Source organism: Cololabis saira, chromosome 1, assembly GCF_033807715.1.
Source record: "Cololabis saira isolate AMF1-May2022 chromosome 1, fColSai1.1, whole genome shotgun sequence".
In the NCBI taxonomy this organism is placed as follows: Eukaryota; Metazoa; Chordata; class Actinopteri; order Beloniformes; family Belonidae; genus Cololabis; species Cololabis saira.
The window spans coordinates 56,297,868-56,555,184 of NC_084587.1; the positions used below are offsets into that span (position 1 = coordinate 56,297,868).

At 46.4% G+C, this 257,317-nt stretch overlaps 2 protein-coding genes and 1 long non-coding RNA gene across 12 annotated transcripts; 1 reads left to right on the forward strand and 2 right to left on the reverse strand.

Annotated features, from left to right (window-relative positions):
- Positions 1-23,155: 23,155 nt before the first annotated feature.
- LOC133449012 (son of sevenless homolog 1-like) lies at positions 23,156-234,449 on the reverse strand. Of its 10 annotated transcripts, XM_061728139.1 has the most exons (27): positions 234,099-234,449; positions 218,853-218,978; positions 180,094-180,225; positions 176,722-176,886; positions 174,393-174,602; positions 165,957-166,100; positions 165,770-165,880; positions 163,340-163,438; positions 153,122-153,249; positions 127,845-128,506; positions 127,600-127,681; positions 127,221-127,334; positions 126,962-127,065; positions 125,589-125,811; positions 125,363-125,482; positions 125,135-125,297; positions 116,418-116,535; positions 116,172-116,344; positions 114,149-114,265; positions 113,796-114,066; positions 41,795-41,945; positions 41,030-41,086; positions 40,818-40,956; positions 26,315-26,384; positions 24,757-24,803; positions 23,495-23,553; positions 23,156-23,271 (listed from the first exon to the last, which is right to left on the reverse strand). In XM_061728139.1, the coding sequence occupies exons 1-27, from the start codon at positions 234,168-234,170 to the stop codon at positions 23,223-23,225; spliced, it is 3,906 nt and encodes a 1,301-aa protein (XP_061584123.1). In that variant the 5' UTR covers positions 234,171-234,449; the 3' UTR covers positions 23,156-23,222. The 10 variants fall into 10 exon arrangements, with proteins under 10 accessions (XP_061584123.1, XP_061584153.1, XP_061584143.1 ...); XM_061728126.1 differs by lacking the exons at positions 23,156-23,271; positions 23,495-23,553; positions 24,757-24,803; ... (3 more) ...; positions 41,795-41,945; positions 234,099-234,449 and adding exons at positions 91,757-92,831; positions 93,991-94,112; positions 96,045-96,089; positions 233,956-233,994; XM_061728118.1 differs by lacking the exons at positions 23,156-23,271; positions 23,495-23,553; positions 24,757-24,803; ... (3 more) ...; positions 41,795-41,945; positions 234,099-234,449 and adding exons at positions 91,757-92,831; positions 93,991-94,112; positions 96,045-96,089; positions 233,638-233,657.
- gemin6 (gem (nuclear organelle) associated protein 6) lies at positions 82,090-83,936 on the forward strand. Its single transcript, XM_061733159.1, has 2 exons — positions 82,090-82,270; positions 83,107-83,936. Exons 1-2 carry the CDS (start codon positions 82,128-82,130, stop codon positions 83,525-83,527), a joined length of 564 nt encoding a protein of 187 aa, XP_061589143.1. The 5' UTR covers positions 82,090-82,127; the 3' UTR covers positions 83,528-83,936.
- On the reverse strand, positions 199,497-201,181 carry LOC133454434 (uncharacterized). The gene is made up of 3 exons (XR_009783367.1): positions 201,080-201,181; positions 199,992-200,151; positions 199,497-199,876 (listed from the first exon to the last, which is right to left on the reverse strand). It is a non-coding gene; the product is annotated as an uncharacterized LOC133454434 (long non-coding RNA).
- Positions 234,450-257,317: the final 22,868 nt, after the last annotated feature.

Sequence of the window (257,317 nt, forward strand, 5' to 3'; positions counted from 1 at the left end):
TAACTTAAAAGGAACAGAGATTGAGAGAACCAAGATTCAGGACTAAATTGATGGAACGTTGTGTTTCTGTGAAAGGAATCAGTTTATGGAAAAATATGAATAAAGAAAACAAAGAATCCAAATCAAACATTACATTCAAAAGAACAATTAAAGCCTGTTTGTTAAAGCAGCACTATGTAACTTTTCCACCATAATCTAATATTTCCAGAGTCATTGTGATGGTACATCAACTTCCAACAGGTTTAATGAACCCCTGTCATGGTCTGAGGGGTCTGTATCACCTTCACTGGCACTATGTAACTTGGAGGTGCATGGTAGGAACCCTTCCACACTACTGGTAAAGCAGTAGTGTGGAACTACACGCACGCACGCACGCACGCACGCACGCACGCACGCACACACACACACATGCGGCTCCTTTTGTCCAAAGGAGCCGCCAAACTCAACAAAAGCTGAAAGTTACATTGTGCTGCTTTAAAGAGCATATTGCAGGTTAGAATTTTTTCAAAAATGATACCTGACCTTATGTGAAAATGACTATGTGAGAAGTTAATGTAGGATTTAATATATTTTACAAGACATAAGGGCACGTATTCAGAGGAAAAAGTGGCTGATTTTAGCCAAGCTCCTACAAACGCTTTTTTTCCGAACACCGCGTCATATGACGCAGCACCAGGGAGACGTCTCCACAGCTCTGCCCCATCTGACTGCGCAGACCCCGTACACATGTAGGGTATCTGCTAAACCGAAGATATTTTCCTACGTTTGGACCTGTCATCCACATGAAAACGCAAATAAACGAATGTTTAAAAAAACTCCGGGCAAAGTGAAGACTTTTGAAAACTCTGTTTATGTACATGCGTGTAGACAGAGACAGAGAGCAGTTTTGCGTTTTCGAACGTCACATTATGCTCCAAAACAACAACAAATCTGCTCAGAGTCTGACGTCTAACGTGCGACCTTTGTTCACTACAGAACTACAGATGATCCACCATCTGTCCTCCAAGCTATTTATTAAATAAATGGTCTCTGCTCTGGACAGCCGTTTACTGCGTTACACCGACGCAGAGCCTACGCCGTACCTTACGCCGTAGGGCTGCGTCGATTTAGCGCGGCAGCTCCGTGCCGGGACTCGAGCTCGTTACCCGAGAAGGAGACGCGGAGGCGGCCCGGAGGCCGGAAGACCAGGGGCCTTTCTCAATGTCCAAGAACACAAGTATATACTTGTGTTCTTGGAGAGTACGTTCTTGCAAGTCGTTCTTGGAAGAATGAACTCGCAAGAACACGAGCACACGAACAGTTTGAGACAATGCGTTCTTGCTGGTATTGCGCAATACCCGAGGCAGCCTCCTGGGCTTTATCAACCAAAATAGTTGGTTTTGCGATATGTACACATTATATAATATACACACACACCATATATATATATATATATATATATATATATATATATATATATATATATATATATATATATATATATAATATATATATATATATAGAGAGAGAGAGAGATATAGATATAGATATAGATATATCAGTCACTATACAATACTCTGATGCGCTGATGTTGCTGCCACAAGTGTATACTAACAATGTAATGCCTATTTTCAATAAAGCAGCAACAATATCATTTCATAGTACATGTTGTTTATTGTATTTTGTTTTGTTTTGTTTACGTGCTTTTAAGTCTCACGAGCCAAGAATTTTCTCTACGTCATGAACCAACGGCGGGAAAAAGGTTATTGTTTGTGGATCGCGTTGAGTTGAGCATATTGAGAGGATATTATAGATAGATAGATAGAGAACAATTGTATTATTGGTAAATATGGACCGGGAAACCGTCGCTGCTATCGTGGCCGTCGGCATGCTGTACTGGCAGGCAGAACAGGAGGCTGCTGCGTGGAGGAGGAGTCTGGCGCTGAGAAGAGCCAGGAGGAGGAGTCTGGCGCTGAGAAGAGCCAGGAGGAGGAGTCTGGCGCTGAGAAGAGCCAGGAGGAGGAGCAGGAGGGCGGAGCGACGTCGAGCTTTCCTAGCGTTATTCTTTGGCCTTGTAAGTTATCTCACAGTTTCCCTAAAGCAGCACGCGGTTTTCCATGATTATTAAAGATAACGACATGATTATGATACGGTTTAGAAATATTAAGGTATGAAAGGTATAATTAACAGGATCCTCCCCGATCCCCTTTCATTCATTCATTTCCAACCTTCAATCCAACTTGACATCTGACATTAATACGTGAGTGTTGATGCCCCAGCCCCACCTTGTGGTGAGATCGTGGAGGGGACCCTGAATGATTAGGATAAATGACTATAGTTACAGGTAAATACAAGAGCATGGAATTAACAAAGACACAGCTACGTAAAATCAGATTGGTTTTATCTGCAAATGTTTTCTGGACTGAAATATTTGTCTTAATACATCTGTACATATTTTTAAATGAAATATAAAGAACCAGAGCAGTTGGAACAGACATTTTTATAATAGAAGCAATACATAAATGATACAGAACGTTTAATGAGACATTTACATTACATAATATTAAATACATCTAGGTGAAATAATCATGAACACAGTAAACAGTTAGAGACCAATAAATAAATAAATATTGGGATGTTAATTGATAATGAATCAATTAATAAATAAGTGGAATAGATATTAAATATATACATTTCTTTTTTTTTTTAAACAGGATCATAATCCTCGGAGGTACGTGGAGATTAATAACCATGTGCCGATCCTCCGCACGTTCTTCTCCGGGGCTGACCTGAGACCAGCCTTCAGGCTCTCCAGAGACACCACCAACGTGCTGCTCCAGATGTTGCCTCGGCAGAAACAACATGGATGGAGCCATGATATGGAGGTGGCTGTGTCTCTCTACTGGCTGGCATGTGGAACATCATACCGTGTGTCAGCAGACGTATTTTCAATACCCCGAGCCACAGTTGGAAGAATAGTCCACAACGTAGTGGAGGGGATGATGGCCATCCTTCACCGAGTCATCCATTTCCCCAAGCCAGAAGAGATGGAGGAGGTGGGGGCAGGCTTTGCTCGCATGGCCGGCCATGAGGCATTCCTTTGTGCGGCTGGAGCCATAGATGGGTGCCATATCCGTATCGTGCCACCTGCGGAACCACAAAAAAAGAGCTACATTAACCGCAAGCTCTTCCCATCAATCTTGCTCCAGGGTGTGTGTGACAGCAGGGGTAGATTCCTGGACACTTATATTGGGAACACGGGGTCTGTCCATGATGCCCTAGTCCTCAGGAGATCCCCCATGTATAAGGAGTCCCTCTATCCACCAGCTGGCTTCTTCCTCCTCGGAGACGGGGGATACCCTTGCCTGCAGCACCCTGTGACCATCATGACCCCATACCGCCTTCCTGTAGCAAGTAAGAAAACACAGAATAAATAGTTTATTACAGTTGTTACTTTGCATTTGCATTCCTGGATTTCCCTCGGGATCACTGACGTTTCTATCTATACATTTGAAACACTACATGTATTTTATGTGACCTGTATTTTAATCAACAGGCCAAGTTGAAGCACGATTTAACAGGCACCATGCCAAGGCCAGGAATATCATTGAGCGCACCTTTGGGATGCTCAAAACGCGATGGAGAGCCGTCTTCCTCCGGGCCTTGGAGATCCGGCCTCTATTTGCCCCTAAGGTGGTTGCTGCATGCTGCATCCTGCACAATCTGTGCCTGCTGACCGGAGACATCGAGGAAGAGGGGGGGGAGCATCATGAGGAGGAGGGCGAGGAAGATAGGGGGAACGTTCCTGGGGCTGCTGATCACGAGCTGTCCGGGAATAATTTCCGGGCCAGACTTGCTGCGCAGGTGTCTGCCCCTGGAGAGCTACCACCGTTTTTGCAGGAGCATGACTATTGATAGACATAGTTAGTACTGAACACTGTAAATAGTTATTGTTACAATTGTTATTATAATCATTATATTAGTTGAATTGCTATCTGTGATGTTAAATTGTTATAAATATTTTGTTGATTAATTAATAATTATTGTGTATATAGTAAAATTTTCAATGAACACTGTTAAGTTAGTTATTACAATCATTATTATAATCATTAGCTCAATTATCTGTGATAAAAAGTAATCAATTCGTTGTTTAGTAATTAAAAATTATTATATGGCTACTAACTGTTTTATTATTACTTTTTTACACATCTCATACAATGGCAATGAAAATTGAAAAAATGCCTCTATTAATCACCAACTATTTTAGTTATAAAGAATCATGCCAAATTTAATGTCTGTCTCCAAGTTAAGTCAAAAAGTGTTCTATGTAACAGATGTCATTTTCAGAAGAATTCTTTGCCCTGACCACCATTATAAGCTTATGTTCCTCACCTGAAGTCTACATAACATATGCCCTACCTGCATGTTACCACTTTATGCACAACTGTTTAAATACCATACAGACTGACAATCAATTTCAACAATATTTAATTAAAAGAGCATAACCAACAACAAACAACTTTAATTAAGCAACTGATATTTTAACATATAATTCTATATACAGATTAAAATTTATTTACAAATCTTTCGAACAAATGAAGAAATCTGTCAGCCCTCTCTTTTGATTCTCTCTCCCTCGCCTCTTCCCTCTCCACTGCCTGCTTTTCCCTCTCGTCGTCTTTTTCTGCCTGCTCCCTGAAGATTTGGACTAGCTCCTCACTGGCCCTGGCTCTCTTCCGTGGCGGCGGCTCCGCCTGTTCTCTGGGAGGGGCAGCGGACGGGGAGGTGACAACACCACCTGTAGTGGAGGTCAGATTCGCTGCAACTACCAGGGGCGGACTTATGGAGTGCTGCCCCCGGAGTGCAGCATCCATCTGACCATACCACTGCCAGGTGGCAGCAGTCACCCCACCCGCCTCCACCCCTTTCCCTGTCGGAGGATCCCTAAGTTCCTAGAAATTAACGTATCAATGAATGCACCCAAAAGGTTTCCAGTTTGAATGGCTTGAATAGCTATTCATTCATTGCTGAAAAGATACAAAGGTGGGTTACCTTGTATTTCTCTTTTAAGTTGTTCCACTTTTTCATGGACTGTTTTGCTGTTACATCAAACCCACATTTGTTCACGAAGACTCTGGATAAAGCGCGCACACGCACACACACACACACACACACACACAGATATTACAGTGACTAACACAAGCTGACAGAGACTATTGAATATGATGTAGTTGGTAGCCTATGATAATGTAGAAATTTAGTATGAAGGCAATATTGCATTTTAGCAGTACATGCATGCAAGGAATAATTGAGCGACAGTTGTACACATAAGTTATTATTATTGTTAGTACAAATTAGTAATTTTGTTTGTTTATTCACCAGGTTACAATTTACTCAACTTATTTGATTCTTAGTTTTATAAAGTTTTGCTTTAGCTTTATACTTTCTTTTTGTTTTCTTTATTTTTGGGGCATAAAACTCTTCTAAGAAACGGTCATGTCTGACATACAAACACAAAATGGACCACCACCCGTGGCAGACAAACACAGAAAAGCAAACTCAGTCCCATCCGTTTTTGGAGGCATTTCTCTTGCCCGTAAACAGGGCTTCATGCGTTGCTCGCCACTCGATAAGGGCAGTGGTTTCCTCTGCTGTCCCTTGATTTAAGTTAAAATGGTACAACATCACACATGATATATTGACAAAATAATAGAGATCGTTAACTACAGTATTACGCTAGGCTGAATACAACTAACGTTACTTAAAACTTATATTTTCTCAGAAATCAATGTAATGACAGAATAACAGTGTTACGAATAGTAATAAAAAAATATCTTACAGTTGTAGGTCTGGCTGTTTTCTGCCATCATGTAACTGAGGGGAAAACAAGACGGGTCAGTGAGCATTTACTGGCCGACTGCAGAGCGAGCTCGCCCCGCAGGCGCTGCCGGCAGGAGAGCCCCTTTATGGAGCTTCTCATCTCCCAAAATGTAGGAGCAAATGTTTGAATCGCCATCAATTTTTGCAAAACTGCCGATATTTGAAATCTACACAGTTGATATATTGCGTATATCGCGTAAAGTGAATTCAGAAGTGAATTAAGTAATGAAATACCATACGAAAATTGTAAACAACTTACAGCTTTTGTCCGTCTTTTTTTGTCCGTCGCCGACTGCCGAAATGCATGCTGGGATACTTGTGTTGAGAAGTTCACACAAGTTACCGACCGATGCATCCTCGGTAAAAGGGGCGTGTCAAGAACACTTCGGGTAATTTGATCCGTTCTTGGCGAAATGCGAACTTGTGTATTGGGACAGTACTTGGGCGGCGACTGATGACGTTTCACAAGGACACAAGAACACAAGAACGGACAAGAACGCATATTGAGAAACGGCCCAGATGATCTGTAGATGATCTGTAGATCATCTGGTCTTGGAATGCTTATGAATGTGGTCGAAAATGCAGATCTTCGTTTATGTGTGGAAGGTTTTTTTTTTTTTAACAACGATGTAATGTGGATACTCATTTTTTATAAACGAAGGGGGGGAAATACGGGGAAATATTCGGTTTTAAAAATACCCGGCTATTTCGGATGCATTTAATCAGAAAAAAGAGAAGATAATAAGCCTGTTTTCTGTTTAGAAAGTACAAACATAGACAGATTACAAGTACTCACCCGTTTTTAAGGAGTTTCGGAGTTTCTTTCAGGAGCACGGGTGCTGCAGTGAATAAAGGCGGATTTATGGTTCCGCGTAAAATCGACGGCGTAGCCTACGGTGTAGGTTACGCGGCGCCGCGTAACCTACGCCGTAGGGTCTGCATTGGTGTAACGCGGACCCATAAATCAGCCTTTTAAAAAGCGAGTTTCAGCTGTCAATCAAAAGAACGTGGGGGCCTAACGGGTTCGTAATTATAAGGCTGTGGCCCGTCATATTGGTGTGAATACACATTCACAACCTCTTCAGTGTCACAAAAAACATTAAGATCCATTATTTTTCCTATTGTTGAATTCACCGCGCTCCCTGGTGTCACGTCACTTCCGGTTCAGCTTTTTCAGATGCAGAAGTAAAATACTCTCACAAAAACAACTCCGGAGGTCACTGTAGTATATATTTATGCGTATTTCAATGAAAATTCAGTTCCTACATTATTTTCCTAAACATTGATTCACAGGGGTCTCCAACCTGCAATATGCTCTTTAAGTAAATATAATGAAATATGTTAGTTAAGTTTGATTGACATACCCATAGACGGCGGTAATTTTATTTTATTTTAGTTTTTTATTCACTTAACTGTTGTTTTTTTAATTTTTAATTTATGTTATTTGTGAATTTATTTCTTTGAAAAAGGGGCAGATCAGATAAGATTCTTCTTCTTTCTGCTCCCTTTCCATTCACAATTTATGAACATTTGTATTTGTATTTGTATTGAATTGTTTGTTTTATTTTTTTGAATGAAATAAAGAATAAAATGAAATGAAAATGAAAGCAAGAAAAACATTTGTTTTTCATAATAAGCCCCCTTTAAACTCTACATAAATATCACATGATGTCATCCTATAGAGTTCACTTCGCCATTTTTGCAGGAATTGATCTTTCAACCTTTGCTCAACAGTTAGTTTCAACCAGTCAATGTTATTACATGTTTGAGAGAGCCAGAGGTGAAATAAACCAGAGATAAACCAGAGATAAACCACAGATAAACCTCAGATAAACCACAGATAAACCTCAGATAAAGCAGTCATCCAGTATCCGCTTTACTAGTAGAGTCCATGGTGATTGAAAGCTTTGTACAGTCTAATTAAACAATCGTACATTATTCTGCTTAATTTACTTTCTTTACCTTGTACCAACCTCCCCCAAAAGCCAATGACTCTCTTTTTGACTGCGATACACAGTGGGAGCCTTCCCAGCTCTCCATAGACCATATTATTACATGTTGTTGTTTTAACTTTCAAAATATGTTTGAGGAATTTAAGATGTCATTTTTCTAGCAAATCCATTTTTTCAAATCCCCAGACTTCACATGTGTATAACATGACAGGTGAAACCAACTTGTCAAAAAGCTCTAGAGTGACATCTAGAGGTAGTTTATAGTTTCTACTTTTACAGAGAAGGGCTTACATGGCCTGATTGTACAATTCACCAATGGCTATTTTAAAAGAGCCATTATAGTTCATAGTAATCCCAATATATTTAAAACAAAATACAATCTCTACATTTTCTCCATTACAAACCAACTTTAATTTACTAATATCGGCTTTTCTACATCCAAAGACTGTGACCTTAGTTTTTTCACTATTAATTTTTAATTTCCCATTTCTCACAAAAACCACACATCAGATCTATTATATAGGCCCTCCTTTGAAGTAGATAGTATGGTGATATCATTTTGTTATATGTTATAATATTATAAAAATTATTATGTTGTATTAGGATATTACTATATTATTATGCTATATTTCTATTATATCGTGCTACACCACTCTATATGATAATTATTTATTTGTTTACTTATTTATTCTCAAATTAATATTCTTAATTTATTTATCTACTTTCATCATATTATTTACACGCACACACACACACACACACACACACACACACACACACACACACACACACACACACACACACACACACACACACACACCTAGATACATATCATTGTAACTGATGTCGTCTTTTGTCGCTGTTTGTACTGTATGTTAAGAAATGAATAAAAACCACCAGGTTTATGAACATCTGCACCATCACATCTGCAACTTTATCAGCTTGGTGGGAATTTCTTAAAGTAGCTAAAATTTCACTTTTTCCATGTGACCGTACACCCATATGGAACAACCCAGACATCGTGAAAAATGATAAAAAGATTAATTAAAGGTTAATTTCGTTCAATGGAGAGATCAAGGAATACGGTACTTACAGCACGTAATTGTAGGAGGACAGTTTGTACCTTTCAATACACTTATGGTTCAATACGGAGTTAGCAGGAATACATTTTTAGAGTACCAACAACTTAAGGCCATAATAAATAAAACATACAAAATTAGTCAATTAAACTTACAACTTCCTGCTAAGATAACAGATTTATTGAATCTAAGCACTTTAAAGTTGTTATCAAAACTCTACAGGTTAATATCTAAACTGGACGATTCAGTCTCTCTTCCGATTTCCAAGTGGGAGGCGGATCTCTCTCTTAATACCGACCAGTTTTCTTGGTCACAAATATGCTTAAATACGTTTACTATGACTAAAAACCCAAACCTACAACTTATACAGTACAAAGTTCTTCATAGAACATTATACTGGACAAAGGATGTTCCAGATGGGCTTTGTCACCTCTAATATCTATTCACAGTGCACAGAGAACACTCCTGATAATTATATGCATGCTTTATGGTTCTGTACACCGGTACAGAGGTTCTGGAAGGAGATTTGTGAGGATTTATCCACATGGATCAACCACAGAATCCCAGTGTGCCCCACGGTATGTATATTAGGTCACCTGGGAGACATTGAAATAGAACCTAATTGGACACACCGGGTCCTCACTGCCTTATGTATCGCAAAGAAAACCATTCTAGTAAATTGGAAACAAAAATCCAGTTTATGTATCAACCATTTTAGGAATCTTTTATCAGATCATATTAGTAGTGAGATAATGTCTGCCTCCACTGAACAACATTCGGCTGATTTGCACTCTCTGTGGTCCCCGTTTATTGGCTTCGTTACCTAGTGGGGGCGGGGGGGTGGTGATCTCGTAGCCCTTGGGGTTGGGGGTCGGCTTGGGGGGTCTGGGGCGCCGGCCTCTGGTGGCCCCTGGGGGGCGGTGGGGGGGCCGTGGGGCCCTGTCCCTGGCCGGTGGGGGCCTTGGGGGCCTGTGGGGGGGGTTACCTCATGGCGGTGGGGGGGTGGCTGAGGGGGGCTCGGGCGGGGGGCTGTGGCTTGGGCGTCTCCGGGTCTCCCGGGGGGGGGCTGGGCCGTGGACGTGGGGGTCCCACTCGGAGGGCCCGGCCCTGCCTGGGTGGGGGGTGGCCGTCTGCGCTGGGGGGGACATTGCTGCCTTGGTCCTCCGTCGCTGGGCGGGGGCCGAGTGCCCGTGCGGATGTGGGGACTCCGTGACCCTTGGGGTGTCCGCCGGGGTGGCCTCGGGGGGGGTGGGGCCGGGTCCGGGGATCGGGCCTCCCCTGACCGGGGGGTGCACGGGCGGGCGCGGCGGCGGGGTGGCACCATTCCCAGGTGTCTATGTCTTATGTTGTCAGTATGAATGGGAGGATGTTGGACCGTTTCCCCCTCCGTCTGGGGGCTCCGGCGGCGTTGGGGGCGCCCGTGGAGGTACGGTGGGGCCCTGGCCCGGCTCGGAGGGCCGGCCCCCGTCTACTGGATGGCCGGTGGGGGGGCTTATCAGGGCCGGCTTTGCTGGTCCTGCCTCCTGGCTTCGGCCTCCGCTCCCCCTACTTCCCCCCCTACACGATTCATACGCACATAGGCGAAGGGCGGGGGGCCCGGGTCGTGGGGGGCATTGTCCCGCGTGGCCCGGCACTCCCCGCCTCACGGTTTTAACAGCAAAATAGACACTGCACATTCAACACTTAATAAAGACATTTGACAGGGACACGTAGTTCGGGAGGGGGGGGGGGTCGGTGTCAAATCGATACTTGGCCCTCCCCCTCCCTGTTTTTATGGCATTAATCACATGCACTCAACACCAGGGGCGGGAGGGGGTCCCACATCACCCGCGTTCCCTCACCAGCCTGGGATAGGTGGGTCGGGATACCCGGGCCTGGCGGGGCTCGCCGTGCAGCCTGGGGTGCCTTCTGGCGGTGCTGGACCCCCCCGGGGAGGGGGAAACGGTGCGTGATTGTGTGTCTGTGTCGGTGAGAATGCGGTATGGAAGGGTCCTGCCATGGAGGATTTGGGCCTCCATTGGCAGGACATCAAAACTTAATAATTTATCAATATTATATTATACAAAGATGGTTATTATTATTATTATTATTATTATTATTATTAGTATTATTATTATGTATAGTATATCATATTATTATTATTATTAGTATTATTATTATGTATAGTATATCATATTATTATTAGTATAGATATCGGATAGTTGAATGGATGAATGAATGGGATGCCTGGGTCTGGGGCCCTCCGTTGTCGGGCCTGCACGGGTGTCGCCCTGTTGGGGGGTTCCCTCTCTCCGGGCCCGTCTCCGGTCCCCCCCGCTGCCTCTGCGGCGGGGCGCCCCTCTGGTCTTGGAGGGCCACTTTCGTGGGGGGCGGGTGCGCCTGCCCGCGTCGGCGGCCGGGGCGGCTCTGTCTCTCCGGGCAGGCTGGCCCCCTGCCGGGTGGGGGTCGTTGGCCTGAAGGGTGAAGGCCTCCTGGCCGCGTGTCCGGCCCGGACCGGGTGGCCGGGGATTGCCTGGGTCGTGGTCCGCCGCCGCAGGATCCCTGGGGTTGCCGGTGGCCTGGGTTCCGGGCTCTTCCGTGTCGGTCTCTGGTCTCGCGGGTGGCGGGGTTGCTCCCCCCCCTCCCCCACTATAGATACACTTCAGGTAGAGCTTTGTTTGGTTTATTACACACACACACACACACACACACACACACACACACACACACACACACACACACACACACACACACACACACACACACACACACACACACACACACACAGCCACTTAGTCACATGCATATACACAAACATACACAGCCACACAAACATATACACACACACACACACACACACACACACACACACGCATGATCATCTACATGCACACACACACACACACACATAGACATACACACTGGCTTGTTCACCTGCATGCTGGCTCTCTAGTTTTTGGGGTTGGGTAGCGGTAGCGGTAGCTTAGCTCAGACTGCGATCAGATCTCAAGATTTAGGTCGATTGCTGTTGTTGTTTTGGTTGGCTCCGTGCCGGTTTCGTGTTTTGTTTGTGGTTTTTTGTTGCAGATTTCCAGTGCTTGACGTGTGTTTCCGTGTGTTCCTGCTTCCTGGATTGGCAGTGGATGTCGTCACCCACCCACAAAAAAAAATAAATAAATAAAAATCACTGGGTTTGTATGTGTATATTTATGTATGTGTACGCATATGTATGCGTATATACATGTATATATATTAATTATAGTAATAATGCACTTATATATGCTTTTGGTTTCTACCGTCATGGTATCAATCATTAATATGTGTGCAGACAAGGGGAAAAAAAAAAAAAAAAAAAAACCCAAAAAAAAAAGAACATCTGCACCTCAGAGTTGGATCACCAAACAGACGTTTGCGCTGTGTAAAAAAATCACCGCGAGTCGCTCTCGCGCTGACTCCCGCTTCCTGATTCAAACGTCTGACGGCCCCGCCCCCGACCAATCAGTGGCGTGGAGGGTGATGACGGCCCCGCCCCCCAACCAATCAGTGGCGTGGAGGGTGACGACGGCCCCGCCCCCCGACCAATCAGTGGCATGGAGGGTGATGACGTCAGATCCAGAGCCAGCTCAGCCCGGTTAGAACAGAATAGACTAGAATAGATACAGAAAAAGTACCTACTCGGCACGCCTCCACCCTCCTCCACCCGCCTCGGCCCGTAGTGGAAAAGTGTAAGACGGGGGCGTGGCGGGTAGAAGCGAGCTGAGTAGGTACTAGTGGAAAAGGGCCATAAGTACGGTGGCCGAGACCCGCCATTGCTGAAAATAAAAGTAACGCTGCAAACAGAAACAAACGCCACTGCAAATAAAATAGACGCTTAGCAAATAAAATAAACGCTGCAAACAAAAAGAAACGCAGCGGAAAATAAAAGAAACGCTGCAAATATAAAGAAACCCCGCTACAAATAAAATTTAAAAAACACGCAAATAAAAAAGCCACAACGGAAGAGAATTACCGGGGACTATTTTTGCCGATGCACCGGTGTTGCTAACCTTTTCACTTATTTTCTCGTTCGTTGTTCTTCTTATTCCTCGCTCTTCTTATTTCTTCCTTTTCACTTCCTCTTCGTCTTCTTCTTCTCCTCTCACGTAAAAAACGCTGGTGCATCAGCAAAAATAGTCCCCGGTAATTCACTTCCGTTGTGGCTTTTTTATTTGTGTCGGGTTTTTTTTATTTGCAACGGCGTTTCTTTATATTTGCAGTGTTTCTTTTATTTGTAGCGTTTCTTTTATTTGCAGCAGCGTTTGTTTTTATCTGCAGCATTTATTTTATTTGCAAAACGTTTATTTTAATTGCAGCGGCGTTTCTTTTTATTTGCAGCGTTTCTTTAATTTTCAGCAATGGCGGGTCTCGGCCACCGTACATAAGTCTATGCACATTAGACTATTAGGCCCGCGTCTAGACTGCCAGCCAATATCCGATTTTTAGCCCATCCAGATTGAAACTGGATGACTCTTTTGAAGTCTGAACAGTCCCAAACCGCATGAGATCCGATTTTTGCAAACCAGATGGAAACCACCTCCGGGAGGTAGTTTCATATCGCATTCATTTCGCATTTGGGCAGATGCGTCTCAGTCTGAACAGCTCCAAACACTCAGATCGGATATGACTCTCCCAGACGCTCCAAACCACCCGCCCATTTCCAGTTGTGGAGCTACTCATCCTTTCACAGAGAGCATGTATCTCTGATGTCACGTCAAAAACTATTATTTGTAGTTTGAATGTTGCAAATTCACATTACAAATCATGTAATAGCAGAAAAAAGACTGCATTTCCACGTACGGTCCCCGCGTCCCCTACGGCGTAGGCTCTGCGTTGGTGTAACGCGGAACCATAAATCAGCCTTCAGTCGCGCTGTGACCCTGAACCTGCAGCCCGTCAGCTCATCAGGAGGACAGGTTAAAGAGCGGGGCTGCCAGTTGTTCATTGCTGGTTCGTTTTGTTAACTCTGATCTTTGTTGGTTGGTTTGTTAGTTTGCTGGTGGTTTTGTTCTGAACACTTTTCTCTGTTTCTCATTTTGCTGGGACGTCGGTCCCTCCGCCGAGACACATCTTTTGCGTTCATTGTTATGTCTAAAAATGATGCGCAGTGCCGACCCAATCAGAATCGGTACAGATATATTGGGATTTTTTTATATATAAAAAAATACATGACTTCACACAATACACGCGCTGGGTGACGCCTCCGCTCCGACGTCGTTGCTACGGCAACCCGTCAGATCAGTCAATGATGTGGCCCAGTCTGAACAGAACCAGATCCGATTTGGACACTTGCTAAAAACAGTGTGGACAGTCAGCCCTGAAAATCGGATATGAGAAGGAATCAGATATGGATCAGATTTGCCTGCAGTCTGAACGCGGCCTTAGTAACATTAAATGTAACACAATAAACCTAAGTATATCAGTTGGCGTTTCTTAATTATTTCTGAGCCTGTATACTACAACAGTATTATAAAATCCTGTAATGATGGCTTTTAGTTTTGGTGTCCACCCCCACACCCAGAATGTAAGTGGCCCCCTCTGCCCAGGAGCAGCCCGCTGCTCTGACGGGATGCTGCTACTCGTTTCCATGGTTACCAGAACTGCCGACTCTCGCGAGTTAAGGCTGGTTTCTGGTTCCGCGTTACATCGACGCAGAGCCTACGCCGTAGGATACGCGTGACCTACGGCGTGAGCTCTGCGTCGATGCAACGCGGAACCATAAATCAAGCTTTAGTGACTCATAGATAACACCTTGAAACTTTAGATTGTATGGTTTAACATCACGACACAACACGACCAAAAACAATAAATACAACGGCGAACCCTCGCTGCTGCGTACTGTCCGTGTGCAACGCCACATTTACACGGATTCACACGTAGAAACGTTTAAAAAGGTCACGTGTTTGTGTTTTCTGCAGCTCAGTTCAGTTCAGTAATGAAATAAAACAGAAGACGGACCGAGAACACTGACCTGCAGACCAGCAGAGTCCGCTTTAGTCCTGCTGGACTCCTGGTCCTGGTTCTGGTTCTGATGCTGGTCCATCTCCAGATCCTGGTTCTGATCCCGGTGACGGTCCATCTCCAGATCCTGGTTCTGATCCCGGTCCATCTCCAGATCCTGGTTCTGGTTCTGATCCCGGTCCATCTCCAGATCCTGGTTCTGATCCCGGTCCATCTCCAGATCCTGGTTCTGATCCCAGTTTGTCTGTAAACCTGTAAACCCCGCTGGAAGAACCATAGACACGTCTCCTCCTCCTCCCACGGAGCTGCTGCGATACGTCAACGTCGCCGCCATATTGGATGTTCCAAAGACTGCGCTGTAAACTAATACAAGTTAATGGATTTATTTTCATAAAGCGCCTTTCTACAAAGAAATGTACGTTTTACGTCTCATTTATTCATTCACATGCGCACTAATATACTTGGGAAACAGTTAGACACCAAATATAATATATTTAATTTGCTCAGATGGCAAAAATAAGAACTTTATTGATCCCACATAGGAGTAATTCATGTTATATCAGCTATAGAGAACAAGGTAGTGCCGAAACACAATATATATCCCCCCTCACAAAAATAAGAAAAAAAGAGAAACATAATTTATTATCATCAACAAAACACATTTAAAAATTTTCAAATAACAAAATAACATATTTGAACCATTTTTCAGACAATAAAATAACATTTGAACCATTTTTCAGACAATAAAATAACTGAAAAAATCTGAAAAATTGTTTAAATATGTTATTTTGTTACTTGAAATTTTTGAAATGTTTATGTAAAATATGCTTTGTTGATGAGAAAATATGTTTCTCTATTTTCTTATTTTGTGATTTTTCTTTATTTTGTGTGAGCTGATATAACATGAATAGAGAGAGTCGAGCAAGGTGCATTCTGGGACGCGGCGGCCATGCTGGAGGAACGTGAATGTAAACAAACCACCGCAGTACCAGTGTAGTAGCAGAGTGGTAGCAGTGTTGTTGCACGGAGAGCAATGTTAAAATCTCGGAAAAGAAGTGGTATTTACCGGGATACCTTAATCAAGGAAGCCAGGGACCGCTATTTGGAAAAAAATGTTTTAATTAATAGTTTGGATCCATACGAAATCCCTGCCAAAGAGTGGACCTCCGACGAGGATTTACTGCCAACGTTCTGCACAGCCGACGTCTTCGTCTACCTTGTTTGCGGTGTGAGCGCCTACACTTCAGAGCAGTTCCGTTGCACATGAGACTTGGAGTCTCATGTGCAGTTCAATAATGGATGGTGCAGGAGCTTGAGATCATAAAGCCAGTCAAAGGTAAGCTGCTCCATTCTGGCAACTGTTAGTGCTTTGTTTGTAGCAGCATGCACAGGTGTGCTCGTAACTAGGTGTTACAAAAGTGTAGTTAAGCTATATAAACTAATATTCAGACGTTATACTTTACTGTCATATACATTAATGTCATTTATAGGTCATGTATATACACAGTCCTGCTAGTGAGTGGCCACTACAATGTTTGGTTTCCTGCATAGCATGATACACAATGAAGTGCTGTCCTTCTCTGTCGTTGTGACATTTTATATATATATATATATATAAACAGTAAAGTGTTACTTTAGTATTACTGCTGCTTTCTACAGTTTTATGACAAATGAACTAATGTATGTTCATTTGTCTCCTCTTAGGAGAGCTGATTGAGAGGATTGCTCTGGACCGAGCCATCGATGACAACACTCCCAGGCCTGGCCTACGGACGCCAGCCAGCAGACACAAGCCCCAAGCCACACTGGACAACTTGTCATTCTTGCAACATGTTATTTTCAATATTTTTAGATGTACAGTATGTTTACAACTGATACCTGTAGTCACACAGTTTATTCAAAGACAATAAGAAATACTGTTTATTATATAAATATATATATAGTATTGATACCTATTTATTTATTTCTCCTTGTTTATAAGACATATGCATTTAAGTATGTTTATTGTGAAGATTGTGGGTATGGATGCGACAGACACTTATGGCTGTATTTCAGACACATTTATTTCAGTGTGGGTTTTAGCATCACTAATTTTTGCAACACAGGCTAGAACACCCATGACAACGTCGAGGTGTGGAAGTCCAGTGTAGTACTTCACTTTGTTGATGTCATCCTTCAGGAAATGTTCACCCATTTTCCTCTGACCGAGCTCCTGTTTCAGGGTCCTGTTCTCTTCCAGCAGCCGCTTGATTTCATCCTGCCGACGATGACAGAAGTTAACATTCTGTCAGCGGTCTCTGGTCAGGTCCATCGTCTACTGGTGCTGGTGTCTCCACTGTGGATCAGATAAGATATAGTTTATTCTGAAGGAAATCATTAGAGCTAAATGTGCCACATACAGCTGCAACAAAAACAAGATATGGTCTTGTATCTGCTGGCTCTGTAAGGCTTACCTGCTGGAAGAAGGTCATCCATAACTGTGTCATCCATCGCAGGTGTACTGTCAGTCCTCCACCGTTTTCTCCTTCCCTTCTCTCATAGCGTGCAGTCGATGTGACATTTATCTTAGTGTGGCCCAGGTTGAGAGATGGGCCTCAGTCTGGGTGGGAGCTGTACATTTCATTTGCTGGTTTTCCTGGTAACACAATCAAAATTATCATCCCAAAACATAAGTCTTGAAAAAATATAGAACCTTAATGTTATGTTATGATATGATAGGAACACTTATTTGAATGGATGTGCATAACATAGATGTGGCACTCATAGTCATGACAGGGCACCTGTAATGACTTTATGATTTCTTACATGTCATGATTATGAGTGTCACGTCTATGTAATACATATTGTTAGCCTTGTGACTGCCTTTACGTGTGTTTGTGTGCGCGCTTGTATGTGTGTGTGTGTGTGTGTGCTGTCGCGGTTGAAGGGGAGAGACAATGTATAAAAAGATAATTATACAGCATCTTTAACTTACCAGAATGAAAATGCAGGGAGCAGACTCTCATCGACATCGGGATAATGTGGTCGTCTTACAGCCGCGATCCAAGCAAGCCGACGACTCTTAGTTATCTCGGATGTTTGGTCTCCGTGGTTCTGCCTCCGAGCAGGAACCGGTGAAAAGTTAACCCATTAGCGATTTTTTTCCCCACGTCTGTTATGTGGAGCTACTGCACCCCACAACACAGCAACGGGCTACCATGATTTACAGAATAATGTAAATTAACGATTCCACGTAAAACACGACGAAGAGGGAGCACGTCTGTACGCGGTGCGCAGTGGTCCGACGAAATGCTAATGGTGCCTCCAGCATGGCGGCTGCGCCAGGTGATGACGTAGATTGCGACTCTCTCTATTACTCCTATGTGGGATCAATAAAGTTCTTATTTTTGCCATCTGAGAAAATTAAATATATTATATTTGGTGGCTAACTGTTTCCCAAGTATATTAGTGCGTGTGTGAATGAATAAATGAGACGTAAAACGTAAATGTCTTTGTAGAAAGGCGCTTTATGAAAATAAGTCAATTTACTTGTATTAGTTTACAGCGCAGTCTTGCCACAGTAAGGAACATAGATATATATAAAGGCTAGATGACTCAAGGCAGAGTCATCTAGCCTTTATATATGTCTATGGTACGGAATGGATTCTTCTGTTTTTGTTTTTTTTTTTAATTTTCCCCACCAACTCAACATCAGGACCCAACTGGAGCGGCTCTCTTCTTTTTTTATAAACCTTTATTGACAAAGGTCACAATACACATTATAAAGATCACAGCGTCCAGTCGACAGTATTCAGGTGGAACAGAGAACAGAAGAAAAGAAAAAATGATTCGCTACCGGATACATTTCAGAAATGATTCACTGGGAGGGAAGGGGGTTATAATTTAAGGGGAAACCTAAACTTCACATCTTTATTTGTGCGTACAACTAAAAGAAGTTTTTGTGTATCAGTTGTGGAATCAAACTGTGTAAGGGTTTGAATTTGGAGTTAAAAGAATGTAAAAACATAAAACAATTTAAGAAGAAATAGAAAGAAATGGTTTATTTGAGGTATAAAAGTGAAGATCACCAGCTGTGTGTGTTCTGCTATTTTGTCATGTTGTCTTTGTATGTTTATATACTTAGATATCCATCCATCCATCCATCCATCCATCCATCCATCCATCCATGCCCAGATGCCCAGACTTCCTTCACTCCAGCTCTTCCTCCATCTCTTCCTCCAGCTCTTCTTCCTCCAGCTCTTCCTCCAGCTCTTCCTCCAGCTCTTCCTCCAGCTCTTCTTCCTCCATTACTTCCTTCAGCTCTTCCAGGGGAGTCCGAGGCGTTTCCAGGCCCTGGGTCTTCCCCGTGGGCGCCTACCAGGGCCACTGGTCCTGCTTCCTGGCTTCGGCCCCCGCTCCCCCTCCTGCCCCCCCTACACGACTCACACATACATAGGTCCGAGGGGTCGGGGGGTCCGGGGCGTGGGAGACACTGTCTCACGGGCCCCGGTACTCCCCGCCCCACAATTTTAATAACATCTTAGACACCGCACACTCAACATTTAATAGAAATACATTTAACAAGCATACTTATACCCCTTTTACACCAAGCTGGTTCCAGGGCTGGTGCTAGTGCTGGTGCTAGAGCTGGTTCGCGGTTGGTTCTAAGTAAGAACCGTTTGCTTTTACACAGCTGGTGTTGGCCTGCAGCTGGCCAGAGAGCCACGTCATCACGTCACCACTCCCCCTCGTTTTCATCCCTACCCTGATCAGGAAGCTGACAGCCAAAAGCTGTTTTAATTTCAGCTGTAGCGCTGTTAATATGGTACTTTATTAAGTTTTAATATTTTTTCAGGTAAAGTAACCTTTAAGATCCCCTACCTGGGCTCAGTTTATCCAAATAACGCCTGTTAAGAAATTTGCTCTGAAAATTTGGGAATTTCTGGCTGACTGCCGGTGTTGTGCCGGATTCAGCACCCCTGCCGTGAAAAGCACCCCCTCGTCATACACACTGTTTAGCGTCCAGTTTTGATGTCCAGTTAATGATTCATGTTTAAATGCGCTCATGGATTCCACAATAGTCATACTTTCCCACAATCACAGTCACACATAACAAAAATCGGGTAAATGGTTATTGATGTCATTAATTAATAGCCTGCTTACTGTGTTGTCTTCCATAATATTTGTAAATATATATAATATAAACTCCTAAGTATGTGTTTGTGTGAGTGTGCATATATAAATATATTGAAGGGTCAGTGTGTTGTTTTTTTTCTTGGTCTACTTATCATTGAATATAAACTCCTAAGTATGTTCATGTGAGTGTGTGGAATGAGAATATAATTTTTGTCATTGTGTGTACGACCAGGGGGTGCTTTTCACGGCAGGGGTGCTGAATCCGGCACAATACCGGCTCCAGAGCTGATTTATGGTTCCGCGTTAAATCGACGCAGAGCCTACGGCGTAGGGTACGGCGTACGGCGCCCGTCGCCGCGTAACATACGCCGTAGGCTCTGCGTCGATCGTCACACCATATGAGGAAGCTGAGAGCCAAAAGCTGTTTTAATTTCAGCTGTAGCGCTGTTAATATGGCACTTTATTAAGTTTGAATATTTTTTCAGGTAAAGTAACCTTTAAGATCCCCAACCTGGGCTCAGTTTATCCAAATAACGCCTGTTAAGAAATTTGACTCGAGAGCCGGCAGCCCCGGGGGACAGGAGCTCCTCTCCTCTCCTCTCCTCAGGAGCTCCGCCATAGGCTCTGCGTTGCGGAACCAGAACCGCGGGCTGGGAGGCGTCCCCGCGGGCCAGGAATTTTTATTAAATAAATGGATCGAGCTGCGCTGCATTGGCGGGCGGCAGCCTCGCGTCCAAGCGTCCCAGGGCTGGAACGCTTCCCCGCGGGCTCGGATGAGGCTGCCGCTGCATCAGCGGGCACGGAGCCCGCCGATGTTACTGTTGATGGATTGTACCGTAGACCACTGCTGCTTCTGTTTTACATCCATTATCAAATAAATGGATGTAATAATAAAAGAGTCTGCTAACTTAACCGCCGTCTTCAACGCTCCGTTGTTTAAAAACGGCGCGCTTCCGCGTTTATTCTGCTTTGGTTGTTCAGTAACACCGTCCCCAGCCCCGCCCCCAGCCCCCGACGTAACTGGTTCTTTGAGCTGGCCCAGCAACCAAAGAGGGCTGGCGTAGCACCAGTTTTGAGAGCCAGGAGCCGGTGCTTAGGCTGTGTAAAACCAAAGAACTGGTGCTAAGTCTGGCTCTAGCCCAGAACCAGCCCTGGAACCAGCTTGGTGTAAAAGGGGTATTAGCGTCTTGGAGGGGGAGGTCATTGTCAAATATGATACCCTGACCTCCCCCTCCCTGTTTTTATTGCATTAGTCACATTCACTCAACACCAGGGGCGGGAGAGGGGCCCACATCACCCACGTTCCCTCGCCGGCCTGGGGCGGGGTGATCGCGGTGCAGCCGGGGGGGGTTACCTGGGGGTGCTGGACCCCCCTGGGGAGGGGGACACGGTGAGTGAATGAGTGTCCATGTCTTTTTCGGTGAGAATGTGGAATGGAAGGGTCCTACCATGGAGGACGCACACATTTTGGGCCTCCATCGGCAGGACAATAAAATTGAATAATTTATTATTATTAATTATTATTATTATTATTATTATTATTGTTATTATTGTTAATATACATATATATATATATATATATATATATATATATATATATATATATATATATATATATATATATATATTTATTTATTATGTATATATGTTACGGTTAATGTAGAAAAACGGCTATTTTGCGAAATAGCCAGCTAATGTGCAAAATAACCGTCAGGGCGGCTAATGTAGAAAAACGGCAGTAGCCGGTTAATGCTGTGGATGTGTCAGACCCCACACTTTTTCGGGGAGTGTAACGTTATTCTTCTTCAACAGCCATAAATAGCCTTGTCAACAACAAGCATGTGCAGCATATGGGCTTCTTCCATTGGCTGCTACGCACCAACTGCACTGATTGGCGACTGTAAGTGACTGGTTTGAAACGCGAATTTCATCCATTCAACTGAACTGTAGGCTATTCTGTAGTGTAGTAACTGGACTCTATCTACCAAATGAATTACGTTTGCTTAGTTTGTTTTGGTTTCATCAATTTGTGCAAATGGAGGAGGAGGAGAGACCTCATCTCAGCGCGATTCGGGTTTAGGAGCTTCACCTTCCATGAGAGAGACGCAACAACTGTTTGTCTGTTTTGGAGGTGCAAAGAGAAGGTGGAATAGATCTTTCCTCACAAAGACTGTCACACTGGATATTTGCGAGTACATTTCCCAGACCTATAAGGCTGGTAGAGGTGAGTGCACTCCCCTGTTAGGGTTTGGCATACCCTTCCTCCACCAGAGGGCGCCAAAGTCTGGTCAGGCTTGGCCAGAGCACCACAGCTGATCCCTATCATCGTCCCCACACCTGACACCACTCAGCCTCGTCACCCAGTCTGCTCTTAAGCTTGCCTCCCACAAGCTGCAGTGTTGGATTATTCTCTCCAGCTCAGAGCCCTGTATTCTGCCTGTTTTGTTGGTCTTCCATGGTCTCCTGTTCGTGGCCCTTCCCTTCCTGGGTCCTTTGGATTACTTTTTCCAGCCGTGAGTTTCCCTCCGGTCTGCGCCTTTAGTTGGACTTTCCAGCCGTGTTTTTTCGGTCTGTGATTTTGTGTTTGTATTCCTTCCCTCCTGTGTCGCACCTTTGTTAAATAAACTTTATTATACCTGAACCTTGCTCGTGCTGTCCTGCATTTGGGTCCGCCCTCCCCTCGAGCCTAACCTCCACTGCGCTTTGCCACCTCGGTGGCCTCTATTCTGGGGTGCCAATGACGTGATCTGTAGTTTGCATTATTCGTTTTGGAATACTCCATTGAGGAATATACTGCATGGTATTTGGGGTTGCTCCCCCACTATAGATGGAGCTTTGATAGGATTATTACACACGCATATACATCGGCTCGTTCACCTGCACGCTTGCTCTGTAGTTTTGGGGGTCGGTCGCGGTAGCTTAGCCTAGCTGTGATTGGGTCTCGAGACCTGGGACGGTTGCTGCTCGTGTTTGTCTGTTCCTTGTCTGTTTCGTGTGTTTTTTTTTTGTTTTTTTTTGCTTTTTTCTCTCGCAGACTTCCAGTGTGTCCTCGCGTCCTGGATTAGCAGCAGATGTCACCCCTCACGCCCCCCCTCCCCCACCCCCCCGCCCCCACGCCCCCACCCCAAAAAAAAAATCTTTTAAAAAATTTAAAAAAAAAAACATTGAATCTTGTAATTTATTAAAGTGGACCAGAGAAGGGGGAGGAGTCGCAGTGGGTGCAGCTACACGTGCTCTGCTCTCACTCCACTTTGGTCCTTTTTACAGCTCCAGGTAATTTGTCCTGCACCCTGGAGACACATAGAGCACCAGTATCATCACACATCACTGGGGTGTGTTCACTTGTTAAAAACAATCATGCATAACCATGGGGGCCGAAGATGTTTACCTTCTGTGTTTAAATGCAAACTGATTTTAAAAATAAAATGAAAACAAACAAACTGAGGCACTAACAATATTGACCAAAGTTCTGAGCATGGATCAAACTACAAATCACTGATCCAACAAACTCACTTTTGCATAGTTTCCTCCAGTCTGGAGCGAACACCCTCGATAGCCCGATCAATCTCAGTCTGGAAAAAAAACAAAAGGGCAGTTTTGGGACAATAAGATTATCTGGAAGATGTTACATCACTCTCAGTTGGAAAAAGTGGGTTAAAGTTATAGATAGATCAGATGGATCATTATTGGATGATGAAGTCAGTGGATAATCTGGGAACAGAATAAATAAACTGGAGACTGAGATAATCTGGAACCTGAGAAAATTTGGAACAGAATAAAGTAACAGGAACTATAGATAATCTGGAACAGATGAAATAAACTGGAACCTGAAACAATCTAGAAAAGATTAAAGTGGAATCTGAAATAATCTGGGACAGGTCAAATAATATACTGGAGCCTGAGTACATCTTCATACTATGTTAAAACACGGGGGGGGGTTCCCGGCACAGGCCACCTAAGTGATGGCCACAGCCTCCAGGAGCAGGGCTTCAGAGAGCGCCACAATATATTGCAATATCGATTTTTTTCTCCACCACTTCTGTGAACTATGCTCCAGATCTACTAGACCTACTACTACTTTTTTAAAGTAACGTGCCCAACACTGGTCGTGACACACACCCACATTCACGCATACACACAAAGCAGTTGTAACGTTATGTTGTGACGTCATGCTACTGTTAAACTGTAGCATTTTTGAGTGGACTTCCTCTGGACTACAGCGGTCGCCATGACAACGTTTCTGTTGTATGAATATGACGGCGGACAGACCGGAAGCGGGAGTAAAGTGTAATACCGTCAAAATAATAGCAGCATGCTATCTTATCGTACATATTATATTCATAGTCTTATATCTTAGTATACAGTCTTATATGGCTTTATAGTCTTAACCTGTTAGTATGATACTGTTGCTTAGTTGTTTTATGATGTTTGTATCGTTTTAAATTGTTTAATGGTCGCTGCCACAGTTTGCTCCGTTGTCATGGCGGCCGCTGTAGGCCAGAGGAAGTCCACTCAAAAATGCTACAGATTAACAGTCCACCGCCCTGTGGATCATGTCGGTGCCCCCTGCAGCATAGGCCTCACAACAGTCTTTTTTTTCTGGTCAATTAAAAGTAATTCTCTCTTCAGCTCGTCGCTGAAGTAACAGTGGCAAGGAAAAAGTCCCCTTTAGGAGGGAAGAAACCTGGACCAGGACCTGGACCATAATAGATCAAAATAGTTGTAATTTGTAAGTCAGTCTGGGAGTCTGTGTGATGAAACACCAAAGAGTGTACCTTTTTCTTCTGATAGAGCAGCGGGGTGGTGAAGAAGATGACATCAGCTAGAAAGACATGAGAAGTAATCATCAACATCTATCACTAATAGACTGAGGAACATTTGTGTCCCCTGCCGACAGGAGGAAAAATGACAAACCCTTTCATGTGGTGGACAGTTTCTGCTCAAAGCAAGAGTCCTAGACAACAGGTCAAACCAAGGGATGAAATAAAAAGGCCAACCAGAAGGTTGAACAAGGGTGAACAAAGTCAATTAAGAGCTCCACCTCGGTTAATCAAGAGACAAAAACCAAGAGGTCAAACAAGGTCAGTCAAGAGCAATATACAAGGTCAACCACTAGGGTCCACATCCAGACCTGCAGGTCCTCTACAGACCACTAGGGTCCAGATCCAGACCCGCAGGTCCTCTACAGACCACTAGGGTCCAGATCCAGACCTGCAGGTCCTCTACAGACCACTAGGGTCCACATCCAGACCTGCAGGTCCTCTACAGACCACTAGGGTCCACATCCAGACCTGCAGGTCCTCTACAGACCACTAGGGTCCAGATCCAGACCTGCAGGTCCTCTACAGACCACTAGGGTCTGGATCCAGACCTGCAGGTCCTCTACAGACCACTAGGGTCCAGATCCAGACCTGCAGGTCCTCTACAGACCACTAGGGTCCAGATCCAGACCTGCAGTTCTTCTACAGACCACTAGGGTCCAGATCCAGACCTGCAGGTCCTCTACAGACCACTAGGGTCCAGATCCAGACCTGCAGGTCCTCTACAGACCACTAGGGTCCAGATCCAGACCTGCAGGTCCTCTACAGACCACTAGGGTCCAGATCCAGACCTGCAGGTCCTCTACAGACCACTAAGGTCTGGATCCAGACCTGCAGGTCCTCTACAGACCACTAGGGTCCAGATCCAGACCTGCAGGTCCTCTACAGACCACTAGGGTCCAGATCCAGACCTGCAGGTCCTCTACAGACCACTAGGGTCCAGATCCAGACCTGCAGGTCCTCTACAGACCACTAGGACCTGGATCCAGACCTGCAGGTCCTCTACTGACCACTAGGGTCCAGATCCAGACCTGCAGGTCCTCTACAGACCACTAGGGTCCAGATCCAGACCTGCAGTTCTTCTACAGACCACTAGGGTCCAGATCCAGACCTGCAGTTCTTCTACAGACCACTAGGGTCCAGATCCAGACCTGCAGTTCTTCTACAGACCACTAGGGTCCAGATCCAGACCTGCAGTTCCCTCCTGGTGGAGAGTCAGTTCTTAGATCTGACTTCAACAGATTAGAAGCTCCAAACTCCCCACTAGTCAGTCTAAACTGAATAAGAAGCTTCTAGATGGATAAAGAAACATCTTAAAGAACCAAGAACATGAAGTCGAATTGCTTTGATTCAAGACTTTAAGACCTGTGACAAAAATGCATGAAAAGATTGGTGATGGCAACAGAGGACAGTATCCACAAAACAATAATGTTGAATTATAAACACAACATAAAACCAAGTATGAAAGTTCTCCCACTGTGGATGCAGTTGAGTTAGCATGACAAACACTTACCCAGGATCAATATGGTGACTCCATTAAACACAGCGCCAATGTAAGTCATCACCCACATGACAGCAGCCAACTGGAAAACACATAAAACTGAACAACATTAACACACAGTAAAAAAAAAAGACAGAAGTGTGATGACAGACAGGAGAATAAAGCCTGGTCACTTCACTAAACTTCTCACTGGTGAAATGTTGATCCTGGTCGATCCTGCCAGTAGCATATGCTTGTCCACACGGCCGGTACAGTGAAACTGCCAATGGCTCATTAATTAAACTAACCTGTCTTTCAATTTCAATTTTATTTCTATAGCGTCTAATACAACAGATGTTGTCTCTAGACGCTTTCCAGAGACCCAAAACATAACTCCCCGAGCAATTATTACTTAAACAATGGCAGGTAAAAACTCCCATAGTGGGAGAAAAACCTTAAGCCAAACAGTGGCAAGGAAAAACTCCCCTTTAGGAGGGAAGAAACCTGGACCAGGACCTGGATCATCAGGGGAACCCTCCTGCCGAGGGCCAGACTGGGGGGATCGGGGACGTCAGCAGCACACAGCAGGCAGGTGGAAGCAGCAACGGGATGACCAGAGGGGGGTGGGGGATCGCAGGCAGGTGGAAGCAGCAGCGGGATGACCAGAGGGGGGGGTGGGGGGTGGGGGGGCGCAGGCAGGTGGAAGCAGCAACGGGATGACCAGAGGGGGGGGGCGGGGGGCTGCGCAGGCAGCTGGAAGCAGCAGCGGGATGACCGGGGGTGGGGGGGATACCGGGACCGCAGGCCAGCACGCAGCTCCTGAAGCTCCGGCCTGCAAACATGCACAAAAGAGAAAAAAGAGGGGCCAGCACAAGAAACTACGGGAGCGATGGACAAAAATGATGGCTATGAGATACTTAAAATAAATAAAAATGGAAATGGAGAAGAGAGGAAAGGAAGAGGAGAGGAGAAGAAGGGTGAGAGGCACCGCCCTGTGGATCATGTCGGTGCCCCCCTGCAGCATAGGCCTCACAACGGTCTTTTTTTTCTGGTCAATTAAAAGTATTTCTCTCTTCAGCTCGTCGCTGAAGTAACAGTGGCAAGGAAAAGGAAAAAGTCCCCTTTAGGAGGGAAGAAACCTGGACCAGGACCTGGATCATAATAGATCAAAATAGTTGTAATTTTTTTTTGTAAGTTTTAAAACCTCCCACACCTGTGAAAAAAAAACAATAGCATTGAATAACAAAACATAATATTCAACCGCTGTTACCAATCAAAACAGGGTGGGGGTGGGGCTTTAGATAAGGACTCATCCAGGAGCGTCTACAGGTGTTTTTATGTTGGATCCCGTTATTATCACAATAAATGATAAACAAGATGGCGCCGCGCTAGTGGCGACGCGTTGCAGCAGCTCCGTCGATTCGTTTTTATTTATTGTCTGTTTTTGCCTATTTTGGACCTTTTTTTTCTTCGGCCCTGTTTTCTGTGGAGACGTATTTTTTTCTCTGTGCTCTATCGGGCATGTTTGAAAAAACAGTGAGGCTGGCCCTTTTATTCTTACTATTTTTCACCTGGTTCATCACCCCAGCAACCACCGAAACAGGAAGTAAACGCTCCATTATTTACACCCGTGATCAGCTGTTAGCCCTCTGTAGCCAAGGGAAGCTAACCGGCTGCAAGCCCGATGTTCCCCCCGAGTTGAAGAGGAGGAAAAGAGGACAACGCTCGGGTGTTATGTGGCGGAAAAAGAAACGCCGCTTCAAGCCCACACTCCCCACCATCATCACCGGGAATGTGAGATCCATCGGGAACAAGATGGATGAGCTAACGGCGCTGGCACGGCACCAGCGGGAATACCGGGAATGCAGCCTGATTCTGTTCACAGAGACCTGGCTAACGGAGCAAACACAGGACTCCGCCGTGGCTCTGGACGGATTTAATCTCATAAGGGCAGACAGGACACGGGAGAGCGGTAAGAGAAAAGGAGGGGGGCTTGCTGTGTTTGTGAACGATAGATGGTGTAACCCTGGGCACATCACTATCAAAGAGCAACTCTGCAGCGCGGACATTGAGCTGCTAGCCATTAGCATGAGGCCACACTACCTGCCGCGAGAACTCTCGCACGTTATCGCGATTACTGCGTATGTCCCGCCCTCTGCTAATGCCGACGCAGCCCGCGATGTCCTGCACAGCAGTGTGAGCAGGCTGCAAACACAGCACCCACATGCCCTCCTCCTCATTACCGGGGATTTTAATCATGCCCCTCCCTCATCCACACTTCCAACTTTCAGCCAGTATGTCAACTGCAGCACCAGAGGAAATAAAACACTGGACCTTTTTTATGCCAACCTTAAAGAGGCATATAAATCATCCCCCCTCGCCCCCCTTGGAAGATCTGATCACGATCTGATCCACCTTCTCCCCCTGTATCAGCCTCTGGTGCACAGGCAACCAGCAGTCACCCACACCAGACAGATCTGGTCTGAAGAGTATCTGGAGACTCTTCAGGACTGTTTTGAGACTACGGTGTGGGATGTGTTCTGTGAGGACCACGGGGACGACATGAACAGTCTCACCAGCTGTGTCACGGACTACATTAACTTTTGTGTAGACTCCACCATACCCACCAAGACAGTTAGTCCCCCCCCCTCTCCCCGCCCAGCGTGGTGCTCTCCACAGCCCAGGTGGAGAGAGGACTGGCCAGGCTCAAGGTGAGGAAAGCAACGGGTCCAGATGGCAGCACCTCCAGGCTGCTCAGATCCTGCTCCAGGCAACTGTGCAGGATCGTGGAGGCTGCACAAGGTACGACAGCTGTGGAAGACGTCCTGCGTGGTACCGGTGCCCAAGTCATCTCGCCCCAGCGACTTCAGCCACTACCGGCCGGTGGCTCTGACATCCCACCTGGCGAAGACCCTGGAGAGGCTGGTCCTCCACCACCTGCGCCCCCTGGTGAGCTCCACCGCCGACCCCCTGCAGTTCGCCTACCGGCCGAGCATCGGAGTTGAGGACGCCGTCATCTTCCTCATGCAGAGGTCCCTGGCCCACCTGGAGCGGGCTGGAAGCACTGTGAGGATCATGTTTTATGATTTCTCCAGTGCCTTCAACACGATCCAGCCAGAACTGCTGGGGAACAAACTGCACCATGCTGAAGTCTGCCAGCAGCTGACATCATGGGTCCTGGACTTCCTCACAAACAGACCACAGTTTGTGAGGACAGGAGGCCGTGTGTCTGACACGGTGGTCTGCAGCACCGGGGCTCCACAGGGGACCGTCCTGGCCCCTCTCCTCTTCACCGTCTACACAGCCGACTTCACCCACCACACATCAACCTGCCACCTCCAGAAGTTCTCGGATGACTCCGCCATCGTCATTAACAACGGAGACGAGACGGAGTACCGAGAACTGAATCACAGATTCGTGGACTGGTGCCAGCGGAACCGCCTCCAGATTAACTCTGGAAAAACGAAGGAGCTGGTGGCGGACTTCCGCCGGCGCAAAGTCCCCCCCTCGCCGGTGAACATCCAGGGAACGGACATAGAGATTGTGGACTCTTATAAGTACCTGGGTGTTCACCTGAACAATAAACTGGACTGGACTGTAAACACATAGACTCTCTACAAAAAGGGCCAAAGCCGACTCCACCTGCTGCACAGACTGAGGTACTTCGGAGTGAGGGACGGCCTCCTGAGGACCTTCTACGACTCTGTGGTGGCGTCGGCCATCTTCTATGGGGTGGTCTGCTGGAGCAGCAGCATCACTGCAGCAGAGAGGAAGAGACTGGACAAGGTGGTGAGGAAAGCCGGCTCTGTCCTGGGCTGCAGTCTGGACCGGGTGGAGGTGGTGGGGGAGAGGAGGAGGGTGGCTAAGCTGTCCTCCATCATGGACAATGTCTCCCACCCCTTTCATGAGACTGTCAGAGCCCTGGAGAGCTCCATCAGTGACCGGCTTCGTCACCCACGATGCACCACCGAGAGGCATCGCAGGTCCTTCCTCCCCGCTGCCATCAGACTGTATAACCAGCCCTGCTCTCAGTAGCCAGTGGACAATAATATGTGCAATAAGATGTGCAATAATATAAGATGTGCAATATCTGCCAATCTGCCAGTCCACCTCACAACACTCCACCTGTTTTTTTCTGCACCGTTTCTTCTTTCAACCAACTGTATATACTGTTCATATTCTGTGATTATACATATTTTATATATATTTTTTGTATTTTTTATATATTTTTTATTTCTGACTTTTCAGTCTTTTTACCCCTCACCTGCATGTGTGTGCGCTAAGTGTACTGCTGACAACAAAAATAAGTTTCCCCACTGAGGGAGAAAATAAAGGATATCTTATCTTATCTTATCTTATCTTATCTTATTATCGCATGTTTAATGCGCGTGTTTAATGTGCGTTGGCAATGTAAACGCAAGACCGAGTCACCTAGTTGAGAGAAGAGAAGGTGAGTCGGGAGGAGTTAACCACTAACATAACAAAACAAATTATGTATTGTCCTACAACAGCAGGATTTATACACCGTCAGACAGGTATAGTTTCAAAACGAGGATGGATGACCATTGGGATGAGTGTTTTTCGGCCGGATGTTGCTTCTTGCATAGACCCAGTTTGTCATTTTTGTGACCGCTTGTTTAAACAATGGACCGTCCTTTGTGGTTTCAAACATCCGCCGTTTTCTTGCGTCATAATTGCTCGGGGGTTATGTTCTGGTCTCTGGAAAGATCCTAGAGACAACTTCTGTTGTAATAGACGGCATATAAATAAAGTAAAATTGAATTGAATTAAAGCCTGATAGAATTTTTGAACTGAGCCCCTGGTGGAGTATTTGACAAGTCTACTCTTACAGAAATGCAACCTATGAAACTCTTTAAACTGAAGTAATCCATGCCTGATACATACAGATGATGAATTTATTATTTTAATAGCCCAATGCCAAGAATCATCAGGAATTTGGAGACCCATACCGTTACACCACGACTCCCTGATACAGTCCAGTGATAGGGATATTCCTGAATATCGCCATTTATCTAGCTGACCATCCCCTTCTGGAGCGGGTCTTCCTCCAACCAGTCATCTAGATGACCATTTAGCTGAAGTAAAGGGAAGGAAAAAAAATATTTCCTAACAAAGCCCTGCACCTCTAAGTACCTGAAGAAATGTGAGCGGGAATTTCATAATCTTCTATCAACTGCTCAAAGGACATAAACACTCCTTCCTTAAACAGGTCTTTCACTCTCTTGAAACCCTTCCTAACCCATGATTTGAATGCTGCCTTGATAAATGAGGGTAGAAAAAGTGCATTAGACATTATTGGGAGAGATGGTATTGCTTGTTTACACTCACCGGTCACTTTGTTAGGTACCCCTAACATTTGTACGTTAACTGCTCGTTAACGTACATTTCTACATACGATCTTCTGCAGTTCAAAGCGGGTATCAGAATGGGGAAGAAAAGTGATTTAAGTGACTTTGAACGTGGCATGGTTATCATGATGACCCTGGAAGGACTTGTGGAGCAGTTCGCCTACCAGCCCTGTATTGGAGTTGAGGACGGCATCATCTACCTGCCTGAACTGTGCCGAAATTTACCTGGACAAGGCAGCGAGCACTGTGAGAGTCATGATTTTGACTTCTCCAGTGTTTTCAACACCATCCAGCCAACACTTCTGAGTGAGAAATGGACAGCTATGCAAGTGGACCACCCCTAGTGTCCAGGACTGACTACCTGACCTCCAGACAGCAGTATGAGGTCCTGCAACACTGTGTGTCTGACAGTGTGGTCACCAACACTGGGGCCCCCCATGGGACTGTCCTCTCCTTTCTCTTTACCCTGTACACCACAGACTTCAGTGGTGTGCTAAGGCAGTAGTCAGAGGGTAGCGGATTCCAACAGACTGAACTGACTGATCCAAATGGCTGGTGACATTGGGGCAAAGCTTGACTCTCTGGTCGGGGTGTTACAGAGGAGGACAGTGTTGCCGCTTCATGCTGTGGTGTCAGTGTGTTTTCAAACCAATATGTCACAGATTCTCTCATCTGCAGACATCTGATTACAAAACAAGTTTCCGGCTGAAATATAAACCTTCTATTTCAGTGTGTTCAAACTGAGATTACTGAATAATAGTAGCAGTTACAGTGATTCTGACAGTTGGGGGGGGAACTTCAGAGTGTTACCTTTCAAAAGATACCAGAACCATTCATCTACTTCAAACAGTTCAAGAACAGCTTTCAATTTACTTTGGGTATAACTTGGATAGGCCTTTTGGGCGACTTTTACAAGTGCGGGAGGATAATCTTGGACAATGAGTACCACCCACTGTACAACGCTCTGATTAGACAGAGGAAAACATTCAGTAGTAGGATGACTCTTCCTAAATGCATTACTAAGCACCATTGGGTATCCTTCCGGCATGGGGCCATCACATTGTACAACTCCTCACTCTGACAAGGGGGAAGCATGTAGCAACTCATAATGTAATAACGGCTCATAATGTAATAACAGCTCATAATGTAATAACTTAAATGTAATAAAAGTTCATAATGTAATAATCGTCTCATAATGTAATAAAATCATGAGTGCATAACGTAATAACGGCTTTGCACATAATGTAATAATGTAATAACTTATTACATTATGAGCCTTACTGGCGCCACTCATAATGTAATAACAGCTCATAATGTAATAATGGCTCATATTGTGAGAAAGGTGTTGCATTATCATCATTTTTACCTCAGCCATTCCTGCAGGGGTGGAAGGAAATGCTTTCACCTCTGTGTGTGTCTGTCTGTCTGTCAGCAGGATCACACAATTTCTGCGACATGTGGCGGGTCATTGGCCAACTTAGATGCCATATAACTCCACCCCCAATACGCGGCGGGCCACATTAACAGGAAGAGAAGACTTATTGTTTAACACATCATCCCCTATAGGTGAAGTCCATGGTATAAAGGTCACAATACAGCACACACTGACAACAAGAATGGACTAATGGGCAGAAGTCTGTGTTTGTGTTTGACTATGGTTTGTACATAGGTGTTGCTACAGTAACCAACTCAAAAGCTGGCAGGACAAGAGGGTGGATCAGGGAAGGAGGGGGGCTGTAGTTCATGTAGTTTAAAAGAGCATTTTCTTTGTTTACTATTGCTACAATAAATGCAGGACACAATAACTTCTACAATTAAAGCTGCAAGCAGCGATGAACGGGCCCTCACACCCTTGTGCACGTTCAGGCTGCAGTGGAAGCTTGTATGACTTGCATGTAGATTCTTCAGGCCTGAACATTTAGCGGATGAAACCACCCATGACTCTCTATATCAAACCATTCAAAAGTTATGGCAGAAAGTAGGAACTATCAGATATTGACAAAGCAGAAGAAGGGGCAGGGCTAATTCAGGCCAATGAATGTCAAGGACTCAATACCGAGTCCGATCACACCACCCACGACTCTTTATGTCAACTTTATGTGTATCCATCCATACATACTTATTCTCATTTGGGTCACAGGTATGGAAGCACATTTCTTTTCAAAAGGCCTGAATTCCAGAAACCGAGTCATAGATTTTGATTGCACATGCATAAACGTTATTTTGTGGTCATAGTTTACCGGCAGCAAAGACAAGTTCAACAGTTTGAGCCTCCACTGGCTGTAAACTGTCACTAATGGAGTTGTGTAGACCTTGATCACAAGTTGGTGATGACCAGAGGTGTCTTCAGTATTCACCTTCATTACTCAGGTAGAAGTATAGATACTAGAGTTTAAAAATACTCCTGTAGAAGTTGAAGTATCAACTCAAGTTTTTTACTCAAGTAAAAGTATAAAAGTACTGGTTTCAAAACTACTTAAAGTATAAAAGTAAAAGTAATGTAAGGGGGAAAAAAGCCATTAAGGACAAAAGCCATTGAAAATGAATGCATCTTAGTATAATGCAAATATATTAAAGAAGCATATATGTGTACTATTGAGCATTAACATGTGTTTCAGAGAGCAGGAGATATGATGACTAGTTGCCTATAAGTATTGTAATGGTGCAAAAAGTCAAACTTGTTATCATTTATCCTAACCTTTATTGGAATGTACATCCAAGTTTAGTTGCAGGAATCTGAGGGCGACGGATGTACCGTATTTTCGCGACCATAAGGCGCACATAATTTTTTTTTTTTTTTTTTTAAATGTGCCGGGCGCCTTATGAAACGGTGCGCCGTGTCTATTACCTGAATTACGGTAATGTAAGGCCGACCACCATGAGAACGGTAAAAAGAGACGGGGGCGGGTGAAGCCTTGAGTTGCGGACGTGAATGAGACCATCCACTGAGCTGTTTAATGCGGAAACAGAAGATGAAGACTTTTAAGGATTTGCTTGATGTGTAAAGTGAAATAAAATACAATCAAACTAAGTTTTGCTCCTGCTCTATTTAAATAAGCACACTTGTGTGTGCGTGTTCTGCAGCGCGTGTGTGTTTTGCATGTCGGAACCGAGGAAGCACCTGCCGTGGGTTTGCGGGGTCCGATCGCCGCATCCCCGGGGCAGATCCGGCTGAAATGCCGGTGCTCTTTCCCCGGGAGTCCCTGCTATCAGTCCATGTGGGCTCCTCCGGTCCCGGCCGGTCGGAACCGGTCACGTTCCCCGGTTAAAGCCGCGGTGATGCGAGCTGCTCCTCCCGACTTCCTGGTTCCCCAAGCGGGGTCCGATCGACCTGGTTCCCCACCGCTTTGCGAGCAGAGATTTCAGGGGTATGTCTCAGGTCGGATCAGCTTCACCCTTCGAGATTTTCAGCGAAATCTGTCGGTTACAAACCCGGTACCGGATCCCGACATGCGCGTGTGTGTGTCTCGCGGCCCGACACACACACATTCTCATTTATGTGGTGCTTGCCTGACACGCTGATGGACAGAAACCTATGGTGATTTTTAAAAGAAAAACTTTACATAAGACGTTTCCAGCCGGAGTCATTATAAGGGTGAATGAAAAGGGGTGGCTGGATGAAGGGATGATGTTCAAGTGGCTGAGACAGGTCTGGAAATTCGGACTGGCGCAGCTGAATTAGCGGAGCGGAGCTCCTGTCGGATACAACCCGTACCGACATGCGCGTGTGTGTGAGCGGGACCAGCGCGGGGGGGGCGGACCGGGACCCGGGACCCGGGACCTGGTCCAGCGCGGGGGGGCGGAGCGGGACCGGGACCCGGGACCAGCGCGGGGGAGCGGGACCCGGGACCACCGTGGTCGGGATCCGCAGCACAACGGGGTATGAAAAGTTTATTTACTCTTGTGCTTGCCTGCCACGCTGATGGACAGAAACGGCCGCCGATGGTGATTTTTAAAAGAAAAGCGTTGCCTAAACAGACTTTTCCAGCCAGAGTGAAATGAAAAGGGCTGGTGGCTGAGACAGGTTTATGTGCGGCGACCCGGTGTTTTTTTTTAATTCTTTAATGCGGAAACAGAATATGAACCTTAAGGGTTTGATTGACGTGAAAAGTGAAATAAAATATCAAACTAAGTTTTGCTTCCGCTCTATTTTTAGCGCGTGTGTGTTTTGCAGTGCGTGTGTGCAGCTCCGTCTCTGTAGACGGCGCCTTTTGGGTCGGTGCGCCGTATGTGTGTTTTAAAACCAAAAATGACACACAAAACTGAGGGTGCGCCTTTCCACACGGTGCGCCGTATGGTCGTGAAAATACGGTAAGAACAAAACTGGACAAGAACATCTGAAACAACCACAACCAAATTCATTCTGGATGGAGCAAGTTAACTGGATAGTTTTTTTTAAAGGCCAAAATGAAATTGAGTAACAAGGCTGTTTTTAAAATTTAAGGAGTAAAAAGTACAGATAATTGCGTGAAAATATAAGCAGTAAAAGTAAAAAGTTGTCTGAAAAATAATTAATCCAGTGAAGTATAGATAACCAAAATTTAAGGTAGGTAGGTAAGGTAACAAAGTATTTGTACTTCGTTACTTGACACCTCTGGTTGTGCACCATGGAAGAGTGCCGCACATTGTTAAACAGACTGTGAGTTCAATTCCCGCCAGAGTTCTTCATCCAGTTGTCTTTAAGTAGGACAAAATCCACTTTTAGGTAGGAGGAGAGGGCATGAGGACTAGGGCCTATGAGGAGGGCTAGGGAGTAAGAGGACAGCTGAAGGGCTAGGGGTATGAGGTAAGAAGAGGAGGGCTTGGTGGGGTCAGGAAGGTTGAGAAGGGCTTGGGGGGTTAGGTAGGAGAAGGACAAGGAAGGATGAGGTGTAAGAGGGGGCAAGAAGAGGGGCAGGCTAGGAAGGATGAGGAGGTAGGAGTGCTTGGGGGATCAGGTAAGAGGAAATGGTGGGAGGGCTACATGGATCAGGTGATAGGGCCTTTTACAAATCAAAGCTTTGAAAAGGGTAATTACTTTCTTACCTGATCCCCGAGCGCTCCTGCTATTTCCTCCTACCCGATCCCCTGGGCACTCCTACCTCAACCTACCTGACCCCCAAGCCCTCCTCGTCCTACCTGACCCCCTAGCCCTCTTTCCTCATGTCCATAGCCCACCTCTTACACCCTGATCCCCCTTGCCTTTATCCTCTAGTCCTCCTGCCCTCTCATCATACCCACCCTTCTGCCCATTGTACCTCCTACCTGATCCCCCGAGCGCTCCTGCCATTTCCTCCTACCTGATCCCCTGGGCGCTCCTACCTGATCCCCCCTAGCCCTCCTCATCCTACCTGACCCCCCCCAAGCCCTCCTCATCCTACCTGACCCTCCTAGCCCTCTTTCCTCATGTCCATAGCCCACCTCTTACACCCTGATCCCCCTTGCCTTTCTCCTCTAGTCCTCCTGCCCTCTCATCCTACCCGCCCTTCTGCCCATTGTACCTCCTACCTGATCCCCCGAGCACTCCTGCCATTTCCTCCTACCTGATCCCCTGGGCGCTCCTACCTCAACATACATGATCCCCCTTAGCCCTCCTCATCCTACCTGACCCCCCCCAAACCCTTCTCATCTTACCTGACCCCACCAAGCCCTCCTCATCCTACCTGACCCACCTAGCCCTCCTCATCCTACCTGACCCACCTAGCCCTCCTCATCCTACCTGACCCACCTAGCCCTCCTTATCCTACCTGACCACCTAAGCCCTCCTCATCCTACCTCATCCCCCTAGCGCTCCTGCCCTCTTATCCTCCCACCCCTCCAGATACTGAGGATGGGGAGGGTTTGAACCAGCATGCACCACCCTTTCATTGGCGCCTTATAGCCATGAGCAAACCCTCCACACCACCAGTATCCTTGGGGGGAAGACATCTCTCTTAGTGCATTTATCTTTTCATTTTTAGCGTTGAACTCCAAAAGTGGATTTTGTGCTACTTAAAGTCAACGGGCTGAAGACCTCTGGCAGGAATTGAACTCACAATCTCTTTAACAATGTGCAGCTCTTTACCATGAGGCCCCACATTCTTGCCTCTTTCCCAGGCTTCCTGGCCAGTTTTCAATCGTCAGTAGAAAGACCTCATTTTAAAAGTGGTCCAGGTATATGGTCTGATATCTCTACCTCTCCAGATACTGCGGGTTTGAACCAGCATGCACCACCACCAGTATCCTTGGGGGGAAGACAGCTCTCTTAGTGCATTTATCTTTTCATTTTGAGTGTTGAACTCTATAAGTGGATTTAGTTCTACTTAAAGACAACTGGATGAAAAAGTCCGGCGGGAATTGAACTCACAGTCTGTTTAACAACGTGCGGCACTCTTCCATGGTACACAACATACTTGCCTCCTTTGCAGGCTTCCTGGCCAGTTTTCAGTCCTCAGTTGAAGGACATGCTTTTAAAAAGTGGTCAAAATATATGGTCTGATTCCTCCAGATACTGAGGATGGTTTGAACCAGCATGCACCACCTTTTCATTGGCGCCTTAAAGGCGTGAGCAAACACTCCACACCACCAACTACACTCAGACAGAAGACATCTCTCATATAGCGCATTTAACTTTTCAGTTTGTGTGTTGAACTCTAAAAGTGGACTTGTGCTACTTAAAGACAACGGGCTGAAGACCTCAGGCAGGAATTGAACTCACAGTCTCTTTAACAATGTGCAGCTCTTTACCATGAGGCCCCACATTCTTGCCTCTTTCCCAGGCTTCCTGGCCAGATTTCAATTGTCAGTAGAAGGACGTCATTTTAAAAGTGGTCCAGGTATACGGTCTGATGCCTCTACCTCTCCAGATACTGCGGGTTTGAACCGGCATGCACCACCCTTTCATTGGCGCCTTATAGCCCTGAGCAAACCCTCCACACCACCAGTATCCTTGGGGGGGAAGACATCTCTCACAGTGCATTTATCATTTCATTTTGTGTGTTGAACTGGTTTGCATTAATGGGCGTGGCCTAATGGCTCAACAGCGCCCCTTAGAAAACTTTGTGCCTCAAGCCCCACAATACGGTTTGACGTAAATGCACTAAAATCGGTACACACCTGTATCATGTCGCAACTTAAAGAAAAGTCTCTTGGCGCCATGGCCGAGGCCGAACAGGAAGTCAGTCATTTTGAATTATTCGCGTAATTTTGGCGCAATTTATGCCATTCCTTCGGCAGTTAATACGGCCCGAACCGTAACGTCAACCCAGGTGTGTTATACATCAAAATATGCGTCTCCATCCTGCAACGACGCGCATTACTTTTCTCTTTCAAAAGTGTTACCGTGGCGACGCTAGATGCTTGCATTAATGGGCGTGGCCTAATGGCCCCCTAGAATACTTTTCTCTGCCATAACTTTTGAACGGGTTTTGATAAAGACATGTGGGTGGTGTCATCGGACTCGGTATTGAGTCCTTGACTTTCATTGGCCTGAATTAGCCCCGCCTCCTCTTCTGATTGGTTGTCCCTATTTTCTGCTATAACTTTTGAATGGTTTGACATAGAGAGTCGTGGGTGGTGTCATCGGACTTAGTTTTGAGTCCTTGACCTTATTTGGTGCAAATTGCACGCGCGAGGGCCCGTTCATCGCTGCTTGCAGCTTTAATTTATTGTTGGTCTTACTGCCAATCTAAAGCTAGGGTCTACGATATTCTGTTTTGTTTTTTTTTAAAACAAAACAACCCCCCCCCCCCCCCTGTGCTCTAGCTCTCATGATGCTCCCAACTCCGACACAGCCCCTCCGGTACCGAACGGCACCTATTGGAACCTATTGGACCCTTGTTCTTTCTTTTACAGGAATGTTAAATTCTCCTATATTCCTATATATATTCCTATATTCTCCATATGTCTCATCATCCATCACTCGATTTCCATGGCCTTGCACGTTACTAACCCAAAGGGCCTTGAACGTTACTAACCCAAAGGGCCTTGAACGTTACTAACCCAAAGAGCCTTGAACGTTACTAACCCAAAGGGCCAGTGTGAACAGGACCAAAATTGTTATGTCCAGTCTCATTGTTCCTTTTCTGTGAATGAAACAAAATTAATTGATTCCTTTTTTTAAATTTTCAGGATCACTAGATTAATGTAAATATTGATTTATTTTCAACAAATAGGATATCTGCTTATATTTTAGCGTGTTATGTACCTATACAGTATGATACAGGTCCTTGATGAACCTTTACCTGTTGCTGGTTGATAGAGACACAAATGATCAATTCAAAACGTAGAGCAGAGGAAACTTGCTTGATGAGAAGGTGTTTGCTCAGTGGAAAACACTACAAAGAATTAAATCAACATTCATTTTTTGTGTGGTTTATTGAGGACTGTGGTAGATTAGCTACTTTTCTTTTTTTCTCCACAATGCTTGTACATGAGACTTCAGCTGCCAGCTAAAACATAAGGTGGATGGCTTGGTTTAACAAAGATATTAATTAACTTTGGCGTTCACAAATAGCACTGCTTACCTGCAACAATCAGACAGTGGAAGTTAGCATGGCATTCACAAAGGCCCAAAATAACTAACATGGGTCCCACCTAGTGGCTCAACTTTATACATCTTACATAATAAAATGTGAGAATGAAATTACTATTAAATAATACTTGGTTTTACTAATTTAGTTTACTAATGCGCTGAAACCCATGCTGTTTGCTTTATTTGCACCTTTAAGAGGTTAAAATTATGATAATGCAGCTGTTTTCTCACAATATGAGCCATTATTACATTATGAGCTGTCATTACATTATGAGCGGCGCCAGTAAGGCTCATAATGTAATAAGTTATTACATTATTACATTATGCGCAAAGCCATTATTACGTTATGCACTCATGATTTTATTACATTAACAGCTGTTATTACATTATGAGTTGCTACAAAGCACTTTAAACAACTGTGCAATAAGTGCAATAACTATATTAATATTATCACTGTTGTATATACCCTTAGTTGTATATCAAGACGATTACTGTCTATATCCTTAGTTTTATATTCTTCATTTCTCTGAACCTTTTCTTTAACATTTTCTGGATCAGTGAAACTGTATAAAAAGCAATTTGCCTTCAGGACCAATAAAGTAGTCGGATTCTTATTCTGATTCTGATTCTAACCCATCAGATAACAGCAGCCATCTTTCTAGCTAACAGACAGAACCTTAAGCGAGTCGACGAGATCTTCCACCAGCAGGAGCCTCCTGGTCTGACTGGTGAACCAGTTCAGGTGGATCAGACACTGGTCTGCCAGCTGCCGGACCGACTCTGAGGACACAGAGATGTTTCTGTCCAGCAGAGACCTGGCGAAGGAAGACATTAAAGACATTAAGACGACATAAATATGTGTCTGTTCTGTCAGTTGATGCAGGTTACCTGAATGGATGACCCTCGTCAGACTTCTGGATGGCTTGTATTACAGATTTATAAACCCTGCCGACAGGAAACACACATTGAATTGTTCTGACATCTGAGTTAAAAACAGCCCTTAGCGACTCAAATTCATAGAAACTTGATGTAGTATGAGTTGTACAAGGGAGGCAGAGATGAAGTACATGCTCACAAGCTAGTAATGTGAGCTTGGACCTAATACTCAAGGAACTAACACAATTCCGAAAAGATAACAGTATCCAACTGATGGACACTGGAAATGTATGAAACAAAGAATAGTGGAAGAGGCAGAAGACGTCACAAACCGACCCCAGTGTGTGACGGCTCATGACTGTGAGTGAGGAGGACCTGTCCTGTTTTTAAGTTGAGTAAAACTATAGTTTGCTGCAATATCTGTAAAAACAACTGATAGTCAACATCGAGTTCCAACTCGCATTAAATGTACTTTATTTTCTATATTGTTAGGATTGAGCCACACACAGGAAGTAAAGAAAAGGAAACTCCACACAGCGAGCTACGGTGCTGCAGAGAATAGTCCACAGTGCCACCTGGCTGTTGGTGGTGTAATTACTGTTGTGGAAAAATCTATTAAATGCTCTTTAATATGTTCTTTCTCACTAGCTGAATATTACAGAGTGACGCAAACAATAACCCAGAAGTACAAATGAAAGACTGCGTAGGGTCTGCGTGTATCCGTGGTGCATTACTGCACTTCACAGTTGAATATAAAGGTATGAGAGCCCCACCCACCTGAAGGTGATGGTGACGCAGAGACAGGCCAGGAGCAGATAAGACACCACACTGATGACTGACAGCGTTGCCACGGAGACCAGGACCAGCAGCGTGAGGCTGAAAGCCATCACAGACTTCTTGGGTTCTTTCCAGTGGACGAGTTGCAAAGCTGCAGAGACAGAAGAGTGCTGGTAAGGAGGACAATCAAGAAATGTGTTTAACCAATCATATGATAAATTTAAAGCTTAGAATGCAATTATAATTAGTGCATTTCAAAAATGTATGCACACATTTTGCAAACAACAAAGTTACTGTATATGATGAGATGGTGAGATTCCTTTATTAGTCATTTTACATTTAAATTTCATTCCAATACAGCCCTTCTAAAGGGAAAACATAGGTAGACGGGTGCGTGAGACTGCAGCCAATGGGTCATTTCATTAGATGAGAGAGAGAGAAAGGGTGAACCTAGGAAAGAGGAGAGGAAAAAAACAGATATGTACCACAGGTTTTTAAAGTTGCAGTAATTAAACCTTTACTTAAAAAACCTTCTCTTGACCCAGACACCTTAGCTAATTATAGACCAATTTCCAACCTTCCATTTGTATCTAAAATTCTGGAAAAGGCCGTTTCAAGTCAGTTATGTGACTATTTGTATAGAAATGATCTGATTGAAGTCTTTCAGTCAGGGTTCAGAATGCATCATAGCACAGAGACAGCACTGGTTCGAGTTACGAATGACCTTCTTATGGTCTCAGATAAGGGATTAGTTTCCATACTGGTTCTACTGGACCTCAGATAAGGGATTAGTGTCCATACTGGTTCTACTGGACCTCAGATAAGCGATTATTGTCCATACTGGTTCTACTGGACCTCAGATAAGGGATTAGTGTCCATACTGGTTCTACTGGACCTCAGATAAGGGATTAGTGTCCATACTGGTTCTACTGGACCTCAGATAAGGGATTAGTGTCCATACTGGTTCTACTGGACCTCAGATAAGGGATTAGTGTCCATACTGGTTCTACTGGACCTCAGATAAGGGATTAGTGTCCATACTGGTTCTACTGGACCTCAGATAAGGGATTAGTGTCCATACTGGTTCTACTGGACCTCAGATAAGGGATTAGTGTCCATACTGGTTCTACTGGACCTCAGATAAGGGATTAGTGTCCATACTGGTTCTACTGGACCTCAGATAAGGGATTAATGTCCATACTGGTTCTACTGGACCTCAGATAAGGGATTAGTGTCCATACTGGTTCTACTGGACCTCAGATAAGGGATAAGGGAAGTGAAGGTGCGTTGTTCATTGTTGATAGTCATCCTCAGGGTGGCCAGGTAGAGGAGAAAAGCCGGGATGCCTCTCTCTTACAGCTCCTTAATCACCTCTCCATACGCCTCCCTCCTCTCGCTCGTGTATGCGCTGTAATCCGCAAAAAAAAACGTTTTGTCCTCCCGGCATCCTGTATGGGAGCTCTTTTCCTCACCTCGCGAGCCCCTTGCAGGATGGTGTTGCGGTCCTGGTACCTGAGCACTTTGTATATCATGGTAGCCTGGCCGTTGTTCTTGTTGCTGCGGATTCTGTGGGCGCGTTCTATTTGAATCTTGGCGTCACCAAGCAAGGGGATCCACTTTGGCAGCATCTCCTCCCTCTCTGCCGGTTGCGATCCTAATAATTCTTACGTTGTTCCACCGATCTTGGTCATCCAGCGAGCGAACTTTCAGCTGCAACTTTTCCAGATCGGCTGTGTTTTACTCACTTCCCTTTTCATGGTTCTCGTCTCGGCTTGTACACGATCCACTTTCGCGACCAGTCCTTTGACTGTTTCCATGTGGGCTTCCACTTTCCTCTCCAAGCTCTCTACAGAGTTTTTCATTCCGTCGATAGCTCCCTGAACAGCCCGTGTAACCGCTGCTTCCAGGTTATCTTGTTGTCTGGTTAACGCCTGTCGGCTTGGCTGCGGGGGTACCCGGGTCCGGGGAGCTGGCTGCGGGGGTACCCGGGTCCGGGGCACTGGCTGCGGGGGAGCCCGGGTCCGTGGCTCTGGCTGCGGGGGAGCCCGGGTCCGTGGCTCTGGCTGCGGGGGAGCCCGGGTCTGGGGCGCTGGCTGCGGGGGAGCCCGGGTCCGGGGCTCTGGTTGCGGGGGTACCCGGGTCCGGGGCGCTGGCTGCGGGGGTACCCGGGTCCGGGGCGCTGGCTGCCGGGGTACCCGGGTCCGGGGCACTGGCTGCAGGGGGTCCGGGACCATCAGCGGAGCAGGGGCTGATGCGTCCGGGACCATCACCGACGACGCGCCCGAGACCACCGCCGGAACAGCGGCTAGCTGGGGCTGACGTCGACGCCGTCTCTCCAGAGCCTTGATGCTCCGGGGCCCTCCCCGAGCCAGGCGTGTTCCCCAGAAGGGGGACTCCTCCTCCTCGAACCACCTCCGATTTTCCTCCGATTTTTCTGATAGAAACATCCAGAGGGACACCCACTCTCTCGCTGGTTCCATATTTGGTCGGACCGTTCTGTCACGTCTGGGGGTATAAGATGTGGACCCAAACGCAGGAGAGCAGGAGGCGGGAGGCAGGAGTCGGCAAAAAAGGGTTTATTAACAAAAAGACCAAACTAACAGCGCTGCATGGCAGGATAAAAACAAACTAAACAAGGATCAAAAAACTTGGGAAGGCAAAACGTGGCAGGAAACATGGGGAACAAAACAGTACGGTCCGACAGGAAACAAGGGAATGACAAGACCAGATGTACACAGGGGATAACGAGAAATGACGAGACACAGGTGCAGACAATCAGGGCAGATGGGACACAGGCGGGGCAAAACAGAAACTGAAAGCTGGGGGGAATGTCAAACCTTGACAATCTAGAGGACCTGCAGGTCTGGATCCAGTTTCTAGTGGTCAGTAAAGGAACCATAGGCATGGATCCTGACACTTGTGCTCTGTAGAGGACCACAGGTCTGGATTCAGACTCGTCTTCAGTAGAGGAACTTCAGGTTTCTTATTTCTGTGATGAGGTCAACCCAGAAAAGTGGGTGTAGCCTTCTGGTCTCACTGCATAGTGTTTAAATAAAGTTTGATGTTTTGTTTTGTTGTTTATCTCCATGTTGCTGCATTCTGAAAGAGATTTTTGCCTCAGTGAGGGTTTAGTGCGCACACACACACACACACACACACACACACACACACACACACACACACACACACACACACACACACACACACACACACACACACACACACACACACACACACACACACACACACACACACACACACAGTATAATCCTGCTTGAACTCGTCATGTGAACTTGATTAAAGAGGTGGAGCTGTGTTCCACAAAGATCTGGTTCTACTCAGGAACGTCACTGTTCTGGACCTGTAGCATAAGCTCATAAACCGTTCAGATTTTTTCAGTGAGAGACTAGTTACTGGGACCAGTTAACCCTGTGGAGACTGACACCTGGGGCCTTATGTACAAAGAGTGCGTGGAATTCTTGCATACCCCCCAAAAATTCAGATGTTCAAAACTGTGCGTACACACAAATCCACACAATCAATGTGGAATTGAGTGCACATGCAGGAGCACAACACTCCTCCCCGTCTCCTCCATGAAAAACCATCCATCATAACAAGGAACTTTAAAAAACAAGTGAAACAAATAAAAAAAAAAAAAACATTGACCGTGAGCTGGAGACACTCCTGTCAAAAGTTGAGGCCTGGAAAATATATTTTATTTGGGGGCATTTCTTCTGATTTAAGCCTGATTTAAGGTTCTGCGTTAAACCAACGCAGAACCGGTCCAGGTCCAGGTCCCAGTCTCCATCATCAGGAGGAGAGACCGGTCCAGGTCCCAGTCTCCATCATCAGGAGGAGAGACCGGTCCAGGTCCCAGTCTCCATCACCAGGAGGAGAGACCGGTCCAGGTCCCAGTCCATCATCAGGAGGAGAGACCGGTCCAGGTCCCAGTCCATCATCAGGAGGAGAGACCGGTCCAGGTCCCAGTCCATCATCAGGAGGAGAGACCGGTCCAGGTCCCAGTCTCCATCATCAGGAGGAGAGACCAGTCCAGGTCCCAGTCTCCATCATCAGGAGGAGAGACCGGTCCAGGTCCCAGTCTCCATCATCAGGAGGAGAGACCGGTCCAGGTCCCAGTCCATCACCAGGAGGAGAGACCGGTCCAGGTCCCAGTCCATCATCAGGAGGAGAGACCAGTCCAGGTCCCAGTCTCCATCATCAGGAGGAGAGACCGGTCCAGGTCCCAGTCTCCATCATCAGGAGGAGAGACCGGTCCAGGTCCCAGTCTCCATCATCAGGAGGAGAGACCGGTCCAGGTCCCAGTCCATCATCAGGAGGAGAGACCGGTCCAGGTCCCAGTCTCCATCATCAGGAGGAGAGACCGGTCCAGGTCCCAGTCTCCATCATCAGGAGGAGAGACCGGTCCAGGTCCCAGTCTCCATCATCAGGAGGAGAGACCGGTCCAGGTCCCAGTCCATCATCAGGAGGAGAGACCGGTCCAGGTCCCAGTCCATCATCAGGAGGAGAGACCGGTCCAGGTCCCAGTCCATCACCAGGAGGAGAGACCGGTCCAGGTCCCAGTCTCCATCATCAGGAGGAGAGACCGGTCCAGGTCCCAGTCTCCATCATCAGGAGGAGAGACCGGTCCAGGTCCCAGTCTCCATCATCAGGAGGAGAGACCAGTCCAGGTCCCAGTCCATCACCAGGAGGAGAGACCGGTCCAGGTCCCAGTCCATCATCAGGAGGAGAGACCGGTCCAGGTCCCAGTCCATCATCAGGAGGAGAGACCGGTCCAGGTCCCAGTCCATCATCAGGAGGAGAGACCGGTCCAGGTCCCAGTCCATCATCAGGAGGAGAGACCGGTCCAGGTCCCAGTCCATCATCAGGAGGAGAGACCGGTCCAGGTCCCAGTCTCCATCACCAGGAGGAGAGACCGGTCCAGGTCCCAGTCTCCATCATCAGGAGGAGAGACCGGTCCAGGTCCCAGTCTCCATCATCAGGAGGAGAGACCGGTCCAGGTCCCAGTCTCCATCATCAGGAGGAGAGACCGGTCCAGGTCCCAGTCTCCATCATCAGGAGGAGAGACCGGTCCAGGTCCCAGTCTCCATCATCAGGAGGAGAGACCAGTCCAGGTCCCGGTCCATCATCAGGAGGAGAGACCGGTCCAGGTCCCGGTCCATCACCAGGAGGAGAGACCAGTCCAGGTCCCGGTCCATCACCAGGAGGAGAGACCGGTCCAGGTCCCGGTCCATCACCAGGAGGAGAGACCGGTCCAGGTCCCAGTCTCCATCACCAGGAGGAGAGACCTGTCCAGGTCCCAGTCTCCATCATCAGGAGGAGAGACCGGTCCAGGTCCCAGTCTCCATCACCAGGAGGAGAGACCGGTCCAGGTCCCAGTCTCCATCACCAGGAGGAGAGACCTGTCCAGGTCCCAGTCTCCATCATCAGGAGGAGAGACCGGTCCAGGTCCCAGTCTCCATCACCAGGAGGAGAGACCGGTCCAGGTCCCAGTCTCCATCACCAGGAGGAGAGACCTGTCCAGGTCCCAGTCTCCATCACCAGGAGGAGAGACCGGTCCAGGTCCCAGTCCATCATCAGGAGGAGAGACCAGTCCAGGTCCCAGTCCATCATCAGGAGGAGAGACCGGTCCAGGTCCCAGTCTCCATCACCAGGAGGAGAGACCGGTCCAGGTCCCAGTCCATCATCAGGAGGAGAGACCAGTCCAGGTCCCAGTCTCCATCATCAGGAGGAGAGACCGGTCCAGGTCCCAGTCCATCATCAGGAGGAGAGACCGGTCCAGGTCCCAGTCCATCATCAGGAGGAGAGACCGGTCCAGGTCCCAGTCTCCATCACCAGGAGGAGAGACCAGTCCAGGTCCCAGTCCATCATCAGGAGGAGAGACCGGTCCAGGTCCCAGTCCATCATCAGGAGGAGAGACCGGTCCAGGTCCCAGTCTCCATCACCAGGAGGAGAGACCGGTCCAGGTCCCAGTCTCCATCACCAGGAGGAGAGACCGGTCCAGGTCCCAGTCCATCATCAGGAGGAGAGACCGGTCCAGGTCCCAGTCTCCATCACCAGGAGGAGAGACCGGTCCAGGTCCCAGTCCATCATCAGGAGGAGAGACCGGTCCAGGTCCCAGTCTCCATCACCAGGAGGAGAGACCGGTCCAGGTCCCAGTCTCCATCATCAGGAGGAGAGACCGGTCCAGGTCCCAGTCTCCATCATCAGGAGGAGAGACCGGTCCAGGTCCCAGTCTCCATCATCAGGAGGAGAGACCGGTCCAGGTCCCAGTCCATCATCAGGAGGAGAGACCGGTCCAGGTCCCAGTCCATCATCAGGAGGAGAGACCGGTCCAGGTCCCAGTCCATCATCAGGAGGAGAGACCGGTCCAGGTCCCAGTCTCCATCATCAGGAGGAGAGACCGGTCCAGGTCCCGGTCCATCATCAGGAGGAGAGACCGGTCCAGGTCCCAGTCTCCATCACCAGGAGGAGAGACCGGTCCAGGTCCCAGTCCATCACCAGGAGGAGAGACCGGTCCAGGTCCCAGTCTCCATCATCAGGAGGAGAGACCGGTCTAGGTCCCAGTCTCCATCATCAGGAGGAGAGACCGGTCCAGGTCCCGGTCCATCACCAGGAGGAGAGACCGGTCCAGGTCCCAGTCTCCATCACCAGGAGGAGAGACCGGTCCAGGTCCCAGTCTCCATCATCAGGAGGAGAGACCGGTCCAGGTCCCAGTCTCCATCACCAGGAGGAGAGACCGGTCCAGGTCCCAGTCTCCATCATCAGGAGGAGAGACCGGTCCAGGTCCCAGTCCATCATCAGGAGGAGAGACCAGTCTAGGTCCCAGTCTCCATCATCAGGAGGAGAGACCAGTCCAGGTCCCAGTCTCCATCACCAGGAGGAGAGACCGGTCCAGGTCCCAGTCCATCATCAGGAGGAGAGACCTGTCCAGGTCCCAGTCTCCATCATCAGGAGGAGAGACCGGTCCAGGTCCCAGTCTCCATCATCAGGAGGAGAGACCAGTCCAGGTCCCAGTCTCCATCACCAGGAGGAGAGACCGGTCCAGGTCCCAGTCTCCATCATCAGGAGGAGAGACCGGTCCAGGTCCCAGTCTCCATCATCAGGAGGAGAGACCGGTCCAGGTCCCAGTCTCCATCACCAGGAGGAGAGACCGGTCCAGGTCCCAGTCTCCATCACCAGGAGGAGAGACCGGTCCAGGTCCCAGTCCATCATCAGGAGGAGAGACCGGTCCAGGTCCCAGTCCATCATCAGGAGGAGAGACCGGTCCAGGTCCCAGTCCATCATCAGGAGGAGAGACCGGTCCAGGTCCCAGTCTCCATCATCAGGAGGAGAGACCGGTCCAGGTCCCAGTCTCCATCACCAGGAGGAGAGACCAGTCCAGGTCCCAGTCCATCATCAGGAGGAGAGACCGGTCCAGGTCCCAGTCCATCATCAGGAGGAGAGACCGGTCCAGGTCCCAGTCCATCATCAGGAGGAGAGACCGGTCCAGGTCCCAGTCTCCATCATCAGGAGGAGAGACCGGTCCAGGTCCCAGTCTCCATCATCAGGAGGAGAGACCGGTCCAGGTCCCAGTCTCCATCACCAGGAGGAGAGACCAGTCCAGGTCCCAGTCCATCATCAGGAGGAGAGACCGGTCCAGGTCCCAGTCCATCATCAGGAGGAGAGACCGGTCCAGGTCCCAGTCCATCATCAGGAGGAGAGACCGGTCCAGGTCCCAGTCTCCATCACCAGGAGGAGAGACCGGTCCAGGTCCCAGTCCATCATCAGGAGGAGAGACCGGTCCAGGTCCCAGTCTCCATCATCAGGAGGAGAGACCGGTCCAGGTCCCGGTCCATCACCAGGAGGAGAGACCGGTCCAGGTCCCAGTCTCCATCATCAGGAGGAGAGACCGGTCCAGGTCCCAGTCTCCATCATCAGGAGGAGAGACCGGTCCAGGTCCCAGTCTCCATCATCAGGAGGAGAGACCAGTCCAGGTCCCAGTCTCCATCACCAGGAGGAGAGACCGGTCCAGGTCCCAGTCTCCATCACCAGGAGGAGAGACCGGTCCAGGTCCCAGTCTCCATCATCAGGAGGAGAGACCAGTCCAGGTCCCAGTCTCCATCATCAGGAGGAGAGACCGGTCCAGGTCCCAGTCTCCATCACCAGGAGGAGAGACCGGTCCAGGTCCCAGTCTCCATCATCAGGAGGAGAGACCGGTCCAGGTCCCAGTCCATCATCAGGAGGAGAGACCGGTCCAGGTCCCGGTCCATCATCAGGAGGAGAGACCGGTCCAGGTCCCAGTCCATCATCAGGAGGAGAGACCGGTCCAGGTCCCAGTCCATCATCAGGAGGAGAGACCGGTCCAGGTCCCAGTCTCCATCACCAGGAGGAGAGACCGGTCCAGGTCCCAGTCTCCATCATCAGGAGGAGAGACCGGTCCAGGTCCCAGTCCATCATCAGGAGGAGAGACCGGTCCAGGTCCCAGTCCATCATCAGGAGGAGAGACCGGTCCAGGTCCCAGTCTCCATCACCAGGAGGAGAGACCGGTCCAGGTCCCAGTCTCCATCATCAGGAGGAGAGACCTGTCCAGGTCCCAGTCTCCATCATCAGGAGGAGAGACCGGTCCAGGTCCCAGTCTCCATCATCAGGAGGAGAGACCAGTCCAGGTCCCAGTCCATCATCAGGAGGAGAGACCTGTCCAGGTCCCAGTCTCCATCATCAGGAGGAGAGACCGGTCCAGGTCCCGGTCTCCATCATCAGGAGGAGAGACCGGTCCAGGTCCCAGTCCATCATCAGGAGGAGAGACCAGTCCAGGTCCCGGTCTCCATCATCAGGAGGAGAGACCGGTCCAGGTCCCAGTCCATCACCAGGAGGAGAGACCGGTCCAGGTCCCAGTCCATCATCAGGAGGAGAGACCGGTCCAGGTCCCAGTCCATCACCAGGAGGAGAGACCGGTCCAGGTCCCAGTCCATCACCAGGAGGAGAGACCAGTCCAGGTCCCAGTCTCCATCACCAGGAGGAGAGACCGGTCCAGGTCCCAGTCCATCATCAGGAGGAGAGACCGGTCCAGGTCCCAGTCCATCACCAGGAGGAGAGACCGGTCCAGGTCCCAGTCTCCATCATCAGGAGGAGAGACCGGTCCAGGTCCCGGTCTCCATCATCAGGAGGAGAGACCGGTCCAGGTCCCAGTCTCCATCATCAGGAGGAGAGACCGGTCCAGGTCCCAGTCCATCACCAGGAGGAGAGACCGGTCCAGGTCCCAGTCTCCATCATCAGGAGGAGAGACCGGTCCAGGTCCCAGTCTCCATCACCAGGAGGAGAGACCGGTCCAGGTCCCAGTCTCCATCATCAGGAGGAGAGACCGGTCCAGGTCCCAGTCCATCACCAGGAGGAGAGACCGGTCCAGGTCCCGGACTCCATCACCGGAGAAACACTTTCTATAGTCCTGCAGCCGACTCGATATGAGACTCTGAAAGTAGTCCAAACATTCAATAAAACTTATTTCATATAAGGCAGAGTCACATCAGTTCATACAAACCAAACTAATCTCTGTCTTTTTGTTCAGACACAGTTATGGTATATATTAAGGATCTGGGTTCTAACTCCCATACGTTCATCATCGCGACTGAGAAATGTCTGAACTGACAGTTCAGACAGCTACTGGTAAAGCGACCATCACCAGGAGGAGAGACCGGTCCTGGTCCTCTTGGTACCTAAACCAGCTGATCCAGTCATCATCCTGGACCAGCAGATCGGTCTGGTCCCTGAAGACTCGCTCCTGATCCTGCCATCAGCAGGTTCCTCTAACGGAGCCAAAGCTGCCGTTGTGATTGACAGGTTCCATCGTTGTGCTCCTACCTTTATATGTTCATGTGGTTGATTGTGAGATTATTGCAGCTCCACTCTTGTGTAACTTATCTGGTGATGTGGGGACTGTCGTGTCCTTCACGTGGTGCTGAACTTATTGTTGACGTCACGTTTCCTCATATTCTGCACTTCCCTGCATCACCAGTGAGTGTTGCCAACGGACAAAACCTCAGGAAAGTACGTACGCCAGACTTGATTTGTGCGTGAAAGACCGCAACTTTCCACATTCAAGTCACTTTTTGAACATCCGACCGTGAGCGTAAAAAGGGGTGGATGCACGTTTTTTGTGCGCAGCACTCTTTGTACATGAGGCCTCTGGTCCTGATGAAAGAGCTCAGGATGTCTTGCCCTAGCTGATCAGGAGGTGTCTCTAGATTGTAGCTGCCCTCCACTTCACAAGCAGCAGAGGTTGAAGTAGATTGCTGAAACCATATTTAATCTGACTGCACAGTTGAGTGACAGGAAAGCAAGAGGAAAGAGTGATGAAGACGGCAGAGAATAGGGGGAGTATTGAGATTGGGCCTTAGACTAATTAGGCCCAATCTCAATACTCCCCCTACTTTTCTTCACTCGCCCTTCTTTTCTCCACTCGCACTTCTTTTCTTCCCTAACCCCTAAAAAAGAAGGGGGAGATTTTAGGGCACTTGAGATCTAGGGCACTTGGCCCAGGTGCCTGTCCCATTTCTCCTACTCCCCCTTGTTTTCATCCCTAACCTGATCAGGAAGCAGAGAGCCAAAAGCTGTTTTAATTTCAGCTGTAGCGCTGTTAATATGGCACTTTATTAAGTTTTAATATTTTTTCAGGCATAAAGGTAACCTTAAGATCCCCTACCTGGGCTCAGTTTATCCAAATAACGCCTGTTAAGAAATTTGACCCGATGTTTTGGGAGATGAGAAGAGCCGCCGCCCCCGGGGAGCAGCCTCAGCTGTTACCATGGTAACAGCAGCCTCAGCTCACAGCCCGAGAAGAGACGTGTCCGCCGGGTCAAGCTGCTGCGTCGTCCCGGGAGAGAAACTCTCTCTGGGACGCAGCTCTGTTGAGAATTACGCTGACTGAAATAAATCATTTAGGAAGATGTTGGTTTAATAGATGAAATCTAACAGTTGTAGCTACGCCTGTTAAGAAATTTGCTCCGAAATTTAGAGATTTCTGTCTGCCGGCTCCGGAGTTTGGGTCCGCGTTAAATCGACGCAGAGCCTACGGCGTAGGGTACGGCGTGCGTCGCCGCGTACATCGACGCAGACCTTACGGCGTAGGTTGCGTAACCTACGCCGTAGGCTCTGTGTTGGTGTAACGTGGAACCATAAATCCCTTTATTCTGGTGTGATCTTCTACAACTTTATCTGAAAGTGTGTAAATTACCCAGATAACAGCTGGATTACTTTGTGGTTTCTGAAGACTATTATATCAGAAACATCCAAAACAAATCTGACGAGTCACAGGATTATTTCTCTCTATTTCTCTGAGACGAGTCTGCCTGTTTGCCTTCGGTCGGCGAGTCAAATCGACGCAGAGCCTACGGCAAAAGCATTCTGGGAAATTTTCATACCCCCTCGCTCGCCAAGTGAGCATCTGAAATCCCTGGATTTGAAGGGGCTATTCTCAGCCCCTAGCCCTCGTTATGCCCACTCCCCCTTGGTGAAAAGAGGAATTGGGACACCACTACCTTCACGGGAACGCGCAAAAGTTAGGGTTAGTGAAGAAAACGAGGGCGAGGGGGAGTATTGGGACGCAGCCTTAGTCTATGTGTATTAGTAGAAGAATGTCTATCCTTAATAAAGCCTGTTTGATCCAGGTGTATAATGGAAGGGGTTATTCTTTCCAAACGTTTGGTGGATGCTTTAAATCCTGGTCTGGAGGACTCTATTCATCATGGCCTGGACAAGTCTGTTAGTCCTGAACTGGAGGTGTCTGTTAACCCCGGTCTGGAGGTACTGTATCTGTTAATCCTGGTCCGGAAGTCTCTGTTGGTCTTCGTCTGGATGTGTCTTCTAACCCTGGCCTGGAGGTCTCCTGGTGTTGAGGTCTCTATTTGTCCTGGTCTGGACATTACTGTCGGTCCTGCTATGGACAAATCTGCTAGTCCTGGTGTGGAGGAGCCTGTGGAGCCCCAGCCAGGGATGTCAGGAATGTCTAGGTTTGTCCGGACATATCCTCACAAAGCTGATGAAGTGTATTTTCTGGCTCGGTGGGGCTGGTGGTGGTGGCAACTTCAAAAACCCTCCAACACACCCAAACACTCCAGAATATTCATGCTGAACTTTAATCTCATGTGTTTCCTTTATTTTTGTTCAGATAATCTGCCAGTCACTGAGATAAACTTAAACGTTAGACAGCAACTTTAGAACATGCATTAAAGCCAGGACTGACTACTTTTACTTGAGTACAAAGCCCCGTTGTTTTTGTACTTGTACTGCAGGTCAGGGTTTGAGTCCTTCCACCTGAGCCCCTTCAGTCAGCTGACCAGAATCTCACTCAGCTGATCAGCAGCACAATGCAGCTTTGTTAGCCCATTAGCACGTTAGCAGAACCGGGCCAGTCCACTCAAATATATGCCTTGACGACTTTCACTGGTTAACGAACGTACTGACAGGCAATCAGTCAAATGATTGATCAGTCAACCCTAGCTGTTTCTATGGAAACCACAGGGAACTGAATGAAAGCTTTGGCTGACAGGAGATCAGAGAGCTGTGCCCCATGACCTGCAGTTGAGTCTTACCTGTGTGGGTGAGCTCCCTGAGCGAAGAGGAGGAGGAGGCTGATGAAGAGTCGGCCATGTCTGCTGCTTCTGCAGATTTAAACCTCTTTCTGACGAATACTCGAGTTGCTGCAGCAGTGATGATGTCACAGCAGGAGGTGGGGCCACATGCTAGGCTGGCTGTACACCCCACTCTGTGTGTGTGTGTGTGTGTGTGTGTGTGTGTGTGTGTGTGTGTGTGTGTGTGTGTGTGTGTGTGTGTGTGTGTGTGTGTGTGTGTGTGTATGATTTTTTTTACTGAAACAGGTCCAACTGAGGCGTGTGTCTTTGTATTAACTTTATTGATCCGCTTCAACATTTGCAACATAGTGACACAAAGTAGCCCAACAGCTACAAACACACACACACACACACACACACACACACACACACACACACACACACACGCACACACACACACACACACACACACACACACACACACACACACACACACACACACACACACACACACACACAATCAGCGGGCGTCAGCAGGACTCCTGGAGGCCTAGCAACTATCACCAGAGAGAGAGGATTAGTTAGTTAGTAAGTTAACAGGTTGATCCAAACACACCTGATTGGATCACCATCACCAGGTCATCCAGGTCTGCACAAGTCTGACAATAATCAATAATCTGAGCCAGCTGTGGTGGACCAGAGCAAAATCTAAACCAGTGGTCTTCATTCCAACTCCTCCAGAGCCACTGTCCTGCATGTTTTAGATGTTTCCCTGGTTCAACACACCTGATTCCAATTAATGGTCATCAACAACATGTCATCAAGGTCTACACAACTCTGTTGGTGACAAGGTCATGTGTATCAGGGTGTGTCCTCGGGACCAAAACGCTGCTCTAAACCATCAACTGGGGCCTCGTGAACAAAGAGTGTGGCACACAAAAAACGTGCGTACGCCACTTTCTACGCTCACGGTCGGATGTTCAAAAAGTGACTTGAACGTGTGAAAAGTTGCGCTCCTTCATTCACACATCAAGTCTGGCGTTCGCACTTTTCTGAGGTTTTGTCCGTTGGCGACTCTCACTGGTGATGCAGTGAAGTGCAGAATATGAGGAAACGTGATGTCAGCAATAAGTTCACGACCACATGAAGGACACGACAGTCCCCACATCACCAGATAAGTTACACACGATCAACCACATGAATATATAAAGGTAGGAGCACAACCATGGAACCTGTCAATCACAACGATGGAATCTGTCAATCACAACGATGGAACCTGTCAATCACAACGATGGAATCTGTCAATCACAACCATGTAATCTGTCAATCACAACGATGGAATCTGTCAATCACAACGATGGAATCTGTCAATCCCAACGATGGAACCTGTCAATCACAACCATGGAATCTGTCAATCCCAACGATGGAACCTGTCAATCACAACCATGGAATCTGTCAATCCCAACGATGGAACCTGTCAATCACAACCATGGAATCTGTCAATCACAACAATGGAACCTGTCAATCACAACGGCAGCCTTGGCTGGTTAGAGGAACCTGCTGATGGCAGGATCAGGAGCGAGTCTTCAGGGATCACACCGACCTGCTGGTCCAGGACTAAGACTGGATCATCAGCTGGTTTAGTCTGGACCTGCTGGTCCAGGACTAAGACTGGATCATCAGCTGGTTTAGTCTGGACCTGCTGGTCCAGGACTAAGACTGGATCATCAGCTGGTTTAGGTCACTAAGAGGACCCTTCTGGATCGCTGCCCTTAACTGTAACCAGCGACGCTTCGGATCGATCCAACATGAACCTTTCAGCAGGAGCTGCTGACAGGTCGCCATGACGACCGTATGGGACAAGTATTTGAGATAAAATACAGATCCTAAAACATCCCATAACTGTGTCTGAACAGACACACATTAAAACACAATTTGCATCGAGGAACCGGTTCTCTAAAGTTGTTTTTTAAAATAAAACTAACTTACTCAGCAACATATGAATAAAGTTTTTCTTGAATGTTTGGACTACTTTCTTAGTCTGATATCGAGTCGGCTGCAGGTGCTGCAAGATCCAGAAAGTGTTTCTCTGGTGATGGAGTCCGGGACCTGGACCGGTCTCTCCTCCGGGAACCTAGACTCCCCCCGGGGAGTTACAGCAACTTATAAAAAATAACCCAAATTTTATTTGTAACTCAATACTTTTTGGTCAGAATGTAGACATAGGTGTTGGGATTCATAAAATGTGACTTTGACAGGCGGGGTATGCACAAAATTTAAACGGCGGGGGCTAGAGCACCGCCAATACCTGTCTCAGTCCCCATTGAGTGTAATTTAATCAAACGTTTTCTTCAAAAAAATCTCACTCTGTCTTCGCACTGAGCTTACTCACTCATTTTAAGGAATATATGAATAAACTTAAGATTGTCAGAATCTGCCGGCTTTTGTGTCTCTCAGAATATTTTGGTTTTTTGGCTACGAGCTACGGTTTGATAACAAATCGGCCAAAATCTGGGTTTTTCTCACAGCCAAACCTGGAAGGTTCTTGGAGTTAGGTTCTTGTTCTCGTGGCAACAGGAACTCAGCTGCTGAGTCATTGCCTCAGCCAGAACTGGTCACATGACTCAGTCACCAAAGTCTTCATATACTTTAACCAGAGTAGTGGATAAAACAGAGTGACGACAACTTTTGTTCTCGCCGCCAGAGTGGTCATGTGGTTCATGGAAGCCCCGCAAGTTCCAAACAAAGCTGCTGACATGTTCGTCTATGGGACAGACAGCAGTGAGCTCGCTCTTGAACGCTAAATATCAAAATAATCCGTACACAGGTACATTTACAGCTGATAATGAATCACTGGGAATACATCCATGTCGGTTACGTGTATTGAATGGCTGGATGACAACTAAAAGCATAATTTGACAAGCTTTTCTGTGTTATTTGGGGGGGGGGGACTTTGCTTCATGGATTGCAGATAAATTAGCAATTGAACTGTAATCTGGTGCAATGCATCTCTTATGTAGCTACATGAGATTAATGTAAGCAATTTATTAATACTCCCTTACATTGAACAATGATAAATTATGGTTTTCAGTTAAATATTTGATGATCCAGATCTATTTATCTGTAGTACGATGCTGCAGATGTTTATCAGTCTGTGGTCAGTGTGTTTCATGCTGCATCTGCTGCGGAGGAATCACACACAAATACAGTCTGATGTATTTAAATGATGAATGTGACAATAACAGCAAGTGTCTGTCTGTGAGAACAAGTAAAACAACTAGACAAAATTCCTGGGAAATTTTGAAGTGCCACGGACTACTGCCGGATGATCGCGGGGCTTATTTGCACCCATGAAGGTCAAGGACTCGATACAGATTCCAATGACACCACCCATGACTCTCTATGTCAAACCATTCAAAAGTTATTACAGAAAATATGTAATAGGCTAATAGAACCACTAACAAAACCGCTAACGGGACTGCTAACGGGATAGCTAACAGAACCGCTAACGGAACCTCTAACGGGATCGCTAACTGAACCGCTAACGGGATCGCTAACGGGATTGCTTACGGGACCGCTAACGGGACCGCTAACCGAGCCGCTAACGGGATCGCTAACGGGACCGCTAACCGAGCCGCTAACGGGATCGTTAACCGAGCCGCTAACAACCGCTAACGGGACCGCTAACGGGACCGCTAATGGGATCGCTAACGGAACCGCTAACGGGACCGCTAACGGGACCGCTAACGGGACCGCTAACGGGACCGCTAACGGGATCGCTAACGGGATCGCTAACCGAGCCGCTAATGGGATCGCTAACGGGACCGCTAACAACCGCTAACGGAACCGCTAACGGTACCGCTAACAGAACCGCTAACGGGGTCACTAACGGGATCGCTAACTGGACCGCTAACGGGATCGCTAACGGAATCGCTAACTGAACCACTAACTGGACCGCTAACGGGGCCGCTAATGGGATCGCTAACGGAATCGCTAACAGGACCGCTAACGGGACCGCTAACCGAGCCGCTAACGGGATCGCTAACGGGATCGCTAACGGGATCGCTAACGGGATCGCTAACAACCGCTAACGGGACCGCTAACGGGATTGCTAACGGGACCGCTAACGGGGTCGCTAACTGGACCGCTAACGGGATCGCTAACGGGACCGCTAACCGAGCCGCTAATGGGATCGCTAACGGGACCACTAACAACCGCTAACGGAACCGCTAACGGGACCGCTAACAGAACCGCTAACGGGGTCGCTAACGGGATCGCTAACAGAATCGCTAACTGAACCGCTAACTGGACCGCTAACGGGACCGCTAACGGGATCGCTAACAGAATCGCTAACTGAACCGCTAACTGGACCGCTAACGGGACCGCTAACGGGATCGCTAATGGAATCGCTAACTGAACCGCTAACTGGACCGCTAACGGGATCGCTAACGGAATCGCTAACAGGACCGCTAACGGGACCACTAACCGAGCCGCTAACGGGATCGCTAACCGAGCCGCTAACGGGATCGCTAACAACCGCTAACAGGACCGCTAACAGGACCACTAACAGAACCGCTAACGGGACCGCTAACACCGATAACACTACCATCCCATAATAAACACCTACCATCCCATAATAACACAGGAGAGACCACGTCTCTCCAGTGTTAGCGTCGCTCCATTGGTTACCCGTAAAATTCAGAATCCAATTTAAAATTTTATTACTTGCGTATAAAGCCCAAAACGGCTTAGCTCCGCATTATTTGCAAGACCTGATAGTGCCTTATGTTCCTGTCAGAGCTCTCCGTTCTCAGAGTGCAGGTTTACTCGTAGTTCCTAGAGTATCTAAATGTAGATTTGGAGGGCGGGCGTTCTGCTATCAGGCGCCACTACTATGGAACCAACTTCCAATCTGGGTTAAGGGGGCTGACACCACCTCCACCTTTAAAACTAAACTTAAAACATTTCTGTTTAGTAAAGCCTATAGTTAGTGTTTAGTAAACCTCTAGCTGGTGTTGGTAAATCTCTAGGTAGTGTAAACTTTAGTGTGTCAGAGTCGCTCCTGTGGTTTCTTGTGCTGGCCCCCCCTTCTCCTCCCTTTTCTCTCTTTTGTCCATGTTGCAGCATCCTTTGCCGGACACCGGAACCTGCAGTGTGGGAGTGAGGGGGGCAGGGTAACGGCCCCTTTTGGGCGGGGGAGAATGTTCGTCCCTCAAGACTCCTCTCCCTGGCCCTGCCCCTTCTCAACCTTTCCCCGACCCTGCACCCCAACCTGGGACTTGATGATTGGGCCGGAGCTTCGGGAGCTGCGTGCTGGCCTGCGGTCCCCACCCCTGGTCATCCCGTTGCTGGCCCCCCCTTCTCCTCCCTTTTCTCTCTTCTGTCCTGCAGGTGGCCGTGGGTGGCTTGTAGCTTGCATTACGGAGCACAAGTCTTTTCCTGACCCTGCACCCCAACCTGGGACTTGCTGATTGGGCCGGAGCTTCGGGAGCTGTGTGCTGGCCTGCGGTCCCCACCCCCGGTCATCCCGTTGCTGCTTCCACCTGCCTGCTGTGCTGTTGCCGTCCCTGACCCACCAGTCTGGCCCTCGGCAGGAGGGTCCCCCCTGATGAGCCTGGTCCTGCTCAAGGTTTCTTCCCTCCTAAAGGGGAGTTTTTCCTTGCCACTGTTTGGCTTAAGGTTTTTCTCCCACTAGGGGAGTTTTTACCTGCCATTGTTTATGTAATAACTGCTCGGGGGTCATGTTCTGGGTATGGGTCTCTGTAAAGCGTCTAGAGACAACTCTGTTGTATTAGACGCTATATAAATAAAATTGAAATGAAATTGAAATTGAAACACTAACATCCCATAATAACACTAACATCCTATAAAAACACCTGACATCCCATAATAACACTAACATCCTATAAAAACACCTGACATCCCATAATAACACTAACATCCTATAAAAACACCTGACATCCCATAATAACACTAACATCCTATAAAAACACCTGACATCCCATAATAACACTAACATCCTATAAAAACACCTGCCATCCCATAATAACACTAACATCCTATAAAAACACCTGACATCCCATAATAACACTAACATCCTATAAAAACACCTGACATCCCATAATAACACTAACATCCTATAAAAACACCTGCCATCCCATAATAACACTAACATCCCATAATAACACTAACATTCTATAAAAACACCTGACATCCCATAATAACACTAACATCCTATAAAAACACCTGACATCCCATAGTAACACTAAAATCCTATAAAAACACCTGCCATCCCATAATAACACTAACATCCTGTAAAAACACCTGACATCCCATAATAACACCTATCGTGTGTGTGTGTGTGTGTGTGTGTGTGTGTGTGTGTGTGTGTGTGTGTGTGTGTGTGTGTGTGTGTGTGTGTGTGCTCATCTAAGGTTAAAAGGTCAGGGTTCAGATTTCTCCATTTTCCAGGTTATACTATGAAGTCTGTACTGAGTGAGTCATGTGACCAGTTCTGGGTCAGCCTAATCAGTCAACAGCTGAGCTCTGGTTGCTGGGGCAACAAGAACCTGATACAGAGGGAGCGGGAATGACTCAGCTGGATTTTCGGTTGTGACAAACCTGAAATCACTCCACTTTGCGCTCAAACCGTAGCTCTTAGCAGAAAAACGAAAACATTTTGAGAAACAGAGAACCTACCAGATTATCTAAATGTTATTTTCATACAGATATTCCTTAAAATGTGTTAGTAACGGCAATTCGAAAACAAAAATGAGATTTTTCTTAAGAAAATGTTTTTTAACATAAGAGTCAATGAAGAGCGAGACAGGAATTGGCGTGTCTGTTGGCTCCCCCGTTAAAATTTTGTGCACACCACGCCTGTCAAAGTCACATTTTATGAATCACAACACCTATGTCTATATTCTGACCAAAAATTATCTTTCTAGCTTTTACGGTTTGCCCGCGAGCTCGAGTTACAAATAAAAATTATGTTCATTTTTTGAAAGTCTCTCGCACTCTGATCAATTAGAACCGCACTGAAGATTTGACAAAAAAGTGATTTCCAGTCCTCGCTTGAGGGCTCATATCTTGAAAAGTGTACATCTTAGGAAAAAACAGTTCGGGGTTTAGAGAGAGAGGAGAAGTTTTCCTCCATTTTGAAGTTTGAATGACAGTTCTACGTGCAAGTATGAGAAAGATATGTGACTCTGAAAAAAGGTGAATTTGGCTTTTTTTTTACCTCCTCCCATCCACAGTGTTACATTCTGCTCCATTCACTTACATGGGAAAATCTCCCCATTAATTTGGAAATTTGGAAATGTTTTTGCACTTCGTGCAAAAACTATTCGTGCCATCACTCTGAAAATCCACAGGACTGTAGTTAAATTTAGGGCCTACAACTTTCTAAATCGGTTCAGAATTTTTCGAGCAACGGTGTGCGATTGGTGAGGCCCCAAAGTTCTCGCAATGCGTTCCGGATGGGGCAAAAAGCGCACGTTTGTGCACGTTGCGCAAAAACGTGCACGCCAATCGCTAATAAAAGTCATACCCATCGATTCCCGATTAAGGCGCATGTTTCTACGTTTTTACTTTTCGCGTTTTCTCAAAGCTGTGGGACTAGTTACGGGACGAAGTTTTTACGGAAGAATATATAATAAGCCTGAGCAATATTAAGAGTGCCTTGTGCTGCGCACGAGGCACTCCTCCTCCATTGCGAAGCTCAATGGAGGAGGAGTGCCACGTGGCGCAGCCGTGGCACTAATTAAAAGACAATGTATGAAGGCTCATAAATCACAGAAAAAGATGTTTGGCATTACGGAAGAACAATTTTATTTAACAGAGACTGTATTCCAGCATTAGGACAGCAGAACAAAGGTGGGGCTACGAAATGTCTTACATTTCTTAAAGTGGAACACAAGCTCCTTTTACACACTTACAGAGAATATGAGCATATATTTTATTAGAATACTCTGAAAAGTGCCTGACGCCATTTCCTGCTAAGGGGCAGGACGGACCCTAAAACCTTTCATATTTAATCAGTGTAGTGTTTGACCCACTCTGACTTCTCCAAAAGGGAACAATTTGAAAAAAAGAGGTGTATCTGGTGTAATAGTTGGCTTTATTACAATATCCTCTAGCAATATCCTCTGTGCACATCAACCAAACAAGTGGGAAACAGAAAGAAGAGAGAGGAAAAGTAATCTAGCATCCGAGCATTCACTATCTTAATGTCTATATATTCATATGTAATAATTGCTCAGGGGTTTATGTTCATGTTCTGGTCTCTGGAAAGCTCCTAGAGACAACATTTGTTGTATTAGACGCTATACAAATAAAATTTTATTGAATTGAATTGAAGTGGTACCTGGAACCAATCTGACCCTATACCCTGGACCCAGAAGAATCTCTGGTATGTTTGCAGAAACCTTCCATGGGAATTAAAATTTTGACATTGATCTAATTTGGAAATTTTACATAGAATAAACAGAACAAATGGAAATATTGTGGTAAACAAATAAATGGAAACAGTCTAGACTAGCACAGTGCTAGCATAGTGCTGTCTGTGCTCTTGTGTGGATGTGAGCTAGCTTACATTTAGCAACTGATGGAGGGACTCACTAACATTTAGCATTTGTTAAACATCAGTTTAAAGGAGCTTGAGGCAGGATTTATGAAAAAAATATGTATACGTTTTAAGTTTTCTAGTAATAATGTCAGATGAAGCGTTCCAAACCAAAAAGAATGAGCCCTCTAGTGTATCTCTCCGTTGCCTTGAACAGGCTGTGTGCTGCAAAATGTGCTGCAATTCCGGGCCCGAATTTCCCGCGCTGTCCTGCGGATGTGACGTCACATGACGCTGCATGCGCATTTTCCCCGTTCCCCCGTGCCGGCTTCGCTGTTGGCTGCAGTACCCCCGACGGCTGTTGTGGCGCTAATGAGTCTCATTTCTTATTCTTGCCTCAAGCTCCTTTAAATGTTTAAATGTCAACAGTCCAGGTGTGGAAGACTCTAGAAATGTTTTCCCCTGTTTGCTGATGATGTTATGTTTCTGCTCTCTGTGGATCAGTACCTGAGGAGGAGAGCGTGTGCAACCTTTTTGAACGACGCTGTTGTCATGTCCTGCAATCATGTCTGACGACCGCGGGCGATCTGCCGGCTCTTGTTTTTGGAGCGTTTTGTTCATCAGAAGTTGAGGAAGAGAGGTGGACTTCATGGATGAAGACAGTGATGGTGGGTTTTTGCTCCGCTGTCCTCCGATAATATGTTGAAACCACCCGTTGTCACTTTTAAGTACCTCTGCACACAAGTTTAGGGGGAAGTGGAAGCCTGTTACAGAGTTGTGCTGGAGGGCCCAGGTCCAAGCCCCAGGAAAGCAAAAAAGGCACCCACTTTGGGTCCCTGAGCAAAGGCCCCTAAAGCCGGGCAGACACTGTGCGATTGTCGGCTCGTTTTGAACCAATTTTCCACTTGTGCTATTTTTTTGGATCGGGCCAGATGTCTACCCAATCGTTGGTCGTGCCTCTTGCAGTATACGTGGGGTAACGACGAGAGATTAAGGCCCTGTCCCAATACTCCCACTACCCCTCGTTTTCATCCCTACCCCTAAATTTTGCGCGTTCCCGTGAGGGTAGTGGTGTCCCAATTCCTCTTTCCACCTAGGGGGAGTGACGAAAAGTAGTGTAGTGGCTATGAATCTGTCCCTACGGATCAAGTGTTTTCCGATCCTCACTAGTTGATCTAGGGACAAAAAAATTTCCCAGAATGCTTTTCGTCGTCATTTGCGGACTGAATCCCCCAAAAAAAACATGGCGGACATTTCTTATTTTAGGAATGTAGGGGGGACTTTGTTGTCGTTTCATCTGACCTTCGGCCGCATGTCTTGGACACTCGGGTGAAGAGAGGGGCTGAGCTGTCAACTGATCACCACCTGGTGGTGAGTTGGATGCGCTGGCAGGTGAGGAGGTTGGACAGACCGGGCAGACCCAAACGGATTGTGAGGGTCTGTTGGGAACGTCTGGCTGAGCCCTCTGTCAGGGACATGTTCAACTCCCACCTCCGGGAGAGCTTCTCTCGGATCCCGGGGGAGGCGGGGGACATCGAGTCCGAGTGGACCATGTTCTCCGCCTCCATTGTCAACGCGGCGGCTCGAAGCTGTGGACGCAAGGTCTCCGGTGCCTGTCGTGGCGGCAATCCTAGAACCCGGTGGTGGACACCGGAAGTACAGGATGCCGTCAGACTGAAGAAGGAGTCCTACCAGGCTATGTTGGCCGGTGGGGCTCCTGACGCAGTAGATAGGTACCGGCAGGCCAAGCGGGCCGCGGCTCGGGCAGTCTTGGAGGCAAAAACTCGGGTCTGGGAGGAGTTCGGGGAGGCCATGGAGGAGGACTTTCGGTCGGCCTCGAGGAAATTCTGGAGGACCGTCCGGCGCCTCAGAAGGGGGAAGCAGTACTCTGCCGGCACCATTTATGGTGCTGGTGGGGAGCTGTTGACCTCGACTGGGGACATTGTCGGACGGTGGAAGGAATACTTTGAGGATCTCCTTAACCCGACTGACATGCCTTCCACTGAGGAAGCAGAGGGTTGGGGCTCAGAGGCGTGCTCATCCATCACCCAAGCCGAGGTCACCGAGGTGGTTCGTAAGCTCCTCGGTGGCCGGGCACCGGGGGTGGATGAGATTCGCCCTGAGTACCTCAAGTCTCTGGATGTCGTAGGGCTGTCTTGGCTGACACGCCTCTGCGACATTGCATGGAGGAAGGGGACAGTACCGCTGGGGTGGCAAACCGGGGTGGTGGTCCCTCTGTTTAAAAAGGGGGACCGGAGAGTGTGTTCCAACTACAGGGGGATCACACTTCTCAGCCTCCCGGGGAAAGTCTACGCCAGGGTACTGGAGAGGAGATTACGGCCGATAGTCGAACCTCGGATTCAGGAGGAACAATGCGGTTTTCATCCCGGTCGTGGAACACTGGACCAGCTCTATACCCTCCGCAGGGTGCTCGAGGGTTCATGGGAATTTGCCCAACCAGTCTACATGTGCTTTATGGATCTGGGGAAGGCATTTGACCGTGTCCCTCGTGCCATTCTGTGGGGGGTGCTGAGTGAGTATGGAGTCCGGGGCCCTCTACTAAGGGCTGTCCGGTCTCTGTATGATCGAAGCAGGAGTTTGGTTCGCATTGCCGGCAGTAAGTCAGACTTGTTCCCGGTGCATGTTGGACTCCGGCAGGGCTGCCCTTTGTCACCGGTCCTGTTCATAATTTTTATGGACAGGATTTCTAGGCGCAGCCAGGGGCCGGAGGGGATCCGGTTTGGGAACCTCAGGATTTCATCTCTGCTTTTTGCAGATGATGTTGTCCTGTTGGCTTCATCAGACCGGGACCTCCAGCATGTGCTGGGGCGGTTTGCGGCCGAGTGCGACGCGGCAGGGATGAGAATCAGCACCTCCAAGACCGAGGCCATGGTTCTCGACCGGAAAAGGGTGGCATGCCTTCTCCGGGTGGGTGGAGAAGTCCTGCCTCAGGTGGAGGAGTTCAAGTATCTCGGGATCTTGTTCACGAGTGAGGGAACAATGGAGCGTGAGATTGACAGGCGGATCGGTGCAGCGTCCGCAGTAATGCGGTCGATGTACTGGACCGTCGTGGTAAAGAGGGAGCTGAGTCGAAAGGCGAAGCTCTCGATTTACCGGTCAATCTACGCCCCTACCCTCACCTATGGTCATGAACTTTGGGTAGTGACCGAAAGGACAAGATCGCGGATACAAGCGGCTGAGATGAGTTTCCTCCGCAGGGTGGCTGGACGCTCCCTTAGAGATAGGGTGAGGAGTTCGGTCACCCGGGAGGAGCTCGGAGTCGAGCCGCTACTCCTCCACATTGAGAGGAGTCAGCTGAGGTGGCTTGGACATCTGTACCGGATGCCTCCTGGACGCCTCCCTAGGGAGGTGTTCCAGGCATGTCCCACCGGGAGGAGACCCCGGGGAAGACCCAGGACACGCTGGAGAGACTATGTCTCTCGGCTGGCCTGGGAACGCCTCGGACTCCCCCCGGAAGAGCTGGAGGAAGTGTCTGGGGTGAGGGAAGTCTGGGCATCCCTGCTGAGGCTGCTGCCCCCGCGACCCGGTAACGGATGAAGTTGATGAAGAAGATGATGATGAAACATTTCTCATTTTTTAATGAATAAAATCAATATTTTGAGTTAGTTTCTGCATAAAAATGCGTTTTGATTACATTTCTAGCGAGAAATATATATTTTATTTTCATAATATTCACTCAGTGAATGTACATACTGTAATCACTCGTTTGCCCGTTTGCCGAAGATCACGCCAGAATAAGGGCTGATTTATGGTTCCGCGTTACACCAACGAATAAACTACGCCGTAGGCTACGCCGTAGGCTCTGTGTTGATGTTACGCGGCGATGCGCACCGTACGCCGTACCCTACGCCGTACCGTACGCCGTAGGCTCTGCGTCGATTTAACGCAGACCCATAAATCAGCTCCCAAGCTGGCAGACAGAAATCTCGAAATTTTCTGAGCAAATTTCTTAAAGAGCATATTGCAGGTTGGAGACCCCTGTGAATCAATGTGTAGGAAAATAATGTAGGAACTGAATTTTCATTGAAATACGCATAAATATATACTACAGTGACCTCCGGAGTTGTTTTTGTGAGAGTATTTTACTTCCGCATCTGAAAAAGTTGAACCGGAAGTGACGTGGCATAGGGGAGCGCGGTGAATTCAACAATAGGAAAAATAATGGATCTTAATGTTTTTTGTGACACTGAAGAGGTTGTGAATGTGTATTCACACCAATATGACGGGCCACAGCCTTATAATTACGAACCCGTTAGGCCCCCCCACGTTCTTTTGATTGACAGCTGAAACTCGCTTTTTAAAAGGCTGATTTATGGGTCCGCGTTACACCAACGCAGACCCTATGGCGTAGGTTACGCGGCGACGCACCGAACGCTGCGTGCGCCGCGTACCCTACACCGTAGGCTGCGCCGTCGATTTTACGCGGAACCATAAATCCGCCTTTATTCACTACAGCACCCGTGCTCCTGAAAGAAACTCCAAAAAAACCTCCTTAAAAACGGGTGAGTACTTGTAATCTGTCTATGTTTGTACTTTCTAAACAGAAAACAGGCTTATTATCTTCTCTTTTTTTTTTAAAAGCATCCGAAATAGCCGGGTATTTTTAAAACCGAATACTTCCCCCCCTTCGTTTATAAAATAATTTGTATCCACATTACATCGTTGTTAAAAAAAAAAAAACCTTCCACACAGAACCGAATATCTGCGTTTTCGACCACTTTCATAAGCACAGACCTGTAGATCATCTGGTCTTCCGGACTCCGGGCCGCCTCCGCGGCGCAGTTACCCCGGGATCCGCGCCTCCTCCTCAGGCAACGAGCTGGAGTTTCCCTGTGTCCGCCGCGGAGCTGCCGCGTTAATCGACGCAGCCCTGCTGCAGCCCTGCTGCAGCCCTGCTGCGCAGCTTTCCCGGGAGCCGCGTCTCATTCTCGGGTAACGAGCTCGACTTGTTGTTGTTTTGGAGCATAATGTGACAAGTAATGTGAAAAATCTTCCCTTTGCCCGGAGTTTTTTTAAACATTTGTTTATTTGCGTTTTCATGTGGATGACAGGTCCAAACGTAGGAAAATATCTTCGGTTTAGCAGATACCCGGCTACGTGTGTACGGGGTCTGGGCATACAGATGGGGCAGAGCTGTGGAGACTGCTCCCTGGTGTGACGTCATATGACGCGGTGTTCGAAAAAAAAAGCGTTTGTACGAGCTTGGCTAAAATCAGCCACTTTTTCCTCTGAATAAGTGCCCTTATGTCTTGTAAAACATATTAAATCCTACATTAACTTCTCACATAGTCATTTTCACATAAGGTCAGGTATCATTTTTGAAAAAATTCTAACCTGCAATATGCTCTTTAACAGGCGTAGCTACAACTGTTAGACTTCATCTATTAAACCAACATTTATCTTCCTAAATGATTAATTTCAGCCAGCGGTAATTCTCCACAGAGCTGCAGGTTTCTCCCCGGGACGACGGTGCAGGTTGACCCGGCCGTGAGCTGCTGCTGCTCCGAGCCGGCGGCTCTTCTCCGAAAACATCAGATCAAATTTCTTAACAGGCGTTATTTGGATAAACTGAGCCCAGGTTGGGGATCTTAACGGTTACTTTTACGCCTGAAAAAATATTAAAACTTAATGAAAAAAAAGTGGCATATTAACAGCGCTACAGCTGAAATTAAAACAGCTTTTGGCTCTCAGCTTCCTGATTTTAGGGATGGTGCTGAAAGTAGGAGTAGTGGGAGTATTGGGACAGGGAACAGGGAAGATTTCAAGTGCCCTAAAATATGTCCCTTCTTTTTTAGGGGTAGTGAAAGAATCTTTTTTAGGGGTAGTGAAAGAAAGTAGGGCTAGTGAAAGAAAGTAGGAGGAGTATTGGGATTGGGCCTAACACCTTACAACAAGCTCCCGATCACTAATCGTGTGCTCGCAAGAAAATCAAACGTGTTGGAAATCCTGGTCGCTCCTCGTGAAGGAATCGCTCAGTTGAAGCAGCTACGATTCGATTGGCCTCATCCTTTCACAGAGAGCATGTCTCTCATGACATCTCTGATGTCACGTCAAAAACTATTATTTGAAGTTTAAAGCGTTGCAAATTCACATTACAAATCATGTTTTTTTTAATTCAAGATCTTTTTATTGAAATTTTCACAAAGTAAAAAAGGTGAAATGCTGAATGTTAATTACAAATATTTTGAGTAGGCATGGGCATGTTGATCATAGCATACACCAGTGTACAAAATATAAAAAACAATTAAACAGTATGAAAAAAAGTTAAACAGTAACAAAAACAAACTACAGACCAAACTAATCCCTCCCATGTCACTGCCAGATTACTAATCACAATATGAGGTCACTCTAACATCAAAAGCCTGCACTAGGAATACAAAAGAAATATGAAGTATAGTTCACAGGGTCTGGAATGCTTCTAGAAAAGGTCCCCACACTTTCTGGAACTTATTTGATAGCTGAAGCGAGTATCTAATTTTCTCCAGTTTTAAACAGGACATGATGTCTTCCAGCCATTGTGCACGAGTAGGAGGGAAGGGATCCTTCCACCTGAACAGAATTGCCCGACGAGCCAAAAGGGAGGCAAAAGACAAAGTGTGCCCCTGTGCAGTGGTTAACTTCCTTCCTCCCTCCATGACCCCAAACAGGGCAGTCAGTGGGTTTGGTTCTAATCTGATTTTAAGCACCAGAGAGAGAGTATGAAATACTTCCCTCCAGTACTTGTTTAGACATGGGCAGGACCAGTACATGTGGATGAGAGAGGCTTCTGCTACTTTACATCTTACACAGTATGGACTAATATCTGGGTACATGGAGGATAACTTTGCTTTGGAAATATGAGCCCTGTGTAACACTTTAAACTGAATTAAGCAGTGACGTGCGCACAGGGAGGTTGTATTAACCAGTTTGAGTATGGACTCCCAGGTATCCTCTGATAAGGGAAGCCCTAAGTCCTGCTCCCATGCTGCTTTGAGTTTATCTGTAGGGGCACTCCTAAGATCCAGCAACATGCCATAGAAAGATGAAATGAGCCCCTTTTTGAATGGGTCTGTGGCAAGAACTTTGTCAACTCTGGTCAAGCCTATCGATGCACCAGGGCTTGGTGTCTGGGAAAGAACAAAATGTCTAGCCTGAAGATACCTAAAGAAATGTGATTTTGGAAGGCTGAATTTCCTACTTAACTGCTCAAAAGATGCCACGGTGCCGTCTATGAAGATATCTCTAAAACGAATCATACCCCTCCTGTGCCATTCCTGGAAGGTGGGGTCCTCAAGGGATGGTTTGAAAAAGTGATTTGATGCAATCGGGCCAAGAAGAGAGAAGCTGTGAAAACCAAAAAACTTCCTAAATTGGGCCCAAATTCTAAGAGAATGTTTAACCACTGGGTTTTTGATTGATTTAAGTGAAGGAAGTGGAAGTGAGGAACCGAGTAGGGCAGGAATTGACAGGTCATCAGTTGGATGTGACTCCATCGCCACCCAGTCAGGGCGGTCAGCGCCGTCGCAGTAGAAGGACCAGAATGCAAGGCAGCGCAGGTTAGCAGCCCAATAATAATAACGAAAGTTTGGGAGGGCCAGACCACCTGCAGACTTTATTTTTTGAAGGTGAGTCTTGTTCAAATGTGGCCGTTTACCCCGCCATAGGTATGAAGATATAACTGAGTCAAGGGACTGAAAAAAAGAACCAGGAATAAAGAGTGGTAAGGTCTGGAAAAGGTACAAAAATTTAGGTAAAATGGTCATTTTAACTGAATTGATGCGACCCACAAGAGACATTGACAGGGGTGACCATTGTGTAAGGATTTGTTTGGTCTTATTTAACAATGAGATAAGATTCTCTTGGAGCAGGTCTTTGTGTTTCCTTGTCACAGATATGCCTAAATAGGAGAATTTGTCATTTACGATTTTAAAGGGAAAATTGGAAAGGTCTAAAGCATGCGATTCGAGATTGGTAGGGAAAAGCTCACTTTTGCTGAGATTCAGTTTATAGCCTGAGAGTTTCCCAAACTGACTGAGAAGTGACAGCGCAGGGGGTAATGAGGCCAGAGGGTGAGAGATGAAAAGCAAGAGGTCATCGGCATCGGCAAGCGAGACCTTATGTTCCCTGCCACCTCTCCAGATACCGGACACATCCTCACAAGATCGGAGCGCTGTGGCAAGCGGTTCGATAGCCATGTCAAAAAGCATGGGACTAAGGGGGCACCCCTGACGGGTTCCACGATGCAGATTAAATGGTTTTGACCGTTGAGAGTTAGTACGAATTGAGGCTGTTGGGTACAAATAGAGAAGTTTAATCCACAGAGCAAAGTTCGGACCAAAACCAAACCTGTCCAGCACAGCAAAGAGATAATCCTATTCGACGCGGTCGAATGCTTTCTCCGCATCCAGAGAGACAACGCATTCAGGGATAGCCTCAGAGGCAGAGTAGATAATATTGAACAGTCGCCTTGTGTTGAAGTAAGACTGCCTACCTTTAATGAAGCCAGTTTGGTCTTCAGATATAATTGTGGGGAGGGCATTCTCCAGCCTATGGGCTAGGACTTTAGCTAAGATTTTAGCATCTGTGTTTAAGAGGGAGATGGGCCTGTAGGAGGCGCATTCAGTAGGATCCTTCCCTTTTTTAGCTATGAGGGTGATACAGGCCTCTGAAAAAGAAGGAGGGAGGGAACCGTGGCTGAAGGATTCTGAAAGAACTGTAGATAGCAATGGGGAAAGCAGAGTAGAAAATTTCTTTAGAAATTCCGCCGGGAAGCCATCAGGGCCAGGACATTTACCCGACTGCAGTGAAGAAATGGCTCGAGTTATCTCCATCAGGGATATCGGTTCTTCTAATGTCTTCCTTAGATCTGGTGAAAGACTGGGAATACTGAGACTATTTAAAAAGTCTGCAATCTCATCTCGATCAGTCTGAGATTCCGAGGTGTATAGCTGGGTATAAAAGTTCCTGAATGCTTCATTTATGAGTAAGTGATCTGTAGTTACATGGCCATTTGGTAATCGAATCTTAGAAATATTTTGTTTAGCCTTAGAGCCTTTAAGTTGGTTGACTAATAATTTGTCAGATTTGTCTCCATAAACATAAAACCTGGTTTTACTTTTCAGACGTGACTGTTCAATTGGGTGAGTGGTAAGCAGGTCAAATTTAGTTTTAAGTTCTAGCCGCTTTTTGTAAAGATCTGGGGATTTAGTCCGAGCATATTTTTCATCGACCTCTTTGATTTGGCGGGCAAGGTCTGATCGCTCCCTATAAGATTTTTGCCTCACCCTAGCAGTGTAGGATATAATTTGTCCCCGGAGATAAGCCTTGAGGGAATCCCAGACAGTTAGACTAGACATTCCTGGAGTCATATTCGTGGATAGGAAAAAGGCTATTTCCGTTTTTATTGATTTAACAAAATTTCTGTCCGACAGCAGAGTTGAATTGAATCGCCACTGTCTGTCTCTTTGAGGTAGGTCAGGAAGGGACATGGTTAGGACCACAGGAGCGTGGTCGGAAATGACAATGCTCTGATAAGCACAGGAATGAACCAGGGGAATCAGTTGATTATCAATAAAAAAATAATCAATCCTCGAGTATGTGTGATGCACTTGTGAGAAAAAAGAGTATTCTCTGTCACATGGATGTAAAGAACGCCACACATCACAAACACCGTAGTCAGAAAGGAACGCCTGAATAAGACGGGCTGACTTACTTGCTGTGCCGGGGTTGGTAGAGGATCGGTCTAGAACTGGGTCGAGCCAGCAATTAAAATCACCACCAAGTATGAGAGAATATGTATTAAGGTCAGGGAGCAGTGAAAACAGTTGTTCAAAAAAGACTGCATCATCTGCATTAGGGGCATAAACATTCACAAGTACGACCAATGTATTGAATAATTTCCCAGAGACGATCACGTAGCGACCAAACTTGTCAGATTTCACATTGTGCTGCTCAAATGAAACATCCTGACTGATCAGAACTGAAACTCCTCGGGCCTTAGCTTGAAAGGAGGAGTGAAATCCCTGCCCTGACCACCTCGGGAACAGGCGGCTATTATCAGAACTGCGAATATGAGTTTCTTGTAGAAAGGCTATTTCTGTTTTAAGATGTTTTAGATGTGAGAAGACCCTTTTCCTTTTAACAGGGTGATTCAGACCCTTAACATTCCAGCTCACCAGCTTCAAGTATCTATTCATAATATCTAAGAAGAAAAATTAGGAGGTGAGCACAATGACCTAGGCAAAAAAAAAGAAAACGGAAAGGAGGTTGAATGTGACCCGCATTAAGTAATGAGTTGAAAAGAGTTAATGCAAAGTTTCTGGCAGTGACATATCCCCCCAACCCACCCACCCCAACTAAGACAGCTGCTATAGAAAAATAAAAAAAGCAGCAAGCTCTTCAAAACAAACAAAGTGCAATGATCTTCCTGTCCTACACACTAATAGCTTTTGCTCCCGTATCATGGATATATACATATATGAAATTAGCACCTTAAAACGTGTAGATATAAATAAAAAAAAAGAAATACCCTCTCAAATCTTGACTTGGAAGTCCCGATATGAGCCCAGAAATATTTGTACAAAAGTATAAAATATAAAACTTCCGACTTAAGCAGCGTAAAAGTAAGGTTAACAGCTTACAATTATTACAAAACTTATAGATAAATTGGAAAAGCTTTTATTTTTTCGTTTTTTTCTCTCCCTCTCCACTACTTTTTTATTTTTTTCCCTCTTTCCCCTAAATAGCCAAAAAGAACTGCAAATTAATAACATTTGCAAAGGGGCAGTCAAACTAACAACAGAGAAAATAAGGTTCTAAACACACTAACCCCGAAAAGATTTCAGGCAAAAAAAGACTGAAAAAGCAAAAACAGTTGTCGCGGGGGTACTCACCCTCCCCTCAGGATTATTATAATGACTCACGTAAAAAAAGAGAAAAAAAAAAAAAGTCAGTGAGCGCCAGTGAACCACACCGAGCCGCAGAGTGGAGCTGTGAAAGCGTTCAACAGTCCCGTTACGGCGGGTTTGGAGATTTGCTGCGACTCGTGATGAATTTGCGCGCCTCATCCACGGAGCCGATCCACTTTCTGGCTCCCCCGGACAGCGTGAGCCGGAGCCGGGCGGGGAAGAGCAGAGCCGGCTTCAGACCCAGACCCTGATAAAGCTCCGACATAACTCCGCTGTATTCCGCTCGTTGGCTGGCAACTTCGGGGCTGTAATCCTCCACGACCCGGATCGGGTGGCCGTGATATTCCAGCTTCCCTCTCCGCCGCGCTTCCCTTCCCTTGGTCTGGTATCGGTGCAGGCGGAGGATGACGGGACGCGGTCTCGGGGCCGGCTTGGCAGCGAGAGAGCGATGCGCTCTGTCTATTTCTGGCGGTGACGGCAGCGTATCATTCCCGAACACCTCACACAGCAGCTTGGAGAAGAAAGCCGTAGGAGACCCGGTCTCAGTCGACTCCGGTAAACCCAGGATACGGATGTTCTGCCTCCTGCTTCGGCTTTCCAAATCTACGACCTTAGCCTTTAGCCGAGCATTATCATCTCGTAAAGTCGAGCAGATGCCTTCAAGGTCCGTAACTCGCTGGCTGAGGTCTTCTGTGGCGAGTTCAAGGGACGAAACACGTTGGCCATGGTCCTCGACCGCGAGCCGCGTTTGGTCGAGTTTGGAGTCGAGCTGACTGAAAGTATTTTTGAACTTGAGATGAAACTCGTAAAGTAACTCGTAAAGAAATGGTTTGATGTAAATAAGTTATCTTTAAATATAAGTAAAACAAAGTTTATGATATTTGGGAACCGTAAAATAGATAAGGTAGTTAAATTGAGAATAGAAGATAAAGAAATAGAAAGGGTGTTTGAGACAAAATTTTTAGGTGTCATCATGGACCATAAATTAAATTGGAAGATGCATATTAATCATGTCAAATCTAAATTAGCTAAATCGATAGCCATATTATATAAGGTAAAAGATATGTTGAACCAGCGTGCTTTGTATATTTTGTATTGCACTATGTTTTTTCCATACATTACATACTGTTTAGAAATATGGGGGAGTGCATATTTTACCCATACTAAACCGATCTTTATTCTTCAAAAAAGAGCGGTAAGGATTATCACAAAATCAAATTATAGAGAACCATCAAACGAATTATTTATTAAATTAAGGGCATTTAAATTCTTGGATTTAGTGGAATACAAAATAGCACTGATAATGTACAAAGTGTTCAACAGATTGTTACCTAGTAAAATTGTAAGTATGTTTAAAATAAGGATAAGTAGATATGAGCTTCGAGGGAATCGTATGATTGTAAAACCAAAGTCTAGGACTAAAATTAAAGATCAATGTATTACTGTAAGGGGAGTAAATATATGGAATGCACTTGATGATAAATTGAAGATGTGCCAGTCGATTTATGCTTTCAAACGTTTGTTTAAGTTTAAAGTGTTTGAAAAATATGAGGGAACCAGTAGATGAAACTATTACGGAATTATGTTTTGGGATTGTGTAAACAATATGATTTATTTTTTTATATTATGTTTTGTATGTTTTGATCTGAATAAGTTGATCATGTGAGAAGGGTAGGCGTAAATAAGCAATAGCTTCAGCCTATTCCTTTTCGGTTAGGTCTCGTTTGTTTTTTTTATGTGAACTAATGCTTTCAGTGGTGACTACATTATGAATGACCTGACCGAAATAAATATATTTTCATTCATTCATTCATTCATTCATTCATTCATTCATTCATTCATTCATTCAGAACTCGGTGGCCAGGGCAGCTCGGTGTTCCTCCAGCAGCGTGGTAATGGCCGCCAAGGGTTAAGACAGCGCCAGCATCGTCCTTTTTGCCCGACTTGCCGCTCTTCGAAGCCATCTCGGAGGTAATCTGGCTCGTTCAAGACAAAAAAAAAGAAAAACAACAACAGGGAATCCTTTTTAAAGGAAAAAGTTTGAAAGTTTGGGGGCTTGGTGGTTTAAAAAGTTTGGCATTCACGGGAGCACTCGCAAAACACATCTACTCCATCTGCTCACCAACCGGAAGCCCACAAATCATGTTTTAATAGCAGAAAAAGAAAGACTGTACTTCCCACGTCTGCCCAGCCAATTCCTTATCCAAACACAACGTCGTCTTATCTTTTTTGATTTATCACCACACAGAATGGCACAAATTGTCAAGGCAGCGCGTTTGTTCTAGCTGAGCATCTTCGATGTCTCCCACTTTGGAATGATTTAAAATATCGCACAGTGCATGCCCAGCATTAGGGGGCGAATATACTTGCTGTTCAGAACATCAGAACACATACGCGTACACATCATAGCCCAGTCATGGCGTATCCTGCGTTCCCTTTTGGCACGTTCTCCAAAAGACACTGAACACGTACGCAACCTGCAGTTCTCGCTCTGCCTGCAAGTGGCGCTGGTCCCGGTCCGATACCCGCAGACCACAAGTGACTTGACGTAGAGGTCGGAAACTTGCGGACTGTTTTGAAGAGAAGCTGAGCAGCTGTTATCCTCACATTTATGATGTGACATTGCCGCTGCACAGTGACAAACATGCGACAAACAGCGGCGGAAGATTATGGAGCTAGAACAGTCTCATAATTGACAAATGCACAGGACAAGTTTTACAAATGCACAGAAACTTCGTTTCAAAGACATGCTGAAAAGGAACATGAAGAGGTCGGGAATACCCTATGAAACCTGGGAGGAAGCAGCATCGGACAGGGGAAGATGGAGAGAACTGCTGAAAAATGCAAGGACCTCAATTGAGAAGCAACGTGAGACAGAGTACCAAAGAGCGCATGATCGTAGACACAACGTAGCTTCAGCAAGTGATTTCCGCTGCACGATATGCCAGCGCTTCTGCGGATCCTTAGCGGGTCTGCAGGCCCACATGAGAGCCTGCCAGAGGAGGCACTCAACTTGAACATTAACAGTTAACGTCGGCCACGACGAACTGCCATATATATATAGAAGATCAACTCAGTCCTGGTGATAGAGTCGTGCTGGCCATGTCGGTGCTAGTTGGAAGATGCAGCGGTGATGGTGCTGTTGGGGGGTTTTACCCACCGATCAAACGTGTGAGCTGGATACAGAGGTCATCGCTCCACCGACACGACTTTGCTCCAGGTATTTCGGTAAATTAATCTCCTGACGACATGTGTGGGCTGCTCCACCTGTCTGCTGCAGTTCGTCCCCTGTTAGGCAGCGCAGGATGACGGCCAGTTCTCTGCTGCCGTCTGTCTGGTTCTGAGCTGAATCAGCGGGACAATCCCAAGTCGTCAAACCAAACGGAGGAAATGTAGAAATATTTCCGCTGTTTCTAATCATCTGTTGCTGCATCAGCAGGACTAAGAGCTCTCCAGTCTCCCGACGGCTCTGGTTGAACGGCCCGACAAAACCATCTCCGATCGCGCTGTTTTCTTTACCGAGATCACAAGAAAAGCAGAGCAGTGATCTCCTCTTCATCGGTGTTACTGTCTTGTTCATTTATCTTTATTCCACCAGCTGGTTTATTACATGGAGACTGGGACGCCGCATTGACTCTCAGACGTTGCATTGAGACTCGGACGCCCCATTGGACTTGGATGCTGCAATATACTGTATATATTGTTTTGTTCTTATCAACAGTTATTTATTATTGATTATTATTGTTTTGTTTTGTATTCACTACTGTTTCATGTTCGAAATAAAATTTCAATTCAATTCATTTCATTTCATTTTCATTTTATTCTTTATTTCATTCATAAAAATAAACCAAACAATTCAATACAAATACAAACACAATTGTTCATAAATTGTGAATGAAAAGGGAGCAGAAAGAAGAAGAATCTTATCTAATCTGCCGCTTTTTCCAAGACATACATTTACAAATAACAAATAAAACAACAAATAAAAAAAAAAAACAACTAAGTAAATAAAAAACTAAAATAAAATAAAATTACCGCCGTCTATGGGTATGTCAATCAAACTTAACTAACATATTTCATTATATTTACTTAACATACAGGCTTTAATATTTCTTTTGAATGTAATGTTTGATTTGGATTCTTTGTTTTCTTTATTCAGATTGTTCCATAAACTGATTCCTTTCACAGAAACACAACGTTCCATCAATTTAGTCCTGAATCTTGTTTTTTTTTTTTTAAATCTCTCTTCCTTTTTAGCTATACTTGCTTTCTCTTTTTTTAAATCTTTTCTGAATGTTCAATAGACCCTTTTTCAGCCTACGTCACATAATGTTGCGCGCGCATTTTGGCAACGGAAGTGGCGTTGTTCTCCTGCAGTTCTGACTGAAACAACTGGTTAGCAGGCATTTAACAAACTGTTCCCAGCATCAACATGTCTGGTTGTTGCGTATACGGTTGTACGAATCGCTATTCCACCAGCGGACTAAAGTTTTATAGGATTCAGACAGGAATCACAACCATTTCAGAGAAAGCGGTGCTCCTGCAGCGGCTCGTACCTTCAGGGACAGCGGGACATCGACGTCTCTGGCCCGCAGGAACTTGAGGAGGAAGCGGTCGGAGAAGCCCCCCGGGTCCCACCCGGGGGGGTTCCCGGGGACCCCGCACACCCGGCCGGAGCCGCTCCGGATCCTCCGGGAGCTCCGGGAGCTCCGGGAGCTGGTCCCGATCCACCAGAACCTCCAGGAGCCGCTCCGGGAGCCCGAGGATCCGCTGGCCGCTCATGACCAATGTTCCCTCTAATCTGTCATGTATCTGGGCGTACACACAAGCTCCCTGAGCAAACTCAGGACGACTGTGAGCAACATCAGATATGCACGCTTTATTTTTAAGTATCTCATTACACTTAAAACAAGACTCATCACTGGAAAAAACAACAATCTTCACCTGTTTCAAGTAAATTTTCACTTGAAATTAGTAGAAAAATCTGCCAGTGGAACAAGATTTATCTTCTCATTACAAGCAAAAAAGTCTTGTTCCACTGGCAGATTTTTCTACTTATTTTAGGTGAAAATCTACTTGAAACAGGTGAAAATTTCGACTTTTTTCTCGAAATTTTGAGAAAAAAAATTGAAATGTCGAGAAAAAAAGTTGAAATTTTGAGAAAAAAGTCAAAATTTAGAGAAAAAAAGTCAAAATGTCCAGGGAAAAGTTGAAATTTTCAGAAAAAAAAGTCAAAGATTTTATGAAAAAAGTTGAAATGTCGACAAAATTTTGTTTTAATTGACCATTTTCACTTGTTTCAAGTCAATTTTCACTTGAAATAAGTAGAAAAATCTGCCAGTGGAACAATATTTTTTTTCTTGTAATAAGAAGATAAATCTTGTTCCACTGGCAGATTTTTCTACTTATTTCAAGTGAAAATTTACTTAAAACAGGTGAATATTGTCAAATAAGTTATTTTTCTGGTGTTATTTTTCTGGTGATGACTCTAAATGTTGAAATAGCAGTAAAACCACATTCATTGATGAAATGACATAAGGGATGGAAAGGGGGGATTGAGGTTTTACAGGGGGGATGATTTGGACCGTTTTTATTTCGGGGGGGATGATTTGGACCGTTTTTATTTCAGGGGGGATGATTTGGACCGTTTTTATTTCAGGGGGGATGATTTGGACCGTTTTTATTTCAGGGGGGATGATTTGGACTGTTTTTATTTCAGGGGGGGATGATTTGGACCGTTTTTATTTCGGGGGGGATGATTTGGACCGTTTTTATTTCAGGGGGGATGATTTGGACCGTTTTTATTTCAGGGGGGATGATTTGGACCGTTTTTATTTCAGGGGGGATGATTTGGACTGTTTTTATTTCAGGGGGGGATGATTTGGACCGTTTTTATTTCAGGAGGGGATGCCACCCCCCCTCATCCCCGCTCAACTCCAGTACTGCTGGTAGACACAGCAATGGTATGGACAGCTTTTAGCAGAGGCTTCAGACTTTCTCGTGTCCGGGATCCCCACAGCTCCTTGTATTCCCCAAATCCTTCAACACTTCTCCTCCTCTCGACTCGCGGGACGTCCGTAAACTGATTTATGGTTCCGCGTTACACCAACGCAGAGCCTACGCCGTAGGGTACGCGGCGACGTGCACGTATGTTGCGCGTCGCAGCGTTTCCTACGGCGTGGTCCTTGCGTCGATTTAGCGCGGAACCATAAATCAGGCTTTGCGAGTGAACGTCTCACGAGGGGCAGTCGCGTTGCGACGCCACTGTAGCCAAATCACAAGGAGAGAACAGAGAACTGAGCTCATGAGAAGTCCCGGTACGGCGTAAAAGGTCCCGGTACGCCAGAGGCTAATAATGAGAAGTGGGGGTACTCCGTACCGGCGCGTACCAGCCCACTTAAAGCACTGCGCTGGATAGACTTTCTTGTGCGCTGAGAATATGCGGGCAGTGCGCAATTGCGCACGCGCGCAGTTTAGAGGGAACATTGCTCATGACCCTCTCAGTCCGGGTTGGAGGATCCGCAGCTCCGCGGTGTAGGGGAGGGACCGCCCCGGGGACCCCGCACACCTGCTCCGCCCGCCGCCGCAGGCTCTCCATGGCCGGCCAGAGCCGGTCCCGATCCTCCGGGAGCTCCAGGAGCCGGTCCCGATCCTCCGGGAGCTCCAGGAGCCGGTCCCGATCCTCCGGGAGCTCCAGGAGCCGGTCCCGATCCTCCGGGAGCTCCAGGAGCCGGTCCCGATCCTCCGGGAGCTCCAGGAGCCGGTCCCGATCCTCCGGGAGCTCCAGGAGCCGGTCCCGGTCCTCCGGGAGCTCCAGGAGCCGGTCCCGATCCTCCGGGAGCTCCAGGAGCCGGCCCCGATCCTCCGGGAGCTCCAGGAGCCGGTCCCGATCCTCCGGGAGCTCCAGGAGCCGGTCCCGATCCTCCGGGAGCTCCAGGAGCCGGTCCCGATCCTCCGGGAGCTCCAGGAGCCGGTCCCGATCCTCCAGGAGCCGGTCCCGATCCTCCGGGAGCTCCAGGAGCCGGTCCCAATCCTCCGGGAGCTCCAGGAGCCGGTCCCGATCCTCCGGGAGCTCCAGGAGCCGGTCCCGATCCTCCGGGAGCTCCAGGAGCCGGTCCCGATCCTCCGGGAGCTCCAGGAGCCGGTCCCGATCCTCCAGAACCTCCAGGAGCCGGTCCCGATCCTCCAGGAGCCGCTCCGGGAGCTCGGGGATCCGCTGGCCGCTCATGACCCTCTCAGTCCGGGTTGGAGGCTCCGCAGCTCCGCGGTGTAGGGGGGAGGGCAACATTTTGGGATTTTTCGGGTCGAATCGGGTGTCTATATGCGCAATTTTAACTCTCCAATAAGCAAAATACTGGATACCTTCCCCTGCCTCATTATCATCTCTTGCCTCGACGCGGGGCCCCATGGCTGCTTGAGACCCGGTCGGATCGGTGATTTTTGTAACAAATTTATCAAACGAGCCTTTCAGAGAGACATTAAACTCTTCCATTTTCTTTAGTTTTTTTCTTTTTTCATCCCCTGATGGAAATTTCCTGTGTCTGTCTCGTTCTCTCGACATTGTGTGACAGTTTGTTCCAACTCCACCCGTCTGGATCAGACTAGCTTGTGTCTGCGCTTGGTCCGATCAGTTGTATTGAACAACAGACACGCGTCATCATTGCACATATATTTATTGATATGCACAGACTAGTACACATTTAGGTCTGTAATGGAACGTGACTGTTGATATTTATAAGGGAAAAAACGAAAAAAAAAAATTGGGGAAAAAAAAAATGGCCCATAGCGCGAGGCCCCGTGGGGCGCGAGGCCCCGTGCGGTTCCACAGTTCGCACATCCCTTGCGGCGGCCCTGTGCGTATGTATGCGTATATATGTATGTATGTATATTAAATATAGTAATAATGCACATATATATATCCCTTAGGTTTTTACCGGCATGTTATCAACAATCAATTATCAATTAATATGTGTGCAGACAAAAAAAATAATTTTTTTTTTTTTTTTTTTTGTCCCTCTGTCTGGGCCCCCCCTGTCAATCGGGCCCTAGGCACATGCCTACTTTGCCTTTGCGTTAATCCGGCTCTGGTTCTACGTCATCATTGTTTACAAACACAAAAAGGGTCTATTGTACCAGCCCCGGGAGTTCCTGCCCTGAGCTCAAGTCCCCTCCTTACCAGCAGGGGGCGCAGGTGGACCAGTCGGGGTGGAAGCTGCTGTTAAATGAGCAGATAGACGGCGCAGAAGAAGACTTGCGGCTCCCTGGAAGTGTTGCTGGTCTCTGCGCAGCCGCGGACCATGAGCACCATGAGGCCGGGCGGCTGGCGGAGCTCGGGGCCGCAGACCTGGCTCCGCTTCCTGGACGCGCAGGTGGCGGTGACGACGGTGACGGGAGAGCAGCTCCGCGGCTGGCTGCTCTCCGTGGACCCGGTGTCCGCCAGGTGAGACCGGGTCTGCCACCTTTCACAAATAGAAATAAGGGACGCCCGATTTCAGCAGCGCAGGAGCCAAAAAAAAAAGCCCCAAAACTTCTAAACTGCATAATAATGTGTTTATTTTATATGAAACAACAAAATGCTTCGATTTAAAGTTTAAAGTGCTTTAATAGCATAGACAACCATACTAGCAACTGAAATATCCTCCTATGCTATGTATGTCCTTCAGCCCAGATGTATAATATACATACAGGTGAAGAATATGGTGTAAAAGTTAATTTATTTCAATAATTCAACTAGAATATGGTGTAAAAGTTAATTTATTTCAATAATTCAACTAGAATATGGTGTAAAAGTGAATTTATTTCAATAATTCAACTAGAATATGGTGTAAAAGTTAATTTATTTCAATAATTCAACTAGAATATGGTGTAAAAGTTACATTTATTTCAATAATTCAACTAGAATATGGTGTAAAAGTTAATTTATTTCAATAATTCAACTAGAATATGGTGTAAAAGTTAATTTATTTCAATAATTCAACTAGAATATGGTGTAAAAGTTAATTTATTTCAATAATTCAACTAGAATATGGTGTAAAAGTTAATTTATTTCAATAATTCAACTAGAATATGGTGTAAAAGTTAATTTATTTCAATAATTCAACTAGAATATGGTGTAAAAGTTAATTTATTTCAATAATTCAACTAGAATATGGTGTAAAAGTTAATTTATTTCAATAATTCCACTAGAATATGGTGTAAAAGTTAATTTATTCTATTAATCCTGTGTGTAAATCCGAGCTGGCCCTGGCCTAATCTGGATCTGCCCTGTCCCCCCAGCTTGGTCCTGGTCAACTTCCAGGAGTCGGGCTCCTCCGTCCGCGTGGTGCTGGGTCACGCTGTGGAGGACGTGCAGGTTCTGCAGGCGGCGGACGAGGAGACGGCAGAGCGACTTCAGACCACCTTCCTCTCCACGGCGACCGTCCCCTTGGACCCCGCGGAGCTGAGGGCCAGGCGGGCCGCGGTCCGCCGCTGGCTGGAGCAGAACCGGGTTCCTGTGGTGGAGGAGGACGAGGAGCTGAGGGTGGCCGGGGTCCTGACGGTCCTGGCTCCGTACGGACCCGACGACTGCTGCAGCGCCAACCAGATCATCCTGGACCGCATCCAGAGACTGATCCGGATCCAACCGGACCCTCCAGGGCCGTGGCCAGAGACTCATCCGGATCCAACCGGATCATCCTGGACCACATCCAGAGACTGATCCGGATCCAACCGGACCTTCCGGGGCCGCGGCCAGAGACTGATCCGGATCCAGAGACTGATCCGGATCCAGAGACTGATCCGGATCCAGAGACTGATCCGGATCCAGAGACTGATCCGGATCCAGAGACTGATCCGGATCCAGAGACTGATCTGGATCCAGAGACTGATCCGGATCCAGAGACTGATCCGGATCCAGAGACTGATCCGGATCCAGAGACTGATCCGTCTAGTCGGTCCAGCTGAGTGCTGGTCCACTGAGTCGTCTTGTCCAATGAAAGTTCACCGTACTTCTGGTAATCATCAGTCTGGGTTAATTTTCTGGAATTGTCTTTTTTATTTCTCAGATAACTAGTTTAATTATATTTGATTAATAAAGTAATTTCAAAATAAAAGCACACAGAATGAGACCACGTAGCAATGTTGTTTGAGTTTGGGTGGTGTTGTACCTGAGACTCCTGCAGGGTGGAGATGAAGCCTTTATTTACTTTTTTGGACTTTGGGTGGAAGCACATCATCCTGGTTGTCCTCTTCTCACTAGTTTTTATATATATATACACACAGAACTGTCTCAGATGATTTTCTGTAATGCAATTACAAAAACAAAAATGTCAAATTCTGGATTCATTACAAATCAACTGAAATATTGCAAGCCATTTATTATTTTAATATTGCTGATCATGGCTTACAGCTTAAGAAAACTCAAATATCCTATCTCCAAAAATTAGAATATTCTGGGAATCTTAATCTTAAACTGTAAACCATAATCAGCTATATTAAAATAATAAAAGGCTTGCAATATTTCAGTTGATTTGTAATGAATCCAGAATGTATGACGTTTTTGTAATTGCATTACAGAAAATAAAGAACTTTATCACAATATTCTAATTTTCTGAGGTGTGTGCGTGCGTGCGTGCGTGCGTGCGTGCGCGCGCGGCTGGCTGAATAATGGCTCTGCGTTAAATCAACGGCGTAGGATCTGCGTTGGTTTAACGCAGAACCGTAATTCAGGCTTGAGTCAGTCCTGGGCGTTGCATCTTCTACCGACCCCAGGAGGGTCCTACACTGAGCTCAGGTCTCCTTTTTAAGGAGGATCACGTTATTCCAGGTCTGCCCCGGATGGCCACAGGGGGCGGTGGAAAGACCAGCGCTGCGTCCCAAATGCCAGACTAAACAGTACAGGACTGTCTCAGAAAATTAGAATATTGTGATTAAAAAAAAAAAAAAAACAACAAATGTCATACATTCTGGATTCATTACAAATCAACTGAAATATTGCAAGCCTTTTATTATTTTAATATTGCTGATTATGGTTTACAGCTTAAGATTAAGATTCCCAGAATATTCAAATTTTTTTAGATAGGATATTTGAGTTTTCTTACTGTAAGCCATGATCAGCAATATTGAAATAATAAAAGGCTTGCAATATTTCAGTTGATTTGTAATGAATCCAGAATGTATAACGTTTTTGTAATTGCATTACAGAAAATCACAATATTCTAATTTTCTGAGACAGTCCTGTATATACTCAAAAAGTATAATTAAGTTCAGCACAGTTTTGAGTAAATATCAGTAGTATGCATTAATTGGGACATACTACTCAGAGCCACACGGCACTTCCTGCCGTTGGAAGGGGGAGTTGTTACCATGGTAACAACTGCTGTCACAGTAGCAGCTCCGCTCTTTCCCCTTTATCCTGGCCCAAACAAGATGACATATTATATTAATATATAATATTATACTTATGACATATACGTATCTGCGCAACACTTAGCAACCAAACACTGCTGCATTGCATTGTGGGAAGTTTCTGCTTAGCTAGTGTCCATCAATCCCCTGTTGGATCACCGTCCATGTGCTCATGTGAATTCTGAACTTATGAATGCTTATGGACATTTTGTGAATGTGAATTCGACTTTAAAGCCGGCTCAACCCGAAATCAGCTTTAATGTGCCTCCTAAAATGGCCGCCTTGAAAAACTACAAGGACCAGTGTGCCTTGGGAGGGGAGGCACCTGAAGGGCGCAAGTCCAATCACTGGCCAGGCGCTGATGACGTCACGCACCCGCGGAGCGCAAATCTCTGTTTTCTCCCACAGCTCACCCTCTTCTGATCTGATCCTTCATCTAAGCAGTTCCTCCAGCTTGGCCTCGTGCCAAAAGGCACGTTGGGACCAGGCCGGCTTCCCCCCTTGGGAGGGGTGGAGAAGATTCCCCGGACCATTCTACCGGGAAATCGGAGTGGCTTCCATGCTCTCTGCATCCCCTCGCTGCGGCCCCGGAACGCGGCAGCGTCCGTGAAGCCCGCGCCTCGTTGTTGAAACGGGAGCCTGATTACAGTGGACCCTCCCGCACCTGGAGGCCGCGTCAAGAGGCTCCGTGATCGGAGAGATTGCCCCGGCGGTTGCACGCTGCAAGACTGTTCTTTTTTTCTTTTCAAAGTAGGAACAGGAGAGTTATGTTTCCATAATATTACCTGGTACTTCCTCATTAAGTACAGAAATAATTACCTGATAGTTACCCATTAATTGAAGTGCAACTGGACTGTAAAAGAAAGCGTGTGTTGTTTCCATAATATTACCTGGTACTTCCTCATTAAGTACAAAAATAATTGCCTGATATTTACCCATTAATTAAAGTGAAACTGGACTGTAAAAGAAAGCGTGTGTTGTTTCCATAATATTACCTGGTAATTGTAGATTATAATTATCCCCTTTACCCCGCAATTAGAAAGTTGGACCACACCCCCTCACATATCCCTCCTCACACACACCCCCTCACATATCCCTCCTCACACACACCCCCTCACACACACACCCTCACACACACCCCCTCACACACACACCCTCACACACACACCCCCTCACACACACCCCCTCACATACACCCCCTCACACACACCCCCTCACACACACCCCCTCACACACACCCCCTCACATATACCTCCTCACACACACCCCCTCACACACACACACCCTCACACACACCCCCTCACACACACACCCTCACACACACCCCCTCACACATACACCCCCTCACACATACACCCCCTCACACATACACCCCCTCACACACACCCCCTCACACACACCCCCTCACATATACCTCCTCACACACACCCCCTCACATATACACCCTCACACACACCCCCTCACACACAGCCCCTCACACACACACACCCTCACACACACACCCTCACACACACCCCCTCACACACACCCCCTCACATATACCCCCCTCACACACACCCCCTCACACACACCCCCGCACACACCACCACCACCTTGTAACAAATACGCCAAAACAGGTGAACTGTCAAAGACTTTTTTTCCTTCAAAAGGATAAAGAAAAAAAATACAAAGTTCTGTATAAAAACATATTGTACAGTGTAAAACGTATTGCTCAACTGCCCTGAGTGCAGCGATATGAGCTTGTAGATCTGCTATTTTTTAACACCTACTTTAAATATTGTAAAGTAGCTCATATCGCTGCACTCAGGGCAGAGTGCTGCGCTATAAGTTTGTAGATCTGTTATTTTTCAGCTGGTGGTGCGTGTAAATGGCAGCAGATTACAGTACGTGCAGAGTGAATTAAGCACTTCTGTCATTTTATTTTTATGCTTTTATTTTGAAGAGCACCGTTCTTCCTCTGTTACTTCCGTTATTGACGAAGCTTAACTTCCTGTTCCCGTCCGAGTATGCTAACGCTGCTCCAGAGTTGGTAAAATATGCAAGCAAATGATTAACTTGTCATATTTTGTGTTGAAACTTATGAAAAGTTATTTTATTGTGGTTCGCCCCGTGTTTTTTGTTTACATGTCTCAAATCTTTGCTTCTGTGAGGGTCTCTGGAAAAAAAAATGAGATTAAGGGCGATGGCCAAATGCAGATAATACTGGGGTCCTTGACATGCCAGTTTGAGATCTAAATATGTTGTTATATCGTTATTGAATGCACTGTATTTTTTATTTGTTGCATTGATTGACTGAATGTGCCTATATTTTCAACCCTGTGCCTAGTTTTATGTTTTACACTATGCAATACGTTTTACACTGTTCAATATGTTTTTATACAGAACTTTATATTTTTTCTTTATCCTTTTGAAGAAAGAAAAGTCTTTGACAGATCACCTGTTTTGGCGTATTTGTTACAAGGTGGTGGTGGTGTGTGAGGGGGTATATGTGAGGGGGTGTGTGTGAGGAGGTGTGTGTGAGGGGGTGTGTGTGAGGAGGGATGTGTGAGGGGGTATATGTGAGGGGGTATATGTGAGGGGGTGTGTGTGTGAGGGGGTATATGTGAGGGGGTATATGTGAGGGGGTGTGTGTGAGGGGGTATATGTGAGGGGGTGTGTGTGAGGAGGTGTGTGTGAGGAGGGATGTGTGAGGGGGTGTGTGTGAGGGGGTGTGTGTGAGGGGGTATATGTGAGGGGGTATATGTGAGGGGGTGTGTGTGAGGGGGTATATGTGAGGGGGTATATGTGAGGGGGTGTGTGTGAGGGTGTATATGTGAGGGGGTATATGTGAGGGGGGTGTATGTGAGGGGGTGTGTGTGAGGGTGTGTGTGTGAGGGGGTGTGTGTGAGGGGGTGTGTGTGAGGGGGTGTGTGTGAGGGGGTATATGTGAGGGGATGTATGTGAGGGGGTGTGTGTGAGGGGGTATATGTGAGGGGGTATATGTGAGGGGGTATATGTGAGGGGGTGTGTGTGAGGGGGTGTGTGTGAGGGGGTATATGTGAGGGGGTGTATGTGAGGGAGTGTGTGTGAGGGTGTGTGTGTGAGGGGGTGTGTGTGAGGGGGTGTGTGTGAGGGGGTGTGTGTGAGGGGGTATATGTGAGGGGGTGTATGTGAGGGGGTGTGTGTGAGGGGGTATATGTGAGGGGGTATATGTGAGGGGGTGTGTGTGAGGGGGTGTGTGTGAGGGGGTGTGTGTGAGGGGGTATATGTGAGGGGGTGTATGTGAGGGGGTGTGTGTGAGGGGGTGTGTGTGTGAGGGGGTGTGTGTGAGGGGGGTATATGTGAGGGGGTATATGTGAGGGGGTATATGTGAGGGGGTGTGTGTGAGGGGGTATATGTGAGGGGGTATATGTGAGGGGGTGTGTGTGAGGGGGTGTGTGTGAGGGGGTGTGTGTGAGGGGGTATATGTGAGGGGGTATATGTGAGGGGGTGTATGTGAGGGGGTGTGTGTGAGGGTGTGTGTGTGTGAGGGGGTGTGTGTGAGGGGGTATATGTGAGGGGGTATATGTGAGGGGGTGTATGTGAGGGGGTGTGTGTGTGAGGGGGTGTGTGTGAGGGGGTGTGTGTGAGGGGGTGTGTGTGAGGGGGTGTGTGTGAGGGGGTATATGTGAGGGGTATATGTGAGGGGGTGTGTGAGGGGTATGTGAGGGGGTGTGTGTGAGGGGGTATATGTGAGGGGGTATATGTGAGGGGGTGTGTGTGAGGGGGTGTGTGTGAGGGGGTATATGTGTGGGGTGTGTGTGAGGGGGTGTGTGTGAGGGGGTATATGTGAGGGGGTGTATGTGAGGGGGTGTATGTGAGGGGGTGTGTGTGAGGGTGTGTGTGTGTGTGAGGGGTGTGTGTGTGAGGGGGTATATGTGAGGGGGTGTGTGTGAGGGGGTATATGTGAGGGGGTGTGTGTGAGGGGTGTGTGTGAGGGGGTGTGTGTGAGGGGGTGTTGTGAGGGGGTGTGTGTGAGGGGGTGTGTGTGAGGGGGTGTGTGTGAGGGGGTGTGTGTGAGGGGGTGTATGTGAGGGGGTGTGTGTGAGGGTGTGTGTGTGTGTGGGGTGTGTGTGTGTGAGGGGGTATATGTGAGGGGGTGTGTGTGAGGGGGTATATTGTGAGGGGGTGTGGTGTGAGGGGGTGTGTGTGAGGGGGTGTGTGTGAGGGGGTGTGTGTGAGGGGGGTATATGTGAGGGGGTGTGTGTGAGGGGGTGTGTGTGAGGGGGTGTGTGTGAGGGGGTGTGTGTGAGGGGGTGTGTGTGTGGGGGTGTGTGTGAGGGGGTGTGTGTGAGGGGGTGGTGTGTGGTGGGGGGGTGGTGGGGGGTGTGTGTGAGGGGGTGTGTGTGAGGGGGTTATGTGAGGGGGTGTGTGTGGGGTGTGTGTGTGTGAGGGGGTGTGTGGGGGGTGTGTGTGGGGGTGTGTGTGTGGGGGGGGTGTGTGGGGGGTATGTGAGGGGGTGTGTGTGAGGGGGTGTGTGTGAGGGGGTGTGTGTGAGGGGGTGTGTGTGAGGGGGTATGTGAGGGGGTGTGTGTGAGGGGGGTGTGTGTGAGGAGGGGATGTGAGGGGGTGTGTGTGAGGGGGTGTGTGTGTGAGGGGGTGTGTGTGAGGGGGTGTGTGTGAGGGTGTGTGTGTGTGAGGGGGTGTGTGTGAGGGGGTGTGTGTGAGGGGGTGTGTGTGAGGAGGGTATGTGAGGGGGTGTGTGTGAGGGGGTGTGTGTGAGGGTGTGTGTGTGAGGGGGTGTGTGTGAGGGGGTGTGTGTGAGGGGTGTGTGTGTGTGGGTGTGTGTGTGTGAGGGGGGTGTGTGTGAGGGGGTGTGTGTGGGGGGGTGTGTGTGAGGGGGTGTGTGTGGGGTGTGTGTGTGGGGGGGTGTGTGTGAGGGTGTGTGTGTGTGAGGGGGTGTGTGTGAGGGTGTGTGTGTGTGGGGGGTGTGTGTGAGGGGGTGTGTGTGTGAGGGGGTGTGTGTGGGGGGTGTATGTGAGGGGGTGTGTGTGAGGGGGTGTGTGTGAGGGGGTGTGTGTGAGGGGGTGTGTGTGAGGGGGTGTGTGTGAGGGGGTGTGTGTGAGGGTGTGTGTGTGTGAGGGGGTGTGTGTGAGGGGGTGTGTGTGAGGGGTGTGTGTGAGGGTGTGTGTGTGTGAGGGGGTGTGTGTGAGGAGGGATATGTGAGGGGGTGTGGTCCAACTTTCTAAAGGGGTAAAGGGGAGGTAATTATCAGACGTTTTGCCAATTGTTCAAATCTTTATAATTATAATCTACAATTACCAGGTAATATTATGGAAACAACACACGCTTTCTTTTACAGTCCAGTTTCACTTTAATTACTGGGTAAATATCAGCCAATTATTTCTGTACTTAATGAGGAAGTACCAGGTAATATTATGGAAACAACACACGCTTTCTTTTACAGTCCAGTTTCACTTTAATTACTGAGTAAAAGCCAGGTAAAAATGTCTGTACTTATTGGGTAAATACTTAGGAAATAGAATTACTGGGCAAGTAACTACAAGGTAAGTACCTGGATTACCAGGTAAAGCATGGTAACTATCAGGTTAATTACAAGGTCAGTAGAGTCATTTACACCCTCGGGGGTACATGCACCAATCCATTGATAATACATAAATCAATAATGAATGGGTAAATACCCGGTAGTTATCCATGAAATGTATAGTAAATACAAGGTAACTACATGGTCATTGAAGTGTAATTAGCTGGTAACTACCTCAAATATAGGTTATCATTTCCTGGTAGTTTGCAGAAAAATACTTAGTAATTACCTGGTACTTACTTAGAAATAATACATGTAATTTCAGAGTAATTACATGGTAAATTGACTGGTAGTTACCAATATTAACCTAGTAAATACCTGTAATTTCCCTCATAGTTCCATCTAATGTCTTTGTAATTACCTAGTAATGTTTAGTTTAAACAACCAGGTATTTACCATGTTATTACACGGTAAATACACATAATTACATGGTACAAGAAAATACTTAATAATTACCTAGTACTTACTGAGTAAATTACCCGGTAGTTACCATGTAATTACCTTGTAAATACAAGGTACTACTGGGTAATTACAGTGTAATTACCATTATTACCTTACCGTATTACCTGGTTATTACTGTACTGTAAAAGAAAGGGTTACCAAATAATCTACCTTATTAATTATTAATAATTGTTGAATAAAATTATTAATAGTTCTTGATAACTGAACAGCGCTACCTGTGTGGCACAACACCACACTAATACATTTCTCCAGAATGAGTATGGATAGCGGATACTATTGAATATGTTCTAATAAAAAATCTCACATACTGTTTTTGCATATGATTAGGGTGGAAGTTTGGAGTTGGGACGCAGCTCAGGACTGCTGCTGGTTTTTGTGAGGGTAGCTCACATTAGCAGGTTCCCTGCTGAGAGAGAACCCCAGTTGAGCGGTTCTGCTGGACCAGAACTCCACCGGTACCGGGCGCACCGCTGCCCTGCGGCTCAAAGAACACAGTCGGGTCTGTGCTCAGGCAGCTCGGTGATACAAACACGTTTATTCCCTTGTTTTTAAAGATCACCATATTTGTTTACAGCATCATCAACAACAGCAAGTCCACCAGAACCAGTACCTGAAACATCTCCTCAGTGTGAAGTCCCTGTGATCAGGTCCCATCAGGTCCAGGCCAACGTGGTTCTGTCCGGTCCAGTCCTGTCCCAGCTGGCCCCGTTCAGTCACGTCAGGTTCAGGCCAGACCCGTCCAGGGGAGTCCCTTTAGAGTACGGTCAGGTCCAGTCCAGTCCAGTCCGGGCCGTACTGGGCCGGGCCAGCCCAACCCAGTCAGGTTTACCACAGTCCAGTTCAGTCAGGACCCCTCAGAACTGATCCAGTCAGGCCTAGTTGGGTCTGGTCCTGGTCCTGAAGTCACAGACGGAAAACAGAAACGAAGCAGCACAGACAGATGAAGGTTCTTCCAGAATAAGGTCACATGATCCGTGTCCAGTTCCTCTCAGTTCCGACCGGATCAGAACGTCCTGATTGGTCGGTGTAGTGTTGGTTGTGCGTCTTCCAGCAGCAGCTCAATCACAGTGCAGGGGGGGGATGTCCAATGGGGGGGGGGTGTCCAACAGGGGGGCGGTGTCCAACAGGAGGGCGTGTCCAACAGAGTCCCTCTTGTAGGTCTTGGGAGGAAGTTTGGGGACGCCGTGGCGGGGGGGGCACCGGGGGGCCCGTCCAGGGGGGAGGTGACGGTCGGGGAAAGGAGGGGCATCTTTCTGGAGGTGGGGGTGAGCGGAGGAGGGGCGGCGAGGGGGGGGGACGAGGACAGAACTGCAGGAAGGGCCGAACAAACGGAGGAGGTGGTGGGGGGGAAGAAGGTCTGGGGCAGCAGGTCGCAGCGGGAGTGGCCCGGAGGGGGGGGCAGCAGGTGCAGGGGGGAGTTGAGGGGCTCCCGGGGGGGCAGCAGGTGCAGGGGGGAGTTGAGGGGCTCCCGGGGGGGCAGCAAGGGGGGGCTGTCGGGGGGCGAGGAGGAGGAGGAGTAACGCGGGGGGTGGAGCTTGTATGTGGGCTGGCGAGGAGGAACAGCAGGGGGGCTCTCCAAGTCTGACATCATCTGGGGGGGGGGCAGAGAGGAGGGTGATGAGTGTGGAGGACTGGAGCACCCTGGAATGGAATCATTTCCTGAAAATGTAATAACGCCTGAAAATGTAATACAATTTGCACTTAACTTAATCGAAAATGTAATAAAACATCCCGTTGCTGCTTCCACCTGCCTGCGGTCCCCACCCCCGGTCATCCCGTTGCTGCTTCCACCTGCCTGCGATCCCCACCCCCGTGGTCATCCCGCTGCTGCTTCCACCTGCCTGCGGCCCCCCCCAGCCCCCCGGTCATCCCGCTGCTGCTTCCACCTGCCTGCGGCCCCCCCAGCCCCCCCGGTCATCCCGCTGCTGCTTCCACCTGCCTGTGGTCCCCCCCGGGTTCCACCTGCCTGCGGCCCCCACACCCCACCCCTGGTCATCCCGCTGCTGCTTCCACCTGCCTGTGGTCCCCCCCCGGGTTCCACCTGCCTGCGGCCCCCACACCCCACCCCCGGTCATCCCGTGCTGCTTCCACCTGCCTGCTGTGTGCTGTTGACGTCCCCGACCCCCCAGTCTGGCCTTCGGCAGGAGGGTCCCCCCCTTATGATCCAGGTCCAGGTCCAGGTTTCTTCCTCCTAAAGGGGAGTTTTTCTTGCCACTGTTTGGCTTAAGGTTTTTCTCCCACTAGGGGAGTTTTTACCTGCCATTGTTTATGTAATAATTGCTCTGGGGTTTATGTTTATGTTTTGGGTCTCTGGAAAGCGTCTAGAGACAACTTTTGTTGTGTTAGACACTATACAAAGAAAATTAAATTGAATTAATGTAATAAAATATCCTGACGGATATTGTAATATCATTTTTATCGATAATGTAATACCTTATTACATTATTGGGAATTTATTACATGGAACTCAAAGTCTGCAATTTAAGCCAATAGTCATTCTGGTGTTTCAAATCAGTATAACATTCTTAGTTAAATGCAATGGCAAAAATGTTATTACAATATCAGTCAGGATATTTTATTACCTTAGTGATGAAGTTATTACATTATTGGATTTTATTCCATTTTCTATTGAGTTAAGTGCAAATGTTATTCCATTTTCAGGAAATGATGACATTCTAGGGTGCTACAAGGACCAATGGAGAGAGTGATGATGTCATGATGATGTCATGATGATGTCGTGATGGCGGTACCTTGGAGGGGGAGGACTCTGACGGCGCAGACTCTGGACGGCGTCTGGGAGGAACCGGGGGAGGGACGGGGACGTCCTCAGAACCCCGGCTGAAGCTGACCATGGAGGACACGGAGGACGACCCTGGAACACAAGCATCATCAGAGGTCCAGACACAGCTGGGACCACGCACTGGACCCGGCACAAGACACGCCGAGACCACACACCGGACCCGGCACAAGACACGCCTCCTGGAAGCTCATTGGCCCAACGGCAGTCAGGTGACCTGGAATTACTCAAGGGAACGCCGGCCAGTGGGGACTCGTCTCCATCTGTTAGGATCTTTGTTGCTTTTATAGTATTGCAACAGAACACGGTCAGGATAGTGACACCTTCCAGCCTCCGGGCCGGGCCGGGCCGGGCCGGGCCAGGCGTCTGACCCGACTCGGGCCGGACACGTGCTCGGACCCGTACTGGTGCCCGGACCGAGTCGGGTCCCGACACATGTCCGCAGTACTCGAGTTGTAAAAAAAAAATCAGGGGGGATGGTGGATTTGATCATATGGGGACAGATAATTTGTGCTGATTACAAATAATATAATATATTACAAACAATAGCACTGACCAAAACAGCTGCAGAAATACTGCAGGAATGACATAGCAGCAGTTAAATGCAGCCGTCTGTAAGCTTTAAATATCCACTGGGCTTACATCAAATACATCAAAACACAACAATAAAAAACACTTTTCTGAACTTATCAATATGACTCTGTCCTTCACAGGATAAGTAACATGGATCACTGCAAAAACTCACAATCTTAACAAGAATATTTGTCTTATTTCTAGTTAAAATGTCTCATTTTAGTAAAATAAATCTCATTACACTTAAAACAAGACTCATCACTGGAAAAAACAACAATTTTCACCTGTTTCAAGTAGATTTTCACTTAAAATAAGTAGAAAAATCTGCCAGTGGAACAAGATTTTTTTGCTTGTAATGAGAAGATAAATCTTGTCCCACTGGCAGATTTTTCTACTTATTTCAAGTGAAAATTTACTTGAAACAGGTGAAAATTGTCAAATAAGTTATTTTTCTGGTGATGACTCTAAATGTTGAAATAGCAGTAAAACCACATTCATTGATGAAATGACATAAGGGATGGAAAGGAGGGATGGCAGTTTCGATGGCAGTTTCACAGGCGGGATGATTTGGACCGTTTTTATTTCAGGGGGGATGATTTGGACCGTTTTTATTTCAGGGGGGATGATTTGGACTGTTTTTATTTCAGGGGGGGATGATTTGGACTGTTTTTATTTCAGGGGGGATGATTTGGACTGTTTTTATTTCAGGGGGGGATGCCATCCCCCCTCATCCCCCCTCAACTCCAGTACTGCGTGTCCGGCCCGAGTCGGGTCCAGTCCGGTCCGGATTGTGGTCCAAGTCGGGCTCTGAGGGAAACCTTGATCCTATTTTAAGTAACTTTAAAACCATCTGTAGTCACCAGGTGCTTCTCATCTATTTCCTCCAATCAGTGTTCACAGGGGTGTGTCTAGTGGCAGGTAAACAACCCAGAATGCATTGCACGTCACAAGATGCCAGTCCCCATCATCCCAGTAATGAAGCCGTGTTTCCCTTTAACACACTCACAAAGAGCTGATGGTTGCCATGGAAACAGACTGTTGCTGTGATGTGATGCTAGATCTGATCAGTCTGATTGATGACATCGGATCAATGCTGGGTGGTACCTCTGCTTTATTTTACACCATCCTTTTGACTTTTTTTTTTTTAACCAAATAACCTGGTGTAAAATGTGTTTTTTTTAAGGTTAAATTTAGTGAATGTTCACACCTGTAAGGACCAGATGAGTGTTTGTATCCTGACAGGTAAAAGTGAAGGAGGGTGAACTTGACTGCAGATGAAACCACTGAGGAATCCCAGTGTTTCCCGCCCAGCACCGGTTCTGGTGTGGGACGGGGGACGGGGGATGGGGGACTGGGGACTGACACGTGTCAGGGGTTGACAGGGGTGTTGCTCGGGTGCAGATGGGTATGGAGCGCCAGGAGGGTCATACTAACGTGGGCCGTGAGGCAGAGAGACGACAGCAAAGATGCTATCGCAGGCTGAGGAGAGGAGAGGAGAAACATGGTCAGAGGAGCCTAAACCTGTCAATCATTTCCTTCTATGTCAGCTGGTCCCGAACCGCAGAGGATCAATACACCTGCTGATCAGCTACCTGAAACATATGTGATCCTGCTCGGCATAGCTAGTCAGTCAGAGGGGGAAAGGGACAGTGGGAGGAATTAATGTCAGTCATTGGTTAGAGGGAGGGCTTAGTTAGGGTTGCCAACCGTCCCGTAAAATACGGAATTGAGAAAAAAATGTTGCGTCCCGTATTGAACTAATACGGGACGCGATTTGTCCCACATTTTCATTAACGCCCCATACACACGTCTGTCACACACACATCAACACTACATTTAACAATAATGAACAAAATAAAACACAGGAAACATTAAGGCCAGCTAAATCTTTGTGGCGGGACAACAGGACCTGCTGCGCTCTGGGCCCAGATCTTTATATGTTATTAGTGCCAGGGCACGCCTCCTCCATAGCCATGCCATAGCAATGGAGGAGGAGGAGTGCCTCTGGCGCACTATTGTTATCCTGCGTGTTTATTTATTTATTTATTTTCATTTTCCGGCCAGATTTCGGTTTGCTACTCCTCCTACAGATTTCGGAGGACCCAGGCGAATCATATATCAAAACGTGTCTCAATCGGGAATAGTGTGCTATGACTTTTGGTGTTGAAATTGCCATTTTTCCCCAAGTTATTCCCCAAAAAACAGCCAAAAAAACCCATTCAAAGTGGATGGGAAAAAGTAAAAAAAAAAAGCCAAAATTCACCTTTTTTCTGAGTCACCTGACTTTCTCATACTTAAACGTAGACATGTCATTCAAACTTCAAAACAGAGGAAAACTTCTCTTCTCTCTCCAAACCCCAAACAGTTTTTTCCTAAGATGTACATTTTTCAAGATATGAGCACTCAAGCGGGAACTGGAAATCACTTTTTTGCCAAATCTAGAGTGCTGCTGTCATTGGCTTAGCTCCGCATTATTTGCAAGACCTGATAGTGCCTTATGTTCCTGTCAGAGCTCTCCGTTCTCAGAGTGCAGGTTTACTCGTAGTTCCTAGAGTATCTAAATGTAGATTTGGAGGGCGGGCGTTCTGCTATCAGGCGCCACTACTATGGAACCAACTTCCAATCTGGGTTAAGGGGGCTGACACCACCTCCACCTTTAAAACTAAACTTAAAACCTTTCTGTTTAGTAAAGCCTATAGTTAGTGTTTAGTAAACCTCTAGCTGGTGTTGGTAAATCTCTAGGTAGTGTAAACTTTTAGTGTGTCAGAGTCGCTCCTGTGGTTTCTTGTGCTGGCCCCCCCTTCTCCTCCCTTTTCTCTCTTTTGTCCATGTTGCAGCATCCTTTGCCGGACACCGGAACCTGCAGTGTGGGAGTGAGGGGGGCAGGGTAACGGCCCCTTTTGGGCGGGGGAGAATGTTCGTCCCTCAAGACTCCTCTCCTTGGCCCTGCCCCTTTTCAACCCTTCCCCGACCCTGCACCCCAACCTGGGACTTGATGATTGGGCCGGAGCTTCGGGAGCTGCGTGCTGGCCTGCGGTCCCCACCCCTGGTCATCCCGTTGCTGGCCCCCCCTTCTCCTCCCTTTTCTCTCTTTTGTCCTGCAGGTGGCCGTGGGTGGCTTGTAGCTTGCATTACGGAGCACAAGTCTTTTCCTGACCCTGCACCCCAACCTGGGACTTGCTGATTGGGCCGGAGCTTCGGGAGCTGTGTGCTGGCCTGCGGTCCCCACCCCCGGTCATCCCGTTGCTGCTTCCACCTGCCTGCTGTGCTGTTGCCGTCCCTGACCCACCAGTCTGGCCCTCGGCAGGAGGGTCCCCCCTGATGAGCCTGGTCCTGCTCAAGGTTTCTTCCCTCCTAAAGGGGAGTTTTTCCTTGCCACTGTTTGGCTTAAGGTTTTTCTCCCACTAGGGGAGTTTTTACCTGCCATTGTTTATGTAATAACTGCTCGGGGGTCATGTTCTGGGTATGGGTCTCTGTAAAGCGTCTAGAGACAACTCTGTTGTATTAGACGCTATATAAATAAAATTGAATTGAATTGAATTGAATTGGCTAGAGTGCGAGAAACAATAAAAAATGAACCTGAATTTTTATTTGTAACTCAAGTTCACAGCCAAACCGTAAAAAGGGACAAATAATTTTTGGTCAGAATGTAGACATAGGTGTTGGGATTCATAAAATGTGACTTTGACAGGCGGGGTATGCACAAAATTTAAACGGCGGGGGCTAGAGCACCGCCAATACCTGCCTCGGTCTCCATTGGCTGTAATGTAGTCAAAAGTTTTCTTCAAAAAAATCTCACTCTGTCTTCGCACTGAGCTTACTCACTCATTTTAAGGAATATCTGAATAAAATTAAGATTGTCAGAATCTGCCGGCTTTTGTGTCTCTCACGATGTTTTCGTTTTTCGGCTACGAGCTACGGCAAATCTGAGTTATTTGAGACCTTGTCAGAAGCCAAAATCTGGGTTTTTCTCACAGCCAAACCGGAACGTTCTGAAAAGAGGTTCTTGTTGCCGGGGCAACCAGAGCTCAGCTGCTGACTCATTGCCTGAGCCAGAACTGGTCACATGACTCAGTCAGTACAGACTTCATATACTTTAACCTGGAAAATGGAGAAATCTGACCCCTGACCTTTTGACCTTAGCCGACCCCCAGTCCTGCAGCCTCAGCTGGGAACCGGTTCATGGTATATATATATATATATATATTCAATTCAATTCAATTCAATTTTATTTATATAGCGTCTAATACAACAGAGTTGTCTCTAGACGCTTTACAGAGACCCATACCCAGAACATGACCCCCGAGCAGTTATTACATAAACAATGGCAGGTAAAAACTCCCCTAGTGGGAGAAAAACCTTAAGCCAAACAGTGGCAAGGAAAAACTCCCCTTTAGGAGGGAAGAAACCTTGAGCAGGACCAGGCTCATCAGGGGGGACCCTCCTGCCGAGGGCCAGACTGGTGGGTCAGGGACGGCAACAGCACAGCAGGCAGGTGGAAGCAGCAACGGGATGACCGGGGGTGGGGACCGCAGGCCAGCACACAGCTCCCGAAGCTCCGGCTCAATCAGCAAGTCCCAGGTTGGGGTGCAGGGTCAGGAAAAGACTTGTGCTCCGTAATGCAAGCTACAAGCCACCCACGGCCACCTGCAGGACAAAAGAGAGAAAAGGGAGGAGAAGGGGGGGCCAGCAACGGGATGACCAGGGGTGGGGACCGCAGGCCAGCACGCAGCTCCCGAAGCTCCGGCCCAATCATCAAGTCCCAGGTTGGGGTGCAGGGTCGGGGAAAGGTTGAGAAGGGGCAGGGCCAGGGAGAGGAGTCTTGAGGGACGAACATTCTCCCCCGCCCAAAAGGGGCCGTTACCCTGCCCCCCTCACTCCCACACTGCAGGTTCCGGTGTCCGGCAAAGGATGCTGCAACATGGACAAAAGAGAGAAAAGGGAGGAGAAGGGGGGGCCAGCACAAGAAACCACAGGAGCGACTCTGACACACTAAAGTTTACACTACCTAGAGATTTACCAACACCAGCTAGAGGTTTACTAAACACTAACTATAGGCTTTACTAAACAGAAATGTTTTAAGTTTAGTTTTAAAGGTGGAGGTGGTGTCAGCCCCCTTAACCCAGATTGGAAGTTGGTTCCATAGTAGTGGCGCCTGATAGCAGAACGCCCGCCCTCCAAATCTACATTTAGATACTCTAGGAACTACGAGTAAACCTGCACTCTGAGAACGGAGAGCTCTGACAGGAACATAAGGCACTATCAGGTCTTGCAAATAATGCGGAGCTAAGCCGTTTTGGGCTTTATACGCAAGTAATAAAATTTTAAATTGGATTCTGAATTTTACGGGTAACCAATGGAGCGACGCTAACACTGGAGAGACGTGGTCTCTCCTGCTAATTCCTGTCAGTACTCGTGCTGCTGCATTTTGGATCAGCTGGAGCCTATTCAGCAAATTACTTGGACATCCTGCTAACAACACATTACAGTAATCTAGTCTGGAAGATACAAACGCATGAACTAGTTTTTCTGCATCACTCTGTGAGAGGATTTTCCTAATCTTTGCAATATTACGGAGATGGAAAAAGGCTATTTTACAAACCTGATTGACATATGGTTTAAACGACAAATCCTGATCGAAAATAACACCAAGATTTCTCACAGTTGCACTGGAAGCCATCGCAACACCATCTAATCCCTTCCTAAAATGCTCTGGACCAAGAATGATAACCTCTGTTTTATCTGAATTTAGAAGCAGGAAATTTCTGGACATCCAGTCCTTGATGTCCCTAAGACATGCCTGAAGTTTAACTAACGGTTCTGTTTCATCCGGCTTCATAGACAAATAGAGCTGCGTATCATCAGCATAGCAATGAAAGTGTATGCCGTGATTCTGGATTATACTTCCCAACGGCTGCATGTATAAACTGAACAAGATTGGCCCTAGCACTGAACCCTGCGGAACACCATAACAGACCCTTGACTGTTCTGAAGAAACCTCATGTACATGAACAAACTGGAACCTGTCAGATAGATATGATTTAAACCAACGTAGAGCTGTCCCTTTAATCCCAACAACATGCTCTAACCTGTGCAGTAAAATGCCATGATCTATAGTGTCAAAAGCAGCACTGAGGTCCAGTAGAACCAGTATGGACACTAATCCCTTATCTGAGGCCATAAGGAGGTCATTCGTGACTCGAACCAGTGCTGTCTCTGTGCTATGATGCATTCTGAACCCTGACTGAAAGACTTCAAACAGATCATTTCTATACAAATAGTCACATAACTGGCTTGAAACTGCCTTTTCCAGAATTTTAGACACAAATGGAAGGTTGGAAATTGGTCTATAATTAGCTAAGGTGTCTGGGTCAAGAGAAGGTTTTTTAAGTAAAGGTTTAATTACTGCGACTTTGAAAACCTGTGGTACATATCCTAAACTTAGGGATAAGTTAATTTGGTCCAGTATTGTCGTACCAATAAGAGAAAAAATATGTTTGAATAGTCGAGTCGGGATGGGGTCTAACATACATGTGGTTGACTTAGCTCTATTAACGAGTGAAGTCAGCTCAGGGAGGTCTATAGGATCAAAACAGTCTAGAGACAAGTCAGAGCCTAGAGAAGTCGCTAAAGCTGAAGAAACACCTACAACCGGCTGGTTGATTTCTTCTCTAATTCTCGCGATTTTACTGTTGAAGAAGCCCATAAAGTCCTCACTACTGAGAGCTGCAGGAATGCACGGCTCAACAGAGTTGTGACTCTTTGTCAGCCTGGCTACAGTGCTGAACAGAAAACGTGGGTTACTTTTGTTATCCTCTATCAACGTTGAATAATAAGCTGTTCTGGCTTTGCGAATGGCTTTTTTATATACTATTAGAATATCTTTCCATTCACGATGAGAGTCTACAGACCTACAAGAGTACCACTTCCTTTCCATTTTACGCACGTTTTGTTTCAACATGCGAATATCTGAATTATACCAGGGAGTTAAGCTCCTGTGGCTAGAAACCCTCCTTTTCAAAGGAGCAACTTCATCTAAAGCTGAATGCAACAAATCAGCAGTGTTACTAGCAAGGAAATCAACATCTGCAGAGGTAGAACCCAGGTCACTGGCCTCGACTACATCACTATTTCGCACTGTCGTAAGATAAGCAATGGCCTCCCTAAATTTAACAATAACTTCATCAGACAAACATCTGCTAAAATAATACCTCCTATTTTGCACTTCAACATCAACAAAATTAAATTCAAACGTTATTAAGTAATGGTCGGATAAAAGGGAGTTTACAGGTGACACCAACAGACCATCAGTTTCAACACCGTAGGTGAGAACGAGATCGAGAGTATGATTAAAACAGTGCGTCGGTTTATCCACTTTTTGTGAGATACCCATTGATTCTAGAAGAGAATCGAAGGCTAATTTAAGATTATCGCTTTCAACATCCATATGAATGTTAAAATCACCCACTATGATGAATTTATCTCTGCTGATCAATAATCCAGAAAGGAAATCTGAAAATTCAGACAAAAACTCCAGATACGCACCAGCAGGGGGCCGGTATATATATATATATATATATATATATATATATATATATACAGTTGTATGAAAAAGTTTGGGCACCCTTGATCATTTTCAAGATTTTCCTTTATAAATCATTGGTTGTTCGGATCAGCAATTTCAGTTAAATATATCATATGGCAGACAAACACAGTGCTATTTGAGAAGTGAAATGAAGTTTATAGGATTTACAGAAAGTGTGCAATAATTACTTAAACAAAAGTAGGCAGGTGCATAAATTTGGGCACCCTTGTTGTTTTATTGATTTGAATACATTTAGCATTAATTATTGGAACACAACCGTTTTTTGTTCAGTTCATTGACCCTTCACCTACATATACAGGTGAAGCCAATCATGAAAAAGGGTATTTAAGGTGGCCTGTTGTAAGTTGTTCACCTCTTTGCATCTTCTTAGAAGAGTGGCAACATGGGAGCCTCAAAACAACTGTCAAATGACCTGAAAACCAAGATTGTTCAACATCATGGTTTAGGGGAAGGATACAAAAAGCTAGCTCAGAGATTTCACCTGTCAGTTTCCACTGTAAGGAACATAGTGAGGAAATGGAAGACCACAGGCACAGTTCTAGTTAAAGCCCGGAGTGGCAGGCCAAGAAAAATGTCAGATAGGCAGAGGCGAAGGATGGTGAGAACAGTCCAAGTCAACCCACAGACCAGCTCCAAAGACCTACAACATGATCTTGCTGCAGATGGTGTCACTGTGCATCGTTCAACTATTCAGCGCACTTTGCACAAGGAGATGCTGTATGGGAGAGTAATGCGGCGGAAGCCTTTTCTGCGCACACGCCACAAACAGAGTCGCTTGAGGTTTGTTACAGCACATTTTGACAAGCCAGCTTCATTTTGGAATAAGGTGCTGTGGACTGATGAAACTAAAATGGAGTTATTTGGACATAACAAGCGGCGGTATGCATGGCGGAAGAAGAACACAGAATTCCAAGACAAACACTTGCTACCCACAGTCAAATTTGGTGGTGGTTCCATCATGCTGTGGGGCTGTGTGGCCAGTGCAGGTACTGGCAATCGTTAAAGTTGAAGGTCGCATGGATTCCAGTCAGTATCAGCAGATTCTTGCCAACAATGTTCAAGAATCAGTGACAAAGTTGAAGCTGCGCCGGGGCTGGATACTTCAACAAGACAACGACCCTAAACACTGCTCAAAGTCTACTAAGGCATTCATGCAGAGGAACAGGTACAACGTTCTGGAATGGCCATCTCAGTCCCCAGACCTGAATATTATTGAAAATCTGTGGTGTGATTTAAAGCGGGCTGTCCATGCTCGGAAACTATCAAACCTGATTGAACTGGAGATGTTTTGTAAAGAAGAATGGTCAAAAATACCTTCAACCAGAATCCAGACCCTCATTGGAAGCTATAGGAAGCGTTTAGAGGCTATTATTTCTGCAAAAGGAGGATCTACTAAATATTGATGTAATTTTTCTGTTGGGGTGCCCAAATTTATGCACCTGCCTACTTTTGTTTAAGTAATTATTGCACACTTTCTGTAAATCCTATAAACTTCATTTCACTTCTCAAATAGCACTGTGTTTGTCTGCCATATGATATATTTAACTGAAATTGCTGATCCGAACAACCAATGATTTATAAAGGAAAATCTTGAAAATGATCAGGGGTGCCCAAACTTTTTCATACAACTGTATATATATATATATATATATAATTATTACTATTATATATATATATATATACACCCCCCCCACACACACACGCGCACGCACACGCACACACACACACACACACAGTAAATAACCCACAGTAAATGCTATAACTTTTGAATGGTTTGAAATAGAGAGTCATGGGTGGTGTCATCGGACTCGGTTTTGGGTCCTTGACCATAATTGGTGCAAATAAGCCCCGCCCCTTCTTCTGGTTGGTCGATCCATATTTTCTGCAATAACTTTTGAATGGTTTGACATAGAGAGTCGTGGGTGGTGTCATCGGACTCGGTTTTGGGTCCTTGACCATAATTGGTGCAAATAAGCCCCGCCCCTTCTTCTGGTTGGTCGATCCATATTTTCTGCAATAACTTTTGAATGGTTTGACATAGAGAGTCGTGGGTGGTGTCATCGGACTCGGTTTTTAGTCCTTGACCATAATTGGCCAAATTAGCCTCGCCCCTTCTTTTGATTGGTCGATATGTGATAGTTCCTATTTTCTGCAATAACTTTTGAATGGTTTGATATAGGAAATGTAATCAAAATCGCAATCATCCGGCAGTAGTCCCGTGGCACTTCAAAATTTCCAGGGAATTTTGTGTCTAGTTATTATTAATTATTATTATTATTATTATTATTATTATTATTATTATTATTATTATTATTATTATTATTATTATTATTATTATATGTGTGTGTGCCAGACAGCGGGGAGGACTCAGGCTTCACCTCCAGGTAGGGGGTGGGAATTGGGAATTAAAAGTTGCGTTCCGTATTGAACCAATACGGACATATATTATGCTCTTATTTATTGATGTCATAATAAACAGGTGAAGGTCAGAAAAATTTGAATATATTGCAAAACGTCATTCATAGTAAATTTAACTAAAGGTGAAACAAATATATTATTTCCCCACTACATTCAAAGTGAGGTATTTCAAGCCTTTATTTGTTATGATTTTGGTGATTATGGCTCACAATTTATGAAAACCCCAAATAAAAAATAAATTTGAGAATATTTTATGAAATCAAACAATTCCATCATCAAAATGATAACAAATAAAGGTTTAACATATCTTGCTTTGCATGTAATAAGAATAGGTAATATATTAGTTTCACCTTTTTTAAGTTGAATTATTGAAATAAATTCACTTTTACACTAGGGGTGGGACGATATGGGTAAGTCCCGATTCGATACTGTGGCGATATGTGGCCCAGGATATCGATAATATCACGATATTTTCGATATTCGATATATCGTTATATCGATATATCGGTAAGAGCGATATATCACGATATATGGGACTTAAAAAGAAAAAATACCTGTAGTTATGCATTTATTCAATGCCAAAACTTCATACAAGAAAGTGCATTTGTATATTTCCTCACTGTCTCCTTGGCTTGTAAATGTAAACACTGTACAGTTGGACAAATTAAAGTGCATGAACATTAATAACATGTTTTATATAAACCAGGACAGTGCACTGCTTTGTTTCTAATACTGAAAAGTCAGTAAGCAACTTAATTTTGCAGAGTACCTCACTGCCTCCTAGGGCTGGGTATGTATTAAAATGTCAAGAATTGATCCGATTCTTAAGATTCAGAATCGATTATCACCATTTGATTCGATTTGATCCGATATTGATGTGGATTAGTGTTATTAAAAAAAATGTTTGCGCTGTTGCCTGAATTATATGACTGTAAAATAACTAGTGAAATAATAATTTCACAAATAATTATTGTGAAATAACTAAGAAATAAATAACTCAAATAGGCTTTTCAATATCCCTTCTTTTCCAATATCCTTTTAGCCTGTCTAATTTATTCTGTCACCACACACACACACACACATTACTAAATCTGCAGGCCCAGATAATCTGGAACCATATTTTTTAAAGTTAGCTGCTGATTTTATCGCCAAACCCCTCCAATATCTTTTTAATCTCTCAATCACTACGAATTGTATTCCAGAAATTTGGAAAGTCGCTTATGTCCTTCTCCTTTTGAAAGGGGGGGACCCTACTTGTTTAAATAACTATCGACCTATCTCCAAGCTATCCATTTTGTCGAAGGTCCTTGAAGGTCTAGTAAACGATCAGTTAAAGTATTTCCTTCATATTCACAATATTCTCTCTCCATATCAATCTGGCTTCAGGAAACAACACAGCACAACTACAGCCACTCTCAAACTCACCAATGACATAATAGACTGGCTGGACCATAAGAAACTTTGTACAGCTCTTTTTGTTGACCTTTCTAAGGCCTTCGACACAGTCGATCATTCTATTCTGAAGCAACGACTGCTTGACATAGGTTTATCTGAGCAGGCCGTTGGTTGGTTTGATAATTATTTGTCTAATAGAAAACAATGTGTTCACTTCGAAGGCACCTCATCCACACTGTTAAATGTTACCACCGGTGTGCCTCAGGGCTCAGTTCTGGGACTATTTTGTTCGTTATTTATGTAAATACACTGGGCAGAAACATCCCAAATGCCAAATTTCTTTTTTATGCTGATGACACGGTTATATATTGTTGTGGCTCCACTCTTGCCGAGGCTCTGGGCAACTTACAGACTGCTTTTAACCTCATGGAAAGTCAGCTCATTGAACTAAGACTTGTCCTAAACGCTGCTAAAACCAAATTGATGATATTTTCCAATGGCAGGAAAGTACCTGTGTCTCCCTCTAGCATTTTGTCCTTACTAGGTTGTGAGATTGAACTTGTGACCTGTTACAAGTATCTAGGCATTTTAATCGATGATCGGCTTTCTTTTAAACCACATGTAGAAAACCTGGTAAAAAGATTACGACTGAAACTGGGATTTTTTTTCCCGTCACAGATCTTGTTTTTCTTTTTCTACTAGGAAAAAGCTGGTTGCTGCTACTTTCCTCCCTGTACTTGATTATGGCGATCTCCTTTATATGTATGCCCCTGCAAATTGCCTACGCTCACTGGACACCGTGTATCATGGTGCCTTAAGGTTTGTTACTGGATGTAAAGCCCTTACTCACCACTGCACTCTATATGCCCCAGTTGAATGGCCATCATTAGCAGCACGGCGCTTTATTCATTGGCATATTTTTATTTACAAAGCTATCCTGGGCCTGCTCCCCCACTATTTATGTAACTATTTCTCCAAATCCCAGAGCAACTACCACCTACATTCCAACGAGTTTTATTTACTAAATGTGCCTAAAGTTAACTCAGAACTTGGTAAGCACTGCTTTAAGTAGCTGCACCTGTTTCCTGGAATACACTGCAAAAAACTCTAAACCTAAAGGAGCTCATCAATCTTGGAGCTCTGAAAACTCGTGTGAGAGAAATTGGAGCAGCTTCTTATCGTACTTGTTTCTGTTTTTAACGTGAATCCAGAGCCTTAGCCCTGTTCCCCCTTGAAATGTATTTTATCTGTGTGTTGTCATTTCTATGCCTTGTAATTGTTGTTTTGTTGTGTGACTTGTGTCTGCATTTGTAACTTCTTTTATGCTGCTGTCTTGGCCAGGCTTCCCTTGGAAAAGAGGTCATTGTGTCTCAACGGGACCGACCTGGTTAAATAAAGGCAAAATAAAAATAAAAATAAAAAAACACACATATTGCCATGAAGCATCAGGCATTTTTCACTTATGTCATGACAAACTGTATCCAATAACAGAAGAAACCAAACAAGCTATAATAAATATAAATAATATGAACTTCATTGAACTAATATAACATTTTGAAATTTAAGCTGAACTATCCAAAGAACTGAACACTGGTTGTGCACGGGTGGGCGTGTGTCTGAGTGTGTCCGTGTCCGTGTGTAACGTGTCTGGTGATTCAATGATCTGCAAGTTTTCCCAGCACACGGTTGACTGGACACGGAAGGATACGAGCGAGGATCACTTACAGAGTGAAAAGCATAAACGTCATAACACAAAAAGACTGACGATCATTTACTTTAACGGCGTCTGTAATAGGTGGAATAATTTTGTATTACAGTACGACGCGCTCTCCTCACGTGGAGCGCGAGCGGGGTCCGTTTCTGAACGCAGCTGGTTGTCTGTGCGAGCGGAGATTAACGCACATGGCAGCTTAAACACCGGCTCAAACAGCAAGTAATTTCCGGCATTAACAGTGCTGCTCAGCCCGCTGTCTGTACGGAGTAAACCGGTCGTTCTGTATTTTCTGAGCTGGTTTCTCAGGCGGCCGTTTTGACATGTTTGTTTTGTTCACGAGGGCAGCGGGGGCGGGCGGGGCAGAGCTTGAACAATAGTGCGGTGACAACCGCGTAAATCCATTATGTGTGTTGTAATAAAATCAATATTTGCCGTTAGTATATCGATTATTTATTGAAACAGAGAGCACAACAATATATTGCAATATCGATTTTTTTCCCCACCCCTATTTTACACCATATTCTAGTTGAATTATTGAAAGTTAACTTTTACACCATATTCTAGTTGAATTATTGAAATAAATTAACTTTTACACCATATTCTAGTTGAATTATTGAAATAAATTAACTTTTACACCATATTCTAGTTGAATTATTTAAATAAGTTAACTTTTACACCATATTCTAGTTGAACTATTGAAATAAATTAACTTACACCATATTCTAGTTGAATTATTGAAATAAATTAACTTTTACACCATATTCTAGTTGAATTATTGAAATAAATTAACTTTTACACCATATTCTAGTTGAATTATTGAAATAAATGTAACTTTTACACCATATTCTAGTTGAATTATTGAAATAAGTTAACTTTTACACCGTATTCTAGTTGAATTATTGAAATAGATTAACTTTTACACCATATTCTAGTTGAATTATTGAAATAAATTAACTTTTACACCATATTCTAGTTGAATTATTGAAATAAATTAACTTTTACACCATATTCTTCACCTGTATGTATATTATACATCTGGGCTGAAGGACATACATAGCATAGGAGGATATATCAGTTGCTGTCTGTACAGTCATGCAAGTTCAATGCTATTAAAGCACTTTAAACTTTAAATCAAAGCATTTTGTTTTTACATATAAAATAAACACATTTTTATGCAGTTTAGAAGTTTTGGGGCTTTGTTTTGGCGCCTGCGCTGCTGAGATCGGGTTGTCCCTTATTTCTATTTCTGAAAGGTGGCAACCCTAGTCTTAGTGTTAGTCAGTGGGAAGGGTAAGTATCAGTCAGTGAGTTTACATGGGAAGTTTAATTCCTCTTTAATTCAGAATTAAAATTAAATCAGATTTAAAATGAGTAAAAATGACCACGTAAACACCTAATTCCGAATGAAAATGGCCATTCCGAATTAAACTTAATTCCGAAGTAATTGGCTGGTTTATTCCGATTTTAAATCCGAATAGATTAAGCAGCTAAGTTTGTTTTTCTTCCGGTAGATGTAACTTCCGGTCCGCCCCCTATCCAATCAGAACCTTCCCAACCCCCAGACCTTAAGCGGAATTAGATAAAGCTAATTCCGCTTAAGGTTAAATAAAGGATCTAACGTGTTTTCCATGTAAATCTCAATTCAGAATTACTATTTCCATGTAAGCTTGAAGGAAAATAGTTTAATTCTGAATTATTTAATTCGGAATAATTAATTCCGAATTAAAAAAACATGATGTACCCGTGGCCAGTGACTGGTCAGTGGTAGGGGTTAGTATCAGTGGTAGGGGTTAGTATCAGTGGTCAGTGGTAGGGGTTAGTATCAGTGGTCAGTGGTAGGGGTTAGTATCAGTGGTCAGTGGTAGGGGTTAGTATCAGTGGTCAATGGTAGGGGTTAGTATCAGTGGTCAGTGGTAGGGGTTAGTATCAGTGGTAGGGGTTAGTATCAGTGGTCAGGTGTAGGGGTTAGTATCAGTGGTAGGGGTTAGTATCAGTGGTCAGTGGTAGGGGTTAGTATCAGTGGTCAGGTGTAGGGGTTAGTATCAGTGGTCAGTGGTAGGGGTTAGTATCAGTGGTCAGGTGTAGGGGTTAGTATCAGTGGTCAGTGGTAGGGGTTAGTATCAGTGGTCAGTGGTAGGGGTTAGTATCAGTGGTCAGTGGTAGGGGTTAGTATCAGTGGTAGGGGTTAGTATCAGTGGTCAGTGGTAGGGGTTAGTATCAGTGGTCAGGTGTAGGGGTTAGTATCAGTGGTCAGTGGTAGGGGTTAGTATCAGTGGTCAGTGGTAGGGGTTAGTATCAGTGGTAGGGGTTAGTATCAGTGGTCAGTGGTAGGGGTTAGTATCATTGGTCAGTGGTAGGGGTTAGTATCAGTGGTCAGTGGTAGGGGTTAGTATCAGTGGTCAGTGGTAGGGGTTAGTATCAGTGGTCAGTGGTAGGGGTTAGTATCAGTGGTCAGTGGTAGGGGTTAGTATCAGTGGTAGGGGTTAGTATCAGTGGTCAGTGGTAGGGGTTAGTATCAGTGGTAGGGGTTAGTATCAGTGGTCAGTGGTAGGGGTTAGTATCAGTGGTCAGTGGTAGGGGTTAGTATCAGTGGTAGGGGTTAGTATCAGTGGTCAGTGGTAGGGGTTAGTATCAGTGGTAGGGGTTAGTATCAGTGGTCAGTGGTAGGGGTTAGTATCAGTGGTCAGTGGTAGGGGTTAGTATCAGTGGTCAGTGGTAGGGGTTAGTATCAGTGGTCAGTTGTAGGGGTTAGTATCAGTGGTCAGGTGTAGGGGTTAGTATCAGTGGTCAGTGGTAGGGGTTAGTATCAGTGGTAGGGGTTAGTATCAGTGGTCAGTGGTAGGGGTTAGTATCAGTGGTCAGTGGTAGGGGTTAGTATCAGTGGTCAGTGGTAGGGGTTAGTATCAGTGGTCAGTGGTAGGGGTTAGTATCAGTGGTAGGGGTTAGTATCAGTGGTCAGTGGTAGGGGTTAGTATCAGTTGTAGGGGTTAGTATCAGTGGTAGGGGTTAGTATCAGTGGTCAGGTGTAGGGGTTAGTATCAGTGGTCAGGTGTAGGGGTTAGTATCAGTGGTCAGTGGTAGGGGTTAGTATCAGTGGTCAGTGGTAGGGGTTAGTATCAGTGGTCAGTGGTAGGGGTTAGTATCAGTGGTAGGGGTTAGTATCATTGGTCAGTGGTAGGGGTTAGTATCAGTGGTCAGTTGTAGGGGTTAGTATCAGTGGTCAGTGGTAGGGGTTAGTATCAGTGGTAGGGGTTAGTATCAGTGGTCAGTGGTAAGGGTTAGTATCAGTGGTCAGTGGTAGGGGTTAGTATCAGTGGTAGGGGTTAGTATCAGTGGTCAGTGGTAGGGGTTAGTATCAGTGGTCAGTGGTAGGGGTTAGTATCAGTGGTCAGTGGTAGGGGTTAGTATCATTGGTCAGTGGTAGGGGTTAGTATCAGTGGTCAGTGGTAGGGGTTAGTATCAGTGGTCAGTGGTAGGGGTTAGTATCAGTGGTCAGTTGTAGGGGTTAGTATCAGTGGTCAGTGGTAGGGGTTAGTATCAGTGGTCAGTGGTAGGGGTTAGTATCAGTGGTAGGGGTTAGTATCAGTGGTCAGTGGTAGGGGTTAGTATCATTGGTCAGTGGTAGGGGTTAGTATCAGTGGTCAGTGGTAGGGGTTAGTATCAGTGTGGTCAGTGGTAGGGGTTAGTATCAGTGGTAGGGGTTAGTATCAGTGGTCAGTGGTAGGGGTTAGTATCAGTGGTAGGGGTTAGTATCAGTGTGGTCAGTGGTAGGGGTTAGTATCAGTGGTCAGTGGTAGGGGTTAGTATCAGTGGTAGGGGTTAGTATCAGTGGTCAGTGGTAGGGGTTAGTATCAGTGGTCAGTGGTAGGGGTTAGTATCAGTGGTAGGGGTTAGTATCAGTGACTGGTCAGTGGTAGGGGTTAGTATCACTGGTCAGTGGTAGGGGTTAGTATCAGTGGTAGGGGTTAGTATCAGTGGTCAGTGGTAGGGGTTAGTATCAGTGGTCAGTGGTAGGGGTTAGTATCAGTGGTCAGTGGTAGGGGTTAGTATCAGTGGTCAGTGGTAGGGGTTAGTATCAGTGGTCAGTGGTAGGGGTTAGTATCACTGGTCAGTTGTAGGGGTTAGTATCACTGGTCAGTTGTAGGGGTTAGTATCAGTGGTCAGTTGTAGGGGTTAGTATCAGTGGTCAGTGGTAGGGGTTAGTATCAGTGGTAGGGGTTGGTATCAGTGGTAGGGGTTAGTATCAGTGGTCAGTGGTAGGGGTTAGTATCAGTGGTCAGTGGTAGGGGTTAGTATCAGTGGTAGGGGTTAGTATCAGTGGTCAGTGGTAGGGGTTAGTATCAGTGGTCAGTGGTAGGGGTTAGTATCAGTGGTCAGTGGTAGGGGTTAGTATCAGTGGTCAGTGGTAGGGGTTAGTATCAGTGGTCAGTGGTAGGGGTTAGTATCAGTGGTCAGTTGTAGGGGTTAGTATCAGTGGTCAGTGGTAGGGGTTAGTATCAGTGTGGTCAGTGGTAGGGGTTAGTATCAGTGGTAGGGGTTAGTATCAGTGGTCAGTGGTAGGGGTTAGTATCAGTGGTCAGTGGTAGGGGTTAGTATCAGTGGTAGGGGTTAGTATCAGTGGTCAGTGGTAGGGGTTAGTATCAGTGGTAGGGGTTAGTATCAGTGACTGGTCAGTGGTAGGGGTTAGTATCACTGGTCAGTGGTAGGGGTTAGTATCAGTGGTAGGGGTTAGTATCAGTGGTCAGTGGTAGGGGTTAGTATCAGTGGTCAGTGGTAGGGGTTAGTATCAGTGGTCAGTGGTAGGGGTTAGTATCAGTGGTAGGGGTTAGTATCAGTGGTCAGTGGTAGGGGTTAGTATCAGTGGTCAGTGGTAGGGGTTAGTATCAGTGGTAGGGGTTAGTATCAGTGACTGGTCAGTGGTAGGGGTTAGTATCAGTGGTCAGTGGTAGGGGTTAGTATCAGTGGTCAGTGGTAGGGGTTAGTATCAGTGGTCAGTTGTAGGGGTTAGTATCAGTGGTCAGTGGTAGGGGTTAGTATCAGTGGTAGGGGTTAGTATCACTGGTCAGTTGTAGGGGTTAGTATCAGTGGTCAGTGGTAGGGGTTAGTATCAGTGGTAGGGGTTAGTATCAGTGACTGGTCAGTGGTAGGGGTTAGTATCAGTGGTCAGTGGTAGGGGTTAGTATCAGTGGTCAGTGGTAGGGGTTAGTATCAGTGGTCAGTTGTAGGGGTTAGTATCAGTGGTCAGTGGTAGGGGTTAGTATCAGTGGTCAGTGGTAGGGGTTAGTATCAGTGGTCAGTGGTAGGGGTTAGTATCAGTGGTCAGTGGTAGGGGTTAGTATCAGTGGTCAGTGGTAGGGGTTAGTATCACTGGTCAGTTGTAGGGGTTAGTATCACTGGTCAGTTGTAGGGGTTAGTATCAGTGGTCAGTTGTAGGGGTTAGTATCAGTGGTCAGTGGTAGGGGTTAGTATCAGTGGTAGGGGTTGGTATCAGTGGTAGGGGTTAGTATCAGTGGTCAGTGGTAGGGGTTAGTATCAGTGGTCAGTGGTAGGGGTTAGTATCAGTGGTAGGGGTTAGTATCAGTGGTCAGTGGTAGGGGTTAGTATCAGTGGTCAGTGGTAGGGGTTAGTATCAGTGGTCAGTGGTAGGGGTTAGTATCAGTGGTCAGTGGTAGGGGTTAGTATCAGTGGTCAGTTGTAGGGGTTAGTATCAGTGGTCAGTTGTAGGGGTTAGTATCAGTGGTAGGGGTTAGTATCAGTGGTCAGTGGTAGGGGTTAGTATCAGTGGTAGGGGTTAGTATCAGTGGTCAGTGGTAGGGGTTAGTATCAGTGGTCAGTGGTAGGGGTTAGTATCAGTGGTCAGTGGTAGGGGTTAGTATCAGTGGTCAGTTGTAGGGGTTAGTATCAGTGGTCAGTTGTAGGGGTTAGTATCAGTGGTAGGGGTTAGTATCAGTGGTCAGTGGTAGGGGTTAGTATCAGTGGTAGGGGTTAGTATCAGTGGTCAGTGGTAGGGGTTAGTATCAGTTGGTCCAGGTAACTGGTAAGCGTGTCTTACTTGAGTGGAAGGGGCTGCTGGGACCCTGCGGTGAGTCAAACACACTGCCTACGTCTGTAGAGCTGGAAGCAGCGGAGGCTGGGGGCGGAGTTAGGGGTGTGCGGGGAGAGTTGGGAGCAGAGGCCGCCCCGCCCTCGGCATCGCTGTCAGGGATGCGGCTGTAGCTTATCTTGGGCTCGTTCTGCAGAGGCGTCGGAAGACGCATGGTGCCCGTCCTGGCCGGGGTGGGGCGAATCCCAGGAGTCTTCAGAGTGTAGGTGTACTTCTTGGCCTGAACCAGAGACGAGGACGGGACATGAACGAGTTTACTCCAGACAGATTACGCAATGAGGAGTTCCTGTAGCGACACTTACAAATCGAGGTAACGATCGGGTGTTTCTAGGTTCAATCTCCAAAGATTTGTTGAAGAGATAATCGGTGAAGTCCTTCTCTGACAGGTCCTCCATCGGGTTCAGGTTCTCGAAGAACTTCTGCTCCACAAACACAAACACACATCTGTGTTCTGGTGCCATTTTCAGAACCACATACCGGGCTCCAGCTAATTTAGTGCTCTACACGAGAAACACCCAGAGAACTCTTATGAGAACTTTCGCCGTGCAAACAACCACTGTACCAGAACGTCGGACCTACTGGATGCTGGGTGGGGTAGTACGGTATGTCAGTTCAATTCAACTTTATTTATATAGTGTTTATTAATACACAAGTTGTCTTTAGGTAGTCTCCAGAGACCAGAACATGACCCAGTAAAAACTAATTTAAGAGGGTAGAAACCTGGACCAGGACCTGGATCATAAAGGGGGTAGAAACCTGGACCAGGACCTGGATCATAAGGGGGTAGAAACCTGGACCAGGACCTGGATCATAAGGAGAAACCTGGACCAGGACCTGGATCATAAGGAGAAACCTGGACCAGGACCTGGATCATAAGGAGAAACCTGGACCAGGACCTGGATCATAAGGGGGTAGAAACCTGGACCAGGACCTGGATCATAAGGAGAAACCTGGACCAGGACCTGGATCATAAGGAGAAACCTGGACCAGGACCTGGATCATAAGGGGGTAGAAACCTGGACCAGGACCTGGATCATAAGGGGGTAGAAACCTGGACCAGGACCTGGATCATAAGGGGGTAGAAACCTGGACCAGGACCTGGATCATAAGGGGGTAGAAACCTGGACCAGGACCTGGATCATAAGGGGGACCCTCCTGCTGAAGACCAGCTGGGTAAGGAAGGAAAAGAGAGATGGGAAAGAGAGGATGAAGAACAGAGAGGACAGACACAGACATGTTGTCAAAGGTCCAAAAGAGCAGATATATTAGCATTAATGATGGTTAACTGGAGAACTAAGAGTTCTATGTCCATATCACTGATACCTGGTCAGGGGGGGACTGCAGGTCTGGATCCAGGTCCCACTGGTCAGGGGGGGACTGCAGGTCTGGATCCAGGTCCCACTGGTCAGGGGGGGGACTGCAGGTCTGGATCCAGGTCCTACTGGTCAGGGGGGGACTGCAGGTCTGGATCCAGGTCCTACTGGTCAGGGGGGGGACTGCAGGTCTGGATCCAGGTCCTACTGGTCAGGGGGGGACTGCAGGTCTGGATCCAGGTCCCACTGGTCAGGGGGGGGACTGCAGGTCTGGATCCAGGTCCTACTGGTCAGGGGGGGACTGCAGGGCTGGATCCAGGTCCTACTGGTCAGGGGGGGACTGCAGGTCTGGATCCAGGTCCCACTGGTCAGGGGGGGACTGCAGGTCTGGATCCAGGTCCTACTGGTCAGGGGGGGACTGCAGGTCTGGATCCAGGTCCTACTGGTCAGGGGGGGACTGCAGGTCTGGATCCAGGTCCTACTGGTCAGGGGGGGACTGCAGATCTGGATCCAGGTCCTACTGGTCGGGGGGGGGGACTGCAGGTCTGGATCCAGGTCCTACTGGTCAGGGGGGGACTGCAGGTCTGGATCCAGGTCCTACTGGTCAGGGGGGGACTGCAGGTCTGGATCCAGGTCCTACTGGTCAGGGGGGGACTGCAGGTCTGGATCCAGGTCCTACTGGTCAGGGGGGGGACTGCAGGTCTGGATCCAGGTCCTACTGGTCAGGGGGGGGGACTGCAGGTCTGGATCCAGGTCCTACTGGTCAGGGGGGGGGGACTGCAGGTCTGGATCCAGGTCCTACTGGTCAGGGGGGGACTGCAGGTCTGGATCCAGGTCCTACTGGTCAGGGGGGGGGACTGCAGGTCTGGATCCAGGTCCCACTGGTCAGGGGGGGACTGCAGGTCTGGATCCAGGTCCTACTGGTCAGGGGGGGACTGCAGGTCTATGTATATAGCGGTATGTGGTTTTGAAAGCGCAGCATGAACAGGAAGTGATATGAGCCTGGACTGACCCTAATGTCGTTTTCCACCCTCAGGCAGTAGGGCTGGTTCTGGTACTGCTGGATCTCTCCGGTGATCTCGGCTACTTTCCGTCTCTTGCTGAAGTTGATCAGATCTTTTCCGTGTCTGCGCAGGAAGTCGGGGTTTCCCTCTTCCGTCTTCAGGATGTTGGTCAGGTAGATTCCTGTTTCACACACGCACACGTAAGTTATGGCCGACGGCAGTTGTGGAACGTGACAGGTGGAGCCGGATCGTACCAAAGAACGGGACGCAAGGGGGGTTGATGGAGCGGAGCTTGGCTAGGTACTTCTTGTAGTGGTCTTCGCTCAGCTCGTGAGCCTCCTCCAGGATCTTTCTCTGTTTACTCGGAATTAGCTGAAAATCAAAAATACATCTAAATGAAATCTGAGAGAATGTGTTTCATACAGAAATGTATGTAGAACCCCAAATGACAAACAGAACACTTCCAGCTGGTGAGGAAGACCCAAACTATTCCAGGAGTGTCCTGGCTCGTCTATTCTTACCACTATGATACACGTAGAACATGATCTGAAAGTTGTTAAGGAATGGGGGTACGGTCCTTACATTCAAAAGTGGCTCTTACATCCAGAGACCGGCAAAGGGGGGAAATGTTCTGGAAAGAAACACCGGGATGTAAGCGCCTAAGGATACACCGGGTCATAAGCGCCTAAGGAAACACCGGGTTATAAGCGCCTAAGGAAACACCGGGTCATAAGCGCCTAAGGAAACACCAGGATGTAAGCGCCTACGGAAACACCGGGTTATAAGTGCCTAAGGAAACACCGGGTCATAAGCGCCTAAGGAAACACCGGGATGTAAGCGCCTAAGGAAACACCAGGATGTAAGCGCCTACGGAAACACCGGGATGTAAGCGCCTAAGGAAACACCAGGATGTAAGCGCCTAAGGAAACACCGGGTTATAAGTGCCTAAGGAAACACCGGGTCATAAGCGCCTAAGGAAACACCGGGATGTAAGCGCCTAAGGAAACACCGGGTTATAAGTGCCTAAGGAAACACCGGGATGTAAGCGCCTACGGAAACACCAGGATGTAAGCGCCTACGGAAACACCAGGATGTAAGCGCCTAAGGAAACACCGGGTCATAAGCGCCTAAGGAAACACCGGGATGTAAGCGCCTAAGGAAACACCGGGTTATAAGCGCCTAAGGAAACACCGGGTCACAAGCGCCTAAGGAAACACCAGGATGTAAGCGCCTACGGAAACACCGGGATGTAAGCGCCTAAGGAAACACCAGGATGTAAGCGCCTAAGGAAACACCGGGTTATAAGCGCCTAAGGAAACACCGGGTTATAAGTGCCTAAGGAAACACCAGGATGTAAGCGCCTAAGGAAACACCGGGTCATAAGCGCCTAAGGAAACACCAGGATGTAAGCGCCTACGGAAACACCAGGATGTAAGCGCCTAAGGAAACACCGGGTTATAAGCGCCTAAGGAAACACCGGGTTATAAGCGCCTAAGGAAACACCGGGTTATAAGCGCCTAAGGAAACACCGGGTTATAAGTGCCTAAGGAAACACCGGGTTATAAGTGCCTAAGGAAACACCGGGTTATAAGCGCCTAAGGAAACACCGGGATGTAAGCGCCTAAGGAAACACCGGGTTATAAGTGCCTAAGGAAACACCGGGATATAAGTGCCTAAGGAAACACCGGGTTATAAGTGCCTAAGGAAACACCGGGATGTAAGCGCCTAAGGAAACACCGGGTTATAAGCGCCTAAGGAAACACCAGGTTATAAGCGCCTAAGGAAACACCGGGTTATAAGTGCCTAAGGAAACACCGGGTTATAAGCGCCTAAGGAAACACCGGGTTATAAGTGCCTAAGGAAACACCGGGTTATAAGCGCCTAAGGAAACACCGGGTTATAAGCGCCTAAGGAAACACCAGGATGTAAGCGCCTAAGGAAACACCGGGTTATAAGCGCCTAAGGAAACACCGGGTTATAAGCGCCTAAGGAAACACCAGGTTATAAGTGCCTAAGGAAACACCGGGTCATAAGCGCCTAAGGAAACACCAGGATGTAAGCGCCTAAGGAAACACCGGGTTATAAGCGCCTAAGGAAACACCAGGATGTAAGCGCCTAAGGAAACACCGGGTTATAAGCGCCTAAGGAAACACCGGGTTATAAGCGCCTAAGGAAACACCAGGATGTAAGCGCCTAAGGAAACACCGGGTTATAAGCGCCTAAGGAAACACCGGGTTATAAGCGCCTAAGGAAACACCGGGTTATAAGCGCCTAAGGAAACACCGGGTTATAAGTGCCTAAGGAAACACCGGGTTATAAGTGCCTAAGGAAACACCGGGTCATAAGCGCCTAAGGAAACACCAGGATGTAAGCGCCTAAGGAAACACCGGGTTATAAGCGCCTAAGGAAACACCGGGATGTAAGCGCCTAAGGAAACACCGGGTCATAAGCGCCTAAGGAAACACCGGGATGTAAGCGCCTAAAGAAACACCGGGTCATAAGCGCCTAAAGAAACACCGGGTTATAAGCGCCTAAGGAAACACCGGGTCATAAGCGCCTAAAGAAACACCGGGTTATAAGTGCCTAAGGAAACACCGGGTTATAAGCGCCTAAGGAAACACCGGGTTATAAGCGCCTAAGGAAACACCAGGATGTAAGCGCCTAAGGAAACACCGGGTTATAAGTGCCTAAGGAAACACCGGGTTATAAGCGCCTAAGGAAACACCGGGTTATAAGTGCCTAAGGAAACACCGGGTTATAAGCGCCTAAGGAAACACCAGGATGTAAGCGCCTAAGGAAACACCAGGTTATAAGTGACTAAGGAAACACCGGGTTATAAGCGCCTAAGGAAACACCGGGTTATAAGCGCCTAAAGAAACACCGGGTTATAAGCGCCTAAGGAAACACCAGGATGTAAGCGCCTAAGGAAACACCGGGTTATAAGTGCCTAAGGAAACACCGGGTTATAAGCGCCTAAGGAAACACCAGGTTATAAGCGCCTAAGGAAACACCGGGTTATAAGCGCCTAAGGAAACACCGGGTTATAAGCGCCTAAGGAAACACCGGGTTATAAGCGCCTAAGGAAACACCGGGTTATAAGTGACTAAGGAAACACCGGGTCATAAGCGCCTAAGGAAACACCGGGTTATAAGTGCCTAAGGAAACACCGGGTCATAAGCGCCTAAGGAAACACCGGGTCACAAGCGCCTAAGGAAACACCGGGTTATAAGTGCCTAAGGAAACACCAGGATGTAAGCGCCTAAGGAAACACCAGGTTATAAGTGACTAAGGAAACACCGGGATGTAAGCGCCTAAGGAAACACCGGGTTATAAGTGCCTAAGGAAACACCTGGTTATAAGTGCCTAAGGAAACACCGGGTCATAAGCGCCTAAGGAAACACCGGGTTATAAGTGCCTAAGGAAACACCAGGATGTAAGCGCCTAAGGAAACACCGGGTTATAAGCGCCTAAGGAAACACCGGGTTATAAGTGACTAAGGAAACACCTGGTTATAAGTGCCTAAGGAAACACCGGGTCATAAGCGCCTAAGGAAACACCGGGTTATAAGTGCCTAAGGAAACACCAGGATGTAAGCGTCTAAGGAAACACCGGGTTATAAGCGCCTAAGGAAACACCGGGTTATAAGTGCCTAAGGAAACACCGGGTTATAAGTGCCTAAGGAAACACCGGGTTATAAGCGCCTAAGGAAACACCGGGTTATAAGTGCCTAAGGAAACACCGGGTTATAAGTGCCTAAGGAAACACCGGGTTATAAGTGCCTAAGGAAACACCGGGTTATAAGCGCCTAAGGAAACACCGGGTCATAAGTGCCTAAGGAAACACCGGGTTATAAGCGCCTAAGGAAACACCGGGTCATAAGCGCCTAAGGAAACACCGGGTCACAAGCGCCTAAGGAAACACCGGGTTATAAGTGCCTAAGGAAACACCGGGTTGTAAGCGCCTAAGGAAACACCGGGTTATAAGCGCCTAAGGAAACACCGGGTTATAAGCGCCTAAGGAAACACCAGGATGTAAGCGCCTAAGGAAACACCGGGTTATAAGCGCCTAAGGAAACACCGGGTTATAAGCGCCTAAGGAAACACCGGGTCATAAGCGCCTAAGGAAACACCGGGTTATAAGCGCCTAAGGAAACACCAGGATGTAAGCGCCTAAGGAAACACCAGGATGTAAGCGCCTAAGGAAACACCGGGTTATAAGTGCCTAAGGAAACACCGGGTTATAAGTGACTAAGGAAACACCGGGTTATAAGCGCCTAAGGAAACACCGGGTTATAAGCGCCTAAGGAAACACCAGGATGTAAGCGCCTAAGGAAACACCGGGTTATAAGTGCCTAAGGAAACACCGGGTTATAAGCGCCTAAGGAAACACCAGGTTATAAGCGCCTAAGGAAACACCGGGTTATAAGCGCCTAAGGAAACACCGGGTTATAAGCGCCTAAGGAAACACCGGGTTATAAGCGCCTAAGGAAACACCGGGTTATAAGCGCCTAAGGAAACACCGGGTTATAAGCGCCTAAGGAAACACCGGGATGTAAGCGCCTAAGGAAACACCGGGTTATAAGCGCCTAAGGAAACACCAGGTTATAAGCGCCTAAGGAAACACCGGGTTATAAGTGCCTAAGGAAACACCGGGTTATAAGCGCCTAAGGAAACACCGGGTTATAAGCGCCTAAGGAAACACCGGGTCATAAGCGCCTAAGGAAACACCGGGTTATAAGCGCCTAAGGAAACACCGGGTTATAAGCGCCTAAGGAAACACCGGGTTATAAGCGCCTAAGGAAACACCGGGTTATAAGCGCCTAAGGAAACACCCGGTTATAAGTGCCTAAGGAAACACCGGGTTATAAGTGCCTAAGGAAACACCGGGTTATAAGCGCCTAAGGAAACACCGGGTTATAAGTGCCTAAGGAAACACCGGGTTATAAGTGCCTAAGGAAACACCGGGTTATAAGCGCCTAAGGAAACACCCGGTTATAAGTGCCTAAGGAAACACCGGGTTATAAGTGCCTAAGGAAACACCGGGATATAAGCGCCTAAGGAAACACCAGGTTATAAGTGCCTAAGGAAACACCAGGATGTAAGCGCCTAAGGAAACACCGGGTTATAAGCGCCTAAGGAAACACCAGGATGTAAGCGCCTAAGGAAACACCGGGTTATAAGCGCCTAAGGAAACACCGGGTCATAAGCGCCTAAGGAAACACCGGGTTATAAGCGCCTAAGGAAACACCGGGTTATAAGTGCCTAAGGAAACACCGGGTCATAAGCGCCTAAGGAAACACCGGGTTATAAGCGCCTAAGGAAACACCGGGTCATAAGCGCCTAAGGAAACACCGGGATGTAAGCGCCTAAAGAAACACCGGGTTATAAGCGCCTAAGGAAACACCAGGTTATAAGTGACTAAGGAAACACCGGGATGTAAGCGCCTAAGGAAACACCGGGTCATAAGCGCCTAAGGAAACACCGGGTCATAAGCGCCTAAGGAAACACCGGGTTATAAGTGCCTAAGGACACACCGGGTTATAAGCGCCTAAGGAAACACCGGGTTATAAGCGCCTAAGGAAACACCGGGTTATAAGTGCCTAAGGAAACACCGGGTTATAAGTGCCTAAGGAAACACCGGGTTATAAGCGCCTAAGGAAACACCGGGTTATAAGCGCCTAAGGAAACACCGGGTTATAAGCGCCTAAGGAAACACCGGGTTATAAGCGCCTAAGGAAACACCGGGTTATAAGTGCCTAAGGAAACACCGGGTCATAAGCGCCTAAGGAAACACCGGGTTATAAGCGCCTAAGGAAACACCGGGTCATAAGCGCCTAAGGAAACACCGGGTCATAAGCGCCTAAGGAAACACCGGGTTATAAGTGCCTAAGGAAACACCAGGATGTAAGTGCCTAAGGAAACACCAGGATGTAAGCGCCTAAGGAAACACCGGGTTATAAGTGCCTAAGGAAACACCAGGATGTAAGTGCCTAAGGAAACACCGGGTTATAAGCGCCTAAGGAAACACCAGGATGTAAGCGCCTAAGGAAACACCAGGATGTAAGTGCCTAAGGAAACACCGGGTTATAAGCGCCTAAGGAAACACCGGGTCATAAGCGCCTAAGGAAACACCGGGTTATAAGCGCCTAAGGAAACACCCGGTTATAAGTGACTAAGGAAACACCGGGTCATAAGTGACTAAGGAAACACCGGGTTATAAGCGCCTAAGGAAACACCGGGTTATAAGTGCCTAAGGAAACACCGGGTTATAAGTGACTAAGGAAACACCGGGATGTAAGCGCCTAAGGAAACACCGGGATGTAAGCGCCTAAGGAAACACCAGGTCATAAGCGCCTAAGGAAACACCGGGTCATAAGCGCCTAAGGAAACACCGGGTTATAAGCGCCTAAGGAAACACCGGGTTATAAGTGCCTAAGGACACACCGGGTTATAAGCGCCTAAGGAAACACCGGGTTATAAGCGCCTAAGGAAACACCGGGTTATAAGTGCCTAAGGAAACACCGGGTTATAAGTGCCTAAGGACACACCGGGTTATAAGCGCCTAAGGAAACACCGGGTTATAAGCGCCTAAGGAAACACCCGGTTATAAGTGACTAAGGAAACACCGGGTCATAAGCGCCTAAGGAAACACCGGGTTATAAGTGCCTAAGGAAACACCGGGTTATAAGTGCCTAAGGAAACACCGGGTTATAAGTGCCTAAGGAAACACCGGGTCATAAGCGCCTAAGGAAACACCGGGTCACAAGCGCCTAAGGAAACACCGGGTTATAAGCGCCTAAGGAAACACCAGGATGTAAGTGCCTAAGGAAACACCGGGTTATAAGCGCCTAAGGAAACACCGGGTTATAAGCGCCTAAGGAAACACCGGGTTATAAGCGCCTAAGGAAACACCAGGATGTAAGCGCCTAAGGAAACACCAGGATGTAAGCGCCTAAGGAAACACCGGGTTATAAGCGCCTAAGGAAACACCAGGATGTAAGCGCCTAAGGAAACACCAGGATGTAAGCGCCTAAGGAAACACCAGAATGTAAGCGCCTAAGGAAACACCAGGTTATAAGCGCCTAAGGAAACACCAGGATGTAAGTGCCTAAGGAAACACCGGGTTATAAGCGCCTAAGGAAACACCGGGTTATAAGCGCCTAAGGAAACACCGGGTTATAAGTGCCTAAGGAAACACCAGGATGTAAGTGCCTAAGGAAACACCGGGTTATAAGCGCCTAAGGAAACACCGGGTTATAAGTGCCTAAGGAAACACCAGGATGTAAGCGCCTAAGGAAACACCGGGTTATAAGTGCCTAAGGAAACACCGGGTTATAAGTGCCTAAGGAAACACCGGGTTATAAGTGCCTAAGGAAACACCGGGTTATAAGTGCCTAAGGAAACACCGGGTCATAAGCGCCTAAGGAAACACCGGGTCACAAGCGCCTAAGGAAACACCGGGTTATAAGCGCCTAAGGAAACACCAGGATGTAAGTGCCTAAGGAAACACCGGGTTATAAGCGCCTAAGGAAACACCGGGTTATAAGCGCCTAAGGAAACACCGGGTTATAAGCGCCTAAGGAAACACCAGGATGTAAGCGCCTAAGGAAACACCAGGATGTAAGCGCCTAAGAAAACACCGGGTTATAAGCGCCTAAGGAAACACCAGGATGTAAGCGCCTAAGGAAACACCAGGATGTAAGCGCCTAAGGAAACACCAGAATGTAAGCGCCTAAGGAAACACCAGGTTATAAGCGCCTAAGGAAACACCAGGATGTAAGTGCCTAAGGAAACACCGGGTTATAAGCGCCTAAGGAAACACCGGGTTATAAGTGCCTAAGGAAACACCAGGATGTAAGTGCCTAAGGAAACACCGGGTTATAAGCGCCTAAGGAAACACCAGGATGTAAGCGCCTAAGGAAACACCAGGATGTAAGTGCCTAAGGAAACACCGGGTTATAAGCGCCTAAGGAAACACCGGGTCATAAGCGCCTAAGGAAACACCGGGTTATAAGCGCCTAAGGAAACACCAGGTTGTAAGTGCCTAAGGAAACACCGGGTTATAAGCGCCTAAGGAAACACCCGGTTATAAGTGCCTAAGGAAACACCAGGATGTAAGCGCCTAAGGAAACACCAGAATGTAAGCGTCTAAGGAAACACCGGGTTATAAGTGCCTAAGGAAACACCAGGATGTAAGCGCCTAAGGAAACACCAGAATGTAAGCGTCTAAGGAAACACCAGAATGTAAGCGTCTAAGGAAACACCAGGATGTAAGCGCCTAAGGAAATACCAGGATGTAAGCGTCTAAGGAAACACCAGGATGTAAGCGTCTAAGGAAACACCGGGTTGTAAGCGCCTAAGGAATGATGAGGCATTGTGACACCGTGACTGACGTGAAACTCCAGCTTCCTCCCCCTGCAGGGCCAACACCTTGGAACAGACTTGAACCACGGGAATGCCATATGACGAAGTTCCTGACTGACTGATATGTTAATACCAACTCCATATGACGAAGTTCCTGACTGAATGATATGTTAATACCAACTCATTTGGCCACAGACTTGAATAACGAGAACACCCTATGGGGTCATTTCCAACTGAATGATATTCATGCCGAATGCCAGAGGACGGCATTTGGCCACAGATCACATCTGACTGTGAATACCCTTTAATTGCTTTTTGTCTTTCACCTTTGGCTTGTTGATTCTTGCCTTTTGTGCTTTGAACTTACTGTATAAAGAGTCATGATTTCGACCATTCTTGGTCAGCACACCAACCCAGGCTTACTGAATAAAACTCACTACACCACAGCAGACTTCTGAACTGGTTTTGATAATATTCTTCAACACAGGACATGTCGTTTTTTTAGATTGGTACATTATCTGGTGTTTTGTGCTGAGAGGTTGGGCTTGATTATCCTCTAGAGCAGAATTATTGAATGGGAACTGGTGTGTGTGTGAGGGAGGAGTTACCTCAAAGGTGTGGTCCAGTCTGTAGACGGGTGAGGAGTTCATGGCACTGACAACTTCCAGGACGCCGTTAAAATTATTGAGCTCTTGAAAAACTTGTAAGATCTCGATGATACGAGAAACAATGGCAACTCGCTCCTCCAGGTGCTCGGTCTCCACTATGCACCTGTAGAGAGAGTACTATCAGGTGATAGGTCTAGCAGAGACGGGTGATGTGGGGGCGGGACTTACTTCTCCAACCACAGCGTCAGGTTGGTGGTGTGTCGAATCATCCTCAGCAGGTTCGGGGAGTGGATCTCTTTGTCCTCTTTGGTCCAGACGCTGCCCACCAACTCGGATGGCTGCACTGCCCTGCAAACGAGGTGAGAAACCAGTGAGACCCCGCAGAGCAATGTACAAGACCAGAGACAGGTGTGTTACTGCCACGTGTGTTACCGCCACGGGACCCGAGTGTTACCTGTAGAAGTCGGACTCCAGCAGGGTGAGCTGGCGGGCGATCTCGATGGGGTGCAGAGTCATGAGGTCGAATGGCTCCATGTTTCCTGGTTTACAGATGTGCCACTCGATGGGGGGGGGGGAGTTCTGGAAGGTGATGCTGTGACTCGGCAAGCTCACCTGCATCTGCTTCTTCCTCTGGATGATCTTAGTGATAGACTCCACCCACTTCCTCATGGCTTTACCTGCAATCACATCATGTCGCTTTACAGGTGGGCGGTATTTATGGCACATTGTTATGTACTCCAAAAACAAAACATTTATAATTTATAGTTTAAAAAAATACTAAAATACTGCCTATAATGTGACATAAAAGCAAAATATGCCCGGCGCCTGGGCAGGTTGTTAGCCTAGCGCCTGGGCAGTTTGTTAGCCTAGCGCCTGGGCAGGTTGTTAGCCTAGCGCCTGGGCAGTTTGTTAGCCTAGCGCCTGGGCAGGTTGTTAGCCTAGCGCCTGGGCAGGTTGTTAGCCTAGCGCCTGGACAGGTAGTTAGCCTAGCGCCTGGGCAGGTTGTTAGCCTAGCACCTGGACAGGTAGTTAGCCTAGCGCCTGGGCAGGTTGTTAGCCTAGCGCCTGGGCAGGTTGTTAGCCTAGCGCCTGGGCAGTTTGTTAGCCTAGCGCCTGGGCAGGTTGTTAGCCTAGCGCCTGGACAGGTAGTTAGCCTAGCGCCTGGGCAGGTTGTTAGCCTAGTGCCTGGGCAGGTTGTTAGCCTAGCGCCTGGAAAGGTTGTTAGCCTAGCGCCTGGACAGGTAGTTAGCCTAGCGCCTGGGCAGGTAGTTAGCCTAGCACCTGGACAGGTTATTAGCCTAGCGCCTGGGCAGGTAGTTAGCCTAGCACCTGGACAGGTTGTTAGCCTAGCGCCTGGACAGGTTGTTAGCCTAGCGCCTGGGCAGGTTGTTAGCCTAGCACCTGGACAGGTTGTTAGCCTAGCACCTGGGCAGGTAGTTAGCCTAGCACCTGGACAGGTTGTTAGCCTAGCGCCTGGGCAGGTATTGTTAGCCTAGCACCTGGACAGGTTGTTAGCCCAGCGCCTGGACAGGTAGTTAGCCTAGCACCTGGACAGGTTATTAGCCTAGCGCCTGGGCAGGTAGTTAGCCTAGCACCTGGACAGGTTGTTAGCCTAGCGCCTGGACAGGTTGTTAGCCTAGCGCCTGGGCAGGTTGTTAGCCTAGCACCTGGACAGGTTGTTAGCCTAGCACCTGGGCAGGTAGTTAGCCTAGCACCTGGACAGGTTGTTAGCCTAGCGCCTGGGCAGGTATTGTTAGCCTAGCACCTGGACAGGTTGTTAGCCCAGCGCCTGGACAGGTAGTTAGCCTAGCGCCCTAGCGTACCCACCTCTGACTGAAGCGATGAACTCCTCCAGCTGGCTCAGCAGGAACGGGTCTCTCTCGAAGTCGTAGAAATGATGCTCCACCCAGTGACGACAGACATTCAGAACTCTACAGAACCAGGTCACACAGAGATGTTAAGACTGTTAAAAACTGGACTTATTAACATTCAGGACATGTCCTAGAGTACAACACAAGAGAACTGAAACGGAGCTCTGGATAAATATTAAAACACAGAACCAAGATCATGGAACAGGGCTGCATACCTGAGCTGAACCGGCTGGACAAACTCTTTCCGGAAACGCTTCTCAGCACTGAGAAGCTGCTCTCCTCCTTCCCCTGGATCAGCATCAGTTGTCCTTGGCTCTGGGATATCAAATCTGAAATCATAAGGAGATCTGAGACCACTTCTGATGCTTCCCTGAGACCTTTAAAACGTCCAGGTTTCCTTGCTGATATTGAACCTTGAAATAACCTGTGTTTCTGTGACGGTTAGGAAATGAAGATAATCCTTCAAGACAACAACTTCAAATGTTACTGTGAGTGCAATAAAAGTGTTCTTTTGTCTGAAACGGAGGATGTGCAGATGATAAGAAGCTGGCAGAGGTACAGAGAAGTGCATTCTAATGTGACAGGTGAGCTCACCTCTCAATGAGAAGCTGCAGCAGCTCCAGAGGTTTACAGAAGGACCTGTAGGTCGTCAGGAAGGTCCGCACAAAGTTCGGATCTGAGGGAGGAGACATTAGTCAAATCATCAAGGACAAAACCAGAGCCCAGACGGGGCCGGCAGAGACCTGGAGAAGGTCAGGAGACCACGCCCATCAGGACGCCTCACCCGTCAGGAGACCACGCCCGTCAGGACACCTCACTTGTTTGACATCAGTCCTCACCTGCGTACATGTGGAAGGTGAGTCTCTCGATCAGCTTCAGGACCGTCCCTGCTTTGATGATGGGGATCCCGGACATGGACTGCACGTTCTCCTCGAACACCACGTTCTGGTCAGAGTCTGGCTCGGCGAAGCGGTACTCGTGGACGCCCGGAAGCCTCATCTGCTTCTCCTTCTCCTCCTGCAGCATGGCCTTGTCCAGCATGCGCTCCAGCGTGCTGCGGTACTGCAGCGAGATCAGCGCCGCCATCCAGCCGTTCTTCTCCTCTGCGGTTTTGGCAGCAAACACCACGCTGTTGCCGTCCTTCAGGATGATCTCAAAGGCGTGACGGTACTCTCCCTCTTTGTCGTCCTTGTCGTTGATCTGGACTTTGCGCATGAAGAACTTCTCCTTGAGGCGGTACTCGGCGGCGGAGCCGGCGCCGGGCAGCCTGGGGGGGCCGTGGTTGGACTTGCAGCAGATCATGAGGCCGTCAAACAGGAAGATGTGCCGTTCGTGTTTTGCGCCCACTCGGGTCAGCGTGCCCTCCATGATGAACTCATTGCAGCACTGACCGATGTCTTTCCCCTCCCAGCCGTCGATGTTCTTCTGGATCTCGTTCATCTTCTTGATGGCTAGGTGCTTCCCTTTCATCTGATGGCTGTAGAAACGACACGCTGACTCGCTGCACACCACAGAAGAAGAGTCAGAGGAGAAGAAGAATAGTAAGTGTGGGGTCTGCTGTTCTGCTTCGTTATAGCCATCAGAACCTCCTCCAACTGTGAGGAGCACGACATTGAGTGCGTTTACATGGGAAGTTTAAAGGTATAGTCTGTAATCGTATTCAAAAACATTTATTGTTATACTGGGTGAAATGGTCCTTCCATCCTGAGAGTAGCCAGTGAATAATGTGTTCAGAAAAAGGAAAGAAAAACATCCGACCCCTCTGACAGCTTTAATCCTGTAAAAACTCTCCAATCTGTTTTTTGCGCACCGAGTGGCACGGATTGGTCAGAGGACCAGAGGATTGGCAGGGGGGAAAGAACCAATCAGATGCCTTCATTTTAAGTCCCGCCCACGCCCCCCTCTGTCCCATGCGCGCACTCGTCACGTCGAAAATCTTGCCGGAAAACTTCACACACTCGAGTCACGTTTGCTGAAGAATGGCGCAGAAAACGAGAAAACGCAGCCAAATATCCCACCTCCCCAGTATGGGGGTCCGTGGGGATGGAGGCGTCTCCATCCCGGCGAGGGCGGAGAGCGCCGGTGCGGGTGGCGGTGCGCTGCCGTGCAGGCTCTGGAGCCACGGCTACGCCGTAGGGTACGGCGTAGGGTACGGCGTAGCCTACGGGATAGGGTACGCGGCGACGCGCACCATTCTGCTTTGGTTTAACGCGCAACCATAAATCAGCCTTCAGTGTGTGCTCGGTGTGCTATTCTGAACACTTCTCCGCCGAGGCACAACTTTTGCGGTATGCGTTCATTGTTGTGTCTGAAAATGATGCGCAGTGCCCACCCAATCAGAAACGGTACAGATATTCTGTGATATTTTTTTATATTTATAAAAAAATAAAGGATCCCCATAACTTGGATTGGGTGGGCAGGATGCACGTTTGGGTGGGCACAGCCCCCCCCCGGCCCCCCCTAAAACCAGCCTCGCTTACAGGTGAATGAGACATGGGGTAGTTTTATTGAAAATGTACTGCCCAAAATGTCATGGAAAACTCGACTCCTGCAAATGCGCGTTCCCCAAAGTTTGTGGGGGCGGGGCTTTGGACGGAGCACTGACGGGAGGGGGAGGAGGGGTGGGGCTTAGAGGAGGGGCGGGGCTTAGAGGAGGTGCCACTTTCAAATCTTGCTAGCTCTCCAACATTATAGACTATACCTTTAAAAGAGCTTGAGGCCGGATTGTGGCAGGATTTATGAAAAAAATCCGTATAAGTTTTAAGTTTTCTAGTAATAATGTCAGATGAAGCGTTCCAAACCCAAAAGAATGTTTCCTCTAGTGTATCTCTCCTTTGCCTTGAACAGGCTGTGTGCTGCAAAATGTGCTGCAATTCGGTCCCGAATTTCCCGCGCTGGGCTGCGGATGTGACGTCACATGACGCTGCATGCACGTTCTCCCGTGCCGGCTTCACTGTTGGCTGCAGTACCCCCGACGGCCGTCGTGGTGAAGGGTGGCGCTAGAGAGTCTCATTTCTTAAAAGGAGCCTCAAGCTCCTTTAATTCCTCTTTAATTCAGAATTAAAATTAAATCCGATTTAAAATGAGTAAGAATTACTATGTAAACACCTAATTCCGAATGAAAATGGCCATTCAGAATTAAACTCAATTCTGAAGTAAGTGGCTGGTTTATTCCAACTTTAAATCCGAATAGAATAATTCCGCGATCATGTTTACATTCATTCCACTTTATATTAATTCCGGTCTTTCTGCGCTGCTCGTTCCCTCGCCCGTCTGGCTCGAGTAGGGATGGGAATTGATAAGATTATTTCAATTCCGATTCCATTTTCGATTCTGCTTAACGATTCGATTCTTTATCGATTCTCTTATCGATTCTCATTTGGAAAAAAGGAGAAGAAACAATTTTAGTATCAACTTTGTTTTAATAAAACAAAGTTGATACTAAAATTGTTTCTTTGTTTCAATTTATTTGTTTCTCTGATCTTTTTTGTTCAAAAGATATAAAACTTTTATATCTTTGAACAAAAACATATAAGTGAGGTCTTAAGATGCTCCCAGCCTTGGGCTCCTCGATGGTGCCAGGGGGTCCCCACAAAACTATTTGTAATATACAGTAAAATATGTATTTAATATAAAATATTAATAATAAAATAAATATTCTTCTGTAGAAATTAACTAAAAACAACAAATTACTTTGTAGCAATTGCACAAGAATGTCCAGTAACATGTTCAACACCACAAACTTAGTCCCTGCTTGGTGACATTCATCTATTCTGGCCTGATACTCTTCCCTGCCTTGATGAAAGGAGAAGCTAGCGGTAGAAGCTCTTTAACTTCTCCATAGATGAGCTGACGAGCTGCAGCTGTGTCAGGAGCTCCGCTGTCCGCCGGAGCGCCCGGCTCGTCCACGTGGCGCAGCTCTTCTAAAGCATGATTTATGGTTCCGCGTTACACCAACACAGAGCCTACGGCGTACCCTACGCCGTAGGCTCTGCGTTGGTGTAACGCGGAACCATAAATCAGCCTTACCACACGCCGGCTGACTTCGCGCTCCCAGCGGATCAGCCGGCCGAGTCCTAACAGTTTCCCCCGTTTGGTAAAATGTCCACATTGCAAGGATTGTCGCCCTGTTGTCATCCTTTTTGGTAAAATGTAACCAAACTTTCGAGAGTTTATGCCGCTTTGTCCCCGTGTTTTCCTGCTGGGCGCGAATGCGCACGTTGCGCAACGTGCTTGGTGACGTCATTCGCGCTGACTGTAATCAATAAGGGAATCGTTTGCGGAAAAGGCAAACGATTCCAAGGAATTGAAACACTGGGAACCGGTTCTCAACAAGACCCGGTTCTCGATTCCAATCCCTAGTCGCGATGCTTGCACGTGAGAACCACGTAGAGGACCTACGGGGTCGTTGCCGTTCCTACCATATCTTGCTGATCCCACCTCCAACCACAAGGTGGCGGTGTTTTCTACAGCTAGCAGTGCTCAGTCAACTTCCTGTATACGGGTAGGACGTGACAACGGCGCAGATGAAGATGATGCAGTGTGAGCTGGGAACTTTAACTGACATTACAAATGCTATATTTAAGCCTGGACTGAAAACAAGGAAGAAAACGATTACGTAGCTGGAAGTACCAAAAAGCTTCCAAGCAGACCAGTCACACACTGACGTGTGGCATCATAACTCCTACCAGACGTGAACCTCAGGTGTTCCCCGCAACGTCGTAATAGAACTAACTCTTCTAGAGTAGGCTCCTGCATCTGCTCCAGAACTACATCTCTAATCTAAAATGAGACGCCCTTTTTAAAAAAAAATCATTTTATTTGTTTCCATGACCCTCATTTGATCAGTAAAAGATCATTATGACTTTTGCGAATGTGGAACTTGGAACACGATGGATTATCAAGGGGAGATAAGTGTAAACACCACTAGTTGCTGATAATGATAGGCAATCATTTGTCATATTAACCGTTTGAATTAGTGGTCATTTTTGGTTTATAATGGTACTCAGGGATATAGAATGATCAACAAATGCCAGGGGGTGCTTGAGTGTTTTAATTGGCGCCACCTTTTCACTTTTGTTTTTATACTTTAAAATTACTTGTTGAATGTTTACTTTATGCTTTTCTTGTTTTGTCTGTTAATTTGTTAGTGGAGGAGTCTCAACTAAACAAGACCATCATAGACTCCTGTATCTGGAAACATATGCTCTCTACAACAGACTACGGCTAGGCCACTTCTGAATGCTCATGTGAATAAATCCGGAGGTTGTCAGGTCACTTTTGCTAGTCGGAATGTGAAATCCTTAAACCATCCAGTAAAACGTAAGAAAGTAATCTCACATCTGAATCAACTCAATATTGGGATTGCCTTCCTCCAAAGACCCATTTGAACACCTTTCATCATTTTACACAGAGGGGGACGGGTGGCTCAATTTTACCATTCCAACTTTCACTCCAAATCTAGAGGAACTGCTATTCTTCTCAATAAGAATGTCCCATTTTTATGTCCAGTGTTGAGGCAGACTCTGCTGGTCGGTATATAATAGTGGTAGGCTAAATAAATAACACCCCTGTCATACTAGCAAATCTGTACGCACCAAATTGGGATGACAGCATGTTTTTTTTACTAGTTTTTTTCGTGTCTACCCAATATAGACACACAACCAGTACTGGAGTTGAGGAGAGATGAGGGGGGATGGCATCACCCCTGAAATAAAAACGGTCCAAATCATCCCCCTGTAAAACTGCCATCCCCCCTTTCCATCCCTTATGTCAGTTCATCAATGAATGTGGTTTTACTGCTATTTCAACATTTAGACTCATCACCAGAAAAATAACACCAGAAAAATAACTTTTGACAATTTTCACCTGTTTCAAGTAAATTTTCACTTGAAATAGGGCGCATGCGCTACGCAGCGACCGGCAGCAGTGAGAAGCATGTCCGTCTTGTCTGTCAGAGTTTTTAGTCTTTAAGTCTGTTTTTTAAGCTTCTAAACTTTTAAACTCGGTGTGTACCCTGAACTGATCAACCTCACTTTCGCATGATTAAGTGTAACACGATTCAGTGACATGGATCTGACTCTGATCCTTTTATTGGCGGTGCTGGCGTCCTCATGGCACATGGGGCTGTTGACGGCACCTGATCTCAATACCATTCAATACACCAGAGACTATCTGCTGAAATTCTCAAACCCTGTGATCAGCGGACCACCAGTGGACCTGGTCTTTCCTGATCTGAAGGAATTTGTCGGCCACAGGGAAGGCGACAACTTCAGAGCTCCACAACGAAAACCGAGGAGGCGTGGCAGGAGAGGCGGCGTGCGGGAGCGCATGAGACGGCAACACCTGTTGCGCATCCCCCTCCCTTCAATTATCCTGTCCAACGCCCGCTCTCTCCGCAATAAAACTGAGGAATTACAGGCTCTTGTTCGCCACCAGCATGTATTCAAAGAAGCCTGCATCCTGGCCTTCTCTGAGACCTGGCTCGGGGAAAGGGATTCTGACGGTGATCTGGCCATAGTCGGGTTCGGGGTTCCGCTCCGTACCGACAGAGTGTCAGCAACAACTGGAAAATCATGCGGAGGTGGAGTATGTGTTTATATAAATGATCGCTGGTGTAAAACTGTTCTAGTAAGAGAGAGACTCTGTACCAAGGATGTGGAGCTGCTCTCTCTCTCTATGCGTCCGAGGTATTTGCCTCGTGAATTTCCACAGATTTTTGTGACTATCGCTTATGTTCACCCAAAAGCAAACGAAAAGAATGCAGCAGAGCTCATCTCTCAGATCGTGCATAAACTCCAGTCCTTATCTCCTGACGCTCCTAATCTGGTTTTAGGTGACTTTAACCACTGTTCTCTGGTCAAGCCTCTCAGGGGTTTTTATCAGTATGTGTCCTGTCCCACTAGAAATGACAGGATCCTGGACAAGTGTTACGGGTCCATTAAAAATGCGTATAAATCAATCCCACTCCCCCCTCTTGGGTCAGCTGACCATAACTGTGTTCACTTGGTTCCTTCATACCGTACATGTCTTCAGAGGGGGAAGGTGGCAACCAGAAATATCAAAGTGTGGTCAGAAGAGGCCACACTGACTCTCCAGGGCTGTCTTGACAGCACAGACTGGGAGGAGTTCATCGAATCCTCTAGTGACATCAACGAACTTACTGACGTGGTCAGCTCTTGGATAACTTATTGTGAGGACATTGTGGTCCCTGTTAAGACTGTAAAATCATACCCAAACAGTAAACCCTGGGTGAGCAGTCACCTTAAGGTGCTATTAAACAAAAAGAAACAAGCTTTTAAAAAGGGGAATTTGTCTGAGCTGACATCTGTACAAAAGGAAATCAAACGGGAAATAAGGAGAGCAAAATTATCTTATAAACGAAAACTAGAAGACAAGCTTAGCAATAATAACCTGGGTTCAGCATGGGATAGTATCAGGTCTATGGTCGGCCTGACTGACAATGTGAATAAAAGGGTCTCATTAGATGGGTTCTCCTCAGATGCAGTTCTGGCTCGAGAGCTAAACAAATTCTACTGTAGATTCGACGTGCATGATTTTAATAATGAAATAATGTCATTGAAAGCCACAATGTTGTCATCAAATGATCAAGTTTCCCCTCTTTTTGATGCTCATTCTGTGGTTAAAACTTTTAAACGCTGTAAAAGACGAACAAGTGCAGGCCCTGACAATATCAGTAGCCGATTACTTTTAAACTGTGCTGAACAGCTGGGTTTTATTTTCAACTATATTTTTCATTTATCCTTGTCCCAGCAGAAAGTGCCTGACTTGTGGAAACAGTCTACTATTGTACCTGCTGCAAAATCCAAACATCCTAAATCATTAAATGACTTCAGACCGATAGCCTTGACTTCACTAGTTATGAAGTCTTTTGAAAGGCTTATCAAAGCTGAACTGATGAAAGTCACTAATAATTTGATTGACCCATTGCAGTTTGCGTACAGGTCCAAAAGGGGGGTCCAGGACTCCACCATAACTTTGCTAAACTACATCTTTAAGCACCTTGAGAGTTCCAATAATCATGCCAGACTGATGTTTGTTGATTTCTCATCCGCCTTCAATTCAATCCAGCCTCATCTATTAATCCAGAGACTGAGAAACAACTTTGGTCTGAAAGACAGTATTGTTGGCTGGATCTTAGACTTTCTGACTTGTAGAACGCAAAGAGTCAGAGTAAACGGGCAGCTCTCTGACCTATCCGTAACATCTACTGGCTCACCTCAAGGATGCGTCCTTTCTCCGCTGTTATACATACTGTATACAAATGACTCCTGTAGCACTTTTGAAAACTGTCACATACTCAAGTTCGCAGATGACACTGTTATAGTGAGCCTGCTGAAAAGTACTGAGACTTCACATGGTCCTGTGTTTGAATACTTTTTAAAATGGTGCGAGGAATCTTTTTTATCTTTGAATATTTTTAAGACGAAGGATATGTGTATTGATTTCAGACGCGTGCAGCCCTCTCCTGTAAGAAAAGTGATTGAGGGTGAAAAAGTCGAAATAGTTGAGTCTTACAAATATTTAGGCACTATTATTGACAACAAACTGTCATTTGGGAAAAATTCAGACTCGCTATATAAGAAAAGCAGCAGCGCCTTTTCTGTCTCCGAAAACTTTCTAAATACCAGGTCGATTCTTCCCTGATGTCTATGTTTTATCGTTCTTTTATCGAATCTGTCATCACTTTTTCTTTCATTTGTTGGTTTCAATCCTTAAAAGTCAAAGACAGAAACTTGCTCAATAAGGTTGTCAGTCTAAGCAGCAAAATAATCGGGTCGGCTCAACAAAAATTACAAGAACTTTATAACAAACAGCTGATCAAGAAGGCAAACTCCGTATTGTCTGATTGCTCACATCCCTTACATCAACAGTTTCAGTTTCTACCATCAGGTACACTGCTTAGACTCCCTTTTGCAAAGACTAACAGATACAAACACTCCTTTGTTCCCTCCGCTATTGTTCTTTTAAATGCAGGAAGGAAAAGGTAGTGGGTGAAAAGGTAGTGGGTGAAAAGGTAGTGGGATGGAAAAGGTAGTGGGATGGAAAAGGTAGTGGGATGGAAAAGGTAGTGGGGGAAGCTTAAGTCTATACTATTATTGTAATTTAGTATGTATATTTTGTATATTTTATAATTTAGTATGTATATTCAGTATGTATATTTTATGTATATTTACCCATTGTGTGCTTCTCTTGTTGCGAAACTAATCGCCCCCTTGGGGGACAAATAAAGTAATTGATTGATTGATTGATAAGTAGGAAAATCTGCCAGTGGGACAAGATTTATCTTCTTATTACAAGAAAAAAAATCTTGTTCCACTGGCAGATTTTTCTACTTATTTCAAGTGAAAATCTACTTGAAACAGGTGAAAATTGTTGTTTTTTCCAGGGATGAGTCTTGTTTTAAGTGTAATGAGATTTTTTTACTAAAATGAGACATTTTAACTAGAAATAGTTAGACAAAATATTCTTGTTAAGATGTTGAGTTTTTGCAGTGATCCATGTTACTTATCCTGTGAAGGACAGAGTCATATTGATAAGTTCAGAAAAGTGTTTTTTATTGTTGTGTTTTGATGTATTTGATGTAAGCCCAGTGGATATTTAAAGCTTACAGAAGGCTGCATTTAACTGCTGCTATGTCATTCCTGCAGTATTTCTGCAGGTGTTTTGGTCACTGCTATTATTTGTAATATATTATATTATTTGTAATCAGTACAATTATCTGTCCCCATATGATCAAATCCACCATCCCCCCTGATTTGTTTTTACAACTCGAATACTGCACAGATCACCTCATATTAGGGGGAGACATGAACTGTGTGTTATCACCAGCACTGGATCGCAGCTCACCCAGAACTACAACCTCATCTAAAGCAGCCCAGCATGGCTGACACCTAGAGGCTACTCTTACAACTCACCAGTAGGGGTGGAACAATATATCGTGCCACGAAATTTGGCGATACAAAAACGTCACGATACGTGTCGTGGAGGTGACAAACTGTATCGTGATATTGGGTTATTAATATTGTGTTTACTAGTATCTTATTGGTGCAGCGGGATCACGTGACGACCCGCGGACCAAAATTACGCTCAGAAGAAACTAGTACCGTTTTGTGTTCCCAATCACGGGACTCTTGCAGGGTTTTGAGCTCTGAACTTTTACTTCTAAGGTGAGCATGAACTTTTACTTCTAAGGTGAGCATGAACTTTTACTTCTAAGGTGAGCATGAATCAATCTTTTTTATGATGTAAAGATTGTGTCGTCCCCAAAGGTGGGAGGATGATACGATAACGGGGTTCACCTTACGGCCTCAGGCTGGAGCAGGTGAAGCTCTTAGCTCTGTCATGAGCTAAATAACAATCACGTTGTATTTGGAGTTTGGTACTTTTCAAACTTATAGCGCAGCACTCTGCCCTGAGTGCAGCGATTTGAGCTTGTAGATTTGCTATTTTTCAACAGCTACTTTACAATGTTTAAAGTAGGTGTTAAAAAATAGCAAATCTACAAGCTCATATCGCTGCACTCAGGGCAGAGTGCTGCGCTATAAGTTTGTAGATCTGCTATTTTTCAGCTGGTGGTGCATGTAAATGGCAGCAGATTACGTGCACGAGTGAATTAAGCACTTCTGTCATTTTACGTTTTATTTTTATGCTTTTATTTTGAAGAGCACCGTTCTTCCTCTGTTACTCCCGTTATTGACGAAGCTGTTCCCGTCCGAGTATGCTAACGCTGCTCCAGAGTTGGTAAAATATGCAAGCAAATGATTAACTTTTTTGTGTTGAAACTTATGAAAAGTTATTTTATTGTGGTTCGCCCCGTGTTTTTGTTTACATGTCTCAAATCTTTGCTTCTGTGAGGGTCTCTGGAAAAAAAAATGAGATTAAGGGCGATGGCCAAATGCAGATAATACTGGGGTCCTTGACATGCCAGTTTGAGATCTAAATATGTTGTTATATCGTTATTGAATGCACTGTATTTTTTATTTGTTGCATTGATTGACTGAATGTGCCTATATTTTCAACCCTGTGCCTAGTTTTATGTTTTACACTATGCAATACGTTTTACACTGTACAATATGTTTTTATACAGAACTTTATATTTTTTCTTTATCCTTTTGAAGAAAGAAAAGTCTTTGACAGATCACCTGTTTTGGCGTATTTGTTACAAGGTGGTGGTGGTGTGTGAGGAGGGATATGTGAGGGGGTGTGTGTGAGGGGGTGTGTGTGAGGGGGTATATGTGAGGGGGTGTGTGTGAGGGGGTATATGTGAGGGGGTGTGTGTGAGGGGGTGTGTGTGAGGGGGTATATGTGAGGGGGTGTGTGTGAGGGGGTATATGTGAGGGGGTGTGTGTGAGGAGGTGTGTGTGAGGGGGTGTGTGTGAGGGGGTGTGTGTGAGGGGGTGTGTGTGTGAGGGGGTGTGTGTGAGGGGGTGTGTGTGAGGGGGTGTGTGTGAGGGGGTATATGTGAGGGGGTGTGTGTGAGGGGGTGTGTGTGAGGGGGTATATGTGAGGGGGTATATGTGAGGGGGTGTGTGTGAGGGGGTGTGTGTGAGGGGGTATATGTGAGGGGGTGTGTGTGAGGAGGTGTGTGTGAGGGGGTGTGTGTGAGGAGGGATGTGTGAGGGGGTGTGTGTGAGGGGGTATATGTGAGGGGGTGTGTGTGAGGGGGTATATGTGAGGGGGTGTGTGTGAGGGGGTGTGTGTGAGGGGGTGTGTGTGAGGGGGTGTGTGTGAGGGGGTGTGTGTGAGGGGGTGTATGTGAGGGGGTGTGTGTGAGGGGGTGTGTGTGAGGGGGTATATGTGAGGGGGTATATGTGAGGGGGTGTGTGTGAGGGGGTGTGTGTGAGGGGGTATATGTGAGGGGGTGTGTGTGAGGGGGTATATGTGAGGGGGTGTGTGTGAGGAGGTGTGTGTGAGGGGGTGTGTGTGAGGGGGTGTGTGTGAGGGGGTATATGTGAGGGGGTATATGTGAGGGGGTGTGTGTGAGGGGGTGTGTGTGAGGGGGTATATGTGAGGGGGTGTGTGTGAGGAGGTGTGTGTGAGGGGGTGTGTGTGAGGAGGGATGTGTGAGGGGGTGTGTGTGAGGGGGTATATGTGAGGGGGTGTGTGTGAGGGGGTATATGTGAGGGGGTGTGTGTGTGAGGGGGTATATGTGAGGGGGTGTGTGTGAGGGGGTGTGTGTGAGGGGGTGTGTGTGAGGGGGTGTGTGTGAGGGGGTGTGTGTGAGGGGGTATATGTGAGGGGGTGTATGTGAGGGGGTGTGTGTGAGGGGGTGTGTGTGTGAGGGGGTGTGTGTGAGGGTGTGTGTGTGAGGGGGTGTGTGTGTGAGGGTGTGTGTGTGTGAGGGGGTGTGTGTGAGGAGGGATATGTAAGGGGGTGTGTGTGAGGGGGTGTGTGTGAGGGGGTGTGTGTGAGGGGGTGTGTGTGAGGGGGTGTGTGTGAGGGGGTGTGTGTGAGGGGGTGTATGTGTGAGGGGGTGTGTGTGAGGGGGTGTGTGTGAGGGGGTGTGTGTGAGGGGGTGTATGTGAGGGGGTGTGTGTGAGGGGGTGTGTGTGTGAGGGGGTGTGTGTGAGGGTGTGTGTGTGAGGGGGTGTGTGTGTGAGGGTGTGTGTGTGTGAGGGGGTGTGTGTGAGGAGGGATATGTGAGGGGGTGTGTGTGAGGGGGTGTGTGTGTGAGGGGGTGTGTGTGAGGGGGTGTGTGTGAGGGGGTGTGTGTGAGGGGGTGTGTGTGAGGGTGTGTGTGTGTGAGGGGGTGTGTGTGAGGGGGTATATGTGTGAGGGTGTGTGTGTGAGGAGGGATATGTGAGGGGGTGTGGTCCAACTTTCTAAAGGGGTAAAGGGGAGGTAATTATCAGACGTTTTGCCAATTGTTCAAATCTTTATAATTATAATCTACAATTACCAGGTAATATTATGGAAACAACACACGCTTTCTTTTACAGTCCAGTTTCACTTTAATTACTGGGTAAATATCAGCCAATTATTTCTGTACTTAATGAGGAAGTGCCAGGTAATATTATGGAAACAACACACGCTTTCTTTTACAGTCCAGTTTCACTTTAATTACTGAGTAAAAGCCAGGTAAAAATGTCTGTACTTATTGGGTAAATACTTAGGAAATAGAATTACTGGGCAAGTAACTACAAGGTAAGTACCTGGATTACCAGGTAAAGCATGGTAACTATCAGGTTAATTACAAGGTCAGTAGAGTCATTTACACCCTCGGGGGTACATGCACCAATCCATTGATAATACATAAATCAATAATGAATGGGTAAATACCCGGTAGTTATCCATGAAATGTATAGTAAATACAAGGTAACTACATGGTCATTGAAGTGTAATTAGCTGGTAACTACCTCAAATATAGGTTATCATTTCCTGGTAGTTTGCAGAAAAATACTTAGTAATTACCTGGTACTTACTTAGAAATAATTCATGTAATTTCAGAGTAATTACATGGTAAATTGACTGGTAGTTACCAATATTAACCTAGTAAATACCTGTAATTTCCCTCATAGTTCCCATCTAATGTCTTTGTAATTACCTAGTAATGTTTAGTTTAAACAACCAGGTATTTACCATGTTATTACACGGTAAATACACATAATTACATGGTACAAGAAAATACTTAATAATTACCTAGTACTTACTGAGTAAATTACCCGGTAGTTACCATGTAATTACCTTGTAAATACAAGGTACTACTAGGTAATTACAGTGTAATTACCATGGTATTACCTGGTTATTACTGTACTGTAAAAGAAAGGGTTACCGAATTAACCGAACTGTAAAAATGAATGTGCTACCTAGATTTTTGTATCTGTTCCAGTGTATTCCTGCATTTTTGACAAAATCCTTCTTTTAGCTTGTTGATAAATTGTTATATTCATTCATCTGGAATAAAAAAGAATCCACGAATACAAAAGACAATTTTACAGAGACACCGTAAACATGGAGAATTATCCCTACCCAACTTTCAGTACTATTACTGGTCGGCCAATGTACAGGACTGTCTCAGAAAATTAGAATATTGTGATAAAGTTCTTTATTTTCTGTAATGCAATTAAAAAAACTAAAATGTCATACATTCTGGATTCATTACAAATCAACCGAAATATTGCAAGCCTTTAATTATTTTAATATCCACTAACATGACCTTCAACCTCCACCAACATGACCTCCAACCTCCACCAACATGACCTTCAACCTCCACTAACATGACCTCCAACCTCCACTAACATGACCTCCAACCTCCACTAACATGACCTTCAACCTCCACTAACATGACCTCCAACCTCCACTAACATGACCTCCAACCTCCACTAACATGACCTTCAACCTCCACTAACATGACCTCCAACCTCCACTAACATGACCTCCAACCTCCACCAACATGACCTCCAACCTCCACTAACATGACCTCCAACCTCCACTAACATGACCTTCAACCTCCACTAACATGACCTTCAACCTCCACTAACATGACCTCCACTAACATGACCTCCAACCTCCACTAACATGACCTCCAACCTCCACTAACATGACCTCCAACCTCCACTAACATGACCTCCAACCTCCACTAACATGACCTCCAACCTCCACCAACATGACCCTCAACCTCCACTAACATGACCTCCAACCTCCACTAACATGACCTCCAACCTCCACTAACATGACCTTCAACCTCCACTAACATGACCTCCAACCTCCACTAACATGACCTTCAACCTCCACCAACATGACCCTCAACCTCCACTAACATGACCTCCAACCTCCACTAACATGACCTCCAACCTCCACCAACATGACCTCCAACCTCCACTAACATGACCTCCAACCTCCACCAACATGACCCTCAACCTCCACCAACATGACCTTCAACCTCCACTAACATGACCTCCAACCTCCACTAACATGACCTCCAACCTCCACCAACATGACCTTCAACCTCCACTAACATGACCTCCAACCTCCACCAACATGACCTCCAACCTCCACTAACATGACCTCCAACCTCCACTAACATGACCTTCAACCTCCACCAACATGACCTCCAACCTCCACTAACATGACCTCCAACCTCCACTAACATGACCTTCAACCTCCACCAACATGACCTCCAACCTCCACTAACATGACCTTCAACCTCCACCAACATGACCTCCAACCTCCACTAACATGACCTTCAACCTCCACTAACATGACCTTCAACCTCCACTAACATGACCCTCAACCTCAACCAACATGACCTTCAACCTCCACCAACATGACCTCCAACCTCCACTAACATGACCTTCAACCTCCACCAACATGACCTCCAACCTCCACTAACATGACCTTCAACCTCCACTAACATGACCTTCAACCTCCACTAACATGACCCTCAACCTCAACCAACATGACCTTCAACCTCCACTAAAATACAACAGCAACACGACAAACCTGCGGATCATGTTGACACAGAACTCTTATGTGTTTTTTTTTATTTTAACTTTTGTACTACAGTACAACTGCACAAGTGAGCCATTATGGCTCAAACAACATTAAAATGGCGACGATGGCAAGCGTTTGGACTCATTTTGAATTTCCATTTAAAGAAGGAACACGAGAAACGGACAAAAGTAGGGAGGTGTGTAAAGCTGCTTTCACATGGAGAGCACAGACCACCGCCGGCGATCCCATTCATTGTGTATGTGCTACCGCGGTGCAAGAGCGGGCCGCTTTGCCGCCGAGCTCAGCGGCCCACGAGAGGCGCCACCACGGCGTTTGTGCCGCGCCTGCCTGCCCGAATTGAACATTTTTTAATTTCACCGTGCCGCGCTGTGACGACATCTCGGCACGTCCAATAGGAGAGAAGGTGGTGGAGGCTGCGCCGACTCTGCGCCGACTCTGCGCCGACTCTGCGCCGACTCTGCGCCGACTCTGCGCCGACTCTGCGCCGACTCTGCGCCGACTCTGCGCCGACTCTGCGCCGACTCTGCGCCGACTCTGGGGGAGAGTCTGCGCCGACTCTGGGGGAGAGTCTGCGACGACTCTGCGACGACTCCGCGACGACGCCGCGTCCTACCCGGCGGTGGACGCGGCGCAAACTGCGCTTCACTCCGCGCCGACTCCGCGTCCTACCCGGCGGTGGACGCGGCGCAAACTGCGCTTTATGTGAAAGCAGCTTAAGTTGTGCCAGGCAGAACTAAAATACAACAGCAACACGACAAACCTGCGGATCATGTTGACACAGAACTGTTATGTGTTTTTTTTTATTTTAACTTTTGTACTACAGTACAACTGCACAAGTGAGCCATTATGGTACTGCTAAGTTTAATTTCTCAGTTCATTTCTATGTGAAGTAACATGCCACGTATTATAGACATGAAAATAAAAATAATGAAAAATTGCCAACAGATATTTGTGTATTTCTACGTCTTACTGAATCGATATCGAAGCATTTAAATCAATATTGAATCGAAATCGAATCGAGTAAGCCCCAGTAAGGAAGCCCCCCACCAGCAGCAAAGGATCCCCAGCCCATTTCCTGGAGGTAACAAGGCCCAGAACAGGCCACGCGATGCGCTGGTGCCTTGAGCTCCAGGGTGCCTTGTGCTCCAGGGATCCCTGGCACCGGGCAGGTAGAGCAGCAGGGGAGGGGTCCGCATCTTCACCTTTCATAGTTGACGTTTGATCTTAATAATAATATTTAAATCGGCAGCAGATAAAAAAGGTTACTTAAAATTAGTGATGCACCGATTGTTCGGTAACCGAAATTGTTCGGCCGAAAATGGCAAAAAAACACTTTAGGTGTTCGGTGGAATAAGTGGGAAAAAAAACGAACAATTAATAACGGCGTTGTAATATAAGGAAATAGACTGGCCGCTCCGTAACTGTTGCGCACCACATAAATCGTTGGCCAACCAAAAACTAACCACATAACGCTCCCGTAATGGTTGCGCACCACATAAATCGTTGGCCAACCAAAAACTAACCACATAAGAATTTTACCAACATTCACCAGCAGGTGGAACCAAAACAACATAAATCAATCTATTACAGGTGCGTTTAGATGAGGAAATCAAACAGCGAAGAGCGTGGAGTGAAGTGGTGCAAACATGTCAGCAGTGTGGAAGTATTTTAGAGTGGCAAAGAATAAAGAATGGCTGTTTGCAATGAATGTTCTGCTCAAATATCTAGAGGGGGCACATCTGCAAAGTCTTTCAGCTACAAGTTTGATTTATCATTTGAAATGATAAAAAACCCTGAGCGCTTTAATGCATTTTTATTGTTTTAAGGCCTATGTTACAATGTTCAGTAAGTTAAGCTCAACGATGGCCAAAAAATTTATTTTGCTAATTTATTTATTTTAAATTATTGTTCTTTGCTGGTATAATGTCTGCTGGAATATTTAAGAAATGCTGGGAAATTAAAAAATGTTCAGTTTTTTATGTTCAACAAATGTTTTCTACCTTGTAATTTTGTAAAAGATTTTTTTTCTTTTAAAAGCATGCCTAAATCAAATTTATTTGATTTATGCAATGGTGAAAAAATTGGCAAAATAAATGAAAAACTGCGAAGAACCATGTTTAGGTATTGTTCGGTATTCAGCCAAGTGTTTATTATTATTTTCGGTTTCGGTTTGGGCCACAAATTTTCATTTCGGTGCATCACTACTTAAAATGCTATAAAAGGATACGGTAGCCATCGCGTTAAAAACACGTTGAAACAAGACAAACAAAAACAAACAAATGCAGAGAGTGCGTGCGTGCGACCGTCCGCCATCACCCTTTTACTGCAACCGAGAACAAAGCCAGCGTCCCATCGGACGATAGCTGGCTTTAAACAGTTTCATTTGACCTAACCGGCTTCATTTGACATAAACTGTTTAATTTGACCTCAAAGGGCTTCAATTTGCAAAACTGCACCCGGCAGCAAGACCTCATGGAAATGACTGGGAAAATGAAACCCAATTCATCATGTAGTCACAACAACCTTTACTTTACAGAGAATATAATCAGTGACATGTTGACATATCCAAGTCTCATTAGGCATTATTCAGTTAAAATTGATCAAAATGTATATGTTTGTCAAGATGGTAGCTTATTCTTTTGTAGTCTCCACTCAGAAACAGAGACATAAACGACTCAGAGTCTTGTGATTGATGAATCTAGTGGAATCTGTCTAAGATCAGAGCTGGACTACAGAAAGTTTTTTTAGTTCAGGGAGTTTTAGTCAGAGTGGTCATCTTGGTCAACCTGTTGGTTTCTATACGACCCTCCCAGGGTCGGAGCTTCCTGCTCCGCTGACGCAGCACACATTCACTTCACATACATCAGTGATCGATCAGGCGTGGGCCAGGTCAGAGTTATTGATCAGGTGGTCAGGCGGCTGTGAGTAGAACTACGTGTGATTGGGAGTTAGTTAGGCTACTCTGATTGTTGAGAAGACTGATCCTTCTTCATTGGGTCGTTTTAGATGCTCATCGTGTGTCAGAATGGTGAGCTCTGATTGGACGACGGAGTCCTGTACCAACCAGCAATGTCTGACTGCATGCAAGTCCAACAGGAAGTGAGGTCACAGCAGACGGACCTTGGACGTTGGTTCGGACAGACGGCAGCACTGTGACAGAGACGCAGCAACATCGTTACAGCGTGTCGTCATGGTGACATCAGGACACGTATGACGGTGCAGCGAGCTGCCCCTTTAAAGGTCAGTGAGGTTGTTGTTCCAGAAGCACGTTAAGCAGTTTAAACATAAACCCCTGAAATATGCAGCTGTGGGGGAGGGGCGTCCTGAACCGGGAGTGATCCGGCACCACCGGCTCAAATCTGCCCCGGCCACAGTTTACCTGCTCACTGACGCTTTACTGCCCAGTCCAACTACAACACCTGACGCTTTACTGCTTCTCTACAGACCACTAGGACCTGGATCCAGACCTGCAGGTCCTCTACAGACCACTAGGACCTGGATCCAGACCTGCAGGTCCTCTACAGACCACCAGGACCTGGATCCAGACCTGCAGGTCCTCTACAGACCACTAGGACCTGGATCCAGACCAGATCCCTAATGAGCCACTGCAGCTGCACGTTCTCTGTTGACCTTCATCAGCCCTTGTGGGGTCCAGGTCCTCTGGTTGAACCTTCACCCAGGACCATACCAGGACCCCTCTGGGTTCACTAACCCACCTGCAGTGGATTGCGTAGACCACTTGGGTCTGTGGTCACAGGTACCAGACGACTGAGAAGGTCCGGTTCTCTGTCTTGGTCGTCATCTCAAACTATAGCCCTCTTCAGTAAACCTGCGGTTTGTTGAGTTCTCTTACAGTCCATGATTCTGAAACCAGGATTCTGGTCACATCCATCAACAGAACATGTTGTCCAAGTACAAACAACAGTGATATTCTGAAGGTCTTACAATCTTACAACCTCCAACACTTCCCAATGCACATTTACCTCACAACAAAAACGGAGCTAGGATCTCTGCTGCTTCCTGTCTCCTGATTGGTCCTCTGACGGTCTGAGGATCAGCTGATGTTGAAACCAACCACTGCTGAAACTGCATGTGCAATGTTACACATTTTATGGTAAAAGTTTGAGTTAGTGACTGTGTTTCCATGCATCAATAACCCTTTTAAAACCCGAATATTGGCAATAACCTGAATTTGCACGGCCATGTAAACACCAATAACCCCTTTGAATAACCCGAATTTGCTCATATTGAGGTTTTTAAAAACCCCAATATGACCCCTGGGTTACTCCTTTAAAAACCTGAATATTGGGTCATGTAAACACCAAACAGAATATCCCCATCAAACGGAACAGGAATTTGTTTTCTGCACATGCTCTGTTCACAAGGAATCCTGGTCTTTTGAGTCCAGGAAGTTCTTCTAAACACGGAGAAACAAGACCAGGAGGAGACTAATCACTTCATAAATGTAATGAAGGATATGAACATTTCTGCATTTGTAGACGGTAGAAAGTACCGGGATAGAAGATTTACAAGAAGGTGAGAGAAAAGTTGCGCGAAGCAGCATTTGTTTTGGATTTGGATACAGGAAGAAGAAGCAGAAATGATGGTTATTCCGTCATCACGTTCTCCGTGCGTCGCTGGTTTGATCCAGATTTCCCGACTGATTAATTACCATGTAAACGGAATATTCAGAATGTTTCAGTAACCGGAATATTAGCAATAACCAGAAATTTGACTGCATGTAAACGTAGTCACAGACTTCATCCTGACTTCTCTCAACGTTCCAAAGACATTGATGCAGATTGCAGCAGGGTGCAACTTTTACCATAAAGTTTTTAACAGAGATGCACTGCACTTTTCAGAAGCTGGGCTGAACATCAGTGGATCTGTTTTCCATCAGAAGGTTCAGTCCTTGGAGGGCTACCCACCCGCTGGATCTGACCAGTGCTGCTGTTAGTCACATGACCAGTGGCCACTTCCTGCTAGCCCAGCCTGATCATTGGTCAGGTCAATAGGTGACCTGAGCAGGTTTACTTGCCTCTCAGCTGTCTGTGGCTGGACCACAAACCCCTGGAGAACACTTAGGTCCAGGGACAGGTGAGGCTGCAGATATGAACAGTTTTCAATAAAAATCATGACGTCTCAAATCAAACATCTACCTTCAACCGCTTACAGACCTCCACTCAGGCCGACGCCATCGCCAACAAAGACAGAAGAAAGGAAGGTGAATTACATCCTCAGGTCCTCCTGGCGGTCACCTGTCCTACTCCTCATCCTCGTCTTTGTCCTCGAGTAGACCCAAACTTTTCTGAACAGCAACTTTCCGCCCTCTCAACTCTGAGTTCCAACTGAGAACAATAAGCTGCAGAGGCTCCGCCCACGGCCTGACGGTACTTCCTATCAACCCCACCTCCATCCTGACCACCCCTCCCCCACCAGGATTTATTTTGGTCTGAAGGGAAACAGAGGAAGGGAGGTGTCACACTGAGGGAGAAGAGTGTGTTTGTACGGCATGTAGAAATAAAGCTAAACCATCACAAAAACAACTAGGATTCCTCCAACTACAACCCTGCCCCTGCACTAAACACAGCCCTCAACCTCCACTAACATGACCTCCAACCTCCACTAACATGACCCTCAACCTCCACCAACATGACCTCCAACCTCCACCAACATGACCTCCAACCTCCACCAACATGACCCTCAACCTCCACCAACATGACCTCCAACCTCCACCAACATGACCTCCAACCTCCACCAACATGACCTCCAACCTCCACTAACATGACCTTCAACCTCCACCAACATGACCCTCAACCTCCACCAACATGACCTCCAACCTCCACCAACATGACCTCCAACCTCCACTAACATGACCTCCAACCTCCACTAACATGACCTCCAACCTCCACTAACATGACCTCCAACCTCCACCAACATGACCTCCAACCTCCACTAACATGACCTCCAACCTCCACCAACATGACCTCCAACCTCCACTAACATGACCTCCAACCTCCACCAACATGACCTCCAACCTCCACTAACATGACCTCCAACCTCCACCAACATGACCTTCAACCTCCACTAACATGACCTCCAACCTCCACCAACATGACCTCCAACCTCCACTAACATGACCTCCAACCTCCACCAACATGACCTCCAACCTCCACTAACATGACCTCCAACCTCCACCAACATGACCTCCAACCTCCACTAACATGACCTCCAACCTCCACCAACATGACCTTCAACCTCCACTAACATGACCTTCAACCTCCACTAACATGACCTCCAACCTCCACCAACATGACCTCCAACCTCCACTAACATGACCTTCAACCTCCACCAACATGACCTCCAACCTCCACTAACATGACCTCCAACCTCCACTAACATGACCTCCAACCTCCACTAACATGACCTCCAACCTCCACTAACATGACCTCCAACCTCCACTAACATGACCTCCAACCTCCACTAACATGACCTCCAACCTCCACCAACATGACCTTCAACCTCCACTAACATGACCTTCAACCTCCACTAACATGACCTTCAACCTCCACCAACATGACCTCCAACCTCCACTAACATGACCTCCAACCTCCACTAACATGACCTCCAACCTCCACTAACATGACCTTCAACCTCCACTAACATGACCTCCAACCTCCACCAACATGACCTCCAACCTCCACCAACATGACCTCCAACCTCCACTAACATGACCTCCAACCTCCACCAACATGACCTCCAACCTCCACCAACATGACCTCCAACCTCCACTAACATGACCTCCAACCTCCACTAACATGACCTCCAACCTCCACCAACATGACCTCCAACCTCCACTAACATGACCTCCAACCTCCACCAACATGACCTTCAACCTCCACTAACATGACCTTCAACCTCCACTAACATGACCTTCAACCTCCACCAACATGACCTCCAACCTCCACTAACATGACCTCCAACCTCCACTAACATGACCTCCAACCTCCACTAACATGACCTCCAACCTCCACTAACATGACCTCCAACCTCCACTAACATGACCCTCAACCTCCACTGACATGACCTCCAACCTCCACTAACATGACCTTCAACCTCCACTAACATGACCTCCAACCTCCACTAACATGACCTCCAACCTCCACCAACATGACCTTCAACCTCCACTAACATGACCTTCAACCTCCACTAACATGACCTTCAACCTCCACCAACATGACCTCCAACCTCCACTAACATGACCTCCAACCTCCACTAACATGACCTCCAACCTCCACTAACATGACCTCCAACCTCCACTAACATGACCTTCAACCTCCACTAACATGACCTCCAACCTCCACTAACATGACCTCCAACCTCCACTAACATGACCTCCAACCTCCACTAACATGACCTCCAACCTCCACCAACATGACCCTCAACCTCCACTAACATGACCTTCAACCTCCACTAACATGACCTTCAACCTCCACTAACATGACCTCCAACCTCCACTAACATGACCTCCAACCTCCACTAACATGACCTCCAACCTCCACCAACATGACCCTCAACCTCCACCAACATGACCTTCAACCTCCACTAACATGACCTCCAACCTCCACCAACATGACCTTCAACCTCCACTAACATGACCTCCAACCTCCACTAACATGACCTTCAACCTCCACTAACATGACCTTCAACCTCCACTAACATGACCTTCAACCTCCACTAACATGACCTCCAACCTCCACTAACATGACCTCCAACCTCCACTAACATGACCTCCACTAACATGACCCTCAACCTCCACTAACATGACCTCCAACCTCCACTAACATGACCTCCACTAACATGACCCTCAACCTCCACTAACATGACCTCCAACCTCCACTAACATGACCCTCAACCTCCACCAACATGACCTCCAACCTCCACTAACATGACCTCCAACCTCCACCAACATGACCTCCAACCTCCACCAACATGACCCTCAACCTCCACCAACATGACCTCCAACCTCCACCAACATGACCTCCAACCTCCACTAACATGACCTCCAACCTCCACCAACATGACCTTCAACCTCCACTAACATGACCTTCAACCTCCACTAACATGACCTTCAACCTCCACCAACATGACCTCCAACCTCCACTAACATGACCTTCAACCTCCACTAACATGACCTCCAACCTCCACTAACATGACCTCCAACCTCCACTAACATGACCTCCAACCTCCACTAACATGACCTCCAACCTCCACTAACATGACCTTCAACCTCCACTAACATGACCTCCAACCTCCACCAACATGACCTCCAACCTCCACCAACATGACCCTCAACCTCCACTAACATGACCTTCAACCTCCACTAACATGACCTCCAACCTCCACCAACATGACCTCCAACATCCACTAACATGACCTTCAACCTCCACTAACATGACCTCCAACCTCCACTAACATGACCTCCAACCTCCACTAACATGACCTCCAACCTCCACTAACATGACCTCCAACCTCCACTAACATGACCTCCAACCTCCACTAACATGACCTCCAACCTCCACCAACATGACCTCCAACCTCCACTAACATGACCTCCAACCTCCACCAACATGACCTCCAACCTCCACCAGCATGACCTTCAACCTCCACTAACATGACCTTCAACCTCCACTAACATGACCTTCAACCTCCACTAACATGACCTCCAACCTCCACCAACATGACCTCCAACCTCCACTAACATGACCTTCAACCTCCACTAACATGACCTCCAACCTCCACCAACATGACCTCCAACCTCCACTAACATGACCTCCAACCTCCACCAACATGACCTCCAACCTCCACCAGCATGACCTTCAACCTCCACTAACATGACCTTCAACCTCCACTAACATGACCTTCAACCTCCACTAACATGACCTTCAACCTCCACTAACATGACCCTCAACCTCCACTAACATGACCTTCAACCTCCACTAACATGACCTTCAACCTCCACTAACATGACCTTCAACCTCCACCAACATGACCTTCAACCTCCACTAACATGACCTTCAACCTCCACTAACATGACCTTCAACCTCCACCAACATGACCTTCAACCTCCACTAACATGACCTTCAACCTCCACTAACATGACCTTCAACCTCCACTAACATGACCTTCAACCTCCACCAACATGACCTTCAACCTCCACTAACATGACCTTCAACCTCCACGAACATGACCTTCAACCTCCACTAACATGACCCTCAACCTCCACCAACATGACCTTCAACCTCCACCAACATGACCTCCAACCTCCACGAACATGACCTTCAACCTCCACTAACATGACCTTCAACCTACAACAACTATGACCCTTAACCTCCCATTTACCGTACTCCTGGTTAGACTTGATAGCTTGGAGCACAATTAATTAATAATATCATTTCAAACTCATGGGCAGATGTAGCAGCACCAGGAACTCACTGGCCTGCTACTTTCTCAGTGGTGATCAGTGTATCAATTCATTAATCCATAAGATGAGCCACTTTCATTTTGGGAGGTTTTTTCTGCTCCTAAAATCCCTCGAGTTAAAATGTTTTTACTCCAAACAGATGTTGAAGTCAGTAAATCTTTTCTATTGGCATCCAGCCATACTTGAGGGATTCTGGAAGATGGATGTCTATGATGTCCATGGAGGGTCATTGGATCAACAACTTTACTCTAAATCTTCTGATTATTTATGTCAGCCAGTAACTCATCTGGTGGGCCTCCTACATCAGAACCAAGGAGACAGTTGATCCACATGTGTTCCAAGTGTGGTCTAGGTGTATTCAATTTAATTCAATTCAACTATATTCGCATAGCACCAAATCACAACAAATGTCATCTTAAGGCACTTCAGCAATGGAGTTCAACTCATTCCAAATTAATCCAGTTAACACAACCAATACAATGACAACAATTGTCATTTGTTCGGAATTGTTTCCTTATAAATATAAATTGTTATTTATAAGGAAACCAAAAGATTCCATCAACAGGTGTGTTCCCAATATGGTCTAGGTGTGTTACAGGTGTGTTCCAAGTGTGAGCCATCGTTCCTGTAGTTTCTTGTGCTGGCCCCCCTTTTTTCTCTTTTGTGCATGTTTGCAGGCCGGAGCTTCGGGAGCTGCGTGCTGGCCTGCGGTCCCGCACGCACAATAGTTGTCCTTATCTCTTTGATTCAATGTGACCGGAAAAAGTCGGATAAACCATTCAGGAAAAAGTTGCGAATTAGCGGTCACGCGGGGTACTGCACCGTGGAGAAATGGAGTGACGGAGAAGTCCGAAGGTTCACGACGGCGTCACGGTGACGGCGTGTGCTCTGCGTTGGTTTGACGCAGAACCATAATTCAGGCTTAGAGGGGAGTTTTTCTTGCCACTGTTTGGCTTAAGGCTTTTCTCCCACTAGGGGAGTTTTTGCCTGCCATTGTTTATGTAATAATTGCTCGGGGGTTTATGTTCTGGGTCTCTGGAAAACCCATAGAGACAACATCTGTTGTATTAGACGCTATACAAATAAAATTGAATTTAACTGAATATAGCCAGGTGAGTTCCAGTTGTGTTGCAGGTGTGGTGCACCTGCGCCTACCTCAGCCTCCTCTTGGCCAGGTTCCTGGAGCAGGTCCTCTCCATGCTGCTCTGCAGGTTCAGCAGCGCCGTGATGGCCTGCTTCAGACACTCCTTGTCCTCCTGATCCTCACTCTTCTCCTCCAATTGCTATGGAAACACAAAGGGGTGGACCAACATCAGAAACACCCGCACAGGTACACTCCAGACTACAAAGCTAGAAAACTGTACAAAATCATGCCAAAGATCCTGGGCAGGTCCAGGACCAGATGCAGAATTAGTGCAGTTGAGAAGAGTTTAGAGATTCTGTCAAAGAGTCCCAGTCCAAGTCCTGGATGAGAACCAGAACAGAACAGACCCTCTCTGAGTCTTCAGCTGTGAGATAATCTGGAGAACATGACTGGAGGGATTTCAAAGGTTTAACCAGAGCCAGGAGAAAGGCGCTTACAGCTCCACACTGGAAAGTCCTGGAACAGGACTGGTCCTGTCTTGACACACCACTTTTGTACTTGGAATGTCAAAAGTTACAGCTCTGGTAGTCAACTGACTTATTTCAGCTGTCTGCTGTATGACAGTAGAAGACCATTCTGATATGGAAGCATCCAATCAGATGGCCTGCAGTCTGAAGCTGGAGGCAGCAGCTGCAGGCAGGTGGGGGCTGTAGCCAGGTGGGGGCTGGAGCCAGGTGGGTGCTGCAGGCAGGTGGGGGCTGGAGCCAGGTGGGGGCTGCAGGCAGGTGGGGGCTGCAGGCAGGTGGGGGCTGTAGCCAGGTGGGGGCTGGAGCCAGGTGGGTGCTGCAGGCAGGTGGGGGCTGTAGCCAGGTGGGGGCTGGAGCCAGGTGGGTGCTGCAGGCAGGTGGGGGCTGGAGCCAGGTGGGGGCTGGAGCCAGGTGGGTGCTGCAGGCAGGTGGGGGCTGGAGCCAGGTGGGGGCTGCAGGCAGGTGGGGGCTGCAGGCAGGTGGGGGCTGTAGCCAGGTGGGGGCTGGAGCCAGGTGGGTGCTGCAGGCAGGTGGGGGCTGGAGCCAGGTGGGGGCTGCAGGCAGGTGGGGGCTGTAGCCAGGTGGGGGCTGGAGCCAGGTGGGGGCTGCAGGCAGGTGGGGGCTGTAGCCAGGTGGGGGCTGTAGCCAGGTGGGGGCTGGAGCCAGGTGGGGGCTGCAGACAGGTGGGGGCTGGAGCCAGGTTTTCTTGTAAATTCAGTGTTGCCGTCATCACCACTGTATGGTGCTGGAGAGGGTTTTGCCTGCTGAAGGATCCAGGGAGAATGGGGAGGGGTGCTGCAGTACCCTCTACTGGCAGAAAAACTAAATTACTAGGCAAATCTAAATAATGCAACAAAAAAATAAAACAACTGGTGTTTATCATGGAAGATGTTCATTTCTGTGTTTTATATCTTCTTCAGTAAAATATAGATCCCTCTGTTCTGATTCAGTAAGTTGATGTCTAGAATCTAACAGCTTTAAGTTTTTTTCCTACAGTTATTTAAAATAAAATCACAATATTTAGTCTTGTTCATAGTAAAAGAATATATTGTATCGTTGCCCCTGTATTGTGATACATATCCTATCGCCATATACTTGCCAATACAGACCTTATGAGCCTAGAAACAGCTGGAAACTAGATTTTATGACTTTAGATTGACGGCCTACGCACATTCAGCGCAGCCAGACGTGCAAACGCGCAGAAAATGTTTCCATTACACTTCTGCGATCACTGACCCGTCTGTAAATCCACCTCATGAAAACGTAAAAAGGTTTTTGTGATATTTGGCAGTGTTTTGAGCAAGAGGTGTTTATGAAAGTAAATCTGTGTATTTGGATTTTGAAAGATAAAAGTGATTGAATTTCTAGCACTTACTATTGATGCATTGAAATTACCAGCACAACAAGAACAATGGAGAACAATGATGGCTATGAGATACTTACAGTGGGGGCAAAAAAATATTTAGTCAGCCACCAATTGTGCAAGTTCACCCAACTTAAAAAGATGAGAGAAGCCTGTAATTTTCATCATAGGTAACTTCAACTAGCTTTTTAGGGCACTGCACTTTTTAGTTTCACCTTTTATCTTTAATTTTTTATCTTATATGGGTGTTTGGCTTTTGGGGTGTTTGATTTGTAAATGACAGTGCTGTGTGTGTGAGATGGAGATGTCAATTTCCCCGAGGGAACCTCCCAAAGGGATCAATAAAGTGATCTGAATATGAATCTGAATGAGAGACAGAATGGGGGGGAAAGAATCCAGGAAATCACATTGTAGGATTTTTACTGAATTAATTGGTAAATTCCTGGGTAAAATAAGTATTTGGTCACCTACAAACAAGCAAGATTTCTGTCTTTCACAGACCTGTAACTTCTTCTTTAAGAGGCTCCTCTGTCCTCCACTTGTTACCTCTATTAATGACACCTGTTTTAACTGGTTATCAGTATAAAAGACACCTGTTTTAACTGGTTATCAGTGTAAAAGACACCTGTTTTAACTGGTTATCAGTATAAAAGACACCTGTCCACAACCTCAAACAGTCACACTCCAAACTCCACTATGGCCGAGACCAAAGAGCTGTCAAAGGACGTGAGAAACTAAATTGTAGAACCTGCACCAGCTGGGAAGACTGAATCTGCAATAGGGAAGCAGCTTGGAATGAAGAAATCAACTGTGAGAGCAATTATTAGAAAATGGAAGACATACAAGACACTGATAATCTCCCTCCATCTGGGGATCCAAGATCTCACCCCGGGGGGTAAAAATGATCAAGAACGGTGAGTAAAGATCCCAGAACCACACGGGGACCTAGTGAAGGACCTGCAGAGAGCTGGGACCAGAGTAACAAAGGAACCATCAGTAACTCACTACGATCAGGGACTCAGATCCTGCAGAGAGCTGGGACCAGAGTAACAAAGGAACCATCAGTAACACACTACGATCAGGGACTCAGATCCTGCAGAGAGCTGGGACCAGAGTAACAAAGGAACCATCAGTAACTCACTACGATCAGGGACTCAGATCCTGCAGAGAGCTGGGACCAGAGTAACAAAGGAACCATCAGTAACACACTACGATCAGGGACTCAGATCCTGCAGGGCCAGACGTTCCCCCCTGCTGAAGACAGTACATGTTCAGGCCTGATGTTTAAAGAGAGCATTAGGATGATGCAGAAGAGGATTGGGAGAATGTTACATGGTCAGATGAAACTAAAATAGAACTTTTTGATAGAAACAACTTGAAACATCATGGTTTGGGGATGTTTTTCTGCAAAGGGACCAGGACGACTGATCTGTGTAGGGAAAGAATGAATGGGGCCATGTATGGTGAGATTGTGAGTGAAAACCTCCTTCCATCAGCAGGTATTGAAGATGAAACGTGGCTGGGTATTTCAGCAGGACAATGATCCAAACACATCGCCCGGGTAATGAAGGAGTGACTTCATAAGAAACATTTCAAGGTCCTGGAGTGTTCTAGCCAGTCTCCAGATCTCAACCCCATAGAAAATCTTTGGAGGGAGTTGAAAGTTCGTGTTGCCCAGCGACAGCCCCAAAACATCACTGCTCTAGAGGAGATCATGGAGGAACAAACCAATCACTGCTCTAGAGGAGATCATGGAGGAACGGACCAATCACTGCTCTAGAGGAGATCATGGAGGAACGGACCAATCACTGCTCTAGAGGAGATCTGCATGGAGGAACGGACCAATCACTGCTCTAGAGGAGATCATGGAGGAACGGGCCAATCACTGCTCTAGAGGAGATCTGCATGGAGGAACGGACCAATCACTGCTCTAGAGGAGATCATGGAGGAACGGACCAATCACTGCTCTAGAGGAGATCTGCATGGAGGAACGGACCAATCACTGCTCTAGAGGAGATCTGCATGGAGGAACGGACCAATCACTGCTCTAGAGGAGATCATGGAGGAACGGACCAATCACTGCTCTAGAGGAGATCATGGAGGAACGGACCAATCACTGCTCTAGAGGAGATCATGGAGGAACGGACCAATCACTGCTCTAGAGGAGATCATGGAGGAACGGACCAATCACTGCTCTAGAGGAGATCATGGAGGAACGGACCAATCACTGCTCTAGAGGAGATCATGGAGGAACGAACCAATCACTGCTCTAGAGGAGATCATGGAGGAACGGACCAATCACTGCTCTAGAGGAGATCTGCATGAAGGAACGGACCAATCACTGCTCTAGAGGAGATCTGCATGGAGGAACGGACCAATCACTGCTCTAGAGGAGATCTGCATGGAGGAACGGACCAATCATTGCTCTAGAGGAGATCATGGAGGAACGGACCAATCACTGCTTTAGAGGAGATCATGGAGGAACGGACCAATCACTGCTCTAGAGGAGATCTGCATGGAGGAACGGACCAATCACTGCTCTAGAGGAGATCATGGAGGAACAGACCAATCACTGCTCTAGAGGAGATCATGGAGGAACGGACCAATCACTGCTCTAGAGGAGATCATGGAGGAACGGACCAATCACTGCTCTAGAGGAGATCATGGAGGAACGGACCAATCACTGCTCTAGAGGAGATCTGCATGGAGGAACGGACCAATCACTGCTCTAGAGGAGATCATGGAGGAACGGGCCAATCACTGCTCTAGAGGAGATCTGCATGGAGGAACGGACCAATCACTGCTCTAGAGGAGATCATGGAGGAACGGACCAATCACTGCTCTAGAGGAGATCTGCACAGAGGAACGGACCAATCACTGCTCTAGAGGAGATCTGCATGAAGGAACGGACCAATCACTGCTCTAGAGGAGATCTGCATGGAGGAACGGACCAATCACTGCTCTAGAGGAGATCATGGAGGAACGGACCAATCACTGCTCTAGAGGAGATCTGCATGGAGGAACGGACCAATCACTGCTCTAGAGGAGATCATGGAGGAACGGACCAATCACTGCTCTAGAGGAGATCATGGAGGAACGGACCAATCACTGCTCTAGAGGAGATCATGGAGGAACGGACCAATCACTGCTCTAGAGGAGATCATGGAGGAACGGACCAATCACTGCTCTAGAGGAGATCATGGAGGAACGGACCAATCACTGCTCTAGAGGAGATCATGGAGGAACGGACCAATCACTGCTCTAGAGGAGATCATGGAGGAACGGACCAATCATTGCTCTAGAGGAGATCTGCATGAAGGAACGGACCAATCACTGCTCTAGAGGAGATCATGGAGCAACGGACCAATCACTGCTCTAGAGGAGATCATGGAGGAACGGACCAATCACTGCTCTAGAGGAGATCATGGAGGAACGGACCAATCACTGCTCTAGAGGAGATCATGGAGGAACGGACGAATCACTGCTTTAGAGGAGATCATGGAGGAACGGACCAATCACTGCTCTAGAGGAGATCTGCATGGAGGAACGGACCAATCACTGCTCTAGAGGAGATCATGGAGGAACGGACCAATCACTGCTCTAGAGGAGATCTGCATGGAGGAACGGACCAATCACTGCTCTAGAGGAGATCATGGAGGAACGGACCAATCACTGCTCTAGAGGAGATCATGGAGGAACGGACCAATCACTGCTCTAGAGGAAATCATGGAGGAACGGACCAATCACTGCTCTAGAGGAGATCATGGAGGAACGGACCAATCACTGCTCTAGAGGAGATCATGGAGGAACGGACCAATCACTGCTCTAGAGGAGATCATGGAGGAACGGACCAATCACTGCTCTAGAGGAGATCATGGAGGAACGGACCAATCACTGCTCTAGAGGAGATCATGGAGGAACGAACCAATCACTGCTCTAGAGGAGATCATGGAGGAACGGACCAATCACTGCTCTAGAGGAGATCTGCATGAAGGAACGGACCAATCACTGCTCTAGAGGAGATCTGCATGGAGGAACGGACCAATCACTGCTCTAGAGGAGATCTGCATGGAGGAACGGACCAATCATTGCTCTAGAGGAGATCATGGAGGAACGGACCAATCACTGCTTTAGAGGAGATCATGGAGGAACGGACCAATCACTGCTCTAGAGGAGATCATGGAGGAACGGACCAATCACTGCTCTAGAGGAGATCATGGAGGAACGGACCAATCACTGCTCTAGAGGAGATCATGGAGGAACGGACCAATCACTGCTCTAGAGGAGATCTGCATGGAGGAACGGACCAATCACTGCTCTAGAGGAGATCATGGAGGAACGGGCCAATCACTGCTCTAGAGGAGATCTGCATGGAGGAACGGACCAATCACTGCTCTAGAGGAGATCATGGAGGAACGGACCAATCACTGCTCTAGAGGAGATCATGGAGGAACGGACCAATCACTGCTCTAGAGGAGATCTGCATGGAGGAACGGACCAATCATTGCTCTAGAGGAGATCATGGAGGAACGGACCAATCACTGCTTTAGAGGAGATCATGGAGGAACGGACCAATCACTGCTCTAGAGGAGATCATGGAGGAACGGACCAATCACTGCTCTAGAGGAGATCATGGAGGAACGGACCAATCACTGCTCTAGAGGAGATCATGGAGGAACGGACCAATCACTGCTCTAGAGGAGATCATGGAGGAACGGACCAATCACTGCTCTAGAGGAGATCATGGAGGAACGGACCAATCACTGCTCTAGAGGAGATGTGCATGGAGGAACGGACCAATCACTGCTCTAGAGGAGATCATGGAGGAACGGACCAATCACTGCTTTAGAGGAGATCTGCATGGAGGAACGGACCAATCACTGCTCTAGAGGAGATCATGGAGGAACGGACCAATCACTGCTTTAGAGGAGATCTGCATGGAGGAACGGACCAATCACTGCTCTAGAGGAGATCATGGAGGAACGGACCAATCACTGCTCTAGAGGAGATCATGGAGGAATGGACCAATCACTGCTTTAGAGGAGATCTGCATGGAGGAACGGACCAATCACTGCTCTAGAGGAGATCATGGAGGAACGGACCAATCACTGCTCTAGAGGAGATCATGGAGGAACGGACCAATCACTGCTCTAGAGGAGATCTGCATGGAGGAACGGACCAATCACTGCTCTAGAGGAGATCATGGAGGAACGGACCAAAATACCAGCAACAGTGTAGAAAACCTTGGGAAGACTTACAAAAAACCTTTCACCTCTGTCATTGCCAACAAAGGGTATATAACAAAGTATTGAAATGAACTTCTGTTATTGACCAAATACTTATTTTCCACTTTAATTTGCAAATACATTCTTTAAAAATCACACAATGTGATTTTCTGGATATTTTTTCCATTCTGTCTCTCATAGCTGAGATATAACTGTGATGAAAATTACAGGCCTCTCTTATCTTTTTAAGTGGGAGAACGTGCACAACTGGTGTCTGACTAAGTACTTTATTGCCCCACTGTATATGGTTATGACATACTTGTAATGGAAATACCTATTATTATAAGTTTTGTGCTGCAAATATGTGGGTTTTCCACAATGCGTTTAAAACTATGGCGCTCTTTACTGGCAACACCACCAGTGGAAAGGGCGATTGACTGACTTTTTAAATCAATATTTAATCAATAGTTGATTGTTTTCATCCTTATTTAATACAGTTTGTCAAAAATAGTTAATGCACACAGGTGGGGTTGTGCTAAAAAAATAATGGTAGCAAAACTAGAACTGGAGCTAGAACAGTCTCATAATTCACAAATGCACACGCTGATCCACAAATGCGCAGGACAAGATTCACAAATGCACAGACCGATTCACAAATGCACAGAACAATTCACACATGCGTAGGACAAGATACACAAGTGTATTTTTGATGCACACACAAATATAACCTGATTTACAAACATGTTTTTGTGTGTGAGCTGCGCTGGATTTGCGTGTGACTTTTGAGACTCCCCTGACGTCCGTCAATCCACAAATTTAATTTAACAATTTAACAGAGAAGGATCTGCAACCAATCAGATTTCTTCCTTTGTTTCAGTCAATCAAATGAGCACGGAAATATATGGATTTCGCGGAGGCAAACCGGTTCACGCCCCCACGTTGTCCATATATTTATGTTAATGTAAACCTCGTTGCGCATTATCCCTTACATATCTTGTCCTATGCACGTGTGGATCGGTCTGTGGATTTTGTTCTGTGCATTTGTGGATCGGCGTGTGCATTTGTGAATTATGAGACTGTTCTAGCTCCATCCAAAACAGGCAAGGGATATTTCTAAGGTGAAATCTAGATAAATGCAGAAGTCAAAAACGGCCACTTTGCAACTGTCTGCAAACTTCAATGAAGTGAGGTAGCCCTGTAGAGCCGTGATTCCCAACCCCCGGTCCCCGGACCGGTACCGGGCCGCAGAGCTGTTACTACTGGGCCGTGAAATGGCTTTTGTTCCGATCATAATTAGGGCTGCAACGATTCGCCGACGTTGTCGACAAAAATCGATAATCAAAATTGTCGACAATTATCACCAGACGTTTTTTTTCCAATGGAGTGAGGCATCTTACTTCACTTCACCTCATACAATCTCTGCCGAGAGCCGCGCAGCAGACACTCAGCGCAGCTTTTTTTTTTTTTTTGCGTCCCAGCGCAGCTGCGGGTAACAAAACGGTCAACAATTCATGTTATATCAGCTATAGAGAACAAGGTAGTGCCGAAAAACCATATATAGCCTATCCCCCCTCACAAAATATATTTTCTCACCAACAAAGCATATTTTACATGAACATATTTTAAAATGTTCAAGTAACAAAATAACATATTTGAACAATTCTTCAGATTTTTTCAGTTCTTTTATTGTCTGAAAAATGGTTCAAATGTGTTATTTTGTTATTTGAAAAAAATTTAATTTGTTTTGTTGATGAGAAAATATGTTTCTCTTTTCTTATTTTTGTGAGGGGGGATAGACTATTGTTTTTTTTCCGCACTACCTTGTTCTCTATAGCTGATATAACATGAATTAATCCTATGTGGGATCAATAAAGTTCTTATTTTTTCCATCTGAGAAAATTAAATATATTATATTTGGTGCCTAACTGTTTCCCAAGTATATTAGCGTGTGTGAATGAATAAATGAGACGTAAAACGTACATTTCTTACCTCATTTTTTACTCACATAAAAACAATCCTAACCCTAATAATTTATCAGACTCATGTGTGTGACAGCAGAATTTGGGGTACAACTTTTTTATTTACATACAAATGTTTATCACTACGTATACGAATAGTTATAACATGGACACATCTTTTTGGAAGTTATCTTACTCCATAGTCGGACAGTTGAACGAAACGGACTCGCCTTGGTAAGATATTAAGCGTATTTTGGCTTTAAAAGAGAGCTTTAACGTTATGCCTGACTGTGCCTGACACAAGTATTTTAAATTAAATGCATGCAAAGAAGCAGACGTGTTCCTGCAACAGACGACTGCCCTCACTGATCAATACTGCAAATGCAGATCTGTGATACGAGGCTCTCCATGGTTGATGGTGACGGGTTTCAACAAATGATACAGTTCAACCCAGAGAACGTCCTGCCATCCAGAACCCATTTCACCCACTTGATGAAGAAAAAATGAGACGTTTTATTTTATTTTATCATTTATTTTTTATATAACACAATTGCCTGTCCTTAAAAAAATAAAAAATTATGGACAGAGGTTTATTTATTTATGGATTTATGTCTATACTGACTGATCTATTTGCCTGTCCTTGGTTTTTTTTATTTACTTTTTGTATGAACAGCAGCAAAGTTGAATAAAATATCTATTTTTCATTGAAGTACCCACCTTTCTCGTGTTGATTATCATTTGCCACATAATTAAATTAACCTCATGCTAAATTTAAGAAAAAATTACTAATTATCCGATTAGTCGACTAATCGTTTCAATAATCGGTGATAATAGTTGACTATTAAAATAGTCGTTAGTTGCAGCCCTATTTAAAATGCGTAGTTTTGTTCTAAAATGTTTATTAAAATTGACATAAATTGTCAACCGGTCCATGAGCTTTTTGTTTCTACTTCTGCTGGTCCTTGGCACAAAAAAGGTTGGGAACCCCTGCTGTAGAGGACTGGATTAGAACTCCTGCACAGCCAGACACCCACCGCTTTTGTTTCTGTCCCGTTAACAATGACCAGTGGGAAATCTCTCAGGTTTTAGACCTGGTAAGGACAGGAGAATCTTCATGATGTCCTGATACATCATCAGAATGTAAAGTGGCTGGACTCTTTTACACAAGTGGTGAGTCCAAATAAACTGAGTGTGGTGGGAGTGGTAGGGGTCTCACCTTGAGGATCTCAAACATATGTAGACAGTGGTACACCGGGGTGAGCAGAAGTCTGGGCAAAACGTACTGGACAGCCTCCTTGAAGCCTTCACAGATGGACTGGTAACACAGAGACAGATCAGTCCACAACATCATCAGAAAACTGAATCAACAATATGGATATCGGAGTATTGGGGCCCAGGCCCGCAAAACACTTTTGAAGAGCGGACCCTAAAGGGACATGTATTTAAGTACTGACTAGGGCTGAACCATTAATTGCATTTGCGATAATATCGCAATGTGATAAAACGAGATTTTCTAACCGCAAAGGCTGCGATTTGACCAGTCACGTGATCTGGTCACGTGATCTGGTCACGTTGCCGGCAGCGAAAAAAAGTCAACAGTGTCCGCGTGTAACCTAAATCTACCATGGCCTCAGCGTTAGGGCTCGGCCAGGCGGGGCTTTATAAATATATGGGCTTTATAAATGTATTAAATATATGAGCGCGGAGTCGGCGAGGAGCTGTGCGCGGCGCCGAGCACGAGCCGGGCGCACAGTGAGTCGCGCTGTGAAGTCTGATTTATGGTTCCGCGTTAAATCGACGCAGAGCTTACGCCGTAGGTTACGCGGCGACGCGCGCCGTACCGCGTACCCTACGGCGGTGTAACGCGGAACCATAAATCAGCCTTAAACCACACCTGCAGCCCGACAGCTCATCAGGAGGTGAGGTTAAACAGCGGGGCTGCCAGTTGTTCATTGCTGGTTTGTTTTGTTAACTCTGTGAGCTTTATTGGTTTGTTTGTTTGTTAGTTTGCTGGTGTTTTTTTTCCTCTCTGTGATTTTTGAGTTATTTATGAAGAAGTTCTGAGTTCCCTGTGAGCAGTACTTGAGTTGAGGGGGGATGAAATAAAAACGGTGAAAATCATCCCCCCTGAAATAAAAACGGTCCAAATCCTCCCCCCTGTAAAACTGCCATCCCCCCTTTCCATCCCTTATGTCATTTCATCAATGAATGTGGTTTTACTGCTATTTCAACATTAGAGTCATCACCAGAAAAATAACACCAGAAAAATAACTTATTTGACAATTTTCACCTGTTTCAAGTAAATTTTCACTTGAAATAAGTAGAAAAATCTGCCAGTGGGACACGATTTATCTTCTTATTACAAGCAAAAAAATCTTATTCCACTGGCAGATTTTTCTACTTATTTCAAGTGAAAATCTACTTGAAACAGGTGAAAATTGTTGTTTTTTCCAGTGATGAGTCTTGTTTTAAGTGTAATGAGATTTTTTTACTAACATGAGACATTTTAACTGCAAGTAAGACAAATATTCTTGTTAAGATTTTGAGTTTTTGCAGTGATCCATTTGACTTATCCTGTGAAGGACAGAGTCATATTGATAAGTTCAGAAAAGTGTTTTTTATTGTTGTGTTTTGATGTATTAGATGTAAGCCCAGTGGATATTTAAAGCTTACAGAAGGCTGTATTTAACTGCTGCTATGTCATTCCTGCAGTATTTCTGCAGGTCAGTGCTATTATTTGTTATATATTTTATTATTTGTAATCAGCACAAATTATCTGTCCCCATATGATAAAAATCCACCATCCCCCCTGATATTTTTTTTTACAACTCGAGTACTGCCTGTGAGGAAGGTTTTTTGTTCCCTGTGGGAGTTTTTCTGTGTTTTTCTATTAAACTACGCCTCGTTTTGGCTAAAGTTTAACCCGGTTTGGTGTCGTGTGATTGGGTTCAGAGAGAACGACCCATGTGTAGACGTGTTAAAGAGGTAAAGCCACAGATTTGTTTTCTTTATTGTTGAAATCTGTGCTTTAAATAAATCTGGCAATGTTTATTGTAAAACAGACTGATTTATTGCTTGTGTAGTTGAAAAATACATGAGAACAGGACCTTGAAAAAAATAATCGCATATTAAATCGCAATCGCAATATTGAAGAAAAAAATCGCAATTAGATTATTTTCAAAAATGGTTCAGCCCTAGTACTGACCCTAAAAGAACCCGTCTATGAACTGGCTGAAGAACGGAGCCCATCTATGAACGGTTTGAAGAACGGACCCTGATAGAAACCATCTATGAACTGTGTGACGAACGGACCCCTAAAAAACCCATCTATGAACGGTGCAAAGAACGGACCCTGAAGTTTGACTTTATAATCAAGTTTCAAGTTTCAAGTTTATTTGAGATACATCATTGCATAACAGTATGAATAATGATGTTTCTTACACTTTGACACAAGAGGACCGCTTTTGTTGAGAAAAAAATAAAAAATAAATATCAACTGTAAGACAATGCTAAAAAAGTTAATTTTACTTCTGATGAAGCTCAAAAAAAATAATCAACTGTTAGCAAGGATCTAACGGGACTAAAAGCAGGAACTCATACATAACAGGGACTGACGAGCCTCTAATGTCCGGTGGGCGTGGCTCACCTGGAGGTGGAAGGCAGCTCCTGGCTTGGACACCTGACTGAGGAAGTAGTCTTGGAAGCCCAGACGCAGGACGTCCCGCGCATAAGTCTCATAAGGATCAAAGGCCAACTCCTGCCAAAGCATGAAGCGTTATAGAGGAGCAGATATAAGCGTCCAGTCAGCTCATACATCACACAGGCGTCCGCACCTCAGCCAGGTCTTCGAAGCAGCTCCCCACCAGAGGATGAGGGCTTCCTTCATCCGTCATCTCCACCGTGTCTTCGATCAGGCCCAGGAGCTTCACCGTCACCTCGTGGACGTCTACTATCTGACTGAAGATGCTGTCCACATCCTGGAGGAGCAGATCAATCACTGTGATGAGTCTCTCCACCAGTCCCCCTTTCCTACAGCCCCTGATGACCAGGAGTTTTTAGGAATCAGGTAGCTGATGTCTGATTTATGATACAGCTTTTTTGGGGGGCATCCTTTTTCTCTCTCCGTATTAGGAATGGGCATTATTAATCAATTATCAGTCCGATTGTTAGTAGTTTGATCATTATAACGAGGTTGTATCTTGAAGCAGTGTGCTGATTGTTACTAGTCTGGAGCTGGCAGCAGGGAGCACAGTTTACCGAGACAAGAACATACGAGTCAACAAGTGGATCAAAACTTTTCCTAAACGTTGTCAGAAGACAAGAACAGGCTCAGCCTTCTAAAGTGTTTATGATCCACTTCAAATGTTGACTGCTGTATTTGGATCCAGCTGTTTTACACCAGCCCCCCATGGCGCTGAGGGTCTCTGGCGGTTATACTTCCCTGTTATTGTTTGCAGAGTAGGTTCTTTCCTGTGGCACTGTAGCTCGCTATGCCAAGTGTGCTTTTCCTTCCGGTATGTACCATAGCGGAGCAGATACAGTACATTTAACAAAAGTTGAACCTGATAAATGTGGAGCATCAGTCGTTTTAACAGACACTGCAGCAAACTATTATTCTACCCGACTTGAAAATGACAAAGAACAAATAGGAGCAGGAAAATAAAAAATGAACAACAACCAATTTACTAATCACGTTTCTTTCAGTCCACGTCAACGTGACACGTAGTAACATTTGGAGAGAGCTGCAGGTCAGGCTACGCCACCTGGATCCAGCCCAGCACCAACCATCTGATTCCTGGTGGAGACCAATGCGGATATAACATTCCTCGAAGTTCATTTACCATCCGCCAGGGTCCGGATCCAGACCTGCGGTTCCTCTACAGACCTCCAGGGTCCGGATACGGACCTGCGGTTCCTCTACAGACCTCCAGGGTCCGGATACAGACCTGCAGGTCCTCTACAGACCGCCAGGGTCCGGATACAGACCTGCAGGTCCTCTACAGACCTCCAGGGTCCGGATACAGACCTGCAGGTCCTCTACAGACCTCCAGGGTCCGGATACGGACCTGCGGTTCCTCTACAGACCGCCAGGGTACTGATACGGACCTGCGGTTCCTCTACAGACCACCAGGGTCCGGATACAGACCTGCGGTTCCTCTACAGACCTCCAGGGTCCGGATACGGACCTGCGGTTCCTCTACAGACCACCAGGGTCCGGATACGGACCTGCGGTTCCTCTACAGACCACCAGGGTCTGGATACAGACCTGCGGTTCCTCTACAGACCTCCAGGGTACTGATACAGACCTGCAGGTCCTCTACAGACCTCCAGGGTCCGGATACAGACCTGCGGTTCCTCTACAGACCACCAGGGTCCGGATACAGACCTGCAGGTCCTCTACAGACCTCCAGGGTCCGGATACGGACCTGCAGGTCCTCTACAGACCTCCAGGGTCCGGATACGGACCTGCAGGTCCTCTACAGACCTCCAGGGTCCGGATACAGACCTGCGGTTCCTCTACAGACCACCAGGGTCCGGATACAGACCTGCGGTTCCTCTACAGACCTCCAGGGTCCGGATACAGACCTGCGGTTCCTCTACAGACCACCAGGGTCCGGATACGGACCTGCGGTTCCTCTACAGACCACCAGGGTCCGGATACAGACCTGCGGTTCCTCTACAGACCACCAGGGTCCGGATAGGGACCTGCGGTTCCTCTACAGACCTCCAGGGTCCGGATAGGGACCTGCGGTTCCTCTACAGACCTCCAGGGTCCGGATACGGACCTGCGGTTCCTCTACAGACCACCAGGGTACTGATACGGACCTGCGGTTCCTCTACAGACCACCAGGGTACTGATACGGACCTGCGGTTCCTCTACAGACCTCCAGGGTACTGATACGGACCTGCGGTTCCTCTACAGACCTCCAGGGTCCGGATACGGACCTGCGGTTCCTCTACAGACCTCCAGGGTCTGGATACAGACCTGCGGTTCCTCTACAGACCTCCAGGGTCCGGATACGGACCTGCGGTTCCTCTACAGACCTCCAGGGTCCGGATACGGACCTGCGGTTCCTCTACAGACCTCCAGGGTCTGGATACAGACCTGCGGTTCCTCTACAGACCTCCAGGGTCCGGATACGGACCTGCGGTTCCTCTACAGACCTCCAGGGTCCGGATACGGACCTGCGGTTCCTCTACAGACCTCCAGGGTCTGGATACAGACCTGCGGTTCCTCTACAGACCACCAGGGTCCGGATACAGACCTGCGGTTCCTCTACAGACCACTAGGGTCCGGATACGGACCTGCGGTTCCTCTACAGACCACCAGGGTCCGGATAGGGACCTGCGGTTCCTCTACAGACCTCCAGGGTCCGGATACGGACCTGCGGTTCCTCTACAGACCACCAGGGTCCGGATACGGACCTGCGGTTCCTCTACAGACCACCAGGGTCCGGATACAGACCTGCGGTTCCTCTACAGACCACCAGGGTCCGGATAGGGACCTGCGGTTCCTCTACAGACCTCCAGGGTCCGGATAGGGACCTGCGGTTCCTCTACAGACCTCCAGGGTCCGGATACGGACCTGCGGTTCCTCTACAGACCACCAGGGTACTGATACGGACCTGCGGTTCCTCTACAGACCACCAGGGTACTGATACGGACCTGCGGTTCCTCTACAGACCTCCAGGGTACTGATACGGACCTGCGGTTCCTCTACAGACCTCCAGGGTCCGGATACGGACCTGCGGTTCCTCTACAGACCTCCAGGGTCTGGATACAGACCTGCGGTTCCTCTACAGACCTCCAGGGTCCGGATACGGACCTGCGGTTCCTCTACAGACCTCCAGGGTCCGGATACGGACCTGCGGTTCCTCTACAGACCTCCAGGGTCTGGATACAGACCTGCGGTTCCTCTACAGACCTCCAGGGTCCGGATACGGACCTGCGGTTCCTCTACAGACCTCCAGGGTCCGGATACGGACCTGCGGTTCCTCTACAGACCTCCAGGGTCTGGATACAGACCTGCGGTTCCTCTACAGACCACCAGGGTCCGGATACAGACCTGCGGTTCCTCTACAGACCACTAGGGTCCGGATACGGACCTGCGGTTCCTCTACAGACCACCAGGGTCCGGATACGGACCTGCGGTTCCTCTACAGACCACCAGGGTCCGGATACGGACCTGCGGTTCCTCTACAGACCACCAGGGTCCGGATACGGACCTGCGGTTCCTCTACAGACCACCAGGGTCCGGATACGGACCTGCGGTTCCTCTACAGACCACCAGGGTCCGGATACAGACCTGCGGTTCCTCTACAGACCTCCAGGGTCCGGATACGGACCTGCGGTTCCTCTACAGACCTCCAGGGTCCGGATACAGACCTGCGGTTCCTCTACAGACCACCAGGGTACTGATACGGACCTGCGGTTCCTCTACAGACCACCAGGGTCCGGATACGGACCTGCGGTTCCTCTACAGACCACCAGGGTCCGGATACAGACCTGCGGTTCCTCTACAGACCACCAGGGTCTGGATACAGACCTGCGGTTCCTCTACAGACCTCCAGGGTCCGGATACGGACCTGCGGTTCCTCTACAGACCACCAGGGTCCGGATACGGACCTGCGGTTCCTCTACAGACCACCAGGGTCCGGATACAGACCTGCGGTTCCTCTACAGACCTCCAGGGTCCGGATACGGACCTGCGGTTCCTCTACAGACCACCAGGGTCCGGATACGGACCTGCGGTTCCTCTACAGACCACCAGGGTCCGGATACGGACCTGCGGTTCCTCTACAGACCGCCGGCTTTCCAGAATCTCTTTGAGAGGGGCACGGTGGTGCAGCAGGTAGTGCAGCGGTCTCACAGCAAGAAGGTCCTGGGTTCAATTCCCGCCGGGGACGCTGTGGGCGCTGAAGTGCGTGTTAGTTCTCCCATGACTTCAGCACCCTGGGGTGGGGTTGGTGAAAGGATCTTTCTGTGTGGAGTTTGTATGTTCTCCCCGTGTTCCCCTGGGTAGCTAATGTTCTCTACCCTCACAAAAACAAGCAACAGTCCTGGGCTCTACTGCCCCCTCTGGCCAACCGGGGGACAGATGGGGTGGGGAGGATCCGGCCGGAATAACGTGATCCTTCCACGCGCCACGTCCGGCCGGAGAAACCCCACCCTGTCTGGTGGAAAGAAGCTGCTGGTCACTCCTCAGGTTAAGGAGGAGACCTGAGCTCAGTGCAGGAACTCCTACGGTTGGTTGGTAGAGGATGGCAATGCCCAGGACTGTCACTTAGTACTGGGTGATATAAAAGGGAAAAAAATAAATAAAATCGGGATAAAAATATATTAAAAAAAAAAAAAAATCTAAATCGTTGGATTTCCCCTCCTTGATGACTGAAGGGTGAATGTTTTTGTACCACATCAGGACAGTTTATATTAAGCAATACACTTATAATATGACTGATTGACAGTCAGCTCAGCCAATCGCTAGCCGCCAGCTGTCATGCTGCTACTGTCATTTAGCAGACGCTTTTATCCAAAGCGACTTATATCTGCAAGAACAAGCAAGAAATCCCATAGGAGAGTCCAGCTGGATCGGTGCTGGTCAGACTGCTGGAAGTCCCAGCAGACACACGTGCTGCCATGCCAGTGCTAGCATCTTTTTTTCTTTTTTTAATGGTACCGTGCTTAGCGAAGCAACCGCCCGTTCGTAATAACAAGCGTTGGTGTTGTGCCACAGAGGGGGTGCTGGTTCAGTTATCCAAGAGTTATTAATGATTGTCCTTCGACAATTATTAATAATTAATAAAGTAAATTAATTATCAAATTGAATTATGAAAATGAATTAATCAAAACGGGGCACCACCTGATTTAATCAGGAAAATTATAACTGAACCGCAGAATCAGTCTCAAAGTAAGTTATTCTCCAGAATAGAAGATAAACACAAACAACTTCTCTCATTCAAATTGATCAGAATTTATTTACACAAGTGTTAAAAAGATGATAAAACAACACTTAGAATAAATTCTGATGCCTAAACTACACATAGAAACGACAACTAACTAAAAGTAAACGCAAAATTCAGATTATATGTGTGTGTGTGTGTGTGTGTGTGTGTGTGTGTGTGTGTGTGTGTGTGTGTGTGTGTGTGTGTGTGTGTGTGTGTGTGTGTGTGTGTGTGTGTGTGTGTGTGGTGTGTGTGTGTGGGGGGGGGGGGGGGGGGGGGATTAGTAGGAGCAGGATGAGAGGAGAAAACAATAAGATAAACAAACACACTTTAACTAATGAACACAGTTGTGACGGGATCAGCGGTCCGGCTCATGACGTAAAACTAACTTTTAAAATGTGTTACTTAGTTTCTCTGCCCAGACACAAAACAGCCTCTTACGTGGACCTTTGTAGTTGAAGAAAAAGGTGGTTTGATTCGGCCAGTCAGCGTTTCTTGGTGAATAAAAAGGGGATCAGGGGATCCTGATAAAGAGCAGCTCTCTCTCAGTCCTGGTCCTTGTCTCCATGCGGGTGAGGGGGTGCAGCATGGACACAGCAGCTGGATGAGGGGGTGCAGCATGGACACAGCAGCTGGATGAGGGGGTGCAGCATGGACACAGCAGCTGGATGAGGGGATACAGCATGGACACAGCAGCTGGATGAGGGGATACAGCATGGACACAGCAGCTGGATGAGGGGATGCAGCATGGACACAGCAGCTGGATGAGGGGATACAGCATGGACACAGCAGCTGGATGAGGGGATGCAGCATGGACACAGCAGCTGGATGAGGGGATGCAGCATGGACACAGCAGCTGGATGAGGGGATACAGCATGGACACAGCTGCTGGATGAGGGGATACAGCATGGACACAGCAGCTGGATGAGGGGATGCAGCATGGACACAGCAGCTGGATGAGGGGATACAGCATGGACACAGCAGCTGGATGAGGGGATGCAGCATGGACACAGCAGCTGGATGAGGGGATGCAGCATGGACACAGCAGCTGGATGAGGGGATGCAGCATGGACACAGCAGCTGGGCCTCCTTCAGCTCCAGGTCGGTCCAAAGGCTTTCACATCGAGGCCTGCAGGGTCCCTGGTCCGGCTCCTCTGGGGCTCGGAACACTCGTGGGCCATCAGTTGCAGCTGCAGACAGACGCTTCTTTGGTCACGATCATGGCAGAGGTCCGTGGCTAGTCACTCTTCATGCTAAAGTAGTAGTTCCTGCACACAGGGAACTCCATGAGACCGTGGACAGGTCCGAGGCAGCAGAGACCTGCAGGAAGGAGAAAGGAAAAGAGAAGAGACCGGGAGAGGGGGAGTCTGCTCTTTGTAGGGGCCCAGGCTGCAGAATGCGGCCCACACCCAATCAGAGGGCTGTTCCTTATCTCTAAAGGTCCGTCAATGCAAATCCTTTTTGGACTTTGAGACACCTTGGGGGGTTCCTTTGTTTCAACCATGCGGTCAGCTGTAAGGAAAACCAAGGCTGGTCACAGAGTTCACATGGGACTGTGGCCCAAATTCCCCCCTTAGGTGGGATGACAGGGATGCTGGTCGTGGTGGTTGGAACTACCAACGGGGCAACAGTCCATGTGGTATGCAGTCCTGGTTGGCCGAGGGGTTAAAAAAACTTTAAAGTTCAAAGGTTAGGCATAGAATTCATGGAGGCTAAAGGCTTTGTTCTGGGCAGAGACTCTAAAACCTAACCTAAGTCTTAATGTTGCTGCGTCAGAACTTCTGTGTATACAAAGAAAAGTAAGAAAAGTAGAAACAGGATTTGTTAAATGTTAGGATGATTCCATGTGTTTGCTTGAATCCTCTTGTATTGTGGGTGAAGTGTTGGTGTGCGGTGTACTTCGAAAGAAACTAACAATTTAACCATTCTATGATTAATTGGTAGACGAAAAAAAACAAAAACACAAAACAAATAAAATAAAATTGTGTTAGATGTGAGAGCATGCAAATTGTGAGCGTAGGCATGAATTTATTCCCCTAACACTCCAAGATACCCTACCCTTCCAGGTGTGGAGCTGATTCCCACCTCTGGGTCAGAAAGGTCTCTCACCTGAGTTGTGTGAGTCAGCTGCTGAATGAGATGATGAAGATGAAGATCATGCAGCTCTGGCTAAAGAGGTGAAGATGGTGTCTTCTCTTTTCAGTCCTGCACCCCCTGGCTCTGTCGGCCTGCTGATGTACAGCGTATGCGTCGTCTCTTGGCCCTTACCTTGGTGTCAGCATTGGAGTGCACCTCTCACCCCTCAAATGCCAAGCTGTCCCTCTCTGGGCCACTCTCAGAACCTACAGTGGGACGTCTCTGTGTTTCCCACGCCAGCTGTGCATACTCACGCGTTTCCTGCATGTTGAGGTTCCTCATTCTGCAGTGAAGGGTTACATTAAACCATACGCTTTCATGGAGGTTATGAAGGAAGAGAGACTTAAAATGATGATCTTCCTCCAAACCTGTGGTGCTGCGTCCCTGGAAGAACGCAGCTCTCAGACGCCAGTAATAGTTTTTTGGTGGTTCTGACTCCTGGTGCTTAATTGAAGAAGCAGCCAGAGTAGCTGAGGCCCAGTCGGTGTACGAAGAATACTCTTCTCCCAGAGCCTGAAGGAGCGCTTCATAGCAGTCTCTGGTTTCAGGTGGGAGGGATCTTATGAAAGCACGGCCGCTCTTGGCTGTGGTTTTCCAGATGAGCTTTAACTTTTCTCTAGAGGATGCATGAGGTAAATCTCGGAGACAATCCTGAACCTCACAGAGATAATTCTCAATATTTGACCCTGGATCATCCGGGTCAAAGTGATCCTGTGATCATCAGAGGTGACTGCGGGGAGTTTGTACCTGAGAGTCAGCCTGGGTGGATTAGGCTCAGAGCTGGACAGACTCGGATGACTGGGCTCCTTCAACATCTGCACAAAGCTGCTGCAGATGTTCTATCAGTCTGTTGTAGTGAGCAGATGTACCTGGGGAGGCAGCGTTGAGAAGGACGCCTCACATCTGGACAAACTGGTGAAGAAGGTGGAAAACAGTCTGACATCCCCCCTCCCTATCTCCATCCATCCATCCATCCATCCATCCATGGACACGCTGAAGCTCTAGCAAGCTTCAGAACCTGCAGCACATGTGCTCCCTTTATGGATACACACTGGCAGGACGTCAGACACGGCGTAACAACCACAGATAATCCATTATTTATCAGCTATTGGCCAACACTAACACAAATGGCCCAGTTGATGGTGAGGAGCAGATGGGCGGCGGAGCTCTAGTTCCCAGCGTCGTACTTACGTTCTGGGAGAAGAGCATGATGCTGGAGTTGAAGGGCTCTCTGAACACCTTGATGAGCAGGTTGAGCTGCCGGAGGTACTGCCAACCATCTGCTATGAAGCTCCGGACCAGCTCGTAGTACGTTTGCTCCTCGTTGGCTGACGGCTCCTCGTCCATCAGAGGGAAGCTGCTGATGTCCTCCTCGTCCTGGTGGAACATGTCCATCAACACCTGCAGGAACACAAGCAGACCGGTGCTACATCTGGAGAGGGACTTTCACTTAGAAGAGGTCGTGTTCAACAATGTTTCTGTTTCTTTTAATTGGTACAATTTGTAATTTAATCTGTAACAATTATGAAGTTCACTACTGAGGACCAGCATCACACAAAAACTCCATCCATGTAGAAGTACAAACATGCGGGAGACTAACTAACTGCAAAAACTTGTCAAATGGGAACAGTGAACCAGTGCCAGATGATAATCCCAGATTTACATCCTGAAGTTCACACTCCCAAGAGGAGGCTGACGTCAGCCTTGTGCTTCCAGATGTGGATCCAAGCTGAGGTTCCAGCTGAGATTCCAGATGTGGATCCAAGCTGAGGTTCCACACACGGATCCAGCTGAGACTCAATATATAGTTCCAACTGAGGTTTCAAATGTGGATCAAACTGAGGTCCCACATGTGGATTCAACAGAGACTCAATATGTGGATCCAGCTGAAGTTCCAGCTGAGATTCCAGATGTGCATTCAAGCTGTGTTTCCAGGAGTGGATAAAACTGAGTTTCTACATGTGGATCCACCTGCAATTCAATATGTGGATCCAACTGAGATTCCACACCTGGATCCAGCTGAGATTCCAGATGTGGATCAAACTGAGTTTCTAGGTGTAGATCCAGCTGCAATTCAATATGTGGATACAACTGCGACTTAAGATGCAAATCCTGGGTTCGATTCCCGCCGGGGGACGAAAAAAAAATTGTCTTCTTTGGTAGATTCATTTTTTGTTAACTAGTGAGTGACTCAGACTCATTGTAATTATTGTTAAAGGAGCTGTATGTAAGAGCAATAATAAAACGAATCATAAAATGACCCCGATATGTCAACAGACATTTAAAAATCATGTTCATTTCAAATACTTATGTCACTGACAACAGCACTCAAGCCAGGATATTCCAGTTTAAAAAGAGGAGTTGCAGCCCTCAACTGATGTTTATGTTGAAGCTCCACCCTCCACCTATCTCCCAATCACCAAGTCAGTATTGTTTCTGAAGCTCCACCCTCCACCTATCTCCCAATCACCAAGTCAGTATTGTTTCTGAAGCTCCACCCTCCACCTATCTCCCAATCACCAAGTCAGTATTGTTTCTGAAGCTCCACCCTCCACCTATCTCCCAATCACCAAGTCAGTATTGTTTCTGAAGCTCCACCCTCCACCTATCTCCCAATCACCAAGTCAGTATTGTTTCTGAAGCTCCACCCTCCACCTATCTCCCAATCACCAAGTCAGTATTGTTTCTGAAGCTCCACCCTCCACCTATCTCCCAATCACCAAGTCAGTATTGTTTCTGAAGCTCCACCCTCCACCTATCTCCCAATCACCAAGTCAGTATTGTTTCTGAAACTCCACCCTCCACCTATCTCCCAATCACCAAGTCAGTATTGTTTCTGAAGCTCCACCCTCCACCTATCTCCCAATCACCAAGTCAGTATTGTTTCTGCATCCGGGTTGCCAGCTCGGCTCTAATTATCGCAGCCATGGCATCCTACGTTCCTGCTGCATTCTGCAGCCTACCTGGCAACCTCTGGTCGGGGGGAGGAGGGGGAGGGTACACGCCGCTCAACAATATTTTGAAAGTGACTGCAGTACCAGTTTTGGACATTTCTTACAGATGGCTCCTTTAAGAGTATAGTAGTATGATTAGGAAAAAAATTCTTTGGTAGGCTATTTTTTTTCCTCTACTACATTTGTAATTTTACATTGTGTTACCGGTGTTTTGAAACTCAAGATGTGGATCCAGCTGCAAATCAATATGTGGATCCAGTTGACGTTCCAGACGTGGATCCAGCTAAAACTCAAGATGTGGATGCAGCTGAGACTCAACATCTGGATCAGGCTGAGGTTCAAGCTGACATTCCACACATGGATCCAGCTGAAGGTCAAGCTGAGATTCCACCTGTGGATCCAGCTGAGATTCCACACTTGAATCCAGCAGAGATTCCAGATGTGGATCCAGCTGAAGGTCAAGCTGAGATTCCACATGTGGATCCGCTTCAGTGCCTTTTACCGTCTCTTTTTGGGTCTTGTGCTTTGGGTTTCTGGGTGTTTCAGTGTCTGTTTCAGACTCGTACCTTGTCAGCACACATCGCCACGGTGATGTCCTGTTTGGTGATGTCAAAGTGTCGGATGTTCCTAACATAATTTCCCGCCAGTTTCAGGATGTCGGCACAGATGTACTCCAGGACGGCCACCATGTACACCGACACCTGGTGGTCAATCTTGTAGCCCAGAACCTCCTAAACAAAATGAATCATGGGAGTTAGAATGGCAGAAAGGCATCATGGGAGTTGGGTTTTTTACAATTCGCATGTCCATTTCCACATGTGTGCATTTAATATGAAGTGGAAGTTCAGCCATTCCTGTGGAAATCCTTTAATCTAATGTGTGAAATGTGTGAAAGTTTGTTTCTGCCTCTGTTATTTCACTGAAGAAAGATTAGCACTTTTGTGGTGGATTTCAAGCATTAAACCAAAAGGCTGAAGTTGAAGTTGGAGAGTAAGGTCTGTAGAAGTTAACGCCGCCCATGGAAGGCTCCCCGGGTGGCGGGACGGAGTCTCCAGCTCGGCCCCTAGGGGGTGAGATTATTTCTTCCCTTCATTAAAGCTTTTATTGTATGCAGGATTTTAGCGTACGAGAGGGACGAGTGGCAAGACCGGCAAAGTAGGGGAGCAGTTTCATGAATGACCTTAACTGATGTGTGTCTTTTGCAGTGCAGCTGTTTGAAGAGGCGTTGCCTCCTGGAGGGTGACGGAGTGGTCAGGTAAACAGGTGGGAAGGGATTGGAGTGTACACCGTGGAAGCATTGACTGCTCTAGAGAGGAAGGTCTTTAGTTTAATGAACTCTGGGATGTTTTGATAAAGTTATTTACCTCTGTAACTTTGTATGGTGCGATCATTTAAGGACCCAGCATTTGGGCAAAACTTTCTGCCCATGACCGAACTGAGAAAGATTTGTTACATGTATGTTAAAAAAAACAAGCAAAACACAAGTAGCACCCTGTGTTTCTTCGTTTGCTGCATTCTTCGATTCATCTCCTTTTATGCTGCCGACTGTTTACAGCAATAACTGCCCATTACCACCCCCTGGTGGCCAGCTGGGCTATTGTTTCAGTCAAAGGTTCTTGTGTGGCTACACAAATGGAGACGCCAGGAGAAGGGAGTGAGAAGATGGTCAGGCCTGTTAGACGTTCCTGTCTGGTGGGTGTACCATCAACTCCCATGAGTGGAAATGCGCCTTATTACTGTAATTCATATATTTGCTCTTTTGTACCTTTGACAATACTCTATATCTGTGTCTATCCTCTCTTTCTTATCTCTTTTCTTGCTGTACCCGGTTGGTCTTCAGCAGGAGGGTCCCGGGTCCCCCCTTATGATCCAGTTTCTGCCCTCTTAAAAGGGGAGTTTTCACCTCCCATTGTTTATGTAATAGTTTAGTTTAGTTTATTTTCACATAAAACAGAACCTGTATAAACAGTAAAAACAATGGTCAAATTAAAATGTCTTCCTGTCCTGGAGGAAGCACCATCAGTTATGATACCGATGCACTGTCCCAGCTAAGGCCCACTGATCTCAAATGCAATTCCACAGAGCTGAAAATGTCTTCTGCAGTCGTAGTAGTAACAAGCTCTCTTGTGCAGAGAAATTGTTTCTGTCCCCGTCCCACAAATGTCTCACGTAGTATATCAGTAGATTCATCCATTTGTAAAGCAAAATGACAACTTGGCTTAATGCGAGCTCTGGTCTGTTGTCTGATGTCTCCGACATGTCTTCAATTCGCCTCCTTATTGTGTCATTTGACAGAGGTACAGTTTTGAGTTTATTGGCTGCGGACTGATCCAGAACCTCTCTGACCATGTCCATAGCTGCAGGTAAGATGAGGTCCTCTGCAATGGCGTGGGGCTTTTTTAACTGCGCAATACGATGGGCCACCTCGTAAGATGCACACAGTACCGTATTTTGACGACCATACGGTGCGCCGTGTGGAAAGGCCCACCCTCAGTTTTGTGTGTCATTTCTGTATTTAAAACACACACACGGCGCACCGACCAAAAAGGCGCCGTCTACACACATGGAGCGCCGCCTTACAACACACACACGCGCGCCGCACAACACACACACACGCGCGCCGCACAACACACACACACACACACACACACACACACACACACACACACACACACACACACACACACACACACACACACACACACACACACACACACACACACACACACACACACACACACACACACACACACACACACACACACACACACAGCTGTGTGTTGGACAACAAACGTATCTAAAAATATCTAAAATATCTAAAAATAGAGCGGGAGCAAAAATTAGTTTGATTGTACTTTATTTAAGTTATTACATTAATCAGTTGTTAGGACTCAGCCTGTCGGGTTTCATTCGAGTCGGCAGCCGCTCGGTCGGTGGGCTCCGTCGTTTACTGTTGATGGATTGTATGTCGGGTGGTTCCTCCGGCCTTCGGGCCGCCTCCGCGCCTCCCGGGAGCTGCGTCTCCTTCTCGGTAGCGAGCTCGAGTCTCCCTGTGTCCCGCCGCCGGGCAATCAGGGGCAATTCACGCGCCCCCCTTCCCCCTTTAACATCTCATGGTGGCCTCAAATACGTCCGCCTTAAGCCTGAATACGGTTCCGTGTTAAATCGACGCAGAGCCTACGGCGTTGGGTACGGCGTAGCCTACAGCGACGCGCACCGTACGGTGCGGGAGGCCACGTACCCTACACCGTAGGCTCTGCGTTGGTGTAACAAGGAACCATAAATCAGCCTTTACAATAATACAATGAGCGTCATTGTGCGCGCGGCACATTTAAAAAAAAAAAAAAAAAAAAAAAACGACGTTTATATACGCATAATGGTCGCAAAAATACGGTACTCAACAGGTTTATCTTTGAGAGAGGGGCTTTTGTTTCCAAATGTCGCTTCAGTTTTGATGGCTTCATGCTTTCATGTGCCAGCACCTCGCTACACAAAACACACCGAGGTATTGTCCTAAAGATAAGAGAATCCATATCTCATATCTTCGTTGTATCTGCGTTTTGCCAGGCTCAACATATGTAAACAAACTTTGCAGGTCTTTTTCTATGGTATGAACTGGCGGGTGCCAACTCGCATTACAGGGCATTATCGCCATCTACTGTTCAGGAGTATGAATGACACTTTTTGGGGGGTTTTATTTTAGCATTTCCTTCCCCAGGCAAAGGCCCACGACCCACTGAAAACGGATCTGTGACCCACCCACTTTGGGTCGCGATCCACCAGTTGAGAACCACTGATCTACAGGTTGCCTGCAGGTTGTCCAGTTGGATCACAGACTGAACCCACCTAAGTGGAGGTGGAAAGAAGATGATGATGATGATGATGATGATGATGATGATGATGATGATGATGATGATAGGCAGGAACACCCCACTTACCTTCAGCAGAGGGTGGATCTTTTCGACGGGTAGAGCCAACGGGCTTCTCCTCTTCTTCTTCTCAATGGCAGACTGAGCATCAGCGATCGCCCACTTATCGATCGGATGGGGAAAACTCTTCTGAACTCTGTCCTGAAAAAAGGAAAAGGAATGGTGTGTTTCCACAGTTTTGAAAATTTAATTTCTGGATTGAACAAAACCCTGAACACATGCTGAACTGGTCTAGGAAGCTGGACCTCACCTGGTCGAGGAACCTGGATTTCACCAGCTTTAGGAAACTGGAACTTACCTTGTATAGATCCTGGATTTTACTATGTCTAACCCCTTTGATCTGATATCTAAACTGACCTGGGGCCTCATTTATAAAAGAGTGTGTAGGATTCATACTAAAAGTGAACGTAAACCCAAAAGCCAAAAATGGCGGGCGCAAAAAAGAATCCGGATTTATAAAACCGTGTGCACGCACACTTGCACGCAATGTTCACTTTATAAATCACAGTCCAGCTGGAAGGTTGCACAGGTGAATTTGCCTCATATCCCGCCCTCTACACGCCCACTTCATACCATAAATGGGCAATGCAAAGTGCAAAGTGACGGTATTTGCATATGAATGAGCCTGCTGACATGCGCAGCGGCTTCCTGCAGCCTGTTCCTGCTGCACGTCAGGATGAATGAGACGTGTCGAGCCAGGCAACTGTGCCACTAAATTTCACGGAGACTGAGATTGAGATGTTGTGGATGAGGTGGAGGACAGGAAAACCACATTATTTGGTGGTCACAGTAAAAGTAGGAAAAGTATATAAGTAGTATAAAATAAAGCGAGTGAGTGGCCGGGGCGGGCTCTGTCTCTCCGGGCGGGCTGGCCCCCTGCCGGGTGGGGGTCGTTGGCCTGAAGGGTGAGGGCCTCCTGGACCGGGTGGCCGGGGATTGCCTGGGTCGTGGCTGCTTCTTCCCGCGCCGTGGGGGCCCCGCCCGCAGGCCATGCCATTACTTGGCATGCCCATAATAATAATAATAATAATAATAATAATCACAAAAAGTCAACAATATAACACACATAACATGGCATATGCATTCACAATAAAAATGACGATAAAACCCGTACTGGGGAAATGGATGGTTTGTGAACTAAAGTGCTGTAGTGCTATGTTGTATCTGCTGTAAAACATGATAAATAGTAATAAATAGTTAAATAGTTGAACATTACAGTACTGTCAGTACATGAGTATGGTACATGCAAAATAAAATAAGTGGGGGAAAAAAAAAAAAAAGGGGGGGCAGGGGGGACTGTACGGGGTGTGTAGATGAGGTTTGAGATTGCAGCAATGCAGAGTCCGGTGCTTAATTATTGTTATAATTGTGACTAGTTGTGGTTGTTATATTGTGAGTTAACTAATTGATAAGCAGTGGAGGAGGAACCAGGCAGTCATAACTACGAAATGATGATAGATAGAAATTAGTCATAAGGAAGAGGGGAAAAAAAAAATACAAATGTATTATATACATAAGTCTTCGTCTTTGAGTGCAAAATACATTTTGAAAACCCCCAAATTTTCAAATTGTGCGGCCCTCTCCATACAGTCCTTTTGCAGATGTGGCCCCCGGCCGAATCTAGTTGAAGACCCCTGGCGTAGGCTCTGTGTCGTTTTGAAGCGGAACCATAATTTAGGCTTACGAGCACGCGTAAAGGTTTCACGCGCGCGTAAAACTCATATATATATATATATTTTAAAAAATCTGAGTCCCTTTAGGGGCTACGTAGAGTGGCCCGGCACTCATTTGTTCTGTCCTCAGTCACTCTACGGTTGGAAGCGGCCGGTGGGTACGATAGTACAGCGGCATATCCCCCAAAACAAGAAGTATTGTGCACTTTTTTTTTTCAGATCTGACCCCTGAGGCCCGGGAGAGGTCAAATTCAAAATGGCCGCCAAGAATATTGAAAAATGCTTTGGAACTTTGGAACCAAGCGCAGTAGAAGAACATTTAAGGTGTCATTTCCTACTGATTTTTGGGTGCCCAGTCAGCTGGTGATACCCTTGAGACCAATAGAATTCAAGAAAATGCATTTTATTTAAGGTCAAGGTAAAAAAAAAAAAAATGTTTAAAACGCAATAAATATGTATTTGTATCCATGTGCCCCAAAATAATTTAAAGGATATCACCTATCTTGATAGCTACAAGTAATGATTCCTAAAGCCAAACTCTTGCATGCTAGCTATTTAGTGGTTAGCCAATTAGCTCAACAACCAGTCTCCAACAGCCTTGAAATGTAGTCTGGGTCTTTATAAGTATCAAGTATCATGCAGAGTTCATGTCAGGACATTTTGTAGTACACAAAACCACCAACAAATTCTCTGCTATGGCTATCGACCAGTGCCATGAACAGAATAATGCTATGGTGAAAGGTTCTGGAGGGGCAATTGGATTGACTGGGAATCCAGGAGCACTGAGACGCTGGATGGTAGCTGGGCAAGAGATCGCAAGGATCACTAATGAGTTTGAAGAACAGGCAACAAAGCAACAGTGTGAACCTAGTGACTCGAGACACCATGAGCAGCAACCTGCAGTACAAGTAACATTCCTGAAGGAGGTCCAAGCGCTCGTAACAGTGCTGGAAGAGATGGGGAATCCCTTTCTAGAACACAGCCAGGATCGTCTAGTCATTGACACAAGAGACATTGTGGATACCCAAATAGCTGACACTGTAAGAGGAATTGCTACCCTTGGTGAGGAGCAGTACACTAAGTTTGTGACTGAAAGGCTGGATAAGTGTACAACACCTATCACACATCCTCTTCCAAAGAACAAGTTGCCACTGTTCAGCAGGCCACCTGTCAAGGTCAAGTCAAAAGAGAAGGCACAACTTGCTGCACTGAAGAGTGTCTGTGGTCTTTTTTCAAGGATGTACATCTCGTGTCAAACAAGAGATGGCGACATCAACAATTTATTTTCCCATGAAAACCAGGCAGCACCCCCAGCTCTGTCAAGTGGAGGAAAACTTCGGCTTGGGGTTAAAGCTGATCTGCTTCGATGTCTGGAGTCAAATCTGCCCGAAAACAAGAGTGTCCCCGTGGCTGATGCAGTTATTTTAGATGGTGCAGCTGTGGTTCAAATGCTGAATCCAAATACATCAAGAACATTCCAAGAGTATGGTGAAACTGTTTTTGCACCATACATCTCTGCTCAACTTGATGTAAGCTACCGTGTTGACCTTGTTTGGGATGTATACTTATCTGCCTGTCTGAAAGCCTCAACAGGGCAGAAAAGGGGGAAGGGCATGAGGAGAAGAGTGGCATCCCTTAATGCGATGCCCAAGAACTGGAAGGACTTCCTTCGATGCAATGACAACAAAACAGAGTTGTTTTCTTTCCTGACATGAGAAGCCATTCGCCTGCCTGTTGCACAGGGCAAGGAACTGTAAGCAACTGATGGAACTGGAGTGCTCTGCTCTCTTACTGACTCATGTGTGGCCTGCCTTGCCCCATGCCTGCAAGAGGAGGCTGACACTCGGCTACTTCTGCACGCGGCAGATGCTGTGCAGAAGGGTTGTAAGAAGGTGACCATACGTACAGTTGATACAGACGTGGTTGTATTGGCAGTGTCTTCTTTCAGCACAATAGCTCCTGATGAGCTGTGGGTTGCCTTTGGTGTTGGACCGAGCTTCAGGTACATTCCTATTCACCAAATTGTTCGCACAATGACTCCTGCCAAGTGCCTGACTCTCCCCGTCTTTCATGCTTTCACTGGGTGTGACACTGTGTCTGCATTTGCTGGCCGAGGAAAGAAGACAGCCTGGGAGACTTGGAATTCTTTCCCAGAGGTCACTGATGCTCTGCAGGAACTCCTGGCCATGCCAAGTGAGGTCAGTGAAGGATCAAGGTCACTGATCGAACGATTTGTGGTGCTGATGTACGACCGAACCAGAGCATGCATGGAGGTATACGATGCCAGGAAATATCTTTTCTCCCAGAAGTCCAGGACTTTGGAGAAAATCCCTCCAACCCAGGCAGCCCTCAAGGAGCACATCAAGAGGACTTGCTTTCAGGCCAACCTATGGAACCAGTCACTGGTCTTGGATCCAAACATCCCAGACCCATCTGACTGGGGTTGGAGAAAAGAATCCACTGGGTGGCAGCCATTCTGGACAGCTCTCCCTGAAGCATCAAAATCTTGCCATGAGCTGATCCGGTGTAACTGCCGCAAAAGGGTGCACTGGACGGTGCACATGTGTCAAAGCTGCACTTGCGTGTACTGATCTCTGTTTTTGTTCGGGAGATTGTGTTAGGGTTTAGTCCTTCATGACTAAGAAATTTGATTTCCATTATGTGATCCATTATTGATTGTTTGTTTGATTGTTATGCAACCTTACAGTAGGTTTTATGACAGGTGCTGTATTAATATAAGTTATTATAATAATTCTTGTCATCATAAAAAAAAAAAAATCACTTGTTACTTTCATTATTTGGGAAATAAACCACCTTTCTCCGTCTTTCGCCTCCCTTTGTCTGGATAAATTGACCTTGACATTGATCTGAAGGCTTTTTGTTGAATTCTATTTGTCTCAAAAGTATCACCAACTGAATGGGCACCTAGAAATTAGTGGGAAATGACATCTTAAATGTTCTTCTACTGCGCTTGGTTCTGAAGTTAAGCATTTTTCAATATTTTTGGCGGCCATTTTGAATTTGACCTCTCCAGGGCCTCAGGGGTCAGATCTGACTGTCCTCCACATCTGAAAATAAACCTCATGGTATCATCTAACAGTGGTAGAAGTTTCATGCTTTTTTCAAAAAGTGCACAGTTTTTTGGTAATCCGCTGTACTACGAGGAGGTTCCCGGCAATGTATTTTGGACTAAATACTTTACTGGATTGGATCGACTGGACCTTTCTGAATGTAACCAGACCATTTTTGTGGGAATATTTTTGATCAGACGAGTACTATGAGGCTGCATTGGTGAGTTGCTTCAATTGCATAAATGTTTGTTTGTGGTGTGACACAGGCATTGATTTGTACCTGCTGCTATGAATATATCCTGAAATGGTTTGCATCAGTGGAATCACAAGAATCTTAGCTTTCCAAAGATATGTCGCATGAGTACCTCACGTAACATATGCGGGCCGTCAGAGTGGCAGCGGGTTAAAGCGGTTAGCGTTGATTGTGTTTACTGTTATTTGCTTTGCATATTACTGTGTAACGTGCCGGCGGTCTCTAATGCAGACCGACGGTAGTTACGTTTGTTAAGTGTTCCCTCACTGCTGAAGCGGCTCATGCTCCTGTTTCCCGAACGATAAAGGTACCGGCAGTGAGAGATCACCCCAGTTTCAAAGCTGTTGGCGTGATTATGTCTGCATTGTCATTTTTGCTTATTCTTGTGTAGCCTACGTGTGTATTATACTGTGACTGTTTTCATTTCCTACTCACTAACCCACACGGACATGTTATCACCTAGACCGTCAGGCCTCCGATACTTTCAGTAGCCTGGGTGGAGAAACCTTCCCCGTAGTTTTGAAAAGCGCGCAACTCAGTCACCACGTGACTTTGTCAGCCATCTTTCCTTTTTGCCTCACCACATGTATGAACAGCCATCGTGACATTGTCCTCCATTTTGTTTGGGTCCACGTGACGTTGTCCACCATTTTCCTTTTGGTCTACGTAACGTTGTCCACCATTTTCCTTTTGGTCTACGTAACGTTGTCAGCCACATTTCTTTTGGTACACGTGACGTGGTCCGCAGGGGCGTCGCCAGGTGTAATCCCTTATGGGTTCTGAGCCCAAAGGGGCCCCTGCGTAGCGGAGGCCAAAATTTTTGGGATCTTACGGGTCGGATTGGTTAACTTTGCATGACTTTAAGTCGTTTAGAAACAGATTGACAGCACCAAGCAGCTTCAATGATTATAACAAAAAAGACCATTCCAGATCAGCAGATGAATGCATAGCACAGGATAATAATAACTGCAGGGTGGTGAATAGTGCAACAGGGCAAAGCTCTGTGTATTCCCCTATTCAATTTTAGACAATATAAGGAGTAAAAACTGAATGAGAAACGAGAAAGCCAAAGAAAGTGTCATGACAACAATTATAATTATTATCCTCCTCATTTTATTGCTGCATTCAGCAAAATACCAATGACCTCCAAGTTCCAACTCACTGCATCATATAGGGCTAAACAAAAATCCATCTCAGACTGGTATTTTATACAAAATGGCAAAATAAATAAATACAATAAATAAGAAAAAACACATGACTGACCAACATGGCAGCATATAAATAAAATTCACATTAAACATTCCCAACTCAGTCCCAATACAAAGACATACTCAATAAAATTACAATAAAACTACTTAAGGTGCCATTACAATGGCTTTTTCTATCTTTTCGTTTCTGTGCTCCTGATTTCTTCTGTTTTGTTTTAGCCTCCGCCAGTGGTGGAGCGTGGGTTTCAGCACAGAGGGGGCGGAGCATTCTCAATGACCCCTTATGATAATTATTTTACTATTCAACAACTTAAAGATAACGGACACCTCATCATACCCAGCAAACAACACAAATGCTCACGTTTACTGAGCCAAGCAAGCCTAGGTGCCACAAACCAGTTCACACACACACACACACACACACACACACACACACGCAGCCTGACAGCCGTCAATCTGACAGCATCGCTGTCCTTGGTGCTGGGGTGACGGTGACGGTGAGTTTGGGTGTGAGCCAAACCATCTTTAATATAACTTAAAACATAAAATGTAAACTACAATTACACAATCTTTTCAGATAGAATATAGACACAATTGTCTATAAGCCATTAATGAGATCTATAAATAGAAAATAGACACGGCGGTCTAAACACAACAAAACGCATAGCCTATTAAAAATGTATCAACTGCACACAATATGCATTCAAATAGAAAAAAGACTCGGCGGTCTATTACAGTTGACAACAACACAAGGTACATTAAGGTGGTCAAGGCAATAACAACATTCTGATCATTATTTATGTGCTCACCGAATGCTGTCCCTGCGCTTGTTGCCGCTGCACCAATTCACAGACTCCGAACTCCAGAACATCATCCTCGGCTCCAACAATATATTCCAAGTAACGTGGAAAACAATGTAACGGCCGCTACAGCTAACACTAGCCTCCTCATCAGCCACCGGCGCCGTTACAAAATATGAGGTGAGCGGCGGACTGTCCGCCGCTCACCTCATATTTCCACCGCGGACAGGAAGCAACTAGCCTCTCCTTTCTCTCTTTTACCTTTCTTTTTAACGATCCAGACTGGTGCTTTTTCTTCTCCATTTTTCCTCTTTTAAAGTTCCCTCCAAAATGCCGCAGTCGCACATACAAGACGAGTTAGTTCAAATGTAAAAAAAACGAAGTTCCAGCCAATCAGGTTGGCTCACAGCCCTGATGCGTTCAGGACAGTTGTAAAGTAAGAATTAACCTACACTGGCCGCACAATGCACATGTTATCGTTATTATAACCTACAAATTTTAAGATTATATATGAACGAGGGCTTCCGGTTGGTGAGCAGAAGGAGTAGAGGTGTTTCGTGAGTGCTCCCGTGAGTGCCAAACTTTTTAAACCACCAAGCCCTCAAACTTTCAAACTTTTTCCTTTAAAAAGGATTCCCTGTTGCTGTTTTTCTTTTTTTTTGTCTCGAACGAGCCCACTTACCTCCGAGATGGCTTCGAAGAGCGGCAAGTCGGGCAAGAAGGACGACGCTGGCGCTGTCTTAACCCTGGCGGCCATTACCACGTTGCTGGAGGAACACCGCGCTGCCCTGGCCGCCGAGTTCAAAAATACTTTCAGTCAGCTCGACTCCAAACTCGACCAAACGCGGCTCGCGGTCGAGGACCATGGCCAACGTGTTTCGTCCCTTGAACTCGCCACAGAAGACCTCAGCCAGCGAGTTACGGATCTTGAAGGCATCTGCTCGACTCTACGGGATGATAATGCTCGGCTGAAGGCTAAGGTGGTGGATTTGGAAAGCCGAAGCAGAAGGCAGAACATCCGTATCCTGGGCTTACCGGAGTCGACCGAGAGCGCGTCTCCGGCGGCTTTCTTCTCCAAGCTGCTGTGTGAGGTGTTCGGGAACGATACGCTGCCGTCACCGCCAGAGATAGACAGAGCGCACCGCTCGCTCGCCGCCAAGCCGGCCCTGGGACAGAGACCGCGTCCGGTCATCATCCGCCTTCACCGGTACCAGACGAAAGATATCCTCGTGAGGGAAGCGCGCCGGAGAGGAAAGTTGGAATATCGCGGCCAGCCCATCCGGATATTGGAGGATTACAGCCCCGAAGTTGCCAGCCAACGAGCGGAATACAGCGGAGTCATGTCGGAGCTCTACCAGCTGGGTCTGAGGCCGGCTCTGCTCTTCCCCGCCCGGCTCCGGCTCACGCTGTCCGGGGGGGCCAGGAAGTGGATCGGCTCCGTGGATGAGGCGCGCAAATTCATCACGAGTCGCAGCAAAGCTTCAAACCCGCCGTAACGGGACTGTTGGAGGCTGTCACGGCTCCGCCTGCAGCCCGGTGCGGCTCACTGACGCTCACGGACTGACTTTTTTTTCTCTCTCTTTTTTTTTTTACGTGAGTCACATTATTCCTGAGGGGAGGGTGAGTAACCCCGCGACAACCAGTATTTTCTCTGTTGTTAGTTGGACTGCCCCTTTGCAAATATTATTAATTTGCAGTTATTTTTGGCTATTTGAGGGAAGGGGAAAAATAAGTGGTGAAGAGGGAGAGAAAAAAAAAAAAAAAAAAAAAAAAAAAAAAAAAAAAAAAAAAGCTTTTCCGATTTACCTATAAGTTTTGTAATAATTGTAAGCTGTTAACCTTACTTTTACGCTGCTTAAGTCGGACGTTTTATATTTTATATATTTTTTTTTTTGTCATTTACTTTTTATTGGTTTTGATTTTACATGTACATAAACAAAAAACAAACAATCAACATGAAGACCTATAAATCCGAACAAATATCAAGGGGAAAGCAAAAGCATACATAAGGGGACTGGTAAACACCTCCAGAAAAAGGAAAAAAGTACGTACTTAAAAAAAAATAAATAAAAAATTCTGATAATCCAGTCTGGAATTACCTGAAGTCCGGTCTTGTGGTAGTGACATATGTAATCCACTTTTGCCAATTATCATTAAATGCCTCTTTTTGTGTTCTTAAATTAAAAGTAATTCTTTCCATTACATAGATGCTGTACACAATATCAATCCATTCATCGACACTAGGTGTCTCCCTCTTCAGCCATTTCTTTGTTATTGATTTCTTACAAGCCACCAGTAATATTCTCAATAAATATTTATCTTTATTCCTCCATTCCAGTTCCTCTATATCCATCAAGTAAAACAAACTAAAGCCGAAAGTTATTTCTGTTGAAAACACAGTCTCAAAAAAAAAACCCAAACAGGCTAGGGGGCCGCGTGTTGGCTGCAAACATTCAGCACGCGGTTCTGTCGGCTCCACGGGAGTGACTATTTTCTGGCCACACCCACACTCCCAGCTCGGGCCCGGAGTCTTCTTCTCCACCTGTGGAGCCAGCCGCTCACAGCACTGCCCCCCTCTCCAGCTTCCCCCACAGGTCACAGTCACCACTGCCACCCCCACCAGATAATTCCTCCATAAAACCAGCTACATCTGGCGCCACCAACACACCCGATCCTCAACCAATTCATCCCCTGGTCACCACCCGTTTTCCCCGTCAGATCCACAGACCCACTGGTTTTAACAGAGACAATCTTGTTTTTATCAACCCGGTACGTTGTGGTCGTGAGCGCACGTTCAACACAGACATTAACTTGGCTGTGTTGAACGTGCGCTCTCTTTTAAACAAAACCTTTATTTTAAATGATCTTATTGTACATCATAAACTTGATGGTATTCTTTTAACAGAGACATGGCTTGGCACGGACGCTGCATTTTCCCTCATCCAGGCTTCTCCACCAAATTTTAATTTTTTATTTACTACACGGGGTGTTAGAAAGGGAGGCGGCACAGCTTCAATTTTTAAAAACATATTAGCTACAAAGGAGGTCTCTTTTAACAACTACTCCTCATTTGAACACCTTGCCTTTGTTTTTAGCAGTCCTCCTATTCTTTGTTTAACTGTTTATAGACCACCCCATCACTCCACTGTTTTTATCAGTGAATTTTCAGAGCTTTTATCAGTCATACATACCACTTACAACAGAATTTTAATAACTGGTGATTTTAATCTACACATTGACAATACCTCCGACCCACTGTCGAGAGAATTTTTAAACCTTTTAAACTGCATGGATTTTACCCAACATGTCACACAGCCGACTCACAACAGAGGACACACCCTGGACCTGGTCATAACCTATGGCCTGTCCACCGGTGTGTCCTCTGTTGTCGACCTGGCTGTGTCTGACCATTACTGCGTGTTTTTTAACATCACCAGTCTTAATCATCAGGAAGCCTCGATGAGAACGGTGAGGAAACGCTACCTAACTTCTGAAGTGGCTGCAAATTTTATTGAGATTTTAGAGAGCACTCCTGCTGATGTTTTACCTGCATCATGTGATTTTATTGTTGATAATTTTAACAGGAAACTAGAATCCACTCTGAACTCAGTTGCTCCACTTTTAACAAAAACCATAAAAACTAAGCCTACACCCCCATGGAGAACTGAGGAAGTCAAAAAATCAAAAAGAAAATGCAGGAGTGCTGAGAGAAGGTGGAGAAAAAGTAAACTTACAATACATTATCAAATATTTCGTGAACAACTCAAATCCTACAATAAAACCGTCAAACAGGCAAGGATAGCTCATTTCTCAAAACTCATTACAGACAATAAAAACAATCCTCGATTTCTTTTCTCCACCTTCGATCTTTTAACAAATGTACATTTTAAGAATTCCTCACAACCACCAACAGACAATCTTTGTGAGGATTTTGCAGACCACTTTGGAAGTAAAATTGACAACATTAGGTCCAGTCTTTTACCACATCAAAATGTCATTTTTAACACATCTGGACAGTTGCTTTTATCCGAGGAAACACTGGAGAGTTTTGCCCTGGTTGATGCGAGGACCCTTGGTCGAGTTTTCTCCCAGGTAAACCCAACAACCTGCCTTTTAGACCCCATTCCCACATCACTTTTAAAGACATTTTATGAATTCTTTGAGGAACATATTTTAAATATAGTAAATTACTCTCTTCAGACGGGTGTCTTCCCTGCCGCCTTTAAAATGGCGGTGGTGAAGCCCCTTCTGAAGAAGAGCAATTTAGATCACAGCATTTTTAATAACTACAGACCTGTATCCAACTTACCCTTTTTAAGTAAGATTTTAGAAAAGCTGGTTTTTAACCAAGTAAATTATTTTTTAATAAGAAACAATATTTCAGAGAAATTTCAGTCTGGCTTTAGGATGAACCACAGCACCGAGACAGCCCTTTTAAAGATTTTAAATGACATCAGGTGCAATTTAGATAACCGCAAACTGACAGTCTTGGTTCTACTGGATCTTAGTGCCGCCTTCGATACAGTAGACCATCACATTTTATTAAACAGACTGAAGCACCTGGTGGGCCTCTCTGGTACTGTTTTTAGCTGGTTCCGCTCCTATCTCACAGATCGATCTTTCTTTGTAAGTTTGGATACATGTTCCTCCAGAATGCATAAAATTAAGTGTGGGGTCCCCCAAGGGTCAATTTTAGGTCCGCTTCTTTTTAACCTTTACATGCTTCCCTTGGGGGACGTCATCAGGAGACACGGCATCAGCTTCCACAGCTACGCTGACGACACACAGCTGTACATCGCTGTGTCTCCTGATGACACAGGGCCACTTGATGCCCTTTTTAACTGTATTTTAGATATTAAGTCATGGATGGCAGATAATTTCCTACAGCTCAACCAGGACAAAACAGAGGTTTTAGTTATTGGTCCTGAAGGCCAGAGAGAGAAACTTTTACCAAAACTACAAGATTTTAAACCTTCGAAATGTGTAAAGAACCTGGGTGTTATTTTTGACTCTGAGCTCACTTTTATTCCACACATAAAGAATATTACGAAGATAGGTTTTTACCATCTTAAGAATATAGCCAGAGTCCGCCCGTTTCTCTCTCAGGCCAGCACGGAGGTGCTGATGCATGCTTTTATCTCATGTCGTTTAGATTATTGTAATGCCCTGCTCTCTGGTCTTCCTAAAAAGAGTATTAAGAACCTACAACTATTACAGAATTCAGCCGCTCGCGTGCTGACGAGGACCAGAGGGCGGGAGCACATTACACCTGTTTTAAAATCGCTGCATTGGCTCCCCGTCCGCTTCAGGATTGATTTTAAGGTTCTTTTACTGGTTTTTAAATGTCTTAACGGTCTTGGGCCATCTTATTTATCTGATCTGCTTTTACCGTATCAACCCTCACGGACCCTGAGGTCCTCTGGCACCGGCCTTTTAACCATTCCCCGAACCGCGACCAAAACCCACGGTGAGGCTGCATTCAGCCATTATGGCCCTTATTTATGGAACAGCCTGCCAGAGAACCTCAGGGCCGCAGAGAACATTGATACTTTTAAATGGAGGCTCAAGACACACCTTTTTAGCTTGGCTTTTATCTGATCACCTTTAATCCATTTGAGTGACTTTGTATTTTATGTTATTTATTATTCATCTTAAGTTTTGTATAGATTTTTCTAAAATTTTACACTTTTTAGGCATTTTTTACTTTCTTTTAATCTTTTAGTTTTTAGCTCCAGTGTTTCCTCAGGGGGGTCGTCCACACTGGGAGGTGTGCCTGCTCCGCCTATGGGGGTGTCGTCATGGGGGTCCCTCAGGCCTGGGTAGCTGGGGGAGGGACTCCACCTTCTGTGTGGGGTCTGTCCTGGTCTGTCCAGGTTGGGGGGGTCTCTGTGGCGATGCTCCTTGTGGTCGTGGCCGGTGGAGCCTCTCGGTGTGGACGGCCACCCATAGGTAGTGTTTTCCTCACCTGGATCGTTAGTGCTAAGCCATGTCACCAGTCCACTTATTGTGTGTGTGTGTGTGTGGGCGTGTGAGTGTATGCACATGTGTATGAGTGTGAGTGAGGGTGTGTATATGCGTGGGGGGTGGGGTCGTATGGGATGTTTTAAATTGTACTTTTGATTGTTATTTTATCTCTGTATGTAAAGCACCATGAGTTGCACTTACACTGCATGAGTTGGTGCTATATAAATAAATAAAGTTTAAGTTTAAGTTTAAGTTCAAGAATTTGATGTACTTGCAACCAAAATGGGGTTACAACAGGGCAACACCAGAATATGTGGTAGTGATTCGCCTCTTTGCTTCCACAACATCTCCAACAATCTGTCTGAGTAGAATATGATTTCTTCTGATATGGAGTGCAAAAGTAGCGGATCACATTTTTCCATGCATATTCTCTCCATAGTGGAGAATTTGTTGTTTTCCATTGTTGTTTAAAAATTTCCTTCCATTTCTCCTGAGAAATTGTGATATTGCTTTCAGATTCCCATCTTGATTTAACCTTAGCTGTATTTTCTTTGTTAGATGATTGGAGACTTGTGTATAATTTTGAAATTATCTTCTTATAAGGTTCATCTTTATAAGCATTAATAAACACCTGTAGAATATCATTTCTAGGTTCATAATTTTTTATAATTTTTTTCTCAACATAATCTCTTATTTGCAAGTACCTGAAGAGGTCCTGGTTCTGCAGGCCAAATTTATCCTTTAGATCTTGGAAACTTATAACCGTACCTTTACTTATTAAAGAATAGTACGTTGTAAGTCCTAAGGAGGTCCAATCCTTGAATCTATGGTTGTGTTGACTAGGTGTAAATTGCGGGTCATAAGCAAACCATTTCAAGATTTCAAATGACTTTTTTAAGTCGGGCTGTTTTAATACATCACTCAAAAGCTTTAGTGAATTAGTGATCCAAGGATTATCTTGGTCAGTAAGGTGTTTGCGTAATGACGGATCCCCAATCAGAGCAGTGACTGGAAATCCTTTCCCCATTGTTTGTTCAATATTTTTCCATCCAGCCTTGTAACTAGGAGTACACCAAGCGATCAAAGGTCTAAGTTGAGCTGCCTTGTAGTAGTCTTTTAGAATAGGAAGAGCAAGTCCTCCTTTTTCTTTTGAAAGCTGGAGTATCTTATATCGTATCCTGGGTTTTTTCCCAGCCCATATGTACCTAGAGATTAATCTGTCCCATTCTTGAAATTGTTTTTCTGGTGCTTCTAAGGGTAATGACTGAAAAAGGTATAAAACCCTCGGCAGGATGTTCATCTTGATGGATTCAATACGTGAGCTGAGGCTTAGGTATGGTACCAGACTCCATCTATGAATATCTTCCTTGATTTCCTTAATAAGAGGTTTATAATTGATTTCTGCTATTTTTGACAAGTCCTTAGGGATATGAATTCCTAGATATTTTATAGATTTTTCATCCCAGTTTAACTGAAATTTCTGACGGAGATCAGGAGGAGGATTGTAATCAAAACTAAGGATCTGTGTTTTTTGAACATTTAACTTATAACCTGAGAAAGAGCCATATTCATTTAAGCATGTCATTAATGCTGGCAAGGATCGTGTTGGATTACTTAGATATATTAATACATCGTCTGCAAATAACGCCAGTTTCTGGTCATCTACTATTTTTATCCCCTCGATTGCTTTATTTTGTCTTATTCCTTGAGCTAGAGGCTCGATAAAAATAGCAAAAAGAAGAGGGCTCAATGGGCATCCTTGTCTCGTTGATCGTTCAAGTATAAAAGATTTTGAGAGTTCTCCATTAATCTTCAGCCGAGCTGATGGGTTTTTGTATAACGTTTCTATTGTTTGTATTATTGTCTCATTAAAGCCAAATTTTTCCATTACTTTAAATAAGAAGCTCCATCTTACACAATCAAAAGCTTTCTGAGCGTCCAGGCTAACGATCATTGCCTGAAGATTGTTTTTGGTAGTATGTCTAATAATTTGTAGTGTACGTCTTATATTATCTTGGGTTTGTCGACTTTGAATAAACCCTGTTTGATCCAAATGTATAATCTGTGGCAGAATCTTGTCAAATCTTTTAGCAAGGATAGAAGTGAATAATTTATAGTCTAAGTTTAGTACACTAATTGGCATGTAATTGGTGCATTCTGATTTATCCTTTCCTGGTTTTGGAATAACTGATATTGTTGCTTCCTTCCAGGAAATTGGAGTCTCTTTTGTCTGCAAAACCCAATTAAATGTTTTCACTAAAATAGGTGTCAATACATCTCTTAGAGTTTTGTACCATTGTGCTGTATATCCATCAGGACCTGGGGATTTATTCGTTTTCAATCTTGTTATGGCATTTTTGACTTCTTCCGTTGTTATCGCTGACTTTAATGTATTATTTTGAGTTTCAGAAAGGACTGGCAAATTCACAGACTTCAAAAAATCCTCCATTTTGCTGTCGTTATCTACTTGTGGTTGGGCGTATAATTTTTCATAAAAATTTTTAAAACAACTTTTAATATTATCGATGTCATGATATGCTTGTTTAGTCACCGGGTCCTTTATGGAATATACTGTATTGTCTGCTTGTTGTTTTCGCAGTTTAAAGGCAAGGAGTCGAGCATGCTTACTGCCTCCTTCATAGTATTTTTGTTTGGTGTACATTAATCTTTTTTGAATTTCCTGTGCATATATTTCGTCAATTTCATTTTTCTTCATTTTCATCTCTAATTTTATATTTGAATTTAAAGTTTTTTTATGCCGTTGTTCTAGTATTTCTAGTTCGTTATAGAGTTTATTCAGTTTTTCCTTCCTACGTTTCTTAAGCAAGGATGTCATAGCAATTAATTTGCCTCTCATTACTGCCTTGCATGCGTCCCAAAGCACAGTCGGTGACACCTCTCCATTATCGTTAAATTTTAAATATTCCTCTATGTCGTTTGTTAAATGTTCTGCCGTGTCTTTATTTAAGATACTGGAGTTCAGTTTCCAGAGTGTTTCTTTACGTCTAGTTCCTATGTTCACTGACATATAAACGTGGTCAGATATATCTATGCATCCTATGTGACATTCTTCAACCCACTGCTTGTCCTTCTTAAACATGAAGAAATAGTCTATTCTTGAATATACCGAATGTGGGGAAGAGAAATAAGTATAATCCTTAGTTGTCAAGTTACTTTCTCGCCATACATCAACTATATCTAATTCTGCCATTAAAGTGCGTGTTTTTTTAGCAGTGTTATTGGGTTTGCGCATTCTCGTACCAGAGGAGTCCATGTTTGGGTTTAAAGTCAGATTGAAGTCACCTCCACAAATTGTAATTCCCTCTGATTCCATTATTATTTTGTCAAAGATTTGTTGATAGAATTCCCACCCTGATCCTGGTGGTACATATACATTATACAGAGTCATTAAAACACCATCAATCTTGCCCTTAATCAGAATAAATGTACCCTCCTTGTTTGTTATTTGCGTTAGATGTTCATAAACAATATTCCCTGAAATCAAAATGGCCACACCCCTGTTGTGTTTTGATCTATTCGAGGATGAGAACACATGCTTAAAACCTTTCCTTTTAAGTTCCTTGTGTTCTATTTCTGTGAGATGCGTCTCTTGCAGGAAAGCTATATCTATTTTTTCTCTCTGTAATTTAGTTAAAATTTTGGTCCTCTTAGCCGGTTTTAAAATCCCGTTAACATTCAGAGTAATTATTTTCACCATTTATCCGATGGAGTGAAGTAACTTAAAACCTCCCCTTGTATTGCACTTCCTTCAATCGTCATTACAGATGAATGTAGGTCTTCAGAACTGAAACAAAAGGGACAGAACAATGTCCCAACAAAAATACGAACAAGAACAGTCCCTTCCGTGAGTAGGGAAAACTGTATTCCCTTTGCGTCCCTGTTGGTGGGTAGGGGGATATTCCTTCCCCAACGGTCGGGGCCCCCCCCAGGGGTGGAGTGATTTCTTCCATTCCTCCTAGACATGTCCAACAATAGTAATCCAGCCAGTCGGATGCTTTTCCCCGTGCATGTAGTAGTGACCAAGCAGTTTTTTTAAGGTTAGAGGAAGCTATATTTCAGGGGTGTTTGTATGAAGAAGGCAGAAGATAAATAAGGAAAAACTGCAAACCTTGCATCTTAAAACTATGCAATATGGATTTTAAAAATAAATAATAAATACAATAAAATTAAATTAAATATTATTTCGCCCATATGTAAATCAAAACTGAGAATGTCTCTTTCCTGAGTGATGTCCTTGTGTGTCTTTCACCCCCAAAGCTTCCTCCACCTCAACCCATAGCTCTTTTAGATTCAGTGCTGCATGGTCACTTATCTGTCTCGTCAGCGCTGTGTTTCTCTCCTGAACTCCTGCAGCCTCTCCCTCGTGCGTGTTGTCATCTGGTCCCCGTCACCTCTGGAAGCTACGTGTTGCCATGGAAACGCTTTCCGGATACATTCCTCCATGTTCATGTCCGATGTGACTTTCGGAGTCTCCACGTCTATTCCTTGCACCCTCAGGGCGAGAGCCGCCTCCCGGGCACTCTCGTAGGTCCGGGTCCCGCTGCTCCAGTGGATTCGGATTCTTGAGAGAGGAGTCTGGAAACGTATTCCTTTTTCCTTTAAAGCCTTCTTAATTTCTTTATAGGCTCGTCGCTTAATCATTACGTCGTTTGAGTAGTCGTGGTCAAAAAAAATCTGTTTTTCACCCACACAGACTTTTTTTTTCCATGCTGATTTTAGCACCATCTCTTTGATGTCAAAACGTAGAAAGTTCACAATAACAGACCTGGGTGGTGAGTTTGAGTCGGGTTTAGCGACCAGTGCTCTGTGCGCTCTCTGGATCTCTAATTTAACTCCATCAGGCAGGGCGAGTTCGGTAGAGAGCAGGTTGTTGACAAAATCCACCATTGAAGTGCCTTCTGTATTTTCTGGTAACCCGTAGAGCCGTATGTTGTTTCTTCTGGATCTATTCTCTAAGTCAGTCAGTTTTTCTTGCATCTTACTGTGCTGATTAAGAAGCAACAGGAGCGCGTCTTTAACCACCGGGCCGCTTGCTTCCAGGTCTGATATGCGCGTCTCAGCTGCGCTGATAGCCTCGCCTTGTGCTTGTAGAGTAGAGGCAGTTTCGGTTAGCTTCTGGCTAATATCCTGTTTGAAAGTAGTTAGCTCTTCTCTTACGTCCCGTCTGAGGTCGGCCTGGAAATCTTTAAGAGTATTTTGCATCTCGCGCTTGAATTCCTGCAGGTTTCGAGTAACAGAAGTTAATTCTTGCAGTATGTCGCCAGCTTGAGTTTTCTCAGTTTGCTTCATCCTGTCGCCATTTTCTTCCTCCTCGGAATCCTCGGAGTCAGGCAAGGGTTGTAACGCCGTTTGCGTTATATTCCGTGTTTTCTGCGCACTTTTTTGTCCTCTGCTTGTCTTCGCTCCTTTCATGGTGACGAAACACAGCCTCTGGAGTGTTAATATCTCGAGTATTATTTAGTTTTGCAACCGACTGGCGTGGAGCTCCTGTCTACTGCACTGTAAAAAAAAAACTGTGAAATTTACAGTAAAATACTGGCAGCTGTGGTTGCCAGAATTTCACCGTAAAAAATACGTTAACAATGTATATGACATTACGGTACGGTTTTCAGGCAACCGTAAATTTCATAGTTGAGAACTGTTTTATTTACAGTAAATTACTATGAAAAAAATATATATTGTAAACTTGTTTACAGTTATTTGCTTTAAAAACAACAGTTATAATGTAAACTTGTTTACAGTTAACCCTTGTGTAATTTACAGTAAAATACTGGCAGCTGTGGTTGCCAGAATTTCACCGTAAAAAATACGGTAACAATGTATATGACATTACGGTATGCTTTTCAGGCAACCGTAAATTTCATAGTTGAGAACTGTTGTGTTTACGGTAAATTACTATGAAAAACAGATCGATTGTAAACCTGTTTACAGTTAACCCTTGTGTAATTTACGGTAATATACTGGCAGTTGTGGTTGCCAGAATTTCACCGTAAAAAAATACAGTAACAATGTATATGACATTACGGTATGCTTTTCAGGCAACCATAAATTTCATAGTTGAGAACTGTTGTGTTTACGGTAAATTACTATGAAAAACAGACATATTGTAAACCTGTTTATGGTAATTTGCTTTAAAAATAACAGCTAATATAAACCTGTGTAAAGTAAACTATTTTAAAAACAACATATATACACTGCAAACCTAATTACTGTCTATCTCAGTGATAAACAGTACAACGGTATGATATATTATATTTTATTGCATGGTTCAACTTTACAGTAAATTACCACCCGCTGTGGTTGCCAGAATTTCATTGCAAAAACACATAAGGCATTACAGTTGGCTGACATAGATTTTACAATCAAAACCGGCTTGGTATATTACGAAGGAAATAACAAATAAAGCACATTGTAAACCCATGTATAGCCTTGTGTTGATAAACTTTGAGAAACTGCTTTTGCATTTACACATTCTCTGTGAAAAACAGATTGAACTGATCCAATAACTTGTCCAGTGTACTCACAAAGCAGTATTGAGATCTTGAAAAACCAGCATGTGTCCATATGAAGAATAATCCATGGTGGAATGAAAAAACATGAAATAATTAGCCACTTGCCCTGCGTTGATCAAGAGTAATGACTTCCTGAGTCCAGACCTGAGTGCAGAGGTCACTCAACATGGAATAGTCTCACACACATGATGTTCAAGAAAGTGGAACTGAAAGCGTGTATTTTCACAGGTCCTGCTTGAGGACTCGCATGTTGTCCACCAGGTGTTCATTGTGTACTGACATGATCCTCTCTGCAGCCAGAAAACAGAAACAAAGCACAAGTTAGATTGATGCGGTGCATGATGCATACAGAGATAAACTCACAGCATTCTGGTGGTAAACTGAGCTCCAATGAACTATGCTTACCTCTAATTAGCCTTGACAAGACTGGTGTCGGAGTCATTGGGTCCAGACTTGACTGAAGACGGGGACAGAGTCTCATACAGACATGGTGCGATGTTCATGAAACTGGAACTTTGAGCAGGTGTTGTCGTAATCTCTGCTTGAAGACTCAATCAGGTGTTCGCTGTGGAAACAGACAGGAAATGTGGGGAACGAGAGTCGGGGAATGACATGCAGCAAATGGTCAGAAATTGAACCAAGCGACTTGCTGCATTTGCACCCATGTGGTATGCACCCTAACCATTTAGCTATCAGAGTATTATTATTATTATTATTAATAATAATAATAACATAAATCCTATATTTGTTTATATAGCACTTATGCGGTTGCAAAGTGCTTCTCACAAAAAAAATAAAGAAAAAACAAATACAATACTGTTACAACAGAAAGAAATTACAAAATGGTGAACAAGAATAGGTTAAAAAATTTCATAAAAAGGCCAATCTATAAATATGATTTCAGGAGCCACTCAAAACAGTTAACAGATTTAGCTTTAGGTTAAAATGACAATAAGCCTGCCGTAACAGAGCGCCCAGCCATCAGCCAATGTGTTTCCTGACCTGTTTAAAGTGTAACTAAACCCCCAGTTCTGAGCTAACTCCGTCCATTTCATAATTAAGTTCATAATTATGAAAAAATGCAAAAAAGTGGGCAGGGGGCTGGGATTGGGTGGTGGGGACGGGGTGAGGCAGGACAGCAGGAGTTGCTCAGTGACAGAGAAAAATGGAGAGCGACACAGAGACTATTTTGAAGATGAGGACAATCAAGGACCTGTGTTTTGTCTGAGTTAAGATGGAAATTTGAGACATCCAATCAGTGATACAAGCATTTGCTATATCAAAAATGCAGTGTTCAAATTATGCATTTTTAACAGTGGATGACCTTTTATTTTTAAATATGTATGTTTTCATATTGTCAAATACACCAAATCAAAACATCAACAATTGTATAGTACACTGAACAAGAAATGCCTACACAGTGCTTACAAAAAGATTAACCTAAAGCCTTCTGTTAAATTAATGTACACTGACAGAACTGTACAACCACTTACCAGACTATTTATTATTGGGATCTGATGATAAAGGTAGACTAGTAGGACAACAAAGAGTTTGATGAGGTCCATGTCAAGTAACCACTGGCAGACATAAGACCTGAAAGAGAGGAGATAAAAGAAGACAGGAGGACATGCATCCTCTTAAGTGAAAGATGAAATCATCTAAAGCAGCAACACTTCGGCTCTTTTAATTGCACAGGTTGCAAATTACGATCAAATGGCTAAATTCACTCAAAAACATAACAGCTGGGACGCCCAAGTGGCTCACCTAGTAGAACATGTACAACATACTGTTATCACAGCGACCAAGGTCTGAATCCGGCTTGGGCCCTTTGCATCCTCTCTCACCTCTGTGTTTCCCATCTATTTCTACTGCTGCTGACCAATTAAGCAGAAAAGGTTTCCTGGGTGTCACAAAGGCCAGCAAGTTGTTCCCTCCAAGTCCACAACAACTCATAGGAGTTTGAATGCAATGCCTAAAAGGTGACAGGAGCAAAAGATTTACATTTTTACTTACAAGATAATTTATACAAAAGCATTGTGTGCAGATAATTAAGACAATTTACTCCACACTCCAAAATATTTGTCGCATATATTCGGTTTACTTACCTTGGAATTCTTAGATCTTAGCAATGCCACCAGTCTTCAACTTACTCTGAAGTGTCAAAAAAAAAAACACTGAAACAAAGGCTCAAATGTTCTTCAGAAACAGTTTAATTTATTCGAACGCATGGATATCCAAGAAACTCTGCAAACTCACTGCTGGTATCAGATTAAAACAAAATCATAAAACTCCCTGCATGTAAAGTAAAGTCCTCTTGTTCTCTTTCTGGGTCAATTGACCCAATCTGCTTTTACGGTTCCTTCTTTCATCCCTTACTCCATCCTCCTTCCTTCCTTTCCTTCATTCCTAACTATTTTCCTTCCTTCTTCCCCTCTGTCCCTCTTTCCTCCCCATTTTCTTTGCTTCTTTTCTCCCTCCTCTCTTCCTTTCCTCCCTTCTGTCCCTCCATTCCCCCTTCCTTCTTTCATCCCTTCCTCCATCCTCCTTCCTTCATCCCTTCTTCTTTCCTTTCCCTCCTCAACATTATGCCTCCGGTAAAAATGAGCCTTAAACGCTCCATATCTGCAAAATGTCTGCTTGCACTCAGCTCCAAAACACTTAAACAAACAGCGTGGTTCATTTCGATGAAGTTTACAATGAAGCACATAACCTCTCAATGTCTTAACCGACTTGCCACAGAAATTACAATTCAACATTTTGCCAAACTTGGGTAAACTCTCTGAAGATAACGTTAGTTAAGTAAACTTACTCTTAAATTAAACAAATACATGAAACAAAGTGAAGAATATCTTTCACTTACGTTTGCACGAGGCAGGAGTGCGTTGTGCGTTGGATTGAGCGCGCAGAAGTGGTTGAGTCCAGAGGGGTTCGAAAGTTCACTGCGCTCCGTTAATTGATGGCCCATCCGTCTGAGGGCACTGGGGCCCGCCCAACTGCACCTGCAGCCTCACGCAATGTTCTCAACGATGAGCTTCGTTTTTTTTTGTTTTTTTTTTTCAACCTTTTGGTTGGCTTGTTTGCAGGATCACAGCAGCTAGAATATTTTTTCTTTTGGTTATTTGCTGATCATATTTCATAGATAACACTATTTGGCCATAAAAACATTCTAAATTATTTTAATAAAAATGTACAATATGTAAAATCGTAGACCCTAGCTTCAACCAATTAATGACTAACAAGATTTAGTATATTAAAGTATAATTACAGTATATTAAAGAAAAGCCCCACAGATTTTTTTTTCTGTTATAGGTAGAAACACGAAATTTACTGTGGAAACTATCAAGACATGTGACTACATAGGAAAAAATATTTTTTTTGGATTTCACATATTTATCATGGCTTAATTTGTTGACAAAGTTGGTTTTCTTTTAAAAACTAATAAAAAAATCCCAAACATACGTTTAACTTTAATTTGGCAAGCTAAATATCAGATTTACACTGGATGACTACACATATTATCAAAATTGAAGTTGCTTTTAATCAAGTGGTACCAAGCATTTGATATATTGTAGCTTTCGAGAAACAGCCATTACTGCATCACATTGTTTTTAATTATTAGTCACAAGGGGTCTCTGATGCCCACGACCTCTCACCACTATTTTCCGTGGTACCAACACGGAAACTGGTAAAATTACGTGTGGGCACCACGGATATTGTACCATGCAAAGTCAATGGGATCCGTGGTCGTGATATATACATGGATTATGACATTATTATTATTTATATATTATTCTTTGTTATAGTGGCTAAATTATGCGTTTTTGTCACGCAAGGTACTGTTTGTTACTGTTAGTTTGTAAAAGCATGTTTTTAACGCTGTTTTAAACTTAAACTTAAACTTTATTTATTTATATAGCACTCTTTATGCAACACAAAGTGCTTTACAAAAATACATTAAAAAAAACAATCTCCCTTGACCCCCCCCCCCCCACACACACACACACTCCCCGTACCCTCATTCATAAGACATACACACACATACACACAGCATACTATACAGATGCAGACCCACCCGGCACCCCCCACCCTTATAAAATGGAGTATGGCTGAGCACTGATAGACCAGGTGAGGAAACACCGTCCTATGGGAGCCATCCACACCGAGAGCTGTCCAAGCCCACGACTACAGGGGACGCCGCCGCAGAGACCCTGCGGACCCAGACAGAGAGGGGCCCACACCACGGCTATAAAGCCCTGGAGCATGACCCCCAAATATCCAGGCCCTGGAGCAGGACCCCCAACTATCCAGGCCAGGACAGCAGGACAGCAGGACAGTAGAAGCAAAATTAAAAAATAAATGAGTAAATAAGTAATAAAATAAATAAGTAATTAATAAAAGCTTTAAGAGGAACTTAAGAGGAATAAAATTACATATAGGAAAACATTAATAAGTAGTGCTAAACAAGTAAAAGGAGATTCAGTTAGCTAATTTAAAAAGGTGAGTCTTGAGCCGACCTTTAAAAGCATCGACAGTCTCTACGGCCCTGAATTCCTCCGGCAGGCTGTTCCACAGACGTGGGCCATAAAAATGAAATGAAGCTTCACCAAAGGTTTTGGTTCTCACTTTGGGAACAGATAAAAGACCGGTACCGGAGGATCTCAGGGTCCGCGAGGGCCGATATGGTAAAAGCAGGTCTGAAAGATAAGAAGGGCCAAGGCCGTTAAGACACTTAAAAACAAGTAAAAGAACCTTAAAATCGGTTTTAGCAGTGTTTTATTGAGGGTTTCAGACTCCTAGCTAAAAGTGTTAGTGAACTATGCAAAAGAAGACACAAAATAGGCCCCATTCCATTAGTCAGGAGGCTCTGAGACCTATACGTTTCTACACCCTCCTAACCAGCCAGGACGTTTTGGAGGAAACACTGTTGCAGAAGTCATAGAAGTCAGATTTTTTTATATGTTGTTTGGGGGCATCCCCTGAACAGACAGACGTTAGTTTGGTGCAGATCGGACCTGTACTTTTCGATGGGCGGGGCTTTGAAACTTCACCTTTTCCAACATTCGAACGGACGCCGTTGCCAGAAAATTTGACCAAACCAAGTAAAACTTGACCTGTGGCCACCATATGGGGCCTTGATTGGGCTTGCCAAGTCTCAACTCTGTGAAACCTCTGCAACGCCAACTAGCTATGTGGAAGTCGTACAGCCACGGGACCAAAAGATCCTAGCAAAGGGCCTTCTGCATTGCAACATAGTCAAAAATCAGCCTCCCAGCTCAAAGCGTTAGTGAATTATTCAAAAAACACCCAAAAAAGGCCCAAAAAAGTCACCACACACGGTGACCTTTGGGACTTCCGAAGGTCGCACGGGTCTGGACCTCGGCACAGTGGATGAGAGTCACCTCCTGATACAGAATCTAGAATTTCAGCCTCCTAGCTCAAAGCGTTAGTGAACTATGCAAAAAAAGACACGAAATAGGCTTTGCACGGCCGAAACGCAACACACGCGGTGACCTTTGACACTTCCAAAGGTCACACAGATCTGAAACTCGGCACAGTGGATGAGAGTCACCTCCTGATACAGAGTCTAGAATTGCAGCTTCCTAGCTCAAAGCGTTAGTGAACTGTGCAAAAAAAGACACGAAATAGCGCTTTGCAGGGCCGAAACGCAACACACGCGGTGACCTTTGACACTTCCGAAGGTCACACAGATCTGAAACTCGGCACAGTGGATGAGAGTCACCTCCTGATACAGAGTCTAGAATTGCAGCCTCCTAGCTCAAAGCGTTAGTGAACTGCGCAAAAAAAGACACAAAATATGCTTTGCAGGGCCGAAACACAACACATGCGGTGACCTTTGACACTTCGGAAGGTCACACAGATCTGAAACTTGGCACAGTGGATGAGAGTCACCTTCTGATACAGAGTCTAGAATGTCAGCTTCCTAGCTCAAAGCGTTAGTGAACTGTGCAAAAAAAGACACAAAATAGGCCCCATACCATTAGTCAGGAGGCTCTCAGACCTATAAGTTTCTACACCCTGAGCATTAATAACTTGTCATAATCGAAGGAGAACTAATTAAAATGGATGTCCTTAACATAGTCACACATTTTTTTCTGCACAGCAATCACTTGACTTTCTTCATAAAAATGCATCTTTGTAGTTATGTCTTAGTTTAGTTAGCATTTTGACAGTACAATATATTTAAACATATATGTTTTACCTTGAAATCAACATTATTTAACAAAAATATACCCTTTAACATCTTTTTTATTTAGATATTAAGGTATGTTTTTGCTGAATGGTGAAAGGTTTTATATTGTAAATTTAAATGTACACATCAGAGAAATCTGTAATTTAAACAGAATAATACTGTCAATTTTAGGGTAATTACATGTTTGTGACATTGCAATATTTTAACATTGCTTTTGCCATATTTTTACAGTAAAATTGTGTGATTTCTACATATTATGGCAGTAAAAATCAAAGTTATGCACTGTTTCTTGTTTTAGGGTAATTCAATGTATCTACTACAGTGATGTACCATTTTAGATTTTATGATCTTTTACTGTTGCAATTTGATAGTTTTTTACTGTAATTTCTACAACGATTTTTTAAAACCGTTAACATCTTGTTTCTGTAGAAATGAAGGTATGTTTTTGCTGAATGGTTAAAGGTTTTATACTGTAAATTTAAATGTATACATCAGCAAAATCTGTAATTTAGACAGAATAATAACATTAATTTTAGGGTAATTACATGCTCATGACATTACGGTATTTTCACATACATTTTACCAACATTTCATATTTCACAGTAAAATTGTATGTTTTCTACATATTATAACAGTAAAAATTAAAGTTATATACTGTTTCTTGGATTAGAGTAATTCACTGTATCTACTACGGTGATATACTATTTTGGATTTATGATCTTTTACTGTTGCTATTTGTCAGTTTTTTACCGTAATGTCAACAAAAACATTTTACTATATTTTTAACATATTATTTATGTAGAAATTACAGTATGTTTTTGCTGAATGTTGAACAGTTTTATACTGTAAATTTAAATGTAAACATCAGCTAAATCTGTAATTTAGACAGAATAATACCATTAATTTTAGGGTAATTACATGCTTGTGATATTACGGTATTTTCAAATTAATTTTACCAAAAAATTATAATTTTACAGTAAAATTGTGTGATTTCTACATATTATTACAGTAAAAAGTATAGTTATGTACTTTTTCTTGATTTAGGGTAATATAATGTATCTACTACAGTGATATACTATTTTGGATTTTACGGTCTTTTACTGTTGCTATTTTACAGTTTTTAACTGCAATTTTTACGAACATTTCTTACAGTGTGCTGCATTCCACTACGCCGCCATAACCGGAAGTATATATATTTTATATTTTTGTACAAATATTTCTGGGCTCATATCGGGACTTACAGGTCAAGATTTGAGAGGGTATTTCTTTTTTTTATTTATATCTACACGTTTTAAGGTGCTAATATGTATACACCCATGATACGGGAGCAAAAGCTATTAGTGTGTAGGATAGGAAGATGCGTTATTGCACTTTGTTTGTTTTGAAGAGCTTGCTGCTTTTTTTTTATTTTTCTATAGCAGCTGTCTTAGTTGGGGTGGGTGGGTCGGGGGGATTTGTCACTGCCAGAAACTTTGCATTAACTCTTTTCAACTCATTACTTAATGTGGGTCACATTCAACCTCCTTTCCGTTTTCTTTTTTTTTGCCTAGGTCATTGTGCACACCTAATTTTTCTTCTTAGATATTATGAGTAGATACTTGAAGTTGGTGAGCTGGAATGTTAAGGGTCTGAATCACCCTGTTAAGAGGAAAAGGATCTTCTCACATCTAAAACACCTTAAAACAGAAATAGCCTTTCTACAAGAAACTCATATTTGCAGTTCTGATAATAGCCGCCTGTTCCCGAGGTGGTCAGGGCAGAGATTTCACTCCTCCTTTCAAGCTAAGGCCCGAGGAGTTTCAGTTCTGATCAGTCAGGATGTTTCATTTGAGCAGCACAATGTGATTTCTGACAAGTTTGGTCGCTACGTGATCGTTTCTGGGAAACTATTCAATACATTGGTCGTACTTGTGAACGTTTATGCCCCTAATTCAGATGATGCAGTCTTTTTTGAACGACTGTTTTCACTGCTCCCTGACCTTAATACATATTCTCTCATACTGGGTGGTGATTTTAATTGCTGGCTCGACCCAGTCCTAGACCGATCCTCTACCAACCCCGGCACAGCAAGTAAGTCAGCCCGTCTTATTCAGGCGTTCCTTTCTGACTACGGTGTTTGTGATGTGTGGCGTTCTTTACATCCATGTGACAGAGAATACTCCTTTTTCTCACAAGTGCACCACACATACTCGAGGATTGATTATTTTTTTATTGATAATCAACTGATTCCCCTGGTTCATTCCTGTGCTTATCAGAGCATTGTCATTTCCGACCACGCTCCTGTGGTTCTAACCATGTCCCTTCCTGACCTACCTCAGAGAGACAGACAGTGGCGATTCAATTCAACTCTGCTGTCGGACACAAATTTTGTTAAATCAATGGAAACGGAAATAGCCTTTTTCCTATCCACGAATATGACTCCAGGAATGTCTAGTCTAACTGTCTGGGATTCCCTCAAGGCTTATCTCCGGGGACAGATTATATCCTACACTGCTAGGGTGAGGCAAAAATCTTATAGGGAGCGATCAGACCTTGCCCGCCAAATCAAAGAGGTCGATGAAGAATATTCTCGGACTAAATCCCCAGATCTTTACAAAAAGCGGCTAGAACTTAAAACTAAATTTGACCTGCTTACCACTCACCCAATTGAACAGTCACTTCTGAAAAGTAAAACCAGGTTTTATGTTTATGGAGACAAATCTGACAAATTATTAGCCAACCAACTTAAAGGCTCTAAGGCTAAACAAAATATTTCTAAGATTCGATTACCAAATGGCCATGTAACTACAGACCACTTACTCATAAATGAAGCATTCAGGGACTTTTATACCCAGCTATACACCTCGGAATCTCAGACTGATCGAGATGAGATTGCGGACTTTTTAAATAGTCTTAGTATTCCCAGTCTTTCACCAGATCTAAGGAAGACATTAGAAGAACCGATATCCCTGATGGAAATTACTTGAGCCATTTCTTCACTGCAGTCGGGTAAATGTCCTGGCCCTGATGGCTTCCCGGCGGAATTTCTAAAGAAATTTTCAACTCTGCTTTCCCCATTGCTATATACAGTTCTTTCAGAATCCTTCAGCCACGGTTCCCTCCCTCCTTCTTTTTCGGAGGCCTGCATCACCCTCATAGCTAAAAAAGGGAAGGATCCTGCTGAATGCGCCTCCTACAGGCCCATCTCCCTCTTAAACACAGATGCTAAAATCCTAGCTAAAGTCCTAGCCCATAGGCTGGAGAATGCCCTCCCCACAATTATATCTGAAGACCAAACTGGCTTCATTAAAGGTAGGCAGTCTTACTTCAACACAAGGCGACTGTTCAATATTATCTACTCTGCCTCTGAGGCTATCCCTGAATGCGTTGTCTCTCTGGATGCGGAGAAAGCATTTGATCGCGTCCAATGGGATTATCTCTTTGCTGTGCTGGACAGGTTTGGTTTTGGTCCGAACTTTGCTCTGTGGATTAAACTTCTCTATTTACACCCAACAGCCTCAATTCGTACTAACTCTCAACGGTCAAAACCATTTAATCTGCATCGTGGAACCCGTCAGGGGTGCCCCCTTAGTCCCATGCTTTTTGACATGGCTATCGAACCGCTTGCCACAGCGCTCCGATCTTGTGAGGATGTGTCCGGTATCTGGAGAGGTGGCAGGGAACATAAGGTCTCGCTTTATGCCGATGACCTCTTGCTTTTCATCTCTCACCCTCTGGCCTCATTACCCCCTGCGCTGTCACTTCTCAGTCAGTTTGGGAAACTCTCAGGCTATAAACTGAATCTCAGCAAAAGTGAGCTTTTCCCTACCAATCTCGAATCGCATGCTTTAGACCTTTCCAATTTTCCCTTTAAAATCGTAAATGACAAATTCTCCTATTTAGGCATATCTGTGACAAGGAAACACAAAGACCTGCTCCAAGAGAATCTTATCTCATTGTTAAATGAGACCAAACAAACCCTTACACAATGGTCACCCCTGTCAATGTCTCTTGTGGGTCGCATCAATTCAGTTAAAATGACCATTTTACCTAAATTTTTGTACCTTTTCCAGACCTTACCACTCTTTATTCCTGGTTCTTTTTTTCAGTCCCTTGACTCAGTTATATCTTCATACCTATGGCGGGGTAAACGGCCACGTTTGAACAAGACTCACCTTCAAAAAATAAAGTCTGCAGGTGGTCTGGCCCTCCCAAACTTTCGTTATTATTATTGGGCTGCTAACCTGTGCTGCCTTGCATTCAATTCAATTCAATTCAATTCAATTTTATTTATATAGCGTCTAATACAACAGATGTTGTCTCTAGACGCTTTCCAGAGATCCAGAACATGAACATAAACATAAACATAAACATAAACATAAACATAAACATAAACCCCCGAGCAATTATTATATAAACAATGGCAGGTAAAAACTCCCTTAGTGGGAGAAAAGCCTTAAGCCAAACAGTGGCAAGGAAAAACTCCCCTTTAGGAGGGAAGAAACCTTGAGCAGGACCAGGCTCATAAGGGGGGACCCTCCTGCCGAAGGCCAGACTGGGGGAGTCAGGGACGTCGACAGCACACAGCAGGCAGGTGGAAGCAGCAGCGGGATGACCAGAGGTGGGGGGGGGGGGCGTCAGCAGTACACACACACATTCTGGTCCTTCTACTGCGACGGCGCTGACCGCCCTGACTGGGTGGCGATGGAGTCACATCCAACTGATGACCTGTCAATTCCTGCCCTACTCGGCTCCTCACTTCCACTTCCTTCACTTAAATCAATCAAAAACCCAGTGGTTAAACATTCTCTTAGAATTTGGGCCCAATTTAGGAAGTTTTTTGGTTTTCACAGCTTCTCTCTTCTTAGCCCCATTGCATCAAATCACTCTTTCAAACCATCCCTTGAGGACCCCACCTTCCAGGAATGGCACAGGAGGGGTATGAATCGTTTTAGAGATATGTTCATAGATGGCACCGTGGCATCTTTTGAGCAGTTAAGTAGTAAATTCAGCCTTCCAAAATCACATTTCTTTAGGTATCTTCAGGCTAGACATTTTGTTCTTTCCCAGACACCCAGCCCTGGTGCATCGATAGGCTTGACCACAGTTGACAAAGTTCTTGCCACAGACCCATTCAAAAAGGGGCTCATTTCGTCTTTCTATGGCATGTTGCTGGATCTTAGGAGTGCCCCTACAGATAAACTCAAAGCAGCATGGGAGCAGGACTTAGGGCTTCCCTTATCAGAGGATACCTGGGAGTCCATACTCAAACTGGTTAATACAACCTCCCTGTGCGCACGTCACTGCTTAATTCAGTTTAAAGTGGTACACAGGGCTCATATTTCCAAAGCAAAGTTATCCTCCATGTACCCAGATATTAGTCCATACTGTGTAAGATGTAAGGTAGCAGAAGCATCTCTCATCCACATGTACTGGTCCTGCCCATGTCTAAACAAGTACTGGATGGAAGTCTTTCATACTCTCTCTCTGGTGCTTAAAATCAGATTAGAACCAAACCCACTGACTGCCCTGTTTGGGGTCATGGAGGGAGGAAGGAAGTTAACCACTGCACAGGGGCACACTTTGTCTTTTGCCTCCCTTTTGGCTCGTCGGGCAATTCTGTTCAGGTGGAAGAATCCCTTCCCTCCTACTCGTGCACAATGGCTGGAAGACATCATGTCCTGCTTAAAACTGGAGAAAATTAGATACTCGCTTCAGCAATCAAATAAGTTCCAGAAAGTGTGGGGACCTTTTCTAGAAGCATTCCAGACCCTGTGAACTATACTTCATATTTATTTTGTATTCCTAGTGCAGGCTTTTGATGTTAGAGTGACCTCATATTGTGATTAGTAATCTGGCAGTGACATGGGAGGGATTAGTTTGGTCTGTAGTTTGTTTTTGTTACTATTTTATATTTTTTCATACTGTTTAATTGTTTTTTACATTTTGTACACTGGTGTATGCTATGATTAACATGCCCATGCCTACTCAAAATATTTGTAATTGACATGCAGCATTTCACCTTTTTTACTTTGTGAAAATTTTAATAAAAAGATCTTGAATTAAAAAAAAAGATTATATATGAACGTATCACACAAAACGGGGCCCTCTCATTGGGCCCCCCTTAGGGCAGAGGGGGGGCCCTCTACTTTGAAATGTTGTTGACATTGGGTTTTTATAACCCGGAAACCCGCGCCAGCGTCGCTAGTGGTGGTCCGCCATTTTGGTTGTAGGACCGAGTGGCGTGAAGTTGTTCTGATTCATACATACACGCACGCACGCACGCACGCACGCACGCCTGCCCGAAAGCCGCTCACATTCAACGGGCAGAGGATCAATATATTTCCTGACTACACTACAAGCGTCGCCAAGGCCCATGCTGCGTGTACGGAGGTGAGGAAACTGCTGCACGGCTCACTCTGACGGCTGACTCAACACACATGTACATTGGGCTTAATCCATCAGTATGTAATACGCGTGACAATAAAGCGGAACGAGGAGCTGTTTTTCATCCACCAACTTAAGTTCCGGTGTCGGTTCTTAAAAGGAACCCTGGCTATTAAGACATGTAGGTCTTAAAAGATAAATGTTGGTATCAATTATAACAATGTGATATAAAAAACCTTTTTGATGTCTTCGTTTTTATAAAATTTGAAAATATAATTTAACTCGTAGGTCGCCATTGTTGTTTACATTCTGGGTAGTGACGTCAGACGGTGGCTCCTGCTGGCCCCCGTACACTGTTTTGACACCCAGAAACAGATGAAAACACAGCTAAACAGGTGACGGCGCACCAGAAACACAGATCAAAACACAGTTAAACATTAAGGTGACGGCGCACCTACAAAAAAGTAAAAAAAAAAAAAAAAAAAAAAAAAAGTGCCGCACCATAAAGCATGAACTACAAAAACACCATAAAACTCAGATAGACTAACAGACCACACGTTTCAACTAGCAGATAGCCGATGCTACAATAAAAACCCCAGCCAGATCTGGTGTCATTAAATTAAATAAAGATGTTCTTGCCTATTTGAAGCGAAGTCTGCGCCTCCCGTTTCGTCAAAGTCCCGGGCCAGTCCCCTCAGCCTCTGGTCTGTCATCACCCAGCACCGAAGCCGGTTTTAGGGGGGGGAGGGGTGGGCTATGCCCACCCAAACGTGCCTCCTGCCCACCGGCGTCTTCATCCCGGCGGCGGCGAGAGCGGAGAGCGGGTAGCGGTGCGCTGCGGGCTCTAAAGCCCCGGCTACGCGGTCTACGGCGTAGGCTACGCCGTCTACGACGTAGGCTACGCAGGCTATGCCGGAGCCTAATGCACTGGTAAGATGCGCACGACATTGATCATTTTTGCAGATCTCCCGTGCATCACAGAACTTTGATCCAGTTTGCCTGAACCGAGACGTCTTATGGGCTCCCTCGTCAGCCTCCACAGCCGGGAGAGAGCTGCTCATCTATGTTTTGGATACCTGTCCCAGTTAAACTAACGCGGCTTATCTTCCCAGAGCCACCGCTCTACGTCATCGCCCCCAGAATGCATTGCGCAGGTAAAACATGGCGCCTCCCGCAGGTCAAAATATGTGATAAACATTGTAGATTTTTAAAGCAATTAGATTATTTTATGTGTTTCTAACAACATATTTTAGTATAAGAGAACAATTGTGGCTAATTAGGGACTACATGTCTTAATAACCAGGGTTCCTTTTAAAATACAAACAAGAAAAGGAGAGTGTAATGATGCACTAACGCTGCCCATAAACATTCACAAACCTTTACGATCATAATAAAACCACAACTCTTCACGGATCGCAACACAAAGCAAAGAACAACAATCCCCATAATGCAATGCAGCTTAAATTGGAAGAAATTGGTCTCGGGACCAGATTTCCAGTGCTTGATGTGCGGCTCCATGTGTGTTCTCGCGTCCTGGATTAGCAGTGGATGTCACCCACCACCCCCACTCCCCCGCAAAAAAAAAAAAATTGGGTTTGTATGTGTATGTATGTATATATATATATATATATATATATATATATATATATTAGGGGTATAACGATACACTATTCTCACGATACGGTACGATACACGATATTGAGGTCACGATAACGATACGATAGCAGTATTTTTTAACAACCTTGAATGAGGAATATATGACTAGAAAAAAATGGTCTTTTATTTGAAAGACACAAAATACAAAACAATACTGTGCATTTGCCCTATTGTTACAGTTTGTAATGCTTTATAACTGTTTAAGTGTTAAAGAGAAAGCCAGGCCAACCATTTTCCACAAAAACTGAACTAAAAGTAAATGTCAGGTTTGCATTATGCATCTTCAGTTTCATACAAGTAACAATATTTTGCCACAAACTGAATAGTTTCTCTCATGTATGATTTGACTTTTTTCTTTTCCAGAAATGTAACAACTAAAATTAAATAAATAAATAAAAGTAAATAAATACATACAATTTTACATCATAAAAAAGATTGATTCATGCTCACCTTATAAGTGTAAGATGAGATTTATTTTTGTTAAGAAGGTTATTTTGGTAATTCAGGGTTCATTATTTTATAAATATATTCTTTATATTCTGATGTAAATCAGGGACTATAATGACACTAGTCAGTTTATCTGTAGTGATTAGTCTGTTTTAGATTGGGCGGAGTGATACGCCACAGTACGACACTAGGTGCTGTGTTGATGTTCTAAAATCCTACACTGTTGAGGGACATTAAAGTACACTGGAACTCAGCAGAAGTTGTCCCCGTGTTTATCCTACTCACAACCTGAAAAAGGTTTAATTTAATAAGGTAAGGCTTAACTCTACACCAGACTTACATAAGTAAAAGTTCAGAACTCAAAACCCCCCAAGAGTCCCGTGATCGGGACTTAAAACGGTACTAGTTTCTTCTGAGCGGAGTCAGATTTTGGTCCGCGGGTCGAGGCGCGGTCGGATGCGCGTTACTAGTCAACACAATAGATTAATATTAATAACCCAATATCGCGATATACTTTGTCACGTCCACGACACGTTTCGTGACGTTTTTTGTATCGCGAAATTTCTTGGCACGATATATTGTTACACCCCTAATATATATATATATATATATATATATATATATATATATGTATGTATGCGTATGTATGTGTATACATATTATATATATTAGTGATGCACCGAAAAGAAAATTTGTGGCCAAAACCGTAACCGAAAATTAGGGGTGGGCGGTACACCGGTGTCATAGTCATCACCGGTGTGACACTGCGCCACGACATGGATTTTGCAATACCGTCAATACCGTAATAAATCAATTATAAAATAATAAGCCTAAATAAGGCATTAAACACGTCGGTGATATGCAAGGTTTGCTGCCGTGTTGTGACAGCAAGAGGTGGAAACACAAGCAACCTGTTTCATCACTTAAAAAACACGCACGCCCGTGAATATGAAGAGGCAACCTGGGCCAAAACGAGCGCAAGTGGGACCAGCAGCTGGTCTAGACTACACAGCTTTCACTGCAGGCATCGTTTACTGCTGCTACACCTTACGACAAGAGTAGTAAGAAATGCAGGGCTTAATGTATTCCGGCACCGTGCCGGATCTCCGGCGTACGGAGTTTTTTTTCTTGGCGTGCGAGTTTGACTGCTTTAAAAAAAAAAAAAAAAAAGTTTGAGTCAACTGAGTTCGTCTACCAATGGAATGAGAGGAAAGCAGCTCTGGCTCAACCAAACTAACACTAGCCAATCAGAAGCAGAGATGGGCGGGTCTTCGACGGCAGCGGAGCGCAGAGTGCTGTTTCAACCTGCCGGAATACAAATCACCGACTTCAAGATGGAGAAAAAATTAATGAATGTCGGTTTAAAAGAATCTTTTTGCCCAGAAGAAAAAAAGAGTGACAAAAAAATACCCATAACCATGTTCTTCTCACGAAAAAACACCTGTACCGCGGGCTTTAGAAGAAAAAGACGCTACAGCGCGAGTCGGGATGCAGCGACTCAGAAGAGCAGTGAAATACGTGCGAGGCGGTGCTGATCTCCGCAATTTGAAGCCTTGTATAATAATTATAAAAAAAAAGGGTTGCTACTATGTGAATATCACTTATCACGGGTTCTTTTTGGAACGTAACCCTCTCGAAAAACAAGGGATTACTGTATATGAATACTCATGGCATAAACCTGTCAAGTTTTGGATTTAAAATTAAGGGACATTTTCCACCACCCGCTGTCCAACCAGCCCAACCGAGGTCCAGTATTACATTTTAAGACAGGTTTACAAATATTTAAAATATAATATAATAAAAATAAATATAATATATATATATATATATATATATATATATATATATATATATATATATATAAGATCTTTAGGTTTTTTGCCAAATAAATATGTTGAGAATGCATAATACTCTCCCATGTCTCTTTTTGATAAGGATACTACCATTTACTTATTATATTATAAAAATATTAACCTTATTCACATAAAGGGACAGGACAGGCTACTCCTCCCAAAACGTACCAAAAAATACCGTGATATTATACTGTCACCGTTCAAAAGATGAAAAATACCGTGATATTAATTTTAGGTCATATCGCCCACCCCTTCCGAAAATAATAATAAACACACGAATACCGAATAATACCGAACAATGGTTCTTCGCAGTTTTTAAATTTATTTTTCCAATTTTTTCACCATTGCATAAATCAAATAAATGTGCAGTGAAATACCCGCCAGTCACAATTTGTCTTACTGTACTTATTGTATTTTTTCTCATTATCCTTTTTCATTTTCTCCCGTTCATCTTCAATTAATCGGGTCGTGGTGGGGCTGATCTCCGCAATTTGAAGCCTTGTATAATTGTAAAAATCTGGGTTATTTTCTTGGAGGATCTCGTCATATCAGACAGTGAGGGTTCTCCACCGCGTCGGTAATACAGGGCCCTTTTCTCCTCGCTGTGTGTCCCGTGACTGTCTCCATCACCAAGCGGTTTCCCAAATCCAACTCAGCCTGGATCATTTCTCGTGTCCTCTGCTTTTCCCCACATCCAAGTAATGATCTGACATGCTGACATGTTTGCTGCTTAACACCGTTCGCCCCTCACTCCACGCTGTTCGCTGTTTGATTGCGTCATCTAAATCATCATAAACACGGCGTTATTAATTGTTCGGTTTTTTCCCCACTTATTCCACCGAACACCGAAAGTGTTTTTTTGCTATTTTCGGACGAACAATTTCAGTTACCGAACATTCGGTGCATCACTAATATATATATATATATATATATATATATATATATATATATATATATATATATATATATATATACACACACACACACACACACACACACACACACATACATACATACATACATACATACATACACACATACATACATACACACACATATACACACACACACCCCCTTATGATCCAGGTCCTGGTCCAGGTTTCTACCCCCTTATGATCCAGGTCCTGGTCCAGGTTTCTTCCCTCCTAAAGGGGAGTTTTTCTTGCCACTGTTTGGCTGCAGGTTTTTCTCCCACCAGGGGAGTTTTTACATGCCATTGTTTATGTAATAATTGCTCGGGGGTTTATGTTCTGGGTCTCTGCAAGTGTGTGTGTGTGTGTGTGTGTGTGTGTGACGCGTGCAGCTGTGTGTGTGTGCACCGGCGTGCAACTGTCTGCAAGCGTGTGTGAAGACGATTGTGCAGCTGTCTGCAGGTGTGCATACAGCTGTGTGTACAGGTGTGTGCAGGTGTGTGTGCAGGCGTGTGTACAAATGTGTAAGCAGCTGTGTACAGGTATGTGCAGTTGTGTGTACAGGTATGTGCAGGTGTGTGTGCAGGTGTGTGTGCAGGTATGTGTGCAGGTGTGTGTGCAGGTGTGTGTGCAGGTGTGTGTGCAGGTGTGTGTGCAGGTATGTGTGCAGGTGTGTGTACAGGTGTGTGTGCAGGTGTGTGTGCGTGCAGGTATGTGTGCAGGTGTGTGCAGGTATGTGCAGGTGTGTGTACAGGTGTGTGTGCAGGTGTGTGCAGGTATGTGTGCAGGTGTGTGCAGGTGTGTGTGCAGGTGTGTGTGCGTGCAGGTATGTGCAGGTATGTGTACAGGTGTGTGTACAGGTATGTGCAGGTGTGTGTACAGGTATGTGTACAGGTATGTGCAGGTGTGTGTGCAGGTATGTGCAGGTGTGTGTGCAGGTATGTGCAGGTGTGTGTGCAGAGGTATGTGCAGGTGTATGTGCAGGTGTGTGTGCAGAGGTATGTGCAGGTGTATGTGCAGGTGTGTGTGCAGGCATGTGCAGGTGTGTGTGCAGGTATGTGCACAGGTATGTGCAGTTGTGTGTACAGGTATGTGCAGGTGTGTGTACAGGTATGTGCAGGTGTGTGTGCAGGTGTGTGCAGGTGTGTGTGCAGGTATGTGTGCAGGTGTGTATGCAGGTGTGTATGCAGGTGTGTGTGCAGGTGTGTGTGCGTGCAGGTATGTGTGCAGGTATGTGTGCAGGTGTGTGCAGTTGTGTGCGCAGGTGTGTGCGCAGGTATGTGCGCAGGTATGTGCAGGTGTGTGCGCGCAGGTATGTGCAGGTGTGTGCGCAGGTGTGTGCAGGTGTGTGTGCAGGTATGTGTGCAGGTGTGTGCGCAGGTATGTGCGCAGGTATGTGCGCAGGTGTGTGCGCAGGTATGTGCGCAGGTGTGTGCGCAGGTATGTGTGCAGGTGTGTGCAAGTGTGTGTACAGGTATGTGCAGGTGTGTGTGCAGGTATGTGCAGGTGTGTGTGCAGAGGTATGTGCAGGTGTATGTGCAGAGGTATGTGCAGGTATGTGCAGGTGTGTGTGCAGGCATGTGCAGGTGTGTGTGCAGGTATGTGCAGGTGTGTGTACAGGTGTGTGTGCAGGTATGTGCAGGTGTGTGTACAGATGTGTAAGCAGCTGCCTACAGGAGTGTGCAACTGTGTGGAGCTGTCTGCAAGTGTGTGTGCAGGCGATTGTGTAGCTGTGTGTAGTTGTTTTTGCAGCCGTTTCCAGGTGTGCACACAGCTGTGTGTACAGCTGTGTCAAGGGTGTGTGCAGCAAACAGCAGGTTACCTCTACGTCCTGCACCGTGCGTGGCTGAGCCTGACACAGCATGCTGAGTAGCTGTAAGATAAGCTCCTCGATGTACTGCAGCGCCTCGTGCTGAGACTTCAGGTTAGGATGCACCTGGTTCAGGACCTGCAGCAACACACACACACACACACACAACGAAGACATGCTGCAGCTGTTACTCACTCTTGTTGATAACAGTACATTACTGGACATAACGATAAAGATATACCTATCTATCTACCTATCTATTGTCCCCCAGGGGGAAATGTACACACACACATTTGTGTATGTATGTAATATATACAGTTGTGTGAACAAGTGTAATAACCGCTTAGGCCTCCCTTAGCAGCAACAACTGGGTCAAAGACGTGACGCTTACTTTTTCTGTCCGATGGAACTTTTTACCTAATAATAAACATAAAATGAATAAAAAATATAACATGTATGTCTAATACGTTCCTTCTACATGTGCCCACTCTTATTTTATTTAAACATGTTGGTTATTGGTCATTTTCTGCCATCTGAAGTGTGAAAACATCATGTGGGGTGACCGTCCGGCCTTGACTTCTGTTTGGACAACTGGTTTTAAATCACATTAAAACTATTTAAAAATAATGCTTGCCCTATTGGGCATACTTTCAAACTTGTTTTAGATTTATTGACAAAGTTATGGAACATTTGTATACACATTTCAATCATAATACACAAACTAATCTTGTCCGAATATGTTCATTGTCTGAATTATCATCTGGGGTGACCATGAAAAAAATACAATTGAAGGACTTTTATATTGACAATCATCTCAAAGAGGATGTTGCATCAGCCAGTTACTCCATGAGGGTCCCAGAGAGACAACCTGCAGGTCAGTAGTCTCTCTCTCCTTTACAAATAAATCCTCTTTCTAACTGCTGCAGTGTATACGTCACATTTTGATATCATGTGGGGTGACCACCCTAAAACTGTAAATAATTCGTTTTATTTGCAAATCTATATTTTGAAGGTAAATTTGTTAGTGGTATGTGGTGAGAAGTAGCTAGCTTAGATCATATAGCTAACTGTTAGCCTGTTATATTTGATTAAACTTGAAAGCATCATGTGGGGTGACCACCTGTCATGTGGGGTAACCAACAAATGGCAATTCTGTATCAAATTCAAAATTGAATGTCTATCAGTTTTGGTTCAAATATAAATTATTGGTATAGCATGCATAAGTGGATACACCTTGTACACATTTTATATCAGTTTTATGAATTTTAGAGTAAGTAAGAAGGTGACACTGCCATTATGGATAGAATGTATTTAAAAATGGTTTTCAAAAAATTAAAGGGAAAATGTGTCTATCTTTCTTGAACAGTTAATTTAATTACTGATACTTATTAAAATATAAATTTTGTTATGGAAATCTATTAATTTTGAGATAAATGGTCGCCCCAAATGACGGTTTAAAGGTTTAAAAACCCTAAAATACCTTTGTTTGAAGTTTTCACATACATGTATGTGTACACTACATTTCAAATGTTTGGAAAATGGCCAAAAATATCTTTATTTTAAGTATTTTAAAAATGGGCTACTCAAAGGCCTTATACGTCTTTGACCCAACTGCAATGAAGCGTTTGCCATAACTGCCAATGAGTCTTTTCCAGCGCTGTGGAGGAATTCTGGCCCACTAATCTTTGCAGAATTGTTGTCATTCAGCCACATTGGAGGGTTTTGGAGCATGAACCTCCTTTTTAAGGTCATGCCTCAGCATCTCAATTGGATTCAGGTCGGGACTTTGACTAGGCCACTCCAGAGTCTTCATTCCAATGAGATTTCTTGCCTGTGTTCTCTCAGATGCAAGTCGCTTTGGATAAAAGCATCTTCTAAATGACAGTAGTAGTAGGAGTAATTTATTGTATTCTCTCTGAAGCGCTCGGCTGTTCCTGCACCCTGCCAGCAGCCACCATCGTTGATGGCACGCTAACACATCAGCATTGTAGAAACAGCTAGAGATGCACGATCAATCGGCAACTGATCGGTATCGGCCGATAATGCCCCTATCGGTTATGATCAGAGTTTTCAAAATAATAGTTCAGAGCAGGCCAATCTGATGATGTTTACAACAACAACCTGCCGCCCGCCAGTGCGTTCCCACACCTCAGACCGAGGTGTCCCAAGGAAACGCCTCGCCGGTGTGGGAGTTTTACAATGTCCGAATAAGACAACACATTTCCAGTTTGCAGAGTGCGTGCAAAGGAAATACCCCGAGGAGGAATGTTACAAAAGAATTTCAACACAACAAAGCTGATAAGACACTTAAGTTTCTCACACAAAGGAGTATATTGAGTTTTAAGTGGGCTGCTGCTGATGCAGAGAAAGAACAGGAGCGCGCAGCAACGCCGCTAACTCACCTGTAACAGAGACCTATAAACGACAGCAGCAACAGCAAGAAAAATAAAGAACTACATCGTAAGGTAATGGATTCATACGTACTGATCATCAGCTGCTTTCTGTTGTAGAAGACATCGGGTTTAAACGCGACATTAGCTGACATGGATCCCGGTACGCGCTGCTGAGTCGTAAATATTTCACTGATGAAATCCTGTGGGAGTTATACCAGACTACAGTCCAAACCCTCACGCAGGACGACAGTCGCGTCAGTCGCTTCACGACTGACATTTGGAGTTCTAGTGTGAAGAGTAGAGAGTTTCCTCACACGCGGCGGATGCTACCGCTAAAGCTTTCACAAAGCTTAATAATTCATTTTTTATTTTAAGATTTAATTCTTCTTTCCACAGGAAAACTAAGGTTTATAGTTTACAACTTTTATCAACTCTAAGAGAGTGAAATATCTGCAGCTGTCTGTGTTGGTACACTGCACATGTTGTGTTGTAAGAAAGCTTAAGCTAGTAAGCTACTCTTTGTAAGCCGAGTCTAAGTCATCTCTAAAAGGGTGAAATATTGCATATTGCCTCAGCCTGAAATAAACAGTCAATTCATGATACTTTCTCATCTCCTAATAATACAATCCAAGTGTTGTGTACATGAGACAACAATATTGATGAATTTATGGTTTTTAAACACCTGTGATTGGTCCAGGTGTTTGGTTCAACTGCTTTATCTTTTCCTATCCATGTCTGCTGCCTCATTTGTAAAATAACTAGACAAAACAGTTAATTTCAACAAAAGACAGGCCCTTCAGAAACACCTGGGCCCTTTCAGACCTGCAGCTTCCAAGACACAAATGCTGCTGGATATCAGAAAATATCTCACACACTCACACACACACACACACACACACCTCTGTTTAGTGTGAACACACCTGCAGCTGTGTGTTGGACAACAAACTGACTCTCCTGCCGTTACTGCAGTTACTGCAACGTGACATTTTTACCTAAACACCATCATGGGGCCCGTCACAGGACTGGTGTGTGTGTGTGTGTGTGTGTGTGTGTGTGTGTGTGTGTGTGTGTGTGTGTGTGTGTGTGTGTGTGTGTGTGTGAACAGAGCTGCAGGTGGTAAATGTCAGGATGAAACTCTCAGTAATAAGACTTCACGGTGATCTTGTTACTTAAACACCTCCAACCAATCAGGGAGCTCTTCCACCACAGCAGGCTCCAGAGGAGGCAAGCAAAACGTCTGCAGCATCACTGTACCACAAGCTGTACCATACAAATGGACTGCACCAGGAACTGGAGCAGACTCTGGGTTGTGTTGTGCGCAGAGAAGCTGCTGGTACATCCTGATATGGATCAGGTCCAGCATGTGCCACCAGGGGCCTGTACTACGAAGCGGGATTTGGGGTTAGCGAGGTAACTTCAGGTTTAACCCTGGGTTTTCAGGACTACGACGGTGGTTCACTTCTTAGCGGGGCACATCGCCATGGTAACTTATGCTGAACCGCTAACCTGCTCCGGAGCAGGTTATGTTCCAGATACAGATCGCCGGGTATAAAAGCACCGCCCACTGACCAATCAGCTCTCTTGGAAAATGGCATGCCCTTTCGAAGAGAATCCAGTGGAGCTTGGTGCGCGGATCGTGAGAGGATCCCTCCGAAGAGAACGCGTATTCAGGGACCACCAAAACCCCTTTGCTTTCCCTGTATGAACGATCCAAAAAAATAAAAAAAAAAGGAAAAAAGGAAAAAAAGAAAAAAGAGGTGGAGGAGAAAATAAAAAATAAATCAATCAATGAATAAATAAAACAAATCATCACCCAAAATCCGATGTACAGTCAATCCAAAACTAATACCAATTAAATAAATAAATCAAGAAGAAATCAAAAAGAAGATGCATTTGTAAGGGGATAGCAAAAAAGGGATTTTCAATTTCGTCCCTCGAACATTCTGAGAAGTCACTTTAAAATACTAAACACCCCCCTCCTGAAAAAATAAAAAATAAAATAAAATAAATAAATAAACCCAATTCTTTGGTACAGCATCAGCACAAGTTATCGGTCAACAACATAGTTGTTGAACCAATATATACAGGACTGTCTCAGAAAATTAGAATATTGTGATTTTCTGTAATGCAAACACAAAAACAAAAAAATGTCATACATTCTGGATTCATTACAAATCAACTGAAATATTGCAAGCCTTTTATTATTTTAATATTGCTGATCATGGTTTACAGTTTAAGATTAAGATTCCCAGAATATTCAAATATATGTTTATATCCCTATGAATTTACACATTTATACAGTCAGCGATCTTTTGCCAGCTGTCTTTCCTGCATTTTGCAGCTGCAACTGTGTTGCTTTTTGCCTGTATTATATGCCTATACTCATCATATTTCCGTAAAATTATTGTTTGCTCTTCGCTACTGAAATAAGCGGCTCTGACAGCGGACTTCTCCATGCTTGCGATTGGTCATGCGCTGAAAACACCGCCCCTTTTATGTGCACGCGCTCATATCCAGATTGGAGAAACCTGGGTTGACATACCGAGTTGATAACCACCGTCGTGTGACCGCTTAGCGTGATTGCAATTGTCCGGGTTAGTGTATCTGGATAAGGAAAAGATATCCTGGGTATGTTGAACTTGCTTCGTAGTACAGGCCCCAGTTCTCTGAATAATAATAATAATAATAATAATAATAATAATAATAATAACTTGCATTTATATAGCGCCTTTCAAGGAACCCAAGGTCGCTTTACAGATCATAGGCCTTCTTGAAAAAGGAAAACCAAGGAAGAACAAACAAAACAAAACACCATCGGGACAAAACGACAGGGGGGGGGGGGGCACTAATGGGGAAAAGCCAGGGTGAAAAGGTGGGTTTTGAGTTGGGTTTTGAAACTGTCCAGAGAAGGGGAGTCACGGATTACAGCGGGGAGAGAGTTCCAAAGGGTGGGGGCAGTAACACTGAAGGCTCTGTCCCCAAAGGTCTTCAGTCTGGTCCGGGGGATGGAGAGCAGACCAGCGTCTGAAGACCGCAGGTTCCGGGAGGGAGTGTGGTGATGAAGGAGGTCGGACAGGTACTGGGGGGCCAGAGTGTGAAGGGATTTGTAGGTGAGTAGGAGGAGTTTGTACCGAATGCGGAACTTAACAGGTAGCCAGTGGAGGTGGATGAGGGTGGGGGTGATATGCTGCCAGGGCTTGGTGTGGGTGAGAACCCTGGCAGCTGAATTCTGCACGTACTGGAGCCTGTCCAGGGTTTTACTTGGAACCCCAGACAGGACTCCATTACAGTAGTCCAGTCGGGAGGTGATGAAAACGTGGATTAGTGTTTCTGCCACAGAGTCAGAGAGTGAGGGACGGAGACGTGCGATGTTTCTGAGGTGATAGAAGGCAGATTTGGTGACCGACTTGATGTGTGACTGGAAGGAGAGGGTGGAGTCCAAGATGACGCCCAGATTACGGACCTCGGAGGATGGCGTGATGGTGCAGCCGTCCACCCGGATGAGCAGATCTCCAACCTTCCGGAGCAGTGACTTTGGGGCCACAACCATGAGCTCCGTCTTATTGCTATTCAGTTTGAGGAAGTTAGTTGTCATCCAAGATTTTATGGCTGAGAGGCAGTTAACCAAAGACTGTGGGGGGAGCTGGGAGGATGGTGAGGTGCTGAGATGGAGCTGGGTATCGTCAGCGTAGCAGTGAAAACTGAGACCATAGTGGCGTATGATCTGGCCAAGGGGGAGCAGGTAGGTGGTGAAGAGGGTTGGACCGAGCACAGAGCCTTGGGGGACACCATGGTTGACTGGGGCAGGGTGGGAGGAGGAGCCAAGGATGGTGACAAACTGAGTTCTGTTGGTGAGGTAAGATTGGAACCAAGATAAAGCAGAGCCAGAGATACCAAGGAGAGCAGACAGGCGTTCGAGGAGGATGGTGTGGGAGATGGTGTCAAAGGCAGCGGAGAGGTCGAGGAGGATGAGGATGCTGATTTTACCATTGTCTGCAGCAGTGAGGAGCTCTTTCCAGGATCTTACTGAGGAAAGGAAGGTTGGAGATCGGCCGGAAGTTATTGAGGTCCTCAGGGTCCAAACCAGGCTTTTTCAGAATGGGAGTGATGGAGGCGATCTTAAGACTGGGGGGCACTGTACCGGAGCCTATGGAGGAGTTAATTATGTCAGTGATGACGGGACAGAGGGTAGGAAGGCAGGCTTTCACCAAAGCAGTTGGGATGGGGTCCAGAGAGCAGGAGGAAGCTTTGGCTTTGGTGACCAGTTTGGTGACCAGTGCGGTGGTGACAGGGGAGAAAGAAGAGAGAGAGCAGTGGGGGGGGCAGGGAAGTGATTGTGTGTGTGATTTTCTTTTTTTTGTATATAATAGTCGTCCTTATCTCTTTGATTCGCTGTGACCGGAAAAGCCAGAAACTAAACAAAGTATCAACTAGCGCTCTGGGGGGTACTGCACCGTAGAGAAATGGAGTGACGGAGAAGTCCGAAGGGTTCACGACGGCGTCACGGCAACAGCGTAAGCTCTGCCTTGGTTTAACGCAGAACCTTAAATCAGGCTTTACTGTCAACTGTGCTCACCTCACATAATCACATTATAAAAACTGGTGATTTTAACTTACACATAGATAACAAGTCCGACCCTATCTCCAATTAATTTTTAAACCTTTTAAACTGCCTGGATTTTAAACAACACGTCACACAGCCCACTCACAACAGAGGACTCACCCTGGACCTGATCATAACTCCTGTCCACTGGTGTGTCCTCTGTTGTCCACTTAGCTGTGTCTGACCATTTCTGTCTTTTTTAACATCACCAGTCTTATCCAACAGGAGGCCCCAGTGAGAACTGTGATGAAACGGTATCTGACTCCTTAAGTGGCTGCAAATTTTATCGAGATTTTACACAGCGCTGCTGCAGAAATTTTACCTGCACCCTGTGATTTGCGTTTACATGCAGTCAATAACCCTTTTAAAGCAGCACAACGTAACTTTCAGCTTTTCTGAGTTTGGCGGCATCTTTTGGACAAAAGCGGTAGTGCTTTACCAGAAAGAACACTACGTTTCCCATGAGCACCAGCGCGTACTGCCGGAAAACTCCTGTCCCGTCGCGTGCATTTGTTTTGAGAGAAGACGGGACGCTTTTCTGTTTCACCAAGTAAACAGACGGAACGCAAAAAAAAAAGATGTTAAACTGCTGGAAAGGAACTGGAATTTACCGGGATAACTTAAACAAGGAAGCCAGGGAGCGGTATATGGAGAAAATAATGATTATTAACGGTCTGGATCCATATGAAATCCCTACTAAAGAATGGAGCTCCTCGTCGGAGCGCCACTCTTTAGAAGGATTTACTGCCGCAGTTCTGCACAACCCACGTCTTAGGCTACCTTGTTTAGGAGTGTTTGGCAGCTGCTTTGGTAAATGTTTGACTCGCCATGTGTTTCAATAAATTAGTATAATAGTACAACATACAGTACATGTTTTGTATTACTCTTACTTTTGACTGCTTTGAAGAGGCTCCGAGGCGTGAGCAATATTTTTTTTTCCTCGTGAGATAATTTTTTTCCTCTGCAGCTACAAATCAAATAGTTAATATTTTCTCCTCAATAAAATTAATCGCACCGCAGAGAGCTGGCCAACAACTGCGTTTAGCTGGAGAAGTGGGGAATAAAACCCGTTTGAATGATCCGACCCCGGTCTTTGTGTTTGTTTGTGGTTTAATAAACCCGTGTTTTGATCCGACGCCCGTCTGCGTGTTTGTTTGTTTACTGAGGAACGTTATGTTTGGTCGGACTCGTTACAGCCGCGATCCAACCGAGCCGACGACTCTTTAACTCTTTTAATTGGTTATCTCAGATAATTGGCCGGCCTCCGTGGTTCTGCCTCCGAGCAGGAAAGCGGTGAAAAGTTAAACCATTAGCGATCTTTTCCCCACGTCTGTTGTGTGTGGAGCTGCTGCAGCTACAACACAGCAACGGGTTACCAGCTTCTGCGGAGCCGCGCTCCAAGCCCCGCCCATTTTCGTCTCGACTGCGAATCGGGAAGGAGGGGGAAGTGACGTATGCCGTAAAGCAGTCAAAGCCGTAAAAATGTGTAGTTTTTTAGTGTGGCAGGGTTCCTACCATGCTCCTCAAAGTTACATAGTGCCAGTGAAGGTGATACAGACCCCCCCAGACCATGACAGAGGTGTCATTAAACCTTGGAAGTTGGAAGTTGATGTACCATCACAATGACTCTGAAAAATATGATATTAAGGTGGAAAAGTTACGTAGTGTCGCTTTAAAACCGGAACATTAGCAATAACCCGGTTTTGCACGGCCATGTAAACCCCAATAACCCCTTTGAATAACCGGAATTTGCTCATATTCCGGTTTTTAAAAACCTGAATATGACCCCTGGGTTACTCCTTTAAAAACCCGAATATTTGGTCATGTAAACGCCAAGGGGGATTTCCCCATCAAAAGGAACATGAATTTGTTTTCTGCTCGTGTTCTTTTTGCAAGGAATCCTGGTCTTTTGAGTCCAGGAAGTTCTTATAAATACGGAGAAACCAAGACCAGGAGGAGACTAATCACTTCATAAATGTAATGAGAGATATGAACATTTCTGCATTTGTAGACGGTAGAAAGTACTGGGATAGAAGATTTACAAGAAGACGAGCAAAAAGTTGAAGCAGCATTTGTATGAACACCAGACCACGGACCGCGATAGAGGTACCAGGGACCGCGATAGAGGTACTGGGACCACGATAGAGGTACCGGGACCACGATAGAGGTACTGGGACCGCGATAGAGGTACCGGGGACCGCGATAGAGGTACCGGGGACCGCGATAGAGGTACCGGGGACCGCGATAGAGGTACCGGGGACCGCGATAGAGGTACCGGGACCACGATAGAGGTACCGGGACCACGATAGAGGTACCAGGGACCGCGATAGAGGTACCGGGACCACGATAGAGGTACCGGGACCACGATAGAGGTACCAGGGACCGCGATAGAGGTACCGGGACCACGATAGAGGTACCGGGACCACGATAGAGGTACCGGGACCACGATAGAGGTACCGGGACCACGATAGAGGTACCGGGACCACGATAGAAGTACCAGGGACCACGATAGAGGTACCGGGGCAGGGACCACTATAGAGGTACCGGGACCACGATAGAGGTACCTGGACAGGGACCACGATAGAGGTACCGGGACCACGATAGAGGTACCGGGGACCGGGACCACGATAGAGGTACCGGGGACAGGGACCACGATAGATGTACCGGGGACAGGGACCACGATAGAGGTACCGGGACAGGGACCACGATAGAGGTACCGGGACAGGGACCACGATAGAGGTACCGGGACAGGGACCACGATAGAGGTACCGGGGACAGGGACCACGATAGAGGTACCGGGGACAGGGACCACGATAGAGGTACCGGGACAAGGACCACGATAGAGGTACCGGGACCACGATAGAGGTACCGGGACCACGATAGAGGTACCGGGACAGGGACCACGATAGAGGTACCGGGACAGGGACCACGATAGAGGTACCTGGACAGGGACCACGATAGAGGTACCGGGACAGGGACCACGATAGAGGTACCGGGGACAGGGACCACGATAGAGGTACCGGGGACAGGGACCACGATAGAGGTACCGGGGACAGGGACCACGATAGATGTACCGGGGACAGGGACCACGATAGATGTACCGGGGACAGGGACCACGATAGAGGTACCGGGACAGGGACCACGATAGAGGTACCGGGGACAGGGACCACGATAGAGGTACCGGGGACAGGGACCACGATAGATGTACCGGGGACAGGGACCACGATAGATGTACCGGGGACAGGGACCACGATAGATGTACCGGGGACAGGGACCACGATAGATGTACCGGGGACAGGGACCACGATAGAGGTACCGGGGACAGGGACCACGATAGAGGTACCGGGACCACGATAGAGGTACCGGGACAGGGACCACGATAGAGGTACCGGGACAGGGACCACAATAGAGGTACCGGGACCACGATAGAGGTACCTGGACAGGGACCACAATAGAGGTACCGGGACCACGATAGAGGTACCTGGACAGGGACCACGATAGAGGTACCTGGACAGGGACCACGATAGAGGTACCGGGACAGGGACCACGATAGAGGTACCTGGACCAGGGACCACAATAGAGGTACCGGGACCACGATAGAGGTACCTGGACAGGGACCACGATAGAGGTACCGGGACCGCGATAGAGGTACCGGGGACCGGGACCACGATAGAGGTACCGGGGACAGGGACCACGATAGATGTACCGGGGACAGGGACCACGATAGATGTACCGGGGACAGGGACCACGATAGATGTACCGGGGACAGGGACCACGATAGATGTACCGGGGACAGGGACCACGATAGATGTACCGGGGACAGGGACCACGATAGAGGTACCGGGACAGGGACCACGATAGAGGTACCGGGGCAGGGACCACTATAGAGGTACCGGGACCACGATAGAGGTACCTGGACAGGGACCACGATAGAGGTACCGGGACCACGATAGAGGTACCGGGGACCGGGACCACGATAGAGGTACCGGGGACAGGGACCACGATAGATGTACCGGGGACAGGGACCACGATAGATGTACCGGGGACAGGGACCACGATAGAGGTACCGGGACAGGGACCACGATAGAGGTACCGGGACCACGATAGAGGTACCGGGACAGGGACCACGATAGAGGTACCGGGACAGGGACCACGATAGAGGTACCTGGACAGGGACCACGATAGAGGTACCGGGACAGGGACCACGATAGAGGTACCGGGGACAGGGACCACGATAGAGGTACCGGGGACAGGGACCACGATAGAGGTACCGGGGACAGGGACCACGATAGAGGTACCGGGGACAGGGACCACGATAGAGGTACCGGGGACAGGGACCACGATAGATGTACCGGGGACAGGGACCACGATAGAGGTACCGGGACAGGGACCACGATAGAGGTACCGGGGACAGGGACCACGATAGAGGTACCGGGGACAGGGACCACGATAGAGGTACCGGGGACAGGGACCACGATAGATGTACCGGGGACAGGGACCACGATAGATGTACCGGGGACAGGGACCACGATAGAGGTACCGGGGACAGGGACCACGATAGAGGTACCGGGACCACGATAGAGGTACCGGGACAGGGACCACGATAGAGGTACCGGGACAGGGACCACAATAGAGGTACCGGGACCACGATAGAGGTACCTGGACAGGGACCACAATAGAGGTACCGGGACCACGATAGAGGTACCTGGACAGGGACCACGATAGAGGTACCTGGACAGGGACCACGATAGAGGTACCGGGACAGGGACCACGATAGAGGTACCGGACCAGGGACCACGATAGAGGTACCGGGGACCACGATAGAGGTACCGGGGCAGGGGCCACGATAGAGGTACCGGGGACCACGATAGAGGTACCGGGACAGGGACCACGATAGAGGTACCGGGACCGCGATGGAGGTACCGGGGACCGGGACCACGATAGAGGTACCTGGACAGGGACCACGATAGAGGTACCTGGACAGGGACCACGATAGAGGTACCGGGACAGGGACCACGATAGAGGTACCGGGACCACGATAGAGGTACCGGGGACCGCGATAGAGGTACCGGTACCACGATAGAGGTACCGGGGACCGGGACCACGATAGAGGTACCGGGGACCACGATAGAGGTACCGGGGACCACGATAGAGGTACCGGGGACCACGATAGAGGTACCGGGACCACGATAGAGGTACCAGGGACCACGATAGAGGTACCTGGACAGGGACCACGATAGAGGTACCTGGACAGGGACCACGATAGAGGTACCGGGACAGGGACCACGATAGAGGTACCGGGACCACGATAGAGGTACCGGGGACCGCGATAGAGGTACCGGGGACCACGATAGAGGTACCGGGGACCGCGATAGAGGTACCGGGGACCGCGATAGAGGTACCGGGGACCACGATAGAGGTACCGGGGACAGGGACCACGATAGAGGTACCGGGACCACGATAGAGGTACCAGGGACAGGGACCACGATAGAGGTACCGGGACCACGATAGAGGTACCGGGACAGGGACCACGATAGAGGTACCTGGACAGGGACCACGATAGAGGTACCAGGGACAGGGACCACGATAGAGGTACCGGGGACAGGGACCACGATAGAGGTACCGGGGACAGGGACCACGATAGAGGTACCGGGGACAGGGACCACGATAGAGGTACCGGGGACAGGGACCACAATAGAGGTACCGGACCAGGGACCACGATAGAGGTACCGGGGACAGGGACCACAATAGAGGTACCAGGGACAGGGACCGCGATAGAGGTACCGGGAACCGCGATAGAGGTACCAGGGACAGGGACCGCGATAGAGGTACCTGGACAGGGACCACGATAGAGGTACCTGGACCACGATAGAGGTACCTGGGACAGGGACCACAATAGAGGTACCTGGACAGGGACCACGATAGAGGTACCGGGAACCGCGATAGAGGTACCGGGACAGGGACCACGATAGAGGTACCGGGGCAGGGACCACGATAGAGGTACCTGGACCACGATAGAGGTACCTGGGACAGGGACCACGATAGAGGTACCGGGGACAGGGACCACAATAGAGGTACCGGGGACCGGGACCACAATAGAGGTCCCGGGGCAGGGACCACGATAGAGGTACCTGGACCACGATAGAGGTACCGGGACCACGATAGAGGTACCGGGACAGGGACCACGATAGAGGTACCTGGACCACGATAGAGGTACCGGGACCACGATAGAGGTACCTGGACCACGATAGAGGTACCTGGACCACGATAGAGGTACCGGGACCACGATAGAGGTCCCGGGGCAGGGACCACGATAGAGGTACCTGGACCACGATAGAGGTACCGGGACCACGATAGAGGTACCGGGACAGGGACCACGATAGAGGTACCAGGGACAGGGACCACGATAGAGGTACCGGGGACAGGGACCACGATAGAGGTACCGGGGACAGGGACCACAATAGAGGTACCAGGGACAGGGACCGCGATAGAGGTACCGGGAACCGCGATAGAGGTACCAGGGACAGGGACCGCGATAGAGGTACCGGGACAGGGACCACGATAGAGGTACCTGGACCACGATAGAGGTACCTGGGACAGGGACCACAATAGAGGTACCTGGACAGGGACCACGATAGAGGTACCGGGAACCGCGATAGAGGTACCGGGACAGGGACCACGATAGAGGTACCGGGGCAGGGACCACGATAGAGGTACCTGGACCACGATAGAGGTACCTGGGACAGGGACCACGATAGAGGTACCTGGGACAGGGACCACGATAGAGGTACCGGGGACAGGGACCACAATAGAGGTACCTGGACAGGGACCACGATAGAGGTCCCGGGGCAGGGACCACGATAGAGGTACCTGGACCACGATAGAGGTACCGGGGACCACGATAGAGGTACCGGGGACAGGGACCACGATAGAGGTACCTGGACCACGATAGAGGTACCTGGACAGGGACCACGATAGAGGTACCGGGGACAGGGACCACAATAGAGGTACCTGGACAGGGACCACGATAGAGGTACCTGGACCACGATAGAGGTACCTGGACCACGATAGAGGTACCTGGACCACGATAGAGGTACCTGGACAGGGACCACGATAGAGGTACCTGGACCACGATAGAGGTACCTGGACAGGGACCACAATAGAGGTACCTGGACAGGGACCACGATAGAGGTACCGGGGACAGGGACCACGATAGAGGTACCTGGACAGGGACCACGATAGAGGTACCTGGACAGGGACCACGATAGAGGTACCTGGACAGGGACCACGATAGAGGTACCGGGGACAGGGACCACGATAGAGGTACCGGGGACAGGGACCACGATAGATGTACCGGGGACAGGGACCACGATAGAGGTACCGGGGACAGGGACCACGATAGAGGTACCGGGGACAGGGACCACGATAGAGGTACCGGGGACCACGATAGAGGTACCAGGGACAGGGACCACGATAGAGGTACCTGGACAGGGACCACGATAGAGGTACCGGGACAGGGACCACAATAGAGGTACCGGACCAGGGACCACGATAGAGGTACCAGGGACAGGAACCACGATGGAGGTACCGGGGACCGCGATAGAGGTACCGGGGACCACGATAGAGGTACCGGGGACCACGATAGAGGTACCGGGACCACGATAGAGGTCCCGGGACAGGGACCACGATAGAGGTACCGGGACAGGGAGCAGGGACCCGGTCCAGGTCCAGGTCCAGGTCCAGGTGTGTGGTGTGCAGCAGGGACCAGGTCCAGGTCGGTACCAGGTGTGTGTGTCAGTACCTTCTCCAGGGCCGGCACCAGCAGCACCCTCCAGCCCAGCAGGACCAGTAGGGACCAGTAGGTACCAGGACCAGGACCAGGTGTGTGTGTGTGTGTGTGTGTGTGTAGGTACCAGGACCAGGACCAGGTGTGTGTGTGTGTGTGTGTGTGTGTAGGTACCAGGACCAGGACCAGGTGTGTGTGTGTGTGTGTGTGTGTGTGTAGGTACCAGGACCAGGACAGAAACAGGTCCCGGTACCAGGTTCAGGTGTGTGGTGTGTAGGGACCCTGTCCTGGTACCAGGTACCAGGACGGTACCAGGTGTGTTTGTGTCAGTACCTTCTCCAGGGCCGGCACCAGCAGCCCCCTCCAGCCCAGCAGGTCCAGTAGGGACCAGCAGGTACCAGGACCAGGATCAGGTCTAGGTGTGTGGTGTGTAGGTATAGGACCAGGTCCAGTAGGTACCAGGTGTGTGTCAGTACCTTCTCCAGGGCCGGCACCAGCAGCCCCCTCCAGCCCAGCAGGTCGTACTGCGGGTTCGGCCCCGCCTGCATGGCTGCGGTGCGGGATCACCGCTGGTCGGCGGGGCGGGCGAACCTGCCGAACCTCCCGAACCTGCCGAACCTCCGGGCCATCGTTAGCTCCGTTAGCTCGTTAGCTCCGCGGGGAGGACGGCATGGCGGGACCGGTTCCGGACGGGGATGCTGCTCGGGTTGGGCTCGGTAGCTTCCTGTTTTGGCGGCGGTTCAGACCTCGGTCCGCGGTACCGCTCCGGTCCCGCTCCGGTCCCGTCTCTGCTCAGTCCACAGCTAAAGGCGGATTTATGGTTCCGCGTCACACCGACGCAGAGCTTACGGCGTAGGGTACGCGGCGACACGCAACGTACGGTGCGCGTCGCCGCGTACCCTACGCCGTAGGCTACGCCGCGTAGTTAACGTGGAACCATAAATCAGGCTTAACGGCGACAGCACTGTGATCGGCTACTGCGCATGCGCGGTAGTCGGGTCCTGCTGCGGTGGGCGGGGCCTCTGAACAGGTACATGGATCAACCAATACCTGTTGACCAACAAGGTTAGAGGAATATCGTTTAAAATCATTCATAGATGTATCCTTCTAATGATCATATTGTTAAAAGGTTTAAAATAGACATTGATGTGAACTGTGCTTTCTGTTCTGTAAATATTGAAATAATTACTCATTAATTTTGGCTCTGCCCCATTGTCCAAAACCTCTGGATTGATATACAGGACTGTCTCAGAAAATTAGAATATTGTGATTTTCATTAATGCAATTACAAAAACAAAAATGTCATACATTCTGGATTCATTAAAAATCAACTGAAATATTGCAAGCCTTTTATTATTTTAATATTGCTGATCATGGTTTACAGTTTAAGAAAACTCAAATATCCTATCTAAAAAAATGTGAATATTCTGGGAATCTTAAACTGTAAGCCATAATCATCAATATTAAAATAATAAAAGGCTTGCAATATTTCACTTGATTTGTAATGAATCCAGAATGTATGACATTTTTTTTTTTTTAATTGCATTACAGAAAATAAAGAACTTCATCACAATATTCTAATTTTCTGAGACAGTCCTGTATGTAGTTTTATTGTTAACAATATTGAAGACGAATTTAAGTTGTTTTGGAGGGATGTGCTGTTTGGACTTTTCGACTTTGACAGTATTAAAGGCAAATCCCAATGAAACATTCATTATTAACCTCATCATACTGTTTCACAAATTTCACATTCACAAATGTAAATTTACACATAGAAAACCCTCTTTTGTTGCTTATTACAATGAGCTCAATCAGTACATCGACTCCATTACATTTTCTCTTAATGAAAAGGCGATCAAAACTATTAATATCTGTGCTCATTTTAATGTTCTCTTGTAAACTCTTATCCCCCCTGGCATGAAATGTGATTTCTATGTTCTGTTGAAGATATATAATTTGTAAACTTTATGTTTTTGGGAAATAAAGTTTTTTGAAAAAAAAAAATCTAAATGCGACAATTTATTTAGCTTTATTTTTATTTTATTATTTTATTTTGTTTCAATATTAAAGGTAGCATGATGTGAAAAAAAATCCCGATGTTATGGTTGAAAGCTTCTGTTTGTTGTCAGCTCACCTGGTTGAGGAGCTAAACTACCTGTTACATCACAGACCTGGGTCGGAGTCAAGTTCAAGGTTCAAGGTTCCACGTTCACTTTATTGTCATTCCAAAAGTCCAAGTACAAGTGGAATGAAATGTCGTTGCCACTGGCTCAAAGGAAGCAATAAAAACAATTAGGGTAAAACACTAAACACTCTAAACACTAAAAGATAAGGACACTAGGCTAAAAACTAAAACGCTGCATGCTCAAAAGTGCATAAAGATATTCAGACTTCAAAGTGCTTGGTGCAGAACTGTAGACAGTCATTGTTGGGGGTAGACAGGGAACGGGTTCTGTTTATTTAAAAGTCTTATGGAGTGGGGGAAAAAACTGTCATGGAGCCTGGCTGTTCTGCAGCTGTCGCTCAGAAACCTTCTGTCTGAGGGCAGGAGGGGGAACGTTCCATGCTCAGGATGGGTTGTCAAGAGGGAAGTTTCATTTTCCTCTATGAAGCCACTGGAGTTCCTCTACTGACCACTGGGGTATGGATCCAGACCTGCAGTTCCTCTCCTGACCACTAGGGTCAGATCCACACCTGAGGTCAGTCTACTGACCGCTAGGGTCTGGATGCAGACCTCGCTCCTGTAGTTTCTTGTGCTGGCCCCCTTTTTTCTCTTTTGTGCATGTTTGCAGGCCGGAGCCTCGGGAGCTGCGTTCTGGCCTGCGGTCCCAGTCCCCCTCCCCACCCCCGGTCATCCCGTTGCTGCTTCCACCTGTCTGCGTCCCCTCCCCCACCCCCTTCTGGTCATCCCGCTGCTGCTTCCACATGACTGCTGTGCTGCTGACGTCCCCAACCCCCCCAGTCTGGCCCTCGGCAGGAGGGTCCCCCCTTATGAACCTGGTCCTGCTCAAGGTTTCTTCCCTCCTAAAGGGGAGTTTTTCTTGCCACTGTTTGGCTTAAGGCTTTTCTCCCACTATGATAGTTTTTACCTGCCATTGTTTATGTAATAATTGCTCGGGGGTTTATGTTCATGTTCTTGGGTCGTTTCCGAATTCGCATACTGTACTACAAGTATACACTGATTTGGCCAAAGTGTAGTAAGTAGTATGCTGTATGTGAACAGAAGGAAATCTGCAGTGCGCGAAAAATACCCATGCATCAGACCAGTCTAGCTCGCTTACTATATCCCAGAATGCAATGCGGCCTCGGCCGGGCAGCGCTTTTTTCTTTTTTTTCTCAAAGCTTTATTGAGAAAACAGCTGCAATCGGACAGTGATGTGATGTGAAGGCAGAAAGGACTAGTTGCACCGTGGAGAGGGAGAAGGGGGAATATAAATGTAAGTAACTTTAACCTTTTTAATTCAATTTAGTGTGAGGACAACGATTACAAATTGTGGGTTTTTAATAGTAGGCTATGTTAGGTTTTTGTTAGTTATCTTAGCGAGCTTGCTACGTAAATAAAAGTGAACTAAGTGTTATGACAACGTTATATATCGGTAGTTTGTTGTATTTTCATGAAATAACTACTTTTCATTGCTGTGTTTTGACAGAGAATTTGTCCGGGAGCTGAAATAAATAGATGCAGAGAGAGGGTTTGGACAAGGAGGAGAAGATAGAGAAAGAGCGACTTGACAGAGAGGAGAAGAACTTAATAATAATTAAAGCTGCAAGCAGCGATGAACGGGCCCTCGCACTCACGGCCACCGCCCCCCATAAGCATATCAAAAATGACACCACCAACGACTTCCTATGTCAAACCACTCAAAAGTTATAGCAGAAAAAAGGGACAACCAATCAGAAGAAGGGGCGGGGCTAATTCAGGCCAATGAAGGTCAAGGACTCAATACCAAGTCCCATGACACCACCCACGACTCTTTATGTCAAACCATTCAAAAGTTATGGCAGAGAAATGTATTCTAGGGGGCGCTGTTGAGCCGTTAGGCCACGCCCATTAATGCAAACCATGAAATATCAAATTTATCGCCAAGCCTGGCTTGCATGCAAAATTTGGTGACTATCAAATATGGACCAATCAGATGAAGGGGGCACGCTTTTTGGCATCTAGCGTCGCCACGGTAAGACTTTTGAAAGAGAAAAGTAATGCGTGTAGTCGCAGGATGGAGACGCACATTTTGATGTATAACACACTTGAGGGCACGTTGCGGTTCGGGCTGTATTAACTGCCGAAGGAATGGCTCATATTGCTCCAAAATTACGCGATTAATTCAGAATGTTCAAAATGGCCCACTTCCTGTTCGGTTTCGGCCATGGCGCCAAGAGACTTTTCTTTAAGTTGCGACATGATACAGGTGTGTACCGATTTTCGTTCATGTACGTCAAACCGTATTATGGGGCTTGAGGCGCAAAGTTTTTTCTGTCTGAACCAACCAGATGAAGGGTGGGTGCGCTTTTTGGCGTCTAGCATCACCACAGTAACGCTTTTGAAAGAGAAAAGTAATGCGTGTTGTCGCAGGATGGAGACGCACATTTTGATTTTTTTTACATTTTTTTACAGCTGGAATTACAACAGCTTCTAGTCTGCTTTTAAATCTCATCTTTCGCTGACGTTTTGGTGCAAGATGCATTCTGGGATACACTATAACACACTGCTGTGTGAACGGTCTGCTGGAGCAGCGTACTTGAATCGTTCATTTAGTAGGCAGTATTCAGTGCATACTTTGCAGTATGTAGCATGTAGTGCGGTAGTGTCCGAATTCGGAAACGACCTGGGTCTCTGGAAAGCGTCTAGAGACAACATCTGTTGTATTAGACGCTATATAAATAAAATTGAATTGAATTGAATTGAACCTGCAGTTCCTCTACTGACAACCAGGGTCTGGATCCAGACCAGCGGTTCCTCCACTGACCACTAGTGGAGCTGTGGGTCCAGATCCATCCGCTGCAAGTCTGAAATGAGAGAAACACAGGAAAACTCACAACAGGCACACAAGCCTTTGGAATCTGCAAGAGAGAAAACAAACAAACAGAAACGGGAACAGGCAGACACAAACAGCAAACATTCCAGGTCTCTAAAACTAAATCAGTACTAGGTTACTGCGATTATCTTTCCCCAAATCTTTCCCCTGGGGTGAGCATGTAGGTGAGTGAGCAGGTGTGTATGTCTGTGTAATTGTTTGTGTGAAAAGTGAAAACAAGGTTTTACCTGAACTGCAACTATAGTGGAGGAGGGAGGGCACAACCCCACCACCCGAGAGACCAGAAGCCGACAAGGAAGAACCCCGAACCCAGGCCACCTGCAGCCACACAGAGGACCAGAAGAGGGACAGGAGGAAACCCCCCGCGAGAGAGTGAAGCCCCTTGCGGAGCCCCCATGACGACGGGAGGAGGCAGCCAGGAAACGTATGACTTTTTTCCACTAGTACCTACTCAGCTCGCTTCTACTCGCCACGCCCCCGTCTTGCGCTTCTCCACTACGGGTTGAGGCAGGTGGAGCTGTGCCAAGTAGATACATTTTCTGTAACCGAGGTTCTAAGCAGCTGAGCTGGCCCTTTATCTGACATCGTCACAAAACACGCCACTGATTGGTCGGGGGGCGGGGCCGTCAGACGTTTGAATCAGGAAGCGGGAGTCAGCGCGAGAGCAGCCCACGGCTTCCTCATTTTATCCGACCGGCAATGGCAGCACAAAAGTCTGTTTGGTGATCCAACTCTGAGGGTCAGATGTTCATAAACCTGGTGCTGAGGAGAGAATTAAAAAGGGATGTAGACGGGCCATAAGGAACGACCAGATCTACCAGGAGCTCTGTCACTTCTCAGCCCCTCGCAGCTCTCAGCTGAAGGCGGATTTATGGTTCTGCGTTACACCAACGCAGAGCCTACGGCGTAGCGTGCGCCGTCGATTTAACGCGGAACCATAAATCAGGCTTTATTTTTCATCAGCGCAGATGAACAAAATAAAAAAAAAATGTTGCAGCTTTAAGCTTCTTTCACTCTCATTTTTTAACTTGATATCGAACACAAGCCCCAGACCCATCCATCCATCCATCCATCCATCCATCCATCCATCCATCCATCCATCCATCCATCCATCCATCCAGCCATCCATCCATCCATCCATCCATCCATCCTTCGTCTGCCGCTCATCCGTTCCCGGGTCGCGGGGGCAGCAGTCTCAACAGAGATGCCCAGGCTTCCTTCACCCCAGACACTTCCTCCAGCTCTTCCTCCATCTCTTCCTCCAGCTCTTCCTCCAGCTCTTCCTCCAGCTCTTCCTCCAGCTCTTCCTCCATCTCTTCCTCAATCTCTTCCTCCAGCTCTTCCTCCAACTCTTCCTCCAGCTCTTCCTCCATCTCTTCCTCCATCTCTTCCTCCAGCTCTTCCTCCAGCTCTTCCTCCAGCTCTTCCTCCATTTCTTCTTCCAGCTCTTCCTCCAGCTCTTCCTCCAGCTCTTCCTCCAGCTCTTCCTCCAGCTCTTCCGGGGGGAAGTCCGAAGCGTTCCCAGGCCAGCTGAGAGACATAGTCTCTCCAGCGTGTCCTGGGTCTTTCCCGCGGTCTCCTCCTGGAGGAACATGCCTGGAACACCTCCCTAGGGAGGAGGGACATGCCTGGAACACCTCCCTAGGGAGGAGGGACATGCCTGGAACTCCAGTGGTGGAAGTGGTTGGCACGCAATTTTTTACATCTAAATGAGGACAAAACGGAGTGCATTTTGTTTGGTGACACCGTGACGGCTGACTTTGGCTCTTTGTCCGGATCTTTTAGTCCCAAAGTCAGGAACCTGGGAGTTATTTTTGATAGCTTTTTAAAATTTGACCGACAAGTGGACAATGTCGTGAAGACAAGTTTTTATCAATTGCGTCTTTTAACCAAAGTCAAAACATTTTTGAGCCGTCACGACATGGAGAGAGCTATCCAGGCTCTAGTCAGCTCCAGATTGGACTACTGCAATGCACTTTATGTTGGCATTGCCCTATCCTCTTTTAGCCGTCTTCAGCTGGTACAAAATGCAGCTGCCCATCTTTTAACGAACACACCCAGACGTGAGCACATCACCCCGGTCCTCTATTCCCTTCACTGGCTGCCTGTTCGTTTTACAGTTGATTTTAAAATTTTAATGTTTGTTTTAAAAGCTCTTAACGGCCTTGCCCCTCCTTATTTATCGGAGATTTTAACAGTGCGTGAGCCTGGCAGAGCTCTGAGGTCCTCCAACCAACGTTTGTTGGAAGTGCCCAGGTCAAAGCAGAAGCGCTGGGGTGACCGAGCCTTTTCAGTTGCCGGCCCCCGGCTCTGGAATAAGCTCCCCTGTGAGTTACGCACCATCTCTGACCTTGGCCTTTTTAAATCTAAAATTAAAACTTATTTATTCAGGGTGGCTTTTAATACCCAGTAGTGTGGCGACACTTTTTTTATACTTGATGTTTTTATATGTTCATATGTTTTATTCTTGTTTTATTTTGTTGTATGTTATGTAAAGCACTTTGGTTCACCTTGAGGTCGATGTAAGGTGCTATACAAATAAAGTACATTTACATTTACATGCCTGGAACACCTCCCTAGGGAGGAGGGACATGCCTGGAACTCCTCCCTAGGGAGGCGTCCAGGAGGGTCCGGTACAGATGCCCAAGCCACCTCAGCTGACTCCTCTCAATGTGAAGGAGCAGCGGCTCGACTCCGAGCTCCTCCCGAGTGACCGAACTCCTCACCCTATCTCTAAGGGAGTGTCCAGCCACCCTGCGGAGGAAACTCATCTCTAAGGGAGCGTCCAGCCACCCTGCGGAGGAAACTCATCTCTAAGGGAGCGTCCAGCCACCCTGCGGAGGAAACTCATCTCTAAGGTAGCGTCCAGCCACCCTGCGGAGGAAACTCATCTGGGCGGCTTTTATCCACGATCTTGTCCTTTCGGTCACTACCCAAAGTTCATGACCATAGGTGAGGGTAGGTGCGTAGATTGACCGGTAAATCGAGAGCTTCGCCTTTCGACTCAGCTCCTTCTTCACCACGACGGTCCGGTACATCGACCGCATAACTGCGGACGCTGCACCGATCCGTCTGTCAATCTCACGCTCCATTGTTCCCTCACTCGTGAACAAGACCCCGAGATACTTGAACTCCTCCACCTGAGGCAGGACTTCTCCACCCACCCGGAGAAGGCACGCCACCCTTTCCCGGTGGAGAACCATGGCCTCGGTTTTGGAGGTGCTGATTCTCATCCCTGCCGCGTCGCACTCGGCCTCAAACTGCCCCAGCACATGCTGAAGGTCCCGGTCCAATAAAGCCAACAGGACAACGTCATCTGCAAAAAGCAGAGATGAAATCCTGTGGTTCCCAAAGTGGATCCCCTCTGGCCCCTGGCTATGCCTAGAAATCCTGTCCATAAAAATTATGAACAGGACCGGTGACAAAGGGCAGCCCTGTCGGAGTCCAACATGCACCGGGAACAAGTCTGATCTACTGCCGGCAATGCGAACCAGACTCCTCCTCCGATCATACAGAGACCGGACAGCCCTTAATAGAGGGCCCCGGATTCCATACTCACCGAGCACCCCCCACAGAATGGCACGAGGGACACGGTCAAATGCCTTCTCCAGATCCACAAAGCACATGTACTGGTTGGGCGAATTCCCATGAACCCTCGAGCACCCTGCGGAGGGTGTAGAACTGGTCCAGTGTTCCGCGATCGGGACGAAAATCGCATTGTTCCCCCTGAATCCGAGGTTCAACTATCGGCTGTATTCTCCTCTCCAGTACCCTGGCGTAGACTTTCCCGGGGAGGCTGAGAAGTGTGATCCCCCTATAGTTGGAACACACTCTCCGGTCCCCCTTTTTAAAGAGAGGGACCACCACCCTGGTTTGCCACTCCAGCGGTACTGTCCCCTTCCTCCATGCAATGTCGCAGAGGCATGTCAACCAAGACAGCCCTACGACATCCAGAGACTTGAGGTACTCAGAGCGAATCTCATCCACCCCCGGTGCCACTGAGGAGCTTATGAACCACCTCAGTGACCTCGGCTTGGGTGATGGATGAGCACGTCCCCGGTGTCCACCACCGGGTTCCTGGATTGCCGCCACAGAGACCTTGCGACCACAACTTCGAGCCGCCGCGTTGACAATGGAGGCAGAGAACATGGTCCACTCGGACTCGATGTCCCCCGCCTCCCCCGGGATCTGAGAGAAGTTCTCTCGGAGGTGAGAGTTGAAGATGTCCCTGACAGAGGGCTCACAGACCCAGCAGCACATATATCATCTCCTCCAGGTTCTACATCTTTAGTGTTATTGTCTTCTCTGTTTAGATCACACAATCAAATACGTCACAGCAGCTTAACCCCAACCCGCCCACTTCTCACCTGGGTGTTGAAATACAAATGAGGACAAAGCGGGTGGAGGCGGTACGAGGTGTGATGAGGCGCCCGAGTCAGGGCGCGCTGAGTAGGTACTAGTCGAAAAGGGCTATTAGGCGACGGACCAGGACCCAGCTGAGCACCAGCCACCAGGCATAGGCCGACAACAGGGCCAAGAGGACCACACCCTCCAGGCCCACGACCCCCACCCGGTGAAAGGCCAGCCTGCCCGGAGAGACGGGGCCACCTCGACAGCCGATGCCGGCAGGCCGGCACCCGCCCCGATGAAAGAGGGAACCCAACAGCTAAACGCATGCCAAGTTGCAAGGGCAGTGGGGTGACCGGAGACGGTCCCCCCCGCCCCAGTCTCCGCTGTCAGAGCCCCCAGTGCGGAGCAAGACATGGTACAAACAGGCATCTTTTCACACCCATGACAAAGAACATCTAAGCCTGAGAATGAGTCCCCCAGCTGCCACGCCCTTCCGAGCACCCCCCCACAGGGGGAGACCCCCCCACCCCCACTCCACACAGCAGACACCCCAGAAGCCCCAGAGTCCCCACATGCCCCCGTGCCCCCCGCCCCAACGGCACCCGCCCAAGGAAGCAATGCCGCAGGCAGCCACTCCCCACCCAGGCAGAGGCCAGAGCCCTGATGCGGAAGCTCCAGGCCCACACTGGTATGGTCCGGAGAATCAAAATCAGAATCAAAATCATCAGAATCATGCTTATTTGGCCAGGTCAGGTCAGACAAGACATGGAATTTGACTCGGTTATTTTCGCTCACTCTCCAGTAAATAGGCAATAGACAAATGGCAGCCCCCTCCTTGAACCGCCACCTTACTGTGGTGGAGGGGTTTGTGTTGCCCGATTGATCCTAGGAGCTATGTTGTCGGGGGCATTACGTCCCTGGTAGGGACTCCCATGGCAAACAGGTCCTGGATGACGGGCCAGACTAAGAGTGGTTCACAAAAGCCATTCATGAGGAGGAAGAGAAGAAGGACCGTTAAGTCGCCCAGATCAGCGTCACTGGGGCCTCTCCCTGGAGCCAGGCCTGGGGTTGGGGCTCGAAGGCGAGAGCCTGGTGGCCGGGGTCTTTGCTCATGGGACCTGGCCCGGCTCAGCCCGAAACGGTGGCGCGGGCCCGCCTTCCCGTAGGCCCACCACCCGCAGGAAGGTGCATGAGAGGCCGGTGCAATGTGGACTGGGTAGCAGTCGTGGCGGGGCCTCGACGACCCAATCCCTGGACCAAAACCCTCACATTGGGGACATGGAATGTCACCTCGCTGGGGGGGAAGGAGCCGGAGTTTGTGCGTGAGGTTGAGAGATACCGACTAAAGATAGTTGGGCTCACATCCACACATAGCTTGGGCTCTGGAACCCAGCTCCTTGAAAGGGGCTGGACCCTCCACTACTCTGGAGTTGCCCAGGGTGAGAGGCGGTGGGCTTGTGTGGGCTTGGTTATAGCCCCCCAGCTCAGTCGCCATGTGTTAGAGTTTACCCCGGTGAACGAGAGGGTCGTTTCCCTGCGCCTTCGGGTCGGGAAAAGGTCTCTCACCGTTGTTTGTGCCTACGGGCCGAACAGCAGTGCGGAGTACCCGGCCTTCTTGGAGTCCCTGGGAGGGGTACTTGATGGTGCTCCAACTGGGGACTCCATTGTTCTACTGGGGGACTTCAACGCTCATGTGGGCAATGACTGTGATACCTGGAGAGGCGTGATTGGGAGGAACGGCCTCCCCGATCTGAACCCGAGTGGTGTTTTGTTTGTTTTGTTTGTCCATAACGAACACCATGTTCAAGCATAAGGGTGTCCATCAGTGCACTTGGCACCAGGACACCCTAGGCCGGAGGTCAATGATCGACTTTGTTGTCGTTTCATCTGACCTTCGGCCACATGTCTTGGACACTCGGGTGAAGAGAGGGGCTGAGCTGTCAACTGATCACCACCTGGTGGTAAGTTGGATGCGCTGGCGGAGGAGGAGGTTGGACAGATCAGGCAAACCCAAACGGATTGTGAGGGTCTGTTGGGAACGTCTGGCTGAGCCCTCTGTCAGGGACATCTTCAACTCTCACCTCCGAGAGAGCTTCTCTCAGATCCCGGGGGAGGCGGAGGACATTGAGTCCGAGGGGACCATGTTCTCTGCCTCCATTGTCGACGCGGCGGCTCAAAGTTGTGGACGCAAGGTCTCCGGTTCCTGTTGTGGCGGCAATCCTAGAACCCGGTGGTGGACACCCGAAGTACAGGATGCCGTCAGACTATAGGAGTCCTACCGGGCTATGTTAGCCTGTGGGACTCCTGACGCAGTAAATAGGTAATGGCAGGCCAAGCAGGCCACGGCTCGGGCAGTCCTGGAGGCAAAAACATTTGTGATAACAAAAGTAACCCACGTTTTCTGTTCAGCACTGTAGCCAGGCTGACAAAGAGTCACAACTCTGTTGAGCCGTGCATTCCTGCAGCTCTCATAGTGAAGACTTTTTGAGCTTCTTTAACAGTAAAATCACGAGAATTAGAGAAGAAATCAACCAGCCGTTTGTGGGTGTTTCCTCAGCTTTAGCGACTTCCCTAGGCTCTGACTTGACTCTAGACTGTTTTGATCCTGTAGATCTCCCTGAGCTGACCTCACTCGTCAATAGAGTTAAGACAACCACATGTATGTTAGACCCCATCCCGACTCGACTATTCAAAAATGTTTTTTCTCTTATTGGTACGACAATAATGGACCAAATCAACCTATCCCTAAACTTAGAATATGTACCACAGGTTCAAAGTGGCAGTAATTAAACCTTTACTTAAAAAACCTTCTATTGACCCAGACACCTTAGCTATTTATAGGCCAATTTCCAACCTTCCATTTGTATCTAAAATTCTGGAAAAAGCAGTTTCAAGCCAGTTATGTGACTATTTGTATAGAAATGATCTGTTTGAAGTCTTTCAGTCAGGGTTTAGAATGCATCATAGCACAGAGACAGCACTGGTTCGAGTCACGACTGACCTCCTTATGGCCTCAGATAAGGGATTAGTGTCCATACTGGTTCTACTGGACCTCAGATAAGGGATTAGTATCCATATTGGTTCTACTGGACCTCATTGCTGCTTTTGACACTGTAGATCATGGCATTTTACTGCACAGGTTAGAGCATGTTGTTGGGATTAAAGGGACAGCTCTACGTTGGTTTAAATCATATCTATCTGACAGGTTCCAGTTTGTTCATGTACATGAGGTTTCTTCCGAACAGTCAAGGGTCTGTTATGGTGTTCCGCAGGGTTCAGTGCTAGGACCAATCTTGTTCAGTTTATACATGCAGCCATTGGGAATTATAATCCAGAATCACAGCATACACTTTCATTGCTATGCTGATGATACGCAGCTCTATTTGTCTATGAAGCCGGATGAAACAGAACCGTTAGTTAAACTTCAGGCATGTCTTAGGGACATCAAGGACTGGATGTCCAGAAATTTCTTGCTTCTAAATTCAGATAAAACAGAGGTTATCATTCTTGGTCCAGAGCATTTTAGGAAGGGATTAGATGGTGCTGTGATGGCTTCCAGTGCAACTGTGAGAAACCTTGGTGTTGTTTTTGATCAGGATTTGTCGTTTAAACCATATGTTAATCAGGTTTGTAAAATAGCGTTTTTCCATCTCCGTAATATTGCAAAAATTAGGAAAATCCTCTCGCAGAGTGATGCAGAAAAAGTAATTCATGCGTTTGTATCTTCTAGACTGGATTACTGTAATGTGTTACTAGCAGGATGTCCAAGTAATTTGCTGAATAGGCTCCAGCTGATCCAGAATGCAGCAGCACGATTACTGACAGGAATCAGCAGGAGAGACCACGTCTCTCCAGTGTTAGCGTCGCTCCATTGGCTACCTGTAAAATTCAGAATCCAATTAAAAATTGTATTACTTGCATATAAAGCCCAAAACGGTTTAGCTCCGCAGTATTTACAAGACCTGATAGGGCCTTATGTTCCTGGCAGAGCTCTCCGCTCTCAGAGTGCAGGTTTACTCGTAGTTCCTAGAGTATCTAAATGTAGATTTGGAGGGCGGGCGTTCTGCTATCAGGCACCATTACTATGGAACCAACTTCCAATCTGGGTTAAGGAGGCTGACACCACCTCCACCTTTAAAACTAAACTTAAAACCTTTCTGTTTAGTAAAGCCTATAGTTAGTGTTTGGTAAACCTCTAGCTGGTGTTGGTAAATCTCTAGGTAGTGTAAACGCTAGTGTGTTAGAGTCAGTAGTCATAGTTACAGCTATAGAACAAGACTATAATAGTTAGTCTCAAATATAGCTTTGCGGTAGATATGCTGCTATAGGCCTATGCTGCAGGGGGACACCGACATGATCCACTGGGCGGTGCCTCTCATCCTTCTTCTCCTCCAGTTTTTGTCCATCGTTCCTGTAGTTTCTTGTGCCGGCCCCCTTTTTTTCTCTTTTGTGCATATTTGCAGGCCGGAGCCTCGGGAGCTGCGTTCTGGCCTGCGGTTCCTTGCCACTGTTTGGCTTAAGGCTTTTCTCCCACTATGGGAGTTTTTACCTGCCATTGTTTATGTAATAATTGCTCGGGGGTTTATGTTTATGTTTATGTTTATGTTCATGTTCTGGATCTCTGGAATGCATCTAGAGACAACATCTGTTGTATTAGATGCTATATAAATAAAATTGAATTGAATTGAATTGAAAAACTCGGGTCTGGGAGGAGTTCGGTGAGGCCATGGAGGAAGACTTTCGGTCGGCCTTGAGGAAATTCTGGAGGACCGTTCGGCGCCTCAGAAGGGGGAAGCAGTACTCTGCCAGCACCGTTTACGGTGCGGGTGGGGAGCTGTTGACCTCGACTGGGGACATCGTCGGGCGGTGGAAGGAATACTTTGAGGATCTCCTCAACCCGACTGACATGCCTTCCATTGAGGAAGCAGAGAGTGAGGACTCTGGGGCGTGCTCATCCATCACCCAAGCCGAGGTCACTGAGGTAGTTCGTAAGCTCCTCAGTGGCAGGGCACCGGGGGTGGATGAGATCCGCCCTGAGTACCTCAAGTCTCTGGATGTCGTAGGGCTGTCTTGGTTGACACGCCTCTGCGACATCGCATGGAGGAAGGGGACAGTACCGCTGGAGTGGCAAACCGGGGTGGTGTTCCCTCTCTTTAAAAAGGGGGACCGGAGAGTGTGTTCCAACTATAGGGGGATCACACTTCTCAGCCTCCCCGGTAAAGTCTACGCCATGGTACTGGAGAGGAGATTACGGCCGATAATTGAACCTCAGATTCAGGAGGAACAATGCGGTTTTCGTCCCGGTCGTGGAACACTGGACCAGTTCTACACCCTCCGCAGGGTGCTCGAGGGCTCATGGGAATTTGCCCAACCAGTCTACATGTGCTTTGTGGATCTGGAGAAGGCATTTGACCGTGTCCCTCGTGCCATTCTGTGGGGGGTCAGTGAGTATGGAGTCCAGAGCCTTCTATTAAGGGCTGTCCGGTCTCTGTATGATCGGAGCAGGAGTCTGGTCCGCATTGCCGGCAGTAGATCAGACTTGTTCCCGGTGCATGTTGGACTCCGGCAGGGCTGCCCTTTGTCACCGGTCCTGTTCATAATTTTTATGGACAGGATTCTAGGTGTAGCCAGGGGCCGGAGATCATCGGGCCGGGACCTTCAGCATGTACTGGGGCGGTTTGAGGCCGACTGCGGCGTGGCGGGGATGATAATCAGCACCTCCAAAACCGAGGCCATGGTTCTCCACCGGAAAAGGGTGGCATGCCTTCTCCGGGTGGGTGGAGAAGTCCTGCCTCAGGTGGAGGAGTTCAAGTATCTCGGGGTCTTGTTCACGAGTGAGGGAACGATGGAGCATGAGATTGACAGACGGATCGGTGCAGCGTCCGCAGTTATGCGGTCGATGTACCGGACCGTCGTGGTGAAGAAGGAGGTGAAGCTCTCGATTTACCGGTCAATCCACGCACCTACCCTCACCTATGGTCATGAACTTTGGGTAGTGACCGACAGGACAAGATCGCGGATACAAGCGGCCGAGATGAGTTTCCTCCGCAGGGTGGCTGGACGTTCCCTTAGAGATAGGGTGAGGAGTTCGGTCACCCGGGAGGAGCTCGGAGTCGAGCCGCTGCTCCTTCACATTGAGAGGAGTCAGCTGAGGTGGCTTGGGCATCTGTACCGGATCCTCCTGGACGCCTCCAGGGAGGTGTTCCAGGCATGTCCTTCCTCCCTAGGGAGGTGTTCCAGGCATGTCCCTCCTCCCTAGGGAGGTGTTCCAGGCATGTCCCTCCTCCCTAGGGAGGTGTTCCAGGCATGTCCCTCCTCCCTAGGGAGGAGTTCCAGGCATGTCCCTCCTCCCTAGGGATGAGTTCCAGGCATGTTCCTCCGGGAGGAGACTATGTCTCTCGGCTGGCCTGGGAACGTCTTGGATTCCCCTCGGAAGAGCTGGAGGAAGAGCTGGAGGAAGAGATGGAGGAAGAGATGGAGGAAGAAATGGAGGAAGAGCTGGAGGAAGAGCTGGAGGAAGAGCAGGAGGAAAAGCTGGAGGAAGTGTCTCAGGTGAAGGAAGTCTGGGCATCTCTGTTGAGACTGCTGCCCCAGCGACCTGGGAACCGATGAGCGGCGGAAAATGGATGGATGGATGGATGGATGGATGGATGGATGGATGGATGGATGGATGGATGGATGGATGGATGGATGGATGGATGGATGGACAAATGACAGCTCTTATTAACATATATACAATTGAAAGGTGCAGCAGAATGAGGTAGACATGATTATTGAAAGGTGCATTGTAACAGCATATGATTGTGTTCTTATTATTAGTGCCACGGCTGCGCCACGTGGCACTCTTCCTCCATTGAGCTGCGCAAGCTCATTAGTGCCACGGCTGCGCCACGTGGCACTCTTCCTCCATTGAGCTGCGCAAGCTCAATGGAGGAGGAGTGCCTCGTGCGCAGCACGAGGCACTCATACTATTGCTCAGGCTTATTCCATATTCTTCCGTAAAAACTTTGGCGCGTAACTAGTCCCGCAGCTTTGAGAAAACGCGAAAAGTAAAAACGTAGAAATGTGCGCCTTAAGCGGGAATCGAGTGGTATGACTTTTATTAGCGATTGGCGTGCACGTTTTTGCGCAACGTGCAAAAACGTGCGCTTTTTGCCCCATCCGGAACGCATTGCGAGAACTTTGGGGCCTCACCAATCGCACACCGTTACTCGAAAAATTCTGAACCGATCTAGAAAGTTGTAGGCCCTGAATTTAACTACAGTCCTGTGGATTTTCAGAGCGATGGCACGAATAGTTTTTGCACGAAGTGCAAAAACATTTCCAAATTTCCAAACTAATGGGGAGATTTTCCCATGTAAGTGAATGGGGCAGAATGTAACACTGGGGATGGGAGGAGGTTGGAAAAACTCCAAATTCACCTTTTTTCTGAGTCACGTATCTTTCTCATACTTGCACGTAGAAACGTCATTCAAACTTCAAAACGGAGGAAAACTTCTCTTCTCTCTCCAAACCCGAAACAGTTTTTTCCTAAAATGTACACTTTTCAAGATATGAGCCCTCAAGCGAGGACTGGAAATCACTTTTTTGTCAAATCTTCAGTGCGGTTCTAATTGATCAGAGTGAGGAAAGATTAAAAAAATGAACATAATTTTTATTTGTAACTCGAGCTCACGGGCAAACCGTAAAAGCTAGACAGATAATTTTTGGTCAGAATATAGACATAGGTGTTGTGATTCATAAAATGTGACTTTGACAGGCGTGGTGTGCACAAAATTTGAACGGGCGGGCCAACAGACACGCCAATTCCTGCCTCTGTCTCCATTGACTCTAATGTTAAAGAAACTTTTCTTCAAAAAAATCTCACTTTTGTTTTCAAATTGCTGTTACTAACACATTTTAAGGAATATCTGTATGAAAATAACATTTAGATAATCTGGTAGGTTCTCTGTTTCTCAAAATGTTTTCGTTTTTCTGCTAAGAGCTACGGTTTCACTACAAGGTGAGGTTATTTGAGGCTTGTCACAAGGCAAAAATCTGGGGTTTTCTCACAGTCAGCCAGGAACCTGCCGGAACTTCCCGGAACCTTCCTCATTTCGAGGTTGCTGTTGCCCGGCAACCGGAGCTCAGCTGTTGACTGATTAGGCTGACCTAGAGTACTAGAGAGAGAGAGTGGCGACAACGGAAGTTCAAAACGCTGGCCGATCACGTGGTCCATGTAGCGCCCCAAAGTTCCCGGAAGTGCTGGCGGGCAATTCAAAAACTTGAGGAAAACCACGACAATCAGTAAAGAATGTCAATAAATGTTTCGCTTTGGAATATTTTTATGCTTATGTTAATTGATTTGAACTCTGTTAAGTTTACTCAACCTGTACATTCTTTGACAACAACAGTAAAATCGTAATATATCTGTTGATTTTAAACTTAAGACGTGAGTGAAGCGGACTGACAGATGACAGTGATTTTCCAATTGACTACTACACAATAAGCCTGACTCACAACATATATAATCAATGTGTTCTAATAAGAAATCCGTGGAAAATAAATTAAATTCTATCTAGAGTTATATCACTGTTTAACTGTTACCTATTCTTCCTTATAAATGTAAGATATACTGTATGCTTGTGTTAATTGCTTTGACCTGTTGTCTCTTTGCTAAACCATGTACATTCTGTACATTTACACGTGTGATACTTCCTTTTTTAAGTTTCAGACTTGAGTGAGGCAGAATAACAGGTGATTAACAATAAATCTGGATTCCCAACAGCATAATTGTCAAATTAAAAATGAATTTGAATTAATTGCAAATAAACTGAATTCTACCATTTGCTACCTATTGTTACCTATACCTTTATAATTATATATGCTTATGTTAACTTTGAAATATGTTACCTTTACTAAACCAATATTTTCTCTCTTTTTTTAACTTTCAGAGTTAGGCAGACTAACAGGTGACCCACAATGATTTGTCAATTGACTACACACAATAATTTTGGACTTGCAACAGCATAATAACTGTATTCTAATATTTGAATTAATTGCAAATAAATTGAGTTCTATCACTATTTAACTGTTCTTGCTTATCAAACTTACTCTACTGATGGATGCATAGTAAATCACAGTCCTTTTTTCCCAACGCACTGAAGACCACAATGAAACAAACAGATCAGCAGCATTGCAAGCTGTTTGTCCCATTTCTGCTATGTTGTCCTTGATACAGTGTGTATATATATATATATATATATATATATATATATATATACACACATACATACATACATACATACATACATACATACATACATATGTGAGGTAATCACATTCAAACAATGCATTTTCACTTTTGCACACTTTCAAATACCAGACCATTAGGAAATTTGAGCCTTTTTTTTATTCAAAAAATAGAAAAAAGAACAGGAGAACAATGAACAAACCAAGGGAAGTTGGGTTGCAAACTGGAGGGAAAAATGAGAGGAGACAAACAAAAGATGTTAATGGTAGCAAGACCTAAACAAAGTTGAATATCAGGCTGGAACAGAACAGCTGAAGCTGCTTCAGGACAGTGCTGGATCAGGGCAGAGAGTGATGCTCTGCTGTCTCTCTGCTTCTGTCTGGACTCTGCCCTCCTCCTGCAACCCAGGAGAGGAAATACAAGTATCAGTATTAGTATCAGAACTACAACAGTACACAGTACGTTACGTGATTTGGTTGTTTGCCCAGTTATAATAGTATAATGATCTCTTGAAAAAAAAAAGAAATCAAGTTGTCCAATACACACCACAGTAATGACATGAATTACATTAAACAGAACTACAGTCAAGTCAGTGCAATGCAGTGTTGAGAGACATTAGGAGACCATCCTCATCCTCATAAGCTTTAAGATAAGATAAGATAAGATAAAACCTTTAATAGTCCCACAGAGGGGAAATTACCTGTCATTCCGCAGCTTAAATGATATATTTTTTTTAAATAAATAAATAAATTGATGTATAACTGCAATCACACTCCCTACACATTAACCTTGCTACTAGTATAAATTGACAGGGTTGTTATAGCCTGTTCAGAGAGCAGAACCTACAGTTATCAGCCTGTTGCACGGGTTGTTATGGTTATCTAGTGTGATAGCCTAAACTTTTACCTGTTAATTCTCTAAATCCTCTAATCTATACGGAGAAAATACGCCAACATAATTAATTACTCGTGTCAATTTAATTCCGATGCCCCACTGATACCAAAATGTAATTCTTTAAACGTTTTACCTCGAACAAGTGTTGCTCCTACCAGCTCCTCCATTGAAATACATTGAGCAGCAGTTAGCTTGCGCTAACTTCCGGGAACTTCCGAGGGGCTCCATGCGCCGCCATTGCTGTGAAAAAACTGAACCATTGCAGTGAACGGAGTTGTCGCCACTCTCTCTCTCTAGTACTCTAGGCTGACCCAGAACTGGTCACATGACCCAGTCAGTACAGACTTCATATAATATAACCTGGAAAATGGAGAAATCTGAACCCTGACCTTTTGACCTTAGATGAACACACACACACACACACACACACACACACACACACACACACACACATGATAGGTGTTATTATGGGATGGCAGGTGTTTTTATAGGATGTTAGTGTTATTATGGGATGGCAGATGTTTTTATAGGATGTTAGTGTTATTATGGGATGGCAGGTGTTTTTATAGGATGTTAGTGTTATTATGGGATGGCAGGTGTTTTTATAGGATGTTAGTGTTATTATGGGATGGTAGGTGTTTATTATGGGATGGTAGTGTTATCGGTGTTAGCGGTCCCGCTAGCGGTTCTGTTAGCGGTCCCGTTAGCGATCCCGTTAGCGGTCCTGTTAGCGATCCCGTTAGCGGTCCCGTTAGCGGTCCAGTTAGCGGTCCCGTTAGCGGTCCAGTTAGCGACCCCGTTAGCAATGCCGTTAGCGGTCCCGTTAGCGGTTCCGCTAGCGGTTGTTAGCGATCCCGTTAGCGATCCCGTTAGCGGCTCGGTTAGAAATCCCGTTAGCGGCTCGGTTAGCGGTCCCGTTAGCGGTTCAGTTAGCGATTCCGTTAGCGATCCCGTTAGCGGTCCCGTTAGTGGTCCAGTTAGCGATCCTGTTAGCGGTCCAGTTAGCGACCCCGTTAGCGGTCCCATTAGCAATCCCGTTAGCGGTCCCGTTAGCGGTTGTTAGCGATCCCGTTAGCGATCCCGTTAGCGGCTCGGTTAGCGATCCCGTTAGCGGTTCTGTTAGCGGTTCTTTTAGCGGTCCCGTTAGCGATCCCGTTAGCGGCTCGGTTAGCGATCCCGTTAGCGATCCCATTAGCGGCTCGGTTAGCGGTCCCGTTAGCGATCAGGTTAGCGGTCCCATTAGCAATCCTGTTAGCGGTCCCGTTAGCGGTCCCGTTAGCGGTTCAGTTAGCGATCCCGTTAGCAATCCTGTTAGCGGTCCTGTTAGCGGTCCCGGTAGCAATCCCGTTAGCGGTTCTGTTAGCGGTTGTTAGCGGTCCCGTTAGCGGTCCCCGTTAGCGGTTATGTTAGCTGTCCCGTTAGCGGTCCCGTTAGCAGTCCCGTTAGCGGTTCAGTTAGCGATCCCGTTAGCGGTTCCGTTAGCGGTTCTGTTAGCTGTCCCGTTAGCGGTCCCGTTAGCAGTTTTGTTAGCGGTTCTATTAGCCTATTACATATTTTCTGTAATAACTTTTGAATGGTTTGACATAGAGAGTCATGGGTGGTGTCATTGGAATCTGTATTGAGTCCTTGACCTTCATGGGTGCAAATAAGCCCCGCGATCATCCGGCAGTAGTCCGTGGCACTTCAAAATTTCCCGGGAATTTTGTCTAGTTATTATTATTATTGCACGGTGGTTGATTACTCTGAGACTCTATGAGTGATGAGAGTTTATAATACCATCACTGTACAGACTAATGATAACTTATAAAATAATTAGTTTGAACTATTTTAATATATTCTCAGATAAAGTAAAATACCTGTTATATTTTTACTCAACAAATCATAAATGTATGTTGTTCCACCAGTTTTAAAAAATCTCTTTCAAGAAAGTGATGGTTATTTTCTAACTGTGTAAAAATGTTCTTGAATAAAAACTTTTGCCGATCATTGAAAGATGAATTCTGATCATAGATGATGGTTCAGAGCACTGAGACGTGCTGCTGCGGTTAAAGAACGACCACTTCAACCGTTGCAGTAGGGTTATGTTTACACCACAATAACATGGACTTATTTACCTTCACCCACAATCAATCAATACCCATCATACTTCTGGCAGACTCTGCCCCCTCAGAGAAACTTCATAACAACCTGGTTTACAAATAATCACTAAAGTTCAGTGTTTAATTGTTACTGTACAGATGTGAAATATAATAACTTTAATGATGGCAGTTTTAATCAAGATTAAGTATTTTGATATAATAAAATAAACTATGATCAAAAATTATATTGATACATAATTTCATTAATATGGCATTTATTGCTGATCTCCATCTGATTATCTGTCTTTTTTCTCCTTAGAGCAAAATGCATGATGGTACAGATGTATGACTTCGTTGCTCCCTACTTTTTATGATGCATTGTGGGATATGTTGAGTGTCGTACTCATTATAAATAATTTCCGCTCCTCGTTTGGACCCCACTACAACACGATGCTGGAACATGGTGGATGTGGTCAGGATCAGTGGCTGCTTTCTGACGGTGTGCAACTTTTCCACGTTCTGTTGAAACTTCCAACCAGAAACCTGGAAGCTCCAGCTGGGGAGTAGCGATGGAACGCTCCGGATCCAGAGTCGCTTAGCGCAGGTTTTCTAGTCACGCAGCTTTGGTTTACATAGTTCACATTAAAGCGACACTACGTAACTTTTCCACCTTAATATCATATTTCCAGAGTCATTGTGATGGTACATCAACTTCCAACAGGTTTAATGAAACCTCTGTCATGATCTGAGGGGTCTGTATCACCTTCACTGGCACTATGTAACTTTGAGGAGCATGGTAGGAACCCTGCCACACTAAAAAACTACAAATCGTTACGACTTTGACTGCTTTACGGCATACGTCACTTCCCCCTCCTTCCCGATTCGCAGTCGAGACGAAAATGGGCGGGGCGTGGAGCTCAGAGCTCCGCAGAAGCTGGTAACCCGTTGCGGCTGCAGCAGCTCCACACAACAGACGTGGGGAAAAGATCCTAATGGTTTAACTTTTCAACGGTTTCCTGCTCGGAGGCAGAACCACGCAGGCCAAGTATCTGATATAACAAAGTAAAAGAGTGAAAGAGCCGTCGGCTCGCTTTGGATCGCGGCTGTAACGACCAAACACACAGTAAAGCATGATTTATGGTTCTGCGTTCAATCGACGCAGATCCACGGCGTAGGGTACGTGGGACGCGCAACGTACGGTGCGTGTCGCCGCGTACCCTACGCCGTAGGCTCTGCGTCGATTTAACGCAGAACCATAAACAGCCTTAAACCACAAACACTCACACAGACGGGCGTCGGATCAAAACACGGGTTTTATTCCTCACTTCTCCAGCTAAACGCAGTTGCTGGCCAGCTCTCTGCGGAGCAATTAACCCCAATCTTCAGATAAAACTAGTTTGTTGAGGAAAAAATATTAACTCTATTTGTAGCTGCAGAGGAAAAAAATAATCTCACGAGGAAAACAAAAATATTGCTCACGCCTCTTCAACATAATATAGCAGTCAAAAAAAAAAGAAAAGAGAAGTAAGAGGGATACAAAACATGTACTGTATGTTGTACTATTATACAAATTTATTGAAACACATGGCTCTTCGGGGATTCAGGGATCTCTTAGGGATTTCATATGGATCCAGACCGTTAATAATCATTATTTTCTCCATATACCGCTCCCTGGCTTCCTTGTTTAAGGTATCCCGGTAAATTCCAGTTCCTTTCCAGCAGTTTAACATCTTTTTTTGCGTTCCTTCTGTTCACTTGGTGAAACAGAAAAGCGTCCTGTCTTCTCTCATCAAAACAAATGCACGCGACGGGACAGGAGTTTTCCGGCAGTACGCGCTGGTGCTCATGGGAAACGTAGTGTTCTTTCTGGTAAAACACTACCGATTTTGTCCACAAGATGCCGCCAAACTCAGAAAAGCTGAAAGTTACGTTGTGCTGCTTTAAAGAAATGAAATGAAAAAAACAAAACAAACAACATTCTTTGATTTCAGTGGCATCTAGGTTCTGGAAACATCTGGATGACCGGACACTGATGCAGCTGCTCAGGGGCCTCATGTACAAAACGTGCGGCGCACAAAGAACTTGCGTACACCCCCTTCTACGCT

Bases quoted from the DNA above. Each gene is read 5' to 3' on its own strand.
- gemin6 (XM_061733159.1), top strand. From the start codon at position 82,128: ATGAGCACCATGAGGCCGGGCGGCTGGCGGAGCTCGGGGCCGCAGACC. The intron at 82,271-83,106 runs GTGAGACCGGGT...CTGTCCCCCCAG, and splicing joins GTGGACCCGGTGTCCGCCAG to CTTGGTCCTGGTCAACTTCC.
- LOC133449012 (XM_061728093.1), bottom strand. From the start codon at position 234,170: ATGCAGGCGGGGCCGAACCCGCAGTACGACCTGCTGGGCTGGAGGGGG. The intron at 125,483-125,588 runs GTAACACTCGGG...CCTCGTTTGCAG, and splicing joins CTGGAGTCCGACTTCTACAG to GGCAGTGCAGCCATCCGAGT. The intron at 92,832-93,990 runs GTACCGCCATCA...CCCCCCCCCCAG, and splicing joins CAGAGTCCTCCCCCTCCAAG to ATGATGTCAGACTTGGAGAG.